This window comes from Lepeophtheirus salmonis, chromosome 2 (genome assembly GCF_016086655.4).
Source record: "Lepeophtheirus salmonis chromosome 2, UVic_Lsal_1.4, whole genome shotgun sequence".
NCBI classification, from domain to species: domain Eukaryota; kingdom Metazoa; phylum Arthropoda; class Copepoda; order Siphonostomatoida; family Caligidae; genus Lepeophtheirus; species Lepeophtheirus salmonis.
In genome coordinates this window covers 27,244,299-27,527,046 of record NC_052132.2, presented here as the reverse complement: position 1 = coordinate 27,527,046, position 282,748 = coordinate 27,244,299, and the positions used below count along the sequence as shown (strand labels likewise).

At 31.4% G+C, this 282,748-nt stretch overlaps 7 protein-coding genes and 1 long non-coding RNA gene across 11 annotated transcripts; 2 read left to right on the top strand and 6 right to left on the bottom strand.

The window, feature by feature from the left end:
- Positions 1-33,625: 33,625 nt before the first annotated feature.
- Positions 33,626-42,785, bottom strand: LOC121113513 (uncharacterized). Its single transcript, XM_040707305.2, has 31 exons — positions 42,691-42,785; positions 42,518-42,613; positions 42,358-42,453; positions 42,180-42,296; positions 42,004-42,120; positions 41,853-41,948; positions 41,689-41,784; positions 41,534-41,632; positions 41,354-41,464; positions 41,011-41,286; positions 40,835-40,930; positions 40,682-40,780; positions 40,510-40,620; positions 40,219-40,449; positions 40,066-40,161; positions 39,910-40,005; positions 39,723-39,839; positions 39,406-39,657; positions 39,253-39,348; positions 36,745-36,954; positions 36,570-36,686; positions 36,346-36,498; positions 35,365-35,460; positions 35,085-35,294; positions 34,910-35,026; positions 34,703-34,840; positions 34,548-34,643; positions 34,269-34,478; positions 34,083-34,199; positions 33,888-34,022; positions 33,626-33,826 (listed from the first exon to the last, which is right to left on the bottom strand). Exons 3-31 carry the CDS (start codon positions 42,437-42,439, stop codon positions 33,708-33,710), a joined length of 3,906 nt encoding a protein of 1,301 aa, XP_040563239.2. The 5' UTR covers positions 42,440-42,453; positions 42,518-42,613; positions 42,691-42,785; the 3' UTR covers positions 33,626-33,707.
- Positions 42,786-52,678: 9,893 nt separating this feature from the next.
- On the bottom strand, positions 52,679-79,240 carry LOC121113896 (uncharacterized). Its single transcript, XM_040707760.2, has 80 exons — positions 78,939-79,240; positions 78,785-78,880; positions 78,469-78,585; positions 78,285-78,401; positions 78,109-78,216; positions 77,949-78,044; positions 77,785-77,880; positions 77,610-77,726; positions 77,428-77,538; positions 77,265-77,363; positions 76,429-76,524; positions 76,278-76,367; positions 76,106-76,219; positions 75,909-76,025; positions 75,734-75,841; positions 75,579-75,674; positions 75,427-75,522; positions 75,248-75,364; positions 74,608-74,817; positions 74,451-74,546; positions 74,295-74,384; positions 74,126-74,239; positions 73,956-74,066; positions 72,739-72,843; positions 72,581-72,676; positions 72,422-72,517; positions 71,855-71,968; positions 71,684-71,800; positions 71,249-71,347; positions 71,085-71,180; positions 70,826-70,915; positions 70,647-70,754; positions 70,470-70,586; positions 70,003-70,101; positions 69,810-69,905; positions 69,089-69,178; positions 68,906-69,019; positions 67,772-67,882; positions 67,606-67,704; positions 67,435-67,530; positions 67,030-67,125; positions 66,461-66,577; positions 66,280-66,393; positions 65,660-65,755; positions 65,503-65,598; positions 65,343-65,432; positions 65,161-65,277; positions 64,991-65,101; positions 64,830-64,925; positions 64,608-64,703; positions 64,453-64,551; positions 64,273-64,383; positions 63,903-64,205; positions 63,727-63,822; positions 63,574-63,672; positions 63,402-63,512; positions 63,111-63,341; positions 62,958-63,053; positions 62,802-62,897; positions 62,619-62,732; positions 62,436-62,540; positions 62,234-62,377; positions 60,844-60,939; positions 60,671-60,766; positions 60,483-60,596; positions 60,309-60,425; positions 60,091-60,255; positions 59,939-60,034; positions 59,673-59,882; positions 56,168-56,284; positions 55,956-56,102; positions 55,804-55,899; positions 55,538-55,747; positions 53,993-54,109; positions 53,781-53,927; positions 53,629-53,724; positions 53,356-53,565; positions 53,172-53,288; positions 52,986-53,111; positions 52,679-52,923 (listed from the first exon to the last, which is right to left on the bottom strand). Exons 3-80 carry the CDS (start codon positions 78,500-78,502, stop codon positions 52,799-52,801), a joined length of 9,012 nt encoding a protein of 3,003 aa, XP_040563694.2. The 5' UTR covers positions 78,503-78,585; positions 78,785-78,880; positions 78,939-79,240; the 3' UTR covers positions 52,679-52,798.
- Positions 79,241-106,681: 27,441 nt separating this feature from the next.
- LOC121113898 (THAP domain-containing protein 1-like) lies at positions 106,682-107,254 on the bottom strand. Its single transcript, XM_040707761.1, has one exon. It carries the CDS (start codon positions 107,252-107,254, stop codon positions 106,682-106,684), a length of 573 nt encoding a protein of 190 aa, XP_040563695.1.
- Positions 107,255-112,743: 5,489 nt separating this feature from the next.
- LOC121113515 (uncharacterized protein C05D11.1) lies at positions 112,744-118,599 on the bottom strand. Its single transcript, XM_040707307.2, has 4 exons — positions 118,175-118,599; positions 115,884-116,139; positions 114,962-115,655; positions 112,744-114,905 (listed from the first exon to the last, which is right to left on the bottom strand). The coding sequence occupies exons 1-4, from the start codon at positions 118,450-118,452 to the stop codon at positions 113,008-113,010; spliced, it is 3,126 nt and encodes a 1,041-aa protein (XP_040563241.1). The 5' UTR covers positions 118,453-118,599; the 3' UTR covers positions 112,744-113,007.
- A 5,030-nt stretch (positions 118,600-123,629) lies between these two features.
- On the bottom strand, positions 123,630-126,098 carry LOC121113517 (uncharacterized). Its single transcript, XM_040707308.2, has 2 exons — positions 125,029-126,098; positions 123,630-124,947 (listed from the first exon to the last, which is right to left on the bottom strand). Exons 1-2 carry the CDS (start codon positions 125,963-125,965, stop codon positions 124,790-124,792), a joined length of 1,095 nt encoding a protein of 364 aa, XP_040563242.1. The 5' UTR covers positions 125,966-126,098; the 3' UTR covers positions 123,630-124,789.
- Positions 126,099-127,711: 1,613 nt separating this feature from the next.
- Positions 127,712-128,356, top strand: LOC121113518 (uncharacterized). Its single transcript, XR_011779008.1, has 2 exons — positions 127,712-127,881; positions 127,937-128,356. It is a non-coding gene; the product is annotated as an uncharacterized lncRNA (long non-coding RNA).
- Positions 128,357-159,192: 30,836 nt separating this feature from the next.
- On the top strand, positions 159,193-225,435 carry LOC121113519 (transcription factor COE1). 4 transcript variants are annotated; one of them, XM_071886726.1, is made up of 12 exons: positions 159,193-159,792; positions 169,507-169,666; positions 171,184-171,247; positions 174,697-174,752; positions 185,307-185,380; positions 188,441-188,509; positions 211,633-211,832; positions 218,350-218,450; positions 218,517-218,676; positions 218,953-219,180; positions 220,770-220,981; positions 224,202-225,435. In XM_071886726.1, exons 1-11 carry the CDS (start codon positions 159,653-159,655, stop codon positions 220,943-220,945), a joined length of 1,428 nt encoding a protein of 475 aa, XP_071742827.1. In that variant the 5' UTR covers positions 159,193-159,652; the 3' UTR covers positions 220,946-220,981; positions 224,202-225,435. The 4 variants fall into 4 exon arrangements, with proteins under 4 accessions (XP_071742827.1, XP_040563248.1, XP_040563247.1 ...); XM_040707314.2 differs by having other exon boundaries at positions 159,197-159,792; positions 220,770-220,895; XM_040707313.2 differs by having other exon boundaries at positions 159,238-159,792; positions 218,953-219,234.
- Positions 225,436-245,833: 20,398 nt separating this feature from the next.
- On the bottom strand, positions 245,834-260,787 carry LOC121113520 (transcription factor unc-3-like). Its single transcript, XM_040707315.2, is given in 10 exon segments — positions 245,834-247,706; positions 247,899-248,390; positions 248,452-248,748; positions 248,819-248,934; positions 248,936-249,028; positions 256,568-256,636; positions 256,882-256,961; positions 260,097-260,219; positions 260,274-260,427; positions 260,484-260,787. Coding segments are annotated over 10 exon segments (1,872 nt in total). The 5' UTR covers positions 260,594-260,787; the 3' UTR covers positions 245,834-247,368.
- Between the last annotated feature and the right edge of the window lie 21,961 nt (positions 260,788-282,748).

Below are 282,748 nucleotides of genomic sequence, written 5' to 3'. Positions count from 1 at the left end.
TCATCTGTAATGATGTCCCAGTGCTGGCTTACAGTGACTTTGAGGGCCTTGGTGCTTGGATGACAAGCACTACAGGCTTTTCCACTCGACATGAACCCAAAAGATGTAGTCAGGGCTCTAGGGGGAAGGGGAGTGTCAAAAAGACTCATTCAAAAAAGTCTTGCAACGGATGAGATAAGTTTCTTTGATTGATGGGGTCAAAAGTGACCTCACCACCCTCACAAGGCTTTTTTCACCCACTTTTTTTGATAGATCACTGAACAGTCTTGTGGGAACCTCCAAGATCTCTTGCATGGGCTGTCATGGACTTGAAGGGATTTGCCTGGGGTGTTTCTTTAAATCTTCCGGATCCGGGTTGGCCTTTTTGACAGAGCCTTTCTTCCTTCCCAACGTATCGAACATGCAGACGGTGTAGGCGATGGTCCTGGAGAAGTCCAACAGCTTGGAGTTTGTAAATATAAATTTGTAGATCACATTCAAGTCTCATTTTTGGACTCGTTCATAAGCTATATAGCTTAAATTTGTAACTGATTGTTTATAGTTTAGTAGATCAAAATATGAATTAATTTCAATCAATCAACTTTAATTAACTATTGAATTAGTAAGTGTTTACAGTTCATTGGACCACAGGGTACTTAATCAGTGTAACTCCATCTGACCTATTAAAGAAAGATTTATAAAAAAATCTATCAATTGCTCATTCCATTATTTTGAGGATCACTTTTTTTCATTTTAAGGGATTTTTGCGGCACACCAAAAGGATTTATAAGAATAGTTTGTTGACAGAAAAGAATGATAATTTGTCTAGGAAAACATATGTAATCCACACTCAATATCGAGAAAAATAACTCTAGCTTGCTTTTGTGTTGACAAGCTTCATCTACTTTATGTTCTTTTATTATGTTAATGCCTCTTCTTCATTAAAATGAATCATTTCCACACTGCGAGTAGTCTACTCACTACTACCCAGTAATTAAACAACATACCTATCATTATCTTCATACCTAATACATACATAGAGCCTCTTACTCTTCATGATAATAATATCAACAAATTAATAATATGGTGTATATTATTTCACTCTTTATAAATCTTAATTAAATTTTACCAACCTAGTAATATATCTATACAGCTCGTCTCGTTTTCACTTTTGAGTATGAAGCACTGTTTTTTTTAATTCAATTTTAATAAAAATAACTATGGCTAAGTATGTCAATTCTAATTTAGGATTGTACAGTTACTCACCAAAGTTTCAACACTTTTGGACTTGTAGTTGTTATGATACAGTTGTTTAAGTGAGTGTTCTCTCGAAAATAGGCAGATTTTTACACGATTCCAAATGTACCCGTGAAAAAACATTGAGTAACACTGAGGATTTGATGGAGAGTTATCTTCTATGTCATTAAATCAAAGTGTGTTTGTTCGTCTACCCTAATTATGCCGGATAATATCGCTAGTAACTAATAAAGGCGTAATTTTAAGGGATTAAAACGAAATGACAACATTACATAATTAATATTTGATAATTAAAAAGACCATTGATGCTGTAACTTTTAATAGACATTAATGTTTAAGCCCTTCTATTTGTTGGTCCCATTGTGTCACCCAATAGTTCATTAGCATTCTAAACATTTATGAAAAACTTGGTTGTTAGGGCCCCAAGTCCGGTCCAGTCACAAGTATTAGTCGGAGAAAAATTAAGCCAAATAAGATATATCAGAGATGTATCCAGAGAATTGTACAATTTAGGTAGGTTTGCTTTTCATCTTTTTTTCGAATTTGGATAATGGTTAGTATGGAAAAGTTGTGATGTGGTAGAAAAATAAACTATACACAATTTCATCGTCCTAAATTTTGAAAAAATGACAAAAACTTTTTACTTTGTAAATATAGATACTACGAAGAAATTTTTAGTTATTTTACATAAAATAATTTTAATAGACTTTTCTTTACACAAAAAAACCTTGCTAAAATTATCTTATGTGACAAAAAGTTTGAACCATTTGATAATATGGTATAGCGAGCATCCTTTTTTACACTTTTAGGAAAGGAAATATCAATTTTTTTATATTATTCCTTCTTTTGTCTCCAATGGGTAGCTTCAGAAAAAAATTAATAATTTTTTTATATATGTTAGTATAATATCTATTATAATTTATAAATACAAAATAATGATTAAATCCTTATTTTTATCTTTATATAAACAACTTTTGTCTCCTTTCTAACTTTAAACTAGATGTGCTACCTAAACATGACATTGTAGGGCCGATAAAATATGACATAGATTATTTTCTTAGCATTTAACAACTTTATCAAACTATCTCTAAGTGAAATTCCAAATAAAATAATAAATAACTTTATCTAGGGAAAAACATTCATATTTACATAATAATGTAATATAATACGAACTTGTATTATTTTTAATTTGTTATATAATTGATTAATGATGTGCTAGGAGCTGAATTTTACTGCTCGAGTATTTTCGACTTTATAAAAAAAATTCACTCAAGGAATTACGAGCTATACAATTTTTTTACAATTTTACAGATTTACAATTTTTGGCTAACTCATAATTTCGGAGTGATATAGACACAATTTTATTAATTTAAGGGGACCAAAGCCACTCCATTCCACCCCTGTGGACGCCCTTGATACTGCCTAATACTTTTTAGAGTCTAACGAATTTGACAGTCAAAAAATCATATTTATATAGGATTATTGAAAATTTATCATTTAAAAATATTTTTCCCTCCTGTAATTAATATTAATAATAATAAGACTCACATTCTTAATCACAGCTCGGATGAAGCAGCTTTCTTCCACTGTTGGACTCGAAACTTTTTGAATCCGAAATCAAAAGATAAGTTATGAGGATAAACATCCTTGTATATTCTCAAGGAAGAAAAAAGGTAGAAATTTAATTTTCGACGATTTACGAGTAAATACTCGCATTTTAAAGACTTTAGAGTTGTTATTTTTTTTTTGTTTACTTCATCAAACTCAACTAATAGTTTACGGGCTTTGCTCGTGACACGTCAGTATAATTTATTCCATTATATTAGGGAATCATAGAGAAAGAAATACATAGAGTCGAAAAGGATTTTTTTATTGGCAGATTGGCATACCAAGGCAGTAGTAGATTAAAATCTTCAGTCAGCTGAAATGAACTACTGCTTGAGGAAGGGGTATGTTATTTCAACATGGAGAAGTTGATTGTTCAAGTTTTTAATAATTGATTAGATTTGAATATACTTTCTACAGCTGGTATTTCAGATTCTGTATTTATCTGTAAATGATAGTTTTATACTTTTACAAAAATGGTAGAATATTGTGCTGCTTACGTTCGATCTAATTTAAACAAGGGTTCTTCATCTAGACGTAGTTTCCATAGGTTTCCAGATATCCAGCTAAAGCTTAGATTGAATCACAATGCCAATTTAATTTTAAGTTTTGTTTTCTTGTGTAATAATAGTCAATAGAGATTTGAGATAAATTGATAAAAGCTGTCCGTTATTTCATTTGCATTATGTTCTGATCACTTTGCTGGAGGACCATTTAAAGATCCAATAATACAGTGAGAATCTTAAGGAAATTAAAATACAACGCTGTTCCTGGCTAATTTAATTTAAACTCTCAAAAGATTTAGCAATATGGAAGTCAAAGAAATCAAATTGATGCACGACAAGGTGACTGGAACAAAGAATTGGGGGCAGCCACAGGATTATATTTTGGGAAAGGCTTGGTTTTTGGATTTTTTTAAAAGTACTCCAAAATCCACAGCTACAAAATTTAATTTTTTCGGAAAAAAAGCTTACAAATCTATAGTTGTTGACAAAAAGTTAAAGTATGCGATCCACAAGCCAAAAGAAGAATACCGGAATTGTTCGCATAAACTCTTGAATAAAGAGTTAGTATCTGAGATATTTAAGATATCTGAATTTTTATCATTAAAATATATTATGAATACATATAGAATTTTTTATTATTCATGACACAAGTCTCTAATGGTATCACATCAATAAGTAAGTCTCTGTTAAAATACAACAAGAGTGAAGAGGATAGTGATGTTCTTCCTTACTTAATATACATAAATCCTTAGATCGCCAAAGCAAGTTTAACAGAGCACTCCTTCATTTAATATAATATCCTGTGCTGTAGTCGATTCCATATTTCCTGAGTTCAAGTTATTTTAAAAATGCACTTTATTATATAGCCATGTCATCAATTTCAAACCACAAAAACTTAAAGTCTCCTTAAGGTATTCACTTAATATAGTATATACATACAATTACAAATTTAGATACAAATTGAATTGTTCCAATACATGTAAAACATCATTTTTGACATAGAGATCCTTAGATGTCCATAGCATATACTTTTTCTGCGTCCAAGCTTTCATACTCCGAGTCCAAGATGATTCCAAGTCATGATGACTCCAAGGCAAGTTCATTAAATATATATTTTTTAATGATGTTATTAAAAATCCAATGTGACGTTATTTGATAGAAAGTACACATTTTGTTAGGTAGAGTATATTACTCAACCTTTGGTGCACCTTGTCGCCTCTTTGTATTTCTTTCTTTATGGACAGAAAAAAAAAAAAGAAGGAAAATACCAGTAATTAAGTCAGGGGGGGGGATCAATTTTACCTTCTTTAAGGCCCTACATATGGGACTGGGCCTGGTCCTAGATAAGAACGACACAACAATAGTTGCAACCCCTTACCTACCTAATAAAATCGTTCTAGACTTTTCTACAGCTCTTTTATGTACAGAATATTAATTGGACTCCATAAATTAAAAAAATAATCCATTCTGGGGGAACACTGTTTTTATGAGTTTAATTAAAAATGGAGGAAACAACAGCAAACAAGGATCGTGAAGGAGGGAGAAGAAAGAAGGGAAGACTCTTGAAAGGGGTTTTGTTAGTTACACCATGTTTATGACCATTGGCTTTCCAATCCTGTAAAATCAAAATAAATAACTCTTAAAACATGATCATATCCTCATACAAATATATATTTCATCCTTTAAAAGAAAGGGAGGTCCCATCGGCACAAAGGTAGCCAAAAAAAAAAAAAAAAAAAGGAAGAAGAGGAGCTTACATTATTATAAAACAATTGTTGAGTATGAAATATTTATTTTTTATAGCTTTTAGGGGGTCATAAATAAAAATCCACCAAGAATGAGAATACAAAAAAAACAACAAGAACAACAGAGTTATTGTATTATTTATAAATAATCTCTTCTTGAGTATTTTCAACACTTAAGAAGAGAGTTATATACATACAGAGTTTTTAAAATAGAAATATATGGCTCTCAAAAAAACAAAACAATAAAAAAATAATCTTATTTTTATGTTCTAGTAGATATTATTGTATTACTTTATTCCTCTGTTCCATGTATTTTTAAATTTCATTAAAATGTACATATGTGTATTAAAGTATGTAGAAACTATTTTTTGACAAAAAAAAGCAATGGTTTCTTCTGCTTACATAATTTAACGTTTTGCAATGAAGAACCATACTGCGGAGAACTTCAAATTGAATAAAAAACATACATTTTCATGTTGTTTCATATCTAATTGAATGATCAGGATTGCAAATCGTATTAAGTCATCTTTGGATTGTAGAATGTTTGAGAAGAAAGCAGATAAGTTGTCATGACATATCATTAAATTAATTGCAAACAACATTTAGAGGAAGGAAAATTACTCCCCTGTCGATCATTCTCAATTCTACTTTAAGTCAGTCCAGCATGGCCGTTTATAACTCCTAAACAAATCCTCAATATCACTATAGATCAAAAATAATCCGTCACTGTGCTAAAAAATTAGCATGATAAGCCTGCCAATTTGAAGAATGTTTATTGGGAGGAGAGCAGCTTAACTGTCATGACGTGTCATTAAATTACCTGCAAGCTGCTATGGTAAATACAAATAATACCCACTCCATTTATAGCAAGATATAGATAGCGAATTACTCCGATCTCCCTCCAAAAAAAACCCAATGTTAACTTGGCCACCCTAACATTTTGAAAATTGTTTGGGTAGAGAACAGCTAAGCTGTCATTACTTACGGTTCATTAAAATGCCTGCACGAAGCTATGAGACGAACTTAATAAACACAAACCCTCCTCTGTATCTGGCAATGAAGTAGGCCGGAATTCATTCCAATATTTCCCTTCTTTTCTTCGGCTAGAAGAAAAGAATAATAACAATAACCTTGGAAAATGACAAAACATATATATGCAGGCAGGAACTACAAAAAGCCGGGCACTTTCTCATTATAGTATTATTTTCATCTATTTATATTACTCTCCGTCATTATGATCACATGCACTCTTTATACTGAGATGTTTTTCTCTCAACAATGAACGAATTCACGTCGTTACTTTTATTGTGTCTTGCAAACTTGCTTCCGAAAAGAAACAACAAAAATAATCCCAACATTAGTTGGTAGTTAGTCAATTTTTCCCAACTATGGATTTATAATCCAGTAATTGACGGGAATCGTTCACAGCTTAATAAGAGCGAATTTGAAGCCGCTCACTCAACGCTCAATAACAATAATAGGAGGAAAAGAAGAAAAAAAAAATTGACAGTGACAACAAAATACACTGTATTGTGAACAGTAAGAGCAGCTGTAAAAAATCAAAAAACACTGTTGATGTTCCTATCAACAAAAAAAACTTGCACTCTAAAAAATGCGTAGAATTTAAAACCCTAACTCTTATATTCACAAACATCAACCCTGTATTTGTCAAGTAATAATGTTCTACTACGTATTTATTAGTCCTGAAAATTGGTATGAAAAAAGTAATTGTCTAGGTGTCTATACCTAGTACACCAGAGCCAACTAGCAAGAGAGAAGCACTATGATCTCTGTCAGCATATATAGCAACTAACAAACTTACCAATGTATTTTTTTTTCTACACTCGCAAAGATCTCCATAATTTTTACATCCCTCTTGTGAATCCAAAACGGATCTCAGTTTTTCTTTGAGTCATCTGAATGATTAAATATCTAGGATTATAGTAAATTTATTGTTAAGAATTTAATGTTTTGCAATGATAGTCTTCATATCTTTAAACCCCTCTTTTAGGAAAATATACCTATGTTCATAGCAATGATCTATTAGTTTTCCATTACTTACCTTGAACTCCTAACATTTGCATTTTACCCTTAAAAAATTCCCCAAATTAAAAGTAGGATAAATAAAATAAAAAGTATTTTTATTGATTCTGTATCTTGTTCTGAACTCGATATATTTCCATTTTTAGAGTAACAAATGAGAAAAACGACACTCTTCTTTAGACCATTATAACTTATTGATAACTCATAGTGATGAAGAATGTTATAGTATATGTTATTATAAAAAAAATATTCAATGTATAATTTAAAAAAAGATCTATTTAAAAAAATAAGCATCTCCAAGGATTTTTGTTCCATTTTGTGTTTTTTAAGTGATCCCATTTATAAATATTGAATTAATCTACTCATTATGATTTTATCGCTTTATTGTTTCGATCCTAATATATCTTTCCCAAGGCAGGAGTCCACTATACTCCCTTATGAGATCAGGTAGTTTTCCCTCAGATGGATTGTCCTCCCGTCATTCCTCGTGGAATTCAGAATCAAAATTCAAACATCTCTTGAGATGGATGATCAAGTCAGTAGTGTCATCATTTGATTGCCTCAATCTTCCTTTTATGGGCTTGACGTCATAAAATTGGCATTACATTTGGAAAAAATATCATGATAATGTTGACTATTTGCTCGTATAAAAATGGAATCACTTTAAAGAATACAAAATGGAACAAAAATCTTTGTAGATGCATATTTTTTTTCAATTATGTATTGAATATTTTTCTATAATAATAGCTATGATATTCATCATCACTATATATTATGAATAAGTTATAAGGGTCTAAAGAAGGGTGTCGTTTTTCATCATTTTTCAACCTAAAAATTGAAATATATAGAACTCAAAACAATATACAGAATCAATAAAAAAATGTTTAATTATAAAAGCACTTGTTTAATTAAATTAGTTTTGTTAATCCTTTCTTTCAAATTTGGGGATTGTTTTCAGGGTAAAAATGACTCTGACGATAATAGTCTGGAATTACTTTAATCCCAAATATTTCAGAATTCAGATGACTGAGAGATAAATTGAGATCCGTTTTGGCTTCTGCGCTCATAAATAAATTCGATTATTGTCTTCAATTCATTTTTACAAAATTCCCCCCCCTCTAATTATTCCCCTGTGTAATCATTTAATAAACTATAGCCATAGAGCATCAAATGCGTCTACAATGTTTATAATTGCTTATCAGACGCCTTTATCAAAGGAGGGAGATTGTACACCTTGCACTATTTATGCGTTTATAAAGGTGTTGCTTGACCGAATTTACCATAGCATTCCAAATTTTAAAATTGCTATGGTGTTGTAAAAAAATCCTTTTCTTTTTAAAATTGAGGTTTATTTGGAGAGATAAGAACGTGTCCTTGTTATCGACCTGGCGGGATTTATTTAATAATATTCGACATTAGAGAACCTTTTACATTAAATATGGCTTTCGTGCAGAGATAACATAATATATGTTCAGAAGGCTAAAAATATTTTCCCCACTTTGAGGAACTGTTATGATAGTCTTCATATCTTTAAATCCTTCTGTTAGGAAAATATACCTATGTTCATAAAAATGATCTTTTAGTCTTACATTACTTACATTGAACTCCTAACATTTACATTTATCTGGGTCTTTCGCCAACTCAAAATTAAAATGGATATTTTAACAAAATATAACATTATTTATACTGAATAGCTGTTTCATAAGATACTATAAGTATCAATGAACAACTAATACTCTTGAATAGTAATTAGAGAAAAGAGTTTTCAATTTTGTAGACTTAAGAGAAAATAGTATTTTAAAATTAATAAATTATTGCTATCGAAAAAGAAATGTTCTATAGAGTATGAAAAGTCCCCCATTCGCTTTCCATACACCTTTTTCATCGTATTCAACGTTGGGATTGATAAATAATAGAAACACATAAATACATTCTTTGAAACCTTGAAAATCATTTCCTGAATAAATAAAATTAACCAAAAACTAATACAGTGCAATATATTAAAATAATATTGCAGTCTCTGGGGTTAAAAAACCTGATAGTCTGATAAAAAGTTACCAAAAAGTGTAAAAGCACCCATATTAATATTTGAGACAAAAAGGTATTGAGTAAAATATCCCTAAGGAAACACCTTTATTTCTGAGTGTTTCCCCATTACAAGTAATTCTAACCATTTTAATGGATAATGAGACACTTTGTTATAAGATATAAAATTTATTAATGGGTATTTCTGGCCAAAAATCTTTTTTTTCTCTAAAAAAGGAGAAACAGTTACAATCATATGTTCACGGGGTTGTTCATTATAAAAGTCCCATTAAGTTTAACGTCATTAAATTAAGAATATTGTAAGAAATACTAAAATTGTCTAAAATCTCGGCGGTGTAAATAAGAAATAAAAGTACATCTTGGTCCGTTTGATATACGACGTATCTGCTGACAAAGATAAGAGGTGCTCCTTGCTCCCTAATACGTTTAAATTGTCAAACTAGGGAGATATTATGAACACTAATATTAATAGCGAGCAGGTTATCAAACTTTATTTGAAAAGTAACCTCACGAAGATTTGGACAGCTCTCACATCCCTAAGTATGGTGTGTAGATATTTCGTTACTCAAGTTCCGAAATATTGCAACGCCGAAAAGATGTTAGACTGTGGGTCCCCAGCCCATAATGCAAATAAATTGCCAGAATGGTGTAAAGACAATTTTGTAACCTTTTGGCCTCCCTCTTGTCTGAATCTTTTAAGCCCTTGAATTTGTGTGTACTTGCTCCAAGTCAGTGACGAGGCGTCTACCAATGCTGTTCAGAAAGAGGGTAACCACATTATATAAAATATTATCTATAGAGTATGATCAAACTAAAATAACCATCAATATCTGCAAGATGGTCCAGATGTACTTAGTTTTTGTAGCAAACAAATAAATGAACAAAAAAACGTTAGTAGACGCAAAGTGGCATCATTATCCTTTTTATAAGCAAATGCTCCATTCATGCCCCATTGTAGGCCCATGTTACATATAAAACCTGTAAGAAAATATAAATAGATATTTTTATTAAGCATTTCTTAAAGTGGGTGCTGTGGCGCACTAGTGCACTACCTAAATATTCGATGAGCATCGCTAAAAAAGTAAATATTTATATGAAAGGCTCAAATTTTAGATTTATTAGTGATAAATACATATATAAAATTAACCATCAAAATATCTGTCTAGTAGATAATATGTAGGTAAAAAGTTCTTAGGTTTTTTATTTTGGATTTATTTTGACGATAAATTTAATACTATTAGGATTATCCGATTAAGATGGCTCCAAACGGTTTTCTGGCTAGTCTTCAGTTCCTGGGCAATGGAATAAGTCCTCACATGCTGGTCCAACCAGGACGTAATTGTTGGAACTACGGCTTTGCTGTTGCATTCAACACTGTATTGGGTACATTACATAAACAGCACAATTTTTTATTTTTTTTGGCCTCCTGCTCCACATTTTAACCTTGGCTGTAGTGGTACTGAAGAATATATTTTGGAACGCTGTAACACACAACTGCCTTGAACAAACACAAAACTGTAAAAGATTTTTTTTTTAAGTGTACGCGTAACTTTTAAGCATAATTTTAAATTGTTTGATAAAATGTTTTAATAATGAGATATGGCTCAGTAAAGAAATCTTGCAAAAAAATGTTCAGAACTTTTTAGTTAGCCTAGTATTATCAATGATACGCCAGATTAATACCCAACTGGAATCTGTGCGACTGCAGTGTGCAGCATATTGTTTCATCATATAACCGCAAATACACTTTTGATTTCACAAAGAGCAAGGAACAAGAAGTACATCATGGATCATTTTCTATGAGAAAAGCCTAACGAGAATAGACTGTGTAGTGAAGCCTCTGCCTAATTCATGTGAGCCTTTGTCCACCAGTTCTGAGTCCCAGGTAGCAAGGCTAGAAGTACTAGTAATGCTAAAAAGAGGTCATTCGACGATAATTACCTCAAACTTGGTTCCAACAATGGCTTATCTCTTTTTTTTTTCGAGAAACATACGGATGTAATTGTCAAACCAAGGTATGGGGTTTCGAGCAAACTTAAACTTATAAATATTTTCAGTTCGTATTATCCTCTATTAATTACTACCTGGTCTAAATAAGCAGGACATTTGTATTTAGGCCATGCACTGTCATTTCTAGTTGTATTTTTTTAGATTTTATACATTTGAAAGGAGCCTTGAGTAAAAAGCGTTTGAGAAAGTTATTTTCTAATACACAACATAATCTTTTTTATAGGAATTTAAAAGCATGAGCTTCCTGTATAGTATTTTCCCTCCTATCGTGGATAGCTGTAAAGACTATGAAATAAAAAGGGTTTGTTGTTCATGTTATGAGGGGTTTGTTGTTTTTATGTGAGTGAATAGAGTAAATACCTCCAAGATATTTTATACATTAATGAATTTATTTTGTCAACAATTCTTTTCAGTTTGTTCTGTTTGATGTCGGCTATGACAAAAAATAAGAACGTTCATTTGTATCTAGGAATTAGTAGGGGGGGAAAAAACTTTTGTTTCTCTCTCTCTCTCTCTCTTTCTAGCAGCAACTTATTTTACATAAATAACTGGAAGTAACTAACTTATTATTATACTTTCCTTTCTCATGAAATATTAATGCAATCCCAGATTTCATTCGATCTCAATCCTTTGAATAGGATTGTAAATTCCATTAATGTAGACTGCTGCAAAGATTAATATACAAAAATAAAATAAAATTCTTTGACGTATACTTCTTCAATTTCTTTTTTTCTAAATATATTTATATAAAATTACCATATATTTTGTTTGATCGCATTGATTGACATTTTATATAGAGATTTTCCATTCTTTTGTAATAGAGGCTCTCTCTCTCTCTCTCTCCGCTTATTGTTCTTGTTTCTGTTTTGCATATTTTTATATATTTAATAATAAAATATGTATGAATCAAAAATGCTCACAAAGAAAAAAGTTTTTTGAAAAACTGACTTCCATTAGATTGCTATACTTAGGTACATTCATCGAATATGTTTTTTATATTGACACAATGCAATATAAAGTAGACTGTTCCGTTTTCGGCTTGGTATTTTTATTCCTCCGCATAATGACATTTTCTGTTGAGTTCTTTCAAAAAGTTGACTTTGCCAAAGTTATAGGCAGTCATGAAAATCCAGTGTAGAATGGGCATGTAAAAAATAAACCAAAAATCAACATCGTAACCCAAACAATTTAAAGAATGTTTTGGAGAAGAGAAAGAATAATGCCACTTCCTTAGATCAGCTATAATCAGCTGCCACAAGGGAGGAAGGAGAAAACTTTTACGGAATTGGGTTACGCGAAGCTCATAAGAGGGAAAGAATATCTTTGTTTCTGAAGATGAATAAGAAGGGTTAAAAATTAGAGACCCTTAATAATCCTACAAGTAGAATACAAAGTATACTCTGGGATCCTAACCGAAAGACTGAGGCCAGTATTAGATAAAATGCTTCCTGAAACATAAGACCATGTAGGAGAACGGATGATGTCGTTATGTCCCTCAAAGCAGCAATAGGGGAAACGAAATGAGTCAGGAAAGTCCCTGGTCATTGCTTTATTGGATTTCCAAAAAGGTTTGGATTTCTTCGAGCCTGGTGCATTATGGAGGGAAATTGAGTTTTGGAGAGGCAATCAAGACATACGAACAGGAGCATGATCAGTGATAGATATTGATAGTGAATCAGAAATATATATTGAGAGAGGTACACACCATGGGGATCCAATCAGCCCATTTCTCTTTTGCAAGGTGATCAGCCCTCTACAAAAGATGATAGATAAACATCCAGTGAGAACAAAAATAGGAGGAAAACAGATTACAAATGATTTATTTGTAGGTGATGTGACGATATTGATGAGTGAACAGTCAATGGAGTTGAATTAGAGATGCCTCAGCAGAGTTCTTAAATCCTTTGAAGAAAGTTTGGGTTTGAAAATTAATGATGAAAAAATTCAAATCGTGACGAATATGGAAGCGCCAGAGAAACTATTCGGAGAGTCCTGTCTAGTAAAAGAGGCAACAATGTAAGGAAATATCAAGACTATGGAAATTATAATAAAAAAATGATTTTATCAATAAGAAAGCTCAAAAAAACTTGACAGAATCAAATATTGGAATACATCAATAGTTCCAAGCATAACTCATATTATGAGAGGTATATCTTTTAACGAAGATTATCTCAAAAATGGGTATTGACTGCGTACATCTACCGAAATTCATGAGACATTGCAAATGGAGAAATGGTTTGGGTATGATAGATAATATTTCTTCTTTCTGTTCAGCAGCAATCCCTTCAACTAAAGCTAAATTTTAAAATGTGATGTTAGATAAAACAGGGGAACTACAAATCATTAAGTATATCCCTTTAGACCCATTAAATGATTGAAAACAAGGTGTGTAATATTTTTAGAGACTTTTCGGGTAATTTTAGTTTAGACTTAATTGCTAAAACTGGCTGTTTTTGGCCTTTTAATGTACCAAATAATAAGGGGGCCTAAGATTGACTAAAATAACATATTAAATTGTAACTCTCACTGAAGCTATAGTTGTTGAACAAAAAGAAAGAACATAATTGTTTGCTATGTTTGATAAAACAGAGAGTCTCCAAATCTTAAGCTCCTTAAATGATTAAAAATAAGGTACACAATATTTTTACTGGTATTCTGAATACCAAATATATAAAAGTACAATTTCTACTAATATACTGAAGTACAAATTTTTACTTATATAATCATATTTGAAACGGAATATGATTCCTAAAAATGGGTTGGTGGCGTCGAGGCTGAAACTTTTGAAGCCTCTAAAGCATGAAGATAAAAAAGGCTGACATTGTGATTTTTGAGTTTGTAACTATTATTAAAATTAAAAAATAAATTAATTAAAGAGAGTTCTGTTTTTGAGTGGTTGATTTGGCTTGGAAATACCCTTATGTGACTAAATATTAACCCTTTCAAATATAATCCATCAATTTCTAATTATTTTATTATTACCATGAATTTTTGCTACTTTAAATGTAATTTAAAAAGATTCCAAAGGTTTAATAAGAATTATTTATATTCCAATCCTCCCTCAATTTTGAGACTAACCATTTAAGTTTGCTTTAGTGTTGACTAATAACATACCTTCAAATGTTTTTGCCTTTTCAGTCTATTTTTTTATATATGATATGTCCCCATATTCCTAATACTTTAAGATAAAGAAGGACAACCATGAAGAAGACTAATCCACCAACAATTGAGACCTGTGAAAAAAGACAAAGAGTTACGAGTATTTGAGGGTTGAAGGAAGGGAGGTAAGTAAAATGTTCATAAAATAAGAAAATAAAAATAGGCGAGAGATGAATGTGTCCCGTAGGAAAGATTTTCTTAACATATATATCCTTTATAGAGTCTCTCTTTCTCTCTGCCATAAAATACACTTTAGAATACATAAAATAACTTGAAGTGGTTTTTAAGACTTTAAAAATCGTTGCCATAAATCAAAATTTATTATTGTAGAAGTTGAAGAGAGGAGGAAAAAGGAAGGAAAAAAGGTAGAGGGGGGCTCCTGGGATTGTATAAAAATACCAACTGTTGTATAAACAAAGTAATACGAATAAGGCTTATTTTATAGGCCCATATTCTGATAATGAACATAACCCAATACAATGTAACTATGATTCCCATTCACGTTACACCAATTGAACAAGATAAAATGTTTAACTCTTTGCCACAAATTGCATTTAATAACGCAGGAAAACACTTATTTTGTACAAATAAATTCAAGCCATAAAAGTTATTTATCTTTGAGTGCAGAATCCAATACTGATCTTATTTTTTCTCGCAGTGATCTGAATTTGGAAAGATCTGAGATTATAGCAACTTAGAACTATTATCTTTCATCTTTAGCCTTAAAACAATCCCAAATTTAAAATAGGATTAATAAAACGTATGTAAAAGTGTTTTTTTATCATTATAAAGTGTTTTTATTGATTATGCATCTTGTGTTGAGCTCGATATATCAAAACCAAATGGAACACAGATGTACAAAATCCCCCTTTGCTAATTGTTCCCCTGTGTAATAATTGATTCATTAAGCTATTCCCTCCTCCAAAACATTCTTCAAATTGTCAGGATTATCCTGTTAATTGTAGGTTTATTTTATTTTTACATACCGGGAAGTCATATTTTAAGCAACTCTATACATAAAATAGCATTTTCACTGACGTTAAGCATAGATTGCATTAAAAACAAAAACAAAATGTCATGAAAAGAGCAGTTCTAGAAAACTTTCCTGGAAGACACTCTGCCGAAATGACACATTACCCATCAAAATAATAAATATATATTATGAAGATGCATGCTGCAATACTGTGTAAAAGATACAATGTTGATTATGTTTCCCACGAATTGCTAGATCATTAAGTTGGCTCGAACCTATACTAGAACCATTAAAGAAAAATCCTGACAACCGCCCAATAAATAAATATATCAGAAAGATAAAAAATGTTTAAAGAAGAGCGGGAATCGATCAATTGGTCAATGATTTAGATTCAATGGATAATGCGTATAAATAAATGTTTTGGATCGAAGGTGCCTAGTCAAGTCTGATTCAAATTATTCCAGTATGAATCATCATCGAATATGTTGATTATTTTTTCGGGAAAGTGTCTGTTTGACATAAGTACATTAGGAAAAAATGCTTTCGGCAAAAATGGTTGTGCCAAATTGTCCCAAAACCTATTTTATCATTTATTGGGTATCATACACAATGTTACACCCTAAACATTGACAATTCCTATTTTAAGGAATGGAAATTCGGACCGTGGGATTATTTTTATAATTATTCAAGTAAGTTGGATAATTCAAACTTAAGAAACCCTTTACTTAACTAAACTAAATTATAATTTGTAAAAAAAACTCGCAGAAATACGTGAAAGGATGAGTTGAGAATATTCAGATAAAGACATCTTAAAATTATTTAATTATTTCCTATGGTCCAAATACAGAGTTTTTGCTTTTGGCAGAATCTTTGGCAGAAAAAAACGATGAGAGAATGTGTTTATTTTGTAAATGTGAACTAGAAACATTCATTTATTTCCTATACATATGTGTGGCTACAACCAAAATATAGATACTTTTAAAAGAAGCGTTTTATGATGGATGGACATTGTTTTTAAGAGTAAAAGATTTGTGTTTTATCTATACAGTGTCTAGGGAAGAAAAAAAAATATGATGTGTCTTCTACAAGTTCAGAAGCACAAAAAACCCGAAGCACAAAATATAGTCGTGTATGTAAATAATATTATTAAGACGGCCATTTTTCCCAAGGATGTGCAACCTTTTAATATAATGAGCTGTATTAAAATCTTTTAATAGGCCACAGAACCTATTAAATTAAATTTCATGAAAAATAGCTTCATAAAACAAAACTAATAAATACACATTTATTTCAAATTAACGCCAAATCTAAATTTTTAAGGCCAAATTGCTTCAAAAAAGGTCAATCCGGCAACCCTTGTCGGGGTCGTCTGGACAATTATATATATATATTTTTTTTAAAGTGGAAATTTTTTTAAATTTTTGAAAAAATTAAGTTTTATTTCATAATTGGATCAAATGAACTTTTTTTTAAGATAATAAACTTTTCTGTATTAGGAAAATATTTCTTCAATGTTTGTTCGAATTATGCTGGTTCTATGCTTTTGATGATATTGTGACAATTTTGCTAAAAAAATAGAACTCAACTGAGAATCAGTAGTGGGCCCTAATACGGCTGCAGGCCAAAGGTTGGGCATTCCCGATTTAGTTTAATGTTTTTTTTTTTAAAGAGAACTAAGTATTATATAAAATGTCAATTTGTGGAAAAACGATCAATAAAGTTGATATATTAACCTTGTCTTGAAACATGTCATAAAATTTAACACGCCTTTTACAAGACATTATTTTATTAATATTATAGTAAAGTAATTCGTATACGGATTGATTCCGTTCAGTCAAACCTTCAAAAAAGTAGACTAACCAGTCATTATTCTTAATTTACTCAGCATTACGTACACCAAGGTAGTTAAATGGAAGTTATGTTTTCGCCTCGTTTTGATTGTTTGTATGTATGTAAGCAAAATTAAGGAAACAGTTAAAACCGATTTGATAAAAAAAATAAAAAACTTTTGAAGAAGATTATATATTTAAAATGTAAAAGCCATTAAATTTTGAGAGGTCAATGTAGCACAATATATTACAAACGCATAATTGACCATATCTTTGGAACAAATTGAGATACATATCTAAAATGAGCGTCGTTTTGTAGGTATAATAAAGGCACTTCTTATACAGCATACTTAAACCAAACAAAAGGTCAAAAAAAATTCAACTTTGCAATCTTTTGACTAATAACCTACATAAGAAATAAAAGTTAATTGTTAAGGTAAATGAATTAATGCGGAATTTTGCAATCCACCAAGTGCCCTATCTAGTTCTGGTATCTAATATTCAAATAATATTAGATGCTTAGTTATGCCTTCAAAATTTTTGAGATAGATTGATGATGACGTCATATAGCAAAGTGTTCTATTTTGTTACTTTTAGAATACCATTGCTATTATCTATGACGTCAAACTCTGTCTGTCTTGCCCAGCAGGTGGTAAGGTACATCAAATTGAAAATTCTAGCAAGCCCGATTACATGATGCTCTAACCTTTTATTTCTATTAACCTTTAATCACTAGCTTTTTTATCCACTCTCAACCTCAACTGTACAAAGGGAACGGACAAATTTGAAAAAAGCATATGGTCTTCTGTTGCCAACTGTTAAATATTATTCAGATAAGAATTAGTAATTATTATACATATACATTCAATAGATCATTTTATCAACATAAGTATGAATGACCCAGTACGAATTTACACGAATTCTAAACGAAGTCCCTTGATTGATATAGATATCAAAATCCTATGTTATACTTATTTTTAGTTCATGATACGTAGAACCGGCTGCTTAAAATCATCAACTGATAAAAATTAATGAAAAGTCTCATAGGAAAATAACTTCCAACTTGTATATATTTCAAAAAGCGAGCTGTGAATACCAGACCTTTTAGAGAAAGGGTTAGTATGTATATGCAATGCAAATCTGCACTGTGTTACCTCACTATTTAAATGAAACTGTATACTGTATATTTTGTTGTCAACTGTCGAATGTTCTGCTTCTGTTTCTCTTATTACTGAACGTTACTACGTAGAATTATAATTAGCTCTTATTAAGCTGAAAATAATGCTCAACAATTACTAAGATATAAAATAATTCGGTAACTCCCATCTGATTTGGGGACTTTTTTCTCAAACAAGGTTGTATAATACTAATGATGGATTTTGGGTCCTAATATAAATCCAGGCAGTTCCGGTTCTTTAAAAACATATTCCTGTAGTTTACTTAATTTTTATAATATTTGTATTATTATTCTCGATTTTATTCTTAGGTTTCCTTTCGAAAAGGACTCATGAGAAAGATTAACAAATAGTTTAGGACTAGACTTGAGATTGTATTTATATAATGATGGAATTTGGAGTTTTCGGTTATCTGTGCTATAATCATTCATTGTAGATTTTCGATTCTCAATGCTTGAACTGAGAAAAAAAGTATTATTATTATTATTCGGGGTTTTATTATTGGGTTCCTTTTTTAAATGAACTCGTGTCGCTGTTACGCAAATTGACTAGGACTAAACTTGAGATTGTCCTTAAGTAGTTTTGGTTATTTTTTAACAATTATTAGGGTAATTTGCATATTCTGCCGGAAGTGAATATTGTAGATTTTTTGGTTCTTAGTCAAATATACTCTTATCAAGAATCAAAAAACTGAATCAGACTAAACTTTATACGGTTATTTTCAACTATATAGAAGCATAACCGAGTTATTGGCTCTGCTACATAATTGAGATTGATCACTACATGATACAATAAAGGTAACGACGTATCTACTATCTAGACAATTTCTTTCATGTGTGAGGGAGGAAGAGCATTATTCATTAAAGATCATTCTTGTCACATAATATTGCTACACCAATTGACCGACCATTTTATTCATCCCCTCTCACTCACTCTCTTTCTTACATCCTTAGTCTCTCAGGGACTCTTTGTTTCTTGAGTTTTAGCCATGAAGAGCCTATGAGTCCGGTCTCTTGAGAATATGTCTTTCCTTTTTATATCAAGAAATACCTAAAATATAAAAAATAGCAAAACAAACGTATTTTTACTTTTGAATATCAACTATGTACAATGTACTTCATGTATAATTTAGACTGCCCCTTTTTTTGCTTAATATTTTTTCAAATACCTTTTCTGCTTGGGAGTAGTGACAGGCCTCTCAGGCAATTTTTGAAGTAGTGTACAGGTCAATTTGGGGGGGGGGAAAGGTATTTTGTAGTTAAAATTGGCCTTTTTTAGGTCAAAAATGGTGTCTTTTTATACATTTTTCATCAATATGGGCATAACTAGGCCTTTAAGAGATGAGGCTCAAGTCTTTCTCCATCACATTTATATATTATGTACCAGTTGCATCTTGCAATTTTACATATAGCAATTTCTTCTTTTTAAGATGCATGATTTAATTACAAAATTGGTCCTTCTAATGACCAACTATGTAGGTATTAAAACTTTGAAATGTCCCACAGAATAATTATGTTCTGTATTTTTATGAAAACGACAGCATTAATAGATCCTCCACCCCAATTTATGCAAATCCTTTATTTAAAATTATTCATCTCAGTTTTTGGTTCCTACTTGTACATTGTTAATAATTTTTGGGCCTACCCTCCCAAATGATTGATGAAGGCTAACAACGCCTCTGGTAATCAACGTGCCCAATATGAGGCTATAAGTAAGACATTGTACCTTATATATTTTTTTGTATTGGATTAATTAATCAAAAATATTATGATTTAAGCGGTCTAAGATATGCTCAATTCTTTACAATTTCGCTGTTTTATCAATAATATAACACAAAATGATTTTACTCCTTTTTGTTCAACAACTATCCCACATTAAATACAGTTAAATTTTGACAAATGTTTCATAAATTAGGAAAACCGCAAATCTTGTGACCCTTAAATTATTAAATATAAGGGTCACAATATTGTCATTCTTACACAGAATACTAAATAATATATAATGTGTACAATTTTTTATTTGTTATTTAACTTATAACTTCAACAGAGAAATTATAAGTAAAAACTTATCGTAGATGATCGTGGACCCTGGAAGTTGTAAGTAACTTTTATAAAGAAAAACGTGGAGAATGTTTAATGGAGACTGCCAATTATTTCTTGTAGGAACGTCCTCCTTTAAATATAATATATAGGGACGTTATTTCGGGTTTAGATCAATCTTTTGGGTGCAAACTTTAGACTTTATAACCTTTTTTAGCGTGACAAACTGTCAAAAACTTAATGTTGTCCTGACAAAAGCGCAGTATATTTTGTACGCTCTAAGGTTAAGCAAAGAGAAAGACATTGGAGGGGCCTTAACGTTGTCAAGCTGTACACGAGTGTTTTAAAATATTTATAATACCTACTGTTGTTTTTTTATATAGTTGTCATTATTATATAGAAGATAATGTATCTGTTTATTATTCCATTTGCTGAGTAAAGGCCAAGAGGAAAAAATGTGTACAATTTTTTAAACAAGGCATCATATTTAGAACGGAGGTACAAGAGGCCTAAAAATGACCATTTTGACCTAAAAACAATACTGTTTCAAAACTCAACTGTCCTGTACCATGACATAAATGACATGAGAGCCCTGTAGCTCCGGCAAAGTCAGTCCTTTGATTCTCCCAATCAGGTTAGGTCTTTCTGCAAGGGGGGAAAAATATTGCCTGGAATCAGGGACAGTCTAATGTATTTAGTATATATCTATATATTATACCATGTACAAAATATATGTGTAGAAAATTCGTTAAAATATGCGTACGCCTTTATACATATACATTCAATTTTCTCCCTATTTGATAATGGGATCATCATTATAAACATTTCAAATGGAAATTGTTGAGCATCTGCAATTTTGTTTCCTTTTTCTGTGTGTTTTTTATTTTGTATAAAAATAAAAAACTAGAAATCTTTTTATGATTACTCTTGAGCAAGAAATGGAATGGAGAGGGTTGTTTGATCGTTCATTCCCTACAACTACTGGATATATCATAGTAGTATTATCTATGTAAAATGTACAAACATATGCCATTGTCTTTTATCTTTGTATTTCGATTATACTTTTAGTTCATGGTAATATAACATCAACAGCTGACCAACAAGAGCTGTATCAAAAAGTGTGAATTTAACCCTTTGCTGCTCAATTAATGACATAAATGCTTACTTTATTCTTTTTTTAAGCCGAATAGGCATACTTTTATTCAAAGTTCTGACAAAAGACACACATTCTAACTTTATATAATAGAATCCCCACAAATATCTGGCAAGGCTAAAAGAAAAAATAATAATTTCAAAAACGATAAAAAATCGCATCTTCTTTGATTTTTGTATACAAACACCCAAAAGTCCGAGTTAACGACCAATATCGGAGAAATTTACTTAAACGTCGAGTTCTGTATCCATTAAACCTTCCAAATTTGTTGGAATGGCTTTTTTGTTGCATCTGCAAGAATAAATTATCACATGTACTTTTCTTATGGCCTCCACCTTAAAAGCTCTAGGAAGTTTTGGATCCGTGGCCACTACCCAATTAGTTTTTAACGTCAGGACTTGTAGATTTTCTTTTATTTTTAGTTCACACACTCGTACGAAAAGGACTTGTCTTATCAAACTCTTCGATAAGGTGTATTGACTGTTCCATTTTTCTCGCTACAGAGTCAGAATGCCCAATTTATACTCTCATCCTCATTATTTGATTTATTTGTATAAATTGATGAGGTAGCGATTTTTGCTTGGATGAAGTAAACTCAATTAATCCACTAATAATAAATATTAAATGTCCTAACATTTTCAAAAAAGATAGCAGTAATTAACCAATTTTTGCTCTTGAACTAACACAAGAATTGACAAGGTACTATATTTGATACCATTGTATTTTTGAAGTCCATATCTGTATATTTCTAATCGGAATATATCTCTAATATTTTTTGACAGTTATTATTTTTTTAAAACCTTATCAAAAAAAAAAAAAACCTGCAAATTACAGTTTGTCATTTTAGGCAGCGTAAAAAATAGATACAATTTATTTATTTTGTTTATTTTCCAAAGTGTTTCTTGCGACAAAGAGGTAAAAACACTGGATGCAAAAACGATTTTGCTACTTTGTGCAAATGATTGCGGTAAGAGTTCATATGGTGTTTGCAAATAATGTCAATGAATATGTGTAAATGAAGAAAACTCTAATACTATATATTATTGCTGTTATTATTTTTTAAAATATATATATTCAGAGATTATCTAAGAAAATCAGTCAAGTATTATTAAAACATCCCTCTTTTATTCACATATATCAACTTAGCGTGTCATTATCAATATAATTGAATGAGTAGAAAGGAAGAGTTTCTCAGGAATTGCATAATAATGTCAAGAGCTGAGGAAAAGAAAATTCATTCTTCAGATTACTAATTCCAAAGAAGCAGTCCACTATAAAAATACATACGATTTACATCACTATACAGTATCTATCCTTCTATAAAAATCCCTAATACATGTATATTTCTAAGAGATAAAATAGATCTTTTGTGTTTATGTATAATGTTATTTTTAGATATAAGCGTATAATGATTCCATCTGCCATTTTATTTTTACAATTTTGACATCAATTTATATAAATTACCATAAAATGTTCATTTATTTGATTTAAATATGTCCTTTTAATGTAATTTTGATTAAAAGTTTAGTGATATATATATTTTTTTTTTTGCTAAACACAAAAGAAAATAAGTGGGGGGAAGGGGGTCAGAGTGTTTTATGTTCGTGTATTTTGTATGTTAGGGACACTTCAACTCTCCCTTTTATAGTACTTTTCAAAATTATACATGCGTACTTTATTTAGTACAACAACACATTAAAATTGAATGAATTATCGCTCCAAAAAAAGAATATGTATATATTTAATTTTTTATGTTCAAAAAACCAAACTATATTAAGTGTACAAGGTTTCTAAGATAAATTAAAACTAACTTAAAACGTCTGTATATCGATTCAATGAATAGCTACTGAGCTGAAACTAGTGCTAATTGAAAGGTATATTAACTTTTTATTTATAAATAAATATTTCATTCGCATTTATACGTTTTTTGAAGGCTGATATTAAGGCATTGATTTGTAGAAATACCTCTAATTTGGCACTATTTTCCGATTTCTATTCAGATATTGTTCCATACTCCAATGAAAGTGGATAACAAAACAAATGAAATCAACCATTTTTGCCTTCAGTTAAATTACGACATGTATCAATCGTACATGCAATTTATTTCTAAGAAATTTGCAAAGCATAATCTTCAAGCCTTAACAATTCTGCCTTTCAAAATAAAGAAGCTCTGTAATTTTAAATGTTTCTTGGTTACGTAGCTACAAAATGCCACGTTAGTCATTTTAATGCTTCCAAAATTTGATTTGATTTTACTCCTACAAATAAGACACATTTTAAATCACAAAACCTTTCCCCTTTGAAAGGGAGTGGTAGTTAACGTTTCTAGATTATAATATGTAAAGTTCTTGGAAGTAAATGGTATATACAGATTTTAGACGTTTCTTATCGGTGAGATCAAGCAAACATAATTTTTTTCTATTTCTCCCCGGGTTCATCATGATGCAAATGCTTTTTTTACACAGTCAAGAGTTTTAAGAATATATACTCATTATTCGAAAAATGGGTTCTTATTTAAATAAAATTAGTTGACTGGAAATCCATTTAATATTCCGTACAATTAAAATATTAACGGAAAAAAATAAAAAGGTTTTAAAACCTTTTATGGCACTTGGTTTTTTGTACCTGAAAGAGTTGAATTCATTATGATCTGAAAGCCATTTGCTTCCCATATAATTGAGACTAGAGTAGATTTGCCCGACATTGCCCAGGATATGTAGAAAGTATCATCAATATAGAACTCTACTGCTATTTTCTTTGTAACAAAAAATAAAGACCGTAAAATTTTGCTGCTTTTTTTTTTTTTGGGGGGTCAGACTCCGAATTCCCCATCTCACAGCCACTTCCATGAGCATTAAGGGAACCTTCTAATACCCCAAAAATACAATCCAGCTCTCAGGTTGTACATGAGAATTACAGTTAAAACTCTTCCTGCGCCGCGTTTCTAGGCATCAAAGAACATTTCTATTATGCTATAATACAGTGAAGGTGAACTGCTGTGCCCGAGTCAAGTTTAAGTTCTCTGTCACCGCTTCCTTGAGTACCAAGAAATCCTCCTAATATCCAAAACACACCTAGGCCCTCAGGTTTTACAGATGAAGTACTGGGCCAAAGTAAAGTTTAAACTCTACCGCTGCAGTATTTCTAGGCACCACAGAATCCTTCTAATATTCTATAGTATACCCATCCCACTGTTTATGCAGGTGAACTACTGGACCCGAGGTAAGTCACATTTCTCCAGCGATCCTTTTCTGACCACCAAGGAACCTTTCTAATATACCAAAATACACCCTGGCCCTCAAGTATCAGGTCCTAATGCAGTTTAAACTGCACTTCCCAGCCAATTCTAAGCCCCCAAGAACCTCTTCCAATATGCCATAATACAAACCCACCCTTGGTTTGTGAAGACAAACTGCTGTATCCTAGTCAAGTTAAATGTATCCACCGCCGCTTCTCTAAGCATCAAGAAACCCACATAATATCCCAAAATACACCCCAGCCCTCAGGGTTTACAGGTGAAGTGCTGGATCAAAATACAGTTTAAACTCTACCCCTGCCGTGTTTCTAGGCACCACAGAATCCTTCAAATATGCTAAAATACACTTCCAACCACGGGCTGTAGGCGACTGGTCCCTGAGGCGGGTGAAATTCTTCCACCACAGCTTCCCTAAGCATAAAAGAACCCGTATAATATCCGAAATATACCCCAGCCCTCAGGTTGTATAGGCAAATTGCTAAAAAATGCAACTTATAGGCTGCCATGGTCCCAAAAGCAAAAAAAAAAAGTTACCAGATCAGTTTCTAGAGCTATAAAGCCCTACATGAAAAATTTCAGCAAAATCCATCCTTTGGTTCGGCCGTGACTGAAGGACATTCACTTTTAATATATAAATAACGTCATACATATAACACAATCATGTTTGGATCAAAAGTAAAACTTTTCTATTTGACCGAAATCGGGTGTAATGGCTATGTATTGTAGTTCCAGAGGTCATTCTTAAGAATTGGTCACGCAGTTCAGAAAATCTCTAGTTATTAATTATTTGGATGATTCGACATTGAATATCAACGACACTATTAAGGAGCACTTGCACTGAAATACGAGGCTTAATTGATCCAAAAAAAAAAATCATCAAAAATATATTGCACTATTAACTATAAACTTTTTGGAAGTTAAATCCGTTCCTTACTCGTCAATTCAAGTAGGAAAGACGTTAAAATAAAAAGTACAGAAATATAATTTTATAACGGGGCCCTAACGGTAGGAGACCCTACCATTAAACTAGTTTAATTTAATTCTATGGTCTTCACTTCTTTTTATTGGTTTTTGGTGTGTTTTTTTTGTTTTTTCCCCTAATAATGTATATAATTAAATAGGAACAGGTATCGACGGAATCTTCATTATTGGCTAATTCTGATACTTTAAAGAATGCCGATTCTTGCTAATTCCGATGCATCAGCATCAACTTGACCCTCTGTTAGTGAACATCCTATTTTTTGACGTCGTTAATAAACTTTGGTTAAATGTTAACTCAAATATTAAGCAAGTTTTATTTCGTGATAAATAGTTGACATAGACTCAACATTACACGATTTAATCTAAATACCATTAGATTTGGGCATTTACAAGCTATAATTTGTGATGATTATATATTTGAAGTATTGTAATTTCATTTGTAAATAATACAAACTTCTATGAAATATTAATTAATTTTAACAAACTTTTTCTACTAAAAAGGTACTCATTAACTTTGATGAGATTTAGTCTTATTTATGGAATAAGAGCTGATATTACATTTGTATATTTTGAATTAAGAAAAGGGAATTAGACAAGGTAAAGGAATGACTGAAAAGCGACAAGATAAATAAAATTAACCAGCATACTTCAAAGTACAGAAAATAATTAATAAGTGTACTAATATCCCACAGGCTACAAACAAATCCTTTTTTAATTGAACGCCCGCGAGGATTTCGAACATAATTTAACCTTCACTTTAAAGTTAATTTATCAAATGTACACGGGCAAAGTACAACTGATTTCTATGAAAAACAAGCCATGTTAATGAATAAAACCAATCTTGGCTTTTTACCTTGATGAAGGAATATTTTAAAAAACTACATAAGTCATAAAATATCTCCATTCCCTCCATTTATTGCATTATATAGGAGAAAATCCCAAGATTTCTAAGAATGTTCTCTGATACAAGTACGATACAAATATGAGACATTTTGAATAATATGTCAGGTTTTTTATTAAGATCTCATATCAGCCCACGTCTGATTCCTATAACAGTAGACTAACTCATCAAATTGTTTTGAGACAAATATATTCTCCAATGTACTTGCTTTGTAATAAAGTAATTTGGTTGTACTTGTAAATTACCCATCCTTGCTTCATATACCTAATGATCACTCTACCCCTGATACAACCTTATGATTCGTACTTATTGCTGAAATCAAAGTATCTATATTAATATTCATTGAGAAAAAAGAAAAAAAAGTATATGTAATTCTGAATCCTGTAAGAAAACATCAGTTGGCAATCTGGATAACTTAATTTACGGGTGCAAGCATGGTAGATGTAATAACTAGGGTTGCCGACTCTCTGAAAAATAAATAAGGACGCCTCAATGGCAGGGTCGGCTAATTCACTATATAAAAAAATCGTTTTTTACATACCATACCTGCCTCTGGCGTTGTTTGGTGTACAAGAAATTGGTCTGGGGTTCCCCTAGTTGTGTTGTCCCTTATGCTTTGCATGTGTCCGCCACATTCCGTCACATTCTTGCTTTCTGTCAGCCCACATTGGGCAACAGAATACGTTCAAAGACATACTGTGCATTGCACTTTATAGATGTTATCATGCACATTTTCTAGGCAGGTGTAAGCTTTCTCCTATTCCTCCTGGTAATTTTGCATCCTTTTGATTTTTTTTTGTAGGAGTACGAGTTGAATGGCTGTTTGAAGCTGGATCCCCCCCCCCCTCCCCGAGTAGTGTTGGTATCTGAGTCACTGTCAGCTATTTTTCTATATACGGGATAATTCCGTTTTTCAAGGGATGGTTGGCAACCCTAGTGGTAGTCCAGCTTAAGTTATCCATATTGCCTACTGATATATTTTTTTACACACTCACCCCTTTTCAGTATTTTTTTACAGGTCTAATTAATTATTGAGCATGATCAATGTGTTATCTAGATATCTACAACTTATGTAAATCCTCTTTAAGGAAAAATAAAAATAAAGGAATACTTAAGCAACATTGATAGACGCATATCTGCTCACGGGGATCACTATATTTTTTACTAGGAAAATAATAATTGAAATGAAATCTAGGCAAAACAGGTTACCAAATGATATTTTATTATTATTTTACGTGCTCATTTCACTTTTACAATTGTACAAATTCAAGGTGAAATAGCCAATGCTCCAGAACGTGCTAGATGTGTGACTTGTTGACAGCTTAACACAAACTGATTTAAATATCGTCGTTTGAGCCGCCTTTCTCCAAAGATTTCAGTATATATTTTATATTTTTACATTTAGAATAATGGAATTCCTATAGGGTATCAGAGGGATATGCCCTAAAATGTGTAACTACTCCAATTCAATTTAAAATGTTTACTGTTTTAAATTATAACGTTTCATGTACATTTGTATATCAATACTAAATTATATTATGAGTGAAATATAAACATAGCTCTCTGAGTTAAATTAATTGACATTATTTATTTATTCTCTCATTGAATGTTTAGGTAATAGAGTTAACAACCAGGTATGAATTCTGCCTAATGGAGAATTTAAAGGCTCAGAATGTGAATTCTTGCTCCCCTCTATATCTTTACGATGGAGGATGAGTAGTGTTTATTTCATGCTACACTACTTTAGTTATCAAAATATAAATTTACTGGGTCACATTATAATATGTATTAGGGAATCATGAGATATTTTGGTTGAAACTTTGGGAACATCTGGAATAAATGGTTTTATATTTTATAGTAAAATATGTTCCGATCTACTTTTAGTGATTTTATACTATAATCGGGTTTTAATGAATATTTATGTATACTCTTCAGGAATCAAAAGAGGCAATTTATTCTCCAAAATTCAATGTTTTAATATGTTTACAGATAGAGTTTGTGAACTATCCCACCATTCTTTTAACATGTACAACTCCAGGGGAAGTAGATTAGAAGACGAATATGTGATAGTTCTTTATTCTTTTTTGAGGATAGAAATACTAGAGTAAAAATTAATTCTAATCATAACACTTTATTAGTCGACATCCACTCTTTATGGAGGATATAACATTGAATTTAGTAGATGCTTTGATGACGACTTCCACTAAATCTTCCTCACATTCTTTTTTTATTTTAATAAGATTTGGAAATTACCCCAATGCTCCGGTTTGGCAAAAAATTTGAATGATTTTCAACAAGATAGGTTATAACAACTTCATCAAATGCTCCACAAATAATCATGTATGATGTTACAAAAGCCATAATGATATAATTTTTATTCTGGCCTCTGTAAAGGAAATTAATTGCTGAAAGTTGAAGGATCTCCCTTCTTCTCTAATTTTCTTACCCAAAATTATCACATTAAATTTCTAGACACTTAATTCAGCTTATACACTGCAATTTAATGATATAAGAGAAATGTCACACAATTTGTGCCTTATATAGAGAAATGAAATGTGTCTTTCATATTTGAATTACTGAACAAGGAATTGATTTAGCTTCAAAAAAGTCCATAGTCAATAACGTAACAGGTTTTTGATTATTTTTTACATATTCAACGTGTGCTCCTTAATATTGTCGTTAATATTCAACAAACCAAAGGATTTTTTAGAATAGATTATATGAATAATGAGGCCAATTCTTGAGAATGATCATAACAAATATGGCAAACATCGATTCACCGTCATATAACATCCAATTTGGGACACATAGTCTTCCAATGACGAATGAAATTGGATATACTGGAATATTTTTTGGATCCTAGATCAAAACATGATTGCTTATATATATATTATCTACAACTTCCCTATTCCAATGAATTGGGAAACAAATTACTTTATGATCATAATGAGATACAAATCTTCTTGGTAAAAAAATACTATAATCCTTCATTAGGCTCTCCAAAAAATGTTTGATACCTCCACTTTTTTCACTAATATTTCGATTGTACGGTATTTCCCATTAACTTATGCTGCTTATGGGGGAACCAATATTTCAAATATTGAATATAAAGTCCTTGAACTCTGGATTTTCCCATAGCCATGAGGAAATCAAGTTATGAAAGACAATCTCCATCCACTAATTTTCAATTTAATATTTTCATCTTTGATTTCCAGAGCACCATGATGTCCAAACACATAGATTATGTCTCAAAATAAATTGTACATTGAATAAACACAAATGATTCAGTGCCAAAAACATACATTTATATTTAACTAACAATCTTAGAAGCTTTGCTACGAAATATGGCATCTACACAAGCAGGCCTGGAATTAATTATATTTTGAAGAGTCTCCAGAAGAATGTTGTTCCACTATCTCTTAAGAATTTCCTCCAACTCTTTCAAATTTCGAGGAATAGAAGTTTGTCTTTCAAAATTGACCAAATATTTTTAATTGGGTTGATATCTGGGCTGTTGGCTGGCCACACTCCCTTGATTTTGGTTTTTGAGCCATGGCTCAGTCGTGGCAGCAGTATGTGCAGGAGCACCATCGTGTTGAAAAATCACATCAGACCTCCTGTGAACCAGTTTTCTTGATAAAATTGGAGCAGTAGATTTTGTGCTGGACTAAATTGGTTCAAGGTGACCTTACAATATATGTGAGACATAGCTCAGGCGAAAGCTTTGAGGCATTATGTGAAGGTCAGAGAGTCTAGAAGCTGGCATTGCTCCCTAGACTTGGATTCCCTGAGATTTCTTAACAGTCTCAATGGACATAAAATTTTCCCAATCTCTTACCCAAATTCGATCTACCTTCTTGTTTGGGATCCAAAACATGGAAAAGGGTGACTCGTTACAAAAGATAACCTTTTTCCAGTCTTCAGGAGACTTTTGGAGAAGTCATGCCTATCACGAATGTTTTTTTGAGTCAATCCGGGATTTTTTTGCCTTTTGAAGGTCTTGCAATCAAGGGTCTTGCTTAGATATATGTTAACAGTGTCCTTGGAGCACGTTTCGCAAACCTTGACCAATGACGAGCCAATTTTCTGCAGCTTTGATGCATTTTCTTCAAATATTTGGGAATAATAATTTTTACTTTGTTGCTGAGAATTTTTCTTCCGTACCTTTCCAATTTTGTCTCTCAGGCTATCACTTTTCTTGGTCCTCATCCACTACTTCTGAACAGTTTTGCATGGTATATCCATTTCACTAGCACCCTTTTTGATTCATGATCCATCCTTTATTCCAACCACACCCTCTGATCTGACCTCCAATGCATAAAACATGACTGGGCTCGGACTTTAATATTTTCACCTCTACTTTTGAACTGCAAATGAGTTGTACTGCTGGCATACGTAGTTATAAACAGGTGTTGTATTCCAATCCTTTTTTTTTTTTTTTGTGTGTGTACTTTTAAAACTTTTTATACAAAAAGTATATCCCTTCGAACTAATACGAGACAAATAGGCTGATTAGTCAATGTACTCTATTTTGGGACATAGTATAGTCTTCATGACTCAATGAAGAAACAGAAGACATTTCCAATCATTGATCTCACCGAAAAGAAACACATCAAAATAAGGAGTTTTGTTTCCTAATGGATCCAATGGTCCTTTAGAACTGGAACAACAAATCTTTTTCAATTCTAAGTCCTTCTTCTACATCCTCATCACGGAATGTTACGTCTCCGTGCTTCAAAGTTGGGATATCAGAGATATTGTTAATAGATGAAAAACAAATCGGGGAATTGATTACGAAAATATATTATATATATTAATATAATAATCGAAAATATAACAACAATTATTACTATTCAGATGATTCAAATAAGAATCTAATCCTACCAAGATAAATTTATATTTGTACTTATAATCTAACTTAATGTTGTGCCATATTTAAGAAACCATTGTGGCTGTTTTCAATCATTATACTTATAAAAAAAAATCAAATTAAACTAATGATTCTAAGCAATACTATTTTTAGTACTTCTTTCTAAAAGTGGTGAAAATTTATGTTACCATAATAGGAAAAAGATAAAAGAAAATTTTATATGGTTCGACAACTTTATTCAACAATATCAAATTATAATCTACCCTTCGATTTATTTAATCTTCATGGAAATTACTTCAAATTATAATAGTCATTCGTGACAGTGGTACGATGGTATTCGTCGATGCATCAAGAAAATTGAAGACGATAAATATCGGACGTGAAGATCAATACTTGAAAATGAAATTATCAAGGCAATAAATCTCAACTATATATACAGGATACTATTAATTTGAGATTGAAACCGGTAAACTATATCTATCAAGTGATCAATGCAAAAAGAATATTGCTCAAATGAGTTATTTGTCCCACAAAATGTTTGCATTATGTTAGGAATTTTAGAGCGTGATTTACCTAGTCCATGAAAAGAGAAATCGATGGACCAATCTTTTGTAACTATACAGAGTATAAAAGTCATAGAACTAAACAATATAGAAGAGATAAATCATTACCTACTAAATAAATATATTGATGTATCTAATCAGAACAAGAGCTTTAATAAAAATAAATAAAAAGTAAGGGATTCACCACTTTTATCACACCATACGGAAAATATTTATTCAAAAGAGCTCCAATGGTATTGACCTCAACTGGAGATGCTCACAACAATTGTTGTGATCAGATCCTGGAAGAAATCTCAAATCTACACAAATTAGTGAATGTGAACACTTACCCACTTCAAAGATTTTGTAAGTAACATTGAAAGATTTACAAAAAATCCTTCTTAATATGTCCTGAATGTTGAATATCTTTTTATTACCAATGTTTTGAATTCGCCTTTTTTTGTTATAAAATCAGAAAAGATAGTATAACTGCAGGGCATAAGAAGCCAAGGTCAATTTTAATCTCACGAAACAAACACGTCTGGAAACAGATGCATCAGAACTTAAGGACTGATATTTGATTTACTACAAAAACACGATGACAAAGGGAGACTCATTGGATGTACTTCAAGATTTGTCCCAAATATATAATTAAGGTTACGCTAAAATTGAATTAGATGATCTTGCTCTAAAATGGGCGATTAAGAAATGTCATAATTACCTAAATCGTTGACTACACTTCAAAATTCTTATAGATCATAATTTTCTTCCCAGAATCTTCCACAAATATTCGATAAATAAACCGAAAAGCTAATAAAGTAATTCATTGTCAAAACCTTTGATCAAATTGAAGTACCAAACATATAAAATCTATATATCTGCATTAATCAATCACGACATTTTAAAAGGTCATCGGTAATTTATGTTGCGACTCGTTTGAATATCAGCCCTGCTCAACAGGCTACACTCATTAAAGTGGTGATTCAGACATCAGGAGATGATACCTCTTGTATTGCTTAATCGTACTTTGCAGACAAAGCAAGGAGATCAACAACAAATCATAGTGTCCAATAAATTGTAGAAAATTGGAATGCACTCGTATTCGCAACACTGCATTAGGATACCAAACAGCTACCAGCACTAAAAAAAAAATGTCTGTAGTTTAAGAAAGATTACGAGTTTTAATTGGAAGCGCCAGTGAAATCGAATTACTTGGTCCAGCATGATATATCTCAAGAAATAAAAGGTCATCAGGCGATATCATTTCAGAGCATACTCTTGAATTCTTAAACGACAATATAAAAGATTTTCTTTTATTTAATTTAATGTTATAAAACGTCTGAATTTTTGTTGTTATAGCAAAATAGAAATGCAAAGAAAAATTTGAAAACATGGGGAGTTTGAGGTACCATACTGTATAAAGTTTTCTCTAATGTATATCATAAGCCTATTATGGTGCGAGGAATAATAATACAGTCGTATGTATTAATGAACGACTGCATTTGGAATCATCAGAACCATACCTCCAAAAGTAAATGAATCTTGTTACTGCAGTCTTTTCTTAAGCAAATTTATTTTTGGATATGAGAATTTATGAATTTATAAGACTGAAATTTAATCATTGCACACATCATCGTCCTAATTGCCACAGCATTTGCAAGTTGATCTACACCAATATTTAACTTGGTCATTTTGATTACAATAACCGTGATTCTTATAATTAGAACATTTCCACGAATTCCAAATATCACGACATTCTAAAATAAGGCGCTAAATATTAGTTCAGAAAAAGTTAAGGGTAAAAATTTATTGTCTTACTACAAAGACCACATGTTTTCTTGCAATTGCTTTGTACTTCAGGTTTCCAACAATTACCACACTCATGCTCATATTTGCACTTAGAATAACTACATTTGTCTCGGCAAATCTCTCCTATTCCACCACCACCGCCATCTATTAAATAAATAACGAATTAATGAGTAATTAATGTAAAAAAAATATGCATTTCAATACCATCGCAGCAATTACAGGTATTTCTACAATAAATCTTTGTATAACTCTTTGAACATTCCCCATTACTTTTATATCTTTGACATAGTTGTTGAGAGAGTATATCTTCACATTTTGGTCCTTAAAATTAATTATTAATATGAATAAAAGTATAACGGCGAATCATTTTCGAAGAAAGCCTCTACTCACTGCATAATTGACAGGTTTGTTTACAATATGTACTCATAAAATATTGGCTGCATCCGTAATATTTTTTAAATTCTCGACAAAGACTGGAAACAAAGTTATCTTTGCAAGCTGGCTTACACATGTTACAAGTTAGTGCGCATTCTGTTTTTGTTTTGGAATCATGACAATAACCTGTTCTTGAGGCACAATCTCTTGCTTCATCTTGACATTCTTGAAATTTAGAATTGTTTAATTTATTTTCCTTAAAACTTTTCACAAATTTATTTCAAATTATCTTACTACATATTTGGCAAGTCCTTTTACATTGACTATTCCAATCTGGATTCGGACAATGAACCATGTTATGTTCACAATCATCTCTGGTATCAACACATCCTACCAAATTTTTTTTAAGTTAATTTAGGTAGATGAGAAGTTTTTAAATAAATTCTTACCACAAATACCACATGTCTTTTGACAATTATTGTATATATCATTTCTCGGACAATTGTATACATTACAATGATTGTCATGATCTTTACATTCAGGTGGTGGGGGTGGTCTTGTTGCTGGTCCAGGTGGTCTAATTAAATCTATGGTTAAAGTAAAAAACAAAAATAAAATTATTTAAACTTAAATTTGCTGGCTATCCGTTTTATTACCCTCGCAGATATTACAAGTCCTTCTACAATAGATCTGCACATAGATCATTGAACATTTCTTAGTAGTTTTATATCTATCACATTGTTTTTCCGACAGTATATCTTCACATTTTGGTGCTTTAATTAATTATTAATATAGTAATTATGTATTTTTTAGGACAAGAAAAGTACTCACTGCATGTTTCACAAGTAAGTTTACAATATTTCTTCATAAAATCACCAGAACATCCGTAATGGGTTTTAAATTGTTGACAAAAACTTGCCACAAAGTTATCTTTGCAAGCTGGTTTACACATATTACAAGTTAATGCGCATTCAGCCTTTGTTTTGGGATTATTACAATCATGCTTTCTAAAGGCACAATCTTTTGCTTCATCTTGGCATTCTGTACATGAAGAATTTTTTTCATTTTTGTTCATATACACTTTTTACAATTTTTTTTTCAATTATCTTACCACATATTTGGCAGGTTTTTTTGCATTGACTATTCCAATCTCGGTTCGGACAATGATCCATGTTGTGTTCACAATCATTTCTGATATCGACACATCCTACAAATGATTTTTGAAAGTTAATTCAGATGAAAAGTTTTTAAAATATTTCTTACCGCAGACTCCGCATGTCTTTTGACATTTGTTGTATATATTATTTCTTGGACAATTGTGTACATTACAATGTTTGACATAATCTTTACATTCAGTTGGTTGGGGTGGTTTTGGTGTAGGTGGTCTTGTTGCTGGTCCAGGTGGTCTAATTACATCTATGATCAAAGTAAAAATACAAAAATAACATTTTTTTAAACTTAAATTTGCTGGCTATCCGTTTTATTACCCTCGCAGATATTACAAGTCCTTCTACAATAGATCTGCACATAGCTCTTCGAACATTTCCTGGTAGATTTATATCTTTCACATTGTTTTTTAGATAGTATATCTTCACATTTTGGTGCTTTAATTAATTATTAATATAGTAATTATGTATCTTTATGACGAGAAGAGTACTCACTGCATGCTTTACATGTAAGTTTACAATATTTCTTCATAAAATCACCAGAACATCCATAATGGGTTTTAAATTGTTGACAAAAACTTGAATCAAAGTTATCTTTGCAGGCTGGTTTACACATATTACAAGTTAGTGCGCATTCGGTTTTTGTTTTAGTATTTTTACAATCATGCTTTCTAAGGCCACAATCTCTTACTTCGTCTCGACATTCTGTAAATGAAGAATTGTTTCATTAGTGTTCCTGTAGACTTTTTACTAATTTATTTTCCAATATCTTACCGCATATTTGGCAAGTTTTTTTGCATTGACAATTCCAATCTGGATTTGGACAATGATCGGTGAAAAGATTACAATCATTTCTGTTATCGACGCATCCTACAAATAATTTTTGAAAGTTAATTTAGATCAAAAGTTATTAAAATATTCCTTACCACAGACCCCGCATGTCTTTCGACAATTGTTGTATATATCATTTCTTGGGCAATTGTGTACATTACAATGTTTGACATAATCTCTACATTCAGTTGGTTGGGGTGGTTTTGGTGTAGGGGTTCTTGTTGCAGGTATAGGTGGTCTTATTACATCTATGGAAAAAGCAAAAAATACAAAGAAATAATTACTTAAACTGAAATTTGCTCGCTTTCTCTTTTATTACCATTACAGAAACCACAGGTTCTTCTACAATAGATCTGGCAATAACTTAATAAACATTTCCCATTTCTTTTATATCTATCACATTGTTTTTCAGAGAGTAAATCTTCACATTTTGGTCCTTTAATTCATTATCAATACAATAATTTATATATTTTTATGACAAAAAGAGTACTCACTGCATGTTTCACATGTACGTTTACAATATTTCTTCATAAATTCTCCACTGCATCCGTAATGTGTTTTAAATTGTTGACAATAACTTGAATCAAAGTTATCTTTGCAGGCTGGTTTACACATATTACAAGTTAGTGCGCATTCAGTCTTTGTTTTGGTATTATTACAATCATTCTTTCTAAGGCCACAATCTCTTGCTTCGTCTCGACATTCTGTTAATGAAGAATTTGTTTCATTAGGGTTCCTGAAGACTTTTTACAGATCTAAGATATCTACCCCTTGAATACAAAAGGCTTCGACATTCTAATATCGCTTAAGAACTACACTCGGTTTACTTATTACGTCTTAACAGCCCCGTCCTATAACGATTTGGCACCCTTGGTAAGATTTAATGGTGTAACAAGGGTAAACTAGTCCAAATGCCCGATAATTTAAAATTTTTTGGGTGTAAAAGGAGTGGATGTTATTTTTATTTCATAAAAAAGGACTCTTACTTCCTTGTGTTATATGAAATAAACACCATGCCACAAGTTTGGTGTAAATACATTTTTTGACAATTTATTTTCGTGTTCCCCTAAAAAAAAGTTATCTGACCACTTCCCTACCCATTTGGACGGTACCCTTAGCATCTTCCTAGACTGCTTATCAGGGCTGGTGCCAAGTATTTTAGCACTTTTATTTCTCTGTATTATACTTGTTCCTTGTACTTAAACTGAGGTATTTATGAAAAACAAGCTCTTATACTTGGTTTAAAAATTGTTTATAACAATAAATTTTTTTATCAATTATTATATTGATACATATGTACCATTTTTAGTCATGTTGTTCATACATCCAATAAGAGTATTCTAACTCATAAAATGAGATCGAAATAAAACAAGACAAAAAAATGAGATACTTGTACTAGTCTTAGGTAAATTAAAATGTTCTTGGACCCATTTGTGCTGCCATATCTTGTACCCCCAAGACATGCTTATGATTCGTTATTTCTGGTAAAAATTCAACTTTCTAGTGAAACATTAATTGAATTAATTGATTAATTGAGAAAAGAATATTTATAATTCTGAATCCGGAAATGGATTGTAATTTTTATTTTATTAAATCATTCAGATAGCATTAATGTGACCCGTCAAAATAGACACTATCTCAAAAGATTATTCTTAAAATATTTGACAATTCATAATCGTAATTTTCATCAACAAATTATTCATATTAACCCTTTGGAGTCACAGTCACTTTTTTTTGTATATTTTATTGGAGATTATTTTTCTGTTGATGCACTAGATATATAAATAAAAAGGATCTGTGATTGAAAAAGTGCCTTGTTTAGGTAAAGATATAAAAATTCAGGGGCATCTGCAAGATTATATTTTGAGACGACCTTAATTTATGGAATATTTTTGAAAAATTTCAAAACTTCACAGCTTTTCACAAAAGAATTTTTATCTTTGAAAAAAAATTTATAATCAATTATTTAGAAAATAATTGATTATAAATTTTAACAAAATAAATTTAAAAATATAAAGCTATTTTAAAAAAATTAATTTCTTTGAAAAATAATTTCAAATATTAAATTTATTGAAAAAAAAAATTCAAAAATCCATAGCTATTGACATAAAATTGAATTTTTTGGAAAAAAATTTGAAAAATTATATAATATTTGAATTATTAAAATTAATTTCCAATTATATAATTTTGTTGTAAAAAGGAAAAGTTCCTTAATTTTGGGAGGGGGCTACTATCCCTCCATCGCACCCCCCCTGCGGTCACCCCTGAATTTGTATAAGTGCTAATTAAATAGAAAATTATATGTTGGTAACGTTGATGGACGACATAATAAGTCATAGAGATAATTATAAACTAAGTGCTCCTTGCTCGCTAATACGTTTGAATTTTCAAAAGAAATAATTAATAAAAGTATTTATGTTTTTTTGTATAAAAATTCGGTCTAAATCGCTCCAAAGGAAAAGTTCCGTCTAGATTGGACCAAACGAAAAATTAGGTTTAGACCGATTTTACAGATAAATTGTTTATGACATGATATCATATGTTTTTTCAAGTACAATGACGTTATATGAAGTTTAAACAGACATATCTTGGATGAATTTTGCAGTATTTAGACTAGAATTTATTTTGCACTTTAGACATTTTTTAAGAAAAATGAATGAAAGTTGATCTTCAAAAAAAAACTGGTCTCTCATAATATATGAGACAAAAAATAGGTTCATAATCACTTAAGACAAAATCGAAAAACAAATTCAGTGCCTGACCGAGTCTCAATACTAGTGCGAACCTACGCAAATTGAGTTCAAGATAATAATTTTATAGTTAGTATAAGTTTTCTCACAAATAAATGAATTATTCCATTATTATTTTTAGAGGGTGAAATGTCTTAAATTTAATTGGAACGGTTTTTTAATGTCTAAGAGTAGTTTTCCAGAAGAATAGTTCCGAGAGTGTAACTATGCTATTATCTTTTTTTTAATAATTTATTTCAAAACATTTCTTACCACATATCTGACACGTTCTCGAACATTGTCTATTCCAACTTGAGTTTGGACATTCATCCGTAAAATGAGCACAATCAGATCTTTTATCGGCACATCCTACGCATGATTTGTGAGAGTTAAAAGATATCAAATTTTAGTTTATTAATTCCTTACCACAAATACCACATGTTTTTGGACAAACATTGTATACACTTTCCTTTGGACATTGGTTTACGTTACAATCCATGGAATGATCTATACATTCAGTTGGTGGAGGTTGTGGTGTTGGTATAGGTGATTCAGTTGTTTGAGTAGAACATTCACCACAGGTTCTTCTACAGACCTTACGAACATATGTATTCCGATTACAAGAACCTGAAAAGTTATTACAGATATGTCCAGGAAGAAAATCTTCACACTCTTCATCTAATCACAGAAATAAGTTATTTAAAAATTATATATCTAAACATAAAATAGAGTTAAAAAAATACTTGGACAGATTTTGCAAGCCTTTGGACACTTATTCTTAACATAAGCATTATGGCAGCTATACTGTTCTATAAAATAGTTACACCAACCAGAATTATTTTCATCAAAGCAAGTTTTTTCTGAAAACATGTCAAGGAAGTAAACGTAAGAGGTAATGATGGTCTATAAAAGAAAGGAAAATAGTCTTACTGCAAATGTTACATGTAGCAGGACACTTTATCTTAACAGATAGTTCATGGCATTGATCGTATTTGCTTCTGCAAGACGAGTCTTCATCCTCACAATCTAGTTTTTAAATTATAATATAGATTCCCAATAATGAATCATTGATTTGGTTCAACTTACGGCAAACCTGGCATGTTTGAGGACATTCTTGGCGGAATGATGATCTATCGCATTGACTTATATTCTCTTTACAATCCACTCTTGTGTCATAACAATCTACATATGTATTATCATTTAATATAATGAATAAAAAATTGAATATAATCATCATACTGCAAACCCCACAAGTCTTTTGACATTGTTTAAGGACTTCAATATCTCCACAATCTTTTTTTGTGCAGAAATATTTGTCCCTTTTATCCTCACAAACTTGTTCAGGATCATTGCAAGCATTACACGTTTCTCTACAGACACTTCTTATATAGGGATTATAACAACCTTTTTGATGACTCGTTTTAAATACATTACAATCACTACTTTTGATGTAATCCGTACAATGAGGCTCTATGAATGGAATATAACCAATATGTTAGAAATTAGTAATGAAATAGAATTTATACTTACTGCAGCCGCAAGATAATCCGCAAAAGTCTCTTACATACTGATTATTGCAATCATATCGAAGAATTAATTCCCTGCAAGTTTCTCTATCATATACATCCATGCAGCGTTTTTCTAAATTGCAATGTGTCAATGTGAAATTTATTACAATATATCTATAGTATTATCAACTTACTGCAAACTCCACATGTCTTTGGACATTTTATTCTAATATCAAAATCAGAACAACGATCAGAAACCATTGAGCAATAAGAATCCTCAATATCATTACAAACTGTAATCAAATAAATTTAAAAAACGATTTATACGATATTTCAATATTATTTACGGCAAACTTGGCAGGTCTGTGGACATTTTTCTCGAAATTTTTCCAAATAACACTGAACAGAATTAAATTGGCAATTTGAATCTTTATCTTCACATCCTGTTTTGATTCAAAAGTGGAAGGGGTTAGATCTCTTATATAATAATTAAACTTGTATAATTAGGTTTGAGTTTTCTTACCACAAAATCCACATGTTTTGGGACAATTTGTGTATACTTTTGGATCACCGCAATCACTTTTCCTACAGTATACATCCCAGGTTTGTTTATCAACACACTCAATGACTGGTTTTGGAGTAGTTGTCGTTGTCGTCGTTGTTGTCGTTGTAGTGGTTGGCTTCTCACAATTCTCACAATATTTGCGACAAAACGTTTTCCCGATATTTTGATGGCATTGACCTTTCCTTCGTACATTTTCACAAGCTTGACGTACCCAAAGATTCTTACATTTTGGAGCTGAAGTTTTAAAATGTAAGAAGTAAAAATATCAAGTAATAAAAATTGGCAAAAAAGTGTTACTCACCACAAGAGCCACAGGTATAAGCACAGTGACTTAACATATATTTATTCCCAGAACATCTATCTTTAAATAGAGAGCAAAATTTATCAGGTAAGAGATCAACACAGTTTACTTCTGAAAATTGAGAAAAAAGGCAAATTTAGTTATAGGTTTAAAATTACAATAGTTTTATTCATCTAATACCACAGAATCCACATGTTTTTTGACATTTTTCTATAGTTTCTTGTCTATAACAAGATATTTGAGAACTTCTACAAAATACAGGTGATTTATCACGACATTCTTCAGATATAGAAGGATGAATATTAATGTGAAATATATTAGTTAGTTAAATTTACCGCATGTTTTGCAGGTGAATTGACATTCTTTTCGGAAATTCTCATCGGCACATTTCTCTGGGTTGCCACGGCAGTTTGGACCACGATCTTTACAATCTAAAAGAATGGATTAAATTTATCATTAAGAAATACTATAATTTTATCATTAATCTCTAAATATTTACCACATAGTTTACATGTTTTTCGACAACGCTTTTGATGATGTTCATTATTGCAGTGATAAATATTACAATAATGTTCCAAATCCTCACAAACATTACCTACATTTCTCAATAAGTATTAATAAAATCTCTCAAATAAAAAAAAATCACAAACCACAAAGATCACAAGTCTTGAAGCAGAAGTTTCGAACATAGTCATTATGAGAACAAAGTCCTTTATTTTTATAACTCTGACAAGTATGTTGATTCAAAATATCCTTGCAAGTTTGTTCTATTAGATATATGAAATATAATATCGTAAAATAAATAAATAACAGAGGAAAAGCTTACCACAAGTTTTACAAGTAGCTGAGCACACTGATTTTACAAAACCATTTCCTTCACAATCTCCTAAACTTTGAAATTTATCACATTGTTCTTTGGATAATATATCAACACAATCAGGTCCTGTTTTAGATAAAAATCATATTAAACTCAAGAATAAGATAATAATTGTGAAATGACGTACCGCACTTGTTACATGTTCGAGGGCATTCGTTGGAGGTATTCTCATCGTAACATTGATTTCTCCGTGATTGACAATCTTCCATCAGATCTTGGCAGGCTAAGAAATATTTTACTTTGATTGTGTATGTTTAGAAGAAACTAACTTTTTTTAAATAATTTACCGCAAACTTTACACGTTTTCCTACATCTAGTTCTAAAAGATTCTACATAACATTGTGAAGAATCTACACAATAAAAATTTGCATCATCTTCGCATTCTGTGTTTTAAAAAAAAACGAAATAAGATTTCACACCTGTTATCAATACTATTATTTTTGAAAAAAATGTTACTCACTACATCGTCTGCAAGTTTTACGGCATTTTATTGAAGTATTATAATCTCCACAACTGTCAATATAACAGTATCTAAAACCACGTTCATCAAGGCAAACATCTAAAAAATTCAAATTTTAGATTCAAATTGATATTGAAAAGAAGCAATTTAATAGATACAAAAAGTTAGAAATTAAGAGCCAAGGAGAAACATCCAATAATTACCAGATACGTCGCAGGTATATTTACAAATATTAATTATTTTAACTTAATCCTTTATACCTGAATGAGTAATACGCTAATATAGTTAAATACTTTTAACACTTGTAATCTTAAAATAACATTTACAATTTGAGTATATCTCTTCTTACGACTTACGAATATTCCAACATGATCAACAACAAAATTTATTTAAATATGAAGTATGTTTACGTTGGTCGCTCCTGGTGATTGATATCAATATTTTTTGAGATTAAATGAGAACATTGATTATCATCTAAATTTGCAAAAACTGATAAATATAAATTATAGGCAGATATATATACTTACAACATACACAACTAAACATTTGGCATTCACTTAGATACATGACATTGACCATCACAATAAAATATTAATATTTATAATGTCAAAAAAAATTAATAATAATAATTTGTTCGTTCATCAGTATGATTCTTCATATAGCAATGAGTCTTTGGATCTTCTTCACAAATATCTAAGTAAAATATATTTTAGCCCTCTAAGAAAAATTATTCATATAAATATAACATTTTAGTCTTGAGGAACTTTTACAATCTTTAAATGTTCACCCGATTTCATCATCTTTGCAAACTATCATTAATTAAAAATGTATATAGAGCCAGTTTAATAAATACTGAGAATAAGTTTTATCACAAGTAATATGTCATTCAATTTTATCTTCAACAGCTGAAGATTCTTTTATGGTATCCATCATACTCTCAATATTAAGAGGGAAAATGATAAAATGTTTTTGACCAAAACATTTACATATTTGCCTTCAAGTTTAACCAGATGTTTTTTTTAGCTGAAAGGTACTCATTTACTAAATAAGTATGTAATTCATGAACTTATTACCTTGTGTACATGTAGCCTGACAGCTATTTTCTAACTTCGTTTGTCATTTGAATATTTATGGAATTCTATAGATTATAATTCATACCTTTACAACTGATATATTGTATATTTATCAGCTGTTAACTCAAAAGCAAGTTATAATGATTTTTGAACGTTGTCATCAAGGAAAATTACCTTGTGTTGCCTGGCTTCATATTTTTGCCGCTTTTGGTGTATAGGATGGTTCAAATAGGCCAATTGTTGTTGGTAGAGATCACCATTAACGGTTTGTACTGGGTTGTAGAAGTTCATACCATATGACACCACACAGGTCCCAGAACACACGCCGCGTTCTTCATTTCTCACGTCAAAATCACCACTTTGGAATTTTTCAAACCCCCTGAAGCACTATGCTCTGCTTAGAGGATGTCCACTGTAAGCTTCCAGAAGCATTTGATGGGATTGAGAAGCGTTTTTCTTCAATTAGTAACAGAAAATCTATAATGTCCGTACATCGTAGTTTATAAGTACAAAATTAGACATTTTTACGAGCGAAAAAAGTGCGTTGGTGAATAAAGCTATACAAACAATGAATTAAATATTGTTGACACATGTTGAAATAAGCATTTAGATTTTTGGACCAGTTTATAATGTCTAACTGGCGACACCTAGGGACCAATAGCCGAAAGTCTCATTTCATAGGCGCATACTTAGTATATGAAATGAATAAATAAATCAATAATTTCTACCTCCTGGATTTTTATGCAAAATTATTTTTAAGTATCTAATAATGATGTTTTATATTTTTTTTTTTGTAGAAAATCCTCTTGCATAAATTGTTCTAGAGGTAAAAAGATGTTTTCTTTTTGACACTTTTACGATAATTATACTTTTGGATATTATTTATAAATGAATTAAAATTTAAAAGCATAAATTATATTTTCAGAGTATTTATAAAAAAAATTTAACAAAAAATATTATGATTTGAAATTCTTGAATTTTAGAAATATTCAAATAAAGTTAAAAATAAAATGGTTAAATTTACCCATTATAATATTTGATTGACCATGCTTCTGATTAGTGAAAAGGAGCATTGTTCATGAACTATAACCAATTAATGATGATAGCAGTAAAAAATGACAGTTACATTACCCATCATAAAAACTTTAAAGACCGTTTTCTCCTAATCCTCTGGATAGTGTACACTAAGACTCATTAGAGTAAACTACTATCTGGAAAAATTTCATCAGGATATGAATTGTCAAGGTTTGTAGGATCCTTTTGTGAATTGGATATCTAAACCTTGAACCGGATGAGTCCCTACATGTTGATGCTAAAAATAATTAAATAATTAAAATAAAGTAATTTATAAGTATTTCACTTACGTATACATTTTAAAATTAACTTAGCAGCTTTGATGTTCCTTGTTCCGATAACATTATTCAAATTAAACATGTGACTTCCCATTTGTAAAATCTATATTGATGTGACGATAATTTTGTAAAGTGTGTTATTATTGAAGGATTATAAATAGTTTTTTATATGTCTTTCAGCTGTATTTAGATACATGTTTATTCAAAAAAAATCAATGATAATTATATTTGCTTTTGAATATTGAATATTTATTTTTGAGGAAAGAATTTATTTTATAAATACCTTTTTACAATATGAATGAAAATATTTAAGTCAGTGTTGGAATAACCTAAATATCTTAGCCATTTTGTCATTTAACTTAGTATAACATTTTTTACCATTTATCAATATTTTTCCTGTTTAAATACTTTCTATATGATTACAAAGTTATAACAGATTCCTATTAAAATTTAAAAAATTGAGGTGATGGAAGGCATAAAAAAAGTAATGCACTCTTTAGATACTCTCTGGTCTCCTTTCTGTTATAGTGTGAGCAGTGCCTAGTGCAAAGATAAATGTGCAAGGACCTTTTTATTTTATTTTTTTAAATTTCCCTATCTTCGACCTTTTTTTTATAATGTATAAAAAAAGCACAATTTCATATGTCCTGCATTAAATTCTTAAGAAATAATTGCAATAACCTTAGCTCTTATTTTTATTCAAAAACTTTATGACAAAAGATATTTATTGTGTCATTGTGATCAATATTAGAGTGTTTCTGATTACTTTTACCGCAAGAAATGTACAAATGACACCTATTAACCAAAATTTCTAATTTTAAGAGTGTTTTTTGGAAATATTTTTTCAAACATCTACATTCAAAATGTATTCTTACTATTCTCCTTGATAGATCGAAATAAAATAAAAAAGTTGGTATATTAATTATTCTGGAAATTCCCATCGTTGAAATTATTTTTGTGAAACCGTTCGTAGATTTTTTTTTATATTTATATAATAAAATTATGGTTATTATTTCTTTTTTTTAATTAATAGGATTAGATAGTTAGGTAATATTTTAATCCATAAGCATCCTCTTATATAAAAATAATTTATGTATTTTTTTGAAATATTGAGATAATGACAAAATATAAAAACCGAAAATGACGGTGTTTAAACAAAAATTTCTAAAAACCACAATTTTTGTTTTTCAAAAATACCTTAAACAATCTACTTATACTGGTTTTATACCTTGTCTCATACACCTAGCTGTAGACCCCCAGGATACTCCTCTACCTCTGGTGTGTCACTTATTCATACCCCCATGACCTTGAAACCCCGAGGTCACGGTAGGCATAAATTACCTTGAAGTATAATTACTTCTGATATCATTGGGTAGGGATATATTACAACAAGAGTATTGTAATATAAAATATTGAAGTTATTTTTAACAGAATAAAATTGATTCACAGAGGATAATCGGGAAAACGTGAGACCTTAAGATGTTTCTAAAGTTATATTTGAGCTTTATGGCTGAGAGACTCCTTCGTGTACATTCCACGTTTTAGCATATTATTCAGTATTTAGTTTAAGTATTATTGAGGCCTTCTACGGTTGTCGAGGCTTTTCTATATAGCTAGCATATGTAATCTGTTAGGATTAAAGGGACCTGAAACCTCTGGCAGACCAGCCTCATGGAGTGATGCCTAACTGAATTAAAGGCTTTGGGAATATCGAGACATGCATTAAGGGTTTTTGTTCCTTTGCAAAGTTCAAAATAATCATGTACGGAAAGTTCACCGCACTCTATGCACCCCTGGAAAGTTGACCCCCAAGACAAGTTCATCCCGAAGCATGTTCATCACAAGGAAACTTCACCCCAAAAATAGTTTGTCTGCAGGAAAATGCGTGGGATAGGAAATACAGTATGAGGTATATTATTGTAAATAAGAGAAGATTGCCGTGAATTGATGAATTTTTTCAATATACTATAAATTAATATCAGAGATGGAAAAGTTCTGCTAAGAACCCGTAGATTTATAAAGCATTGTAAATCAGTTAAGTTTGAATAGCTTGTAGGGGTCTGACAGAGTAGGCTATACAAATTCTGTCCCGAAAGAAGGGGCATGTGATATACCTTAAGGTTGTAGCACCATGACTCTTTACAATGGACATAAACTAGATAACATAAGTATGTCTCCTTCTTGAGTATCGTTGTCATCTTGTCTATATAAGTATTTCTCTGTTAATAAACTAATTACGAATATAATGCATCACATCTAGATACTTTTTTTAAGACTTCGATGACTTATAGCTACTACGGCATTCTGGAACGAAATAGTTATTCCCCATATCGATGGATTTCAATGCAAGACACTTATCAATAAACCTAAGACCAATGGGAGTAGTCAATAAGTTTTTATATTTTAGATGTATAAATATATAATTGTAATATGTGTAAATCGTAGTAAATTAATCAATCATCAAATGTATGTTATGCAGCTAAACAATTAAGACAAAATAAAAATGTAAACAATAAAACACATAAATAAATATATATTTTTGTAGGTGCATTGTACCACTTTTCACAAATAATACATTTAAAAATAACATTAAGTGTTAGTGTCATGAATACGAAAAAAATCGTTCTTACACAAAGTTTTGTTATATCGTAAGCGTTTAATATAATCACTAATTTATTTATTATATGATATGGAGATCCTAAATCCTCACGATCGAATTTAAATAAAATAACAAGTGATTTAGTAATTCAGAAAATGACTTTCGACTAACTAACTTTTGAAATACGTTAAACAATATTTATATTTTCCAATATAAGTCTACTAAAGTTATAATATCACTGATAATTAAGCTATCAACATATTTATCTCGTAAGAGTTTCCACGAACCATTTATGTATATATGTAATTAATAGAAGAGTTGAATATGTTTTGCGGTTTTATTGATAAAAATGTCTATAAAATTGAATAGGGCTAGTTATATTTCAATGTTATGCACAAAAATAAGCATACATGTTAAATTTCATATGGGTAGTATAACGTTTTTAACTCCCCACAAGGGATTGAAATATCAATGTCTAACCTAAATTTTTTATAACTCACTTTTTCCGCAAAAATCAAGAACAAACTTTTATTTGTATTAACTAAATATATATTTTTTTATTCGAAAAACTCTTTTTATTTTGATAAAACAAATCTAAATGACGCATTTTCTATCATCATTAATAGGAGTAACAAAAGTTTTACCCCCAAACACCACTCTAAACAGGATAATACTAGAAGGAAAAAAAGGTCCAAGTAGTCATTTCAAAAAGAAAAGAAAATCTTTGTCTTCATATTCAGGGGCCTATGACAGGGTAGGTTTGTCAGATAGAGTGGTTGCATTCATATTTATGCCTGTATTGGATGATATTGGCCATATCGTTAAATCTAATGCAAAAAATGTCAAAGACAAAAATAAAATTAGGAGAATTAGAAGAAGAGAAGAATGTGCTGAAAATATTCCTTTGACAAAGCAAGATGATTAATATAAAAATGTAAAATTAGATTATAAGGGTACAAAAAATAGAAAGAGATGAGGATGTATCCTTGATTTCGAAACCAAATAACAAGTATGTAGGACATTTTATATCAACTACTGAAAAAGCTCGTTGCTTGTGTGATGAAATTATTAGCTTTTTAAGCAAAAAAAAACAAAAAAAAAACATTTCATTCTAACAGTTGAATGAAAAGGGTTTTTAGAAAGATATCTTCAAAAACCTGTTCACTAGTTTATTTGTATATTTCTTGAAAACGAGGTTTCTCTGTGCCACTTAATTACAGGGGTAGCCTCCCTGGATTTTCTGTACCTCTATTATTAACAGATTATTAGTTCAGATCGAAAATATTTAGATCAAATTCATCTTTCTATATCTGAGCGGCGTATTTTGGATGATACTGCTTTTAAAAATGCTAATAGGATTTTTGTCTGTATGTTTCTGAAGAAAATTCTTCTGATAACTTTATTTGTCTGGAAATTATGTAAAGCTTGTCTATACTCGTATGTGGTTCACCATAAAGAAGAATTCCAATGTAAAAGATGGGACAAGGCATATGTTTCAATCAATGTAATTGATGAAAGAGTAAGAACAAAAATTTCAAAACACTGTTCTGCAAGTTTTAAAAGGAAATACTTATTTTTCCCATCCAGAAAATGTTCTTCTATAACGATTTGTTTTGATAGACCTGAGATTCAAAAATATGCATGGAAGAGAATTCAATCTGCATAAGCTAATCCTTCGCAATAGTGCCCTAGAGTGTTGAGAATACCTGAGTTTAATTTTAAAACGATTGACTTTACCAAAGTAGAGGTGACTGAACTCAACATTACAAAATATTTATCCGATGGGCAAATTGATAACAATACCAATAATAAAAAGAGCTGTTCATTCCAGAAAAATATCAATTGCATACTCAAGCTCTCAAAAGAATATAAAAGAGACCATTATACAGGACTGTGGGGGCCTATAAAATGAAACTCTATATCGATCATCAACTCTATTCAAAATTTGAATCGAATAAACTACCTAACAGCATATTGAATTCCCATGGAAATAATAACTTCAAAAATATAGTAGCTACTTGGGACAGTGGTTCATTGATAACCTTCGCTCTGCATCAAGAGTATTGAAGGATATAAATATCAACGCCTGAAACTAAAATTATTGGGTTTAATAGATATCAATTAGATACAGAGAAATAATTTAAAAAAATTAAAAGCCAGAGATAAAGAGAAGAAAGTTCTATTAGGATTTCTTTCCACTGGAGATGTATACAACAATCCTTGTATACATCACTTGGAAGGAATCTTTAAATGTACAAAAAATAGTGAATGTAATACTACCGGTGGCGAAGATTTTGGAAAATACATTGAAAGAGTTAGAAAAATCCACATGAGGTGAAGTGAATTTGGAATCACTCTTAATCTCCAAAAGTTTAAATTTGCTTGCTAGAAAACATACTTACTTGGTTATAAAATCAGTAAAGATCGGATTGCAACAGATAATAAAAAATCCAGCTCATGGAACATTTCCCCAACACCTTGATATCTACCAGATTGTGTTTTAAAAAGTATATCTTCACATTTTTGTGCTTTAATTATTAATATGATTAAACATACAATAACTATATTCGTATGTGTAACAAAAATGCTCACCGTATGATCCACATATAAGCTGACAATATATCCACCACATCCGTCATGGCTATTAAATTTTTAAAGATAACTTGTTGCAAAGTTATCTTTGCAACTTTCTTTCCATGTTTTACAAGTGTGTTCACATTCAGTCTTTTTGTGGGATGGTGACCCTACTCTTTCCTAAAGGCACAATTTTTATCTTCATCTTGACATTCTGTAAAAATATAACTGTTTCATTTTTTTTTCTTTTATCCATTTTACGAGTCTATTTACATCCTAACAATGCCTTCTGTACGCAATTTGGCACCCTAGGTAAGATTTAAGGCTGTATTCCTTCCATTTTGCGAAAAAAGTTTACAATTGTTTACTTTTGTACTGTGTTTTACTATATGCATGTATTTTTTGTACTTTAATCAATTTTACTATGACGGATTATGTTTGATGAAACCTTATCTTATTTTTTACTACATAAATGAATTTCTGATTTTTATACATTATACTATTTTTATTAATTGGACACTTAACATCAATACACTTTTTTAAATTATTTATAATCTTTCAATGTTTAAAATTTCATAAAAAGTAAAAGTTTATTACAATATTTAAGATATTGGTTAATTCTTTTAATAAAAAAAAATTCAAAAAACATGACAAAAAATGTTTTTACAGATATTTTAACGATTCTCAATAATGTACTTGACTTGCCTATTATTGATTTGGTTAACGATATATGATAAAAAATAAATTAATGAAATGGATAATTTATTCATCTTTATGACTTCAAAACTCAGGTTTTAATTAAGTTACTTAATATTTCATTTATGAATAGGAAAACCATGGGTTACATAATTCCATCGGACTCGGAAATAATAATATAATATTTTGTGATGAGCAACTTTTGGTGGGGCTAGATATTGCATAATATTGGAATACAGAGCCCCTCAAGTGAGCTTAATTATCAAGTAGTTGTGTATCACTGAAATTCATATAACTATTTTATTATAGTATGAAATATTTTTAAAGTATCACAGCTCATAATGCTTCAAAAACACATAAGATTCAAAATATATATATGTAGGAGTTAATAAATAATTCACCCAGTTTATAAATGATAATATTGGAGCTGTTTCCTAAGCCTTAATTTTTCTTTCCGAGTAACAAACGAACAATATGTACATATCAACTAAGGACTAGAAACATACAAGATCGTAGTTCTAGTAAAGTTTCATTATTTGAAACCTTTTGTTTCTTTGTTAAGCATCATTTAACATCGATGCATGAAGTATAAATCTTAAAAAGATCAACCGTCTGATAATTATTCATTTAATTTGTATTCAGGGTGGATATCAATGCATTATTTATACAGGGGTTGTCTGATCTAGCGGATCACATTTTATTATTTTCAATTTTTTGAGAATAAAATTTATTCAAGAGGTTTTCTGAAGAACTTGATTTAACAAAATCATCTGAAAATAGTAATCTGCACAACGTTTATTCAATATAAGAGCCAGCATCTCTAATAATTGACTAGATACGAAGCCTAGATCACATGCAAACCTTGACAATGTAGTCAGAATCGAGCTTTGTCCACTCCTTCTGGATGGAAGCTTCTAGAGACTGGACACTCCTTTAAGGAGTTGCACAGACCCTTTCCTCCAGACACGCCTAGATCGAGTAGTCCAAGGGGTTCGCGCCTGGAGAGAATGACGGCCACATGTTGAGGTCCCAAAAGTTGTCTCTCAGGAAGACCTGGGTCTTAGCGGCACGATGCCACAGAGCTCCGTCTTGAGATGAAACAAATTTGTCCGGAATTATTTATGGCCTAAAGTGTACTTTCTTCTCCAGAAAGTTTCTCTAAGCATCTGCATTGAGCAGTTACTTCTTTTCCACAAAGATGGGAGGAGAGACTATGCCTGTGCTGGCCACAATGCCCAAGACTGGATTTTTTGTTCTGAGGACATGTCTCACTGAAGCTGAGACATTGTTTGCATGTTCAGTTTTGATGTAGGCACTGTTTTGCTTATTCACAATGGCACCAATGGTGATTTTTTTTTTCATCAGAAAAGAGCAAAACTTTGTCGTCGGAATTTTTGTGGGCTTGAGAAAATGTAGAATTTTCTTTTCTCTTTTTAAAGATAACATGTCTTGGTCCCCCCCGGCATGATTTTGTACCAATCTTATTCCGGATTGAAAATAATAAAATGAGTACCACTAGATAAGATCAACCCTGTATTTAAATGAAACAATGTCATAATTAAATTTTTAGGTTACTGGGAGTTTCACATAAGTGTTGAGCTCCGAGCTATCCCGTAAAAACGGTATTTCGAGAGAAAAACTTCTGTTAATACATAACTCAAATTGTATCTCATCTGTCAAATGAAACAAATCTGTTTGAGCTGCCATTTTTATAAATGCTGCGTATTTTATTTTGGTGACTATTAATTACACTGAAAATTTATGATATTATATAATAACATGAACAGTATATGTAGTGCATGAAGTAAAGTCTTTTAATCATTGCGACAGGTTTTGCAAGAACTTTTACACCAATATTGGACTTTAGCATCTGTCAAGCAATAATTGTTTTTTTGATAATAAATGCATCTTTCTAAATCCATTACGTCACTGCACGTACCTAGAAAAGTAGTTCAAAGTTAATTCAACGAAAATATAACTATAAACAATTTATTATTTCACCACAAAGACCACATGTTTTTTTGCAGTTGCTTTTGACATCAGATTTCCAACAATTACCACATTCATGCTCCCTCTTGCACTTTGATTGACTCCATTTGTCTCCACAATGACCTCCTCCGCCACCATCTATTAAAGAAAAAATGAGTTAATGCTCAATTTGTATTGAAAAATTATGAATTTCAATACCATTGCAGTAATTACAGGTCTTTCTACAATAGATCTTTGTATAACTCGCTGAACATTTCCCAATGCTTTTATATCTATCACATTGTTGTTGAGAAAGTATATCTTCACAACTTTGTTCTTTAATTAATTAATAGGGTTATTAAACATACAAAATTATAAGTCTAATTGGGAAAATAATACTTACGGCATGATCCACAAGTAAGCTGACAATATATTCTCATATATTGTCCACTGCATCCGTGATTGCTCTTATAATGTTGACAATAACTTGAAGCAAAGTGATCCTTACAACCTCGTTTACACTTTTGACAAGTATATGCACATTCTACCATTGTTTTGGGATTGTTACAATCATGTTTCCTTGAGGAACACTCCTTGGCTTCATCTTTACATTCTGTAAATAAAGATTATTTGATTTTCTGGACACTTTTTAATAATGTATTTTCAATTTTCTTACCACATATTTGGCACGTTTTTTTGCATTGACTTTTCCAATCTGGGTCCGGACAATGATCCATGTAACGATTACAATCATTTCTGTTATCGACGCATCCTACGAATGAATGATTAAAGTTAATTTATATCAAAAGTTTAAAAAGGATTTCTTACCACAAACACCACACGTCTTTGGACAATTATTATAGATACCTTCCTTCGGGCATTGGTTTACGTCACAATTCTTGATATAATCCTTGCATACAGTTTGTGGACCTATTGGTGTCGGTCTAGGTGGTGATGTAATGGGTCTAACTACATCTACGGATAAAGCAAAAACACTAAATTTATTCAAACAAAAATTTGATATCCTGCTCCTTTCTTACCCTTGCAACAATCACATGTTTTTCTACAATAGATCCTTACATAACTGTATGAACACCTTCCCAGTCCTTTAAATCTAGTACATACTGTTTGAGATAGTATGTCTTCACATCTTTGTTCTGTAATTAATTTTTTAAATAGATAACCATACAATATGTATATAATATGTAAAGGGTAGGGCATCAAAACGTCGACTGTTAATTAATGTTTAAGTGTTCTCGGAGACAGGTTTTTAAGTTGGCCAAGATGAAAAAAATGGAGAAGACTTCTCAAGTATGTCAAGAAGTGGATCCCATAATTTAAAGAGGGATATGAAGTTCTTGTTAAGTTTGGAGAATAATTTAGCATAACAAGGGTTAAGTTTATTTCACAAATATACCACACCACCTCATAAAAGAGGGAATGAAAGACAAGAGGGTCGAGAGGTGCAAGAAAATCCTCACATGGATTGAAGCAATGGGTCAATTATCAATTTCACAACCCGCGGCTAGACCTCTAGCTTGCAGAAGCACAAGAAGAGGTCCAAGGGGTTTACCTCACCAAATATGCTACCCAAACAACGGTCATTGGCGTTGTCGCCTCTGATGGAAAGAAGATACCTCCGTTCTTTTCAAGGTTGGGCAGAAAATCGGTCAAGAGGCCTACTATTAATGCTGTATAAAACAATCTTTAAACGGTTGAAGACCAATTAGCCGGAGGATAACTACGTGTAAACTAAGGACAGCAATTCCACTCACATGTCCGTCAAATGCCAAAAGTTCTGCGCATATAATATGGCTCAATTCTGGTTCAAAGAGATATGGCCGCCTTTCTCACCAGATTTTAACCCGCTTGACTTTTTTTACATTGGCACTTTAGAGAGGGAAACCAACAGGACATCACCTTCAAATATGGACACACTTAAGTCCTCCATAGTGACTGGATGGACAACTTATCAGAGGAATTTGTCATCAACTCCTGCATGGCCTTCAGACGACGAGTAAAGGCTGCATTTAATAATGAAGGTGGCTATATAGATTGAAAAAAAGTTTTGTAAAAACCTCGTCTACTTGTTTTGTTAACATTATTTTTTTGCCTATCATTAAAAATATAAAATCATTGATGTATTTCTAAATCAATCTTTCCAGTCTACGTTTTCCGACCCTACCCCATAAATGACATTTACAAAATTTCGTACAAATTACGATTGGTACTTGCCATAAACCTGATTTAATAATAGCATTCGTCATATTAATTATCAATTATTAATTGATCTAATCATTTCATTTTGATCTACGGAAATTATTTAAATATCATATGCATTTTAAGGTATAAAACAATGGAATATGGGATTATCTCATGTATCACAGAATGTTCTTCAATTGGTCATTTTTATTTTTAGAGGTAAAGTTATATATTGAACATCAATTGAAATTTGAATCTATTCAAACTACAAGAATTGTAAATTATTCACTTAAAATGTTTTATCTCATTTTTTGGTAGTAACTTGTACAATTTACAAAAAAAAGTTACAACTAATACTCAATATAAACAACAAAAGTACTCACGGCATGATCCACAAGTAAGCTGACAATATATTCTCATATATTGTCCACTGCATCCGTGATTGCTCTTATAATATTGACAATAACTTGAAGCAAAGTGATCTTTGCAACCTCGTTTACACTTTTGACAAGTATATGCACATTCTGCCATTGTTTTGGGATTGTTACAATCATGTTTTCTTGAGGAACACGCTTTGGATTCATCTATACATTCTGTAAATAAAGATTTATTTCATTTATATTCCTTCAAACTTTTTCAATTTTCTTACGGCATATTTGACACGTTTTTTTGCATTGACTATTCCAATTTGGGTCCGGACAATGATCCATGTAACGATTACAATCATTTCTGTTATCGACGCATCCTACGAATGAATGATTAAAGTTAATTTATATCAAAAGTTTAAAAAGGATTTCTTACCACAAACACCGCACGTCTTTGGACAATTATTATAGATACCTTCCTTCGGGCATTGGTTTACGTCACAATTCTTGATATAATCCTTGCATACAGTTTGTGGACCTATTGGTGTCGGTCTAGGTGGTGATGTAATGGGTCTAACTACATCTACGGATAAAGCAAAAACACTAAATTTACTCAAACAAAAATTTGATATCCTGCTCCTTTCTTACCCTTGCAACAATCACATGTCTTTCTACAATAGATCCTTACATAACTGTATGAACACCTTCCCAGTCCTTTAAATCTAGTACATACTGTTTGAGATAGTATGTCTTCACATCTTTGTTCTGTAATTAATTTTTTAAATAGACAAATTTACAATAAGTATAAATATAACATGTACAAGATTTCGTACAAATTACAATTGGTACGTCCCATAAACCATCTTTAATAATAGCATAGGATTTTGACATTTCATTCATCCTGGCAAATTTTTAAAAAAAGGTGTTCAAGAAAGTGTATAGGAGTTTCCTGCTATCAGAGAAGAGCAAGCAGGTAGCCAAGATGTTTAAGTGATTTAAGTCTTCTATTACCCTGTTTAAAAAAATTAAGTTTTTTCTCTAGGAGCGGCTCTCTATGGAGCCCAATTCAAGGAATTTATCAAGGGTAAAAACTGCTTGGGGAAGCTTAAGCATGCCCAATTGGAGCTCCCTGTGGTGAATAAGGAATTGAGACGACTTGAAGAGGGATATGTGTATGGTATGCTTGATAAGATCCACTGATTTTCGAGGTTATGTTTGAAGCTAGTACTCTCAGCCATGAAATTTATAGAGGAACTAAGTAAGAGCTTAAAATCCTCACCTTATAAAGATATTTGTAAAAGGAGATCAAGATCCATATTTGTCATTTCCATCAATGTTCTAGGAGGCTGGAGACCCTTTTTAAAGATTAGAAGATTGGAAACCTGCTTTTGAGACAGAGGAATTCCATAAAGAGGTCACTTTCTAGGGAAGCTTCAGCATAGGATAAGGAGCTGAAATTTTTGTTATCTGCCGAGTCCGTCAAAGCAGTAGTGGAAGCAGCGGGGGACGATAAGGTGTTTTCAAGTATACGGAAGGGGTTTAAGCCAATCCCTAAAAGGATGCTCTATGGTACTTTGTCACCACCAAAAAGGACAGAAGATTATAATGATTAGCCCGATTTTAGAGCTTAAGATAGTAACGTCGGGCCGTTAAAACAAATCCTTCTAAGATAAGTATGTGTATTTTAAATTCTTCTACTTTTCGAGAGTAAGCTCATGTTTTGAAGTGTTCGATTTAATTTCAATTTTTATGAAATAGTTAGGATACCAAAGGGTGCAGCTGGTTGTACCAACTTTTTATGATAATGGGAGTGTGGTATCAGAAAACTCCTTTATTTTGAACATAATAAGTGAAGGTTATAGGTTACAGTTTTTATGAGGGATACCTTTTTGGGGGAAACCCACGACAAGGGGAAGAAGCTCAAAAGGTATTTGAAAATGAGATAGATGAGATGTTAAACTCGGGGGCTATTTCAGAAGTCAACTTAAACTTGGAACAGATACAAGTAGTGTCTGGGGTGTTTGGTATTAGGAAAAAAAAAATAAGAAAGTTGGAGTAAGATTACAAATTTTAAGTTTGTGAATAAACTTTTAATAAATACAAGTTTAAAATGGAATCTGTCCATTCATGAAAACCTTGGTTCAAAGGGGATTTTTATTTATGTTTGATAGATCTTTCTAACAAAAATAATTAATTTCATATTAATGAAAAAGATAGACGTTACTTAAGTTTATGCTGGAAGGGCAAGATGTCTCAATTCATAGTGCTATGTTTTGACCTCTTATATGCCCCATGTGTTTACACTAAGACCCGTTATAACCTTTTTAATTGGTATATCCAAGTATATTTTGCAGCATATATTTGGATAATATCATATTACAAAGGGCTTCAAAAAGTTTAGCTCTTAGTGATGCCTGTTTATATGCGTGTATTTTTAGTCTTTTTGGATTCTCTATTAATTTTAAAATGAGCTCGTTGCAGACATCTTTGACCATCAGGTACTTGGGCCTGTTATTGAATACAAGCCTACTTCAGATTTTACTCCCACGTGACAAACAGGAGAACTGAAGCATATTTGCCATTTTGGACGATATAAGCAAAATCATACTTTATGATATAAGATATTCTTAGCAAATAAAATCTCTCTGAAGGATGCTCAAATGTTTTTAGGTGTACTGGAGAATATTAGAGGAGTGGTAATACTGGTGTGTGTATATCATAAATATATACAGTCCCTGTTAAACTTGAGAGATCAAAACTATCCGAGTAAGGATTCAATCGTCGTTTTTGCTAGTGCAGAAGAGCAATTATGGTAATAGTCGACCTTTTTTGCGAGAAATGTCAACAGTAATTTATTACGGCCGTTCCACTCTATGATGGATGTGTCCCTTAATCCAGAGAACTGGGGAATAGGAGAGAGATAACACTATGGGATTTGGAGAAATTGCGTTCACCCGAAATAAATCTAAGAACCCTGATAGCAATGAGACTATGAAATCTCATTTAAAAGAAAAGGGAATAGACGACGATACAATAAAAATCATACTTTCTGAAAAAGCATACTCATCTTGTTTATGAATTTTCCTTGAATTTAGAGGTAAAGAAATTTAGACCCTTTCAATGCCACCTCAGAGATGCTTTTGAATTATTTGGACTTCTTAATAAAAGATAAAAATTGTCAATCAGTGGGGTAGCGAGTTATAATCGGTCATTATTAAACACCAAGGATGACAGGAATGTTCAGAGTTTCGTGAGGTGACTATTTAATCTGAAACCATCACTACCAAGGTACAGAGAGACTTGGGATGTACGACTCTTACTAGAATACTGTAGGAATATATGGATCCCTCTGAATCCGTCAAAGGGCAATTTAGTTAAGAAGACGTATACTTTAATAGCTTTGTCTTCTTCTATATGTAGAGTTAGGATAATTCAATTTGTTGATGCTATAGAAGTACTGTATTGCTAAAGAAAAAATTTTATGTTTATCAAAATTTTATATCCGTGTTTTTTCAGAATTCTTGTAATATTATCAAAAAGAAAATATTTTATTACTGTTTAAGTAAACATGATTCTGTTTAATTCAATTTTGGGTTAGATTAAACAACTTTGTAGAAAACAATTGTGCATATACAAAGCAAAGTGAAATGGAAGAAATTAAGTAAGGTTACCTATATTAATTTTCTATTTCACGAGTGAGGTAGATATACAATTGGATTTAAACCCTCCCTCCATCCCTTAATCCAACTTTATGAGATCAGGTTAAAAGGAGAAGGAAACAGATATCCTGGGATATGGGGGGGCAAAGGGTGTATGTTTTAGTTATGTTTTTAAATTTGTAAAATATACACCCTGAGACGTAACAATTGTATATCTAGCTTGCTCGTTAAATTACCATATGCATGTTAACAAGGTATAAAACAGTGGAATCTGGGAATATCTCATGTACCACAGAATGTTCTTCAATTGGTAATTGTCATTTTGAAAAGTAAAGTTATATATTGAACATCTATTGAAATTTAAATCTATTCTAACTAAAAAAAATTTTAAATTATTAGTTTAAAAAGTTTCATCTCATTCTTTGGTAGTTCTTCGTACAATTTACAAAAATAAGTTACAACTAGTACTCAATATAAACAACAAAAGTACTCACGGCATGATCCACAAGTAAGCTGACAATATATTCTCATATATTGTCCACTGCATCCGTGATAGCTTTTAAAATATTGACAATAACTTGAAGCAAAGTGATCCTTACAACCTCGTTTACACTTTTGACAAGTATATGCACATTCTGCCATTGTTTTGGGATTGTTACAATCATGTTTTCTTGAGGAACACGCTTTGGATTCATCTATACATTCTGTAAATAAAGATTTATTTCATTTATATTCCTTCAAACTTTTTCAATTTTCTTACGGCATATTTGACACGTTTTTTTGCATTGACTATTCCAATTTGGGTCCGGACAATGATCCATGTAACGATTACAATCATTTCTGTTATCGACGCATCCTACGAATGAATGATTAAAGTTAATTTATATCAAAAGTTTAAAAAGGATTTCTTACCACAAACACCGCACGTCTTTGGACAATTATTATAGATACCTTCCTTCGGGCATTGGTTTACGTCACAATTCTTGATATAATCCTTGCATACAGTTTGTGGACCTATTGGTGTTGGTGGTCTAGGTGTATCTGTCACGACTGGTGATTCCGTTGTTTGAGTAGTATCTATCATCATTTTTAAGAAATTAATCATCATAAAAGGATACCTTTTTTTTTACCTCTACAGAGATTACACGTCTTCCTACACATGATTCCAACATATTTGTCCCCGCACTTTTTATATTTTTTGAATTTATCACAATCATTTTTTGAAAGAATATCAACACATTCTAGACCTTTTGATAAATGGAAACAGTCATTATCAATGTAATTATCATCTTATGACTACTTACAACAGAATCCACAACTAGCTGAGCAATATGTATTCATGTAACTACTTTCACAACCATATTTTCTTTTAATTTCCTCACATATTTCACCCTCAAGATTATCCTTGCAATGACGTTCTTATTTTAAGGATAATAATAATATAAAATATTATTGATTTGATTGTGGAAAATGAATTTTAAATCAATCTTACTGCATTTTCCACAAGTTTCCGCACACTGAGAAAATATTCGTGCCCTATTGCATTGATGGAACAATTGATTACAGTCTCTTCGATCATCCTGACAAACTGTGAATTTTGTAAGGGATTTTTTTTTAATTGAATGATTTGAAATTAAAATAATTTGTTCAATTTTATTTACTTACTGCATATTTGACACGTCCTCATGCATTGTATTCTTATATCGGGATTTGTACAATGATTAATCATTTGATCACAATCAGATCTTTCGTCTTTACATCCTAGATTCAAAATAAATAATTTGTTTAGTGATACAATCTTTTCATTAAATGTTAAATATGAAATTTGATTCCTTGCGGTTTTATAAGTTTGTCCAATGAAGGGTCTATAATTTTAATGGTAGCTTATTTTAACAGTGAGATATGAACAAACAAAAAGTTTGTGGAGTCATACAAAATATAGAGTATAAATCCGAAAACACCCGCCCCCCCCCCCTACTGTCAAGTATGGCTGTGGAAACATTATTTTTATGGAGTCTTTCTCTGCTAAAGTAAATGACGACCACTTTGAAGAAAAGAGGAAGAGGGCCATGTACCCTGAAAATCTAGGGCAAGTACCTCCTTCCCTGGGCACTGAAAATGGGTCCAGGACAGAAAAACTGAAAATAGTTCATGTAAAGGATCTTTCAGCACGACAATTCATCAAAACCTACGGCCAAATAATTAAAGGAGTTGCTCAAGAAATATTACATAGAGGACAAGGTGTGATCTAGGCCAGTCTCCGGACCTCAATCTCATATTTATCAGTGAGGAAACTTAAACATTGGTAAGGGATCAACTACTTATTTCCTCCATTATTAATTTAAAAATCGACGTCAAGAATGGATGGTTTATCAAAATTGAAGGCCCTTGGAAAGGCTATACCTGGCTAACGGTTATTATTTACCCATTGGAATACACAACAGAGGCTGGAGAATAAAGTTCTTTAGATTATCATGGAAAAATATTTAGTCAAAGTAGGGAAATAAATCTACACAAGAACCGGAACATAAATAGCCGACAGGATAGGCTATGAATGTTCCCAGGATTGAGTCTATTGGGATTTGCAATCAATGACTGGAATGCAAATGCCGACTTGAAGATAAGTAATCAAAAAGGCACAAAAAACATGACATTAAAGTGGGCATCAAAGGACCAGAAAGGAGCTATCTTAGACTTTGTGCTGTGCTAAGGGATCATACATTTATGACGTATAAAAAATAGGACTATTTTTTCACTCCACCCCCCCTGAAAAAATTTCAAATTTTTATACTGTGTTTATTTATTCCTTTTGATCATTATTCGAAATGGAATCTGATTGGTAGGGATAACTAATTGATTATAACGTATAAAAATATATCGTAAATCCTTCATATTTTGAAAATAATATTTTGAAGGATATATTTTCTAAAAAAAAAAGAAGGTCATTTACTTTGAATTTTCCTACTATTGATGTATGTAGTATACATTTGAAAATAAAATATATTCACTCACTTACTTCATATTGTTAAGGTTTTATTGATCTGTGTATACTCACCACAAGTCTGGCATGTTCTTGCACAATAATATGCGTTATTAGGGCATTGAGTTTTATCCTTGCAGTATGAGTCTGAAGCTGTATCTTTACATTCATACAAAGGTTTTCCTGTAGTAGTGGTAGTAGTTGTTGTTGTCGTGGTTTCTATGAAACACAATAATAAGGACAACTAATAAATTATAATACTACTAATGGATAATACCTTTACATTCACCACAAGTATTTTTACATACTTTACGAAAATAGTCTTGATGACATACATTTCCACTACATACATATCCAGGAAGAAAATCTTCACACACTTCATCTAACCAAAGAAATGAATAATTTCAGATTATACACATTACAAATATACCTAGATGTATTATAGAGTAAAAATACTTACGACAGTTCTTGCAAGACTTTGCACACTTATTCTTTACATAAGAATTTTGACAGTTAAATTTCCTTATAAGAAAACCACACCAATTTGGATCAATATCATCAAAGCAACTTTTTTCTAAAAATATTTCAAGGAAGTAAAGGTAAGAGGTAATGATGGTCTATAAAAGAAGGAAAATAGTCTTACTGCAAATGTTACATGTAACAGGACACTTTATCTTAACAGATAGTTCATGGCATTGATCGTATTTGCTTCTGCAAGACGAGTCTTCATCCTCACAATCTAGTTTTTAAATTATAATATAGATTCCCAATAATGAATCATTGATTTGGTTCAACTTACGGCAAACCTGGCATGTTTGAGGACATTCTTGGCGGAATGATGATCTATCACATTGCCTTATATTCTCTTTACAATCCACTCTTGTGTCATAACAATCTACATATGTATTATCATTTAATATAATGAATAAAAAGTTGAATATAATGATCATACTGCAAACCCCACAAGTCTTTTGACATTGTTTAAGGACTTCAATATCTCCACAATCTTTTTTTGTGCAGAAATATTTGTCCCTTTTATCCTCACAAACTTGTTCAGGATCATTGCAAGCATTACACGTTTCTCTACAGACACTTCTTATATAGGGATTATAACAACCTTTCTCGCAACTCGTTTTAAATACATTACAATCACTACTTTTGATGTAATCCGTACAATGAGGCTCTATGAATGGAATATAACCAATATGTTAGAAATTAGTAACGAAATAGAATTTATACTTACTGCAGCCGCAAGATAATCCGCAAAAGTCTCTTACATACTGATTATTGCAATCATATCGAAGAATTAATTCCCTGCAAGTTTCTCTATCATATACATCCATGCAGCGTTTTTCTAAATTGCAATGTGTCAATGTGAAATTCATTACAATATATCTATAGTATTATCAACTTACTGCAAACTCCACATGTCTTTGGACATTTTATTCTAATATCAAAATCAGAACAACGATCAGAAACCATTGAGCAATAAGAATCCTCAATATCATTACAAACTGTAATCAAATAAATTTAAAAAACGATTTATACGATATTTCAATATTATTTACGGCAAACTTGGCAGGTCTGTGGACATTTTTCTCGAAATTTTTCCAAATAACACTGAACAGAATTAAATTGGCAATTTGAATCTTTATCTTCACATCCTGTTTTGATTCAAAAGTGGAAGGGGTTAGATCTCTTATTTATTAATTAAACTTGTATAATTAGGTTTGAGTTTTCTTACCACAAAATCCACATGTTTTGGGACAATTTGTGTATACTTTTGGATCACCGCAATCACTTTTCCTACAGTATACATCCCAGGTTTGTTTATCAACACACTCAATGACTGGTTTTGGAGTAGTTGTCGTTGTCGTTGTCGTCGTTGTCGTCGTTGTTGTCGTCGTTGTTGTCGTTGTAGTGGTTGGCTTCTCACAATTCTCACAATATTTGCGACAAAACGTTTTTCCGATATTTTGATGGCATTGACCTTTCCTTCGTACATTTTCACAAGCTTGATTTACCCAAAGATCCTTACATTTTGGAGCTGAAGTTTTTAAATGTAAGAAGTAAAAATATCAAGTAATAAAAATTGGCAAAAAAGTGTTACTTACTACAAGAGCCACAGGTATACGCACAGTGACTTAACATATATTTATTTCCAGAACATCTATATTTAAATTGAGAGCAAAATGTATCAGGTAAGAGATCAACACAGTCAACTTCTGAAAATTGAGAAAAAAGGCAAATTTAGTTATAGGTTTAAAATTACAATAGTTTTATTCATCTAATACCACAGAATCCACATGTTTTTTGACATTTTTCTATAGTTTCTTGTTTATAACAAGATATTTGAGAACTTCTACAAAATACAGGTGATTTATCACGACATTCTACAGATATAGAAGGATGAATATTAATGTGAAATGTATTAGTTAGTTATATTTACCGCATGTTTTGCAGGTGAATTGACATTCTTCTCGGAAATTCTGATCGGCACATTTCTCTGGGTTGCCGCGGCAGTTTGGACCACGATCTTTACAATCTAAATGGAATAGATGAAATTTATCAAAGAAGTATAAAATAACTATATTATGAATTTGTATATATATTTAGCACATAGTCTACAAAGATCAAAATATTAATGAAAAGACGACTACAAAATACTCACCACAAAGTTTGCATGTTTTTGGGCATGTTTTTTGTCCAGGTTCATCAACACATACATAAGGAGAGCAATGTGAATGTGGATTGTCTTCACAAATGTCTACGAAAAAAAAAAAAATACTATGAAGTTATTTTGAGATGCAAACTCATGAACAAATAACATACCACATTCTTTACAAGTCTTGGCGCAATATTTTTTAACGTATTGATCTTTATTACATTTATGTTCCTGTTGGCGACATATGTTTTCATCAAGGATGTCTCTACATACTGGTTCTATAAAAATTATTTAACAATTTTTATAGGTAATTTTAATTGTAAAAGATAAGACATACTGCAAGTTTTACAAGTGACTGGACAGACATCTCTTACATATTCATTAGTATTACATAAGTCTTCTTTTTCAAAATTTTGACAGACATGTTCTTCCAGAGAATCTACACAAACAAAATCTGGAAAGAGGAAAAACAAATAGTAATTATTCTTGGTTTGTATACCTATAATTTTCAATATTTACCACATAATTTGCAAGTTTTTCGACATTTTCTTTTTTCTTCTTCATCGAAACAGTCTGTAGAATGACAAGTGTTCTTTTGATCTTTGCAAACTAAAACACATTATATTTTTTTTTAAATTTAGAATAAAGTTGAGTGGATCCGGATCTAATAACTATTTACCGCAAATGTGACATGTTTTGGGGCACCTATAACGGAAAGATTCTTCGGCACACTTCTCAGCATAGGAGGAACAGTGAAGATCCAAATCAATGCATTCTATATATAATATAAATCATAGGCATGCACGTAGAGTTAAACAAATTAAAACTCAACTTACCACAGTTGTGGCAAGTTTTTGAACATTCTTCATGTATCTTTGGGTCATGGCACATACTAACAGAGCAATCAATTCTTTTGTTTTCACATGTTGGCGCTATAATTAATAAAGTTATAATCTCTTTATACTTATACTAGACAGTCCCGTTTTTGAGTTAATATATTTACCCCTCTGCTCAAAAAGCTTTTCTACTGGAGACAATAGAAAAAACTGATTTTGAGAAAGGGCTATTTTAAGTAAATACTATATTTTTTAGTATTCAGTTTATCAGTTATAATATTGCCAACACTGTTTTGAATCATTTAAGAGGATGAAAGATGTACCCAATGATTAGTAATTTCCCTGTTTCATCAAACATATTCCTCCTTGATGTTCAACAATTTGAACTTAAATTAACATTAATGTTTCTGTTTGTAATAATTACTGTACTTTTTGGTACATGTTCCTTACTAATTTGATATGACGTTTTAAAAAAAATCAATATGATTTGAGTATCAATATTCTTTAAAATGATCAATCTTTATAGTCAAAAACTTATAACCCATATTTATGAATGGCCTTTTTTATAAAGATATAATAAAAAGTGAACAAAATTTATGAAATATATAATTAAAACTTACGGCAATTTCCGCAGGATTTACGACAATACATTTTTGCATACTCATCGTTGCATTCCTTGTTTTTCTTAATTTGTGCACAGGAAATGATTGGAAGAATATCTTTACACTTAGGTTCTAAATAATATATATTATAATGTAGAGATTGGATAATTATTTGTTCGTAAAATAGTAAATTACTAACCACATGTTTCACATGTAAAAGAACAGAATTTCTCCATGTAAGGATTGCTGTGGCATCCATAACTATTCTTGTATTCTTCACATTTACGAGATGATATGAGATCAGCGCACTGTATTTCTGCATAAATATAACAAATATATATATAAGTATGTACATATGTGGTCCCTCAACATAAAAACAATCTTGAATAAACATCAAGTTAATGAGAAATTCCCAATGAGCTTTTTTTACTACATATGTACAATATTTCATGCTTGAGTCAATAATAGATTTTATACTTAAATTAGAGGGCTCCCTTTAAATATTTAGGAATAATTAGAACTATACTTGAATATTATTCCCTTAATATGGTCTTTCGAATAAAATCAATAAATTTATCATTCTTTTATTTTTACCAGCAATTTTGTATCCATTAATAGTGTCATTTGCTAGGCTTTTCAAAAGGTAAATAGTAATAATAATTTGTTGATAGCAGTGATTGACAATAACTAATTGAAGAATACATTCAGGTATCAAAAAGTTGTAATTTGTCTTGATTTGCCACATTTACTTATTTAATTCTAACTAACCGCATCTTCCACACGTTTTTCTGCATTTAAGTAGTATATCTTGTTCCCCACATCGATGATACCATGAACTACACTTGGGATCATAGTCTTTACATTCTGTAATTGAATAAATGCAAAATAATGGTATAATTAATAAGCTTGTTCAATAAAAAAAAACATACAGAACGATAAAAATAATCGTTATAGAGAAAAACTATAAGATTTATTTTAGATGAATATTCATTCATCTAAAAATAATTTATGATTATAAATTGCTCTATTTTAATTTATGTTGACTAATTCTTTAAAAGAATAAAATAGGGAAGTTTACAACTTCAAACTTTATATTTTGGAAAAATGACCTATAACATTTCGAAAAAAAAAATAACGAAAAAAAATTGCACACCAAAAAACAAAAACTCTTACCACAAACTTTACAGGTTGATGGACATTTATTCCTAAAGTGTTCGTTAGTACATCTCTGTCCATTGTTGACACATTCAGATATTATTTCTTTACAGTCTATTAAAAATTAAAATATTAATTGAAAGTTAGATAAATAATTATAATTATATTTAATCATAAAGAAAGACACACCGCAGAGTCCGCAGGTTTTAGGACAATTTCTTTGTACTTCTTTTGTTGGGCATTTATCTTTGATGCATCTACTATTTGACCAAATGTCAAAGCATTTATCTACTCAAAACAATAAACCGCTATCAGTAATGTACCTATTATTCAAATGCTATATAAGACAACATACTGCAACTATCACAAGTCTGGCGGCAAACATTTTGTATATAATAATTGGTGCTGCATTGGTCTATAAATTCTTGGCAGAAACGTTTGTCCATGTAATCAGTACATTCCGATTCTATTTAAAATATAAAAAACAAATTAAACTATTAACCATCTGATACTTCCATTGGGTTATTAATCCACCCCATATATCCATGTAATATCTTGTCTGCATATATTTTTGACTCCACCTTCTATGTAAAGCCTTAATTTATCATTTACCATGTACGACGTTGACATCTGAACTCTCAAAACTTTTAACGAGATATATTTCCGTACCCATGTAAAAAAAATATATTCTTGGCCCAGTTGTAATACTATATTGTCTCAAATCTTCAATATAGTCCCCTATGGCGTGCAAGATGGGATCAAGGCGTCTCCTGAAGTCCTATGTATTTTTTTAACATATCAGTCAAGTGTGTTCAGGGTATAGGTCTACACGCGACCAAAGGCGTATTCAAAGTGAATACGGGGCCATATTTCTTTTGGCCAGAAATTTATATTATTGCTCAATCATCTTTGAGCGCCTTCTTGTTAAAGGGCAATATAATCATCAAACAAATGAAATTTCTACACAGTTTTATCAAGAGTTCAACATGTCTAACTATATTTATTTCCGTCTCATAAAAACTCAACTGAACATACCAATTATCTTATAACCTAGTTTTAAGATCTCAGCCTCGCACACGGTATTTATGTTTTTTGTTGTTTCCAAGTTATTAACGCAAATGGAGATGGAAGAGAATTAGGAAAGGTCCTGTTCTGTATAAAACTTATCATATTTTATGATATTTTAATCAAATTTAGAAAACTTCTTTATTCTAATGTCTACATAATTTAATATTATTTCCTCCAAGTACTATTTTAAATTATGAATTTGTGGGTATCAAATAAAAATTGTAAAAAAGTATTCAATTTGTTGATTAATACTTAAAGTATTTGTATAATATAGGCCAAGTACTGGGAGATAAGAAAGTTTTATATTGCTAAAATACCCTTTTTATTGTAGGGGTGGATCAATACCCCAGGTACATTTTTAAGTTTGATTTTGTAGAGAAGTAACAAAAAGTGAGATTAAACTAATTAATTGACCACATACCGCAATTTCCACAAGTAAAAGGGCACACATTAACAACATAATCTTGGGAACACATATTATCTCTTTTATACTGTCTACAAATATTCTCAGGCATGATATCCGCACATGTTTTTGCTAAAAGGTAAAATGTTTGATTTCAGGAATTTAATCATTTAATTGAAATACAAATGTCATAATTCTTACAACAAAGTCCACATGTTCTTATGCACTTGGAAATTAAGCTTGGGTCAGAACAACTCCCACGATTACAAGTATTGATATCGTCTTTGCAAACTAAAAATGAATTCAAATTTATGTAAGTTACGAATAAGTGAGGTTTAATGTTTACAATATCTTATTAGCACGTCTTATTTAATCTTTCTACCTCAAAATGGGAGACAGCGAATCGTACAATTTAATACTTACTACCGTTTCATAACGGTAGTAAATAACTTTGAAAGCAAAGCCAATTATAGCATCTCAAATTTTTTGAGATATTTGGAAAATTAGCAAGTAGATGGAAGATTTTAAGCGAATTTTTCGATGTCTAAGAAGATAAAAGATGGATATTTACGCTACGACTCATGTAACAGATGTTTCTGAAATTACATAATCTTACTTTTCATGATTCATGATAGAAACAAAAAAGAAAGAAATAGTATTTTACATAATAATCTCTATGACATTCCATCTAATTTCAAGATCCTACAAATGGAAAATATTCAAATAATTCGAAAAGGTTGGGTCTCAATCAAATGATATATCAAAAGTTATTTCTTTATTATTAAAAGGTTGCAATCACTAAATTTCTAATTTTCCTTATCGATGTCTCCAATTTTGCAATAGAAAATAAAGTATGACAAGCAGAAAAAACTGGCAAACATACTCTATGCAAATTGTATTTATTAATAGTTGAGCTACTTACTACAATCTCTACATGTCTGAGCACATTGCTTACGGAAGTGTCTATTTACACATTCTTTTTTCAATTGGGTACAATTTTTTAAGATATCAAAACATCCTATAATTATAAGATTGTCGAGAATAGATTATTCAAAAATAAAAAAGAGTCTCTTATTAAAAATAAACAATTATGTGAGGATAAAAATACATCTTACCACAATTTTTGCATGTTGCTTTGCATATCTCAAACTTGTTTTTTATGGGACATTCATCTTCTGCACAATATACACCTTTATTATCCTCACAAACGGGATCTAATGCATAAAAATAATTAATTAAAACATGACCTCCAAAACTTTAGATACGATGTTGGGCAGAGCCATAAATATTTTTCTTGTAGGGGATGTTGTTGAGTTAATTTTTGATGGAGAGTTTTTTGAACACATATTTTTAAATGGGCTTATAAAAATAAAAAAAAGGACTCATTTTTTGATAAGGAATTTTTCCAGAAATCTAGAGTTCCGTGGTTGAGTCAACTAAAAATCATACGAGTTATAAGCACTTATCGCAATATTTTGATCTGCAGAGATCCTAAAATATTGGTCATCTCCAAATATGGCCTCTTATTTTTAATAAACCTAAATAAAAATCCATTTATAGTAAGAATTAAATATAATTTCACCTTCAGGACCACATGTTTTGCGGCAATATTGCTTCACATAATAGTTGTCTCTGCAAAATCCTTTTTCTTTCAAATACAAGCATGTAGTAGGCTTCAAATAATCTTTCTCTTCGATTTCTAAAAATTATTTGTCATAATGAAATATTTCAATACAATGATCGATCCTATCTGTCTTACCGCAAGTGTTACAAGTTACTGAGCAAAAAGCTTGAACAAATTTTGTGCGACAATATTGTTCGAAACTTTGGCAAAGTTTTTTGGATAGTTTGTCAGTGCATAAAGGAACTATAAATAAAAGATTAGGTCATTATGCAGAAATCTATCTATGGGACAAAATATTTAAAAAAGACAAATACCACAATGATAGCAGGTTTTTTGACAAAATTTTCTTCTATTTGGATCTCTGCAATCCGTAGGCCTGCAATAGTCTGCGTCATCTTTACAAGCTACAAAAGTAAAATGATTATATTTAGTTTATTTTTAGCTTTGATACGTTCAAAAGAATGATTTAAACAAAAAAATATATAATTCAAATAGACTTTGTTTTTAGAAAAGTATAAACCAAAACTTATGTGTTAAAATTATGGGATAATTTATCAAATTTAAACAACTTACGGCATATTTTGCAAGTATTAGTGCATTCATCTCTGAATTTTTTTTCGTGACATTGAGTCTCTCCTATGGAGCACCTAGGATTTCTGTCCATACACTCTGAAAAAAGTACAAAGATGAAGAAATCGAACACACATAGGGAGTGATATTTATTAACAAGTACATACCACAAACTTTACAAGTGGACGCACAGTCCTTTTGAACTGATTCTTGATAACAATCTGAAAATCTGCAACCACGCGGAGAGCGATCTTCACATATAATTCCTATATTTCAAAAGATAAGGATTAATCCTCCCCATTTAATTTGTTTATGCTTCAGCAAGGCCATTCCCAGGATTATATATTTTTTTTTTTTGAGGGGGTGGGGGGAGGGCTTGGTTTTTGTTTAATGAAAAAAAAATTTTAAATTTTAATTTTTTGATTTTCAGAAAAACTTAAATTTTTGGAAAAAAAATTCAAATATTCTATTTTTTTGCTCTACTGGATAATATGTCCGAATGAAGAAAAAAGTTTCTAGTAACAACAAGAAATTATCAATTTGGAGTGCGGTTTACAGCCCATCCAGCCCCCTCCTGTGGGCACTCCTATGTTCTGGCTTACCACAAAGATTACAAGTTTCTCGGCAATGTTGTTGGACATATTTATTATCATCACACTCATTTGTTTGCTTTAATCTTCTGCATGTATCTTTATCAAGATAGTCTGTACACTCCAGTTCTGGGAAGACAATTGAGAGAATTATACCTATTTTAAAGAGGATTAAAAACTCACTGCAAATTTCACATGTTAAAGGGCAGAATGTAGACATGTACTCATTTCCACATCCAGTAGCTTCTTTCATTTGCTCGCAATCTCGAGGTGACAGTAAGTCATAACATTTCCTCGCTAAGGATAAGAAATATTATTACATTATGTTTGATGTATCAACAACATAAAATCAATTTTGAACAAAAGTTAAGAAAATGAGAAAATTATTAGCCAAATATTTTAAAGACATATTTGAGTAAATTATAATGCCTTGTATTCTAATTTGTGGGATGATTTAAGATACCCAATAATTTTAACTATAGTTAAAAGTGTTTATTTGATATTGTTATTTTATCATGGCCCCAATATGGTCCCTTTCAAATAAGATGTTTCTATTTCTCATTCTTTAATTGTGACAATCCATTTTAACTATTTTAAGAGTCAAATTCCCCCAAAGGTATAATATAAATAGTTTTTGATGTAAATGAACGATAATTCGTCATATTTGAGAAAAATTATTCTAACTTGCATTTGTGTTGACAGAACATATGTATTCTTTCTCTTACTATACGTATCATAGAATGTACTTACCACAGTGACTACAAGTTTTTCCACAGACTCCTTTGACGATTGGGTTTTCACATTTAGATTGTAATTCACGGCATCTATCAGAGTAGTCATTACAGTCTATATAGAATTTTTATTTTTATTTTAAATATAATTATATTAACATTCTTTCATTAATCTTACCACAAGTTAAACATGTCTGAGGACATTGCTGTCTAAAACTATTCTGAAAACAGTTGATTCTCTTATCATAGCAATCCTTGTTTTCGTCAATGCACCCTATTTTTAAAAAGTAATGAAATGTGTAATTGTCCAACTTTTAAAAAGGGAAAACTCCTTACCACAGAGACGGCAAGTTTTTGGACAATTTTGGTTCATAAATGGTTCATTACATTTACGAGGATTACAGACAAACCCTTTTTTGTCTTCACACTTAGGTCCAAAATCTATAAAAGAAGAGGGGACAAAGTCATTTAACACTAGAAAGACAGAGATATCATTTTGACCCATTTTCACTTTTGATTTTTTTTTCTTTTTTTAATGTTCCTTTAATTGGATAGATGGAGTTGCACTGATTAAGTATAAGATAACATTATAGTATTACAATGACTCCATCTAACCTAGGAATTGTCTTTGAAATACATATACATTAAGGATATTTCCTTATCTTGGAATGACCGGGTTTCCCACCAACACACATTCGACTCAAGAAATTAATTTTTTTGAATACATTTGTCCTATGAGCTACATCCTACTATTTAATATTCTAAGTATAAACCACAAATTTGATTGTAATTTATGAAAACTTTTTGACTTTTATTTTTGAATGCTTTAAACTATATATTTCATGTTTTAAAATCAATATATTCATCAAAATTTATATATGCACAGTTCTACTAAAAAAACGGAGAGGTCAAAAAATTTAAAAAAATGACATGGCTTTGATTGTTTATTTAGGAAAAACATTCTAAGAATATTTAAATTCTTAGGAATTTACATAAACTTACAAAATGACAATACATAAAAGAATTTGCTTGACACTTTAATATCTATATTAATATAAAAAAATTTTACCTGTCTTTATTTCAGTCTGTATGAATATATGTAAACGAGTAACGGGGTCCACTGTATACGTATACGTCTGACGTATATTATAAATATATAGTAGACGAATTAATTAAATATTCCAGGGGTGTGCATATAACATCGAATATGTGTGCAGGATGCACTATACATAGTGCTCTCTGCTATATATCATATTTTTTACCTAAGAAATATTGTAGGGGTGTGCATGTTATGCAAGAGTAATTTTTCTGTTTGTTATTCGTATGTATATCATAATTCATGTGCATTTTCAGTATATGTTAAGATTTAAATTAAATATAAGCGCTACTATATATACCCCTAACGTTAGTTCTGGACTTTTGTGAGTGCACGTATTTTAATACTTGCTTGATTTGGTAGTAAAAAATGATGTCAAATTTATCAAAAAATGATCTCTCTGTCCTTGAAAGAGGCGTCCATCATGTGTTAAGACATGAAAAAAAATTCTACTTACAGCAAACCTCACAAGTTTTCTGGCAGTAGTTTTTAACAAAATCATTACGACACTTCCCTGAGCTCTTGAAAGCACGACATTTATATTCATCTAGATAATCTTTGCACTCATCTGTTCAATGAAATTTAAGATAAATTCAATAGAATCACAAATTTCATAAATGATTTTACCGCATTTGGCACAAGTTCGTCTACAGAATGATTCGACGTATTTGTTGTTGCAAAGACTATTTCCCTTATATTGCTCACATAATGAGGTTGATACTATATCCACACATTTAGGTTCTAAAAACATAATTGATTTTAAAAATATGTTAACTTGTTATTATAATTCCCTTACTACATAAAACGCATGTTTTTCGGCATTTATTTCGCCCAGAGGTACTTTGACAATCCTTCAACGTACATCCGATTTCATCATCTTTGCAAACTAAGACCAATTAAAAAACGTATATACATATAACCATTTCAATAGTCACAGATAACTAGTTATTACCACAAGTATCACAAGTAAAAGGACATTTCATTCTAAAATCTTCATCCAAACATTTCTCGGGATTTAAATGGCAATCATCATTGTAGTCAAGACATTCTGAATATTAAGAGAAAAAATCGTAGATATTGTTTATAATGAGCTTAATGGAATGTCTTACTACAGAGTTGACATGTTGCAGGACAATTTTTTTGAGTGGTTTCATAGTTACATTCATCATCACGGCATCTTGCATCTGGCTTATCTTTACATGATGGACCACATAAATCACATGTCTTTCTACATCTTTGTTGTACATAAGAACTATCTTGACAAGAATGCACCATGGATTTACATACACTTGCTCCAAAATAATCCGTACATTCCGGTTCTGTATAAATTAAATTGAAGCATTTTAAATATTATGCACGTTTGAATCATTCTTATTATTAGTGCTGGGGTTCGGTCAAGGAAAACCTTGACCAGTCTGGAAACCTTGTAACTTTAATAAGAACAAACTAATTCGGTCCAAGTTTCGTCAGTAGAGGTCTTTGATCTACATAAGAAATCGTTTTTGATCAGTTCAAAAAAGTAAAATGAACGAGGAAAAAAAAGAAAATTGATAGAAAAATTAGATGAACTTTAAATTATCAATTTCTTATATTGATATGTCATTTCATATTTCACATCGAAAGACGGTCGTCGGTTTCAAAGCGATAAATAGACTACAGTATTGGTCTAGAAAAAAAATCTTTCAAACCAAACCGGAGGAAAAAGTCGGTCACGTACCAAGTCTCAACATTAATAATGATATAACTTACTACAATTATCGCAGGTGAATGAGCAGTGATAACTTAAATAATCGTTATTTTTACAAGCAAATTTTCTTTTATAATTTTCACAAATATCAGTAGGAATGAGGTCATAACATTGATCAACTAGGGGTAAAAAGACGAACGTAAAATATTGGTATTTCAAATTTATTTTGATAATATCTTACTGCAATTACTGCACGTTTTCCCACATACTCCTTGAACACTGGGTTTGTCACAAAATCTCCTATATTTATAACAATCACTTGAACTATCGCTGCATCCTAAATAGGACAATGGTTAATTGTTTTAAATTGTTAATAAAATTGAAACAACTTACCGCAAGTTAAACATGTTCGCGGACACTTTTTTCTATATTCTTTATCATAACATTTCCTCTCTCCTTCTTCACAAAATTGAAGTTCGTCCACGCATCCTGTAAAAAAATATTATCAAATGAGTTTTAAGGAACGAAAGTAGCTTAGAGTAACTTACCACATTTTTTGCAAGTTTTAGGACACTCGAAAAAAACATCCTTTTGTGAGCAATGTTCTTGAAAGCAATTTTTAAAATTAGGATTATTTTCACAAACTGGACCAGAGACTGGAATGAAACCCAAGATAGTGAATAACTTTTTAGAGAAATGAAAATATATTAAATATGTACTTACAACAGAGTTCACAAGTTTTACTGCAGTAAAGTTTAACAAATTCATTTGTATGACATTTCCCATTTCTTTTCCATGTATTACATTCGTCTAACGAGAAGTAATCCTTACATTCTGGCTCTAAATATTAATAAAGTTTTGATTAGTAGGAAATATATATATATATATATATCAAAGACATCTAAAATTAATATTCTTACCACACTTTTTACAAGTTTTAGGGCAGTGGTCTTGAACGTAGTCATTGTCACACAGATTTCGATTTTTGAAATAATTACAAATTTGTGTACTTACGGCATCAATACATTTTTGTTCTACAATATTAAGGTTATCAGTTATCAAAAATAGAATTGTAAATCCTAGGATATTTACGGCAATCCTGACAAGTTTTTCTACAATTTCTCATGCCAATTGAATTTGAGCAGTCTGATGGTGTACAGCCTTTTACGTAATCCATGCATACTTTGATTGAGAAAAGAATAAAATATTAAATTCTCCATAAATCATCCAAATAACTACTTACCACAAAATTTACACGTTTTTGGGCATCGATTTCTAAATTCTGTTTGATCACAATTCTCTGGATGTTTTGCACATTGCATGTCAAAATCCTTGCATGCTAAAATCGAAAAAGAATCATTTAAAAAGGTTTTTATAAACATTCAAATATGAAACATAAGTGAAGGCGTAGGAAATAGGGAGGACAATTACTAAATTGCCCTCCCTCAAAAGCTAGGCATATTCAAGGGCATCTGCAGAATTTTATATATTATATAAATATGTTTGTTTTTTTAGTTGTTATTTTTTTTTTTAAATCCAAAAAATAGTTTTTTTTCTTAAAAAAATCAAAAATCCATAACTATTAAAAAAAAATCCAAAACCCATACCTGTTCAAAAAAATTTCAAAAATCCATAGCTACTTAAAAAAATTTCAAAAATTAAGTTTAAAATATTAAACTTATTTGAAAAAAATTATTTTGATAAAAATATAAAATTTTGGAAAAAAAATTCAATAAGTTACTGCAATTCACAAATGAAATTACATTTTTTCCCGCATGACATTTCCTTCAGAAAATGTTTATTAATAGTAAAAAGGAAAAATTCCAAAATTTGGGGCGAAGCTTTAACAGAATTAAAGAATATTTTTTTTATAAATAAAGAATATCTTATATAAAAAAATTGACAGAAATGGGAATTTTTTTTTTTAAAGATATTTTTTCATAAAAAATGTTTTTATTTTTTTTTTTTAAATCCTAGTCTCAAATTAATATTTCTAATTAGTTGTTGTAAATTGGAGATTGTCCTATTAAAAAAAAAAATCATCTCCTATGCCAACAAGAACAAACACTGCTTTCTTACCACATGTGTTACATGTTGCTGGACATCTAATTTGAGTTTCGTTTAAGTGACATTTATATAAATCACATTCTGCACCGTATACATTCTCACAAATGTAACCTATAAACAAACATTAATAGATTTTGTATTTATCAAGACATTTTCACTATGACATATCCTTTACCACAACGGTTACAAGATTTTTTACATCGTTGTTGAACATAAGGATCGGTTGTACACTTTGATTTCATGGAATCACAAACATCTTTTGTGAAATAATCCTTGCATTCGGGTTCTAAAGTGTTTTTAAAAAGTATACAACTATTATCAAAGACTAAGTACTTTTTATGGATAAATGAATCTTACCACAATATCCACAAGTGACTTTACAATAGCGATTTAAATATTCATTATTCTTGCACGAGTATTGTTTAATCAAGGATTGACACGTTTGGAGGGGTAATAGATCGACACAAATGTTCTCTGAATATAAGAATTAAACAGTAGAAAAAGTTAAATCTACAATAAATTCAAATATTACCGCATTTTTTGCACGTTTTCCCACAACAAGCCTTAATTTCCGGTTCATCACAGCGATTTTCAAAGTTGTAGCATTTATCGAAAAAATCATTGCACTCTTGTTGAGAGGGAAAGAAGAGGAAAACTCAAATGAGTAATTAAAATTTTTTTAAATAATCATAATACCACAAGTAAGGCAGGTTTTTGGGCATTGTTTCCTGAATTCTTCATTGGAACATTGTTGAACGTTATTTTTGCAATTATATCTTGAATCAACACATCCTAAGTGACAAATATGTATACAGTTTGATTGAGTTTGAATTAATTAAATTGATAAAGGATATACCACAACGTTGGCAAGTCTTTGGACAATTTCGAAATACATCTTGTATGGGACATGATTGAGCATTGCACCCCCTATAAGATTCTGTATCCTTACAAACAGGTCCTACATCTGTATATCCAGGTGAAATAATAAATTACTGTACTGTCTTAACCTAAAGTGGTGAAAGGTAACCTTACCGCATTTATCACAAGTTTTTCGACAAAAGTTAGCGACGTAAAGATTTGATTCACATAAATCAAGATCCCTGTACCCTTGGCAAATGACTCTATCCATTATATCCTCACAAACAGGAGCTATGGTGAAACATTATAGAAAAATATGAAAAACTGGTTTTACTGGTCTACGTATTCTCCAACTTACCACAATTATTGCAAGTTGCTTTACAACTAGTCATCAAATAATTACTCTCCGTGCATGAATATTTTATGGTCAAAGCAGCACAGATATTGTTCTCCAGTTTATCCACACACTTTTGAGCTGAAATTTACTCATATACTAGGTATTTCATATCAGTAGAGAAGTAAAAATCCGCACATTTTTAAATGTGCAAGGATACAACTGTATTATCTACTTTGCAATTTCTTTATATAAGAGGAAGAGTGAATAATTAACACGCAAAAATTGGCGCATTTCCCCTTCTCTACATACTCATCAGAAAAGTAATTCATGAACTTACTGCAGAGTTTACATGAACTTTGACAATTCTTTCTAACATTGCTGTTGTGACATTGACTTTTATGTGCAGAACATGTAGGATTTGAGTCCTCACATGCTGATAGTAAAAAAAAAAAAAAAAATTTTTTTAGACTGGATATAAACATTTTACTTACGTTGACAGTTTAAACATGTCTTCGGACAGTATCGATGAACATTGTTCTGAAAACATTTCTTCACATCGCAATCGAATCCTTCGGCATCTTCACATGAAGCTATATTCAGGTAAAGAAATAAAGAAATACATAAATTTATTCATATAAGAAGGTCGAAATGATATTTAATTTTTAAAACATGCTCAAATTCAAAAAAATATATATGTTAGGGATAAATTTCAGGAGGGAGGGGGGAATAAGATTCAATACGAGACTCATCCATCCTCTTCTTAAAACCCTTTACGAACTAACAATAAATTTTTAGAATCAACTGTTATTCAAGGGATATTTATTGATTTGTACAAATGTTTCTGATCTATTTATTCTCGTGTATATAATGAAAAAATTCCATCATAGTTATATTTACTTTTCTATATTTATTTGCGACGAAGGAATTTATGTTAAACAAACTTTAATATCATTGTTATGATAAATTCACATTACCACTTGACAAACTCAATTTGTATCTGAGTAATGTATCTTATGCCCTATAAGTATAAGTACCATATTTTCAATGAATAATTCGGAAAAGTATTGATCATACATATTATAGTAAAAATTCACCAAACCTATACGAACGTAATCCTCCAAAACTTCTATGAACTTTTGACCTCCCCAAAGACTGTACCGAGTGTTCCATTTTTCTTTTGAACTCTTTTTTGACACTTTTGGCCTACCTATAGCCCTGATGCCAACTCCCTTGACTACACCTTTTTGGGCCAGGTCGAGGGGAAGGCCTGCATTGTTTGTCATGTAAACACAGAGGCCTTAAAAGCCACTGTCAGCCAGCACTGGGACGACATGACATAGCTAAATCCGCAGCGGGTACCAGACCTTCCACCGCTGCCTCCGTAATATCTTATGTATATCATATTTTTGACTCATCTTTTATGTAAATTGTTAATTAGCTGAACTTCGAATATAAGTACAGTATCCAATTTTTTGTGGTGATACTTGATTAGTTTCTGAATATTTAACAAATCCGAATAAAATAAATATTTCATTGTTTTATAAACGTTGCCTTGTGGACCCCCCTTAATTAGTGAAAAATTATGTAATTAATTAGGGGGTGAAGAAAAATAAAAACTTTCAAAATCTACAGTTTTCAGCATGGCAGCGAAAAGGCGTGGGGAAAGTTAGCCACACCCAAGTGAGTGTCAAAGAGGTCATGAAGGTCGTAGAATGCTCCTGGAGCCTTGTTAACAAGATTAAAAAGAGGGATACGTCTATTCAGAGCCTTAAAAGGTCTCCCAACAGCCGTAGAGTCAGAGCTTATGAATACGTTGCCACTTATTGACATGCTGATCCAACTTAATTTAAGGGATTGTTGAGAGTGTGTATTGAACAATATCCTTGGTTTTTTTTTGTTTACTTCGCATATTGGGATCCTTTTCAAATAGCGATAAATGAAAAGAGAGAGAAATCTATATCCCCCTTTTTTTTAGTATATAATAATAGGATATAGTATATTTATATTGTCGCCTATTTTTCACCTTATTGAACAGGGGAGAAGTCATTCCATCCCATCCCATCACATCCCATCCCTTATCATTTGTGGATGCAGAAGCAAAAGAATTAGAAACTCAATAAATCATTAAGTCAGCCTCATAATAATAGGAGTTAAAAAGAAAACAACGACAAGAGAATGGATAAATGACAAATAACTTGATTAGAGAAACAACAACAACAATAACAGGGGTATAAATCTTCGTAATCATGGATGATGCCTTCGAAAAACACTCCGTAACTTCATTCGTTCATGGCATATTGATATATAATAATGATATTACATATATATGAACATATAGACACACATAGACCCATTAAACAATCAATTGATTACTCTTCACAACAATGGTCCTATAAAAAGAGTTTGTTTCTTCTTCTTTTTTGAATTAATTTACACATTCATCATATAACAAACACCCCTTTGATTGGAAAATAAATTCCAAAAATCCATCTTCAGGAAGCAGGGCTCTCTACTTGCTGGAAAAAAAAATATCAAAAAAATCAAAAATAAATATTTACAATAAACTTAATTTTTGAAGAAAATATCAAATATTATTTTTTTTTTTTTTTAAATATCCAAAATCCATAGTTATAGACGAAAAATTAAACTTTTGGGAAAAAACATTCAAAAATTAAACTTTTGGGAAAAAACATTCAAAAATTAAACTTAAAATGTTAAAATTTTTGAAAAAAATCTCAAATACTAAATTTAGGATTTTTATTTTTCTAAATGTATGATTACTCTTAAAAAATTTCAGTTTGTTGTCAAAAATTTAAAAAAACCCATAGCTATTTACAAATCATTCGAATTTTTTTGGGGAAAAAATTCAAAAAGGAAATTTCAAATATTAAATTTTTTCATTTTGTCCAAAAAATTTATGTTAAAACCAAAAATTCCTTGATTTGTGTGAGCTCCATCCCACCCCTTGTGGACGGCCCTGCATACTCTGCAATGCACATACAAAATATATATGTATAAGCAATAGAAAATGAAGTTATATAGTTTAGATTCTCATAAAAACGGAATGTTATAATTATTTTCAAAACTATACATTTTTCGTTTGGATTATGTATATTTACAAATACTCTGTAAGAAAAAAAAAACAAAAAAAAACTATTCAACCCGAGACTGATGGGGCTCCTAAAAATGTTGAAAACCACTCGTTCTGTGGAATCAGACATAAATTGTTATTAGATATTTTAAGATAATTTTGATCTTAATTGTTTCTAATAATAGGGCTTGAAATTCCTATTAAGAATCTGCCTGAGAAGAGATCTAGCTTAAGTATAACGCATATATATTCATTCTCACACCCTTACGCTTGAATTTCTAATACAATTTCTCTATAAGGAATTTCATAAACAAACAAGAAAGTTTTTTACTTTTTTTTAATTTTTAACTTTTTATCTATTACAGATAGAAAAGAAACACACAAATGTATCAGTCATAATTAATTCATTTAAAAAAAGTTAATTACTCTCTATTCTCGGGAGTGAATAAATCTCTGGTTGGCTCAATGGCTCTTATTAGGTAATTTGATGTCCTTTGTTAGAAATTTAAAATCAGCCTCCTTGCCCTCAGCCTCTGATCGACTTTAACCTGCCTCACACCTAAAAAAAAAATACTTGCGACACTAACAAAAGGCTATTTTCTATTATTTCTCTTTTTCGGGCCACATATAGATCAAATGGCCTTGAACTCTCTCCAGTTCCTAACTGAGTTTTATATACTAGCCGTAGAAATTGAGTTATGTATAAACCAGGCTTTTACCCGTTCACCATTTTCCCGTTCAATCCAGTTTCGTCTCATCTTTGTCTCGTATTAGTCTTGTCTCGTCTTCGTTAGCCTTACTAATACTAATGACTTTGTAAGTCATTAGTCTTCGTCATCATTTTGTCAGCTTTCGTCTTCGTCAGACATCGTTATTGTTTTGTCATAGTTATCTTTTATTTCGTCTTCGTCACAGTTTCGTTTGCATAAGAGTTTCATCTTCGTCTCGTCTTTTTCAGGATTTTATCAGATTTTCGTCCCGTCAAAGTTTCGTCTTCTTCAGAATTTCGTCTTTGTCAGAGTTTTCTAGCTTGATTTATATTTTCTTAGAAATAAATAACGTTTGAAAAGTATGGATTTAAAGTTTTAAAGTATCTCAATATGGCCCGGAGTAAGTTCATAGCCCATAACCAAATCACTTTAATTGGTAAAGGAAACCCTTATTCGAGACTCTATTTAATTATGCATCTGAGCAAAATATTTAATATTTAAATTTTTTTTCCAAAAAGTTTAATTCTCTCTTTGTAGCTATGGATTTTTGAATTTTTTTCCCAAAATTTAATATTTTAAATTTAATTTTTTAAATTTTCTTCCTAAAAATTAAATTTTAGGTGAATATCTATGGGTTTTTGAATTTATTTTCAAAAAAATTTAATATTTGAATTTTTTTTCCCAAAAAATTTAATTTTTGTGAATAGTTATGGATTTTTGAAATTTTTTCAAAATTTCACATTTTTGAATTTTTTTCAAAAAATTCCAACAACCATGCCCCTGTCAAAATATAATTTTGCAGACGCTCCTGGGTCAGAATCAAGAACCAACCTCAGGCCTCAGAAACGTTTAAGAGCATTTGTAGAAGTTAAAAATTAAAATATTCGAAATCCGTTCAATTTTAGTCCAGGTTGTTAATCATTCATGAATCTTTTATATTTTTTTTTTTAAAAACATTCTCATTCTTTGTGGCCAGTGTTCCTTTTTCTTTGTATATGTAGTCGCAGTAGGCGAATATTTACGCATTTAATTTGTTTGGTTTTCTATAATTTATTAATTATTTAAAATTGAATACATTATCTTTTAAGACGTAATAATTTTACAAAAAGCGTACAGACAATCAAAATATTGGTGCCAGTGATTGGAAAAAAACTTTGTAAGAAATCTTCATTTCCTTTTTTCACCTACTAATTATGAATTTACGTGCAGTTTATACAAAAAACATTACATACAAATTAATTGACTTTCCTCGTTCACCATCTTCAAGTTCGAATACATGAAGTTCAAATTTGAAAAAATACGTACAGAAATACTTCATTCTAAATCTTTATTGTTATATTCGTGATTTTTTCTTCCCCCCCCCCTTTTCAAAATAAGAAAAACGTTGAAGAGTTATTTAGTGCATATCTACTTAAATGAAGGACTCATTTCCAAATATTCTCTAGCGAGTAGATCAAAATTTTATGTAGCCATAATAACAATATTGTGGCCCTTCAATGAATTAATTCAAATAAATTAAATACGTTAATATCTGCCTATTATAACTACGAATACAAAGCAAAGGGAACACTTGGCCAAAAAATGAGAGAATATCTGTAAAAAAAATATTTTTTCTCACAGATTCATGCATGATTCAAAAGGGGAAAAAATTTAACGGACATTGAAAATTTTACTTTTTAAATTCAACAAATCCTATTTTGTAATTTATAATTATGGTTTTTAAACATTTCCAAGTCTGAGCCTCCATTCTTGATGCTGACCGCCTTTGCAAACATAGTAGGAGGTCAAGATTTAGTCAAACTCTAAAGGACGTTATCAAGTGACGAAATGGATTCTCCACAAAGGTAGACCATTTTTGCATTTACGTACATAGTATGATACAAAATACGTATAGTACTGTAAGGAAAATGGGGAAGGTTTAGGTAAAGTCTTATCTACTCGAACAACTTGTTAAGGATTTAAGGAATAATAACATGTATACTTATTATTATTAGATAAATGGAGTGGGGGGCTGAATGGTGGTTGGGCTCGAAAAAGGTTTTTTGATGTTGTTGTTTAATCTTGTCTTCTCATATTCTATATATTTTACATCCTACGTCCCTCTCTCTCTCTCTCTCTCTTCCTATCTCCTAATCCCTGAATTAAATAGGATTTAGGAGAGAATGTATATACGTAATATAAAGTTATCTTTGGGGTCCATCAAATGACTACTGCTGCTCTTTTTCCAACATTGTGTGCATTTAGATTGTTTGATGATGAGTGAAGAGAATGTTCCTCGAATATCAATTAATCTTAAACGTACATATCTTCCTCATATTTTGATGGTAGGCGATGATGCCAACTCCAAAATAAACAACATGGACCCCACGAAATGCAATGATGGTTTTTGATCCGTCACACAGAAGTAAGTTGAAGCGATTTCTATCTAAATAAAGTCTGGATTACATATTTTGTACATAGGGATGTATTGGTCCCAAAATATTGACGTTTTTAGGGATTTTAGGGGTGCGTCCAAATCAGATGAAAAATTCTTCCCATAGAACAATCTTTGATAAATTACGCTATGATACCGGGTGGTCCATTGAATTCTAAAAACTTACTAATTCAATAATTAATGGAGGTTGAGCGATTAAAATGAATTCATATTTCGATATATTAAAGCATCAACAATTAGTTACAAAACTAAGCAAACCTGAGCTCTCTAGCTTACGTATAGGACTTCAGGACCACCGTGTACGCCGTCAACAAGTCCGAAACATTTAAAAGGAAGAAGGGTTCTCTCAAAAAGGCCAAACTAAATTCAGAGTAGTGTAAGAAAACATCCCATCTTCTCAAGTCCATGAGGGCCCATGCAAGAAATCTCTTGGTTTTACACAAGACTGTCCTGAGAACTTTCAAAAAAGTGGGTGGAAAGAGCCTTGTGAGGGATGAGAGGCCACTTTTGACACCACCAATGAAAGAAACCCATCTCCCCCCCCCCCGCTGTAAGACTTTTTTGAATGAGTCTTTTGAACTCCTTTTTTAACAAACCCCGGAAGGCAACCCCTTGACTACACCGTTTGGGTCCATGTCCATTTATTAATATATACAAGACAAGTCAACACTCAATTTATAGGGAAAAAAATTCTCGCTTATGAATGTGTGGACGGGCAACATATTTATTGATTTGTGGATTTATTTAATGAAACAATATGACTATTTAATTAAGAAGGGAATTCTAGAGAATCATGATTTATTATTCACTTCCGTCGCATATCACGTGCATACGTAAATTATTATAAATAAATAAGTGATAAATGAATGACCAAAACACACTCCCCGCCCTCATCATGTTTAATAACAATATTACTAATCATAACTATTAGCATTATTAAATGCTTCTACCTCCATTTGCTACAACTTCATATTGTGTTGTCGTCCTCCTGACAATAAAAAGGGCACACATGAAAATGTGTTGGTACAGATGATTATGATTGAGCATGAAATCACACGTTGGACTCTTTTGACATTATTCTCAATACTGATTGGCATTGGATTTTCTCATCAAAGGCTTAAAACTATTATAATGTCGGAGGATTATATATATATATATATTTTTTTTTTTTTTTTTTTTTTTGGGGGCCTTGGTTTTAAATTACATTATTTGGGGGTGGGAATAGATTTTAGTAACCCCCCAAATGATGAAAGCAAGCAACACCCCTGGTTAGTATCATGAAACACGTGTCCAGATTTTATGTAACCACCAAAATACCCCCTTTCAATTTAAAAATCCAAACTACACGACTAGTTAGTATATTCATTTACTTTGATGAGACTGTCATTTTATTTGTGACGTCACGTGAAATCGATCTATAAGAAGTTCAAAATGATAGAATGAGCCTCTAAACACTATTTTATAATTACCAAGTGGTCCATTTAAATATGAACACTTACTAATTCAATAATTGATGAAGTTTGAGTGATTGAAATTAGCTCATATTTCGATATATTAAAGCATAAACAATTAGTTACAAAACTTATATACCTGTGCTCTCTAGCCTGCGTACAAGTCGAGAAAATGACACTTCAACGTGAACGACGAATTTTCATTCGGTGACTCCAAGCAGTTAAGTGTCTCCTGGACAACCGTTGTTTCCATCAGCAAGTCAGAAACGTTGGAATGGAAGAAGGGCTCTCTCTAAAGGGCCAAAATGGGCCCAGATAAGTTAAAGAAAACAACCCAGACCAATCCCCTCAAGTCCATAAGGGCACATACAAGAGATCTCTAGGTTTCACACCGACTATCCAGCAATGAAAGAAACCCATTTTCTCCGCTGCAAGACTCTTTCGAGTTCGTTTGAACTCTTTATTGCCACTTTTGGCCCACTTGCAGCTTGATATTAACCCCCTCGACTACATCTTTTGGGTGTAGGTAGAGGGTAAGGTCTGCAGTGCCCAACACCGAGGCCCTCAAAGCCACTGTCGGCCAGAATTGGGACGCCATGACAGAGAAATACATCCGCAGAGAGTGCCAGTCCTTCTGCAACCGCCTGGAAGCCATCATTGTCGCAAAGGGCGGCTACATTAATCATTAAGTGAGTTCAGACATACTTATATTTATAATATTAATTTTATTCAAAGTCTATTGATAATTAATCAAGCATATCTTGTTGAAATTTAAAATGTTAAGTGCTCAGATTTTAATGGACCATTTGATATATGAATGGCATAAGCCTGATTAAATTGCTCATTTCGAGATCCCTTAATACATTGTCTTATGGTTAATATATTAATCAACATACAATCATGACATATGCATTATTAATGGCAAATGAATGGATCTTCACCATGACTCAAACTAGGTAATGCAAACATGTAACACTATCTACCTACCTACAACATGTATCACGAGATGGCTATTAATAACCCTAATGATAGAGCATATTCACAGAGAACATTTGTAGAAGAGAGAGAACCAGAAAAAAAATCATTTCTCTCATGCTATTTCCCTAATTATAATTTGATATAAAATATTAGCCATTTCCTTTCCTATTTTCCTTCTCTTTGCTTCCCACCGATCCACGTGCAATGCCATTGTGTTCGCACATACATAAATTATATCTTAATTGATGGGTAAATCGGTCCCTTCTATGTATGTACAACCAAGGTTTGTTTTACACCCAGGAACAATGATTGATTCATATTTTAATAATGTGGTCTAACATAGAAAATAACTATGTTCATACATTGTGAGAATTAAACCTTACGTTCTGTAGAAATATTCCGGATCAATTGTTGTATTTTTAGGACAATTGACTAGGACAACTAATGTTTAAACAAATGTATTATTTCATCATTGCTATCTTGGAGAACTAAACACAAAAACAGGTGGCTCATAGACCAGGTTTGACTGCAGTCAATATAATTACAAATTGTATAAATTATTTTTTATAGATATTTTTTTATTAATTTTTATCTCATTGGCAATCAAAATAGTTTCTACATGACGATCAGACTATATGTATGTATCAGTTCTTCATATGGCCCTTAAAATCGATATTGTACCTGTTATTTCCCTTATAAAAATCTAAATCCTTTTTAGGAGTAGGTATGTTAAAAAGAATCATAATTTGGTATCTTTTATATAACTATTATGAGATTTTAGCTGAAAAATCCAATGATACAAAAAATATCTTGCCTGGTTGGATATAGACGGAGTGATTGTAATTTTTCGAGTGGCAAGAAGTTAAAAACTTATTTCTCCCACAATCGTCACACTTTTCTTGAGTTTATAGTCTATTTAAACACAAGATGTGGTATCGAATTTCAAAACATCGGTATAATAACTCCTATTATTTATACTAAATAATTTATCTTGCTGTTGACATTACGACTATTGCAATTCAGTATAGCACTATCAAATTTGCCCACCTTATATTTAAAAGACTATTGTTTATATCAGATATATTCAAGTATTCCTCAGATTAACCAAAGAGACTCGCAAGTCGAAACATATAAGCAATGAGAGATTAAATAATAAAACATTCACTGAAATACTAGTTTGATAAATAATCATATGGTAGAGGTACTTAATCCTTCTATGGCGCCCTCTACGGTTTTAACATACCTATTACTAGAGTGTTAATTTTACTAAACAACAAATATATTTTTTTTTGTATCAAGAAGACAAAAAACAATCAAAGAGAAAAAAATTCATAGACTGGAATGACGGAATTATATTCTTTAATTAACTGACCATAAATTTTATCTTACTTAATTTTACAAAATATATATGCATTTAATATTTATACGGAAGTTATATATTAATAATATAAAACAACCTCTCTTCCTCCAGGCGTAAATAAATTTATAATTTATGTTAAATTTATATTTTTAATGATACTCAATTAATTAGGTTGGCATCGAGGGTTTTCTTTTTATCAGGTATATTCGGATTTAACTTTTGTAGACCTCAGAACTTCTATTATTTTGGTCTACTTATTAGACATAATCCTTGAATGTTCTTTCAAATAGGAGTTATTCAAGTATCTCAGGTCTCACAATGCGTAGATATTATTTTATAGGACAATTAATTGCGCCATATGTTTGATGTTCTCTAATTAACTGACTATATACTTTATCTTACATACATAATTTTACAAATTATAGTATACATTTATATATAGTTATTTATACGGTAGTTATATATTAATAATATACAATATAGAGGCTACAAGATGTACGAATAGTTTCGACAAAGATATAACTTGACAAAAGAGGTATAATATGAAGTGACATTTGTTTTCTTTTAATACATTAGTAATACAAGTCAACTAAATTTTACACCTTTGCGTTATGTTTGGATGCGTCCTTAAGATTTAGGACAGGAATGGAATATTTTGGGATGGAATAATCATGTATTGTACCTGTATTAAGCGGTCAGACAGAATTGGAAACTGACAAAGTGACCACTTAGGTAAGGTGATCTCTTAAACCAGCCTTCCAATTTTTGTAGCAATTCTCATTTAAAAACTGGATATGGGTTCTTAGTGCTGTGAAACACTAAAACAGGTGGCTCATAGACCAGGTTTGACTGCAGTCAATATAATTACAAATTGTACAAATTATTTTTTATAGATATTTTTTTTATCAATTTTTATCTCATTGGCAATCAAAATAGTTTCTACATGACGATCAGACTAGACCATTTCCATTATTTTATACACATTTTTGTCAAATGGCATCCCAGAGCGTGTGCATGTTTGACATCAAAATTACCAAAATAGAATACAAAAAACTAAAATTGCGAGTGATTAGCTGTTACAGTATCAGGACCATAAACACTCTTCACATTTTCAGTCGCCTGGCTTGTGTTAAACTGATAAAATATCACGTATTTTATCTTTGCTCGTGTCCATCTTTGACGTGCGCTTAAACAGTACTAAGTCCAACAATAACAAAACTGTCTAAATAGTTTTGTAGTACGAAAGCTTATCTTTCTAACGTCATCTATTGTAAACTAATCACACTTATACAACCCCAAATACAAATTACTAAAGCCATCTATTGGGAAAATAATGAACTTCTTTTTACTAAACCTATTATGTATAATGCACTCAATGTTTTTTTAAATTTCAAACATGAATATCATTAAGAGACAACCGTTTAGTAGAGTCCTTTTGTCGTTCCTAGAAAATAACTTGAGCACATAGTCCTTGAAAGCGTGTCATGATCCTGATTTTCACGCCTATTTCAAATTGCTCATGATATATTCTCAGCAAGGAAACCCCATGAAAGAACAGACAGACTCTAGTAAATAACTAATGAATAAAATATGTATACAAAACCATTTTTGGACTCTTTATAACTTTTCATCTTATCCTTTGAGAGGATACACTTCATCAGTGTTTCAATAATCTCTCTCATTATCCATGGTTAGTTATGATGCAATCCTTTAAAAAATGGGGCGGGGGCTCATAATGTACATATATACAGTAACAGCAGCTGTAGGGTGTTATTTAACCAGGTGCTCCCATGTATGTATGTATATAAATAGTACATTAGAAGTCCAATCCTAGATTCAATCCTTTTTCCCCCTTCTTTTTACCGTTTATTTACTTTTATATTTTATATATATGTATATTGTACAATGATCAAACTTAATAAAATTCGACCCGCTTCTCAAGTTTTTATTATTACTATTATGAACCGTATTATTCATTTGAGTCCTACTTTGATCAATAATAAAAAAAGGAGGAATGTACACTCTATTACCAACTACACTTGTTTAAAGAATCCGCCCATTTTACCATCTGTATGCATATTCTATGGGAGAAAATGAAGAAACATCTTTGCATTATAGATGACTCCATTTTCGCGAATATAAGTAGTGGGAGTAAGCCCATCGAAAAGTAGCAGTTTCTTCTCAACTGAAGCGTTCAGGATGACTGGAAACTTGAAGTATACACTATTGCTCATAAGCTGGTTCGGCCTTATTATTGATAAAAGTTACGGAAAGGGTGAAGGTAATGCTATCCCGTATTTTGTATTGTTACCTAGTTGTCTTTAAGAGACGAGAAACATGCTCATAATTCCATGTACCTATTAATAATCCTCTTCCCATCCATCCCCACTATTAAGTATACCACTCAGAGACACCATATATCCACATTTAATAATTACTATACACGGTATAAACCCGTCGGGTATGTTACATTCAAATTAGGTTGATCATCCTTCTCCAAACGCATCCTTCAACATGTATATAACTAATAGAACTTTAGTTAGTACAGTGATTAGAAGACTTGACTCGACTTTATCTCATAATCAAAGACTCGAGACTTAACGTTGACTCGACTTGGACTCCTAAGCTCAAGAAAAGCCTGAACATTATGGACCTTATATTATAACTATGGAATTGAAATGAGCTCAAAAGGAATGGAACTGGACTTTATGAAAATATTCAAGGACTTTTAGTTCTTAGCAAAGACTTGAAACTCCACTGGTAGTGAGTCAATCCTTCCCAATTGATGGATTGTTCAGATCCATACAAGAGATCATTCGAATTCCACCAATCAACGTTCGGAAGCTTAATATGAAGAAGAAGAGAAGAAAGAAAATGGAGAGCTGAATATAAAATATCATATACTTCTTGATGTTACTAGGATGCCGTACTAAAGAATAAGGAATTAAAATTTCAAAGCAAGGCATTGCCATAAATTGATGTTATTGATAATATATTATTATGTAAATATTTGCGAATATATATAATATTTTATTTTTTAAATTGAAATCCAACTTTTTTTCGCCTCATTGATATATATTATATATATTGCTTGTCAATATAAAAGCAAGCTAGAATGATTTTTCTCAAAATTGACTGTGGACTACATTTGTATTCTTACACAAATTATCGTCAATTTCTGTCGACAAATTACTCATATGAACCCCTTTGAGTGTGCTCAAAATTGCACTTAAAGTAGCCAAATTTGATCGTCAAATGAAGGAATAATACATTGACGGATTTTATTTGAAAGGCCAGATCGGGGCCAATATAAGTATCTTTCATCAAATAAAGTTTTTAAACAATAATTACAATTCTGGGGTATCTTTATCCATCCCACAAATTTGAATTCATAAACTACAATTGACTTAAATACGTGTGTAAATTTGGGCTGTATGTATTTATGAAGTAGAACATAAATTAGGATATTTTCATTTTCTAGATATTTGATCCAGATTGTTTTTATGTTGAAGCACAACATATATAATTTGAGTAAAAAGTTCAAAGTGATTAATCTGAAATACATATAATATTAATAAATGAACGAAGAGATCAGGGATCTATTAAACGTCCCATAGGATTAAATAAAAGGATATTCTTACCTAATCGGATGAGACATTGAATTGTTAATAGCTAAATACGTACAATCATATTAAGAATCACATTGAAACGCAGAAATTAAGTATGGAGGTAAATAAAAATGATAAATCCGCGTCTCTTTAGATATTTGAAAGACTTTTAAATACATTCATTCTGACCTTTCCCCAGATACTCTGGATTTAACACTAGAACGATGATGGTATCATCTGTAAGGACGTCCGCAGGATTAAATTTGGGCCGGGGGGAGGGACTTGGTTTCTTAGTATTTAAAAAAATAATCACTTATCCTATTCACAAAAAATTCAAAAATATACAATTAATATTTATAAAAAAAACTTGAAAAACTAAATTTTAATTTCAAATATTAAATTTTAAAAATAAAATATTAGATTTTCTAGTTAAAAAGAGAAATTCGTTAATTTGGGAGGGAGGCTATAGCCCTTCCAGACCTCCCCCTGCGGACGCCCCTGATCATTCTGAGGTTTTATCCTTTTATTTAATTATTCTATTATTTAATAAAATAAATTATAACTAATTAAAAATAATAATATCTTGTTTGATATTGCATTATAATGAAAACAGGAAGATTTTGTACAAGGTATGTGGAATAATCTTAATACATATTTAATATATCCTTCCAGAAACTACCTGACTATGTCCCTGGACAAGGTGCAAGCTAGGTAGGTTTCTGTGGTTTTTTCATTAATTGCAAGATAACGACAACTATCAAGACACTATCAAAAGAATTGGTCTCATCATCCCTCTTATTACACTCTGCTAATGATGACGACTGATTATTATATTATTTACAAAATGATATTATATTATAACAGTCTAATAATCATACAATCTCATGGTCAATCCCATATTAATAATAATTTTCCTCTCCCAGTACCTAATGCTAGAGAGAGTGACGTTCTAACTGGTTTTTGCAAACTACTCAAACCCCAATAGGATCCACCGAAGTTTAAACAAAAGGATAATCCTACACCCTAGATCCTAAATAATTGCTATCTCTTCCACGATACAACCCTCTCTGACCATAACACAATCTACACATTCACACAAAGATGGCGCTATTTTTTCATATTCATCTCATTTTCAGTTGGTATCAACCTTCAAAAGATAGTTCTCAATTTTCATGACAATATGGTCTTTAGTATTTGAGTTATTGTGCTAAGAGTGAGATAATTTTGTTATTGTTAATTTTCCTTGATGGGAAGAAATAATGTTTGGTATTTTTTTTTTTCTAATTTTGAGCACAGCCACATTGAAGATGTTTAGCCGAGTTCTGTATTTATTTTTTATATAATTTAATATTGAAAATCTTGAAAAAAAAAAGTTAAATATTAAATTTTCTAGTAAACAGCAACAATTCCTTAATATTCTTTTTTCTTAGCTTTGAAAAATGCTAAATAAGAATCGAAATTGCAAATTAAAGTTGATTTCCCCAATGCCGATTCTGATTAATCTTCCGGTGCACATTCATCATTATTTAAGTTTTGATGCCACTCAAAGTATTGTCAATTCAAATTTTATTCTTTTTTTTTATAAATCATCTCGCAACCCTTCTGTTGTGTCCTGTAACCCCTCAATGGGCTCACGACCCCAACTGCGGGAAATGATTTTGAGTGACCTATAAGATAGGTATCAGGGATATCCGGAGAATTATATTTTTTTTTTGTGAGGGCTTGGTTTTTGAATTTTCTTTGAAAAAAAAATCAAAAAAATTTCTTCAAAATTTATAAAAATTTTGAAGAAAAAATTTGAAAAATTAATATATTATGTTGATAAATTAATATGAATATTATTAATTTTGTCTAAACAAATTTCAAAAATCCACAGTTATTCTCAAAAAATTAAATTTAAAAGAAAAAAAAAGTCAAATATTACATTTTCCAGTAAAAAACAAAAATTGCTTAATTTTTAGGGGGGCTACATCCCCTCCAGTCCACCCCCTACGGGCAACCCTGAATATATGTAGGGAATTAGTTATCTTGTATACATTTTGGGAGCATCAACCTCCCATTAATGATAAGTACGAGTATAAAGTAGAGATACATACATAGTACATTTATGTACATAAATAATATTTACATGTATACAAAAGTGTAAACAACTCCGAAGTTTGACTTATGTACACATAGCTATTCAACATTTGATTAAATCGGGTGTTGAAGAGACATGATAAACATACAAATTTCTCCATAAATATCCATATATAATAATTTCATAAATTTCATAGACCTAACAAACATTTACATATAATAAATCATATAGCTGTTAAAGTATGTCGAGCTTCTGAGAGATAATTTTTCCATTGATTACTTACATAAAACATGGAACTCACCATAGCACGGCGTTACCTCAATAACACAAAAATACCCTATTTATTTTGTTGTAAGCTGTTGATTCCATCGTCTCACTTGATACGTCATGACTATTTCATAATTTATTCTTTTCCATAAACACACAAAGTAATTAGTTATTCAATACATATGCTCCGTTTCCAAAAGAACAGGACTACGATTTTTTTATGATGACTAGTCGTATATAATATATATGTATGTTATATTGCCCATATCATTATTTCTATGCAGGAATAATGACTATCAAACACAAATGTATAAATACGATTTTCTTATAGTATTATAATATGTTGTTCGGCAAAAGGATTGTGGTAAAAAGGTTACGGACAAAATTGTTGAGGTAATATCGTTGTGCACATATCATCTTGAAGCAACATCATTGTAAGTAATATGATTGTATTTAATTTCATTCCAAGACAATATTTTCCTGTGCAATTTGGTTGTAATATATATTACATTCGTATGATAAAACTATTGAATGATGAAGAAGAATAGACCCCTTCTAATAGGATATAATACACCCTGGCCTACAGGGTGTGTAAATGAACTACTGGGCCCTAAGGCAAGTTAAACTTATCCGCCGCCACTTTCTTGGGCATCAAAGAACACTTGTAATATATTAACTTATCCATTCATAGTACACTCATGGGAGTAAGTATGATAAGTTATAGAAAAGAAAAGTTAGTATTTTGACGACTAATGTATAACACAGATTTAAAATTAGAAAATATTTGAATAAATTTCCAATATATTAGAAATCTTGTAACAAATATTTGATATCAATTCTTGTACTTATATATCCTTTTAAGTATGAAGATTTCGAAACAGAAAGGAGATGGACAAATTGAGAAGTGAAAAGACGTATTTTATGATAAAATACTAAAACATCTCTAAGATTAGAAAGCGAGGTCTATTAGAATAGCAATGGCGGAGGTGAGACGCAAACGATAAAATGTAACAAAAGAATTCGAGGTAAAAAATTTTTGGGAGAAGAAGACATTTCAATTTGTAAGAGCTCAAACAAAAATTAGATATAAATTTTGTACCTACAAAAATAAGAGTAGATTTGAAAGAAGATGAATTTCAAATTACTCCAATTTTAACAATGTGTAATTATTTCCAAACGATTTACAATCACTAAGATGTTATTAATCACTAACTATATACCGTGCCAACCGTTATTATTTACCCATTTTAACACACAAACTATAGAATTCCATGGAACGGTCCTGGGTGAATAAGAAAATAAGTTTATAAACTATTAATTGACACCCAAAAAATATGTTTTAGTCAATGTATCCGCCCCCAGAATTGATGATGAGCTCCAGGTGGTGGCAGAAGCTGCTGCAGATGTACTCGGCACTCATGGAGGCTCAGGCCTTGTTGACGAAGGTCTTCAGGATGGGGTGCTATTGTGGTGTGTCCTGCAGGCTATGGAATCCACGGGCAGTTATATGGAATAGTCAAGGGGGTTAGGTCTGGGCTCTGTGGTGGCCAGAATCCTATGCCCAGAAGCGCATTTTGGCCTGGAGCCACTCATGGGTACACTTTGCGGTGTGGGGAGGTGTTCTATCTCTTTGGAACACCCAGAGAAAATTGACAACCATGGGTCTGATCCATGGGGTAACTTTAGTGTCCAGAATTTTGAAGTGATCATCAGCCTTCAGCCTTTATCCTAAAAGTAACGACACGGGATTCATGGTCTTCCCGTTTGATGCAACAAAAATCCCTAAAACAGAGTTTTTGGTGGTGGAAACATACCAGTACTAGTCTGCTATATCTCCAAACTTCACTACTCCATTGTCCCACTGGTGAAGACAGGATCAACAGTCTTCTAATCAGAAAAGATCACGATGACTTCGCTTGAGGATCTTTTTTGCACCCTCCACAAGGACTTTTTTCTGCTGTTCTGTCTACAAAGTCCGGGAAACACGCTGCAGAGACTTTCTTCCTACCTTTTTTAGAGCCCTGGACACTGCTGATGGGGACTTGTTCATCTTTCTGGCAATCTCACCAATTGAGAAATTCTGCTTTTTCTTGAAGGCGTACTTCAGGGGTTGATACACACGGAGGTTTTCCAGCCTACTCCTGGAGAGTGGCTGAGGTCCTTGCCGACGTTCAACTGCATGGGAACATAGTAAATTGCCTTCCTCGAAGTATGTTCCTAGTCTGCTCCCAGATGGTCTTCATGGACAAGTTCACGCCGGGAGCGCTGCGATTTCAATCCTCCTTTCGTACTGTGTACTCTTTGTGGCAACTAAGATAATATTTTTCTTAGGAATGGATAGCTCATTATGTGATCTACGACATTGCTTTTAAGAACATTTTAGAAAAAAGACTCTTAACCTCTCAAAATTTGCATAATAGAGAGGAGTAAATAATAGCAGTTGGCCCAGTTATTTTAATTATAAGAATGCTTCGATAGTTGCCTTAAAACTGTGATTAGAATCAGTAAAAAAAATTGTGAAAACCACCCAGTAATTTGATATAAATAAGAAAGTTTAAAAATGTATTTTCATCTTTTATGGTATTTATTCCTCCTTAGTCCATTGTATCTCCTCTGATGCCTTTTTTTCTTTCTATTTTTTTAAATTGATTTGGCGGTTGTCATGTTCTAATAGCGCTTCAAGCTAACTTAATGATTACAATTCGTGGCAAACCTAATATATCTTCTGAAATTGGAGTAACATGAATTTAAATCATAATTACAGCATGAGCCATCATCAAGTATATGTTTTAATTTGATGGATAAAGTGTCTATTTGGCAAAAGTAGAACACAAATTCCAATCCATATATAGCAAGGACATATATACTGGAATTACTCCGATGTCAATCCTTAATTCTAGCCCGATTCCAACAAGGACTTTGACTTATAACTATCAAGAAACCCCACATTGTTACTCTCCGTCTATCGTGAGTACACGCATTAGCGATTACTGTATACATTGAAGTTATCTCTAGAGGAATTAAAAATAATTAAAACAGCTTCTGAATGGAAAAAACACTTCAAATCGTTAAAGGCTATATTTTATATTACTCTACATATGAATATCAATTTTAGTTGCATGCAACAACAACAACAACAACAATAGAGGGGAAGGGGAGAAGAGAATAATAAACAAATAATAATAAAGTTGTAACAAAACCTCTTACAAAAGAGTAAAGGATGTAAGAGGGGGAGGAGAGAGACAGAGAGTTACAAATATACATACATACGTTCATTGAATATGTGTAAACGATTCCGTTCTGCCTCATCAACTCCCAATCAATAAGGGAAATGATAATAGTAATAATAGGAACGTAATCAAAATACAATTTTGCGCTAATAAATAATAATAATCATAGATGACGCCTTTTTAAAAAGAAAAGAAAAAAACTTACTCCATCTGGAGTAAACTTTTTCCCCTCTGCCCTATACTCTCCCTCTCTCTCTCTCGTTATTCAAAAGGAAAAAAAAAATTATCCATTTTTCCGATGATAATTTCCTTTTGTGTTTTTTTTTTCTTCCTTTTTTGCAGATTTTATTAGAAATAATATAAAATAACGTTCCAAATAATAGTAATACTAAAACTGGAAATAATGAGACATAGCGACCCCTATGATTTGAATTTTCTTTTGAAAGTCCATATGTTGCGTTTCCTTTTGGTAGTGGGATTCAATAAAATATCTATTTAGATTACGCATATGGAAAAGGATAATAATACAAATAGATAAAAACTTATTTGTTATTCTACTTGTGGAATTTGAACGACACAAATCCGTTATAAGGAGTTATTCTGTTTAAAAAAAGCCCAAAACACGTGTCATTTAGATGGAATAAACAGGAAAAGGGGTTCACCAAAGATAATAGAAATGTAAGGTTAGACTTTCATGTAATCGGGCTAGCTAGAATTTTCAATTTGATGTATCAGTACCGACTGCTGGTCAAGAAAGACAGATTTTGACCAAAACACGCAACCACTCATCTACTATGACGTCAATATTAAAAAGTGTGGTCGAAGTCAAACATATGTCGTATTATCCGTGTTATGGTATAGCATATCACATCTCATAATGTAAAGTACTACGATTATTTCTACGATATGATCTCCTCTGGCCTAGTTCCTTAGTCTATGGATCTACACTGAGCCCCCCCCCCTCCATGAGAGAGGAACTCATCCCATTCTCCACATAATGAGACCTTCCATGTGATAATTGTCCGAATATCTCGAAAAAGTGTAAGTCCTTTTCCCCCTACTTAAATGTATGTAGCCAACTACTAATTCTCACTTAAAGTTGTATTCTATTGTCAAAATTGTCACAATTTCAAAAAAACGCGTAGATCGCGCATCGTTCGTCCAAACAAAGAAAAAAATTATCGCAAATGAAGGATTTTTTCTGAGAAAAAAATTTAATGCGAAAGCGGAGAATCTTTTTTCTCAAAAAACCAAGCCCCCTCCCACCAATATATATGTATAATCCTGCAGACATCCCTGCAAAGGATTGCCAGATTGGCCTACATTTAATAGTTTTGTTTTATCAAGCCATTTTTCATGAAATTTAATTGAATAAGTTATGTCGCATATTAAAATAATTCCAGTGTTAATTTACCCAATTATATTAAAAGGTTAGACATTCCTGGATCAAACTATTGACCGGAATTTCCTTATTAGATATTTTGCCCCAATATACATTGTAAGCCTTTTTTTATTATAGGTTCGAACTTTACCCTTAGGTCTTTACTCTTTTACTTCAGCTATAAATTTTAATCCTTGTTTAGTATTACAGGTCAAAATAACATGTTTTCAACTTGAACCTATGAAAAAGACCTATTATTGACATTTTTCAGACTTGAAATTTCTTGACTTTTCCTAACTAAACCTCAACATTAGAAAAAGTAAAAAAAAAACTTTTTTGATACAGCTAAAGAATAGCTTCAAAGCGAGAAATAAATGGTAAGGGCGTTAGTTGGTACAAGCACCCGTAGAATTTTTCTGTGCCAAATCAAGGAATACTAAAAACAACTGGAAGTACGTCTTAAAATTGCGCTCACTTTTTTTCTACACGAGGAGGCTGACACATTCTTCCGTTGTTTTATAAATTATAATAAAGGAAAACGTGGATCACCAAAGTTAATTAATTTTTTTGTTATTACTTAATTAATAATGGTGTACAAGTGTGTGTTCCCCTCCTGGATGCAAGCAGGGCTATGACGGCATTACTAAGGATCCGGATGTGAGCTTTCACAAATTTCCCATGAAGGACTCCAAAATTCTAACCAAATGGCTTAGGGCCATCCCAAGAGATACGACTAGACACCAACATCGAATTCAAATCTATGCAGTCTGCATTTTAAAGTGACTGATTTTATTACTGAATCCTTGGATGAATCCCGTGATAAAGGAAAATCACTCCAACGAAGTGTATGCAATGCTCCCCAATACTATGAATATTGCTTGTGAATATCTGAGACGGCTCGTTTTTTTGCTAAATTTCCTTTCAAATATTTTTATAAGCACTGTCCAATGCTTGTCAAATGTCTGGACTACGAAATTATAGCATAACTCGGAAGCATTCCCTTCAAATTCTAAATTATGCGCATTAATATAATATTTCAATTTCTTCCCTTGTAATTTTAGCAATCAATAATACTTATAAATATATATATATATTCCTAGGCGGTTGAAATAGAAAACCATCCCATCAAAGTTGCCAAATCTAGCAAGCTACCTCTCATCCTCATCACCACCTCCAGGACCAAACCAGGGATCAACTAGCACCAATAGGGTGCATTTGGATTATGAAAGACAAGAACCTCTGGAGTATAAAAGTTTATGGAAGAGACTGTTCTTTCAGCACAAGATCTATGACAAATTATCTTCGGAATCATTGCCCTCGGGGTTCTTGTCGCTCAAAACTCCAAAAGTTTTACTTGTCAAAATCATGCATTCAGATATGAAAGGGCTAGACATTGCTGCTTACCTGGAGGTGGAAGAAGACATCTCCCTCAAAATTTTCTGTAACAACATCGAGCTAAATAAGATCTTTGTATATTATTGCATAAATTCAGAAAATTAACTCTGTCACTGAAGCCATCAGCATTAACGCTAATCTGGATTTTACGGACGGCCAGACAGAGAAAGAGACATTTGACAACATTTGTAAATAGCTCCTTAATTTTTCAAACTCGGTAGAAATGGACCAAATTCAATCTTCCAAGCTCGCTTTCATAATGGATCTTCCAAAAACAGCAAGGAACATTATTTTATGTATCACTATTATTGTTAATACCATAATGGAAAATTCAACGGAAAGGAAAATCAAACTTATAAAATGGTTTTATTATTTACAACAACAGGAATGGCCTGTTCTTTCCAAGAAATAGTTGGCATGGTGTATGCATCAATTGAAGATAGCCGCCTCAAAAAAAAGATTATAGTTATTGAAAAAAATAACTATAAGTGTTCTTCATCGTCTTATTGTAGGTCATTTAATACCATTATATCTTCCAAAAACAGCAAGGAATAGTATTTTATATATATCAATATTATTGTTAATACCCTAATGGAAAATTCTACGGAAGATATTTGCATCAAAAAAAATAAAAAAATTCTAGTTATTGCAAAAAAATAACTATAAGTGAATTCTTCATCGTCTTATCAATCTGCCCATACTAGCAATATGAATTTATTGAATGTACTTAGTTGTATTGCAGTGAAAAAAAAATTATTTAAAAAATGTATAAAGGATATTAGTTTCACATTAATCTTTTCCTTATCTGACACAATTCACATCTTCAAGTCCACCTATACAAAGCCGAGAAAATATAAGATTGAGATCCTTTGTTAAAATTATTAACTTGTTTTTAGTATACATGAAATCAAATCCTTTATGTCTGAAAGTAGATCAATATGATATGCAAATTGAGATCATTTTGTGAAATTTCCTCGATATATAACATTATCTGGAGGATCTTCAACACCAGCCAGGAATAGTATTTTATATATATCACAATTTTTTATTTTTTATTATAAAACGGTTTTATGATTTACAGCAACAGGAATGGCCTGTTGAAGAAATACTTAGCATGGTACATAAATCAATTTAAGATATCTGCCTCTAAAATAAAAAAAAATGATTGTAGCAAGTGTAAAAAAGTGAATTCTTCTCGTTTTATCAATCTGTGATGCCTATATCAACAAAAATAAATTAGTATTGAACTTTAGAGAAAAATTGTTTATTTAACAAATATCATAAGGATACTACTTAAACGTAAATAGTTTCCTTATTTGACACAATTCAACTTGTTCAAGTCGATCTATACAAAGCTGATGAAACATTAAATAATTTCTAAAATCTTATCCCAGAAAGTAGATCAATATGATATGCAAATTGAGAACATCATAGGGAAATCTCCCTGCTGTATAACTTTCTCTAGAGGATCTTCAACACCAGCAAGGAATAGTATTTATATTGTCGGATATATATCACAATCATTATCCAAAAACTTTCTATGTCTGCATATCTCTAAAAATATATAAGTATGATATGACCTTAAATCAAGGAAATAATAAAATTAAATAGTCAACTACCGTTAGTTATCATAATACCTTCAACTAGAAAATGAACTTCTTAGAAACTTATGTAGAAGTGAGATACGTTCAAGTCTTTTAGCAATGATCAGAGATTCCTATTATGTCTACAGTTTTGTTTACACTATGTGTAGTATTATTCACATTACTTTTAGTTGAGGATATAATTATAGTTTTTAATATGTAATAGTAATTAAGTATTTACCCTGTATTTTATCCAATATCCTATGAAAACCCATCAACAACTTGCAAATCTCGTACCTGTTTTTCTACCTATATTCCTAAAATATCGATAAACTTCTCAACATTGTGGTGAAGAACTCTGCGTTGCTTACTGAAGATAAAATATTTGTTATCATCAATACAACTACAAAAGCATTGCCAAACTGCATTCAAACTAACAGATGATAGCACTTCTAATATTATATTTTTATTATTACATACGGAGTAAAAACTATTTTTATACTTATGTAAAAAAATAATATGCTAAATGAATGTCGAAAGTAATATAAATGAAGTTTTTAATTTGTCTGGGTATAAAATGAAATTATTAAGTTAAAGGATAAGTATAATTTAGCATAAGTTAAGAAATTGATTAATTTAAGATTGTGATAAATTGTTACGAGTCGGATAAATTTATGAATACTAGTCATTTCTCCTTTTTGTAGTTACAGGAAAAGAGAGAGTCAGCCTTCTTGTGTGAGCGCGATATTTTTGTTTCCTTTCCAGTAGTTCTAGTATTCCTTGACCAAATACATTTGTTCGTCTATTTTTTTGTGTGTTATGATTGAAGTTTATTTTGATAATTATTAGAATTAAATATTATTTACTATTATTAATATCTGCTAAAGAATGAACTTTGATAGTTATCAAAGACTAATGAATCCTACATCATAGCGTTTCATAAACATTTTTATTTTCGTCCTTTTCTTTGATTATTCTTGAATTATTCTTGATTTCAATCAACGGAATGATTAAAAACTGTTATTTTTTCTCCCCTGAATTATGTAGTGTAGAAAAAATTAATTTCAATATTTTTTCCACTATCTTTCTTCCAAGCAGATAATCATATAATAATAGGACAAATTTCTAAATTTGTATAGTTACAATTTTTTCCAAAATGACTGTTCAAATCGAAAAGTGGATCCCAGATTTCTATTTAGCACAAAAAAAATGATTAAATTACAATTTTTAGCAAATACGCAATTGAGCAGTATATACTTGTGTAATCGTTCGTTATATCATATCATCGATTTTGGGTTTGATACTTTAATAATCATGATATAAAGTTATAATACTTAGCTTTTTTGTAATTATCATAACCGTGAAACAACGTCATAATAACTTAAGTATGATTGGGCAATGTTATTATTAAGTTGTCTCATGGTTATCAAAATATCGAATCTATTCGTCATATTAATAACCATGAGTCAATGTTAATATAACCTTAGTTTCTAGTAACGCCGTGGAGTAAGTTCCATTACTAAAGTTTTCGGTCCTGTCTAAAATCTTAGCAGAAGGATCTTTTTAATATAAACAAAAATATGTTTCCCTTCAAAACAGCGTCCACTGTGAAGATTTTCATGTCGGAAATCGACTTGTGCGCCCTCTACCGTTTTGCTTGTTGCTGGAACATTTTTGATGGCACAAAAACAAATCAAACATCCCAGCTTTTTGTCAGCTCTTTCGAATGACGGCAAGTAAAATTTTTTCATACTTTTAGAACTGAGATAGGACTGCCTCGAAGAGGATTCCAATTTTTGAGTCCTCACCACCAACCTATATAATAACTGGATAATCAATAGGCAAAGAAAAGGAAAGTCAACCGTCAGCTGCCATCTTAGGTACCTATAGTATGCATATGAAGATATATAGGAGACTTCGAACGTTGGAGGTACAACAATATTCTCGAAGCTGTACAAGGCTTCAGATAAGGATAAGATTCAAGTTCTTCTGCCCTTTTAATGCAAATTCATTTATGTACTATGCCGTCTGTTAATGCCTATAATCGGAATCCTTCTGTTAGTTAAAGCACTCTTACACTTGCAACGTTCAGCGTCTACACTCACTTACATCTTGCTCCGTGACCTATTCCTTCTCATTGATAACGAATATTATACAATAAAGTCAGTGTTCTTTGAGAAGCCATGCTACATCAAAACCAACAATAAACTTGAATCATTTTATTACAACAATCTTTCTACTATTTATTTTTAGAAAATACAAATGTAATATGCACATGATATTTAAGACCTTTGAATCATTGATTCTTAAAAAGAATCTGTTTCGAAAGAGACTTTCGTATATATTCTTTTTTAAAATGCTCAAAAATGATTAAGCCTAATTTTAGAATATGTCAAGATAATACATTTTTGTAATTTAAGGATATGGTTATTTAATGGTGAGCTGTCAAGACTATGAGATTCAAGTTCCTTAAATATCTAGGATTTATAATTGCATATTTGTAGGACACGGCTGATAATAGTGTTTTGTATCACAGTATCCATCAGGCTGGCCTTGGTGCTATGGGGATATCTGTTGGTATGTCTCTCGACATAGCCCCAGACAAAATAGTCCAAAGGATTAAGGTCGGGAGAGTTAGGAGGCCACAAATCCTTAGTTACGACGTCATAACAGCTCTCGGTTAATCACTGCATGGAGATTTTGGACACATGGCAGGGTGCTGAGTCCTGTTGCTACACCCAGAGCCTGTCTCCGGCCTTCATGGACCTGGTAGGGTCATCCTCAACCATCTTCTTCACCTTGTCGACAAAGTCGGTGTCCCTGACCTTCCTTTCGGGGCCCTCCTCCTTGGGTGCCCTCTTTATGGTGGCATCAACATCCCAGGTGTCCTCTAGCTTCTTACGGATACGCTGAACAGTCCGTAAATTCACTCCTAAGGTTGAAGCAATCGTTGAATTGGAGATTTCACCTCTATGCCATGACTACAGCGGACCTCGAAAGCTCCTCATTCCACTTATAGCTCTTTATCTCCTCATATGATGGTGGCATGATGCTAACTGAACTACGTATCGTCAGCTGACGAGAATAGCTTTCCTATTTGGTAACCGGTTTTTTATTTGATAATGTTGTCTTTAAGTTATCAAGGTTTAAATTAGGCGACAATTTGATCCCCGCTCCTGTAGCTTTGGTCTTGAGAACTCCTTGAATTTTGAGTATCAAGATACATTTTTCAGTTTCTATACATATTTCCAATACACTTTTTGATGGATAAAGGAGACCTCCATTGGATTTCCTTGCAATTAAAGAATTGCGGTAGTTACAGTAAAGAGCTTCTAAGCACTCAGGGCATACTAAGTACTTGGAAACTGACCTTACTACATATCCACTGATGTAAGCAACCCCGCATACTTTGAATTGTGAAAGGATTTGCACTAAAGGAGGCACATCGCAATAGGCGTGGTTTTGGAAAAGTAAATGTTTTTCTTCCAGCCCATATTTGTTAATCAGGGATAAATCTTCATCATCCAGCTATGATATGACTTACCATTCTGTCCTCTTGTTCTTTGACGTTGTGAAGAGTGCAACAGTATCATCGAGTTTTATGCAATTGCCTCCGCCGTCGGAAACATGATGTCTGACTAATAGCCGCTTATAAATGGAGGAAAACATTGGACAAGTTGGGTTATTATTATTTCCTAAATGCGATCCTATGGTACAGAGAATAATTCGATATGATACTGAAAAATAATTAGGATTAAATAGGGTTTAAAGTGAAATTAATATGTATAAATAGGATGAGCCGACCGTAGCAGGTATTATGAAAACGATAATGTATTTAATTTAAATACCGGAACGAACCGAATTAATAAAACAGCGCCGATCACAGGGCCTAACCAACCCAGGTACCCGGTTGGCTCCTGATAGATATCTACCTGAGATAGTTTGTATGTTAAAATATGCTTCATCATTTTCGATTTTACAAGGGAATCGAATATGCCACTAATTGAAGTTATGGATGCCATGAATCCAATGAAAGCTGTTCTTTTCTTCGTTTTGACCAAAGTATTGCCAGAATCATCCTTCAATTCGTTAATATACGATTGCATTTCATCAATAAATTGTTTCCAAAAGACTTCATTCCCAATATTAAGAGGAGATTCGAATCCTTTGGCCAAAGGATTTCGGCTGTTGGTGAAATCAAATAGTCCATCAAATCTTCGAATGAAGTCGACAGCTCCTTCAGAATTTTTGAATTATGTCAATTGAAGGTCTTAATCACAAAATTATATCACATCTGCCACAAACGAGCTGAGAAGTTGAGTAGCTAAATTTACCTAATAAAAAGTGAAAAAATACATGGTTATCATTTTTTTGTTAAATATATCATGTTTTCATACCTTCATTTTCATTTTATGGAAGTTCATGTGCCTTTTCCTAAGTTTATTTCCTGTCCGTAGTCCTTCGGATGACTGAAGCTTTTCCAATTCTTCGAGAAACCTCCATTCGACCATTTTTATCCACCATAACTTAGATAGATGCAAACGTATTTCTAACTAATTTTATACAATGGCATGCATTTTCGAGAGCTTTATTGGCCTTCGATTTAAGAATATCAAAGGAAGATTGAGTAAAACCCGGATGCTACTGCGACTTCCCTTTATACCACTTAGAATTGCATCCTTTTTAAAAGGTTTTTAGGAAGGTCAGACATTGTATCAAGAATGGATAAAGCCTCTTCTGATACCATTTTCTTGGACTTCAGGTATTTTAGAACGTCAACCAAGTTTCCTAACTTCTTGGAGATTGTATTCCGTTGACATCTGTATTTTGTAGAACGGTCTGCAAGCTCGGAAATCATATTCGTTTGCCATTGGGAAGGATCTATCTCGAGTCCAGGAGATGGTTTGAACTTTTTAGGAGGCAAGGAGTACCTCCTTGTAGGAGACTTGCTTTTTCGAAGAGTTTTTGCAACTTCTTCTTGAAGGCGAGGGGGAAATGCTTTGAATAGAGTAGGGACAGTATTTTCTCTCAGCATTACAACGTCCAGAGTCGGATTGAAGGATTCCGGAGTAAAATGTTCCGAATAAATTCTCGAAAACTTTTTGGGAGTAAAGTCATCTCTCTTGAGATTCCTTACCCATTGTCTGCACCTCTCTGGATCTTGGGTCGGAAAACGATGATATGAAATTGAATTGCCAGCAGCATACTTGTTTTTGCAACCAAATGCAAGACAAGACATCGTAATCCTCGACTTCTATGGACCAATAATTTCTTATTAACTTATTAATGAATAAGTAAAGTCACTAAAGAGTGTTTCGTACAAATAGGTATTCAAGATGGCTGCCAATAGCAGAAAGGTAACTCACTCTATTTCTACTTTTTATTTTATAGGTTGTGCATCCATTTATTGATTATATAGGTCGGTGGTCCTCACCCTGTAATAGATATATTATGTTACATCTGTGTAACAGAAATACTTACTAATTATTCATTTGTGTATATAACATGCATTGCACAGGTGATTATGTAATTATCATCTCATAATGACAAGAGATACACACATATATGTACATTGTACGTATATTGTACAAATAAAGGTAAATATTCACTTCACTTAAGCTATGATAATTAATTTACACCTACCAGGATATGTTATGTCTGTATTATTATGAAGAAAAAAAAATGAATCTCAATGGATTAATTAAAAGCCATACATTAAATTAAGAATACTTTTTTTTCTTAGTATAGAAAATCTTTGTGCCATCACACGCCATTAAATTGTCTCTCTCCATTTAATGGTTGTAAAAATGTAGATAAATAAATATATAAAGGCGACGAGTTGATAAATATCCTTAACTAAAGGCTCAACTGTTGATTCTTATACTATTCTATTACCTGAATTTTCTTGCATAAGCAAAATAAGAAGCACACAAATGATAATATGAATATATTTTTTTTAAGAACTACTAATGTGTTATGTTAAATACAATTCAGATTAAAGTCATTTCGCCCATACAAAAATGTAATTAGACCATGAAAAACTAGAGAGAAGCTTTCTCTGATAGCCGATACAGAGAAAGAGGAGAGTTGGAAAAGATAAAATAGTCAAAATATTAACGAATTAATTATTTCAATAAGGAGCTAATTTTGTTTCTCCATTTTGGGAATAATTTAAAAAACTCATTTAGAGAAATGCCTTTCAAACACTTCGATATGGGTCTACGTGAAGTAAGATCTTAAAAAAAAGAAGCTTATTCTTCAATCATTCTCATTATGAACGTAAAACTAAAAGCCGTAAGACGAAAAATTGTCCAAGTTACCCCAAAAGTTCATTTGATGTAATTTGGAGATCAGTTTCGACTAGATTTCGTACAGGCTCAACGAAATTATGAGTTCAGACTCGTCATACAAAGCCCCCCTTGTGAGTGTTTAGGATCTCTTACCAGGGGCGTCCTTTGTAAATAATAAAGAATCGGAATTGCCCATAAACATGGTATCGGAATCGGCTTAAATTTTGATATTGGTTCATTATATAATGTACGTTTGATGCATGGAAAAAGAAAATAAGTACTCGAATCAACTTTGAAAACTCAGAAACTATTATGTGTCACATCACGGCGTTACTTCACTAAGATAAGATAAAAATTCGAAATATATTTCTTTGTCAGAGGTAGATTTTTAAACCTATTTTCTCTTTATCAGTGTTATAAATAGTCATGAAAATCCGGTGTATTTTTTAGATGGACCGTTTTTTGGAAATGGTAATCAGAATTTCAAAAAATCCTCATAAAGAAATTATAGCCCCTCTTTAATTTTTATTTTTTTTCTTTCAACTTGATAATTTTTTTCTAGTCCAAAACTACCCATTTCTACTACAGTCAATTATATTCTAAACCTGATTGGACAATCGCGTGTGCTCATAAAAGACGGAAAGTAACCTTGAAGATTTGTCGCGGAGTTATAATTACAAGTCTTTGTGGGACTAACAGTAGAATTGAGGATCGACATCCGAGTTTTCTTGCTAACGTCCTATTCAATTTCCTTCTCTCCCTCTTCTTAGTTGTTTGTAGTATATCTAATGAAATGTTATCAAAGCTCTCCTCCAAAACATTCTTCTAATTGTCAGTGTTACCATGTTGATTTTCGTCTGGTTTTTTTTAACATGCCCAAAATGCACACGATTTTTATTACTAGTTATGAACGTAGATACTTTGAATTCAAATTATTACTTGTAAAACTGTGAATAATTCAAGGAAAGTTTGAGAGATAAGGTTTGGATTTCTTTAAAAAGAGGTATATGGTAACAAGTGGATAATTAATATTTTATTAAATATATTTCATTAAATTAAACGTTATACAAACTAAATGAAGAATTATGAATTGAAAATGAAGCGGTGTGTACATGGATGGATCAATAATTATGTCCAACAAATCACCAAATTTTTTTAAATTATGAAATTTTACTGCAACAAAAATTTTATACGATCTTAGTCCCTTTTTAACCGATAAATGTGGTAAAATAGTACGCTAAAAATCAACTCAAAAAACTAACTACATATCTGATGTGTAAATGATTGTTAAACGGTTCCATATCCGCACAAAAGGTCCGTATTTTGAATATAGAATGTGTTTTTGGATCAATATGAGTGTCTCCAGCAAAATTATTGTTGTAAAACGATTTGTTGCTCCAAGATTATATTAACCACAACAATTTTTATCTCACAATGATAGTGTACACGACGATTTTACCATGCACCCATATTACACAAACAAAATTTGTCTGCAACCTTTTTAACACAACATGGGTGTCCGAATATTTATATATTTTGGGGGGCTTGATTTTACAATTTTTTTGAACAAAAAAAAATTAAAATTGTTTGAAAAAAAATCAAAAATTCATAGCTATTCACAAAAATTGGAAAATTAAATTTCAAATATCAATTTATGGAAAATTTTTATAAAAATCCACAGTTACTCACACAAATTTAAATTATTTTGAATAAAAAAATCAGAAATCCATAGCTATTCACACAAAATTAAGTTTTTCGAAAAAAAATTCTAAAATCAACAGCAGTTCAAAAAAAATTTCAAAAATCCACGGCTATTCACAGAAAATTATTTTTTTTTGGAAAAAAATTTCAAAAAGGAAACTTGAAATATTAAATTTTTTCGAAAAAAAAGTTGGAAAATTTACAATTATTCACTATATTCAAATTTTTTAGAAAAAAAATTCAAATATTTAATTTCTTTTTTTAAATCAAAAGCTATTTTTGAAAAATTAAATTTATCAAATTACGTATTTCTTAGAGAAGAAATGTTTTATTACTTTTGGTTTATGACATTTTTTCCTAAAAGGTTTCCCTAAAGGTTTTTTAATGATCTGTTTTAATAGTAAATTTGATCACATTTTTTTATAAAAACAATATTTCTTTTTATTTTAGAGCCATTTTTTCTAAAAAAGGTAAATTCAATTTTTTCTAAAAAAAGGTAAATTCAATTTTTTCTAAACAAGGTAAATTCAATTTTTTCTAAAAAAGGTAAATTCAATTTTTTCTAAAAAAGGTAGATTCAATTTTTTCTAAAGATCCTCATATTTTGTTTGTCTCGAATTTGAAATAACATTTCTTTTTTAAGTATATATACAGGGTGTCCACGATAAATTGGAACTATCTTAAAATTCAACCTGCTTGATAAAAATGGAATTTGGAGTGTATTTGTTAATATGAAAAAGTTAGACATGATATTAAACAATAAATTTATTCAACATGTTCTCCCTCAGCAGCCACCATCTTCTCCATCCTGCCCCTAAAGGATTTGCATGCCCTGATGACTTCTGCGGAATCGACAGCATTCCACTCCCTCGTAATGGATCCCTTCAGGGCCGCGATGCTCTTGTGGCTGACCTTGCACACCTCCCTCTCCAATTTCCCCTACCAGTAGTAATCGCACAGATAGAGGTCGGGTGAGTTGGAGGGCCAGGTGTTGCGATCTCAGAAAGTGATGTCGTGGGAGTTAAAGAGGTTAGTGGTCCTCATGGCGATGTGTGCGGGCGCTGAGTCTTGTTGGAATATGAACTCCCTCCCAGCGGCCGTATCCTTCATCCAGGGGATGACGAACTCCTCCATGACTTTGCAGTACCTTATCGCGTTAACCCTTTCCTTGGGATTGAAGAAGAAAGGAGGCATCACCTCACCGGTGCTGCAGATGACAGGGTCAGCACGGAGGCTGGGAACTTTGTGGTGAAGACCGCAGGGACCTCTTCTCTCTCCTTGGCAAGCCACCTGTCATTCTGGACGTTGTAGCTTCTGTCGACAGTCCAGTTCTTCTCGTTAGAGAAGAAGATGATTCTTCCTCCATGGCTCTTCATGTCATTGAGGAGACGCTTATCGTTGGTCAGCCTGGTGGCCTTCATGGATGCCGTGAGGATGTGTTGTTTGGCCATACGGTATAACCTGTACCCAAGGTCCTCATTCACAGCCTTGGAGACCAGCTGCTTGCTCACTTCACGGTTCTTGGCTAACCTGGACAAGGAAGTCCCCGACGAAGCCTTGACGGACTACCGGAGGCCTTCAAGGAAGCGGGGAGTGCGGATTCGGTCACTTCTCATGTTGTGGGCCTTGCGGCAGACCTTCCCCTCAACCTCCCAGGCATTGAAGACCCGGTACATCGTGGTCTTGGGTTAGTTAAGAAGCTTGTAGATAGCAGAGGACTTGTGTTCCGCGCGAGCCAATTCGAGGATGGGGTCTCTCCTTGCTTGTTCCATGATGACTATTGTTTGTTGTCAAAACAATTGTGGTGGAAGTTATAGTGTATTGTTCGCGCAACCTTTTATATTAGTATGATTTAACCCCGAATATCCACATTATGGATCTGGATGAAGTTTAAAGTAGTACCAATTTATCGTGGACACCCGTACAATAAAAATTTTACGACAGACACAAATAGGCCATGGGCCACCTCCCCCCACCCCTTGCTACCAGCCCAGGATATAACGAGAATATATGTATGGTATGACGAGGAATACTAAAATTTGTTGTTTAGTATTCCTTGGTTTTGGATAGAGTGTGTGTGCAGGGTTTTTGTTTGGGGTAGAGGCTAGCTCAATTTTTGTATTATTAAAGGGAATTTTTTGAAGGAGCTTAGTTCCTATGTGTAAGCCCCTAATAGGTATTTCTCAAAATAATTTTGGGACTCCCATACTCATGAATCCTTAATGAGAGCTTCACTAAGGTTTCTTCCCAAAATATACGTCTTGTTAATACTTAAAGTAATCCGAGGTGATAAGTCTCTCAACTGAAGGAATGCATCTGAAAAGTTATTATATAATAAAATCCCAAAAAGTAAATGAGAAATTATATTTAACAAGGAAAAAATTTAATCCATGAATTTTAAATCCATTATTGCACAAGCAGAAACTGAGAGTCTTTAAAATTATCCCCTATCAAACAAGGCTTGTTATTTGTTTTTTTAAGCACAAATACCACAAATATTGGATCATTTTTATAATATTTGTTTTCAATGTGTATTAGGGGTATGAGACGTTAACACAAGGTAAAACTTATGATTTGAACCCAAAAATATTTTTGTAAATGCAATATTTAAGGTAGAGTATTACGTAGGCAAACGAGCTAAATACAGGCCACCCTACATGAGCCTGACTGGTTTGTAACTAGACAAGGTCTAGCGTGGTTATCCAGTCCTGACAAACCAATGGAAAATATAATAAACTTTACTGTTCAAAAAAATTTATTTATTTACATTAATCAATCAAATTCAAAAGAGATGATAAGAGTCCTTGTCTATGTCAATTTCAAAATCCGTTATAATAAAAATAAGTAATTAATAAATATATAATATGATTATATTCGAAAAAAATATGAATAAATAATTAATCAAAATAGTGTAATATGTAAATATGTACTTTTTTTTACACATTAATTACTTAGGACACAAACGTAGGTACATTTTAAAATGAAAAAGTAAGATATTTCTTTAGTCTGAAAGTAAGCTATTTTCAATGTCAACTATCTTTTTAACTTCGATATTGAATTCCTTAAGAGTTTGAACAACTCTGTCCACATCATTTGAATGACAAACTATAGCCGTAAATGTTTGATTTGGGTCTAAGAAGCGAGGCAAATATTTAATAGCAGAATCTCTAATTTCATCAAAAGTAACTTTTCCAACCCTTTGAACAAAGCGTCGATTAAAGAGTGGATCCCAAGCTCCCCTCAATATTGATGAGAAAGAAGAACTAATTAGATTCGAAACCGTTTCCTCAGAACCACTAGAACTATATATTTGAGAACCTCTAGCTGAGTCAACAAGATACTCAGACCAAGTGGAAGCGTTTAAATGTTTTTCCACGACATTCCTAAATTCTTTAAACCCTTCAGGAAGAAGAGACGACCTCGAAAATTTAACAGTAATTTTCCCTTCTGTAACACTAAGAAATGTTCCAATGCTGTAGGTATATCCTTTGCCTCTAATATCGTTGTACATCCTATCTGTTAGATATTTAAGAGCAATTCTCAAGGCTGCGATTTCGTTATCTTCCCAATCAGTATTATCATAATAAATAGATTGTTTGAGATAGCAGGACTCACTTGATGAAACAGAAGCTATGGCATGTCGAAAGTCTGGTTTTTCTTTTTTAAATGCGTTTTCTGATGGGGTTTGGTAGCGATGAGATAAAAACTCTGATGATGGAGGCTCCTCTCCTTTCCCGAAAAAATTGATCCAAGGAAGATGACCACTGTCCAAATTTTTTTCAAGATTTGAGGCTACATACAAAAATATATTTTTAGGGTGGAGTACTTGGTCTTTTAGGGACTTAAACTTTTGCAATATCTTAGTCTCATCTTTTTGAAGATCGTTCAAAAGACTAACTGCTGTTTTTTGTAATCGAAGGAAGCTCGCGTGATGGATATAAGTATTATCCTTGAAGTAGATATTATCTAATATTGCGTCAAGAACTTTAGAGGGTGATGATTTCTTCACAGGAATACCATTCAAAATTTGTTGAATCACAGATTTAAATCTTTCCGATGTAAATTTAGGTCTAAACAATGTATCTTTTAAAAGTTGAATTGAAGCATTATATTTTTCTGGCAAGGTTTCGATGTAAAACAAAATATTTTCAGATTGACTTCCTGGACGGAATGTGCTTCCCTTATTTCCAAAATAATTTCTAAATCTAATTGCTGTCTCAGTGCGATAGCGTACTAATTCGCTTAGATCAAGATATGTTCCATTTTCCAAAGTAATTGGTAATTGCGTCCATAACTCATATAAAAGTGGAACTAAGGCACGATCTTCAGGATTTGTTATAGTTGAAAAGTCTATTACAAAATATATTCTGATAACATCACTTTTGACATCATCCAAATGAACTTTAAAGGGAACTGCCGAAATATTGAAACTTGGAGGACTACCATTAGACAAATTATAATAATTAAGATTTCTAAACTTGATGGAATCAACATTTCCCAAAGGAAATGATTTCAACAAAGATTCTGGAGGTAATGTTTGTTGACTAATTGCATCCTCAATACTTTTTTTAGCCTCTTTAAGACTTTCTTCTCCGAGATCTTTTTTTTGAGTTTTAATTCTTGCAGTTTCTTTTGCAGCAAGTTCATCCTTATAAGTAGATAATGGACGTCCATAAACTAGAAGTCTGGGAGCGTTCAACATATTTTTGATGATATCAATCCAAAAATCAGCATTTTTAGAGTCAAAATAACTACCCCATTGAGAATCTCCTTTCGATAAAAATGTTCGAAGGTCTTCCTTCTTTTCTCCATACATTTGATCGTTTGAAGTTGGATCAAATATTAGGGTTTGAGGACCATTTTCTAACTTTATTAAACGACGTTGTAGTACACGTTTAACTGGAATGGAAAAATACTAACTTAATTACAATTTAATAGAAAATAAAATAATTTACTTAATGTCTTCATAGAATTCATGTCAAACCCCTCTGGTCCAGCATCAACGATTTTGAGAAGTACTTTTCTGAACAATTCTTCAGTCTGGGACATCTTTTCTACTGGAACAGATGAAAATTCCATAAAAATTACAGGTTCTTTGAAATCAAATAATTCATAGTCAACATTAGTTGCCAAGGGTTTCTCTATTTCCACAAATTCTTCAATCAAAGGACTTGCTGAATTACTGGTTAAATAAGTAGAAATGATCTCCCATCCATTTATCTCATAAAATTTTTCATTAATTGGCGCAGGAAGTCTCCAACCTAAAATAACATAGCCTAGTTTTTCGTCATCACTTGGGAAATTTATTTCCATTTCCTTATTTTCCGTAAATGGAGGAATGGAGTTAGAGAATGGTCGTTTAAAAGTATTTATTTTGCCTTTTTTCTCCTTCAATTTTCTTACTATCTTGTCCTCCATAGGTTTTAAGACCTCAAAAACTTGTTGAGGAGATACTGATCCAGTTATGGTTATATAAACATTACTGGAAACGTAAAACTTGTCATGAAAGTCTCTAATAGATTCCATGGACGTAGAATCTCTTAAATTTTTTAACTTTCCACCGGTAGTTACTTCATAACTACAATTTCCAGGGTACAAGGCATCCAAGCTTGGATAATAAATCAGCGAACTGCGCAAATTTTCTATACCCTACAAATAATATATAATTAGAACCACAGATAAGTGACTTAAAATACTTGATAATCATGGAACACTACTTTTACATTATATTAATTAATTTCTTTAGAAATAAGCTCTAATGAGTTCCCGCATAGAATCTTACTTCCGGATGAAGAAATTAAATGTATGTAGGACCATGTGTATACATATTGATATGTAGTTCTACATACATATCTATGATCTTCAGCTATTAGTCACCTGCATTTCCGAGTAAACAACTCCAGCATCTTCTCCATCCCCGTTGATATGATGAACCTCAGTTAAAAAATCACCATCCCTCAATAATGGATACAATACATGATCCAAATAAATGGGCAATATTTGAAGAAAGCCTGAACTACCCGCTGTAAATACAGTGTAACAAGTATGATCCGTTTCCGTAAAGGCATTGGTCCTAGATGCAAAGAATCGATTTGCTAGTAAATCCAACAATTCCTTATAAGGATAATCCTCACTTAAAAGAAAAAAATAAAAGAGGAAAAGTAATTAAAAGTATTATAATTGATAAAATGAGACAGAGAGCCAATCAAGGCGGAAGTCTGAAGCATTACATCAGCATTTATTTTGATTTTTAAAACAATATTAATTCTTAAAAATCATTGTTACAGTGATAATTCATCATTTGTAAACTAACGTATCCAATACATGCAATTTACCGAGTATAAATAAAAAATGACCTTTAGTAGATCCAATTATTCATTCACTCTTGGATATAAATAATTATACAAAACAAATACAAAGTCAGGTATATTCTAAACATTGGAGGATTTACACACATATATTTATAAAAATTGAATTAGGCATGTTTTGTTTAAGTTTTTTGGAAGCATACATCAATTCAGAGCCTTATCAGTAAATAACTTTGGAATATTTTTGATAAAAGCGTAATTGGCAAAAATAAAAAAAACCCCAAAATATTAATAAAAAATAAATTAAGACCTACCCTAAATATACATAAATATCTACGTATAACCGACATTCCATCCTTTCATTTCATTGAGAGTATAAATAAAGATAAGTTTACTTCTCAAACTTGAGAATCGAGTACAATTACATAGGATTATTTAGGGTTATAAATCATAACCATTTTAACCATGTAAAAAAAGAAGGCGTAAATAAACAAGGTAACCATGGGAATATTGGAGAGGAGAAGAGCTTGGCTGCCATGACTTTTGATTAAAGTAGCTGTAATGTTGGATTGCTAATCAGTCTCCCCCTACTTTCAGTATTTTTTTGCTATCCATTATGATCCTTCTAAGGACCTATATGTAGGTCATTCAGTCCTACGGTCCTAGCTATCTTTATAGGACTGATAAGACCTTCCTAAGACTGGGATGGACCGAATAAATAAGGAATGAAACAACACTACTTACACTCATTTTATGCATTTAAAAAAAGGAGGCGTAAATAAACATGGTAACCATTACAATCTGAATATTATTTGAAACGTCATAACAGCTAAGCTGCTGTCATAACGTTTGATTAAAGTAGCTATGGTATTGGATCGGTCCTAGGACAGTGTTACTTCTGTCATTCATAATCACTTGTTGTTAGTGTTGTGTAGATCCTTATTTATTCGGTCTAGTTCAGTCTAGTCTTAGTATTGGTCCTATTGGTCTTTGGAACCGGTCCTTAGGACTGTCAGTACTAGAGCTACATAAATAAGAAGACATAAAGTTGAGTGACGTCATAAGGTAGTGAACTTTATAAGTTTTTAGGACTGAATTTGACTGAACCGATATTAAACCGGAAGAGACTGCAGTCTTCAGTCCTAAATAAGGACGGTAACAACGCTATTTGTGGTTACACTTTATACTTAGATTTTCTCTCCTCAAGAATTAAGGAAACAGTTTTAAAAAAATATAAAACACTGCTCAAGTTGCCAACACACACAAATAAACAAACTCATTCGCTAAAAAAATGCTTACGATTTACAATTATAGGTTAATTCGTGTAAATATAAGTTGAAATACTAGATATTTTCAAGTAACCTTGTCTAACAGTAAAGTCCACTTAAAAGAAGTATGGAATGATTATATGAAATAAAAACTTAGAAACAAGTTTCATCTGTCAATCGCCACTTTCACCCAGAGTTATAAATAACGTACTACATACACAAAAAAGATAACAGGTAAGAACTTAAAGCTTATAAGGCTTTTAATAAACGTAATTTTCAAAAAAAATTACGAGAGAAGGATATTTTAAACTGAGTTATGGCCTTGCCATATATATTAGTTATAGTATATAATCCACTCATTTCATTTTGAATCTTTTCAAAGGTAATTTAAGATCTGAGGATCTCTCTTTGGATATATGTATAGCTACACAGTAAACTAACATCATCATAGAAATAATTAATAGGATCACTAATATCTTATAGGCTACCAACATATGAATACTTTTTTTAAATGTATACTTACGAGAACTTCAACAATTTTAACATTTCTTAACATGGTATAATCGAAAAAAAACTAACAGCATGACAATACCTTCCTAGGAAAATCAAATGTTCCAAGGTGTGAGGAAGTCCATCATTTGTAAAAGCCTCCGTAGCAAGGCATATATATCCATTTGTGATAGGGGACTCAACTTGAGAAATGACAACAGTTATATTAGTCCTTGTGGATTTGTACTTTTGAAGCTTTGTCTCTTCTTCAAGTTGAAATTCATCCAGAAGTTCCCATCCATTTTGAATTGATGCTGAGTGAGTTTTTCCAACAATAATAAAAGATAGGATACAAAATAATAAACTATTAAGGGTCATCATCAAGAAAAGGGCACTACTTGTGCCTCGATGATAAGCTACCTTGTCAATGAAACTATACTCCTCTCAAGTAAACATAGGTAGACAACTAACCCTTCGTTACGAGAACCTTAAAGAAACAAGCGCACGCTTACATGCTTAAGCAGATACAAACATTAAATAATTATTTTAGTACGTGTGTTTCCTCTCGAGCGTAGCTCTACTTGGTAGCTATTTAATTCAAGAATCCTCTCCAAATAGAGAGGGATTTATTCATAATTTAGTCATAATTAATATATCCATCTACTTAGTTTTCTTATATTTGTTCAAGTTTTCGTCTGAGAAAATACAAATTAAAACTGGAAAATGAATTATGGATCATGTTTTTAATCCTTAAATACAACGAGAAACGGAAATTGAATTATATAATATGAGTTATAAATAACATACCCAATGATTGAAAATGATAGCACTTGCAAATTATAATAAATAAATCCTATTAGGATGCAGTTAAAATATCATCTGCCCAACTATAAACACTACATAGTTAACATGCTTATTTTATGCCCCAAAATAACTATCAATATAAATTCACTAGATAACTGTTACTAAGGTTTGGAGAGGCCCCCAAATACTAGTAAGTCTACGATGTATTATAAAGTACTACTTTATACTAGGAGAGTATTTTCATAGATCAGGTAACAGGATATCTAGTGCCGGTTTTACTTTCCCTATGCCCAATACTTTGACGTAAGAAATAAAAACCTCGAGTGAAACTATTTTCTAGAAAAAAAAAAAATTCGGAATTGCATTGAAGAAATAAATAAATTCAAAATTAGATTTAAAGAAAGAAATAAAAGAGCACGCACATTTACCCCCTGACCAACAACCCCTCCAAGCAACCATAACATTCATTTGTGAATTTGGCGTTCTATTGTTTATTTACTGTACTTTTCAATAAAAATGATAAAAAAGGTTGGGAGTTTAAGGGTACGGGGGTATATGGCTCGAAGAGTGAAATAATAGGGGGTTAAAAAACTCAGGGGTTCAAGGACAGGGATATATGTCCTGATCCCAAGTTAAATTAATAATTACTTTTGCATGGTTGTTAAAAGATATAATGTTTGGTTGTATGATTGCTATTTATTATAATATGAGGTTAAATGCTGGGGGTAAATAGCCCGGGGAGTGAAATGCTAGGGGGTAAAAGGACAAAGGGTAGTCATCCAGGGGGTAAGATCCCTAAATCCATCTTAGGGCCCTACATTGATGCACTTGTAACCACATATCAGTAGAATAGGAACCAGGATATCTAATATTAAAAGTGCAGGTGCTTGAATATCTTTCGTTTTCAAAAAATATTCTTTTTACACTCAAAACTTAATTTATTTTTATTTCTAATGAGGATGTATTTAACAAAGCAATTGGTCATGAATGTAATAGTAAGAGTCTAATTTTTTAAATACTCTAAATCTTACAAAAGCTCTATTTGATTAAGTATAATCAAATAATTTGTTGATGTATAAGTCAATATTGGGAATAATTGTTCAAAATGAAATACACTTTAGAATTAAAGTTTGAAAAGGGATGTTCTTTTTAAATGAATGTTTCTTTTTAATTCAAGAAATTTTATTCTTTTATGATGAATTGATCAAAATATTCAGCATATACTCGTATATAAATCACTAAAATGAGACAATACAATGGCAATTTCTTGGGTGATTTTAATAAACGTAAACAAACACAGAATTGCCAATAAGATCGCATTTAAATATTTATTAACAACATTTTGAAAAAAGAAGTAATTTTGAAGTCAATTAAAAGGTGAGGAATGTAGGAGCACCTAGAATGCTCCTACATTTAGTATAACAGATTTGTCGTCATAATAAAAATCCCGGATCATTGCTAAAGACTCGAATGTAGGACTGGACGGTGTGTTCTAAAATTTATAACAGGGTATAATTTGAACTATAAACGGTAACACTATATAAATTTATCTTAACATTTATATATTCATATAGGCTTCTGAAGCGGGGAAAACACACTTGGTGTGGCAGATATTAATATACCCTTGTACAGGGAGTACTATAGTGAATTCAACTCTTTGAGCAGAATACACCTCGTCTATTATAAAATAGAGACATATCTGTCCTTAGCATCGAGCGAGGATATTTTAAAACTCAAATAATCAGATGTTGAGTTATTTATTCCTGCTGCCATTGATAAAATGCTAGTGAGTCAGTCTTTTGATGTGTTTTTCTAAAGGCAAAACAATTAAGCCAGACGAAATTATTTGTTGATATAAAGTTGGACTTGATGTTTGCCATAGCACGGACATTCCTATAATTAGTGGAGAATATCTCCTACCATATGGAGTTTTTGAATGAAGTAATAGCTGCTCTTGTATAAATTCAAGATGATTACTTTTTTCCTTGAAGTTATCGAGGACATCTATGATATCCTCTAAAATAAAAAATTACTCAGTTTAACTACTCAAATATGATAAAACATTGTTCATATTTTGATCATCAGGTTCAAATTCAAGAAACCAGGACAGCAGCAATGCATTTCATAAAATCTAAAAATTAAAAATTGATATTATTATATATCGTGATTAATACATTTAGAGTTGTGAATTCGGAGTTTTAAAAACATTATAAGACTCCACAACCATGTAATAACTAGTGAAGTGTGACCCAATCATCAAACATATTCGATGATAGTAAATAAAAGGATACCATGACAGGGCTGGATTTATCATAATGACTGAAGGGGCTGAAACCCTAAAGCCCTGCGCTGCACTTACTACAAAAAGTGCTTAATAGGTCCAGCATCCCTAAACCTTCGCGGAGAAATTTCTCAAAACATCCAGCATCTTTGTACACCTACACTATGGGGACCCCACACGTTATTGATCCGACCTTGGAGCTCACCTATTATCGGATGCAGAAAGAACTTGACATTATAATTAAAATCTTACCCCTCTCCTTAATTTAAACACAAATCATCTCTAGTAAGAACTTCAGGATACCTTTAATGACTAAATAAAAAGAAAAACAACGTGGATCTTCTAAGGTAGTAAACAAAAAACAGTACGTTTTCCATCTCTATAGTACTCACTGCCTTGCATTACCAAGAAATATTTCACAGAGTACAGGGGTATTGTGCTAAAATAACCTTTAATAAAAATTCAATAAAAACTTCATGTATAGACGCCACAATAAAGCCTCAAAAACAGGGGCGTCCCAAATCATGGAATTTTTGTTCTTACTATAATTTTATTTGGTCAGGATGAAAAAATTTTACACGAAAATAGGGGTAAAAATTATGTCTTGAAATTTTTTTTCTTAAGTAAAAAGGTCACTCGGGCAAATTATGGAGCAGAGCAAAAAATTTCATTTTAAAATTAGATTTTTGGAATTTTTTTCATACCATTTTAATTTTTGGACTTTAAAAAAAAATCCAAAAACCAAGCCCCTTTCCCCCCCGAAAAAAAAAATATATCTATATATATAATCCTGTGACGCCCTCGATAAAGGCTACATTTCTTAAAAACAAAGCAAGTATACTAAACTGCTTCAAATTTTACTTTTTTGATCAAACATATGCAAACTGATATTTTTCCCAGTCTTCTATAAAGATCTAAACTAACTAACTATAAAAATAATTTTGATTTTGGACATTGGATATTTATTGCATTATTGTTGACGTTTTTTTTAAATGCTTCAAAATTCAAGATTTGATGCCTTTGCCTTCATTGTTGCTACCCAGAAGTAGATACTATTGTATTGAAAATGGCAGAAAATGAAATCTAATAACATTTTCTTGAATACGGAAGTAAAAAAATGACTATTTGTGAAAATTTTGACTATTTATCATTCACAATGATGGATGACATCATTCATATGACATGCAATTTCATTTCAAAAATCTTGCTCTTAATATTTTACTATAATGAGAAAACCTCAAAAAATATTTAATCGACAATAAACACTTCCTACTAAAATAGATGACAATTCCGATTGAACATATTTCAGGTATGAGTATGACTAAGTGTTTTAGAAGAGCTTCCGAGAACCAAGAGAAGATACAATGTAATAAGTGAATGATGTATTAGCAGAAGTCTGAGAAATTTCAAGTGATGAAAACTCAGATAATGTGAAGAAGGGAAACTTACTGATGTACCATTCATAGAAAGTTTCACTAGAATCCAACAGAGCAATGCTACTTTAGAGCTGACATAAATATAGGGGCTCATAAAAACACTGTAGACATGGTACTTGATACCACAGCGAGGAATAGTCATCAATATGGGTACAACGAAGCTAATCGAAGAAAAACTAGAGGGAAAGGTGTCCTACTTCAATTGTCGTCATCACATATTATAGGCAATAATTGACATGCTGTTTTGGGTAAAGTTAATAGTCCTGAATATCCAATGTTCAACAATTTGAATGAAATATGAGAAAAATTGGATAAGGTCTTCCGAAGAGTTATCGGCCAAATTGAAAACGACTTGCAATAGAAGATGACAAGCACAATTGCAACGTAAGCAATTTCCTTGAGAAAACAAGCCCATAAACACATTACAGAGAGGTGGCAGAGCTGTGAATGATTCTACTTGGTGATGAAAATCCACAATATATCCATCGGGACAAGCCAGGTACCATTCAACAAGGCCGTTAACTGCAATAAAATGCTCATGTTTTCCGTGGAAATAAAATACAGCTAATATTAGAAATAAAGAGACATAAAATTAGACAAAAGGCAAGCCAGTGTTTCTTGTCATCAACATAGCTACAGTTCTAACAGAACTGAGTCTAACTTTCTGTTTGACGCTATTGTAGAAAAATGTGAGTTTCAAGAAAGCCATATTGATATTGAACACATGACAATACATCTATAGTGATATATTGTTTGATAAAGTCGATTTAAAAAAATATTATTTGTACGTTTGTGTATCAAGAAAAGTTCAAATTTTCTCAAATATCAGTTATTTTGCTTCCAGGAAAATTTTATTAGCTTTCAATTCCATACCGTTGACGAATTAATTACCGTATACTTTCTATACCGTACCCCCTACTCGAATGCATTAATTTCTTTTTCCATACATATGAATATTAGTAGTAGACAAAAATGGGTAGTTATCGGTAATTGAGTATTTACCCTAAATCCACAAATAAAGAATCCAAGTCAACTTGTTCACAGTAAAAAAAATGAAGATTTTTATTCCAAATAAAACTTCAAACAGTTATACATAGTAAGTTAGGAAGGTACTCAAAATCTTACAGGTTTTTAGATAGTTATGTACTAGTAATATAAGCATACATAGGTAATATTAATAAAAGATTATAAACAGGGAAAATATATATAATTTGTTAAATAACATACAAGAAAAAAACCCAACAAACAAAAACCAACACTCCTTCTAACATTGAAATTGTCCGGAAAATTGAACATTATTAAATAAATATATACACTATCTGGCCGTCTGCTACCTCTCTGAATATGACTGAACTAGGTATGTCATAGTTGTTATAGGTTTGCGTACAATTAAAATAATATTGAGATATGCATTTATAAAAAAAGAATTTGTATAAAACAGAATAATATAAATCCAGACAGACATGATAAACCCCTTCAAAATGATTTTTTTCCTCAATAACTTAAACTGAAGGTCAATAATATGTTATGTAAGATTGGGATAACTTCAGAGGACTTAAAATAATAAATAGTGTAATAAGTCAGACTATATAAGCATGTAAACCCACCATGCATCCCCATGTTCCGCTAAGAGAAAGGGCTGCTGAAGTGTAAGGCCATGTAATGTTGGTTGACAGGGTAATAATAACAATGATATAACAAGTTGTAAAATCAGTAATGCTTCTTCATAGATAAAAAATTATTATTTGTATATCGTTATGCTTTAGGAGTAGTGAGTATTCGTTTATCGTTGTAGTCGAGCAACATCTTGACCAAGAGTTTTCTAACATATTCTTCAAATGCAATAAAAAACTCCTCTTTCTTTTGATCAGATCCAGTCAATTGGATAAATACAGTATCTAATACACTTAGATTCGTTATGAATTTTGGAAGGACAACATCTGGTGTAACACTCTCAAGGACAGAGAGGACAAGTTTTTCGGTATCATCTGTTAAGCGAGGTTTGCCTCCAAGAATAGCTTCCATCTTCTCGAACATATCTCTTTCGTTGTTCGAGTTATAATTAGAAGCAAAGGATATGCGACATACTCTATATCGAACGCCTCGATAGTCGACCTGTCGACACGCGTCAAAAATAACAGGATCATCTCTATGGAAGTAAATGTCTAGTGGTAGACCTAGACCACAAGCAAGTCCATCAAAACAGACTTGATGTATGTTCAAATATGCTTCTTCCTCCCCCCTGTTGATGGCAGAAACGAATAATGGCAGAACGGGGAGACAAAACAACCCTCACTGTCCCACTCAAATCCTCCAAAACATCAGGAGGGCAGCTCCCCACAGAAGTGAACTCTCCTTTATGAGTAAATGACTCTATTAACCAGGAAGGTTCTTCCAATGTACCAATATTATGAGCTTTAAAGAGTATTTTAGTACCTTTTTTAGGGAGTAAAGATCGTCTTCGAAGTTGAAGAAGAGCTGGAGGAACATGTGGAAAGTGAAGGAACTTGACTCGGCAGGATGTTGATTCCACTTTGGACTCCACAATCCCTGTCGTCGTTACATCCGTTTCTCTTAAATTCAAATCTAGACCTTGTTTATTTTCATTACTCTCTACGACCTTCCGGAGAGATGCTCTGAAGCCGGGATCAAAGTATCTTCGCCGCAGTTTAAGGAGGGACGTTTCAGGATTGACGTGGAAGACGTCCGGGTAGAGTTTGAAGTAGGTAAAGAGAGCGGCTTTTATATTTTTGCAGCCAGTGGCGTAAAGGAGCGAGGACTTGACGGGTTCTGAGCGGCGGTAGTATGAGAGTCGAAGAGGGAACTCCACTTGGTGATAGAATTTGGCAAGAAAGTAGAGAAAGAGTCCTTCTACGAGAATGAAGCTTAGGTTATTGCGACTCTCATCCTTGTGCAGACTACTGTCCACGTAGCGGACCTTCTCTTTGGAAACCAGGAAGAGGTCGCTTCGAGCAGAAAGAAGGGATTCCAAATCAAAGTGAGGGGATTTACTCGCCATGTTCCGTATCATTCCTGAGATATTTGGGGGCATGAGGTTGTTGGCAGACACGTTCTTAGGAGGACATTCGCTCAAGGATATAAGTCGGGATCGCAGAGACTCTAGGGACTCCTCAATCACACCCCGGTATGAAGCAAGGGCATGGACGTAGCTACGGAAGTAATCCGGCATCATCCGCTTATGAAGCACGTACTCCGCTGCCGAGAGTCGCCAATTAAACTGCACGAACTCCACACGAGCCTTTCCTTCCAACTCCTCCTCACCACTCAAGTCCTCCTCTTCCTCCTCCTCTCTCTCATCCATCTGGCGGGACTCCATCTCTTCATCCACTTCCCAATAGGATTCTAAAGTCATCCTCACTCTCAATTGACAATTCTTTCCTCAATAGTCAATGGGGCCCTCAACTACGCTAGTAAGTTGAATTGGAGTAATAAATGGAAAAGAGTCTAATTATGAAGAACATCAATACAATATAAATAAAAAACTTGTTAAGCCTCTCAAAGAAATATAACCGCCAATTTTTAGGGACATAGACACTTCCAGATAAAATAATGCACTAACACTAATACATTGGACTAATTCATTAATAATTACATAAAAAATTATCATTATCAAATTATTCAATTGGGTTTGAAATTCATTAATTGTTAGCTCAAACCCATTCCTTAGATTATACCAGTGGTTCTCAAACTGTGCGCCGCGCAGCTTTTACAGGTATTAAAAGCTGCAAATACCTAAAATAGACGTCCTTTCCAGTCCAGATATAAAAAAAAACCAATTTTGGTTAGTTATGGAGCGGGTTCAGACACAACACAGAAATAAATAAACTTCATAGACGAATGATCATTATGTTTTTCGTAAATGCGTCATTTTTCAATATATTTAACTTCATGATAAGATTTTAGTCCAATTTGTATAGAGTGCGGCAGCAAGTATCAGTAGTATTGTAATTTCGCTTCGACTATATAAAGTTTGAGAACCACTGTATTATACCAACATTATCATTATGAACATTTTTGTTCACGAGCCCTATTTTTCAAGAAAAGTACTCTTATAAGTTTGAGTTCAAGTAGAAGAAAAAAAAAAGGAAAATATGTTCAGAGATGGACTCCTATTGGATTTAAATAATAATCCAATAAGAATTCCCACAACAAAGTTTTGATGCGTAAATAGAATCTAGCCTGGGAACACTGTCAGCTGTAACCAAGTAATGAATATGGACCTCGTTCTATTTTTCGTGCTTGACCGGAGTGCAAAATAATTTTCTATTGTTAATAAATGCAGTAAATTGAAACTTTAACTTCTCCCTCATTTCAAATAATAATTACATTTCTTTTTATAAGAAGTTAAACCATTAAACAATTATCCTTTTAATGGCATAGAATATGTAAAAATATTTTTAATTTGACCCAATTTGTATGATATGACGCATATGTTGTGTACAATACAATACATATGTATCCAAGCCAACATCTGCAAATAAGTGAGAGCAAATATCATGTTAGAAGTAAATAATTAAAGATTCCAAAATTGTCATGCACTAATAACTCAGTAATAGTATTCACTTTCTTCATTCAAATAGAATCAAAATTCTTCAATATCTAAACATCAAATTTTGTTTCTGAAGAAAAGAGTAAACTTTTTGCAAATAAAAAGTGGTTCAAAGAATTTATTATAAAATTGGGTTAAATTAAAAAAATATTTTACATTAAAAAGGAGAATTTTTTAATGATTAAACTTTCTGTTAAAAAAAAATATCATTAAAAATGAATAAGACATAATGTGATAAAGTTACAATTTGAAGTCTTTACTTTATAAATATTATTAAATTCTTTTGTACTCTAGTCAAATAAGCGCACGCCTAAATAAGATATCATTCCATATTCCAAGGACTTCTTATATTTTGCATATTCATTTAAGTTTTCCTTGATATAAACTGTATTTTATGCACGATGCACCGATAAGCTTGTTCACTTATTCCTGAATCGGATGCAAACCAGTATAGTCTTTATTCATGTAGCTATACGCATTAATAATTAATTATCTACTTGTTGCTTAGATGGTACTAGCTGGAAAAGAAGGTACTTCACCTTAGCTTCCAGTCTTTTTCTTTCCACCTATAATACGGTAATCTCAATTCTCTTGTGGAAAAAAATATGCTCCTTTTGCTCCTACTCCCCATTCTTTCAACCCATGCTGCCATCCTGGATATTTTCCAACCTCGCCCATGTGAGTGTTCGGATTTTACATGGTTGAATAGAGGTGTCTTAGTGAGTGGGTTTTTTTGAATTCTTTTCTCTTTATTTCTTCATGTCATTTTAATAGGTAGGAGACTGTTTGGCCGTTGATCTCGAGGGTTCGCCTTTATGCTACGTTCATCAGCCAAATCGATGTCTAGATGCGGAGCCAAGTTCAATATTCGTAGGAATGGAGGCGAGTCGATTAGCTTGTACCTCGCGTTTTGGAGGTCGACAGTCATTAGAATTAGAGGATGTAATGGACCTTGAACCTGTATCTACGAGTAGTGGGAGTTTGCCATTTATTCCAAAGAATAATTTCTAATAGTAATTTAGACCTAGTCACATCCAATATATCACTATATGTCACTATTTAAATATCATGTACGTTTCTGTGAAGGAAAAAATTAATTTTACTTAAATTCATATTTTCGTAAGTTGCCATGGGCTCAATTCTGTAATAATTTCTTTTAAAATAGTTATTTAATAAATATTTTGATGCAATTTAGCACATTCTTATACTATGATTTATGCAATAATTCATTTTCTCACAATGATTTGAAGACAATTAGTCAACACGTCTATATAAGCGGCTTGGCTAAAAACTTTTAAAGCAAAATATATGTAAAGTTTGTGTACAAGCAAAGTGTACAAGTTGCAACTTTTAAAATAAGATGAAGGACTTAGAGTAGTTGGATTGAGCATCACGCAATAGTTAATTGAAACAATTAAGGGGGTGAAGTTTTGTAAAAATGGATTGAAGCCAATAATTGAATTTATCTCTCAGCGCAAAATCCAAAATTGATCCAGATTCTCTCAATCATCTAAATTCTGAAATATCTAGGATTATAGTAATTAGGGGCTATTATCCTTCAGTCATTTTTACCCTTTAAACAATCCCCAATTTAAAGATTAAGATTAATAAAACTTATTTAAAATAGGAAAATATTCTTGTATAATTTAAAAAAATATGTATTTAAAAAAATGTGCATTTCCAAGGATTTTTGTTCCATTTTGTAGTAAATTATCATAATTGTGAACATTATCATAATATTTTTTCCGGTTTCAATGCCAATTTCATGACGTCATACCTCGTAAAGGGAAGATCGAGGCAATCGAAGGAGATACTTCTAACTTGATCATCCATCTCAAGAGATGTTTGAATTCGGATTCCGAATTCCTCTAGGGGCTACGGGAGGAGAATTCATCAGAGTAAAACTACCAAACCTTACAAAAGAGTAGATAATATACCAGTATCGAAACAATGAAGCGATCTATTCCCCATCAGTAGATAATTGTAATACTTCAAAATGGGATCACTTAAAAAATCCAAAATGGAACAAAAATCCTTGGAGATGCATATTTTTTAAATTATACATAGAATATTTTTCTATAATATAAACCATGATACTGCTCATCAATATGTATTATGAATAAGTTGTAAGGGTCTAAAAATCTGTCTCGTTTTTATCATTTTTCAGGTTACAAATGGAAATATATGTAGTTCAGAACCAGATACATAATCAATAAAAACACTTTTACCCAAGATTTATTAATCCTAATTTTAATTCGGGGGAACTTTTCAGTGTAAAAAATGACTGAACGACAATAGTCCCACATACTATGATTCCAGATGTTTTGGAATTCAGATGACAGAGAAAACTGAGATCAGTTTTGGATTCTGCGCTCGAAGATAAATTCATTTTTGGGCTGGAATTCATTTGTGCAAAATGAGGGTTCCTCTGTATTATTAAGTTCAAATAAAATGAAAATAATGCATTTTAAGGCAAAGAAATTGCAACTTGTACAGACATCGCAACTTCTACACTATATATATGTACATATTTCTTGAATCAAAGGTTATATACTAAGGTAAATTTGAATGTGACATCACATAACTTAACAAATAACACATTTTGTTTTTTCATTGTTAAATGGAATATATTTTGGGAGCTCTTTCTTAGATTTTTTCAGGCTTGTGAGCGATGAAGAAAAGTTTACAATCAGCGATCTGATTAATTTAATTGCAATCATATTCAAATATACAACTTCCTTAAACCTATATATATACATACATATATATCTTTCTAACTTAAATACACGATTTATAAAGCTTTTTCTAATGTATTTATTGACAATATTTTATTATAATAAAAAAAATATATATATCTAGAAAAAAATAAAATATGTATAGTGTGCCGGCGAATAACAAAATATCTACATAAATCATTTTTCTTCGAGCTCTTTATTTTACATTAACAGGAGCTCCTTCTCGACGTTGTCGTCTCTCAGCATCTGTCTAGTGCTCCTGAGGATCTGTTTGGCCTTGGAGAACAAACAATTGCTGCTTGTACTACTAGAAAGGACGACATTGTATCTTTGAAATAACTTTTTGATCCTTCGGTAGGGCAAGATCACTTCCAGACCTTCAGTCATCAGCCAGGTATCTTTCCACTTCCTGCTTGACTGTATCCATCTTTTTGGGATTTTTTTTTGAATCTCTTTCTACACATGATGAGACAGCTGGCTGGATGGCTGATCTTCTAATAAGATGGTCTCCTCCTGGTAGATTTTTCTTGAGCCTCATCAGTAAGAAAGGCTTTTTTGAATTGAGGAAAATAAGCTGATGTGTACTTTAGTACAAATTGATCGGATCTAAATTTTTTTGCCATTTCTGTTGCGATTTAAAGGTCAGGACTGCTATCAGTGATATAATATCGACATATCGCAATTGATCGCCGATCAGAAAAACTTTTTAGCATAGTTAAACCTTCAAAAGTATTTTGTACATACATAAAAATTTAAAAAAATGTAATTTTAGACAAAATAAAGAAGGTGGAACATTTTCACTGACCTCATATTTGCATCATAATTAAAGACCATGCAGTTTACTTCATAAAATCGACAAATTTCCAATAAACCTTAATCAAACTTCATCCAATGACATTAAGTATAAAACAAAGAATTAACATCTGCATTGAATACTACTTGATGCCAATATATTTGAATAAATGATGGTAATATTTTATGAAAATCCCAACGAAATGTCTAAATTTCTACAAATTTTTTTGTGATCAATTAGTGACGAGAAAAGTCGAATAGTTATAGAACAAATATTTTATTATTTCCATTGTTACGGTTAATTTATTGTTAACACAATAGATTTAGCGATGCAAAAAAACAAACATATTTTTAATAGATTTTAGTGTCTGGTCTAATATATAATAAAACAAGGCATTGGAGGAATAGATTTTTGATAGACAGTAAGGTTTAAGTCCTTTTATATGTTGGTCTCATTTTGTCTTCCAATAGTTATATTATCTTTTTTCTTAATATGGATGAAAAGGGGTGGATTTTAATAAAAAAAAATGTTTGTCAAGGTCCACAAAATGGCCGACATCAACTATACTGATATTACTTGAAAACACTGTATATATCATACGTTAAAGCATGAATTGGAAAAATAAAATGAAAGGATCGAAACATTAGCACTATTGGTAGTACAATCCTTATAAGGGTACCTATATTAATTCTGATACTAAACATATAGTTTATATCTAAAAATAACATTATATACATATCAAATGGAGAATTACCGGGTGGTCCATTGAAATCTGAACACTTACTAATTCAATAATTAATTAAAGTTGAGTGATTGAAATAATTGACCTAAAATCTGAGCTCTCTAGTTTACGTACAAGTCCAGAGAGCTGTAAAAAATTGGGTGAAAAGAGGCTTGTGAGTCTACTTTTGAGACCAGCAATGAAAGAAAACCATCTCATTCATTGTAAGACTCTTTTGAATCAGTATTGAATTACTCTTTTGAGTTTTTCGAATTCTTTTGTAACACTTTTAGCACCCCCTACATCCCTGATGCCCTCCCCCCGAGAAAAACCTCGTGGATGCAATATCAAGGGAAAGGCCTCTAGTGTCTATCATGCAAACACCGAGGCCCTCTAAGTCACTGTCAGCTTTGACAGAGGAGTACAATCACAGCGGGTGCCAGGCCTTCCACTGCCACCAGAAAGCCATCATTGCCGCTAAGGACGGCTACATTAATGTTTAGGAGAGCTCAGACACACATCTATTTATAGTATTAATTTTGATAAAATTATCTTGTTAATTCATAAATGATATCTTGCTGAAGTATAGAATTTAAAATGTTCAGATTTTAATGGACCACTCGGTATTTCTTTCCAGAAGGAAAAGTTCCTCTAATAATAAACCACGATGGTTGAAAAACTAAGGAATGTAATGAACGCACATTATTTGTCGATACATATCTTCAAATTTAGTTTTGTTTATTAATACTTTCATTGACGGGAGAAAACCGAAGAATCGTGCACGGAGGATTACCCGGTGTAAAATTGGTCACAGTGGAAAATTATACTTCAATTATCATGATTCATCTACTAATATGCAATTGACAGAAGTTTTAATCTAGGAGAAGATACTCTGGCAGATCAGCTGCAGCAAGGCACGTCTGTTTTGTTGCTAGGAAGGTTTCTGAGGCCAGGTGTCTTGACGTTTAGGATATTCCACATAGTCCTGAGCTTACATTCCCACATGAGTGCGGTTGAAAGAAGACAAGGTGAATATTACCTAGCTGTTGGTTTGGTGAAGAGGAGAGCCATTTGCTCACAAATGAAAGAGAGCTTAGAAGGTTGCTTAGGTTCAATCTCTCTCTTGTTGAAAATGTCTTCCCAGGTCTCTGTTTGATTCAATTCTTCTTTTTGCTCCCAGAAAGGAAGCCAAATTGATGGCTTGAATCACAGTGTTGACCTTGCCTTCTGAGGGGAAGTGTGACACTGCCTTTTTGTCAATCAACACACCGGTAAATTTTGAATGACATATCTGTCTCCAACTTGATGCTGGCTACTACTTGGGGGCCCAATTTTTTTCATCCTGGGATAGCTTCAAAAGGGCAACACTTGGTTTTGTGATGAGGATGAAGTTTGACGGGAGTGTCTCCTTGGCCAATTTGTAACCAAGTTCTTCCACAGAACTCCTTTTATTGAAATGTTGAGCCCTACGTGACGTGGTCGCAGCTTGAGTTGTTCTTGATGAAGCTGTAGGAGTTGAGAGGTAGTTGGGGTAGTTTGGCCATAGGGATGGTACTGCATCTGGTTTGAGGTGCCTGTAAAAGAAGGACAGTTACAAGCAAACGCATCAAAAGTGAGCAGCTGTCTTACCTCTTCTTTAGAGCCTTGCCAAGGGTCTGACTTCTTTTAGACTCACAGATAAAATCAGAGTTGTTGAAATGCAGGGAAAACAGCTTTGTACTTTTGGATGGTGCCTAATCTATCTTCTTCAGATCTGTTTCTCTTGGAATGGCTCTCAGCTAGGCGGTAACTAGTCCAGGGTTTCTCTCTTTGTTTGGCCACAGATGGATCGTAACTCCAGACTGTTGTGGCTTGTTGTCACATCCTGTTCTACAACCTGGAGCACATCACTTAGAGGGCATGATTGGAATTACAAAACACAATAAAGATGGCGTCCACAAAGTAACTAATAGTTATTAGTTATTATCTAACCAAACACGTTGCATTGTTTTTTTTTCAATAGACCCATATTGCACGCGTATTTGAATTCATGTTTGCGCGTGCCCGGTCCTGCTTACAGGAGTCCTTGGCATTACCCATCTAATGAGTAATGATCCTTTGATAGTCTACCCATATGCAGATAGGCGATAATAAAACAACCCTCCTAATTTCCCAAATTGTACCACATGCACACAACATTTGTATAGGATAACTTTGGGATCGTTACCGCCGCCACTTCAAATAACCCCATATACAATTTTTTATGATACAGATCAATGGGAATTGCTGTATAAACTTGGTACTTCTAGACAGATTAAAAACCATCACTTCTCTTTCAGAGCCATAAAGGACCCTTCTAAATTTCCCGATATCTTTTAATTTTTTAAATGAAGTATAATTGCGGACAATTTTCCTGCACGCTATTTTCGATCAATGACAACTTTCCAGGGGGAGGAAGTGTTACGAAAGGAATACACTCTACTATGAGAGGATTTGGAATAATTCAAAATACTGCGTTATGCAGGGATCCCCTTTGAATATTTTGTACACATTATAATTTCTACTTCTCATAATAGTGTCAAATTTAACAACAACACAGGCATATTTTATTACTAAAAAATCTATATATTAATATTAACTTGATTTTGATCCACAGAATATGAATATTACTCAATCGTCTCTTTTCGAGTGAAAGTAAATTGTATTCCTTAACTACATATATTATGTTAGGGAAAGTAATTTTGCATTTTTCGCTTAATTTCAATGCCATAAAATTAAGTGTTACAATCATCTGATTAAAACCAATTATGCCCTGTTCTTTTCAATAACTTATTGTTAAGGAGAATCTAGTTTCATAATGCTCTTCTCGTAGAAACCCTTGTCCCTATTGACAAAAAATTCAGATAAACAATTTTCACAGGCCTCTATTGAGCCAAATTTGTAACCCAAAAGCGCGTTGGCCGTAGAGAGAAACAGGTGGTAGTCCCTTGGTGCCAGATCTGTATTGAATGGTGGATGTATAAAAATAACCCAGGATAACTGGTTCATTTTTGCAAAAATTGCAAAAGTTAAGTTATAAAATGTTCCAAAATACTATAATATAGTTTACATGGAGTTTAAAATTTCATGTCAAAAATGCATTTTTTTTGTCGCATTTCTCCTTAAAAATTGACGTCTGATGAAAAAAAAAAACAATATTCAGAAAATGAAAGATATTACAGTTTAATTTTCATGTGTCCAATTTATATACAAACGAATTTCTAGACAAATTTCTACCAACTTTATTTTTTAATTAACAAAGCGATATTTTTTATAAAATGAAAAATGTTTTTTTACACTCGTATTACATTACAAAAAAATTATTGTGCATGTAACATCATTTTTGGAAAAGTTTTAGAACTAACCGGAAGTAGCCCTTCGAATTTTTGCTGCAGGGAAAAAATATTGCAGGACATTCTTACCCATACTAAACCTCAACTCATGGTGGAAACGGATTTTGGATTAGTAAAAACTACTAATCAACCTGTGGGCCAGGGACTATTATAGATTAGAAGGGTTCTATCCTGACATATTTCTTCATCATTCAATAGTTTTATCTTTCAAATATATTATAAATTGTAACCAAATTGCACACGATATTATTGTCTTGCAATAAATTACTCACAATTATGTTACTTCACGATGATATTACCCCAGCGTTTTTGACTGCAGCCTTTTTACAACAATCCTTTTACCGGACACCGTTTATTATACAGTATGATTTTAAATGTATCTCTCAAACCTTTGTTCTAAAAGAGAAAAAAAAGTTCAATGTTCATTTCATAATATCGTGAACACATGAATCAACAAATATTTCATCGAATGATATTTTTTAATAATTTTCCCAAGTAGATGGAGTAAAACTTGCACTAAGCCTAACTCATAAATTTATGCTTTAAAGGTTACATAGTAGGGGAATACTAAATAATTTTTTCTGGATTTTTAACCATTTCAAAGAATGGAAAGAATAATAATCAATAATTTAGCTTCCTTTATTGAAAGATCCTTCAATAATATTATAAAGCTTTAACAAAATTTTCAATGTAGTGAGGAATTGAAAACATTTAAAGAATATATTGAAATGTTATATAAAATAATTCCTGACATTAGATTTTGCAAAGGTCAATTCTATAAATACATAAATTGACCTACATAATAAAGAAAATATTTAAAATAAGACAGATTAAAGATCAGTGACAGAGTTCAATTTTTCAACTATTTAATTATTAAAATTATGTTTTTTTTCTCTGTTTATTTGTCAGTTAGTTCGTTTGTCTGTTGGTCACTAAGATTACGGCAAAAGTTACTGATAGATTTTGATCTAATTTGGCACAAAGATTATATATCCTCACAGTAAGAGGCCTTTACATTTCGAGAGGTCGGGGTCCAAGGTCAAAGTCAAAGTTCAAGATAGCAAAAACGATAAAAGTACATGATCGACCATGGCTTTCGAACGTATTAAGGTACATAGCTCAAATTGATGTCCTTATGTAGGTTTTATTGAGATGCTTCATTTAGCATCTTAAGACGTGGGTTCTACCGAGAGCCCATTTTAGTTTAAATTATATAGTAAGTCTATACCATCTAAATATTAAAATATAATATTGTACAAATTTATTTTTGATAAAACATGTCCTGTCAGTATGTAAAAAATAAAAGAAACCTAAAATGAACGTAGTAGTCCTGACAATTTAAAGAAAGTAACTTAACTGGAGATTAACCCCATGCTCATCAAGAAAACCATTGGAAGGTACGAGGAGACTCAATCTATCAAGGGCAGTCCCAGATCCAGCAGAATAAGGTCAAAAGGGACACGCGGAGTCGTCTAGGCAAGGATTGGAAGAAATCTCAGGAGAAACCTCAACAAGATGGCCAAGGATATCAAAATGGTTGTAACAACAATGAGAGACATTATTCAAGATGACCTTGGGATGTATCCCTACAAATTGAAGAGGGAACAGCACTACAGAACTTTCCATTGACCCATATCATAAAATGGTTGAATTACGATTAATGACCACAATTAGATAAGTTAGGCTTATTTTCAAGTTGATCTACGGAATATAAATTATAAACCAATTTTGAAATGACAAATTTTCAATAATTTAAAAATAAAAATATATGTTTTTTGACTGACGAGTTTGTTAGAGAGCAAAAAGTATAAGAGCGAGGATAGATTATTTAGGAAAGTAACGAGGAAAACGGGGGGATACTAGTTTTTCTCTTGTAACTCGGAAACCGAAATATAGCCGTACAACATCACTACTACGGATATAAAAATTGTTAAAAAACCTCGTTTGTGTAAATCAAAAAGAAAAATATTATTGGTAACTTGAAGACACGACACATCTGTTCACTGCTTCTTGCTCCATAACTACGTTTGAATGTTCAAAATGGAGATAAATAATTAATAAAATAACTAATATCTTGCAGGTTACCAGGATATACTTTTTAAAAAATATCTAAGTTCTCAACGATTTTGATAATTTTCCCATTACTCATTACCAGAATTAACAAAATATGTAAGAGAGAGTAGTTACAACCAAAATATGCGTTTCCTTATTTTCCAAAGCTGTTATCATGATTAATTTATTCTTGATCATTCTTCAAATCATAGTTGCTCACATCTATGAGCTGTCAACTCATGACAGCTAAGCTCCTTTGCTCCTACAAATTCTTCAAAGAGTTGGGGTAACTCCGTTAATTTCGCGTTTCATTTATTTAGCATACCGGCAGATCATATATAATTTACAATGGATTCATTTGCAGGAATTTAAAATAAAATAATATGTAGGAGTGAAGTAAAGGGGTGAAATGAATTAATTAGTTATTGCTCATAATAAGGGATGAGTTCCTTGGGTATTAATAATGCTAATAAATGTCCCCCTTCATAAGTCAGCACTTTCTTTACAAAGCTCTTTTTCATGCAAATTCTTTAATATTAACAGCAATTTATTACCGAATATTTTCTTACATAAATTATACATACATACATTATGTACACTAGTACTATACATATATTTATAAATGGAAATTATGTTGTATTTTCTACCTTACCTTCAAATATGTTTGTATGTTTATTCCCATTTGGCCAAAATAAATAACATCCCCCCTTCTCCTTCCATTCCCTTCATTTGAAAGAACTCCTTCATCCATAGAGGCTATACATTTATATATAAAGGATTATAATAAATTAAGCCAAATATTCATGCCTAATCATCAAGAGTAGTAGGCTTCAACGAAATAGTATCCATTCTTACATCAATACCTATCAATAAACTATCCCTCAAATTACTTTCCTCTTCGGAAAACATTCATTATCTTATTATAAACTAGGCGGGATTGTCCAGAGTTATCAGGTCTCGATAAACTTTGCTTTAATAATATAGAGTGATCCTCACAGATGAAAATAATACTCTCCGGCATTATGCTATAAAAAAGAAACGCGGTCACCCTGATAATTTGAAGAATCTTTGAGAGAAGAGCCGTTTAGTTCTTATGACTATTGATGAAAATCATTAGTTTTTTTGACATTTTAACCCTCCTCCGCCCCAAAAATAAACATGGGCACCCTGAAAATTAGAGGAATGTTTTGGAGGATGAAGTTTCATTTGATGTCTTACAAACAGCTGTAACAAAGGAGGAGGAAAACGGAAATAAACAAGTACATTGGCATGCAGATCCTCAATTCTACTTTGAGTCCAACAAGGATTTACAATTATAACTCTGCAACGAATCCTCAAGGTTACTTTCCGTCTTTTATGAGCACACAAGAATGTTCAATCAGCTATTGAATGTAGTAGAAAATGAAGTTCACTACTCATGAGTATAATAATAATGACAACAGAATACCAGTTCCAAAAAAGCGGGTCAACTAAAAAATATACACAATTTAGACCTAAAGTAACGACTTTTCATTAAATTACATTTATTTATGAATTAACTTTCTCGATTACAAGTTGTTATCAGCTCTTTCTATCCACCAGTCATTTTTTTATGTGTTTGAGTCAAGTTATTGAGCTAATGTCCATGTCGATTCCTAACTTAATTCTGAGTAGAGTTTGAAGTTACAATTTAATTAAACTAAAGTACAAGTTCCTCTGCTCTCCCTATTGGGGTTCCTGAAATAATTATCTAAACATCAAGTTACCCTCATATTGTCTTCATTAAGATTATATTTGTTCTGGTAAAACGATTTGATCTCTGTATTATAAATTGAACTTAGCAATATCGAAGAACAAATAGGTACATTGGTTGTTTTTTTCCCTGCCGGAATTAGTGCGAAAAAGGGCTTAAAATAACCATATTATTAAAAAAAAGCAAAATTCATGTTTTTAGTTGTAGATTCATTATGAATAAAGAATTATAAATTCTTAGAAAATAATAATGATCTGTAATCCTTTCAATTTGTTTTTCTGAGAAGCACATCTTAAAAAATATTTTTTTAACTGTATTCATAACTTGAAACATAAAATAACTCATCATTTTTTTTGCCTAGAGCTTGATGATTTAAAGATAAGTAATAAAATGTAAATGGAGTTGCATTTTTAATTATTCAACGTCCTTCCTTTTAGCCCTGAAAAATATATGAAAAATTGAATAAAGGGATTTTTAGAAGTTATAAACATAATATGCAACATTACAGAATCATTTTTTAAGCAATTATACGAAGGTTTATCCAACTTTCAAGGGCCGAGTCAGAGATAAAATATCCCATCTATGTTTGAAAATATCCTGGAACTACGATAAGGGAAGCAGATGTTAAGATTTGATGTTGAAAGAATATCGCTAAAGTAACAGTTCAATTCGAATAAAACATTATTATGTGACGTCATCGTTGTTGATGTTGGTCATTTTGGGGGGCTCATCAACACAGGTTTTATAGGAATAAAACCTTTTTTGATTAATAGGAAACTAGTGATGTCAAAATGAGACCAATAAATAAAAAAGCTTAAACCTTTCTGCGAACCAAAGTTTCTTTGTTTAATTATATATCTAACCCTGAAATATATTACTAAATGGCTATATAATCTAATTGTCATATTGTGCATAATACAAAACTTTAAAAAAAGTGTACAAATTTAGACATTTCAAATGGATTTTGAGTTACTTTGATGCAATTCTAATATCAGTTTTTATCATTGGCAGTAAGTAATATTCAATCTTGTTGTCAATTATTTTATATTATTAAAGCCATTAAACATAAATGAGTAAAACATACCTTTATTATAAGACCAAAGTTTGTTTGTCGACCCCTTATAAGGCTATATATCTTTTAGAAACAATTTTTATTTACTTTTTTGAAATATTCTTTTCTTTTCAAAATTATTATATTAAAAAAAAATATATATATACCATCAGTGGGTGCCCCCGTTGCAGAGCAGAATGTAATGAAGTAGAAACAAGGAACGAAGGTAGAAGAAAAAAGACAGGGAGAGAGATGTAGAAAGAGACAGAGGGAGAAGAGAAGAGGGGAGAAACAAAGAGAAGGAGATAAATATAGAAAGATGGAAGCCAAAGGCAGTGGCGTCCGCAGGTTTATATATAATTTTGAGAGGGTCTTGGTTTTTAGATTTTTTTTCAAATAAAAAATCTAAAAATAAAATTTTTTGGAAGAAAAAAATTTTTATTAGTTTTGAAAAAAACCTGAGAAATTCAAATTTTTGGAAGGTAAAAGTTAAAAAAAACTTTAGAAGTTTAATTTTTAGGAAAAAAATTTCGAATTTTATTTGTTTTGAAAAAAATTTCACAGTAATTTACAAAAAGTTTCAAATCTTAAATTTTTTAGGAAAAAATTTCAAATATTAAATATTTTGGAAAAAAATTTCAGAAATCCACAGCTATTCAAAAAAATAAAATAATTGAAAAAAAATTTTAATATTAAATTTTTTGGGAAAAAATTCAAAAATCCAAAGATATTCACAGAAAATTAAATTTTTGGATAAAAAATTAAATATTAAATTTTCTAGTAAAAATAAAAAAATCATTAATTTGGGGAGGGCTAGAGCCCCTCTAGCTCAGCCCCTGTCGAAACCCCTGAAAGTAGGTTTTATTTTGGTTAAAAACAGCCTTTTTATGACTTCGGATGTCCCAAAAATGTTCTAGAATCGTGTTTAGTTATTTTATACGTCTACTTGCTAAATTTCAGACTGATTAATTCAATTGTTTTCGATTCCATTTGTGATAACACCAATAAAACTATCCAACACGGGCCTCCAGCTAAGAGCAGGACCTAAATCAATTGTCCCATAAACTCAGCTCTATCTATCTACAAGCCCTGTTCTTGACTTTTTTTTTTTTTTTAAGAAAGAGGCGCTATAAAAAGTTTTTGGTTAAATTTTTTATATAAATACTCTATGACAAAAAGGTTTTCTTGTTTTGAGCATGCATCTTAATTCTTAGAAGTAAAAACATGTATACTCATGAGAGATGTGGTAACCAGCCTTTAGTATACTCAATGCACCTAGCGGGAAAAGACGTTGGCGCTAGCCAACGATATTTGTACTAATATCGATTAAATAGTCTTCGTATAGCAACTTGCTTTAAAGCTTTGGGTATTTAGAGCAACGTGCTAAAGCAGGAGCAAGAATTATAAATGGTATTTCTTCTCTTTTCGAATAAACATACAAAAATATGTCAAATTTAAAAATAAATAAACATTCCAAAATCAAATAAAAAAAAGTTTCTTAAAATACACAACTTAGCTATATTTTCTTTATTCTTATTCTTTCAACTTTTTATTCTCCTTACCCATAACTTTTTTCATCATCCACAAATAAAGAAATCAAAAAAGAAGGGAAAAAATATTTATTTTCTTAGTCATTATAATATGTAAATATGTTGTTAATTATAGAGGAGGGAACATCATTAGAAATACCCATATTATATGTGGTATGTAAATATATATTGAATCAAAATAGAAAATGCAAATGAAAAATAAACAGATTACTTACAAAAATCTTATTTATTTTTTCTCATTAGTCACAACTCTAAAACTAAAGAAGATCCTTCCTCTTAAACAAATAAGTAAATACAACAAACTTTAAAATTTGCATTTTTCGTATTCATATGTGGATCGTCAACACAAATGCAAACTAGAATTATTTTTCTCTAAATTGAGACGTGATTATATTTGTTCTCTTCCACGAATAATAATTATCGTGAATTTCTTTCTAGAAATTATCCCTTATAACTTTGTACTTTGGGCGGGTTGCAAATTGCACTGGAAGTAGCTAAAATTGATCCTCACAATAAAAGAACGAGGAATCTGTCAATTTCATTAGAATAGCAGTTTTGGGTGTCTAGTAATAAGACTTCCATTATTGTTCATGAATTTTTTAAATTTGCTTCCATAAATGTTTATCACCTTGCCATTACATGAAGATCGAACTTTTGATCAAAATTACCGGAATGGAATCGCAGGAAACCAAAATTGCGCGTGATTGGCTGTTACAGTATCAGGACCATAAACATACCATATTCACATTGCATTTTTCCCTTTTTCGAATAAAAACTGTAAATTTGGTGTATTTCCTCTTGGCTGGTGTCTAATCTACCATATATAGTCATTTTGTAGGCCTTGTACTTGAAAGAATGAAGTATGTAGCATTTAAACTGCTTAAACTACACAAGATTCAGGTGATATACCTAATTAGATACCAAACGCATTGGTAAATGACAGATAAAAGAACTTTCACGCAACAAAGAAATGTAGCTCAGAATGGTCTCTTCCATCTACGGATGTAGAAAAAGTACTGATACCTGCATCTAAGTAATCATCAAAATACTCATTATTGATCAGGATGATTATTGATCTGTTAGTCCCTGTAGGACTTACATAAGAATTGAAAGTCGAGATCGAAGTAATTCCAGCTATATGCTTTGGTAAATACGGATTGGGATTTGTGTTCATTTCATTTTTCTCACGGCTGCAAGCAGCAGATCTAATAAAATGTCGTGACAGCTAGGCTGTTCCCATTAAAATATTTTTCCGTTTGAGAAGGATTACCACACTCATTTTCGGGTTTTTTTACTTGTACATACCGGCACGACATTGTGTATGCATCACACTATAAATCAGTCATATGTACCAAGGTTAATAGAAATAAAAGATTAGATCATCATGTAATAGAATATATATATATATATACTATATGTAATAGTAGCTAGAATTTTCAATTTGATGTATCGTACCAACTGCTATGCAAGATAGGCAGATTTTGACAAAACACTCTACTTCTCATAGGCTATGACGTCAATATTAAAAAGCATGGTGTAAGTCAAACTTCAGTCATACACGCTTTATGATGGTATAACCTTGCTATGTACTAAGAGCTAGAGTATTTCAAATGCCTCCTCAATGAGTGAATTTCGAATATTTATATAATTTTATCATATTATGACCAAATAATTAATAATAAAAATGATATAAATTTCAATAAAAATTAATGAAAAATGTCCATTTTGCTCCTTCTAATGGTTACTTTTATCACTTCATATTAGTTTTTATCAAAAAAAAAAAAGTGCTTGTTTCAACTGTAGATAATTTTTCTATCATAATTTTTTATGTTAAATCGTAAATAAAAATGATTTAAATGGTGGATAAGTAGTATATCAACAGATATAATCAAATTCCTTTTCTTATTTTTTAGCCATATACTCGTAATTTTAAGATTTGCTAATTTCAGCAAATTTATAGGATATTTATAGTCCACTTATCTTATCAATCTGGTAGCATTGCATTTCTAATTTTATAAAAAAATATAAGTTGATTCATTCTTGTGTAATGGGGGTCGTAAAAAACTTTTTATTTCTGATTAATTGATGAAATTGATTGAGTTTTTTTTAAATTATCTCTTTTAATAAATGAATTAGATTCAAAGTTTTATTTTTCATCTCTTGCATCAACTCACATAATTGAATATGATATATTTAATAGAATTGATTGATAATTTAAAAAAAAAAAAAAATATATATATATATATAGTTATAATCATTTCTAATAAGGGAAAGTTTACCTTGAAAAAAACTTATGATCATAAAGAATAAATAAAGAAAACGAGTTTTGAATGTCTTCTAAATTTAACTTTTTTTTAAATACATATATGTATACTCAAATAAAAGTTAATTGACAATTCATCATTTATTTAAAAAAAGGATTTTCATATTATAGTATAATCGTCCCAAATAAGCTTCCCCTATGAGTAAAAAATTGTATTTTTACATTTTTTAGTTTATTAATCAAAATATATAATGTTTATTCAAATAAACAGAATTAAATGGTTGCTTTTTGTTGAAATAATGTTGATAAAATTATGAGCTTGTCTCATACCTATATTCTTGTTTGTCAATCGATAGGTATTTTCCCATATGAATAATCCGTCCTTCCTAATTATAATTTATTGATATCGGCAAAGACAATTGTTTTATTCCAATTGTTCGCATGTTTTTTTTCTTCTTATTTTACTAATTTTATCACCTATTTTGTCTCTTGTTCGAATTCATTACTTAGTAAGATTTCTATACTTTTTCAATAGAAAAACACATTTAAATGTGTTTATAGTAATAAATATTACATAGACTTGAAAGGGAACATCAATTTTCACCAAAAATATACAGGGTAGCGTAGTAAAACGTGGACTGGATAAATGGATTTAGAAATACATCACTAATAGGCAAAAATTAGCGTTAACAAATGATGTAGACAAGGTTTTTGCAAAAAAATTTCACTCAATATTGCCACCTTCATTATGAATCACAGCCTATACACATCACCTGAAGGCCATGCTGGAGTTGATGACAAACTCCTCTAATAAGTTGTCCCATATAGATGACTTCAGTAAGTCCATATTTGGGTACGAGGTCCTGTTGGTTCCCCTGTCCCAAGTGTCCCACAAGGAAAAGTGCAGTGGGTTCAAATCTGGTGAGGAATGGGACATATTTCTTTGGAACAGAATCGAGCAAAGTTGTCTGCAATAACTTTTGGGACTTAGTGGACGTGTGATGGGGGGGGGCGTTCTGAGTTCACACGAAATTATCTTCTGGGTATTTGGTCTTGACAAGATGGTGGACCTAAGCACCTAATAGTATGCATCTGATTTTCTGTCCAGCCTTGAAAAATAACGGAGGCATTTTCTTTCCATCAGAGGCCACAACGCCGAGGACCATTGTTTGGGCCGGATATTTGGTCTGATAAACCCCTTGGACCTCTTCTTTTGTTTTCACAAGCCAGCAGTCGTTCCAGTTATTGTGGAATTGATCAACTGTGAAAATTTTCTTGTCCGAAATTTTTTTCACAATTGACACATTTGTCTTGATCCATATGAGGATTTTTTCGCATTTCTCAAGCCTCCTGGCTTTTATGCCAGGAAGTCAGAAGGTGGCATGGGATTTTATTGAAATAGACTAATCCCAAGTATTGCTTTATAGTCCTCCTGATAGTCCTAGAATCACCAGAAAAGTCGGTTATGATGCAATTTATCGACTTAGTGGGATCCTCCTTTATATTCTTCCCCAAACTTAACAAGAACTTTGTATCCCTCTTTGAATTATGCTTTCCACGTCCTGGAGAGGTCTTCCATATTTTTTTCCTTTTGACCAACTTAAAGGCTCCTAGAATACTTAACAACGTCCGTAATCTTCATCACACCAGCTCCAGTATCTAGGTAATTTGAGATGAGCTGCCTTTTTGCTTGTTGCTCGCTCATGATGATTAAATGATTAGTATAGTTTGTTTATGCAAAAAACCCGGGGGAAATACTACCCCTCCCCCTATATAATAAAGACGTATAAACTTCATTTATTGACATTTGAAGGAGAAATAAGCTTAAAGCAAAATTGTTTAAGGCAAAATTAAAATTAAATGAACGAGGGAGAGTAATACTGATAATTTCTCGGAGAGTTATAAGTGTAAGTCCTAGTTAGTGGGATTGGTGATTATTTTCTCCCTCTCATAACTACTTGTAGCTGATCTAATAAAATGTCATGTATTATAAGCTCCACTTTCCCCCAACATACTTCAAATTGTCATGATTAGCATTTTGATTTTTCCTTTCTTTTCTTTTACATTTCCGCAGTGCTTATAATTCACAGCTCTACATACTTCCTTTTCTAAAAAGGGCACCACTTTTCTTGTTACACAAATTGTGATTTTATTTTTGCTGTAAAAAATATTTTTCAATTTAGTATTTTTATGTAATAAATTCAGATTTGATTGTTTTCTTAAAAGTATATCAAGAAAAAAGGATTTATTGATTGGGATTGTTCATAAATGATTAATAACATAAACTCTGTTTCTTAACATGAAACCAGAGAGGAAATAATAACTTATTCCTCCTATATAATTTCTTTGGAAATCCCCAAAAAAATTCCTATGATTTTCTCTCCCATTTTAAGCTTTTTAAAGAAAACAAAAGCAAGGCAAGTTCGAATAATACTTTTTCTCTTTTGACAAATAAAATTAAGGTTGACATGCGGTGTGTTAGTTTGTAGATGTTTTAATAATATTTTGTTACACTATCTTGTTACAGAGTATGTTGTTTTCAATGTAATCAATATATATTTATACCGGGTGTATATTAAAATCAAAGACAGTGTCTTCTAACCCTTTAGCTTGTTACTGAGAGTGTGTGTATTAAAACTTTATTCAAATTACTCTTTGATCGAGAAATCATTATTTTTTTGTCTTTTATAAACATAGAAAAAAAACACACGTAATATGAAAACCTAACATTTTTACGTGGATTGATCCACGACGGCTATCACCAATCACCTGAAATCTACCCAGAGCTTCGTATACAAGATAGAAAAACGAAAAAATGAATGTAGATACCTTATATAAAAACTAGGTCATGAAAGTGGTTGTCCAAAAAAAGTAAACCCCGCCTCCATCAAAAACTGTCTAAAAAGAAATACGAATAAGTCAATGACTGCCATTACCAAGCATTTGGGCATTCATAAGTCCACTAATATAAAAAGGGGGAAGGAAACAGAGGTTACAATTCTGATATTTATTCAGAGGTCACTGTTGTGATATAACTGTGTAAAACAAATCTGAACAGACACAAAAAATTGCTTCACAGATAATGGAACTTAAACCGTCGATCCGAGCATAAATTGTAAAAATGTCAGTTATGTGGCATTGAGAATACGGAAGAAAAGGTTTCAAATCACAAAAAACAATAACATCTATCATCCTTGCTGATGCTTAGTGTATTTGAGGATACGAATGACTTCATCCCTCATCCCTTCATACTTATCACTCGGAATCAGATTCTCTTTAGCGGTCTAAATTAATGTACTTCCCCGTAAAGTACTTCCGTGAATTAATAAAGTTGTTGGGAACCGTCCATATGTATCCAGCAAGATGATGCCCTCTGTTTTTAAACACCAATAACGCCACCTAAGCTTAACTTTTACAATTAGGTTTTATGTTAAGTTTTTAAATTTTTTCGAAAAATAATATCGTAAAGAAAAATATTTTTTTTTAAATATTTAAGGTCATAAATAAAACTATTGACTAAAAATAGGTTATCTTGAAAAACCTTTACAAGAATAAGTTTATAAAGAAAAAAATGCAAGTCACAAATATTTGGGGCAAAATATCAACTAAATTCAACTCCCCTACGCTTATGGACATTCATGTCAATTTATTCCCCACATAAATTATGATAATATATTTAATGACTCTATTAATATTTTACGGCTCACAAATATTTTGCTGTAGTCAAGGAAAAAAAGCTTTTCCGTGTGTGATAGTCAAAAAACGGCCTATGCCAAAGTTATAAGCCTTTAAGACAATTTTTTTTTGCGTGGAATAGGACATCATAGTTTAAAAAATGTCCTTTTTGAGTCAAAATTGGCCATTTTTAGCCCATTTGTGCCACAGTGTGAAATATCTATGGTTAAAAAGTTTTTCTTTTTAATTTTTTTAGTATTCAATTTATCAGTTAAAAATGGAAAGCACCTTGTTTTTAATCATTTAAAGGGCATTATTCAATCTGCTTCATGATTTTCAGTTTCCGTGTTTTATGAAACATAACATATCAAAATTTAACTCTAGTTGAAGCTTTAGTTATTGAACAAAAAGTAAGAGCATTATCTTGTCTTATCTATATCAATAAAGCAAATTTTGTCTTGCTATCTGTATGACTGTCTGAATATATGAAAGCCAGTCACCGGGTTCACTGTATATACTGCTCTATGATATATACAAGGGTCGTTTGAAAAGTCCGTGCAAAGTCCGAGAGGTGGCACTACTGGCGCGTATCGAGGTTATATTTAGTTAATAACATCTCTTGAAGGAACACACAACAACTTTCAGCCAGATCGATCAATTTCTTTCTGTTTGGCGTTCGTTTGAATCTAGGAAGTGGAGTGATTTCCAAAAAATGGATGAAAAATAATTTCGTGTCTTGCTTAAATATTACTTTATGAAAGGCAAAATCCCTCAGGAGACTAAAAAGAAGCTTGATAAGCATTATGGGGACACTGCGTCTTTAATTCAAAATTTTCAGAGTGGCCATATGGGTACAAGTGATGCTGAACGTTCTGGAAGGCCTGTTGAGGTTACTAATCCAGAAATCATTCAAAACGGTGATGAATGACAGAAGAGTGAAGGAGTTTGAGATTGCTAGTGCTGTGGGCAGCTCAAGTGTGAACCCTACTTACATTTATTCTGCCAACACAACTGGTGACCTGTAAGCTGGTGCATTGTCGTGATGTAAAAAGATTTTTTGTTGGCCAATCGTGGGGTTTTTCTTCCAGCTCAATTTTCAAACAATCCAAAAGGATAAATAGGATGATGCACTTGTAATAGTTTTACCCTTTTCAGATAGTGGATGAGGATTATTCCTTGGTAATCCAAAAGACAGTCCCCATAATCTTTCCAGCTGATTCCTCAATTCAAAGGAATGCCATACAGAAAATAATTGAGCACATCTTTGAACCAACTTTTTACAAATTAAAATTGCTTGTTCCAAGGCAAGGATACCTTGAGAGACTTATAAGTGTGTGAAAGTCAGTTTTTTTATATACTGACCAGTAAAAAAGGTCATTCTGTAGGGGGGAAAAAGTATTTACCTGAAAACGGGGCAGTCTAATATTGTATATTTATGTACGTATTGAGACTACATTCATAATATATTATACAAATTTGATATTAAATCCCTAATGATTTTGCGAAGAGAATTGTAAAGTAACTCACTTTTATATTTATTTCTTTGACTTTAGCTGTTTGTATTATTAATATATATACATATGTATTTATAAATACATACGAATGCTACTTTACATATTTGCATATTTGATTAAGTATTGTCCTCTGAGAGATGAAAGTCTTCAACTTTGTTTTATTTGTTACCTAAGAGGAGGGAGAAGAGATTTGACTCTTTTAAAGTTCTACTTTATAAATAGCTAATAACGTTACATATATGTATATAAATGTACTCGTATTTTATGACGGACCGTCAAGTTTGGGTCTTTTTTTTCCTTTTCAATCCTCCAAATGTTTATAAAAATAGTATTGTGCAATATTTTGATAATATTAGTAATGTAAAAAGATTGTATTTTTTAGCCCTTTTTTTTCTTTGGAATTTGACAACTGAAGAATGAATTACAACAGGGCTTACAACTATTAAACATATTTCAAAAAAAAACTTTTCAAAATCCATAGCTATTGATAAAAAAATTAAATTTTCTGGATTTTTTTTTCAAAAATCTACAGCCGTTAACAAAAAAATTAAATTTTGAAAAAAAAAAAAATCAGATATTAAATTTGTTGGGAAAAAATATCAAATATTCACAGCTGTTCACAAAAAAATTAATTTTCTGGAATTTTATTTGAAAAATCCACAGTTGTTCACTCAAAAATTCAGATATTAAACTTGTTGCGAAAAAATATCAAATATTCGCAGCTGTTCACAAATAATTATTTTTTTGAAAAACGAAATTATAAATATTAAAAAAAATCAAAAATCCATAGCTAATCAAAGAAAATTAATTCTTTTTTTTAAAACATCCAATATTTTAATTTCAAATATAACTTTTTGAGAAAAAAAATCTTAAATATTAAATTTTTGTAGAAAAATTTAAAAAATCCATAGCTATTCAGCAAAAATTAATAATTTTCAATATCAAATTTTTCGAATTTTTTTTTGTAAATATTAAATTTTCTAGTAAAAAGCAAAAATTCCTTGGGGGGGGGGGAGTTAGAGTCCCTCCAGCCTACCCCCTGGGGATGCCCTTTATATAACATCGTTTTTTAAAATGTTGCCGTGTTTTTTCTACTTGGCAAACTGAACAATGTTTTTTATTTTCAAAAGTTGTTATCATAGTTCTTTAAGAGAAAACATCCAACTTTAAAGTATTCACTCCCAACTGCGTTTGCTCATGAAGGATGCAAAGTAACACTGAGTTTTTGTTGGGAGTTATGAGTATAAGTCCTTATTGTGCTCAGGTTAAAATTGAGGATCGGCATCAGAGTAATTACTACCTGTATTCTTGATGGATATGGAGTAGGATTAAGGTGCTCTTTTAGAAACTAATTATTCATATTGTCAGGATTATAATGTCATGCCCAAGCACGTTAAAAACAGATGAAAACGTTGAAGCAGTGAAGAAAATTGTTTCTCAAAACCGTCGAATCACTATCAAAGAAGTTGCTGATGATATTGAGATATCAGTTGACTCATGTTTCAATTTTTTTTCCCTGAATGTTTTGAGCATGAAACGAGTGTCAACGAAGTTTGTTCCGAAATTTCTTGACCAAAAGAATTGTCCCATTTTTTTGGTTAAACACAAAACTACAGTTTTGCCTCAGTCACCATATTTGGTCCCATGTGACTTTTCTTGTTTCCAAAACTAAAGAGACCTATGAAAGGACGGAGATTTGCAAATTTGAAGGGGACAACATTAATATTAATGAATAAATAAATATTTTCCCCTAAACAAATACAAAATCCCCTTACTTTTTGAACCCACCTCGAATTATACACTTTGGGTGTTACATTTAAGACTTTATTAAAGTGATTTTCTAATTTCCCACAATGCTCGTAACTGGAATATCAGTCAATAAAATGCATGAAAAGTCCAATATTTATATTTCCTACTTTTTAGGGAAATTACAACTTTTTGCTGGACCATGAGGGTATTGACAATTTACAATGACTTCATTACTTTATGTGTTGAGTAATATTTAGATGATAACACACTGGATCAGCATTTTCACACCTATGCTACGACTCATATTTATTATTGTTACTTAAGACCACAAAAATGACCACTAAAACTTTCAATCACAGTAGGTGTGGCCTTTAACGTAGCGATGTGACGACTCAAAAAAATAAATTCAAATGGACATAAGATTCCACTAAAAATCCCCCATGTCAATTCCAATCCTTAAATTTTTGAAATAATGGTTAAAAATCCCATTTTGCAATAAATTTCTTTTTTTTAAATTGATAAAATAAATAGGTTTATCCTCTCCCGGTGAGCTTTTTCTAATGCAAATTTTCCCAGGGCGAGTAATCCCACGGCAAACTTGGTAAAGGCTAATTTTGCAAAGGAATTCTTTCCTAGATCCCTTCACAAAACTTATTTCCGTAAAATAAAAAGATCTGCTCCGACCGCATGTGTTAAGAACACATTTGCTCACGTTTAGTTTGTATTCAATTTGTTTCTTCTCAGTTTTTAAGCATTTTTTATAATAAATTATTTTATTACAATATTTATAAAATTATACGACCCAAGTAACAAATTCACATTGTCATTTTTTATATCTTGACGGATGTATTTAATTATCATAACTCAGAAAAGTAATAAAATAATAATACATAAGAATTGAAATTGCAAATTAAACATTATTTTCCCGATACCAATTTCAACTTCAGAAAAAACACCTAACACCTAATTTCGAATACCGAGCCATATTTTAAAATGAAATAACTATATTGAGTGGAAATCTAAGTTAATAAGAATTGATAAAAATTATTTAATAATTGTAATGAGTAAGTAATATTTTAGAGGCAGGAAGATTTTAAATTTAAATATTTTTATTAACAAGCTGTTAACTGATTATAAGTAAATAATCAATTATTTATATTTAATTTCTGAACTTTTCTTATTTTTAAAATATTCATTACTTCTTATAATTATGTCAAATAATTGACTTAATTATATTTAATTTTGAAAATTTTTCACAAAGAGTTAAACTGAAAAATCAATGAAAGTCTTACTTTTTTATGCCAAATCTTTCTAAGTTGTAATTTAAGGCTTTTTTTTGTCAAAAAATAAACTAAATTATTAGCTTCGAAATAGGACCCTTGGTTTTATTGTATGATTAAAGCCTATTATGTCGGAGCTGTATTAAGAATTCTAAAATGTTTTTATCGATTGTTATTACTTTTAATTTTCATCTATATATTTTTCATTTCCAAATATGGCACTGAATTAAAATTATACTCTAAAAATATGATTTTTAAGAAAGGCATTATAGGAAAAAACTTTTCGGGTTCAATGGCTTAAATAACAATAATAAATGTGGGCTTTTAAAAATAATTTATGGGAAAACTTGTGAAAGATTGTTTATTCTTCAAGATTTAGCATCTGTAGAAACAAATATTTTTCAAAAATAAATAATCTTCAATAGTTTTTGAAGATTTTTCCCAAAATTGACTATTTATTTTCACTTTTTTCATTCGTAGAAAATAGCAGAGCACACTAAGAGACGTCTTATGCTTTGATCTATCAAAAACAAACTAACGATGTCTAATGGCTGATATTGTCAACATACGTTGTGTACAAACATGTGTAATTAAAAAATAAAATTGGGAATGAAATGAGAATTAAATTCGAAATAAGAAAAAAACTGTTTCTTTTTCATCAAATTATTATGTACGAAGTATATAATAATTTTGTAAGTAAGTTCATAATTTTGCAATTGAAGAAGTTTTCGTACCTATTAGTAAAAAACATTGAACAGCTCATTTTAACAAGCCTCTCTTGAGGCCAGTTTTGTTCCATCAAGTAAATTTTCTTAATGCTTGAAAAGTTTATAATCCCTTGAGCCCATGTCTAGACTATACGGGAGGTGAGATAGAATCTCCTGTCCAAGCTCTTGGAGCTTCTGGCAGGTCGTTAAAGATGTGTGTGGCCTGGCGTTATCTTGATAGAATATAACACCCTTTCTATCGGCAAATTCTGGTTGATCACTTGCTTCAATCTGGTCAGGTGTTGACAGTATAGATACGAATTGAAAAAAAAAAAAAAAAAAAAAAAAAAAAAAACTACTGCTTTGCTGTTGTATAAGCAGTACATTTTTTTAGCTGTCTACTCTGCCTTTTCACATTGGCCGTAGTGATACTCAATACTCAAGAATGTATTTAATTATCTTCTTTTTTTTTTTACTTCTATTTTTGAACTGCCTTTACCAAACACAAAACAGTAAATAAACTTTTTTAAGTGTTCGCTTAACATTTTAGCATACTTTAAGTGTTTTTTGATGCAATGTATTAATCGTGAGATATGGTTCACTAAATACTTCTAGCAAAAATATATAATATATAGCCCAAAAGAACATGTAGTATAATTTATTTAACCCAAACTAGTAGAAGGGCGTCCATAGGATTATATTATATGAAAAAAATCCACATCTGTTCACAAAAAATTAATTTTTTTTGGAAAAACAATTTCAAATATTATGTTTGTTAGAAAAAAAAATCAAAAATATACAACTATTCACAAATAATTAAATTTTTTTGAAATACATTTCAAATATTAAATTTTTTAGCAAAAAAAAAAAATTCGAGTAAAAATGGAAAAATTCCTTTTTTTTTTTTTTTTTTTGGGGGTGTTGTGGCATATAGTTTATTTCATTTTACAGTAAGAAGTAGTACTCCTATTAACCCCAAAATTTTTATAAATTACCCCGTTTGGGGTAATTTACCCCTCTTCCCCAAACACTAACCTAATATATTGGAATTCTCTCCTACTCTTGTTTTTCTTCTAGACTGTTTTTATGTAGAATACACAGTACCTATAATATAGGGGTATATCATATATACAAAATATTTATGCTTGCCATGTTGATTTATACCTCACGACAGGTTCACACCTGATCCCTTGACAAAAATGATGAACAGGAGCTTGGATATGAAATGGCTGTTGTATATTTGTAAATATGTTCATTTTATATCTTTATATCTTATGTTTTATTAACTCTCTAAAAATAAATTGATTTTTTTATGTTCCTCTAAACATAATATGTGAGAAGGTTTACTACATGATTACCTCATTTGTTTCATAGCTTTGTTTGGGTACATAGTATTATGATTACCGCTATAAATGATATCATTTATATGGAAACACTAACACAAAATTACAGTGTTAACTGTAATGAGCAATTAGTAGATCCTATATCTCCCCCAAGTGAGTCTGCATTTGGGGGAGGGGGTCGCTTATTGGATTTAAAAAAAATCCAAAAATCTATAGCTATTGACAAAATATTTTTGAAATTTTTTTTTTCCAATATTAAACTTTTTGGAAAAAAGAATTACAAAAATCCATTGTTATTCATATAAATTGAATTTGTTGGAAATTTTTTTTCAAAAATACTCTCTTTATAGTTCTTTACAAAAAAATAAAAAAATAAAATTTTAAATAACAATTTATTTTGGAAAAAAAAAAAAAATTACAAAATCTAATGTTGTTCACAACAAATTTAAAAAAAAGATTCCAAATATTAAATTTTTGGAAAAAAAAATTCAAATATTAAATTTCTTTGAAGAAATTTTTACCCCTTTGTTTGCGTAATTTTTTTTCATCTTGAGCAAAAAAAAAAATCTATTAAATAATAAAACATATTATATTATTACTTAGTTATATAATGTATTCTATTATTTAACGGAATAGTTAAAAGGAGGAAAAACACCCTCATTGACGTCACGAGGGATTGATTTTACCTTTTTTAAGGACAGACAAATGTAACTGGACTGGACCACGGTCCTTGGTCTTAAATAAGGACCCACACAATACTAGTGTTGAATCTTGTCCCAAAATTATTTTTTCCCGGTTCCACGTTATGCTATTTTTTTCCAGACCGACATCTCAATCCGTAGATCAAAAAGTAATAATTTTGAAATCGTAGACTGATTTTTTTAGTTTCAATATAAAGACCAGTTATTTTTTCCTCGATCTATGGACCGAATTTTTCCCCTATCGTCCTGATTTATGAGTTGCACAACTATAATTTATGAAATTCATTTAACTTCCTATGATGTTATTGTAAGTCAATGCTTACAAGTTCAAAACATGCACGACGACATTAATAATTCATATATAAAATCGTTCTAGACCGAATTTGAAATGGAGGGGCGGGTTATATATATATATATATGTTAAAAATTTTTTGTACAAAATTTCAAAATTTAAATATTAAACTTTTGAAAAAAAATCAAATATTATATTTTTTGGATTTTTTTTTTCAAAAATCAATAGCTTTCACCGGAAATCAAATATTTGGAACAAATTTTAATGATCTACAGCTATTCTAAGAAAATAAATTATTTTTGGAAAAAAAAATAATTCAATTTTTTTTTAAAATTCGGATATTTGTGAGGGGTCTACTACCCCTCCAGTCCACCCATTGTAAACACCCTTGAAATGAGACCAATTTTCTTAAAATACCGATCTAGAACCAACTTCTATGAGAGACCAAATTAGTTATGTCCACTAAAAATAATAACATCTCCTACTGGTCTAGCATTTCCAGATCTACAACACTAATATATTTGTGTAGCAGCATTGTTGAAATTTTGCAATTGTATGAATTATGAACCCGTCTTCCAAAACGATGTTAATCTTTGAAATTAAATCCCTTTTGCTGAAAATCTTTTTACAGGTTGTCTTGTAATACCTAACACAGTTTTTAGGGCAAATTTTTTTAAAAACTAGAATGGGTACTCGATTGAGCATAAACCTTCCTTACAATAATTTTTCTTAAAAAAAATGACATTAATTTCTGCTGTATGTTATAGGTCAAACGTTTGCAATAATCAATATTTTTTGACCTATTATGTGTCATTGACCATATTGTACTAAAAATAGATATTTAGTGAATATAATATAGATACTAAATGATATAAATTACAAATTGATTATGCGTTTTAACCGTGACTTTTCAAAATACACATCATTACCTCAACTTTGTTGTTGGCCAAAGTAGTAAATTATTTCAACTGATGGGCTTATATGGATAATTTAATAGAATGATTATACTACGTCCAACTTAGTTGAAGCAGTGTCATAGCGAGCCTGGTGCCTATATATCTTTTCCATAATAGCATTTATATGGAGCTTATTAAAGAAGAGTAATCTATAGTCACTCCAGTTAGGCCTCTTCCAATAAAAACCATAATTATGGCATTATGAATGGGACACCATTTGATACCAAAGAAAATCAATTATATTTAATTCAAACAAAATCTCTGTAAGGCAGAAAAGGTTTAATGTTTAGCCTTTTTTTTTTTCTGATTAATTTTAAATTCTTTATAGCCTGGTTTTGCCCTAGATGTTATTACTTTCTTATTTATTTTTTAATATTTCATTTCAAGGTTTAAAAAGTTATGATTTAAAAAAAACCGATATTATTTTCCGTCTATATTAAATTTAATTCGAATGGTTCTAATTACACCTATTAATGTTAGTTTATTAATTATTATACTTATTTTGTATAAAGTTAAAATTGTACCTAAATAAATGGAAATTAATGACTTTTAAAATATCAAACTAAATAATTAGGTATTAAAAATCCGTAAAAAATGGCTAGATTAATTCATTTAATTTTGTTTAAGATGGATTGGGAACCAAAAAAGTTCAGATACTCAATTGCAGAATAAATATGCTCCTTGAAACTATAATAATTAATTTATTTTTTACATTATGTAGAGAAAAATGTATTGATCATGATATAAAAAATTATTTTCTGTATATTAGGATCATATATATGTAAAATAAAACAAATTTAATTTCATGACGCTATTGTGAATACTCCCAATTTTGAAACATACCAGGTTTCATCAACAATTCATCTAAAATTGTTCCAGGCCAGGGAATCCCAACCTTTAAATATAATGGGTTGTATTGCCACTTGAAATAGTTTAATGGCCACAGACCCTATTAAATTAAATATCATGAAAAATGAACCCATAAAAAACATCTATTAAATACATATTTATTTCAAATTTAGGAGAAATATAATTTTCCAAGGCCAAACTGCTTCAAAAAAGAACAACCTTTCAACCCTATTTAGGAACGTCGGTAGGATTAATATTTTTTTTTTTTTTTTTTTTTTGGGGGGCTTCTTTAAAAAATTATCTATTGTGTAATTTACTAATTGAGCGAGGCTGAGTAGGGAGACGCACTCAAACCTGGGTTAGACTCAATTTTATATTAGACCGATTTTTTGTTGGTACTGATCTAACCGAATTTTTCTTTGTGACTGGTTCGACCATACTTTTTTTATTGACCGAATACGTTTAGTTCACTAAAAATCATAGGTGTCTCAAACAGACATAAGATTTTCATAACGATCCCCAACACTAGAAACCACCTTGTTAATTTGGTTAATTAATTATTTAATTCCCAAAGTAAAATAAAAAAAGAAAAAGATAAACAAGTTTTAATTTTTCGAGGGTTTTTCTTCTTCTTTTCGATTTTTTCCTCTTTCATTTTTTCTTGTAAGATGCTCTTAATCCACATCCTTTACAAAGTCTTTTTTCCAATAGTCTAAAATGTGTATTTTTATTATTTTTTTTTGGTTTGGTCTCTAAGGAATGAAACAAGGAAGAAGGAAGAATCCCTCGGATGCTATTGAGTTAACATTTCTTATTAGTCCCTGTTGCGTTTTCTATGAATGCCCCAGTTTTATTAGTGAGAGAGGGACGACAGAGGCTCTTCTATGATAATTATATATACATAGTTAGAGATCAAACATGTCTATGCCCTTTGTATAATACCCCCTTTCCCCTGGATTAATTTCATCAATAACCCAACTCAAATACGGCAAAAAAACAAAAACGGATCAAGCAATGAAATATTGATATGTAATAATATTTTGATCAATCAGTTTATTTCAGGTAACATTTTTCGAAATTGTACATATACTAAAGACAACATTGTGTTGGAAACTATGACAATCCTTGAGTATGAGTTCCACTCCCTCATAATGGCTGTCATAAGATAGTTTTGGTTGTACGGGGAGTAGTAATGACTACCTTATTCTGAAGGATGCCTCATAAAAAAACAGATTCAAATTTTGACAGTGGACACATGATTCTTATTAATCTAAGACCTTAATTCTTTGCCCTATTGAATTATTTATACCTAGTGCTTCTTTCTAATGTAAGACTTATAGCGATGGTCTTTTTAAGGTATTAAAGTTGTGTTTTGTAACACGTTTATCTCATGGGAGTTTCTGTTTGTTTGTAATTTCGGGGATGGGGCTCTTTCTAATCAATAAATTTTCCTTAAAAGCTTCAGTTGCAACTTATGTACTTACCCTAAGGGTCTTTGCCAGCCCTTTCGTTAGCTTCAATACGCTCTTCAGTTCGAATTCCAGCTTAAACCGTCTATGTAATTATTATTTTGAGACATTTGGGTGTCGAGAAGAGTATCAACCTTTTTTTCTTCTAGCAGCGCTAATTTTAATCAATTTTCAACAAACCAAAGCAAGAAGAAACTTTATTAAGAAGACTTAATTAATATTATTTACAATATATAACTTATTTTTTAAAATAAGTTATACAACCCGCCTTTTTTAATTGTGGACCCTGCACATTTAGTGCATTTTTTTTATCTGTCAACTGAATATATTTAAAAATAGATCTCATTGTATTTTTGAAATATGTTAAAAGTAATGATCTTACATGTAATGGGGTGGAATGGCCGCCGCTCGGATAAAGAGAGCAATTTAAAACCTGGAGCCTAGCCAAACAGACTCTTTCTCTCCCTCTGAACCCTGCCATGCCCTACTCTAAGTACATCATCATCAGTAATCATTTTAAATACACTCCAGAGACCACAAATTAAAAAAAAGCGCAATATTTTATCATAGGAATAAAACATTAAGGATGTAAATAATGACAAGTTACCCAATGGAAATCCTTCCTCTAGAGACTTTTAAGGGCTATGCCTTGATATATACGCTGAAAAAGAAGAGAAGAAAAAAAATAATGTAGAAATAATAAATAATAAAGCTTTCACCGGAGTGACGTAGGGAAACAGCTTTTCCCATTGGACGTTTAGAAAGCTTTAAACTAGAAGAAAAATAACAATATATGTACATATGAAAAAGAAGAAAGAAAAAAGGCCTATGCGCCGCTCAGAGTTGAAATCAGATCTTTCTCTATTCTTTTATGCTATTAAAGTACTACTTTATGCAATTAAGTCATGTTTTTTGGGACTGTTTATGAGATAAGTTCTAGTAGTTATCTCTAAAAATTATGGATATTTTGTGGATAATGGATGAATTTTCAGAATGAGTGTAGTAAGGAGTCCCCTCCCAAAAGAGTAATTATGTACAGAGTGGCATTGATACCTAATCGATAGACATTGAGAAAGAGAAATAAATTAAGCTAAGAAGGAGAGGCAAAAAGAAAGAGAGCCTGAGAGAGAGAGAGTAGAACTTTAATAATAATAATAAAAAAAGAGGCGGCCTCCCCGAGGACGGTCGTTAGAGGATCTTGAAAAATTCTCCTCCTTCCTCCCTTAAGACTATCATTTTTGAAATCTCAAGGTGCGAGTCTCTTATTTTTTTATTATTGTTTTTTTAATACTAGAAGCTAGTGTAGTAGTAAGTTTAGATCTATAGAGGAAGGCGCACTTTTGAGATATACCTTATAGACACACGTATATATATATATATATGCATATATATACAACGAGAAAGGAACTTTGGGGAATTTGAAGAAGAAGAAAAAAATATCCCCTTTGGACTTGAAGTCAGGAAGAAAAAAATAAAAGAACAACAAACCTTTATCAAACACAGACACACCTGCATGGAAAAAAAGATCAGGTCAGATCTTCAGTGTATAAATTAGATCATCATATCCTTGCGTCCTAAGATTGGCTCATCATGTTGTGCTCAGAGTCTCAGTGAACTGATTTATTATACCAGGGCGGTTTTTTTTTGCAAATACACACCTCTTTTAAGGATAAAGCTCTGAAACGCCATGATGTTTGGAATACAGGAGTCTGCACTTCATCCCGTAAGAGGGCCGCTCAAGGAAGAGCCCATGTGTCACCCTGCAGTCAATCATTTACAAAGGTCATGGATGCATCAGCCCGGCCTGGGTATGATGGAGCACGGAGGGTAAGAGAGTTTTATTATTTAAAACGATCAAATAACATTTGAATCAGATAAATGATGGATCACCACCACCCATTCTTTTCCCTAAATCATATTCACAAAAGGAGAGACTCTTTGAATTATAGTATTTCCTTTTTTCAATCTCATGGGAGGCAACTATGACTATAAATAATAGGCAATAAATAATTATACGGCTAGGTTTTTTTGACTGACCTTTTTTTCTGGATTTTATGGTGGGAAATAACTCCAAATATGAAGCAAGGAAGAAAGGATGTTAGAACTATTTCATCCATGATTTATACCTTTAACACATCATAATTCTCACTAAAATCCGCAGAGATGGAAATACTATTTCTACATACACAAATGTGTTGACAAAAAAATATTTTTGTTAAAAAAATTTAACTCATCAGAAACTTTTGTATTATTATTATTGTTCTTCGTTTATTTTTATTTTGCAACTTTCTACATGTAAGTTAACATAAAAACAATCTTGAACAAAAAGTACAAAAATAAAAATTATTATGTATAATTATAAAAGCCAATATTTTATTGACATTTTTTTAGTCAATTATAGATTTTGTACTCAAATTTCTGGGATCCGTTAAAATAACCAAGAATGTTCCCTTCAAATTACAGCCTTTATTCGATATAAGGTATTTAATTCACTTCCGCTATGGCTTTTTAATATAATCTATAAAATAATTTTTCCTTCCTTGCGATTGGAAATTTTTTCAAAATTCAAGTGGGATTTCCGGCGCCTTCAAATGACCTATGAGAATCATTTGTTTATTAAAAATTGATGAGAATTCAAAGTATAATGATTTTTTCTTGCATTTGTGTTGACGACACACATTTAGACTATGTAGCAAATTTTTTGTAAATGTTTAAAAGATTATTCCATACATTAGGTTAAATAAGATGTTCAGATCATTTTTTGCTAACTGCTTTTAGAGAGTTATATCTCATAATAATGCATTGCATCAAAAAAGCTTAATTGAACTTTAAAAAGTTCATTTACAGTTTTGTGTTGGAGAAGTCAGATATGTGTATTAGAGCTTTCCAAAATGGAAGTAAAAAAAGAGAAAATTCGATATATTCTTCAATATCACTACGACCAATGTGAAAAGATAGAACATGTGCCCAAATTTTTTTTACACTGCTTATGGACTTAACACAGTATCGAATGCAACAGCAAAGCGGGGGTTCCAACCATTACGTTCTGGTTATATGGACGTCAAAAACGAGGCTTGCTCTGGTAGGCCAATTATCGAAAATGTCGATGAAATAATGAATACCGTCAGTTGGACGAGGATGTGAGCATTTATTCCTTTGCCTAAGAACTGAAGATTACCCTGAAACCCGTTTCCAACCATCTAAATCGGATAATCCTAACTATGTTTTTTATTGTTAAAATAAGGCTGGAAAACGCTCTGAACTTTTTATTTTACCTATTTTATTCTCCTCATAATATGAAGGTTGATAAATTCTTCTTCATATTATGGATTTTCCATATGGATTTGACAAAAAATATAAAAAAGACCCCGAAGATTGACCATATCGCTTATTAATATCTCTTCCAAAATATATGATATATATATCTGAAATATGAGCAGTATATAGATGGGGGGGGTGATCCCACTGATAACGAAACATTCATAAAGAGAGAGAATGACATATTATTAAGTAAACATCAAAAACATCTTTTATATAAGCAAAAATTACATTACGCAACAAAATTCAGGTCTTGGAACTTCAGCAAGTTCAAACCTACACTATAAAATATGCCAAAGAATCAACAAAAAAATTATCTTTCAAATTTTCAACTGCAGTAAGTTTGGCCTTTTAAAAATCCCATTTTTAGAGTATAAAAAACGTGATTTTGAAATAAGACAAAAAGCTTAACCGACTGAAATTTAACATTTTAATGCTCATTTTCTTTGTTATATGGCTTAAATAATAATATAAAATGTGGATTTTAGCCATGGAGCGAAAATGTTGCTGCATAATGTTATTTGACAAAATAAAAAGATATTTAAAAATTACTTAAATTTCAATATCCCAAATTAAAATTATTTTAATAATTTTTCAAACATTTCTTTCTCCCCTAATTATGACAAAAAACATACATTTAACATAATAAAATATAATCCCTAAACATATCAGACATGGATAAAAATAATATGGGAAAAAAAGACTAAACGACAATCAAAATCTTTCTTTTTTTTCTTTTTTTTAATCCAAATATTTAAAAGTCCGAGTTAACGACCATTGTCGGAGAAATTTGCCAAAATGTCGAATTCTTCAACGAGTCTATATTCCAAGTTATTATGAGTGGATTTCCTGTTGCATCAGTTCCCGTAGGAAGATTCGGATCCCTGGCAACTACCTAATCTTCAAAGGATGTTCTTGAATGTATTCGCACTATACATTAGAGCGGTTTGATTTTGAACTTTTTAGATTATAGATAGTGTGGAAAAGTTCTAATAGGTATGCAAATTACCTATGCAAAATTTGCATTGTCCTACGAGGTCATCTTTAGGTCATATTTCGAACAAATTGTTAAAAAAAGACTAAAACACTCTAATTACTAAATATTGATAGTGAAAATACATTTGACTTTATTTGTATGAAATAATTTTGGTACACATTTTTTAATTGTATAAAAAGTGTTACAAGACTTTTTTTTATTCTTCTCCTATGGAATAGAAAATTTGAAAAAAGTTTGGATAATTATATGATTCCTTTATAGCGTGCATCATTTTTTTTTTTTTTTTTTTTTTTTTTTTTTTTCAGAAAAAAATAAAATTTTATTGTTTGTTATTCTCTCTTTTTTCTCCATAAAGTAGCTTTAAACAAAAAAACTTAATAGATTTTTTTATAGGATAGAATAATGTCGGTCATACTTTATGAATGCAATATACTGATTAATGCTGTATTTGATTTTAATTGACGAAATAAAGAACTTTTGTCTCCTTTCAAACTTTTGAAAGGTATCTGCTACCTAAAGATGAGATCATAGCGAAATGAAATTTTACCTATTTTTTTTTACCACTTGACAGCGTTGTTTCCCAACCAGCTATAATCGAATTTCAAAAAAAGTTGAAAAATCCAACCCTACTATACATATCGTGTGGTACATTAAAATCTGAACACTTTGAGTTTTAAAATCCAACAAGATATAATTTATTAATGAACAATAGAATTTCAGCAAAATTAATAGTAGGCATAGATGTCTGTTTGAGCTCTCTTAATCATTAATGTTGCCGCCCTTAGCTGCAGAAGGCCTGGCACCTGCTCCCGATGTAGTTCTCTGTCATGGTGTTCCAGTGCTAGATGTCAATAGGTTTGAGGGACTCGATTTTTGGATGACGGACACTGCAGGCCTTCCCCTCGACATACACCCAAAAGGCATACATAGGTTGTCATCAGGGCTATAGGGCGGCCAAAAGTGTCAAACAGAGTGGAAAAGAACTCAAAGGGGTCATTCAAAACTCATTCGAAAGTTTCTTGCAACGGAGGAGAGGGGTTCTCTTATTGCTAGTGGCCTTTCCACCCTCACAAGGACCTTTCCGCCTACTTTTTTGATAGCTCTGTGGGCAGTCTGGCATGATGGACTGCGATCTCTTGTATGGGCCCTCATGGAGTTGAAGGGATTTACATGGGCTATTTTCTTTCACTCATCTGTCTCCAGTTTGACATTTTTGACAGAACCCTTGTTCCTCTCCAACGTTTCAGACTGCTGACGGCGTAGACGTCCAACTGGTTGGAGTACGCGAATGGAAATTCATGGATCACGTTCAAGTGTCATTTACTCTAATTGTACGTCAGCTCAGGTTGATTTGTTTAGTAAATAATTGTCTATTCTTTAAAATATTGAAAGATGAATTAATTTCCATCCCTCAGCCTTCATTAATTATTGAAATTAGTAAGAGTTCAGAATTCAATGAAGCACCCGGTATCCCTGAACATAATGCATGATCAATGCCAATCAAATTCTATTGATACTTTCTTTTCATATGTATGTATTTATAGTATATATGTACTATATCGCAGCTTATGCCTTTTGGGATTACTATTAATATGATTAATTTAATAAATACATAATATATATTAGTATACAATTATATTACTTACATTCACTAAGCCTTTCCCATCTCCTTATAACTTCATCCTCCACATATTATGTATTACCTACAACATCAAAAGAACTTAGTTCTTTTTCATAATATGTACAATGTACCTACATACACTCAGTACCATAGTACAAAATATTAATCCATGTTATTAATAACATTTATACTTTTTTTGATGTTTGTACATTCATTTATTTTATAAAAATTATCATAAAAAATTATTATTTTTTATCAAAAGAAATTATATTTATGACTCTGCAAATGGATGTTCCTTCTTCTACATCTTATTATTTTATTTTTGCAATAAAATTCATACATAATTTTACGGGCATATTAGTGTTGAGACTCGATCCAGGAGCAATTTTTTTTCAATTCGGTTCTAATTGATTTTTTTCCTACACGGATTTGATCCGATATTTCGGCCCTGACCAATATTTCTGACCCTGTACAAAAATTGTATCATTTTAATTTTTTTGGTCTCAACCTATGAAGTGATTTTCACCCATATCAGCCTGATTTATGAGTTACTTCATATGACGTTATTGAGGGGAGCCCCAAAACTTGAAGTAGCATTGAATGACTATTTGGTTTGGTTTTATCCCATGTCTCCAATTGTAACAATGTCGGAGCATATACAAAAAACGTAGAGCATCTGCGATTTTTCCCATACCGGTGTGAGTACTGGGAGACTGTTGGGATCTCGATCTGGACTGACTACAACATCAATACATAGCTACATTATGGAGCGCCCCTCACACGCACCCTAAAAGAATCAACACTTCTGCAGCAGAACTTTTAGGCTGTCTCCATGTGACCCTCTTCGAGTGCTGAGCTCAACACTCAGAACTTTGCAGTTTGGAGCGCCTTGGAGAATAAGGGTTTCCCAACAATTCATATAGGGATTCGATCTATACCGAATTTTAAATGAGCCCGATCTAGACAATTTTTTTAAAAAACCGACACCAAGAATTTTTTTCTTTCCTTTTAGTCAAGTCCAAACTTCTTTAATGCTCCAAATTAGTTTTATCCAATAAAAGTACTAAAGTTTGCGGACCGGTCTATGATTCTCATACCGAAAACTAATACTACCACTTATGTACTACACATTAGGGATGTTGCGAGTCTAAGACAGTTTGTAAAATGTAAAGCTGAGAAAGCGGATTACCCTTGAACGTTTTTCAAAGTTTGTAAAATAAGCACAAAATCAAAAAAAATCATAAATTTGTACGGATTAACAAAAAATAATTATGCGTTATCAAATTGTAAATCTCAAACTTTATTTAGAAAAGAAACAAGGCCAGTAATCAGTTGGTACTTAGACAACTATGAGCCACATCTTCCAAACTATGGAATTATGATTCAATAATTGTTTGTAAAGGCTCGAGGCTTAAAAAGAGATAACGATTCAGGATACTGATAGGAGACCATTAAGAAGAAATATCGGAATAAAATACAGTGAAGTAATTGTGATAGTGAGGTAAAACTGTGGCATTATTCAATGAGTGTTGTGCTCTCCTTCCTTCAAACTAGAGAAATTGTTCAAACACCTTCTACCCAGAGGCGACCCTTAGTGTTATACCACCTTTGACAAAATATAAGATTTACCTCTGAAAAATCGAGAAAAATAAAAAAAATATTTAATTGACTAGCTAATTCGTCTATAACAATAAGGGCATCCCGCGTCATAAAGATCTCCGTCAACAAGATGTGGGCCTCCATGAGCTCAGTGTACATCGGGAGGGTCTGCAGCAGATTCAAGATCATCATCAATTATGAGAGTGGATACATTGACTAAAACATGTTCTTTGTTTAATTAATAATTTATTAACTTTTTGTCTAATTCACACAGGATCATGTCATTGAACGGCAATACAGATAAATAGCAGATGTTACACACATTATTACCTTTGTTGTATCTTGCAGCCACATTTTATTTAAAACAAAAAACAGAAACAAAACATGATCAGTGAAACAAGACCAAAAATCAATTAGTCAATTTTATAAATTTAAGGAATTGTGGACAACAACTTAATTAGATTCTAATTCTAATTCAATCTATTGAGGCTCAGATAAGGAGAAAAATCAACATCTGACAACAAAATAAGCTTATTAAAAAAGTTTGCAATCTTAGTTCCATGACTGCAAATCCAGGATTTTTCCGTCTCAACAAAGTGAAATAAGGGTTTCAAAGATGTCCCCCGTCAACACAAAAGTAAACTGGAATATTTTTTCCCAAAATTGAGTGTGAATCATATTCTTATTTTCTAACAATAAACGTAAGCAAAACAAATTAATCTTTGGGTGTGTTGCAAATTGCACTTTGAGTAACAAAAAGTGATTGGTAGAATTACTGTTGTGCCTGTCCTTATTTAGCAGAGAAGATTGCAGTCCTTTCGTGTTCAGTCCCGCATATCAATCCTAAAATCTAATAAAGGTCGATCCTTTATGACTTCACTCAACATTATTTCTTGTTTTTTAAATCAGTTCTAATACTAACAGTCTTAAGGATCGGTCCCAAAATCCGATAGGATCCGTCTTGAAACTGGGTTGAACCAAACCGAATAAATGTAGACCGATACAACACTAGTCACAATAAAAGAATGATAAACTGTAAGATTTATTTAACGGCTATACCGGTTGGAACAATATGAGTCCTGTAAATTATATGAAGATTTTTAGAGTGGCCCATTAAAATATGAATACTTGTAATTTTAAACTTCAAAAATACATAATTTATTAATCAACCATAGAATTTCAACAAATTTAATACTAATAATAGACATTTGTTTGAGCTCTCTTAATCATTAATGTAGCCTCCTTTAGCGGCAATGATGGTTTCCAGGCGGTGGAAGGCCTGGCACCTGCTGCAGATGTAGTCATCTAAGTGGTGGTTCATTGTGGCTTTTAGGACCTAAGTATTTGGATGACGGACACTGCAGCCAAGAGGTGTAGTCAAGGGGGAAGGGGGGAGTGTAAAAAAGAGTGCAAAAGAACTCAAAGATTCTTGCAACGGAAGAGATGGGATTCATTCATTGCTAGTATCAAAAGTGGTCTCTTCAAGCACACAAAGCTCTTTTCCCGCACTTTTTTGATAGCTCTGTGGACAGTCTGGTGTGTAACCCCGAAATCACTGGTATGGGACTGTATGAACTGGATGGAAATTTCCTGGGTTGTTTTCTTTCATGCATCCAGGCCCAGTTTGGCCTCTCTGACAGATCCTTTCTTCTACTGGGCAGTGACAGTTGAGACGGTGGTCCTGGAGACTCCCAACTCCTTGAAGTGGTCAAATAGAAATTCGTCAATCACATTCAAATGTTATTCACTCCAATTGTACGTAAGCTAGAGAGCTCAGGATTGTTTTGTTTTTGTAACTAATTGGTTATGCTTTAACATTCAGAAATATGAGTTAATTCTAATAATTCAACCTGAATTAATTATTGACTTAGTAAGTGTTCAGATTTCACTGGACGACCTGGTATATCAATAATTCTTTATTATTTAAACTCCTCCCACAACTTAAAATACAAAGTTTGAAATTTACTCAAATATGTCTATGAAATATGCATATATGAAGTAAATAAATATACTTGAATTTTCATGATTTTTGTTCAAGATTGTTTTTAGGTAAACACATTATTGTCTTTTTTGTAACTGATTTGATTATATACATTCATATTGTATATATTATGTATGTAGTTCCCGATGGCAAAGCAAATACACTCTTCTCCTTTAGGCCATCACTTTCAATCGCAGTTGTTGACGGTTTCTTCATTCTTTATACTATAAACAAGGACAACTCATTCACACTCTCTTGTTTTTTCAAGTATTTCTTTACATTCACAAGTGTGAATATACGTCCGTATCTTTTCCTCCTCATCCTCTCTCCCTATGACTTCCGACCCCCAAAGGAAATCATGCACATAATATTTAAATTATGGCATTGATGATATATGTGGGGCGGGGGAGAACTCAAGGATAAAAAAAGCTTAAACCGTATTTTGATAGTATCTCTTCTTCTCTCTTTAACGTCTTACATAATTCTAAGAAGAATAACTTAGGTTTTAATACATATTATGTGGAACGTCAACACTAAAGTAAGCTATGGGGATATTCACCAACCATGTGAAGGAAAGAGGGGGGGTTGTCAACTTAAAACCACGTAGATCTGAACAATATAGTATGATGGCAAGAATGAGGTTATAGGAAACAGGGGATACAATCTGAGAAATATCAAAAGGATCGACTTTGTTTCTCATAAGAAAAAAAGTCATTTTTGAAATAGAAATAAATATTTTTTCTCCAAAAATTATTTCAAAAAGTCCTTGGGTATATTGCTTAAGTTTGCCGACAAGTCATACTTTTTATTACTACCACAAAATTCGAGACAGTGGGATTGGAATTTGAAATTATCGCATTGGGGATAGGAGTCCGATCAGTGGACAGAGGGATGAGGCCGGAGGAGATCATTGTGCAAGCCACATCTACATTATCCGAGTTTAGGAAGAGACGAATTTGCAAACTACAAATTCCGTACAAGGTATTCCTGCAAATAATTATTCTAATTTCTAGTATAGACAATAAAAGTCGTTGTGTCTTGCATAATATTCTTTATTCTTCTCTGGCCTCAACCCTCTGTCTATGATACTCCATCAGAGACAAAATCACATCCTCCTCCTCATAATATGAACATTGTGATCCTCCAAAGTGCTAATTGTCCAAAAATCTCAAAAAAGGTTGAGATAGTTAAACTTTATTTTAGGTAGAAAAAGTTAGTATGACGTGCGGTAAGCTTATAGAATTGTACTGTAGGCTTTAAAAAAAGTGTATTTAGATAAAAAATAAAATAAAACATTCTTTCGTGACAAAAAGTTATTTAATATTTAGTAAAAATAATATTTTGACCAAAAAACCCCAAAAAAACACGTGCATCTAGGGAGGGCGGGGGCTAAAAATAATGATCAAAAAGAACAACGCAACTTATGGATTATGCCCCTAAAATGATTTCCCATAGCATCTCCTATTCTTGATATTTATTCAAGATTGTTTTTTGTTGACGCACTACATATACGTACGTAAGTCCCTTGCATTATTCATTTTTTTATTATAATTAGTAATATAACACTATGTGTATAGTTCTTGTAAAAGCAAGTCGTTATTAATAGATGTCGATAAAAATATATACATTATACATACATAGAGGGCGCTTTCGAATGGTTCTTTTTTATAAATAACCATTACATACATTTTAAAAACACGTATGTAACATATATGTTTAATGGCCATTAAAATTATTAAAATAATAATCGGAGTAGAAGAGTGTAAAATGGAGAAAAGCCCCCCTTTCATTAATTAAATTAGTTTTCACAAAAGAGTAGTGAATAAAATATACTCATAAAAGCTGAGTATAAATTATTTATAAATAGAAAATCAAAAAAAACAAAATATGTATTGAACTTGACCCCCTTCTACTCCACTTTGTAGGTAAATTATTTCCGTTTCCATAAAATAACGACCTCCTCCCCCTTCCCCCCCTTCCTTCTCATTATTATCTTTAATTTTGTACTATTTTTATTTTTTGCAGAGTGGCTCCAGGAGTGGGACGAGCACATTTTGAGAAACAGCCCCCTTCAAACCTCCGTAAATCCAATTTCTTCCATTTTGTGATTGCTCTCTATGATCGAACGGGACAGCCGATTGAGATTGAGAGAACTGCGTTTATAGCTTTTATAGAAAAGGATCAAGTAAGTAGTAGCGCCATCTATGGACTAAATACACTAGTCAAGGAATGTCCAGCATAGAAGACTAAAGCTTATATAACAAAGTAGCGAAACGCGAGAGTAGACTTGGATATCCTTTTTCCCCACCCAAGATGTGACTTTTTATGACACCACAGATGACGTCACTTTATCATTTCAGCATTAGGCCTTGCTGACATTTTTCTTACTTTTGTAGAATTTAAATTGTGAATTCAGTTTAATAGGGGGACTTAATAGAGGCTGTATAATTAGTTATGCAGTCATATTCAAGTATACTCGCAGCAAGTGTCACTATAACCAATTATTTATGACTAAAAACTGCAATCCTGTCCAGTTTAGTCCTGCCTATAAGTTCTAAAACTCATGAAGTTCGGTCCTTTATGATTTAACTCAACTTTATTTCTTCTGTCGTAATACTTACAGTTCCAAGGACCAATGTTATTAAGGACCTTTCCCAAAGACCGATATGACTATTGTTGTCGATATTTAGGACTGCATTACAGTCCAGTTCTATGCCATCGAGTCCATTCCCACTTGTCGGTCCTTAAAGAAGGAAAGATCCATCCCTCGCGACGCTTTTCCTGATTTGATTATTCCGTTATAAAAGAGAATAAATCATATAACTAAGTAAGAATAAAATATGTTCGTATTACATATATAGAACTTTTTTTTTTTCTTCCAAGATATATGCTATAATCTTAATAAAATACTCATATATCTTATTATGCTCAATAAAACATCGATATTTTTATGAAAAATTCCAAGGACCGACAGTTAAGGACAGATCCCGATTATAGATAGTTCTAAGGGTCGATAGGACCGGTCCTGAGACTGCACTGGACCGAATTAATAATGACTGAAACAACACTAACTATGACTACTACCTTGTACAAATATTGATATCCATGGACTTTGTTTCGCTATTTGGTTTTAATGCTTTACATGAAACACTTTTTTTCCCTTCCTTTTTTTGACCAATTCGCATACCGGTTGTTTCTAGAGAAGGAAATAAATTTAATGTATTTGGACTTTAATGAAGGTTCCTAGATCAGATTGAGTAAATGTCATACTTATACAATGTTTACTTATACATAATCAGTACAACTCCATCTGACCAATGCAAAGAACACTTAAAAAAGATTGAGTAGGCTTAAAAAGGAATTTTTTTTAACGCCCCCTTACTAAAAATACCAATAAAACTTAAAATATTTGGTTTCTTTTAAAAGTAATTTAAAAAAATAGAATGTTATTTTATTGAAAAGATCAGTTGATTTTTTTTCTTCTATAAAATAAAAAGAATAAAGGCAACATTTTTACATTCGGTTTCCCCATAAAAGTGGAAATATTTTCTTACAAAAAACCAAAATTCTAAAAAGGAAAGAAATAACTCACTCACAAACTGGGCCTGACTCCAAAGGGCAAAAAAAGTAGAAACTGTGTTGACTGATATTATAAAACATCATTTCCCTATAAATAATAATATTAATATCTATTCAATTTAGGAAGTGGATGGGGTACGAACCAGTAATGGGATTCAATATCGCCTACAGCTATTGTACTCAAATGGTAAGTGAAGCAATTTAGAGTAAATTGCAGCTGTTTATTATAAGTTAGATATATACATACAGATGTCATATCAATCTGATATGCAGAGATATTTATTTACATACATAAAGCACGTGGACATGATACGTAATTGAATCACTAAGGGGAAAATATACAACATAATTCAGATGATGGATGAGAATTCAATTCATTCATTTTTTAGTAGGTCAAACGACAAAGGTTGCCTATCCTACTGAACGGAGGGAATCAAACCTCTTTAAGACAATCTGAGAGGAATGTCAACAAATAGTATTTTGTAATGTTCATACGTCAGAGTATATGAACATTAGGCTATTCCTTTTTTGATCAAGTATTTATTTTTTCACTGCAAAAGACAATAAAAAAAATGACTTTGGCTAAGTTTGTGGGCTCGTAGATCATTTTCCACATGGAGCAGTAGGCCATTTTAATTTCAAAACATGTTTTTTTTTCTTTTTTTTAAATCCAACAATTTTAAACTTCCTGTACCAGGGGGTTTAAATATGATACTAATATGATTTTATACTTATTAGTATTTGGTTGATGAGTCAAAACTACCTTGTGACCCATGTGTTTAAAAATCTAAGGGCTCTAACATGTGCTTAATGACTTGGAATTTCTCTGTTCCATCAAAAATACTGTGGAGAAGTATAGCCCAATTTAACAGTAGTTGACATTTTTAAACATATTATTAACCAAGTCATAACATCATATTTGGGCTGCTATTACAAGAGATTTAAAAATGTGGCTGCTATTACAAGAGATTTAAAAATGTTCAATTTACACACAAAAAAATTTTTTTTTTCTTAAAACTTAAAATGACCTCCTCCATCATGGCAAAAATAAACTAAATTGCCTTTAACTTTGAAAAAGTTAATTATTTCATTGTACAAAGTACATGTGCAGATATGAAAAAATATTATCCTAAAAACGGGATAATTTAATATATATGTATATCATATAAGCAAGTCCCTTTCAATGCTTTATTAGTATTAGATATGACATAGGACTTCATACATACAACGTTCGTTTCAATAGAAGGAGAGTGCTATAAATAATAAAAAATAATAATAATTCACTTCCCAATCCTCATGGGGCTTTTGTGCTCAGGCTATATATATAGAGAGAGAGAAACGGGGACTCCTGCAACAACACTAAACAAACAAAAGGTTTGTTTATTTTTTACTTTTAATTAATAATGAATACGTTTCATTGATTTGCTCTTCTTCTTTTTTATGTAACTGTAGAACGCTACAAAAAAACACGAAATTCCTTGATAAATGTGTCACATAACAAAAATTTTATTAAAAAAATATTATGTACTAATAGTGTTGGACTCGAGTCAAAATTTTCAAGCTCAAGTTTTTGAATTGTTTGTTGAGTCGATGTGTTTCTATTAGGCTCATACAGGGTGTTGTGTACGTTATTATTTAGTATTGAAGGCTGCTATACCTTCCAGTTCAGTCCCTGCATATCAGTTCTAAAACTTATAAACTTTGATCCGTGATGACGTCAGTCAACTTTATTTATTTTCTTTTTTTAATCAGTTCTAGTACTGAGAGTCCAAAGGACCGAGAGTCGTTAAGGGCTGGCCCTACAACTGGACTGAACTTGACTGAATAAATAAGGACCTACACAATACTACTCTCATATACGAGTATATGATTTACCACTTCCAACATATACCTATTTATGAGAGTTCGTTCGATTTCGAATTTTGTAGAATTCATACATGTTATTAAAAATGGATAAACCAAGCCCATTTCATGCGAGTTTGTGAAATTTTCACACAATACTCGGATAGAGTAAAGTAAAGTTGTTTTCCTCCGAGTTTGAGTAATGCTTGAATACAACACTAATTATTAATAACTCTACCAATTTAATGAGAGAGAAAAATACTCTCCCACGAGACCCACAAATCATTACTTATCTCTCTATATATGTATCTAGATAATGAGTTAATTAATTATCATTGAGCAAAAGTATAAAAAAAGAATATGTTAATTCATCCATTCTACATATTGTGATCCCTTTCATTTTTAAAGAGGTATTTTGTTGTGTTGGGCTTCGGTTAGAAAATCCTGAGCCAATCCATGACCATTATGATTTTTAGTGGACCGAACTCAATTTAATCCTTTATGGATGTTCGGTCTGGACCGATTTAAAAAAATCGATCTGAATCGGTCTTATTTAAAATTAGGGAATAGACCAATTCTAATTCTGAATTGCTGATGACGTATTTTAAAATCGTGAACATCAACCTACAATAACGTTGTATTAAGTTAAATATTTGTCATACCCGGTGGTCCATTATAATCTGAACACTTTGAATTTTTAACTTTTACAAGATATAATTTATTCATAAAAATTAATACAAAAAAAAAGAGGTGTGGGTTGAGCTATATTAATCAGTCATGTAGCCGCTCTTAGCGGCAATGATGACTTCCAGGGGGAGGTGTAAGGCTTGCACCCACTGCAGATGTATGTTATGGTGTCCTAGTGCTGCCTGACACTTGGAGGGCCTCGGTGTTTGGATGATGTACACTACAGACCTTCTCTCGACATAAACCCAAAACATGTAGTCGAAGTGGTTGGCATCAGGGTCTTTTTGACAGAGCCCTTCTTCCTTTCCAACGTTTCATACTTTCTGAAGGCAGTGGTCTTTCAGACGTCCAACTTTTTCTAATGGATATTCGTCGATCACGTTCAAGTGTCCTTTTTCGACTTGTACGTAAACTAGATAGCTCAGATTTTGTTGTTTTGTAAATAATTGTTTATGCTTTAATATATTGGAATATGAATTAATTTCAGTCAATCAACCTTCATCAATAATTGAAGTAGTAAGTGTTTAGATTTCAATGGACCACCCGGTTAATTATATTTATGCAACTCATAAATCAGGTAGATGGGGTAGAAAATTAGTCCGTAGATTGACCCAAAAAATATGTATACAACTATATAAGAATTGAGACCGAAAAATTCGGTACATGGTCTAAGATTGCGGTCTAAATCAAATCAAACTTGAAAAAATAACTTTAGACCAAACTAGGGAAAAAATATGTTTCGACCGTGTCTCAACACTAGTTCATTTTGGCTGTAGTCCACCTGGCAAAGAAATCTCTCATGGATATATTTTACCTTTAATATGTATGGTTACGTTCAAACGTAATAAATCTCTTTTAAATTAGAGCCCTTTGATTTATTCATTGATGGTAATTTATGTTGTGGTTAAACACACAAAAAATATAGAGTTGTTTAATATAGAACAAACAATTTCGGGTCCAAGGGAGAAAGAAAGAGAGACCAGAAGCCATAAATCAGTAAACAACATCCATCATCCTTAGTCACAAATCATAAATGTTCTCCATACATACATACATTGAACCTATCGATGTATTTAACTATACCATACCTTTTTTTTCTCTTTGTAGGAGTACGCCAGGAACAAGATATGTACGTCAGATTGATTGATTCAGTCACAAAGCAGGTGAATTGAAACTCTTTTTTTTTTCCTTAGACATAAGTTACCTACAAGACACTATAAAAGACAGTTCATAGACCAGGGGCGTCTGCAGGATTATATATATATTATATTTTTTTTTTTGTAGGGGGCAAGGGGCTTGGTTTTAGATATCTTATAGAATTTTTTTCAAAAATCCAGTCATTCACAAAAAATTAAATTTTTTAAACAAAAATTAAATTCCAAATTTTTAATTCTTTGCAAAAAATTTCAAATATATAATTGTTTCCAAAAAAATTCAAAAATCTATAGCTTTTCACAAAAAATTTAATTTTTCGAACAAAAAATTAAATTTCTTATAGGTATTTATATTCTTCCGAAAAAATTCAAAAATCTATAGGTATATACAGAAAATTAAATTTTTTTGAAAAAAAAAAATTAAACAATTTCTTGTGAAAAAAATGATAAAAACATTTATTTATGTTCTTTAAATTATACTTAGAGTTTTTTTTATGCCTGGGGTGAAAGCCGTGATTTTTAAATCGAAATTCAATATACAATTTTAAACATAGAAATAAATTGGATTGCATAAAAAAACTGCGACTTGTAGGCCTGGAATTCCAAATGATGGCTTTACCTATACTAAAATCCTAGCGACAATAATATTTTGCACTTCAACGGGCACATAATAGCTTATAAATAATTATATCATCATTTTTTATAAAGTAAAATAGATAGAAAAATACAAATTCTTTTGACTCAATTTCTTCTTTATATACAGGCCTGTTTTTATGTAATCTAACTGAATAATACTTATAGTTATTATGAGGGTAGAAGAGGATAGTTTTTTAAATGGACAACTTACTTTTTGCCTGTGTATTAAGAGGGCGTAACCATGTTAATTTAGTCAGCTATGACTATATGAAATGTAATCGTCAATTAATGATTAATTTTCGCAAGAAGATTAAGAGACGAAACAAAACATTTTTTTTTAAAGTTTAATCTGATCCTACTATATTTTTTTTTTTTGACAGGATAAAGGGGAATCTAAAATTAGTCCACCTTCCCTGAATAACAAAACCGTGATTACGATAGTAATGAATAACTTATTCAATACATATTTGAGACTAGGACTTTATTAATTTTAAAACTTTTTAACTTGATGAATATATTTTTTTTGACTCATGACTCATTTTATAAAATACATTTTTGGTTTTTTTGCACGACCTTTTTTCTTTTTATAAGTTTTCTATTTAACTGCATTAATTTCATTTCTAACTTTTTAAAATATTTAAAAAAAAAAAAAAAAATTGCTTTACTCGCATATGGTTTTTCTAAAGTTATATTTTATTGGCTATGAAAGTGCTCCTAACGTAAGAACCTTTTAAACGGATTTAACGAAGTTAATTGTTAATTTTTATGCCATATCTATTTTTTACATCCCAGGGCGCCTTAATTCGATGTAAATATAAATTGGGAGCATATTTGACTTTTTAGTTGTCATACAGTCTGCAAAACACTGTTTTCGTAATAAGTTCACTAACTCTATGACGAAAAACCGTTAAGTTCCATGACCTTTTTTGTTCATAATATTTTGTTTGTTAGTTAGGCTTACTTTGTGTGTGTACCCTTCAAATATTGAATGAAAGCGGAAGAGAGGACCACCCTGGGCAAAGTAGTGCTCCATCATTTTAGATTGTCTCTTGCAAAAAATAAAAAAATACAGACGCTCAGTTATGCAGAAGTATTCTTTGGTCATACAATAATCACTATTTTCAACATGACAATTCCGGTTATATTGTATATATATACTGGACGAAATTTAAAGAGATAGTTCCAAATACCATTCGATAAATAGACCTACATACTAACACATGAGCTGAAAAGTACCAACTTAACAATGAAAACACGTTTTTTACCTTGAAAATTGGTTTTTTTAATACGTATTTTTATTCGCTGTATGGAGTGGATTCCCCATAACACTTTTCAAACCATTGCTTAGCTTGGACCTTTTTTTCCTATCAAGAAGTAGTCTAAAATTAAAACACCAAATCGTTTTTGATCAATTGTAAAGGAATTAACAAAAGTAACGTCACACTTAGCCCAATAACTCACAAACCAGGGAACAGATTGTCATGAAATCTTGAGAGGTGTCTTTTGAAAGTTGGTACTAACTGAAAATGAAGTGAATTAATAATAGATTAAGTAAAAAGTTCTGAGCTTTTTTTTTTTTTTGCTTTACCTTAACAATAAAATTTACATACTTAAAATTATCCGATTTGAATGGTTTCAAACGGTTTTCTGGTTAAGTTTCAGTTCCTTGGCAATAGACTAAGTGGTCACATACCGGTCTGACTCGACAATTTTCATTATTTTATCAACATTTTCAACGTCCATATGACAAGAACGGAATTGTTGGAACCAGTGCTTTGCTGTTGCATTCAATACTGCATTGGGTACATAAACAGCATGATTTTATTTGGTCGCCAGATCCGAATTTTCCCCTTGGTCGTAGTGAAGAATGTCATGATTTTCTTGTATTTTTAACTTCCATTTTGGAACGTTGTAGCCTACAACTGACATTACTAAACACAAAACTGTAAATGAAATTTTTTCAAGTGTACGCTTAACCTTCAAGCATACTTTAAGCTTTTTTTTGATGTAATGTATTGATTGTGAGATATAATATATCACTTAAGACATCTAACAAAAAACGCCCAGACCCTTTTCTCCCCCCAAATTTTTATATTTACTCTTATGGAACCCATAAACTGCAATAAAATCTAATCAAAAATGCAAGAATGCAATGAAATATGAGAGAGGTGATTGATCTTTATTTTGCCATGATATTTTAATTGAAACAGAACAAACTCAAACATTTGCTTTGTACCGAAGGTATAAGAAGGAGGAAAAAGTAGTTTTATTTTTCTATAAATGGAGATCATATACGAGTACATATGTACATAAAATATTTTTTACTCAACAGTTGAAACAATTCTATGTCTTTTATCATGTGTTTGAATGATTCTTGAAATTAAATATATGAGTTAAAAATAGTCAAGGGGAAGTTTTTCTCTGTTTTGTAAAAAAGTAAATAAATAAGAAATTTCGCTATGGCTTTCTTATCTTAATTTAAAAGCAATTAAAGAAAAACAAAATGTTTATCTTATCAAAGTGATATACATTTGAGGAATTAATTAGAAAATGATAGGAGAATATTAGTAGGAGTATACAGAGAGAGAAAGAGAGAGAGATAACAACAACCAAAGATTAGAATAACAAAATGAAGGAAAAAAACAAACTTTCTCTTTTATTCTCCATCTTTTATTTTTCTTTCTCTCTCTCTCTCTCTATAATTGTTTGTAATTGACGTTATCTACGCCAAGACATCTCCATTTCATAAGATTACCCATATCATATACATACAAACATGGCTGACGACTGACTAACTAACGGGATGGAAGAACAATGAAAAGAAGATTAAATTCTTCCCAGGAAGCTTAGTCAAGACGACGAGAGTGACTAACTCGTACACACGTCTAAATATATTTTGACTTTTTAATTTCCCCCTCTTCCTACTCTCTCAGCCTTGAGCTGGCTCGTGTGAGCTTGTTTTGACAAAGGATTGAAGGAAAAATCAGGGGCTGGATAATCTCCAATGTAAACAAGGACTTAAAAATTATATGATGATGTAAATGTCCTCTCCCTATTCCATTTCTGCATAATTCAAAAAATATTTATTTAGAGCTGAAATATGTAATAGATACGTCGATAAAGGAAGAGGGATTTATAATTTGATTCACTCTGAGTTAGATAAATATAATTTTCAGAGTGTTCCAAATATAATCAATATGGAAATCTCCAAGGAGTTTGTATGGTCTCACGGATTCTCAATTTTTTGAGTTGTACCCTACATAGATAGAACCCTTATATATAATTTCGAAATCGGCAGACCGCCCAACACTTGTCAGAAGTAAAACTGGATCTGCACAAGGTAGGTCAGGCCTACCAAATCTTCTGGTGATGTTTGCCCGAGGTTATCAAGAGAGGCAGATCTCGTTATGAATAACTGAATGTCATAAAATGTAGCTTTCTCATAAAAAAAAATATGGTTCTACTCTTTAAAGATTCTAACAATTTATTGGGAACACCATGTAATTTAAAGATTTTTGAATAATGGCAATACTTGGATATTTTGATACTTTCTCAGGTGGTACAAGAAGTAAGACAGCTGGAAAAGCATTGCCTAGATTTGTTCTAAAATATACCATGACAATAAAATCAAGAGAAAACGGTATGTCCTGTTTCATTATACTTAAAATATAAACTTTTATTTATTATAACTTATTATTGAGGTATTCTATTTCCAGTGAGTGATTTACCGAGCCAAAAGTACAGAGTCTTTCTCGAAGTATTTATATTTCATTTATCTGTTGATTAATTATTAAAGTTAAAAATGAGTTACAAATTAACTCAAAACTAATTATTTAGTCGTTAAATTCAATAGTAATACAACTGTATGTTGCTGCATATTCAAGTAATGTACTGAGGTCTGAATTTTAAATAGCATTTCGTTGTTCATCGAATTTATTTCAATGATGTATTTTAGAAACAGTATTTCTTCAATCTTAAATAAGAAATTTCGAATCTTGTCTTTTGAAAAAGAGATTTCTTATTTTACATAAAATTTCTGAAATCTTTGGCTTTCTTTATAATCCAAGGAGAGTGGGGTTAGATATTTTATATTTTTACATTCTCTTTTCCATATATCTCAGCATGTAAAAGTAAACTGATTTTTTCCCTACCCTATATATTCTAAATGCAACTATTGCCACTAATTTGACAGCAAATGCAGTTAATGGTGCTTTAACTATAATATCAATTTTTTGTCCTGACTTACCTCATAGATGGAGTAAGTTGGTGCAGTATCGATGGATAATAGTATTTACCACTATAATGGAAATAAAATGAAATTTATTTCCCAATAAAAAATAGTTGCTTAAAATTATTATAAAGATAAAGTTTTTATCTCAGAGTTTAAACAAGACAATCTCACCATTTTAGTGTTAGGACTGACTATCTCTTAACCCCGAAAAAGAAAAGTAGAGATCTCAATTATACAAATAAAATAATAATTTGTCAAAGAATTTTTTCCCCCATTCTTTAGAGACTGACATATGAATGTATTACATATTATCTCTTATGTAGCTAACAGTAAAAAGGGACTCTGTAAGACAAACATTCAAGAAGAAAACCTGAATGTTTAGTGAGTGCAACTTCACTTGAACTGACAGATCAACATCATACTTTTTCGTTTCTTATAAGATGACATAAGAAACTACTATTTAGAAAGTACTTACATACTCGTATATATATACATATTTGAGGTGACTAAGTAGCAAAGAGAAACGAACTGTAATTGGATATACCCTGTTTACATGTATGTACATATGAAAATATAATGTTATTCATATGCCAGCGCATAATATATAATATACAAAATGTATTTTTCCTTATCATAACCAAGAAATAAGTAACCATCAATGTACATATTCAGGAATATGAATATTGTAGAGTGAAAACCTATCAGAGAGAGAGAGAGAAGAAATGAATGGAATACTCATTTTATAACGTGTTCTAGGGATTATACTAGAGGGATGGGAATATGATCAAAGTTGAGGGTAGCCAAAAGACTCCGTCAGAGAGAATGTCATAAAAAAAATATTGCACTTTGAGAGAGAAGGCAAATTTGCCGACAGATACCACCACAGTTGAAAATAATAGGATCTGTCGCTATGCTAAAAAAATGGTATTTAAAATGGTGACTCTGTCAATTTGAAGAAACCAGCTGAGCTATTATGACGTATCATTAAATCTGCTGCAAGCAGCCGTGAGATGAAGGAAATAAACATCAGAGTATAAACTTTAACCACGAGTCAGTGTGCTCATGAAGGACGAAGAGTAACATTCAGGATTTGTTGGGGAGTTAGAAGTAGTTATGAAAATTTGGTGCATTTCTTATCTAGTCCGTTTTTTTTTTTTTTTAATTGGTAATCTGAAGAATGAATTTTCTTTTCTTGATCTGTTGTCATTTTTCGTTCACTCCTAAATAGTGAACTTCATTTTCTCTACTACATTGAATGATATTCAAAACCTGATTGAACATTCGTGTGTGCTCATAAAAGACTTTGAGGATTTATGGGGTAGTTATAATGGTAAATCCTTGTTGGAGTAGGAGTAGAATTTGGGATCCATTTTGAAATAATTCTTGCCAAAGTCCTTGTTTATTTCATTTCTCCTCCTTCCTTGTTATAGATGATTTTAGTTGACCTAATAAAACGTTATGACAGCTATCTGCTCTCCTACAAAACATTCCTCAATAGTCAGGGTGCCATGTTTGATTTCTTTTTATTAACATCCCCAAAATACAGACGGTTTTCATGACTAGTCATAAGTGTAAGTCCCTGTTCTTACTCATGGTATTAATAGGTTCGGAGTGTGATTTGTGTATATTTCCAGCCACTCATAACACTCAAAGGCTCATACTCAAATGTAAAATCAGGAAATCAGGAATTTTTTTTTAGCATAACAGTTTATTATACAGATATTATACATTTTTAGTCTCGATATTCATTTAATACTGATTATCGTATAAGTATCGATACTCATAGACGTAGGAGAGGAGATGTATCGAATGGTTACATCCTATATTTTACGCGAATAATAATATGTAATAATCCAATATATTTATAATTTTTTGATTAAAAAATATTAATTACACGAAAATTAATTTCCCAAATAAGCCACCCAAAGGCAAGTATCCTACACCAATGTCCATAAGGTTAATCTTTTAAATAATTAATCGATCTTTTTGGATTCATCTATTTATTTTATGCCATCAAATTAATAAAAAAAAAAAAAAAGTGTTTTTCATTCCTGAAAACATTATCACAATATCCGTCATCAAGTATTAAAAAAATAACCATATTTTTGTGCTTAATAAGCACTATTTAAAACATAAACAAGTCCACCTATGTTTGCCATTAGACTGAGATTGTGTTTTCTTGATTGCTTTTACATCGAGAAACACGAAAAAATCTTTAAAAACCCAAAAGTAATGATGGTCTACAGAGAGTAACATTCTATATACTATCAATTAGTGATGAGACGATTAATTGGAATAGGGGATCGGGTGTCTTTTCTAGAATAGGAAAATAATGTTTAATTTGTGATTCAGATTCTTATATATTATTATTTATTACTAGTATTTAACTATTCATTACTTTTCTGTGTTATGAAAAAAATAAGTATTAAATACATCTGACAAGAAATAAAAAACGCCCAATTGAATTTTGACTTGAGTCTTAGTGTTTTATAAATATTGTAATAAAATAATTTATCATGAAGAATGCTCGAAACCTGAGAAGAAACAAATTGAACACAAACTAAGCATGAACAAAAGGGTTCTAAACACATGAAGTCGGAGGAGGTATTGTTATTTTAAGGGAATACGTTTTGTAAAGGGATCTATAAAAGCTCACCATTGCAAAGTGTGCCATTGGAAAGTTTGCCGTAGGATTATTCGTCCTGGTAAAATCCGTATTGGAAAAAGCTCACCGGGCAGAGGAATCGCCTACTGTAATTTTTCAATTGTAATTCTTAGAAATTTATAGCTAAATGGTATTTGTTAACCATTATTTAAAATATTAAAGAATCTGAATTGGCATCAGGATATTTTTTTTTAGAATCTCCCGTCACAACTATCCTTGATAGCTTAACTAATATACAAAAATATTTTTTCAAGAAAGAAATCTTAAATAACTTTTAAATAATAATTTGGGTAAGGTCCTATTTAATTTATTATAAACTTTACTTTAATCAACTAAAAATTCTATCATTGTAATGAAAAAGGAGGAATTTATTAGATTTTTGTAAAAGGGGTTGATTTTTTCATTATTTTTGTACTTACAAGGCATTTTCTCTCATTCGGCGGAAAAGGATAGGAAGACAATTTAAAAAAAGTTTGAATCTAGAAAGATGTCAGTTCAAACATTAATTTATGCCTTTTTTTTATTTAGAACTTTTAAGGGGAAAAACAACACTCAATTATGTAAATGTTTTAGTCATTTTTTCTTCAAAAACAATTTCTAGAAATTTTAGGTAACAAATGTATTTTTCATATTTCTCAGGGTAAAAACAATAAGAAAAACAGGCTTTCAATTATAGACAAAAAAAGTTAGGATACTAATGTAATCTATTTAGTTGTCTTCGTCCTTCGATTTCATTTAGGTAAAAATTATTTCTTTGGGGGTTTTTTACCCAAATAAACTGTTAGCTTTTTTTTTTATTAATAGCAAAGATAAAATAAAAAATACTCCAAGCAGAATAACAATTTGAAAGCCATGCCTTCTGTCAGATGCTACATCATCCCATTTTTTAAACAAAATGAGAAATGGTGTCACGTATTTTATGTCTTCCCTCAACCCCCTTCCCCCCCATACCCTATTTTTTATCTTTAATGAGTAGGAGTCAACATCCATCACTGACAGATTCAAGTTTAATTTTTTAATTTTATATTTTTTCTGTTAAACAACAATGGGTAAAAAAAATGAAATGGATGCGACTTTTTCAATTCGTAACGTTACATCATCTAAAGAGATGTGGTTTTTTCTTTGAATATACCTAAATAAATTATACAGGGTGATCCATAATTAAAGTCACACTAAAAAGGGCCTTATTGTGTACCACGGCGGTGGGACATCTGATGGTATTTTAACAACCCTTCTAAAAAAAATCAATAAGATCGGTGATGTAAGCATGACATTCCCCGCCATTCTATGCAGTAACGTGTTTTGTGTCGTAATTGAAATCATCGACAGCGTTAGTACATTTTAGGTGTCGACGAACAGACACAATTTGCTTTAATAATATAGAAGATAACTTCGCAAGAAATCATCAGTGTTACTCACTTTTTTTCTTGAACACTCTCACACGTAGTTCCTCAATACTTAGATGTTCTCTCCTCAAAATAATAATAGCTTGCGAATGTTTTGAATATGACCTGATGAGTACTTCAGTCTAGAGACTAAAGTACTCCCTGGGTAAGCTTTAGCTACACCCGCTTCGTTGCTAAACCTAATCTAAAGTAACTTTCATTATTCTTAATTTTATATAATGTACATCTCTTTTTTTAATATGAGCTGTAGCTCCACATGTTTGTTGTTGAAAATGAGTTTTCAACTCATATTCTATAGTATAGAGCTGTATAAAATATGACCTGACTTAAACTCCTGCACGATTTCATTCATTTTACTTACCGTTCGTACATAACTTTAAACATATATATATTCGTTTTTTCTTTCTTTTTGTAACATGACGTGCAAGCTCCTTTGTATGATGATTTATTTGATCCAGTATCTACGCATTCCTAAGATACACTCAAAAAATCACAATCAGAAAAATAGTTATTTTGACATCTCCAATCATTTTAGTGTTAAATTAGGAATATGGCGTTTTGTTATTCAAGTAAGAAATAATCAAGGCAGGTTAGCAGATCTATCGAGACAAAACCTCTTGATTTTGATATACAGAATTGTTAAGGTTTGAAGATTATAATATAGAAAGTCTTTAAATATACATAGTCTATTGGTCTGTTCCAAACTTATTCAAAAATCTCGATAGATGTGGTAACCCGCCTTAAATAAGCAAAATAGGAGAGGGGGGCAAATCATACTGCAAATCACTCTCATGACTTTGCATTAAAGGATATGGCCAAGAGGGAGGCTAGCACAGTTGTAAATATCAGCAAGTAGATACAATATTCTAGAAGACATTGTGCATATAATTTGCTAGTCAGACACAAGTCGTCTCTGACAAGTTCTTCAAAACAAGGGTATGCAAATTGAATGAAATATCCTTCATTTGTAAGCGGAAATATTAAAACTGTAAAGAAGTATTAATATATATATATATATTCAAATACAAACCATATGATATATACTAATAAAAAGATTCGGGTCATTAAATGATGGTTTAGGGTTAATTTTTAAGAGTACCATTTTTAATGTTTAAAAAGGGAATGGGATAAAATTTTCTCAATTATCATTACGTCTCTTAAAAAACTCTTATGGGATTTAGATGAACAATTAGTTAGATAGGTACTAATGTAATCATATTATCTATAAAAATACCTGACTACGAGTACATATGCACACATAAATAAAAAAACCAAAAGAATAAATCCAAAAGGTTTCTTTCTCAAAAAAATATATAAAACTTATTATAGCTAATTAAGTACTTTCGACTCTTTTTAAACACTATAGCAGTAAACTACATTCTTGGGATCTATATATGACTCTGTAGAAGGTATCGCAGATGCGAGTCCCCCTCATAATACCACCATAAATACATTAAAACTTATAATGAGACTTTTTCCTCATTAACTCTTCTCTAATTAGATCCTGCAGAACAATTATAATTTTGACTATACATGGTATATAGATATATGTATATTCTACATACAGTTTGTAATGATAAAATATAGCCTTAATCTCATCTTATTCCCTGTTCTTCTATTTTCAGTCCATTGTCTACGAAGGACAGGATAAAAATCCGGAAATGTGTCGAGTTCTTCTAACTCATGAAATTATGTGCAGGTAAGTTGACTTCATTTAGAATACATTTTTATCTAACTCAATTAAATTTACTAATGGATAATCATATGAGCTATTATGCACACAACAGGATACTACTCTGGGAAGTATAACTTTTTTTTACATGGAGATATTTTAATAATTAAAAGAATGAAAATGATGAATATCAAATCTTTTCGAAAAAGCTACAACTAAAAATACGAATTATATAGACACTGTTAGCTACACTTGTGGCTAGGAGAACCATCCGGTTACCGCATATATTAGATCCCAGCATCATTGGCATCAATCCAGAGCTCAACAATGTTCCTTATGACGTCCAGTAATCCTTAGTGCCGATCCTCAAACCCTTTGAGAACCAATAGGGAGGCATCATCTTCCTTTCTAAGCAACCCCCGGAGTATCATAGCCCCTCCTGGAAACTTGGTCCTTTAGATGGAAGGCCCATCTGCAGACGTAAGATTTCAAGCCCCAGTCTTCGACAGCCAACCTGATGGTAGAATTTGATACCCCTCTGCCCTTGCTAGTTATCCCATATATTCTATCGGATTCCCTCTATGGGCTTGTTTAGGTTGTCCATTAACTACTACTACGAACTTTCCAGATTACGGCCACCACTTCCAAACATCCAGTGGACAATTTCTCACTCATCACTCATTGCCCAAGACACTGTGATCCTGCTCAACTCCACAGTTTCTACAATCCTCTTTTTGCTCTCTTGGGAGTGAGCAAAATCCACTATCCTTTGCCTTTTGTTCTCTTCCATCCTCAGTCCAATTTTCAAAATATTTTTTGAGAGGCTTAGAGAGTATCTGCATGAACATCCCACAAAAGTTTTTGCATAACAATGGATAACATTTGGAGCCTAACAATTTTGCTGGCGCGCACTGTACACTTTTCGAATACTGAACGATACTTTATCAAATAAACACGTACAAGATACATTGAACCAAAGTTTTCAATCTGCGTTTGGTTACAAAACATTAATATAAAGAATTACATCTGAATGCTTGAATTAACTAATCAAATTTATGTTCAAATTGACGTTATAAATAAATAGTAGAGTTCAAATGATTGATTAGTCATTCATTATATTTTAGTTTAGTTTCAATTATCGATAATATTCAATTATAGTAATAATAATAGAAACTTGGGCTCTGATGAAGAAAAATATAAGTTTTGAATATTAAATTAACAAGTTCAATTAAATTATGTTTTTGACAACCAACCCCCCTCATTCAAATGTTTTGTACATAATGTAATATTTTTTATGTATAAGTTCACAGCCAATGAGTTCTACTAATATCAGTAAATTAATATTAGTAGAACTCATTGACACAGCGTTCTCTATATATGACGTCATTGGGAAATAAACAAGGACGTATTAATGTTTTGTAAACAAATATTTCAATTAAAAAATATGTATTTATATGAGACATTATTTGACAAGTAAAACAAATTATCGTTAGCCATTGGAAAAATCAATAAATAGATATAGATATGGCGGTATGACTTTGTAACATAAATTTGTAAAAAAAGTTAAATCAATCAAAGATAAATTCAATTGTTACAAGAAAAGAGTCAGTAATGAAATATTTATAGCCTTGTATTCAACATTTTATTAATGAAAATGTGTATTGCTTTATTTAAAGCACACTTCAAATAGTCAGGACTAACATTTAGATTTTCGTTTTCTTTTTCAACATACCATTTTTATACAACTATATCTATGTGCCTGCCTAACTAACTGAGATAATTTGTCGGGATGAGCTGTAATCAAAATTATAGTCAGAAAGTGAACAATAATAATAATAATAATATATTGTTGACTCTAGCAAGGGGGAGGAGAGGTTAATAAGAAATACATACAACCATTGCGTAGAGAGTCGACCATTGTAAATGGTTCTATGTTTATATATACATACATACATTGTTAGAGAGGGAAAGAAGAATAAAAAAGTATAATTCATCTTTGTCACACGTTAGTATAATGACAATATATGTATTACACATCCATCCAGCATCCTCTCCTCTTACTTCATTTTTCTCTTCTTCTCCTACTACTCTCAATGGTCAGCAAATTGCTCCATCTGTTGGCATTATCATCATCATCATTGTATTGTTGAACGACCCTTGAAAGTCATAAGAAAAATTATAATTCATCATTCCCTTTTTATCCCATATACATATATTATGTATAAATAGTACGTATTATATGTATATTCAAAATACATAAAAGAAATTTGTGAATTCACTTCATTATTTTTATCAGTGTTGTTTGGACTCGGTTCGACAAAACACAAATGGTGGTGAGTTGATTTACAAATTTGGAAAAAACTCAAATACTTTCAGGCTTTTTGAAATTAATTCATATTTCAATGTATTCAAGCATAATCACTATGTTACAAAAAAAAATCTGAGCTCTCTAGCTTATGTACATGTCGAGAAAAGGACACTTGAACATGCAAGACGAATTGTCATTTCCCTACTTCAAGCAATTGGGCGTCTCCAGGACCACCGTAGCAGATAACTACATCCACAGCGGGTGCCAGTCCTTCCGACCCAGGCTAGAAGTCATCTTTGCCACTAAGGGCGACTACATTAATTAATAAGAGAGCTCAGACACACTTCTATTTATAGTATTAATTTTACTGAAGTTCTATTGTAATTTAATAAATATATCTTGTTGAAGTTTAAAACTTAGAGTACTCAGATTTTAATGGACCACTCGGTACAATAATAATTTAAAATAATTTTAAATTCGGGCCTTATTAAATTATTCTAATGAATATTGGATCCTAGATGATCAAGATTGATTGATGATGACGTTATTTATCAAAAATTGATCTTTAGGACAACTTTTACGCCCGATTCGTACGTGTAACTTTAAATTTTAAAACGGGCCAGTCACCAAAAAATTAAAACCGTTACATCCCTAGTAGCTACTTAATGCTGTCTCGTTTTTCCCTTTTCACTTGTGTCGGCTAGAGTCGATCCTTAACGACTCTACTCGAACCAATTAAATCAACACATCACTAATTATTTTCCAATAACTTTTTACAGCCGATGTTGTGAGAAGAAGTCCTGCGGAAATCGAAACGAAACACCTTCAGATCCGGTGGTGATTGATAGGTAAGCACTTTTTACATAGTCTTATTTTTTTTGCGTTACTTATATGTTTTGAGCAAAGTAGTTTAAAGATACAGGGTGGTATAGCTCTAATTGAATATTGAAATGAGTCTCTTGGGGCAAGAAGTTAATAATTATAGCAACAAAAATTATTATATATATGAACTCTCCTGAATTCTTCTTTATTTTGAAAAACATTATTATATTTTTGCAAGATTTTATTAGAATTAATAATTACATTTCGTTATTGTGTATATAATAATTAATTAGACTGTTCCGTTTTTGAGTTAATATTTTTTTTCTTCTAGAACTAGACCTTTTCTGATGGGAACAATTAAAAAATTGACTTTTGCTAATTTTTAGGTCTCTCAAGCTTCATTGATTTGCGTTTTAACAATCCTAACCTAGCAAAATTTAAACTTATTTTAACTGATATCTGTTGCTAACAAAAAGGATAAACATTAACTTTGATAAAAGAGAGGGACTTAAAAAAATAATAAAGCACATTTTAGTCCACAGCCCCTTATATGATTAACAACAAGGCGTGGAATAAATTTTACAGAAAAATTGCTTAAGGCTTAAAAATACCTAATTTTGACCTAAAAACCCACATTACTTAGAATTTAAAACGGTCCAAGAGACTTCAAAACCTGAGCAAATTTAGTTTTTAATAATTTTTGCTAGCAGAAAATGTCAATGTGTAGAAGAAAAAAAAAATATTTACCGGGAAAGGGGTTAGTTTATTTATTGTGCATTGATGCATTATACTGGAGGTGTCAAAAATTTTATAGTTACTACCTGAATATATATATGTTTTTATTTTCCGAAGCTGTTATCACTATTCTTTAATTCTGTATCTTAATATTTAATACAATATTTCCATGCATGGAAGACATTGTAAATGTTCTTCTTCGAGGCCCACGTATCCTCGTCGATGGCTTTTTGGGACAATCCTGCACGGAGGCATGCGGATATTTCAATCCTTTGCTCATACTGTGTGCTCATGGTGGCGACTAGGACAATGTTTTTCTTAGCAATCAACAGCTAATTATGTGTTCTACAATATTGCACATAGGGAAATTGTAAAAATTACTCTTAACCTCTCAAAATTTGCATAGTAGAGATGAATTACGATTTACCCATTAATCTAAAATAACGTCATCACATCTATGCTGTTTTATCCAAAAATACTCTTCAAATGTTGAAGATTACCAATCTTTTTTTTTTTTTTTTTTTTTTTTTTTTTTTGTTAAGCATACCGGCAAATAATATTTTCTACAGTTCTAGTTGTTACAACCATTCTGCTCTTTTCGAAAACATTCGACAAATGGTTATGGTGACTCTATTTTTGGGTATCTTTTTTTTAGCATACCAATAGTTGATATTTTTTAGAAGTTTAGTCTTGACGGTTGACCTGTTCTTCTCCCAAATATTCTTAAAATTGTCATAGTGACCATATCATTTTTCTGGTTTTTTTATATACTGGCAGGCCACATTTGATATAATTCCACTGACTATAAATTATTCCTCATCTCCAATTAATGATGGATGACTCAGACAAGGAGAAGAATAGAGAAAAAGAGGCTTAACAAAGAGAGAACCTTATCAAAACTTGATTGACAACTTTTAACCAGAAATAATAATAATAATAATAGCAATAACAATATAATATTGTACACAAAACCAACCAAGTTTTTATTGTTGAGATTTCCCTTTTGGGACTTAGTGTGTGTTTGTGTATATCTGTAATTCTTCCCTTCTCCCACAATCCCTTCGTCTTGATTCCTCCCCATAAACAACTACAGGCAAAGTTACGTAATAATAATAATAAAACTATAATTCTTCAGGTATGGAAAAAAGAGAAATGAACAAAAGTCTCTATGGTTAAAAAACCATACCAAAAACAATATAATCATAGAAATACAGAAAACGACAGACAAACTATATAAATAAATGGCGGCAGTCAAAGTCACAAGTAAATTCTAATTGGTTCATATGTTGGATTTGAGTATATCTCAAATTCATCAAAAGTAACAAACTAACATTTTAAATTATCTCAAACGTTGGAAAGGTGGACTTTATTTACACTTGAGTTGTAATGAAAACTCAATGAATTCCAATAATGAAATTAATAGAGAGTACCCAGCAGTGGCGTAGACGATTTACAATGTCTCCGTGTATGGACAATGTTCCAAATTGTCTTCCCCGAGGCCCAAATCTGCCCGAAAGAGCTCTGCTATCTCAATCCTCTACTCATACGGTGTTTCATGGTGGTAACTAGAACATTGTTTTTCTTAGCAATCAACAGCTAATTAAATGTTCTACAGCATTGCACATCCGAGATTGTAAAAAAAAAAAAAAAAAGACTCTCAATCTCTCAAAATTTGCATAATAGAGATTCTTAAATAATAACGTTTGACCCAGTAAATATATTCTTCATAGTACTAAGCCTAATACTTGTACTTAAAATTAAATAAATTACTTGTTGTTGACTTGAACATTTAAATGATCTTGGCCCATATCTGATAGTAAGACTCACAAAGGCAGTAAAAAAACTACAAATAGACGTTCCTTTCTATCAGAAAGAGAAGTTGATAACGTGTTTCTTCAAGGAGAAACAACCACATTAATTGTTATGTAGAAATTCCTAAAAAAACTCCCGCTTGACGAAACACAAGAATGAACAAGAACAATCACGTTGACTCGACACTGAACACAAATACTCAAACTCAACATAACTCAAAATTTTTGAAACGAGTCCAACATTAATATATACTAAACATATCAAAAATAGCCTCAAAATTAGTCAAAAATAATTTTACATTGAAACATCAAAACAATGTTGGGATCCACAAAAAAAAAAAAAAAAATTACCTAAGTAAACAAGACAAAATGTATTTACCTAGAAATACCACAGTCCCTTGTCCCCGGACATATCCCTCTTTTTAAATTAAGTCCAGAGCGTGCTGATACTTTTTTACATAAATTTATGAAATAACAGATTTTGGGGCATTAAATCTATTTTTATTCAAATTCAATATAAAAGTCAAATTAAAAATATGATTAAAAAAAAATATTAAGAATGTAAATTTATAAATATTCTAGGTATTCTTGAACTTTATTAATATAAAAATATTAATCCCCTGTCCCTCTTTCGGTTTGTTATTTATATTAAACCTTACAATGATGACTGATCGGCTCAAACGTCCACTATTTTGGGAAAAACAATAATATAGTCACCTTAATTGTACAATATAGTAGTTATGATGTAAATTTTATAAATTGACCTAACTCAAGGTCATTTAATTGCTTTTTGATATAATTCATCTTCATTTGTACATTGAATTCTCGAAGGTACGGTACTCATATTTATGCAGTGTCTAGGTAGTTCATACAACGGGGCCACTCCGTCAAACAGCGGGCGGGAGAGCGTAAAGAGCAACTATAGAAAATAGAAGAGAAAGGTAAAATATAGAGAGAAGGAAAGATTGAGAAAATTCCCTAGTGACGGCGCAGGATTTTTCGTCGACAGCGCCGCCATCGTTGAAGAAGGAAATGAAGTGGGGGGAGAAATGCGTAGAAATTGTCGCAGAGGGAATCACGTTTTCTTATGGGAATTATATTTTGTTGTTGATCTTCTGGGTATAAAACTGCATATATGCAGGCATAATATCATGTACACGTTGTAGAATAATGCTCTTCAACAATCTACAAAGCAAAATTTTCTTTGAGAAGTGATTGAAATACTTAGATAATAATACTTATAAATATAGTGTCGAGAGTCGGTGTAATACCAATTTTTTTTTTCCAGTTTGCTCTTAAGTAATTTTTTTCTTGACCAATATTACGGTGGTTCGGACCATGATCTCAATCTATAGTCCGATTTTCTTCTCTATCTACATTTATGAGTTGTACAAAAAGAACTTATGCAACACGTTTAAGTTCAGATGACATTGTAGTGTGGATGTTTACCATTTTGTAACAGACGTCCATCTATATCCTCGGTTTTTCTTTGTGACCGAAAACCAACACTAATAATTATGTATAATTTTTTGAAGGATTTGTATGAAGTAAACATGAACCATTGGATGTGTTGTTTTTGTATTCCTTATGCTCTCTAAATCCTTAGAGACTTGACTTCTAGTCCCCAAAGATTACTTCCTTTTTTCTTCCTCCTTCATTGTAGGATGTAAGGTATTCTTGAGTCTCACATAGCATCATCATTTTCTGCCTTACTTTTATCATTTAGACAACATCAAGTCTGCCAAGGACACCGAGAGAGAGAAAGAAGGATACATATATACAAACAAAGAGCAAAACGAACTTGTGGCTTTGAGAGTTACAAATATGTACAGGGTGCAGTTGCACTCCTTACAAAAACTATATGTTTCCAATAAATGAGATTTCTGACATTTTATACTCCATAAATTAAAAAAATGTATTGGCAATAAGCCAAACTAATTTAAATTCTACAACTTTTCCATCTTATATTACCTCGTCTCGCAGTGATAACTGCCACAATACGAGAGCGGACACTACAAAGAGCATTATGGATACTTTCCAGAGGAACCATGTACAAATCAAGGATAATGTTCTCTTGGAGACCATTCAAATTTGGGTGAGGAGTAGAATTGGACTCCATTTTGACGACGCCTTAGCAGAAATATTCAAGCACGTTGAGATCAGAGGATGAGGGAGGCCACTTATTCGAACGGCAAGATTTTCTTACATATTCCATTCTTTTTCCTTACCATTGATTCTGTTTTAAGGTATCCTTTACACCCTTTCCGATTGTCTCCTAGCTGACCTTAATTTATTTAACAAAGCAGTTTACTCATATGGTTGGGTCCGACTTTATTTTAGTCTTCCATCTATCACTGAAGTTAGGACCTCTCTTTCTTTTTACCAACAACCCTAACTTGATCTAGAAGATAGTCTAAATCGTTGATGACCTTATCCACATTGTAAGCAGTTTTAAGACGTACGTCTAAAAGGCAGGGTATAGGACATCCTTAGATCCCTAAAAAATGATTTTCGAGCTTCTCATAATACATAAATTAGCTTATGAAAACAGCTGAAAGAAAAATACAGTGCATCTTTTTTATTCCGAAAAGCTGGTCGTGGTCTCCAGAATTTGTGTTTGGGATAGAAAGAGGGGACTAAAGCAGTTGATGAGTTTATAAACTTGATTTTTCTCCATGTTTTCTTTTAAAATAATTAGTGATGGGACAATTCCAAAAAAATACAGATTCCGATTCTTATTCTGTAATAATTAAAATAATTGCAAAAAAATGCCATTTTGTTATCAGGAGCATCAATATTTTAGTTTTTTTTAAAATATTTTTTGAAAAAAAAATATAAAAATCCAATAGCTATTTAAAAAAAAAATTGAATTTCATAAAAAACATTTCAAAAATTTACAACTATCTACAAAAAAAAAAAAAAATTGGAGAAGAAATTCCAAAATCCACAACTGTTCACAAATTTTTTTATTTAAAAAAAAAAAAACAACTCAAATATTAAAATTTTAGGAAATAAGTTTCAAAATTGTTTAGTTATTCTAAAAAAAAAAAAATTCAAAAATTAAATTTCTATAATTAACTTTTTTGGAAAAAAATTTGTGAAAAAAAATATTTCAACTATTAAATTTTCTAGTAAAAAGCAAAAATTCATTTTTTTTTTTTGGAAAGGGGGCTTTTTTAATAATAATAGTATATAGTAATGATTAGTTTAATTTCATAAATAAATAAGAATTGGAATCACAAATTAAACATTATTTAATTTCCACTGGTCCCAATACCTGATTCCCGATTCCGATCCCATCACTCTAATTAATACAATTTTCCGATTAATAAATTCAAGTGTTATATCATTCACAGTACAATTTGGTTATGACATAATGTCACTGTAAGAATCTGTTATAATGTTAATTTTGTATATTATAGTTTTAAATCAGACAGTACCACTAAAGTAACGGTATACCAAACAACACTAGTCCATATTATTATAATTTGTGTTGTTTCTAAAATATGTCGACCGAGTCAACATTAATCTATATAGATATGTGTCCACTACGAATTTCATAAATTGCTCAATCTATACAATTATTTTTTATAATATTAACTTATTCCAAGGTTAATATGCATTGATAATTGAGATACAGATTTTTATTGGAATATTTCATAATGTCTTAATAATTGCAGTGGTCAACTATATAAATATGACCTAAGTTTTTCTCTGTCAGCCCCTGATTCAACAAATTTTTCTTTATTTTTAAGATTCAAAACATTATAAAAGATAAATGATTAAAATATATTTCTTAAACCAATGCTAGAAAATTAGTAAACCATTTTTATAATGTGTTTATCAGATAAAAATCTCGAGGGGGATAATTATCTGTTTAAAAAAGCATGTACAAACATATAAACTTCAGGCAGTTGACTTAGTCAATTAATCATATTGACATAAAAAAGATATGTAGATGTTCATAAATATCTACATATTGTTTTTAACAAAATTTTCTATTTTTTATATATATAGGTACAGTCAAATATTTCATAAATATATTTCAGTCAGTTATAGTTCATGTATTCAAATTTTTGTTATAAGTTAAGATATCCACAACTATTAGCTAAAATACAAAAAAAATTCTTTTGATTCATGAAAAGGTTAATTTGGCCCCATTATGGCCTTTCATATAAAATAAATCAATTACTAATTCTTTCATTGTGATGATCTAGTTTAATAAAGGGTTATCTCCAAAGGATTAATCAGAAAAATTAGCTGATATATATATAAACGTAATCTAGACTAAATTTTGAGAAAAATCATTCTAGTCGGTTTTTGCGTTGGCATTTATCATGAAATTTGGCTTCCCGATTCATAAATAGTTTTTAATTGATCTTGACCTTACAATACCAGGTGGTTCATTGGCATCTGAAAACTTACTAACTCAATAGTTTATGAAGTTCGAGTGATTGAAATTAATTTATATTTCGAAATATTAAAGCATATAAGCTTAGTTTTTAAAGAAAACAAACATGAGCTCACTAGCTTACATGCAAGTCCAGAAAATGTCACTTGAACGTAATGGACGAATTTTCATTCGTGCACCCCAAGCAATTGGGCTTTTCTAGGACCATGGTCTACGCTGTCATCAAGTCTGAAACGTTGAAGAGAAAGAAGGGCTCTCTCAAAAAGGCCAAAGTGGACTTAGGAGTTAAAAAACAGCACAAAAAAGTCCATGAGGGCCCATTCAAGAGATCTTGGGATCTCCCACCCGATTATCCTGAGAGCTAACAAAAAGTGTGTGGAAATGCCTTGTGAGGATGAAGTGGGGCCTTTTGACACTAGCAATGAAAGAACTCCCTCTTCTCTGTTGCAAGACTCTTTTCAATTAGTATTTTGAACTCTTTCTTGAAACCTTTGCTCCCGCCCCCCTTCTGCCTTGATGTCAACCCCCTCGACTACACCTTCAGCGTTAATATTTTAATGGGTCATTCCGTAGTTTTTTCTTATTCACAGAGTTACTTTGCTAACATACAAATAAATTTTTATATGTATTTTTTTGCTTTCTATCGATGTTTTTGCTCCTTTTTTCATACTTAATGTTGGTTGAGTTATAATTACTCATTTTTATGCTCTGAACTATTCAGAACTATAATAACTTAATAGTTGGGAAGGATTGGCTAACAACCAAATTAATTTGGGCCTTTCTTGAGCATAACACTACTAATGCCTTAAATAACATAATTCTTGCTAACTTTTTTTTCTTCATATCTTCCCGATAATTTCAATTTGTTATGAGATGATTCGAAAAATGACGCAGCTATATATTTAAAGACCATTTATTTATGTATTTTCACCTAGAGGGTTCAAACAAGGACTCATTTATTTTCTGGATGTACTCCAAATGAATTGCACAAATATATTCTCGTATACATATATGTAGTACAGAAGCAGATGTGATCCTCCTTAGCCGAAAAAATCCACAAACTCACATAACATCAGATAATGATCAAATGAGTAATAAGGAAAATAAATGGCCCTCATTTTATATATATGACGTGTCAACATAGAATCAGGTTGGACTTGTTTTTGTGAAAATCGAACAGTAATCAAAAATAATGGATGAAGTTATGTTCTTTTCATTTAATTAATAAACATTTTTACTCCCTTGGCTATTTATAATTGCTTAATTATAAATAGCCATAGTTCAATTTACAATGTTGAACATAGAAATAGATTTGCTATGATTAAAAGTACCGCCACTTCTAAGGGCATAAATTTTAAATGTGGATCATCATGAAAAAGCTCATAGCCTTGACTATAATTTCCCAATAACACCTGATATAAATGTGTCATGATGACTTGTCCAAATCATGTGATCCTTTATTATATAGTAAAACAGCTAGAAAAGAACAAATTCTTTTTTCTTTTTATCCCAGCCTGATTTTATGTACCCACGTCAGATGTTGTTCTTTGAGGCCGTCAACATAGATTTCTTTCATATTTTAGAGTTTGAGAAATAATTTCTCATGACCTTTTTTTACATATATATATGTATACTGATAACCCCTCTTTTCAAATAAGGTCATTCATTTTGGATAAAAGTCAAATAATTATTACATATTAGGATTATTATCTATCAAACGATAATAATAGCCATTAAATTGATAAATGTGGCCTTTAAAACAAAAAAATATATATAAATGATACAATTTCAAATTAATTGATAGTGGATTTAATTAGATAGTTCATATTGGGTGTGTGTATTTGAAGTAACAATGGGTGGAGGGGGGATTTAACTCTCTCTCACCCCCCCCGCCGTCTCCCCTCACCACCATCAAAAAAAGAGATGTCTTATCTTTATTAGGAGGGTAAATAATTTGAATTACATCTGGTAGTAGATACATTCATAGTCAACCCTGAGAATGATGACTAAGACAAATAAACAACAACGTTCAGTGGCAGCCGAGGTCAGAGGAAGGGGGTGGGTGGGAGCTGAGGGGCTCTAGCCCCCTTAAAAAGATATTCCACATTTTACAATGCCATTTTTAAGTTGTCTCTTCCGGTATCTCGTTTTTTTCGGTATCTCTCGAAGATTTACAACTTAAAAAATATGTTTGAGTTGTCCTCGGATTTAATTAGTTTTTGATACCTTTTTCAGAAAATAAAATTAGAGGGCCTTTTTTATTCAAATCACCTATTTTCCGTTTAAAAAAATGAGGAAAAAAAGATATATTTTATTTTTACGATCACTTTTTTTTTTTAAATTTATGTCCATATTTCAATTGTTGAATTTTTTAATATATGTATTTTTTTTAAACAACCTGTAAACAAAAAAAGATCAATCTTTTTTCTATTTAATATATATTTATGCTCAAAGGCTGCCTTTACATGTATCTAATTCATAGCAGTTTTTTTACTAATTTTATCGAAAGCGGGGCCTATAACAAGTACCCCTATACACAATCCTGGCAAGGGCCCTGATTGTCTCTAATATTCCTTCCCAAAACAACAAATCAATTTCACTTTTGTGCAATTTTTAACCTTCTATACATATTTATTTATAAACTTTGGTTTTCAAAAGCAGGTGTCTACAATATAGACGTATAATACTATGAGGTTATGAGGTGTCGTGTGCCTCACATTTTTTCCACCATTAATCATAGTATGTTGTTAAGGTTGAGTAATTCCACACTCCACATCCTTGTCGGTGACTATCTGAAGGTAGTTGGTAGTTTGTTCGTCATCAACAACTCCAGGGGGTCTGCCTCTCTCACTCACTTGTTTATTTATGGGTCTTAATTTTTCTTTTTTGGAGTTTTTTATTAGTTTAACAGCCTATAAATATATATATGTATACAACTAACAATATGATATAATATAGAGTATACGTATTGTAATAATGCAATCCTCAGTTCATTGAATGAGGAAACAACAGCTCCGTAAAAAAATTCGTTAGAGCATTATTCACGTAACCCTATGCCATCAACATAATGCCTTTATGATTTATTACATATTACATTGAGGAGATGGATCAATGATGGACTGTGATTAAAGTTCTAGGTCAAATCATTTCTCTTTCAATCCTATGTATATATTTTTTTTTGTCCGGTATACCGATACTATAACAGTGTTACCGGGGTACTGGCGTATTTAACCAGATTGTTAAATCGCTCTTGAAACCGACACTTGCCGCTCCACTAAATTCTACAAATTGGCTAGCCGATGACCTAACACATCAAATTTCTACTTCTTCTAAAAAAGTTGTCTTTTATTAAAAAAGCATGAAAACAAAGGTTCTTTTATCAGAAAATGTCATCATACTTTTTAGCTAGCCCTACATCAAAAAAGAACCTGCGGATGCTCCTTGCAAGTGCATTCAAATTTACCTTAACGACAATTTTTTAAATATGATTTTTTTTTTCAAAAAAGTATTAAATGTACGGATCTATTGCTATCTTTCTTGGTATTTAAACCGTTATAAAAATAAGATTTGTTTATCCAATTTTCTAAATTGAATTTGGAAGGAAATGAAAGATTCTTCACCCCGAATTTGATACATCCGTTTTGAAATCCTTGATTTGAGTAGTTTAATACTTTTTGGATATCAAAAACTGTATGGATGCAATTTCAAATATGGAATCAATCAATCAATAAAAATAAAATAAATGCTTATTTTTGTCGAATGACCTTTTAGTGTTGCAGTCGTATTGCCTCACTGAAAAAGTGCCAAGACCACGTGTTTTGTAGAAATCACAAATCTATTTTGGAAGGTGTTATCTGCAGAAAATCATTCATCATTTTTATATACATCAAGAAGAACTTTACTTTCAATTACTTTGAAAATAAAAAAAATCTTTATTTTCAACCAAAAACTCAAATCTTGATTACATAATTTGTTTTTAGATAAAACAACGATTTCCAAAAAAAAGAAACAAAAAAAAACAAAATATGTTTCTTCTAAGAAATGGATAAGGACTGGTGAGTGTTACAGGGTTACTTAAAGAGTTTGAACCTTCCTAAGACCATTTTGATTCTATTGAATTTAAAAAAGTATATATCATAATGTAACTTCAACATTATGTTGCCTGGTAATATTAAAACTTTAATCTATTATCATTTTTTTTTAAGTTTTCCCAAATGATTATATAAAACAAAAAGTTGGCAGAGTCCAATCTGGACCTCACTCAAAAATTGAAAACATATCCTGGATTAAATTTCCTTTTCATTAAATCTAGATAAAAGAAAGGGTGAAGTCAGGTCTCTTATTTTGCTCAAGTTATTGGCTTTTTATTTTTGTTTGAGCTTTATCTGGATTTTAGAGTAAAACAAATGAACTGAACCATCAAATTAAAGGGATTCACTTCTTCTCAAAAGATCATTAATCCAAATGGTGGTGAACACGCATTTATTTTCATTGTGTTTCTGTTGATTTATCTCTCAACTAGAGTATTTGCTATTTGAACTTTCCTTCAATCTCTCTCTCTCTCTGAAAAATGGTTTACACATGAATGAACCCCTCATTTTTATTACTTCATTTTTGTTTTGTTTTGTTTTCAAAAGAGACTCACTACCAACTCACAAACGGTTAAATCTCGAATAACAACTTAAATCGTATTTTTAAGCATGTCACCATATTTACTTTTCGAGAGGGAGGGTTAAGAAGGCCAGGTGTGCGGTTTCCTTACATAATAGTGAACCTAGTTGTAAAGGATAATATCGTTTGGCTTGTGGCTCAAATCTTCATTTAGGAAATGTGAAGAGGAAATAAATTCCTGGAAATAATCGGAGATTTTTTAGCCACGAGAGAACTTTATTTTTTGTTCCCACGTGTCTAACCAATTAATTCAATCTTACAAACTTAATAAGCGTGTCAAAAGAGCTTAAATATCCTCTCCCCTATCTCCTTTATCCACTTTATTCCAGAGTTTACATACAAATTCGTCATGTGACTCTAAAATAAACTTTTCCCTTCGTAAAAGATTTTCTTCACAAGGAGATTCAATGCTACATACATAGAGAAAGGATTATTATTTGTGTATAAATATCCCATATCCAACGACGTATAACCAAATCAACTACCCATAATAAATTTAATTTAATTTCATAACTCCCCCCCTGTACTAATTTGTTTCTGGCGTGTGATTCTCGATCGGAAATCCGATTAGTGATGTTGCAATATAAAATTGCTTTATATTTGTAAAAAAAAAAATGAGTCATCATCCACTCAGATCCATTGTAAGGTGTGTTGTATTTGAACTGCCAAGGAGCTTCAAAAATAACTTTCCTACCGTTTTAAATTTGTAATTACATTTTAATACATATTTTATGCTCTGGGATTGCCCATAAATCCATCATTGAACTCCGATAAGTGCGTACTACGATGACAATTCAAACGAAATCCCCTACATCTAAAATGAAATCTGTATAAGTACACATGGAAATCGATAAATAATGCTGCGGAAAACCTGCCATTAAATGACTACATCTTTACGTCCATGCATCAAAATGGCGTCCACTAAATGATTAAGATCTCTAAACAAAAAGGAAGAAAGAATATGACAAAAGGTTTCAAAGAGGCTTGCGCTCACCTTCCCCTATTTTACTTAACATTTATCAACTTGTCAAACATACTATGGTCATTAGACTGTCCCGTTATCAGTTTAATATTTTTTCCCTTCTGCGGAGCAAGTACCTTTTCTGTTGGGGACTTTTGAGGCCTCAAACCCCCTTTTTAAGCCTCTTGTACCGTCCCAAATATGATGTCATGTGTAAAAAGTTGTACTTTTTATATATTTGATATTCAGTTTGTCATTTAAAAATACAGCCTATTTCTCATAATCAAAGGGGTCTAAAAAGATATTCTCCATGATTTGATTGTTTTATCAAATATAACATATCAAAATGTAAGCCTCGTAGCAGTGGGATAGGGGTTGAACAAAAAGAATAAATGTCATCTTTTATATAACAGGAAAACATAAATCATTGAGCACATCTTAGAGCACTTAAATGATTGAAAACAAGCACCACTTTATCTGTGTTTTATCAAATTTAACCTTTGTTGCAGTTGGATAGTTACTGATCAAAAAGGAGGAATATTATCTTGTCTTATGGTTGATAAATACTAAAAAAACTAAGAAGTAAACTTTCTTACTCAGAGTATCATATTTGGTACAATATAGGAGACCTAAAAATGGTCTGTATCAAGCCGAAAATAGCTTGAGGGGACTCAAACTTTGCCGAAGTCATTATTTATATAGTACCCAGGAGAAAAGGTATTTGTACTGGAAGATAAGAATATTTACTCCGAAAACAGGACAGTCTAACGGCCAAATAGAACAACAGAATACCCAATGTGGTCAATTCCTCCTCATTATTCATTTTTATCTTTTCATCACTTAAGAACAGTTGTTGTGTACAATATCTCCCCGTTTTCAATTGTAAAAGGACCATTCGGAAGTGAACATAAAAATAAATATACTTACAATGATTTTATTATTATACATTTCCATTTTTTTTCACTAAACAATAGCCAAAAAATGTCCATGGTTTTGAGGACGAGAAAGAAAATTGATTGACAAAGTTGTTCGTTCGGGGTTGATAAGGAGATACTATTTAGATGTTTCTAAAAAAAAAAGGAGAAGGGGAAGAGAGTGAAAGAAGGGAAGTTTATTGAATGGGCAAAGAAATGCAGTAATGATTCACAAATTAATGTTGATTTGATTCAATTTTTTTCATCATTTTTCTCTATATACATACATAAATAAAATCCTTTGAAAGATAAAAAAAAAAAACATAGTCACAGATTGAGTTATTATTATTTTATTTATCTGGACATATTTTAACCATCTCTTTCTAAAAAAAAAAAAAACTTATTCTATTAGAAAAGGTAGAACGGTTTTGTATGTCAATTTTATTTCTTTTCACTTAGTAAAATATGTTTTCCATGTCCAACTCTTGATAAGAGAAATGGAACAAACATGAAGAAGGAAGGAGGAATATACTTCAAAAAAGTAACAACCCCCATTTATTGTTTTATTTTTTATTTTTTAAAGTGACAAATCCTTAAAGTCTTCATCATTTTGTTGAAGTCGTCGTTCTCGTCATAGTTTTTTTGAGGAATTAATTGGCTCATTATAAGGTCTTTGGAGAGTTCTCACTTATCTTTAAGAAAAAGGGAATACAAAAGTTCTCAGCAGTCTCAAATTTCCGACAACTCACCAATTCATTAGACACTACTACTTACTTTAGAATAACAGCTGAGAGTGTGGACCTGTTTCAAAAATGGATGGGCTTGAAGACTATCTAAAAAACCAACATTTTGATCCAGGTCAGGGGGGATGCAGATCCAGATTTTTAATCTGAAAGAAACCATTTGGAGAATATACATGTTGATACATAGTTTCATATATTTTTTCAAAGTCGGTTTTAGACGTGGGGGGGGGGTGAGAAGAAGATATTTATTTTGCTGGGTTTTTTTTGAGGGACACAATTGATTTTTATTCATTAGAAAATTTTCTTAATTTTTGTTTAAGTAAAGGATTTTGGGCTCCATATTAGCCCTCAAAGTGATTTTATATGGTAGTGATAACAAATTGGACCCGCATAAAATATGATAAGGGTATATTCCCCAGGACCAATTGCACCCATGATCCAGGATCATTTGGCTAAATTTTCATCTTGAAAATTATTTCTTTTATTATAAAAAAACCAAAAAAAATGTAGAATGAACTTGTTGAGTGGTTCTCAAACTTTTTTACTGCGTGTTCCACTTGAAAAGCTATCAACATCCTCGAGCACCACGATCATGAGCAAACTGAATATACATTCAATATCCGAAGGTTAATTCAGTGAATCTATTTATCACGTTCTTCCACCCTTATTCAATTTTATACTTTTTGACATCAACTGCTGTGTTTTAGGCAAAATATCACAGCTAAATTTTAGTTAGAGAAGTATACTTTGGAGTCAGATTTGTGATATTACCTTCTTCTCTGAACTTATTGCTTTCAATCTAACTAAACATACAAACCAACAACAAACTTTTCATTATCAAAAGTCAAGTGATTAGCAGTTCAAATATATTAAGGGCTCACTTAAAACTGAGATTTACACAGAGAAACAGTCAAACCTTGGTTCATTAACATAGAGTGTATTACAATTTCTTACATTTTTTGGAGAATCATACCCACAGTAACAGTCTTGTGTATGTACACACAGAGAGAGTCCCTTTAATTTAAAAGATTGGAAAGGCAAGGGAAAAAAAGAAAGAAAATGTTTTGCATGAAGATTGTTTTAATGGAAGCAACATCACAATCAAATCTTACACAATAACACATATACAAACAGAGAGAGCTGGCTAGGAATAAGAAATCTTTGTATGTAATAGAATTGAAATAAGAGAACAATAAAACGATATAAAACAAAATGGTCGATTAAGTTTTAAACTTCTTATGTTTAAAGTAATAAAGAATATATTATGTGTACCTACACACCTCACTCCCTGCTTTTTTTTCTTCCACATTCACATCTACTTTACTTCTTCTTTTTTTTATACAGAATGAAAATCCTCTTTTTCTTCACTCCTCAGAGACGCATAACTTTTTCCATCCTTTACCTTCTTTTAAGTCAAATGAAATTATTATTATTATTTTTATAGTCAAATAAATTTATTATACTTAAAGGACAATTACCTCGTTATTTCATAATAATGATAAAAAATAAATGGAGAATGATGAAGAAACAGAGCGAGGGATAAGAAAAAATAAGTGTGTGAAAGATGGCCTTTTCCCCCTCTTGAGGGTCGCCATTTGGTATATCCACCTACCCACGTCCTATTGTATGGATAATGAATTTATGAAGGTCGATTAATGAGTATATACAGCAACCTTGGAAAGGCTTCTTTGTAGGAAAAGAAAGCAGTAGATGCATTTAAGAAAAGAAAATGATGTTTTTTTTTTTTTTTTTTTTTTTGTAAAGAAAGAAGCAGTATAATTAAATTGAACTTAACATTAAAAAAACGTTTCAAAGTGAATCACAAGTCGCCTTTTAACATGTTCAAATCAGTTTATATACAAGTGTGCCATACAAGTTGTAACTTGTATAAGCAAATTGTACAAGTTGCAAAGAAAAAATGAGATGAATGAAGGATTGAATGTACTTCTTGGGATGAGGATAATGCAATTATTGAATATTCATTGGATGATTGACACATTAATTGAGTAATTTTTGGCTATTTTTATACAATTTACAAAAATATAAGTGTTCTGTGTAACATTATAAAGTTAAGCAGCCCAGAGTTATTTTGAGAAATTTAAGGAAAAAAACTAAAGTCATGGTTTATTTTTATTTTCATAACAAAAAAAAAAAAATGTTTTAAGCTTTTTTATGCTAACGGATAGCTCTTTAATCATGTATTATTATGTACACGGTCCAATCATTGGTTTGATTACGATATATCACTAGTAAAATATACATCAAAATTACATCATTTTTAATACCTCAAAACTCAAAGTTGGATTTCATTTATGAGCTAATCTACTATTAACAATATCACAAAGTAAATTTTAGTCAAATCCGTCTCCTTGTGAAAAATTTTCCTAGATTTCCCCATACATAAATGCTTATAAAAGATAATTCAAGGTCTGATCCCTGCTAGAAAATATTGTATGCAGCAAAGAAAATGAAGGACATCCTATTTCTTGAGGTTCGGAAAAGACGAATTAGAGCAAAGCTACTAGATAAAAAGTTTATTCTCTATATTTGATAACATTTATTATCTCCTGATCTCAATCCCTCAAACAATTAGCCATGCTTCAAGTTTTACTTTTGAAAAGTAATGTCGAGGTGAGACTTTCATTTTACATAATAGTGTAGGGGTCAAGACCACTTTAGTTGCGACCAGAATCCGTTATAATGTGAGTTTTAAACTTAATTTAATTTTTTTAATGAAAATAAAATTACATGGGGTCCCTCTTTTTATATTAAAATGCAAAGCCTAGAGCATTTGCATCTATTGTTCTTATTTGAGACTGGCAAGTTGCCACAAGCCAGTGCTTCTCCTACTTTTATTTTAATTTTTATCTCAAAGTACATTAGTGAGATAACAAAAAACCAAGGAGCGTACTATTAAACAAATTTTATGGTCTTGTTTAGTTATTGATAAAATAAATTTTGGGGCACACTCGGGTATTCCGGGTATTGTACCGTGGTGTAGAGTTTGAGAAACACTACCATATATCAATACTTTGAGGGATTTATATCAAGATATAGTGTTGTACCCGGCCAAATAATTTTTTTTTGTTGAATCAGTTCTAGTACTGATAGTACTAAGGATCCACAGGCTTATGGAGTGGTCCAAAAGACCTATATGACTAGTTCTAAGACTAGACTGAACTGGACCGACTCAATACTTAATAAGATATAAAAAAGTATTGATCTGGTCTATTTATCTAGAGAAGAAATTGCCAATCTTTTTATAGCCACGAACCAGATAATTACCTCAAGAATTAGGATGTCCGCCTTTTCTTTTCTAAATGCAATCATTTTAGGATATTTTATAAGTGTTTTTCATATGTTTCATTTTCTTATTTTTATCAAAAGAGAGTAATTTTTGTGAATTATTATTTGTAAACTGCGTAAAAATGCAACTAACCACAAAAAAAAAAATCAAATTGCCTCTTGTAAAACATTAGTCTATTCTATAACAACGAGATCAAGACAATATCAAGATTTTGAGAGGTTGTGACAGTTCCAAGATATTTATAAATTGATCCTTGAGATTGGTTTTTGATCACCAAATCAATTTTTGAAATTCTTGTCTTAATCTTTTAACTATATATTGGGTGTTCATTTTACAGTTTCATAAATGCACTTCATGGACATCATGAAGTTCAATTGTATAACCATATAATGCCATGTAAATATTCTTAAATACCAAATCATCCGTTTTGTTTGTTGAAACGTAGTTTTGATCGCCTTGTCACGTTTGCCTCACGTACTCACCATTGCCCTAAAGCTCATTAAACCTTCAAACAAACATAAACAAACTATTAAACCATTGGAAGGACATTGTGATTAAAATTTAACAAAGTAAAAACTAAAAAAAAAACTCTTTTGTTAGCCTTTCTAACAATGTTTACAAACATTTGACATACGTGGAGCGCGTATTTAGCCTGCAGATGGACGAACGTCTCTTTTATTCAATGAAATATGTATAACAAAAAAATTGAAGCACTTTATATAAAAAAGAATGAAATGTAGAATTAGTATGTTATTTCACTAGATTGACAGAATAGCAAACACTTTATGTATGTATGTAGGTACTTATATTTATATACATTATGTTCATTAGACTGCCCCCATTGTAGGTTAATATTTTTCTCTTCCTTCTCAAAGAACTTTTCTGTTTGGGACAATCAAAATACTTACAGTGCCAGAGTACTATGCCTCACATGCCATTTTATTTTGGATAAAATGTAACTTTTGGGTCAAAATTGTACTTTTCATAATTTATGAGTAATAATGCTCCTCTTTTTTGTTCAACAACTATCCATTCAATTGGGGAAAATCTTTTTGATTTATATAAATGATTAAAGTGGAAGAACCCCTTTATAATTGAGAACATATTAGACCCATTAAATTATTAAAAACAAGGTTCACAATATTATTAACTGATACTCCGAATACTACCAAAATATAAAAACTACAATTCTTGACATATGGAAAACATATAACGAGATCTTTGATATTAAGAGTACCAAAGACAGCGTGGAACCACTCGGAAAATCACTACATATTTAGGGTTATGAGAAGGCCCATTATCTTTTGATTATGGAGCTGAAAACTACGTGGACTTTGAGGGCAAACCCTCATCGGCTTCATCACCTACCCATATTCTGTCTACTTCAACTCTTGCATAACTTATTTCCTTGTTATTGACTCTTGCTTGGTTTGGATGTTTGTTTGAAATTGTTCTAGATTATTTTTAATTTATTAACCTTTCATGTAATTGTATTATTTTCTATATATTATTTTAAAGGCTGGATAATTTTTTTTTGAATATCATATTTAATGAAGGAGAAAAAAAGGCAAAAAGAAATACAAACAAATAAATTCAAAGAACATATAATATGTCATATAAAGGGCCTAAACATGGCCAATTTTGAGGCCAAAATACAATTTTTATCAAATAAAAATGACCTGTACTGCGCCAAAAATAACTTGAAAGGTCTGGAAATTTGCTGAACTCAGTTTTTTTATTGTCTCTAGCAGTAAATACCTTAGCGCAAGCTGAGAGAAGTATTAGGCCAAAAACAAGACAGTCCAATGAGTATAATGTGATAAAATTAACAGTGATGTATATCCACACACAATATGCGCAAACAACCAGCATAACATACAGCAGTACTATTATATACATCAATGGAGCTCATTCAAAGTTGAAGAGTGTAATGAGAAGCTCATTTGTCAAAAAAGTAAGAATAAAAAAAAATAAAAAATTGAGAAGCACGCGTCAAAATTTAACACTTCTGTTTTGTGTTGCTCTTCCTACTTAGTTATGTACGTTACATAGCTTGTATTATTTATTAGACCAATTACGAAACACAACATATTTATACTCATAATATATGTACGTTTATAAACTTTATGTTTCAACACACAAAAATTTTAAATACAAACAGATGATGATCCTTGTGTAAATTGATACTTTGAGTTGTTTTGAAGAAGGAAAAAAAAAAACGATGCTTGGATTCTCAAGTCAGAAGGAATTCATAAATATATATACAATGTATATGTATGTATAATATTTGGCTTTTATTGATGAAGATTTCCTCAGTTAATGTCTTCGTATTTTTGTTTTTCATATTCCCTCTGGACCATTCCTTATTTTTTCTTTTTTCTTAAAAAAACCATTAGAAGAAGATCATTATTTACTTACGTTCGTTTTTTTAGATTATGTCGTGTAATATATATATATATATATATATACATTTTCTTAATTTATCCCTTTATTAAGGAAGAAACAAAATAGAACGAAGGATATTAACAACAAAAATAAAGGTACACACACGAGAAAAAAAAACTAAATTTTTTTTCATTTTCTTTCGTCTTATCCCAAAATTAATACTTGCTATACCTGTCAACATAAATATATTATATAAAAATGTAATGTTAACTTACATGCCAAATAATGAAGAATGTATACCAGGGCTTGCAAAATTTAAAATAGCTTTTAGCCATTCGGAGAGACACTCTTCAGGTTTTGGTAGTTGGATATTCAATCAACTAGTTCATTTTTATTTCTAATGCATCAATGAAAGTAATTACAGATTTAACACAATTTACTTTGTTGGAACTTTTATTAACACACAGCAAGAACAATAATATGGTTTATTCTGGCAAATTAGAAAATGCCAATGGTTGTTGTTGAGGGAACAGTCTCATCATCTCAGACGTTTCCTCTTGTGTCATAGTTTCCTCTTCTCTTCCAAATATTTTGTGTTGGTTCTTATGTAGGACCGAGGACTGCCGACCAGTCCCGTCTGGTCCAATCCAGTACAACTATTATTGGCTTGAGTGAACTTCCCAATGTCCTCCTTCTTCTAAAGTTATGTATTACGTCAGGGGAGTCATAAGAGGGGCAGCGGGAGGGCTGTAAATTTGGATTTATTTATTTTTACAAGAAATCTTAATATTTAAATTTTGTTTTCAAAAAATTTAAATATTGAAATTTAATTAAATTTTCAATTTTTCAATTTTTTTCAATTCTTTGTGTATAGCTGTGAATTAGTTATATTTGTCTCCAAAAAGTTTAATATTTGATTTTTTTTTCATATTTGAAAATGAATTTTTGAACTATTTTTCCAAAAAATATATTTTTTGGAGACAAATGTAGACTTTGAATTTTTTTTTCAAAAATCTATTTTATGCGAATAACAATGGATTTTTGAATTAAAAAAAAATAATACTTATGATTTTTTTCAAAAATGTTGATTTTTGAATTTGTTTTCCAAGAGATGTAATTTTTGGATTTTTCTTCAAAAAAAGTCCAAAAAAACAAGCCCTCTAAAAAAATTTATTCCTGAAGGGTCGCCCCTATATATCAACAGACATGTTTTTGGAAATTTGACAAAAAATGCATGTAAAAATGGGTATCCCTATATAACATATTCGAGGCATGCTCCTTGCATCGAATACAACGTGGACTGCATTCGTAATTATAGAAGACAGTCGTGCTACAGCATTCAAAAGCCAAATAACTAAATTATATTATCGTTCCACGAGTTCATTATATGTATTTGAAATAATGCATTCTGGATATTGTAATATATGTATTATGTATGTATGTATTTATTTATTGGACAACCCTTTCTCTTGCGTGAGTATGGAGTCCCTTGAGAGACTGATCATATATATGAACACATACATATGTACATATCTATGATAATGATGATCCTTATTCATGGAAGAGGGGGGGACGGGGGCTCCTGATGAAGTATGGAGACTCTCTATCTTTACATATATATTTCCTTGAAATAATATTAATATTAATTATCATATACATACACAGGGTGATCCAGAAGTAGCCCCATCAAAACAAAAATTACTCAGTGATTAGAATGATGTATCGGTCATAAAATTTTGATGTCCCCTCCGGTCATAAATTCTAAGGACGCGTCCAAATCGGAGGCAAAATCCATCCTATAGAACAATTTCTGATAAATAACCACATCCAGTATCAATCTTATCTGATTTTACTAAGCATAAAGAAAATAAAAAAGTAAATTAGGCCTAAATGAAGAATAATAACAAAATATTAACGTTTTTTAAAGATAATTAAAATTGTACAAACTATGTAATTCTAATGGTAAACTGTAACATTGGTGAAAATAATTTCTTGTAGAGGGAGCTTTAAAATATTTTGGTCGTTATTAAAGGAATGAAAAATCTGACAAAACGGTATGTGGGACAGAGCCGGTTTTAAGTCCAATGTTAAGGACCGATACAACCCTATCTATTACTATTTTTTTTTTTTTTTGTATATCGTCTTACAATTAACCAATAAATATATATTAATATATTATTTACTGTGGTTGCTCTTGTTCTGAACAACTTGACAGGGACGCCTCGTGGCTGACTTGTACCTAGTACATGCAATATTATTCCGGAATATTTTGCCTACGATGCCTCTGCGGCTGATCTTGGGAACTTTCGACCATACCCTGCAATCCAAAGGCGAAGATCGGATTGTTTATCAAAAGTCCTCATAATTGTCTTTATACTAGTGATGTAGTCAGTCCTTATTTAGGACTGAAGACTGCTCAGTCTCATACTGGTCCAGTTCAGTCTTGTATATCAGTACTAAATCTTATAAAGAACAATCCTTGATGCCGTCACTCAACTTTTTTTTTTTTTAATCAGTTCTAGTACTGACAGTCCCATCAGTCCTAAGGACTGATAGGATTGTCCTAAGACTGGACTGGATCCACAAATAAAGACTGACACAACACTGCTTTATACCGTTCTTGGATTTGAATTGTAGTGGGGTCTGGTGCCTAAATTGGATGTTGCAATATATCCGACTTGGGTATCGAAATTTGTACATACAATACTTTTGATTTAATTATATTGAAGTTTATGGGACCTCTAATTCCGGACAATCCAATATGTTGTGTACAAAGTTCAATGTATGTACAAGTTGTAACTTGTATAATCAGATTGGTCAAATTACAATTTCTACCTCTAAATACACTTTATTTCATTACATTATGAGCAATTTTAATTAACAACTACATATATATTTGATCTATTAAAATCAGGCAACTATTATGGGTGTTGTAGTAATATAACTGTGGCCGTTTGAACTTTATAATGTGCCACATAATACGTCTTATCAATGTTTAATTTCCGTCAAAAGGGTAAAAAATTATAGCATTAATATATAGCGACCATCTAAGAAATATTCAATTATTGCATTATACTCCTCACAAGTATACTCTAAATTATTCATTTCATTTTTGAGTAACGAATTGTACAATTTATTTATAGAAGTTAGAACTATATACATATATTCCAATTTATACTACATAATATTATGTCATTTCATTATCTTCCAGATTCTTTCTCAAGTTCTTTCTCAAATGCAATCAAAACTGCTTGAAAAACGCAGGTAATCCTCGAGACATGCGTCGATTCCAAGTCGTTATCTCTTTGATTCCAAGCGTGGAGGGTCAGCTGATGGCTGTGTCAGATAATATGTTCGTCCATAACAATTCGAAGCATGGAAGAAGAGCTAAAAGACTTGATCCTACTGAAGGTTAGTTGAATCATTAATTTTAAAATGTTTTAAGTCATTTCTCCAACCCGGGCATGTTCTCTTTTTACATTGAGTCTAGGGACTTTTTTTTTATAAATTCATTTATGAGAGATAAGTAGCAAATGTTGAAATCTACTCAAACATAATCAGTGTGACTCCTTCTGACCAATTAAAGGAAAGTTTAATTTATATATTTATAAAATATGTCATATACAAAAAAGTAGGCACCTTTTTTTTTGGTATAATATTCTGATCAAAACCCTCCCATAAGAACGCCCTTCATTAACAGATTAATGTTTGTGTAGGCACTGTACAAAATTACAGGAATATTAATTCATACCTACTTCAGTTCTGTGATTGAAAAAAAAAGTTGAAGGTCCCCCATAAGTTGATCCTTACACTTTAATCATACAAGTGTTGTTTTTATTGAGTGTTTGTCACTCAGTCATGTGACATCAGATGATGATGTAAGGGGCTTTCAAAAAGAGGGGGAAAGACGAGCTTTTCCCCCTTTTATTAATTTGTTGAAATCCGACCCAACCTCTTCCCTCACTCACTAACTAACTAACTAAAGGGTTTATAGTGGGATATGTTTGTAATTTTACTGATTTTTGAGAGGGAGTTGGTGTTAAAATTAACCAGAGTGAATGAGGTTTTTAACTCCCTTTTAATTAAATAGTAGAGAGTATTGTATATCAAAATTATGATGAGGAATAAGGTGCTGTCTGATTGTTCAGTGTTCCTAGAATGAGGAGTAAATCGGAAGCGTGTGCTCAGAAAAGATATAATAATATCGACGGTGAATTTTGTAAGTCTTTACTAGATATAGTTATAATTATAGGTGCTTGCAGCTAATCCAATTAAACAACATGACTGCTAAGCTGTTTTCTCCCAAACATTCTTCAAATTTTGGAAAATTTCAACTTACATATGTAAGTTATGGGTCAAAACAAAAAACAATCTTGAATAAAAATAAAGAAAAAAGTCTGAATCCCAACTTATTACTTCATATTTTCATAGATATTTTTAAAGCAAATATAGGCTGTGTATTCAAATACCTAGGAGAAACTTAGATAACCAAGAATTTTAACTATAGTTTCAAAACCTTTACTTGATTTAAGAGACTCATATTAGCTCAGTTATGTCCACTTTCAAATAAAATCAATCCATTTTGTATTCTTTTATTATGACAATCAAATTTGGATACTTTAAGTGCAATTTACACATATCTGCTAAGCGTTAATAAGAATAATTAGTTGTTAGAAGTTCATGATTATTTGTCATAGAATACAATTTTAATCCACACTTTATTTTGAGAAAATTTATTGTAACTTGCTTTTGTGTTGACATATCTTGTTTTTTTTTTTTTAAATAACAAAAGAGTATTCCTTGAGTTTTTTACTGTCCTTTTGAGTAATACTAGAAATTTGACTAATCATCATTCATAACTCGTATGTTTCCGGTTCAAGTAAAGTCAAACTTTTGCAACTAGTCTAATAAAACATAATTACCATACCATTTTTCATTTTTTTAACACACAGGCAGGTATTATTTTTTTACAACTCCAGGAATGAGGTGCCGTTGCTGGATTATTCAATGATAATAACATATTTGAATCGAGCACTAAAACACCTTAGTCTTGGACTCACCACTCATAATTTAACTTTATGATTATTTTTTATTATTTTCCTCCAAAATGAAATGCAAAAAGAAAAAAAAAATATTTCTAGTTTATATGTATAAATATAAATATATATTCGTATCTAAATGGAAGTTCTGCTTCCTTCTAAATTCCCTTAGGAAAAAACGATTTTTTATTACTTCTAACCCCCCTGCACCAGTTTTTTCTTTTTCTGTTTGTATTTGTGTGTTTAATAAATATATACATATATACTGCTGATTAGGGATGTCACGGATTGGATGTCCAAATCGGTTTGCGAACAACTAGTCTGTGAAAAACGGAAAAGAATCAGTTTGTGAACCGTAAATCATGGATATCCCTTCATACATGTTTATTTAGATATAGCACAAAACTTCCACAGTGTAAAAAATCAGAATTTAAGTTTGAAACAAGTAGAAAACTCCGGCCTTTGGACTATTTAAATAGGTTTTACAGAAAGAAGGCACTTTGTACACTACAGACAAGAAGAAAACACCTCAAATCCTACGCAAAATATTGTATTTACCTTTTGAAAATTAGAGAAAACTAATTAAGCAATATTTTTGCTCTCCCTCTTAGAATGTCGCCCTAGGTTGATGTCAAACTCACCCATGAAAATAGGGACAGTTCTGTCTCCTCCCCTTCATCCTCGTCCCTGGTATTAGGTTCTATTTTTAATTACAGAAAATAGGCTAAGAAATAACCGGATCTTCTGTTTAATCGAGAAACCGGATCAGAACTGCTAAAACTTCATCCAGAAACGGAATCATTAGAACAAATAGCGGCATATAACACGGAACTACAATTTAAGGATCTGTTACTTCACCACAACTGATGTATAATATATACTTGTTGAAGTAAAAAGTTCTGAGCTTGTTTTCCCTTTATTTTGACACTATAAGATTAACATAGTTAGGATGATCCCATTTAGATGGTTCCAAAGGGTTTTCTGGGTAATCTTCAGTTCCTGGGCAATTGAATAAGAGTTCTCATGCCGGTCCAACGATTTCCACTACTTTATCGACATTTTCGAGGTCCAAATTATCAGAATATAATCGTAGGACCCACCATTTTGCTGTTGTATTCGATACTGTATTAATAAGTGTACACTTAACCTTTAATCCCACTTTCAGCGTATTTTTGATGGAATGAATTAATTGTGAGATATAGGGCACTAAAGACTTGCAGCGAAAAATGCTTAAGGTTTTTACTTAACCTAATATTATATGTAAGTGAATTGCCGATCCTTTCCAGTTTCTTGATCATCATCAACAATAGGAGGGATCTCTTCCAAAAATAAAAATACGACCACTTATATTTTATTTGTGTCTCGCTGCTAAAGTATATAATTCATGTGACGTATCAAAACTATTTATTTATTTAGACAACTGTGTTTATATTTGAATGAAATCGAGATTGATGAGGTTCAACAAGAGATATTATATTATGTCTCTCAATTAATATTGATCTGAAATATGACTGCATTGTTTGATGCAATGGATTGGAAATAATATTATATATCATTGTGTTTTTGTTATTACTATAATTTAATGAAGAGTGATTAGAAATTGTAAGAGGTACATATGTATAAGATATTGGAGATCTGTTGTTAACTTATTCATGGAATCAGATGAATATGAATAACTTTTCTGTATATGTAATATGTCTGAATACACTTGTCAACAAAATTTTGCTCTTGGTATTGGATGGTGTGATGGTTTTTACCTCGAAAATATGAAAATAACCTTTCTAACACTAAAGTTCTGTTATTGTGGTCTACAATGAGTAACATTTTCTATACGATGACTCTTGATAACTAGATAAATATATATGAATATATTTTCAGGGAACAAGTCTTAAATAACTTTTTTTTATATTATTTTTTTAGGGTGCTCTTACAATTGTATGTCTTCAATTTTTGACAAAATGTAATTTTTTTATCTCATTTTGATCAATAATGAAGAATTTACATTCCAAGTAAAGGTTTATTTTGCGTCATTTTCTGTACTTCATCAAAATATTTCTTAAATCTAGAAACATGTACCGAAAACTATATATTTTTTTTCTTTTATTGAAAACTTTGAAGTTGAAAATATCACTAAATCATGCAGAAATAAAAAAATATTGTTTTCAATAACACACTTTGTAGTGTAAAAAACCAGAAATTTTGTATTATAAAAGTTATTTTCATGTTTCTCGAGGTAAAAACATCAGAAACAAATCATCTGGATCCAAGGGAAAATGAATTTCCTATCAAATAATCAATTTAGGACTGGATCAATACGTTAACGAGCTCATTTAATCGTTCAATTTGATGCATTTTATATATATCGGCAATCGATACAAGTTGCCGATTGTTGCGGATGTTTTATTTCCTTAAATAACTATTTCTTTAAATTGAAATGGCAAATTCAATAGTTTTTCCCCTAGAATTAAATGGAATAATAAATAGTTATTTTATTAAACAACTATAGAAAACTCAAACAGTAGAGGTGCAGCTATTTTTGAAAACATTTATACCATAAACTAACATGTTTAATATCTGACAATTAATGTACATAATGTTAAAGAATGTGACAACACTTGAAGCACTCATTTATCGTCAAAAAAATGTATAAACTTGAATACAAATTAATAAATGCATTTATTAAAGAAAAAGAGGAACATTTGTAAAAATATCAAGCAAATTGAAAAAAAAAAAAAAAAGGTCACCTTAACAAGGACATTTGGTAGAATTACTCTGATATCGATCTCTAATTCTACACTGACTTAAACTTATAACTCCGCAACAAATCCTCAGGGTCTTTTATGAACACACATAAAATTTTTTTGAATATAACTGAATCTATTTAGGAAAAGATGTCTACTACTCAGGAATTAAATAATAATGACAACTGCTAAGAAAAGGAAAATTCATTCTTCAGATTGCCAATTCCTAAAAAACAGAGCACCTACAAAATTCCCAGGATTTACGTACGTCGATGTCCTATATTCAAGACCTTATTGCACATTCTTGTGTGCTTATAAAAGACTTTAAGGATTGTTGTACTCAGAGTAGAATTGAAGATTGAGAGCAGAGTAACCTTTTGGCAATGTCCTTGTTTATTTCCTTCTCCCACACCTTCCTTGTCACAGCTGATTGTAGCGGATCTTCTCTAAAACCTTTTTTCAAATTGTCAGGGTGATCATTTTGATTTTCCATTTCTTTTTTTTAACATGCCCATTATACACAGGATTGTCATCACTAGTGTATATAATAACTAGTACCTGCAAAAAATACAATTGTATCCTAAAACGCTTAGAAATGCGCACATTTTCAATTCTCTAATGATGACTGAGTGAAGAAACACAGAATGGCTTCCACATATTATATGTACATAAATATATATATTGTATAGTTTCGAGTGAGCTCCATTCTTTTCCTTTTCTCTGATTCATCCTAATTCCCCAAAGGCCTGTTCTTAGCATTAAAAATACGAGTATTGCTTTTATATGTATGTAGTATTTATTATTATCATTATTATTTAGAGAAAATTGTTTAATTAAACACCCTTGAGTTGATTAAGTGGATTACTGATTCCCTTTTTGATATAGTACGTAGTATTGTATGAAGGAAGGTTCAAGAAGAAGAAGAATGAAGAAGTAACAGATGTTGTTGCTGAATAACTGAAAGTACATATATCAGACCATAATCAATATTTTCTTTTATTATTCTCTCTCTCTCTCTCTTTACCCATCATTTTTCTCGCCTTATCATTTTCTTATTTACCATATTATATTGTCATATTACTACTTACATACATACATATCTACGATTAATATGTAGACTGAAGAGCTCTGATAAACGTCTCACGAAAAAACACAAAAGAAAACTCGGTCATTTTATCAAAAAATAGACGAGGCTTTTATGTATATTATTTATACTGTTGATAGAGTCCAATCCTTTACAGGGTCTAATAGGATCATCCTGACAAAAAATGACTCTATCTAGACTAAAAACGCGAGTAACATGCTGAATGTCTACGGCCTTTATTTAACAATATAAACTTGGAATTAAACTTTGCTCCGTCAGCTGTCACCACAAGCTCGATTTTGTACTTAAAGTGAGCACTAGTGTTTTTGACGTGAGCAGAATCCAGCTCACGTATTATGTGGGGCTTCAATGCCTTCAAAGAAAGATGAGTCTTAAAACATGCCTTACATTATAAATTTTGGGAATAATTGGAACTGAATTGTTCTTATGAATATACGTATAAATTGGCATGGAAACTTTTGGCTGTTTTTGCTCTCTTTCTCTTTTTGGCTAGCTTTTGATTAGATCAGAAATCTTAAGAGATGTTTCTCCTTTGCATAACCTTAAACAAGGTTGTAGATTGTCCTCTTTGCAGGGCTGATACTACAAGGAGTGCGTGACACCTTTTTATGGAGTATTCGAGTCGAAAAAAAGGAGATGTCAGTCAGACATTCTACACCTTATAATCTTCTATATAAAAAATAGCAAAAGAGTTCAAAACTCATTTGAATTTTTTGATGTTCCGCTCAATGTTATGAAAATCTTCTTTAGTATTCATGAAAGGTACTCTTTTTTAATGAAAAAATGATTGCATATTTTTAAAAATCGATTTAAATTAAAAAAATTATATTAAAATTAAAGAAAGACAATAATTTGAAAATATTTTTTGTTACAAATATTAGCAAGATCCAAAGTATATTTCTAAAAACCAAAAATCAATGTTATTATTTGTAAAAATATTAGTTTTAAAATATTAAGTCATGTCCCATTGCTAAGTGTCCCCTTTTGTATGTAGCAGATATATTCAAAACATGGATCTTGTATCAATTTTCTTTTTCTTTCAGCTGCTATTCCTTGCATCAAAGCCGTATCCCCCAGTGAAGGATGGACCTCTGGAGGATCTACTGTTATCATTATAGGAGAAAATTTCTTTGATGGTCTTCAAGTAAGAAGCTTTACTGAGTAAAAATATATTAAGCCTTCACCTCTCTATGTAAAAAAATATTTCCAGGTCGTATTTGGAACCATGTTAGTTTGGAGTGAACTTATAACAAATCATGCCATACGCGTTCAAACACCTCCACGACATATTCCTGGGGTTGTTGAGGTCACATTGAGTTTTAAGAGCAAGCAGTTTTGTCGTGGAGCTCCAGGGAGATTTATTTATGTCTGTGAGTAGTGCTACATATTATTATATGTAACAAATTTAAAATATATAAAATATGATCTCGTGTCTAGAGTTGCAAATAACATGGTTATATCGTATACATATGGAGATGGTGAAAATCATCCATATGTTCACATACGAGTACTTATCAGTTGGTAGAGATATCAAGTTTCATGAAAGCTCTACGCATAAAATCAACCTTCATTTATTCATATACATACATACAGTGAATAAATTTAAATGTTTTACAGACATTACATGTTTTTTGTTTTTTTTACAGCTCTAAGTGAACCCAATATCGATTACGGATTTCATCGATTAGGTAAATTAGTTCCCCGTCATCCAGGGGATCCAGAAAAACTACCAAAGGAGATTGTACTCAAAAGAGCTGCGGATTTAGCTGAGGCTCTTTACTCAATGCCGAGAAATAATCAATTTAGTTTAACTGGTCATAGAACTCCTGCATCCATTACGCATCAAATGAATGCTGGATTCAATTCATATGCAGGTCAGTTAGCAGTCACAGTCCAAGAGAATGCAAATGGCCAATGGCCATCTGAAGGTAACCCTTGATACTTTTATATATGTTGTGTACTAGTTGCAATTTATTCATCTATTAATATTTTATATAATTATAGCACCAATCATTTTGATCAACTTAAATAACTTATCTACGATTGATATACTTCCACAAAATACTCATCAGTTAATAATTTTTAGTGTTGGATTCGAGTATTCTCAATTTTTTTTGAAAAATTATCATTATTATTTTTAACTTGAACTCATTAATCAAAAGTTGAAACATTCGAGTAATAAATGAGGATTAGTCAAAATTTTAGTATCACTCAAAAGTACAGTAAAAAACTAAAGACGGTTCTTATCAAAAGAAGTGTCAATAGGTCGATTTTTAGAAGACCATTGGGCAAAGTAGAATCATCCCTCATTGCCTTATGGACCCTTTGCAATTACCGATATTGTTTCAGGGGCATCCGCAGGAATATATAATTTTTTTGTGGGGACTTGTTTCTTAAAATTATTAAAAAAAAAATCAAAATCGAAAGCTATTCACAAAAAAATTAAATTTTTAATAAAAATATTTCAAATATTAAATTTTTTTGAAAGAAAATTTCAAAAATTCATAGCTATTCACAAAAACATTTCAAAAAGCATAATAACTATTCCCAAAAAAAAAAAAAAAAAAAAAAATAGAATTTTTGCAAAAAAAAAATCAAATATTAAGTTTTTTGCTCTGCCGCATAATTTGCCCGAATAATCAAAAAAAAAAAAAAAAAAATCGTGTACATACTCCGCGAGAAACAATACAAACTATAGGGTAGTATACATAGGGCAATAAGGCATAATTCTACTTAGTCCGTTGTTCCACCAAAAATGGATTCAATATATCTTAAAAAGGAGCAATCACATGTGACCATTCAACGACAAAAGCAAACAATAATAAATTGATTGTGGATTACATTAGTATTCTTTAACTAATTATCATCAATATTAAAGAATTGTTGTCTATAATTAACCCAATGGCGTAACTGCAAATTGAACTTAAAGTATCCAAATTTGATCGTTACAATAAAAGAAGAAACCAATATCAAACACGTATTCTAAACTATAGCTAAAGTTTGTGGGGATCTTAACTCATTCCAGTATTTTGAATACAAAGCCTACAATTGGCTCAAATATGTCTATGAAATATTGGACATATATGCGTAAAAAAATAATTTAAGATTTTCTCCTTTTCTTGAATTTTGTTCAAGGTTGTTTTCTTGTTGACACACCACATATGTAAGTGTAAATTCTAAAAAGCTCGAACTTGAAGAAACTCGAATCCAAGACTAATAATTCTCAACAAAATATTCAGTAATTAAGGTTAATTAAGGCTAATGTTCATCATAAGTACTCATAAACCCATAAACTGCTTTATTTCGCAACTTCTACAATTTGCAAAATACATACATGTTACAACTTGTACAAAATACCAACTTGTACACAGCATATGCTTACAATATAAATATGTATATATAAAGTAGTATATGTATTGTTTTTTTCAAAGTCTAAATATTTTTTTTCTTATATTTCTTTTAGACGACTACGGTAGGTCCATTCATAACTCCAGTGTGAGTCCAAGTTCATCAATGGACTTCTCCATCCCACCTTCTACCACCACACCCTCAGCGCATTATAATCATTCCTTTCTCCAAGCTTCTTCAAGTACATACTTAAATCTTTATTGTGCCAAATCCGAGGATTCATCTTTTTGAAATAGAACCTATTGCAAAATAACTGACTTATAAATCGTTAGTAAATCTGAAATATTTATAACAAAAACTCACAACTTTTTTTAGTTACAATGAATCATGATTCAGTCAGTCCAAAGACGCCCCCCACGTTTATTGATTAAAACTTATTGCTATGATTATGAGTATTGTATTGAAGAAGCAATCATGAGAGATACTTACACTGAGAAGGAGTATCAAATGTCTCTTATTTGATACTCCGTCTTTATACAACACGTACATCTCTCTTTCTTTCATTGTAGACATCTATGAATATATGTTTATAATATGCAAATCAAACACTCAGTTATTATATTATATACATAGTTGCTCTGACTTTGTAGAACATCCTCTTCAATACAATATCAATCAAATTCATCGTTATTTTCAAAGCTTTGCATCAGGTTGATTTCATAGTAATCAATAGAGATGTGAAAAAGGCCAAAATCCTGGTGAACGAAAAAACAAAGACGCCTGACATGGTTATAGGAGAAATAAATAACATTTCTCCTCAAAGAGATTCCTCAGTTCATTACAGTGTTGTCACGATATCAATGTTTCCGTACCCTAACCTCAGTTATTACTTTTATCCCTGTACATATTGGGATTTGCCCTTCGATTAATCCATTTTGTACGGTGCTGATATAGTTAAAACCGGGCATAGAGAAGCCAACCTAGACATTTGGTGGTTAAAGTAATGATACGGCATGTACCGTTACACCTACCATTTAAGTAATGCATTGTTTACAATGTATGTATCAGTACCCAGAACTACTCCAGTACCGGTATATGTACCTGGTTAGAACTGAGGTAGGTCATGCCTGATTATACTTATGAAATTTACAAAGTAATAGTTAATAAGGGAACTGATATCCAGGGGGTTACCAACAAATATAATGTATATATATATATATATGTAATAGGTGAAGTAAAAAGTTTTGAGGGTTTTTTCGCTTTATTTTGACAAATGAAATTAACATATATGTATAGTTAGGAATATACTATTTAGATGGTTCCAAACGGTTTTATTAGCTAATATTCAGCTCCTGGGCAATGAAATAAGTGCTCAAAGTCCATATTACCATAACAAACTCGTTGGAAACACTGCTTTGCTCTTGCATTGGGCTCATGAACAGCATATTTTTTTGGTTCTCTTCTCTACCTTTTCAACTTGGGCGTAGTGATACTAAAGAATGTATCGAGTTTTTTCTTGTTTGTTTTCTATTTTAGAACGTTGTAACACACAACTAGCTTCACGAAAAAAAAAAAAAAGTTAATGAACTTTTTTTAAAGTGTATGCTTAACCTTTAATCATACTTTAATATTTTTTGATGCAATGTATTATTATTCATGAGATATAATGATATGATTAAAGACATGTAGCGAAAAACGCATAGAGCTTTTTACTTAATCTAATATATTTCTTTTTTTTATTTATGCTTGTCGGGATTTCCACTTTTTTTACATCTCTAGAATAACCCTCCCTACTTTTATAAGGAGTAAGAAATTGCAAATAACTAACTAGTGTCTACATTACATACACAAAAGGAGAGTAGATATAATTAAGATCCGGACTAATGAACCAAGTTCATCATCATATATAATGAGAGGTGAGAGAAGAAAAAGTATTTATAACGAGGCAGCCTCATCAAGTTTTCTTTATTTTTCATACTCATTTAATAATTCATTTTCTTCATATGTATGTATGTACGTACATAACAATAAAATAATAAAAAAGTGTGAATTTACTCCCCCTTAAAAGTCAATAAGAAGAGAAGTTCATAACGAGAAAAGCTGAATAATTTAATTTAAAGTTATGTTTTGACTCAAGTTCTGCATTTTATTCAAACGTAACAAGGTACAAACGAACTTTTTCTCCTCTCATTTTTTAATTTTTATTCATTATTATTATTATTATTTGTTGATATTTACTTGGGAAGGTCCTCTGGGACACACTCAGTCCCTTTCTTCTTGTTTTTATGTATGAATATATTATGATTATTTCAATAATTTCACTATTTGCTTGCTGGCTTGCTCCAAATGATATTGATCCCTTGGAGTTCACTTCAATATTGAACATGTTTGTTTAAAAAAAAGAAGTAAACCTACAAGACTCATGAATATTTCATGACATAATAATTAACCAGACTTGGTACGTTAGACTGTCCCCTTTTTATTGCCGAGGACAGTCAAACAGCCTCTTGGATCATTTATGGGGTGGGTATAGGCAGTTCTTATTTTCACTTCACCCTCACTCTCGTTCAGTTCCGTCTTGCATCAGTCACTAAAAACTTATAAAGTTCGGTCCTTGATCAACTGCATTTCTTCTTGTTTTCATAGTTTCTTGTACAGTCAGTCCGAAGGACCAACAGTCTTAAAGAACGGTCCTAAGGACTTACAGGAACGATCTTGAGAGTATGCTGGACCGAATAAATACGGGCTTACAACACTTCAAACGAACAAAGGAGATGGAGTAGAACCATATGTTTTAATTATTTGAAGTTACATTTAATGACATTCAGTTATTGATAATGAGATCTGCCTCTCTTGATAACCTCGACCATCCCGTGCCGGAAGCTTTGGCAGGCCGGGGCGATCTATTACAGATCCAACTTTGCCTCTGTAATTGTTCTGGTCTTGCACTTTAAATTTAAATTCCTTGGATGAATGTATTAGCCAAAGGAAGAAATTATATTTTTACACAAGAGTCACAAGGTCAAAATAGCGCAGAATGTCTTTTCTACCGTCCTCGCATTTTACCGACTTTTTTTGGCCTACAAACAGCCTCGACTAGAACCTATGCGATTTTTATCTCAGGGGGAGGGTCGAGTTTGAGGTATGTGTCAAGTATCATTCATCTGAGGAGGCTCTAAAAAAGTATACTACTTGTACAATGGTAAAGCTGGATCCGGGCCAGCCAAAGATTCTGGCACCGTGTGGCCGAGGTTATCCAGATCTCATTATAAATTCATTAAATGTAGATTTCAAGGAGTAAAAATAATATTTTCGTTCGTTATAAGTCTTGAAAGATTTTATCAATTTATGTGGACCACCCTGTACACTATGTATATTAAAAAAACAACAACTATGAAATCAACGTGTATGTTTAGTTTATAAGACAATAGTGATGCTTCGAAAAACACTCTTTTTTTTTCGTTTCTATGTATTTTTTCCATTTTCATCTTTTTAAAACGCATTAATTTTCTCTTCTTTTCTTTTGCTTTTACGTATATTATTCCAGGAATGCCGAGTCTAGTCCCCAGTGTGGCATTCAATCCCTCAAATCCATTCACTTTAGCATCTTAAGGAATCTCTGTCATAACTTTTCAAATCTAACAACATCTCTCTTTAAATGTCTATGTACACAAAAAGCATAGCTATGTTACTGCGTACCTTTATCAACTTATATTCATAAAGACATACATAAATTAATTAGCAACGAAAAAATTATATAGTACACACCAACCAAGAAATGGAATATCATCAATGGAAACCTACATACATATACATATATATATAGAAGCCTTTTCCCACTCTTACCCACTCAGTTATAATCATTCTACCCCAAACTTATCAAGTCCCTTTTAAGAGATATTAATAACACTTTATTCTACGTTAAATACATATAAAATATAATTAACTTTTTAACTATTTTGATTTTTGTTTGATTGTTTGTTCGTTTCTTTCTTTTCCTTTCCAAAAACCATTTCTTCCATGTGTAAGCAGCAGTGATTATATACTCAGATACCTATCCATTGTACAGGGCGTTTCATAATTATTGTTTCTTAAAAAATCAACCTTAATCACAGATTATGGTTTGAATTGGAATTTGTATAAATACATATAATCTAACAACCTCACAATTAATGAGACTCTAATTTTGGACCAGTCTGTATTTATAAGGATATATATTTGTGTAGGTATTATTTATAGGTATAAATATCTAATTATTTCATTTGGCATGTTAGCGTTTGACAAAATTATATAGTATATATTTTGTAAAATAGCAACTCCCATGTACATTTTATTTTAAAATAAAAAAATATTTTTTAAAAATCAAAAGACTCTGCTTCTTACAGTCATCAACTAGTCAATAATTATTCCACATGTCCTGTTAAACCCCCTTGCCCCCCTCCCTCATCACCCACTCTCTATTGTTAAATCATCCAGCCAATTATTAATGATTTTGTGATTCAAACCCACCTATCATGTTATTATACGTACTTATATCTAATTATTTATTGCAAATACTATGTAGGGAAATCACGATTCAAATAAATACTATTGTTTTGTTTTTGTTTGATTATCATATCATCATCATTGGTCCTTTTACTAATACGTTAATCACTTATATATATCATATAAATTAATATACCATAATTTAATGCCTTTTTAAATTATATAACGACTCATTCTTATTTGTTAACATAAAAATATTATTATTACTTTCTAAATAAACGAATTAACGAAATCCATTATCTTGTTACTGATATTTGGTGTTTTATTCCATTTCAAATTGTTTTATAAGTATGGATAAATCCTGCCGTACTTGATACAAGAAATATTTAACGTAAAAATAAATTGATCCAATAGTGGGTGAAATGTTGGTATATCTCAGCATATCTCAGCCTCTAAACTTTGATGCCTTGTTCTAAATCTTACAAACGTATCCAGATGGGACCTAGATTTCATCGTAGATATGAGCCAGTGACGTCAACGTCAATCTATTTCTAATGATCTGGAGTTATTAACATATTATGGATGAAAATAATTAGATCAATATATAATTAAGTATTGAATTTAATTAATAGAGGCAAATTATTTTTGTGGATGAAAGATCCTCGAGGTTTTGCTGAACAAATTCAAGTGATAAATTAACGTGGAAGTACTTTAATTGAACATTTGTTATAATGATGTCATATAAGAACTTGGTGGACTTTTTGAAAGACCGATAAATTGGACGGAAACGATTTTCATCCCCATATTAAAAAACGATAATACCCTTAAATTATTTTAAATTATTATTATGGTTTAAAAGAATCTATTTGGAAATGGGTTTAAATATGTTTAGTGGTCAGTTACTCCAAGCGTCAAGCAGGTTTTTTTTTGGTCTTTTTCTACATCTTTTACATAATTAATCATATATATTTCATAATGTCTTTCAAATAGTTCAGGATTTTGAAACAAAGCACTTTGATTCAAATAAAATATTTGCATCTAATATATATTTAAGATATAGCATTACCAATTCGATACTATCATATAAAACAACAAAAATGTTGTTTTATATCAATTTACAAAAATCCTGCGTCTGCAGGATTTTTGTTAGGGGTTGTATGAGGGAAATTTAGTTCAGAAATTTGAAAAAGTCATAAAAACAATTTTTTATTCTTGTTATTCTTTATAAAGGACAATTTTGTAGATGAAAAATGAGGTTGGTTTTTTAATAGCGGTTAATTTTTGAATTGAAATGCAACAATTTGCTGTCGAAGTCTCCAATTTTGAGATAGATAGAGAAAGTGTGACCTGAGGGTAAACTTATACAATGTACTCTTCATTTGTTTTTTATGTGCTTGTCTCTACTTTTATTAATTGAAGGCATGTAAATTGGACTAATACAAATATAATGGGCACGTGTAATAAAAGATATATTTGAGTACATAAAACATTCATATAATTGTTATTCGAGTTGGAAACGAACGTTAGTTTCAATAAACAACTCGCATTTACCTTGAGTTTAGCTGATAAATGATTTTGTGTTACTCTGATTTATACAATGACATAAATGTTTGTATAGTACACATACGAGTATACAGATATATTCCTATCCTCTCAAAAGTGCTGGATCCTCCCCTTCTCTCAAATTGTGGTTTTTCACCCTGAATTCACTATTTTTTTTCATAAATATAATATATGGATATATATAAATAGATATAGTTTTTATATGTATCTATATGAAAGTTTTTACGATCCATTTTTTTCCACTAAAAAAATAGATTATTGGCTTATCAGTCTTCTTTTTTTTCTTTCAAAAAGGGATAGAGTAATATACTTATGTATATAGTAAAACTCAATCAGTGACTTTTACGAGGAAATAAATTGCTATTGTCTCTGAACTCTTCCATGTATTGAAGTAGGTAATGTAAAAAATATGTACATAAACACAAAACAAAGTAACTGAATCAGTGTTTAGCAAAATTATTTATATATCCCCTGGCGTATTCATGAGTTAGCTCCAACCTTGAGTCTCTAATTATGAATCTTTTTTCATAGTTTGGGAGTATTTAATTAAGTGATTCTCAAACCTAGTCTCCCTACATACCGGGTGGTCCATCGAAATCTGAACACTTATTCATTCAATACTTAATAAATGTTGAGTGATTGAAACTAATTCATATTTCGATATATCTATACATAAACAAATTAGTTACAAGTCAGAACAAAGCTGAGCTCTCTAGCTTAAGTACAGGCTGAGAAAATGACACTTGAACATGATCAACGAATTTCCGTTGGTGTACTCAAAGCAGTTGGGCGTCTCCGGGACCACCATCTAAGCCGTTAGCAAGTCCAAAACGTTGCAAAGGAAGGAGGTCTCTGTCAAAAAGGCCCAACTGGACCCCGATGAGTTGAAGAAAACAGCTCTGACCAATCCCCTCAAGTCTATGAGGGCCCATGTAAGAGATCTTAGGGTTTCACACAAGACTGTACAGAAGGATATAAAAAATAGTTGATGGAAAGAGCCTTGTGAGGGTGGAGAGGCTTCTTTTTGAACCAGTAATGAAAGAAACCTATATCCCTTGTTGCAAAAATCTTTTGAACCCTTTTATGACACTTTTGACACTCTACATCCCTAATGCCAAACTCCCTTGACTACACCATTTGCATTCATGTCGAGGGGAAGGCCAGCAGTGTCATTCATCCAAACACAGAGAACCTCTAAGCCAATGTTGCCAACACTGGGATGTAAGGCATTCCGCCGCCACCTGGGAAGCCTTAATTACCGCTAAGGGGGCTACATTAATGATTAAGATAGCTCAGACACACATCTAGTTAAAGTATTAATTATGTTGAAATTATAGTGTTAATTGATAAAAATATTAATATATTTTGAAGTTTAAAGTTTAGAGTGTTCAGATTTTAAATTATAAATGCCGGTATGGGATAAAAAAAAGAAACCGATAAATGACATGGCAATCCTGACAATTTGAAAAATATTTGATAGGAGGGCAGCTTAGCTGTCATGATTTTTTATTTGATTAGATAAAAGCTGTGGGACGCCTCCAAGCTACATAAAGAAGGTAATTCATCACTTCTTCGATCAATGATGGTGTGACCGATATAAAAAGTTCAAAGTATGAAAAATACACACACTATGCTTAATAAGCCAAAGTGGAAGTGTATCAAGTTCGGAAGTGAAAAATTGAGACTCATTGTACAAGCCTACACTGGACATGTCCCTATTCTATCCCACCTAAGCAAGTGGAAACGTGCAATATCTGTATGGGAGAACTGCAAAGTGGAGACCATCTCATCAATAGATGCCTGCCCTATCTTACAAGAGACATTGCATGAAGAAAACAAAGACATTCGCATTTTAAAATTTATGAAATGTAAAAAAATAAATATTATTGAACAAAACTTTAATGTTAACTAGGTTTTAGAATCTGCTGTAGTAGCACAAATGCCCCGTTGCGTGGACGTGTTCCTTACCTTATATTGTACAATTTTATTTTAGTTATGTATGGCAAGCAGTAATACATATTTAACTAACTAGATAAAACTTTCTTAAGAAGAAAGAAATAAAAATAAATCCAATTTTGTATCTAGCAAAACAAAACCGAAAAAACAGGAATGATTCCAATCTCTATCCTTAATTCTACTTTGATTCCACTAAGGACTTCCGCACATAACTTTCCAACAGCTCATTAATGTTATTTTTCATTCATTCATGATCACACACACTAGTGATTACTTTGTACTTAGATGTCTCCTCTTTTGAAAAAACAAACATTGATAAGAGTTAAAAAAAAAACACTTTTCAAATTATCAACTACAAAAAAATTCACAATACGATTTCATACTTATAATTTAGAACTCTCTTTCTATATATATAGAGTAACTTGCTTGAGGAAAAATCAAGTATATATTCAAAATCTTTATTGATACATGTAGAATGATCCTAGAGCTATACTATTACACTATTGGTTAGTACTACTTGTGATACTTTACAGGCTAACTTCTTTTTTTTCTCGCAGCATCATTTTAGAAAAAAATATATTATTTTCCCTTAAATTAAGCGTTTCTCTTTAAACCACAAGTTTTTAGACGAAAAGGAAAAAAAAAACAAAAACTGTTCCGGTATCTGAGCTGCTCTATTTTGAAAATACATATATCATGCTCAACAAAACATCTGGAGGATCCTTGGGTAAAAAGAGAGACTTCATTCCCTTGGGTCCTCTCAAAACAACAACAGCAATACTAACAAATATTGAGCTGATATACTCTTTCATAATATGGTAATGAGGAGCATTACGACAACATGGACTTCATTAGACAACAACAAAAAATTACAAAAAGTTGAGGTTCTGTGTAAAAAGAAATATGGTCTGTCAAGGCAAAAGCAAGATAGAGTGATTTTTCTCAAACTTTAGAGTAGATTACATTTGTGTTCTTCAACAAATTATCATCAATTTCTAATAGCAAAATTTTCTTTCTAGCCCTTTTGGTGTGTCGCAAATTGAACTTAAAGTATCTGAAACTAATCATCACGATTTTCAAAATAAGGAATTGATATATATTATTTGAAAGGGGCATATCAGGGCTAATATAAGCCTTATAACTCAAATAAAAGTGCAAACTAACCTAAAGTTCTTATGTATCTTAACTCATCTTAGCAAACATGATATTTTTTGCTTTTTATTAAATATGTACGTAAAAGCTGAGTTTTAAGTACAATATAAAATGAAGCCTTTATCAGATTTATTTTCCTTCATTATTAAGTACATATGACTAAGTTAAGTACACAATATAAAATTTTTAATTCTAAAGATTTCCCAAATACTAAAATAAGTCGTTAAAAATATAAAACGAAGCAAATTAAATAAAAGCCGCATTCAAAACCAAAAATTTAAGGACAAAGGAACAAACTCGTTTAGATAATCATGAAAAAAATAAAGTACAGAGGGCTTAAAAATTAACATTACAAATTATTATCGAAGATTTCCTTTTCTTAATCAGCTTATAACGGGCAATAATCTTTCCCATTGCTCTGAAATGTCTTAAAGAGTCCAATCCTATGATATCCGTAGTTTCATGCCACATGTCAATTTATATTATCGAAATTTTTAAGAGAATATACTGCTGAGGTAAATAGTTTTCTGATTGAAGGGACATGATTGGGTCCCGCGGAGTTAAAGCTATGGATATAAGGACCTTGGGGTTTAAAATTCCAATTGCTGCTTTGTCCAGTGTACCTAATATGTATGAATAAGTACTTACTAAATATATCATTCAGTACTATGGAAAATGGTGCATTTATGACTTTCTAAACCAAAACACTTAAAAGTTTTATGGTGTTAATGAATTTAACAAAGCAGAATACCTATTTACAATTTACTTATTCTGTTGAACTAACAAAAGCTTTGGAAATACACATTTTTGCTTTTTAGGATTTCAGAGTATGATGAACAAATTACCTATCTACTAAAAACTGGCGCCCATCTAAAAGAGGGTACATGGATAAACTCCATAAAAATTTTATTTTTCAACTATTGAGTGTAGATTTTAACTGTTAGTTCCTTCAAAAAATAGAGAAGCACTGGCTTAATTAAATTTATAATAAATTATTTGAATAAAATGGCTGACCTGATGAAATCCATTTAAAGCCCAAGAATTGCTGACTACTGACATATGCCACCTGTTAGCACAAAAACAAGTTATTTCTTAAAGGTTAGCCTGTGTTACATTTATATTCTTAGAGAAGAATTATCGCCAATACAAAGCCAAAAACCATGTGAAAAATTTGTAAGAAATAATGGCTTGTATAAATATCTGATGTAAAAAAAAAAGAATTGGACTTCTCTCTATTTCTTAATTTTTTAACAAGGTTCCTTTGTATTAGCTCCTCCATAGGTATATGTATAGTATGAATCTAGTCCATTTAAAATAGACCCATACCAATAAAAAATGAAATTAAAACCATTTGTTAATGGCCGTAAATGCAACTACAACAAAGCAGTGTATATGTAATTAAAATTAGAGAGTAAGATTTAATTGAATATACGTATGTACAGACATATTATATTTTATTAGATAATCATTAATTCAACACTTTGGTCAATTAACGACTATTTTACTATTTCCTTCTACCGGGGATATAAAAAGTACTGAGACAAGCCTCTAAGTATTCATTAAAACGAATCTTATACATAGTAAGTTTTATTTTAGAATATGTTTTACTTTAATAATGCACATTAATTATGAATCTGGGTACCATCAGCCTCAATAACAGCCTCCAACCGCCTCCGGAACCCCTTGCACATATTGTCAACGTAGTCCTTTTACATGATCCTCCACTGCTGGCTAACGGAGGTCTTCAGGGCATCAATATTCGGGTGCCGAGCTTGGAAGGGATTCCTCTCAATTTGCCACCAAATGGAGTCATCCAGTTAATTCTGATCTGGGCTCTGTGGGACCAAAGGTTCTTGGACCAGAAGCTCAAATTGCTACCAATCCACTCTTTTACAATATTATCAGTATAGGCCGGAGCCCTGTCCTACTGAAATGCGTACTTGACCTTGTTGGACTTCTTCATGGTCTTGGTGATCAATGGGACTACATTTTCCTTCAACCCCATCAAATAGTAGGTCGTAGGTAACTGGTCTCCAACATGAAACCAAATTAGAGGAATTTCTCTCCAGTTGATTCCACAGCCCCCAACATCATCACTAAGGCCATATATTTGGTCTTGTACTGATCCTATTGTCAGCCTTGCCAAAGTATACCACCCCATCATTTTACTTGTTGTAGACGGGGTCAACGGTAAAGGTCTTTTCATCAGAGAAACAATTATCCGGTTGCTGTTGTGCGTCAGATCATTCAAAAGTTGTTGACATCGTGGAAGACGGAGTTCTTTTTGACGTTGGGACAGGAGTGGCCTCTCAATTCTTCTAAGCGACCTTCCTCTAGCCTTTTGCATTGCCTTATCTACAAAAGACAGATACACCTTGTTCTTCTTGGCGTATTCAGACATCTTCATCGTTGTGTTGACTTAAAAAGCCTTCATGATACCTTCAGGCTTCACTTTTGTAGGTCTTCCACTTTTGGGTTTATCCTTAAGTTTGTCCCTATTAGGCAAACGATTTCTGACCCGACAAACTGTGTTCTTACTGACACTAAAGGCTTTCATGATGTCCAAGGAGGTCCTCCCGGTATGGATCAAATTGCCTATGATGGGCTCTACAGAATTTTTGTTTACAACATGTACATCAAGTTAAGATAATAACTTAGATTAAAGTTAATCTAAGCTATTCAAGAATAATTGAAACTTTAAGATTTTATCAACAACACCTATTCAAAACTGTATTTTGAGAAGGTCTCATTACTTTTTCTAACCCCTTGAATATCAAATAAATTAACTACTTGATTAAAACTTCTATATTTTTAGATATATATGTTATTTGCATTAATAATAATTACTAGGGTTGGATTCTATTTAAAGCATGGAGTTCTGTTGAGTTCGAATAAAGGCATCAGGCTAAGATACATATTTTTCAATGAACTGATAAAATAATTTAGTCAGTTTGACTACCTTTATAAGGTAATACTACATGATATGTAGTAGAAATAAATCCATTATATTAGTGGACTTTTCCCTTTTGATGTTGTTCTCCTTGGTAATCAAAACAGTGCTAATATGAAGGTTGCACTCGAAAATTTCTATTATTTATCAACATTTTCGACATTTGCCCTTCCAGTGCGTGGTGTATACTTGACATCAAATTTACTAAAACAGAATCGAAGAAACCAAAATTGTACATGATTGGCTGCTAGAATATCAGGACAATAATCACTCTTTACCTTTTCAGCTGTCTGTATAAATCCATATACCTACATAATGTATATTTAATCCTAATTTTATTTTGAGTGTCTTTGATGTGTGGCATGGAGCGTATCTTGAGTCCATAACCAATTTTCAATCACATAGGAGCTGCTGAGAAAGAAAAGACTTTTGTATTGAATGTTATCCATTTTTCCATTGACATAAGACTGTTTTCCATCAATTATAATTGGCAATAACTTCCTACATAATGGCGGATTGAGGATACTTTGACCTTCATATATATCAATCACATGGGACCACACCCTTTGTATTCCTGGTGATGTATCTAATACTCCTGGAATTGCCAACACACTCGATAGTAAATATTTTAAATAAATACTAAACAGTAAATAATCAGCCCCTACACTTTCTTCCGTAGCTCATATATTTTAAAATAACTTTGACGTTTATTGAAATAGAAAAACATTAAAAGCAAATTATTAAAGTTCTTGAGTCAACAAAACATCTTTAAATATTTTATTGTAAATAAATGAAAGTATATAAAAGTTATTCTTGTTTCAATAAGTACTCTAACGATATTGAGACATACTTTATAATATCACAAGAAAGTATAAATTAAATTTCAGTTATGTTATCGTATTGTTATTAACCTTCCAGCCATATCACTAATTACCATTTATATTTCTTCTTTACATATAATATCATTGTAAAATTAAAAAAAACTAGGAAACCAAGTATTATAAAAAAAAATATCTCAGCAAAGAATATGACACCAAAGTTAATAATGAATTACTCAATAAATCAGTAAAAAATAACAAAAAAACTGGAAGTGAGATTAATATTTTGGTATGAGAGTTTAGTCGAGTTTTTAATACAATATTTTGGAGAGTTTTCAGAAAATTGTGGACTTTTGTAAATTTGAGTTGTTTTCTAGTTTGATTATTACTCGAATCCAACACTAATAGTTACTAACAAACCCATAAAAACCCTCATAAAGCCAACTCCTTTGGCCATTTGACCTTTCCCCAGACCGGTCATTTGACAGGATTATTATTCGTCTTTCCAATCATGAAGTATTAAAAAATATATTTATAATATAATGAGTGTAAATGAACGATCATGAAAAGGTTTACTTATAACAAATCCAACAATGTAATTTGAGACGTCATTTAAATGTGTGTTTTATTATTATTTAAGTTGTGCCACTTTATTGGTTAATGAGTTTCTTTATTTCTGTTTTTTGCTCAAATAAGTCTGTAAAACATGACACCCTAATAACTCATGTACATAACATAACTACATACAAAATGTGTAATTACTATAAGCTTTTTCGGGGTACACACCTATTGTTCTTCTGGACTAACAAATGTATAAATAGAATCTCAAGGACAAGCCATTTTTTTAAAGAAAAATAATATATATATACAAATTGAGGACCCAAAACTAGCTGTAGTATGACTAAATTACGAAAAACGTGATTATTATGGAATCAGGAAATACAACTCCAAACCAATTTCTTGATAAATGGATAAATACTATATTTAGCTACATTTTTTATTCACAAGTAATATCAGCCTCTACAGGCCAGCGAACAGATTGGCAGCTCTTGACGATGAAGGCTGTGTCCATGGAGTAGCACGTTATCATAATGGTAGTTTGGAGTAAAGCCAAATTTAGATCAGAGCTGTGGTAGACATTCATTTCCAAGATGAAACAAACTGCAAAGACCAGGGGCTTGAGGCAGCCATATTTTTCTTACAGAAATGTAAGATAATTAGTTTCAGAATACAAATTTCAACACTATTCCCATTCTTAACCTACTTTTCGATGTTTTAGGCTGTCTAAGATGAAGATGCCAACATTCTCTTCAGCCTTTTTGGCACAGAGGAGATTGCAGACGCATTGCTTTTTTGTTGTGGCTCCGATATTTTTACACTTCGAGAAAAGGGGCTGAAAAAAACTTACATATTTACTTTTGTTTTAGCTGGTTCCGTGATGAAACCTTCTAATGATAAAAATGAAGATAAAATTGTAATTAAAAGCTACTACAAGTTTTGGGTCTCCACTTTGAATATGTGGCGTGTCCAGATAAAAGCAAGCTGTCATTATTTTATGAAAATGAATGAGTGAGTTAAAATAATCGATTAAGTTCATTTCTATAAATCATCTTATCGTTTTTTTTACTCGTTGAGTGGAAGCCGTGGTTTTTATGTAATTTTATTACGTTCTACCAAAATTTAATATTTATGTTAAACATATAAATAGATTTTTTTTATTACAAAAAAAAAACCAGGACTTCTAAGGCCTTCAATTTTATATCAAGATTTTAAAATGTCCTACCATTAAATTGAAGAATACTTTCAAAGTTGGGAAGAATTGGCAAGTGATAAATAAATACATGAATACAAACAAGACTCTGTTATGAGATAAGTGAGAAACCATAGATATTAATATAAGGTAAGAAAATGATAAAAATGAATTAAAAAGTTGCTAACATTTAGATACGATCTGCACTATAGTAATTTTTGTAATGAAAATATTACTTTAATAAATACTGGGTTGCTTGGCCCATGTTATCGTAATTTTGGGAGAGTGCAATTCTTAGAAACTATCGAAGTATAAAGCAAGCAATAGTACGTGTGCTCATGAATTACGGAAGAGGTGTAAGTCCTTTTTGGATTTGGAGTAGAATTGAGGATCAACATCCGAGTAATTCTAGTCTATTTTTCCTTGCAATAAACAGAGTAGGATTTGTGTTTATTTTCTTCCTTCAATTGTTGCTTATGACAGCTAATCTGGGGTCTTCCCAAATATGCTTCAAATCGTAGGTATTACCAATTTCTTTTTTTAGCATACTGGCAGGTCATTTTTCATACAACTCTATCGATTAATTCTTTTTTTTTTTTTGTCTCCAGAACTGACTTACTACCATATAATTTCATAGCATATATCTTTCCCTATTGAGAAAAAAAAAGATTGAAAGAAGCAAGGCAGATTGCTATTTGATCAATACATATATACACCCACAAAGAAACAAACCATTAATAAATAAATATATACAAAATAGAGCTTAAATAAAAGTCCAATATATTTTTTTTTGTAACGCCTTTGAGAGTCAAGTAACAATTTTTGCCCCTTCCTTGTTTATGAAAAATAATAAAGACATTGTTATGAAACTTGGTCCCAGTGCTGTGTATTTTTGTTACATTTCCTCAATATCAGCCCCGTTTTCAAACAATATTATATTATATATTACAAATAAAAATAGTAAATATTGTCTATGAAATTATGCTTAATAATGATGGGTCAAGAACTCATAGTATTTTTCTTTATATGTTTTTTGTTGCAAAAATAAAACAAACAGTGGAGGAAATAACTATTTGATCCATTACCAATTTTGTAAGTTTGTATACGGGTAAAGATGTTCTATAGGATTGAGCTCCACTCCTTCACCTTAATGTACTTCTTCTTGAGACACTCCTTAGTTGCTTTGGCCGTTAGTTGGATAACTTAATAAATCAGAAAGGGATCACATACATGTGATCCCAACGTACCAACAAAATCACGATTTGATATAATACAGAGTAGTCCATTCAAATTTGAACACTTTTAATTTTAAAATTCAACAAGATATATTTTATTAATTAAGAATAGAATTTCAATGAAATTAATACAATATATAAATGTGTGGCTGGGCTCTATTAATCCTTAATGTAGCCGTCCTTAGTGGTAATTATGGCTCCCATGTGGCGGCAGAAGACCTAGTAGTTGCTGTGAATGTAGTCCTCTGTCAAAGCGTTCCAATACTGGGTGATAGCGGCCTCAGTGTTTGGACAACGCACACTAGTGGCCTTCCCAATAGGTGTAGTTGAGGCAGTAGGCATCAGGGGTATAAGGGGGGCAAAAGTGTCAAAAAAGTTTCAAAAGAGTCAAGTTCTAGTTTAAGTGTCATTTTCTCAACTTTTACCTCTAAGCTAAAGAGCTCAAATTTGTTTTGTTTTGTAATTTAAATTACACATACTATTACAATTAGTAATTATAAAGATTTAAAAAAAGTTATCGTATGAGTTTTTAGTAGGGTTACGGAGTCGGAGTCGGTCCCTTTTTTGCTGGAGTTGGAATATTTGTACCGACTTCGGCTACAAAAATTATTATAATTTACTTACTTATAATCTAAGGCTTAGATTCAATATTCAAAAAGTTTTTTTTCTAAATGGTTATAAATTATAGGTATTAACTACTATTAATTTATGAAACTTGAAAGTTAGTTAATCTATAAGTTTGCTTCAAAAATTCCAAACTTACTCTGTAGTCTAAACAATCACAATTCCTGAAGATTTCTAAAGTCTAAATTATTATGTTGGGATGAGCATAGCCACTAGCCATGCTAGTTCATTACTTAGTCTTCTGAATAGTCAATATTATCAGAGTAAAGAGTAATGTTGCAATGAGAAGAGGTTGTTTGTATTGTTGTTCCTTGGTTACGAGTGCATAAATTATGTTTAGTAACTTATGAATGTATTAGCAATAGATAGATTTTGATCTATTTCATTTGTTGATTGTTTTTTATCTTAATTCCAAATATTTTTCTATACCTGGCGCAATTATTTACTACAAACTACTAATAAGTGGTTAGTAATGACTATTTATAGCTAGAAATTAAATCTTGTTTGATGACTCAAAAGTAATTTAAATAGGCTATAAAATATATTGTTGAAACATTGTGGGTTGTAGTCGGAGCCTGTGATATTCAAAATACTGGAGCCGTAGTAGGATATTTTATATACCAACTCCGCAACCGTGGGTTATAGTATATTTGCATTATTTAGAGCCACATATTATGGTGTTTTTTATAGTTATTTGTAAAATTTTAAGGTTCAATTAAAGGGAACAATTTAGTATTTTTTAGTTTATATATTTTTTTTCTCTCAGTAATTAAGTGTTAGATTGCCTCATAATTCAATAATTAATTATGGAGTTATATTTTATTTCTTTAAGCCCTCCAAATAACAACCAATTTAGAATAGGATAAAATACCGTCTTGGTCCAATGGATCCATATTGTTTGTTTTTGACATATTTTTAGGTCTTCATTGCAAAATAAGGATGTTTTTAAGAAATGCTTTCCTCAGTAATACATAATTACCATAAAGTAATCCACATATATGTGGACTAATTGATTCATATGTGAAAGAACAAACAAATTGTGTTGTAATATAATATTTTTTAATTCCGGTTAGAAGGTATTCTTTATTGGTACATCAAGAAGGAAATGAGCATTTGGAGCTTATTTGGTCAAAAGTTTTTATTTTGTTAGCTTTTATTCTTAGTAAATGTGAGAATTTATATTATTTTAAATTTCCCATAATAGATTTTCAGTTTTTGAAATAAGTGGTGATGATTTTATTTTAGTCCATTGGAACCATTGGTATTAAATGCTTTGTTTTTGTGTTTGTAGATATGTGGAATATAATATTAATTAGACTCAGGAAGTAAAAAGACATGGGTTTCATTTAATATCTAGAGTTATAAACAAAGTCACAAAAATATGGTTGACAGGAACGAATAGGATAAATTGTACAAATAATTCATTTTAAAAAGTGAACCCAAATGTATTTTACGGGTAAATGTTTTTTTTTTTTTTGAGACGCATTACAAACAAACACATTAAAGATGCTAGACTGTAGTAACAATAAATTAAATTAAGTTTTCCTACATATTTTTAGTAATATCCTTTTAGAATTTGTTAGGGAATTTTACGGATAAATATATTATGGGTTTTATGATTTTACTCACTATTTCAAAGTATAGACTCTTGGAAAAGGATTTCCTATCTCCAACTCATTTATTGTGTTTACTTTAGACCATCCAGTTTTGGGTTAATATTTAAAAAAAGTGCTATAAGATGTGTTGAATGACTTACGATTTAAAGATAACATAGCAAAATTTAACTCAAGTTGAAAATAGACTTCTCAAACAAACGGGATGAACATTATCGTTGATAAAGCAAGGACACCTCAAATCATTTAGCACGTCCTGCACCCCTTGACTTATACAAAACAAGTTGTACAATATTGATATGGATAAATCAAATACTAAAAAAATGTATAGAAGGTACAATTTATCACAAATATCATCATCATATTTTGGACAGGGGTACAAGAGGCCTAAAAATAGTCAATCAACCACAAAATCTCTTTTTCAAAGGTTAAAATGGGTAATGATATAAGAGTCCAAAGCCAGTTTTTGACTGCCCTTATCAGAAATAGTACAGTCTACAATATACAAATGTGAGATGTCAACATAAAATCGAAGAAATAAGAAAATCCAAATATAATTTTTTACACCATAGATAATTAATACATGGTCTGAAAAGTACAGGACTTAACAATGATAACACGTTTTTTTCGTTCAAAATTGGTTTTTTTTTAAATTATTTTTTCTGCTTCACTTTGTGAAGCAGAGTCCCGATAACACTTTTCAAGTCATTGCTTAGCTTGGCTTGCATTTTTTCCCATCAAGTAAAATTAAAGCATAAAATTCATTATGATCCATTGTCTTGGAAATAACAAAATTAGCGTCACACTTAGCACAATACCTCCCAAACTAAAGAACCCATTTTTGACAACTACCTTTTGAAGGTTAGTGCTAACTGAAAATGAGATAATTTAAACAAAAAGCACCGCCTATGTGTTACAACTCAATATTTCAGGGTCATATTTTAGTCCTTTATAGACTTTGACTTCAAATTTGCAGGAAAAGTTAATATAACCGAGGATGTTAACTATTTTATTTAAAGAACCTATATTGACCCTGATATGGCCTTTTTAAAAAAAAATGCCCATTTTTCATTCTTTTATTTAAACAATATATACGGGTACTTGCAGTGTAATTTTTGACGCCTTGGAAGGGTTAATTAGAATAATTTGTTCATGAAAATCGAAGATCATTTGTAGAAGAACACAAAAGTAATCAACACTCAAATTTGAAAAAAATCAAAAAAATCCTTCTAGCTTCCTTTTAGGTTGACGGTCTACATTATTGATGTTATATCCAAATCTCAATTATATATATCAACAAAAACGTTTTCCATTATATTCAAATAAATATATATTGTTCAAACACTACTTTGAATATAAGAAATTAGAAAATAAAAGAACCATTGGTTGGTTGGTTGGTTGTCAACCTTCATTAGACAAAAAATAACAAAATGTAACAATAAAAAACACACTGATTTCTTTTAATTCAAAAGTAAGAAGAAAAAAAAAACATTCAAAAGGCGATTCATTGGTGATGCAGATGTTTTGGATTGAATGGGATTCAAAGAGGCATAGCATATAACATGGTCAGTTGTGACATCCTTTTTCATTAGCGTTACAAAGACAATAGTTGATTCAATAGTGTTTGTTTTGATTCATGGTTATCAAAAATCCATTATTATTTGAGCTGGGCAAACAATGACCCAACAACATCCAAGTGAATGACTAATGAATTGTTTAATCAACTCTCCTTTATTTCAAAATGAAATAGAAATAAAATTTCATTAAATTAACGAATTTTATAATTCCTTATTGTCCTTTCAAATTTTATAAACCAACAAATTACTATAATGAATTTGTCAAATAGACGAAAATAAAATATGTTCTTAAGAAAGAGTCTAAATATTAATTATTATTTTTTCTCTCCTAATGAGTATATGTTAATTTGAAGTGGGGGGTGACATAATGACATATGAGTTCCTTCTTGAAAAAACTCGTTATAATATTATGTACATTGTTATTTCTTTGAAAAATTATCACACGGTTCTCCAAAAAAGAGAAGAGTGAGGAATACTCGAAGAAACCACAACTTAAAAAAAATATGAGGTCAGTATTTTTTTAAGAATGGAAAAATAAAAATATTTTATATATTTTCAAACAACTTCTTAAAAGAAGGAAAAAAAAAAACAATAATAGAGGAAAAATTATTTTCGGAATGCTAAACAAAATTAAAAAAATACACATCCTCTGAGAATGTGGGACATATGTGTGACGACTTAACAAAAAAAAAACCTTAATTAAAATATATTATATCTTTGTCGAAAAATTACTTTTGACATAATTGAATTCTATTATAAATATGCAAGACATTCTTAGATGGCAAACATGTGCCATCTCGTTTAACTTCGAAACCAATTTCATCACTTAAAACTAGAGAAATGGAGAGGTCATTTTGACCCATTTGTACTTCCGATTTGCCACAAATTTGATTGTTTGTCATTTATTGAAATTTTTTTAAATGCTCATAACCATATCTTTAAGTTTTGAAATCAATATGTTTATTATTAAAGCATTATAAATGCACAGTCCTACAGTGAATATAATTGGTGAAGTAAAAAGTTCTGAGCATTTTTTCGTTTTATTTTGAATATAAAATTAACGTAGATATGATTATCCGATTTAGATTGCTCCAAACTGTTTTCTGATTAATCTTTCATTCCTGGGCAATAGAATAAGTGCTCTCATACCGGTCCAACTCGAACAAATCCATTATTTTGATGTCCATTTGATTTAACCACCGTTTTCTTGTTACATTTTTATACTGTATTGAGTACATAAATAACGCAATTTTTTTTTGCCACTACCTTTTCATCTTGGTCGTAGTGATACTGAATAATGTATTTGATTTTCTCTTTTTTAATTTACATTTTAGAACACAGGAACATACAGCTGTCTTCATCAAACACATAACTGTAAATTAACATTTATTAAGTGTGCACTTAAACTTTAAGCATAAATTAAGTTTTTTTTTATAGGATGTATTAATTGTGAGATACAGCTCACTAAAGACATCCATCGAAAAACGCTCATAACTTTTTACTTAACCTAAATATCCTGAAAATGTATTAAGTATAGTTCTGAGACATATTCACAAACACTTACAAATTGACAATACCAGAAAGAAATTATTTGACTCAGTAATATATTTTAATAAAATAAAATATGGAGTTGATAACATTGATAAAATAGCTAGACCATATACACCTAAAGTTAGTTCTTGACGTTGGCCAGTGTAAGTATTTTATAACTTGCTCGATTTTTGGTTATAAATTAAGTCATTTTATAACAATTTTACCTCTTTGTCGTTCAAGGAGGTATACACTTGGATGTTCTTATAATTTCAGCCCAATAATACATGCCCAAAAAAGTCTAAACATATTTTTAATTCAAATATTAAGTATTATGTATTCCATAAGCCTTTACAAATGGTTATTTAAAACCACATGGGTACCGACTCTTTTACACTGTAAGTCACATATGCTAAGCAATGTGATAAAGAATTCAACAACCCCCATTAATGTTTCTTCGTCTAAGAGATCCGCCATGCTGGAAGCTTCCTTCAACAACTCGTATCTTCAGTTTTACACCTCCCTGCAAAATAAAATAAAATTGCAATTATTATCGATATAATATAGATATATAACAAAAAAAAGTGATTAAGTTGAAAATATATTACTTTTAACCTCTTCATTTATCAATAATCATCCCTAATTAACCCCCTAAATGAGTTGGGGGAGGGAATGGGGCCATAAAATATTTTTTTTTGTTGTGCTATTACTTTGAAAAGTACTTACTCGTTAATAATAAATATTTATTTAGTTGATTTTATTTAATTGACAAATGAGGTAAAAAAAACTTTTGATGGATTTTAGTATTGTTTGTATGTAAAACGTTTGTCATTTCGCTGTTTTGGATTATAAATGTACTATCTTGACATTTCAAAGTTGTTTCAGAGTGACAAAAAAAAAAACTATTAAATTAAAGATTTGCCAGATTATTAAATGTATAAAAGCCACAATATTGTGTTTTTTGAAAGTTTTTTTTATACAGTTCAAACCAAGCTGCACCATTTTGGAATTTGAACCAAATATAACCGGTTTACAAATTTTTTGAGTATTTTTTTGGCTACTCTGAATGAGGGGGTTTTCTACTCATTATGTACTAACTTATGTAATATATATTTTCCCTATTAAGTTTGGGGGACGAAAAAAATATAGTTTTGTCTTTCATTATAATGAAAAAAAATTTATGAGAAAAAGACAAAAACAATAATTGTAATGAGAAGCAGGGTACCCTTGAGAAATGGAGTAACTGTGAGTGAATACTGACATACTTTTAATAGACAAAGCAATAGCAAACGGGAGAAAAAAAAAGCACAACTTAACAAAGGCTATAAATTAGCATCACGAAAAACATAAAAATAAAGATATAGTTCTTATTTTTTATGTTAAAAACTATGTTTGCAATTTGTCGAACACAAAGTTACTTTTCCCACATTTATTTGAGTATTTTTCCCCTCCCTATCTATAACAAGATAATTAACATCTACATATGTACTAATAATAATATTATTACATTTCTTTAAAAATACACACATTAGAGCTTTCTAAAATAAGTATACAGAATCTTGTAAGCATGTTGTAAAATAAATGTAACACTTTTTGCAAAAAGAAAATAAACTATGTACATATTATGTAGTAGCCATTATTTAAGTATAAATAGGCTTGCAAAAATATTTATAGAGTTGTATACATTATCTATTATTACTATTTGTAACTTGTATAAGAAAATTGTACAAATTTCAACAAAAAAATTGGGGTGTATGTATAATATCAAAACTATGATTTAGAGTGTTTCTGAGGAAGAAAATGGAATTATTCAAATTTCAATAGATACTCAATATATGTAATAAATTTTGAGGTTAAAAAAATTGAAAATTACTAATTGTAAAACAGCATTTATTTGAAAATCGTATAAGCTATGTTTTCAGACCTTAATTATTTCTGTATATTTATAGTTATAAGTAGTAGTAACAGTGATAAAAATAGAATGGCAAATTTAAGTGGCGTTGCTAGCTTTCATAATTTTGGGGGCTTTGGCCGAAAAATTTATAAAACCGTTATAGAATTACTTGTATTAATAGGTTTTATTATGTATATTTATGTTGTTGTTGTTTTTTTTTTGGGGGGGGAGACGTGAGCCCCTCAAAAAAGTGGTGAATAATACCACTGATAAGTTTAATAAGTTGTTATTACAAATCATCAATGTGAAAATAACTTAAATATTCCATAGATGGTGCAAATAATAATGTTTTTTTTTACTTTTTTGTAATGAAAGTCCAAAGTTATGTTATTAGTAAATATATGATAGATCAGAGTGAACTGATAGAATAACTTAATATCTTTCATTAAAACGATTGACATTGCAATTAAATAAAGTATTATAAGACTTAGAAAATGACTATTTGGCCGAAAATTACTATTATATACATATTCTGTAGCAGATTATGTAATTCAAATGTCTACAGTTATATTATTAATAAATACATAATAATATGTAGTTTGAATAGATAAAAATGAAATGGTAGAGTAACTTAATAGTTGTTAATTAAAATGACTGACAATGTAAATAAATATAGCAGGATGTGATATAGAAATGGATCATTAGTATTCTGCGGTACATTATGTAGTTCAAATATAATTTTAATGCATCAAAATGCAATGATAACATTAATTAATATTATTTAATAAATGTAGTAATAAAATGAAACGTAGAAGTTGTAACTGGTACAATTTAAACTATACAAGTTGAAAAATGTACACAATATATGAACTTTTTAGCGGTTTTTATGAAGGATTTATTATTTTAAATCCCTGCTCCAATGCAGTGTTTTTTCACCTTTCGTGAGCAAGAAAAAAAGAATGTTGTTGTTGTTGTTTTATGAAGAAAAGAACCGCCCTAAAAGCATTGTGTTGGACGAACGCCCAAGACACTTTACCCCTCCTACTTCTTCGTCTTATACCCTACCAACACCAGATTGTACATATCTATTTGTGAAGAAGAAAAAAACCACCCAGGAAAAGAAAATAATGAAAAATAATAAATAAATATTGTATAGTATGTAAATATATTAGAAAAATAAAAAAATATGATTTTACAGAAAATAATTATAATAATATAGGTATGTTGTAAATTAAAAAAATGGGAAGAAAGAGAATATTAATGAATCACAGATGCACAAATTTCTTAGTTCATATTGTATGTATTGTGTAAGTATTCCTTTGCTGCAAGAAATATGTAGGCATATAAAAACAAATAATATTAAAAAAGTATAAAATAAACAAAACCAAAAAACAAAAAAAATAAAATAAAAATTATTTAAGATATGTTTTATGTAGATTGATAATAATGAATGGATTTTTTGTTTGATTATAATTATTTTGTCTCCTTTGGTTGTCGACCTCTTTCCCGTATTTATAAATCATTTGGCAGATGCTGTCAGTGGTGTGTAGGCCTGTGTTGGTGAGCAAAATGCCATAGAGGACAAGGAAGTTGATAGCATGGACGACATCTCTGGAAATAAGAGTGAAATAATAATGAGGAATAAAAAAATATAAATATTTATCGCCAAAATGAAGTAACTATAAATTATTTCATCTAATTAGTGAATAAGCTTGCGATAAATGTTGGTATAAAGTCAAGTTTAAGGAAAGAAAAAGAGTAGTTGATTCGAGTACTTTGAAGAGTTTTATACGTATTATTGTTTAGGTTTATCGTTACCTATCAATGATAACTATCAAAATACCATCAATTAAAAGAAAGGGTTTCTAGGATATTTCTTCATTTATAGTGCGTCAATATAGAAATAATCTAGAACATAAATTAAGAAGAGAACGCAATCCCAATTAATTTTTTTACTTCAAATATACATTCATCCCAAAATTTCATCGACATATTCCAGGCTTTGATCTCAAATTTGTGGGATGATTTGGGGAAAATGTAAACCATAGTTTATGGCTTTTAGTTGCTTTAAAATACTTATATATGCCTCGGTATGGCCCTTTTCAAATAAAATATATCAATTACCTATTCATTTATTGTGACGATCACTTTTAGCTACTTTAAGTGGAATTTTACGACACCTCCAAAGGGTTAATAAGAATGATTTGTTAATAGATGTTGAGGATAATTCGTTAAGGAATACAATTGTTCTCCAGGCTCAGTTTTGAGAAAAATCATTTTAGCTTGCTAATGTGTTGACAGGCTACAAATCCTGGGCTGAGAGCCCTATATCTGTAACTCTAATATTTAATTTACAGAATTAAGCTAGAAAACTCCCTTTTCACATATGAATTATTTTGTTTTCCAATTTTGAGAATAAAATTGATCTAAGAAATTTATTACAAAAGTTGTAATTTCTTTGTTTTTGATTATTTACTTTCAATATTCGACTTGTGGGGTAACATCTAGGCAATTACACTAATATATGTAATTTTTGAGTTACAGCAACCCTAGATTTAGTCTCAACAGATCTATTGTCAACCAAAGAATCCTATATAGCTGCTGAAGAGTCGAGTGTATCTCACTTTTTTATAAGTTTATTTTATCTATGGGTGTTAAGCATTATATTTTTACTTGATGGTATTATGATTTTTTTTATAGCTAACGGTAATTGAGTATTTACCCAACTATTTAATGGCAATAAAAAGTACCTCCTAGAATGAAACAAAGGAATCTTATAGCAATTGCGTGTGTGTTCACTCACCTCAACAAAACTCGCAAACCTATACATCTACGTAGATATGTAAATAAAAACTGTCTCTTGGTGGGTATAAAATAATAATAAACATATCAATTGACAGCCTGCTTCTTCTAGAAGAATATTACTTCTCACTTTTTCTTATTCACTATTTCTACCATATCATTGCTGACCTTACAACCAATAAGAAGTCGGAAATATATTTATAGCCAAAGCAAGGAGCGATCAAAAGCAATCCTTGTTAAGCTTGTGAGTAGTAAAAAATGTGAACTGCCCGTATGTAAAAGCGAAATGACGTCATAATTCAATGTTTTATTAAATTGTTATGACGTTTATTAGCTTCTTTATTTTTATATATACCGGCAGTGCAAATGATTTAAACCTCTTGAGTGAGAAATTAATGCATATTGGCAACTGCATTTTTATTATTATTTTACAGGCATCTGGTGGAAGTTTTATTTCTGTTTCAACGTATACATTTGTCTAAGTAGTGTTTCTCAAATTCTACGCCCAAGGTACACAAGAAAGTTTGCGTGATTAGGCTATCTATATGAAAACAAATCATTTTTTTTTGTTTAATGGTGCCCACTTGCGTTTAGTTATTTTCCTTGATTCCCCCAAGGAAGTTTGAGAAGCACTGTATCGAAGGGTGCAATCATGCTGTTCATACAATTATAAAGCTCTAAAAAGGAGGAATATACTAACAGGATAGTTTTGGAGAGGTGGTTGGGATGGGATGGGAGTGTCAGTGAATTGATGAGGATATTCACTCATTGGACGGCTGCAAGTTGCCAGGCTGATGTGGGTCCTCCCGCCGTAAAATGCCCATGTACATAGGCCTGCATGGCTTGTTGCATGTGGTGTAGGGATTTGGCTTCTTGATGTGGATAGTGAGGATGGTGTGGATGAGGAGGATGTGAATGAGGGACGTGTCCTGGATCCTCTTTAGGAAAATTGACTGGGAAATATGGATGATGTTGGTGGTGGTGTTGATCATAGTGGATCTGTCCTCCAGGGATTTGCTGACTCGAGTTGTTGTTATTATTATTATTGTTATTAGAGGACGATGTGCTGGATGAAGAGGAGGGTAAGGGACTTGCAGAGGGAGCTAAAAAAGTACGGAGGACAAAAATAATGAAATAAAAGTATTTTTAAATAAATCAATAATAAAATTCGTTAATGGATTTGTGTTTCTTTGATTGTTTGTTTTTGTAGAAAAAGAAAAGAAGCTACTAAAACATGCGATTTTTTTTTCATGCAGAAAGGGAGTGCAAAAGAAAAAATAAAGAAAAAATCTTACTCGGAGAGGTCTGAAATAGACCAGGAGATCCCGGATGACAGTTCATATTATTGCTCAACTGAGAGCCTGAGCTGTATGAAGAACCAGAGGACGTGACTGGCGTAGATGCAGACGTGGATGATGTCGAGGAATGTTCATTAACATAGGAGGATGAAGCACCAGAGGAGGATGAAGCAGAGGCCATCCTTGGTGGTGACTCTCCACCTCGGGATGTATATTCTTCAGTCACTGTCTCTGGTTGCTGTTGTACCTGTTGCTGTTGATTGTTACTCGTATTATAGAGGCCGTCCTGGGATCCTGATCCCGTATGGACGGAAGGAGATGAGTAATCAGAGTAGTCAGGTCGTCGTGGCATGGAGTACAGTGCTTCTGCTAAATCTGCTGCTCTTTTAAGAACGACCTCTTTGGGAAGTTTTTCTGGATCACCCGGATGTCGGGGCACTAACTTGCTGAGACGAGCAAAACCGTAGTCGATCGAAGGCTCACTAATGGCTAAATAACATGCATATTTTTATGAGGATATAAAGCTTTATTTAATTAAAAAAATACTTACCAACATAGACAAATCGTCCGGGGGATCCCTTTGTCAACTGTCTTGATTTGTAGGCGAGAGATACTTCCACAATACCTGGGATTTGTCTTGGAGGTGTACTCACGCGAATTGCATGAGGGGTAATGAGCTCACTCCAAACGGGGGTTGAGCCAAAAAATACTTGAAGACCATCAAAGAAATTTTCCCCAATAATGATGACAGTTTGCTGCCCGGAGGTCCATCCCTCTGAGGGAGAGACAGCCTTAATGGAAGGAAGAACACCTTGAGGATGAAAGAGAGGGTTTGAACTCCCAGTGGCTAGAAATAAAGAAATATTAATTTAATGTGAGTCAATAATTTTTTTAAATAGTGCAAGTGAGTCCCTTACAATCTGCTAAAACTCCATCCACGCGCCGTGTTTTGCGACCATGCTTTGAGTTATTATGCACAAACATGTTTTCAGAGAGGAGAAAGAATCACACTAGGATCCAGATTGAAAGAAGTAGAGACGGCCACTTGGAATCTGCGCATATCCCGTGGATTTCCCGCATTTTTAAGGCAATTTTGATTGCACTTGAGGAAGAATTTTAATTGGAATCTAATAAAAAGATAAAAATAAATCATAAATAAGAGGACCATGTAGATGAAAGATTTTTAAACATTATAACATGAACATTCAAACGACCAAAAAGAAAGAGCAAAATCTCTTCTCAAATTACGGTTCTTTTTTTATCATCTCCCCTGACCGATAGTGAAGCGTCTCGTCTATCACATAGAATATGGTTATAATTCTCATTTGATCTAATACGTTCCCCTCAAAGCTTATATATGTAGAGTCTTGTCAGAAGAACTCCCCCTGATCCTTATCTTCAAACGTAATATATGAATAATAATCAGACCAAACGAACAAAAAAGAACGTAAATAAGAGCAAGTGAACATCCATCCCTTCCCCCCACAAATATTCCTTCGTTCCATCGTTCGTTACATCCCCCTTCCTAAACATATGTATTATGTATGTAAGGTATGAAGACGTCAATTCATATTCAAATTATGGCTCTTGATCCACTCAGAGAACAATCCTCCTCCAAGAATCATCTCTACATTGTATGTACAAAATAGTCCTAACCGTAAAAAAGTAAGAGTCTATCAAACAATACTCAACACAACCAAAAAAACAATACATTCTATCATATTATGTACAATACTATATACATATAGAAGCAAAGAGACATAAAAAAATATATAATATTTTTTTATGCCAATTTTCTCCATTCTCTATCCTTTTTTTTTTTTTTTTTTTTTAACGAGGTAGCCCATAAAAAGGCGTTCTTTCTCTCACTTAAGAAATATGGACATGTATAAATATATATATAATATATAAATTATATGACACGATTTCCAAATAACATCTAATCAATTCACTAAAGAACAAATCACATAAAAATACGTTTGGACATTCTTTTTATTCAACTGTGCTTTCTATATGTAGGTTGTGGTGTGATGCTCAAGGCTAGGGCACGCTGGACAGTACAATGACTACGTAATTACTACTTTTTACATATATATAGTTAAATGAAACATCACATTTATTAAATGACAAGGGAGTTTTCATCAATGATGATTGGGGACGCTATAAACCAGGAACATTTCAAAGGAGAATATTAAGGACATAATTCATATGCTCACTTCACGGGGATTGGGACTAATATGTAAAAGGTTTTAGTCAAAAATTAGAGGATAAAAAGAATTAAAGACTTGCTTAAAGATATACAAAGTCCTATAAGATCTCATTACACTTGGTTGTTGTAATAAATAACTATCTACCAACAAATAGTTGGATTTGACAAAATAGGATGGATCGTTGTAGAGAAGATAAAAACGATTTTAGGAGCCCATCGTGATGGTGCGACAACCAATTCAATGGTGGAAAACGTTCTGATCCTGAAATACACAGCAAGGGTGTATAAAATCATTTCACCTGATGGGTAGCCAACTACATTGTCAGCAAAAATTCTGTAAAATATATGTCTGGTAATCCTTCTTTACTGAAATAAACGGCTCTTAAAAGAGCTCAAAATAAAAAAGAAATAGGCAAAATATTTATCCTACATTAATTGTGGGGACGTTACAATAATATTATGAGCATATCCTCCGGGAAATTATATGTCCATGAACGACTTAATGAGAAAAATATGCAAATTTGCGGGCGAAAAAAATGAAAAAATAAGTGATTAAACCCATCTTTTTAAGATTAAAAGAAACACTGTGAACGGGACTTATACAATGACTGGATTATTATTGGCAATACAATACCAACGGTTCTTCTAACACAATTAGCATAAGTATTTCGATACTTATTGGAATTCCTATAGCCTAATCCCCATTACAAGAGGCTTTAGTAGGATTTTAGGGTATTTGGGTTGTTAGATTGAAGAGCATGCACAGACCCTCTTGGGATTGGCTAGTTCATAAACTAATGACCTCTTATAATAGATAACTTTCATTCTTGCATTGTTTTATAAAAAAACATTTTTTTAACTTTAAAATTTGGGCATTATCAACAAAGAGTTAAAGAGCTAAACAAAGAGTTTACATTTCAACAATCTTTCCAAACAAGATTCTATTTAAATCATTCTAACAAATCATATGTCTAGATCCCACATGCTAACCTGAAGGGGTCTGCAAGTTTATCAAAAATATTTTTTTGTAAAGAAAGTTATTAAGAAATTTAGTTACTAAAAAATTAACGTCATCAAAAATTATCAAGAAATTATGTTTTTGTTAAAAAGTTCATAAGTTTTTCTCAAATCTTCAAAACCTCTAACACATCATTTACATATTTATATACCTAGATCATTGGTTGAACTAAAAAAAAAGAAGACCATTTAGACATTGTCATGTTAGAAACCAATTGAATGACTAATAAATTGAGTAGGAAACACTGTAACACACCCAGGTAAGTACATAATATTTGAAATACTGACATATGTACACATATATATAAAACAGATGTATATATTTGTATGAACTTGTTTTTACGACCATTGCATTACCTAGCTAGCATTCATATTTTACATACATGGTCCATATATTTATGGTTTTACAAGGTGGAGTAAGCCCTTGTGTTGTGTTGGTCAAGGGAGAGATTGTAAAAAAGAAAAATGGCTATATGTATGTATGTAGTAGTGAGTGAGTGAGGATTGTTCAAAATCACGGATTATTAATTGACGTAATTCAATATTTCCTTTCTCCCCCCATCTATTCTATGAAAACCATCTGCTAGCTAGGATGAGAGGCTCAAGAAGGAACAGACAAAACAGGTGGATTTCTGCTCTTTTTTATATATTCTATTTTCTTATGTATTTTATGAATTGTAATTGCTTTTGATACATAAGAAAAGGAGGGGAGAGAGGGGGAGACACCCTCAAAATCCCATGGATTACAAGAAGCTTTATCATCATTGTTACACCATATGGAGTAGGATCAGTCAAAGAGGAGGAAGGAGAGAAAATTGAAATGTGGGTAAGTAAAAAAGTGGAAAAAATCATTATCTTTTTTGTCAAAATGTGACCAAATCATGCAACAGTTATGTATTCTTTTTTTTTTAAAGAACTTTTATTGCTAAGGTTATTTACTACCAATTTTACATACATAACATAGTTAGAAAATGCATTATATGAACCATAAATATCTACGTACCACACAGATGGTGTTTCAATTACCTCCATGGTTTTACAATAGGTAGATTATACATATGTATATTATGTACTTTTAATTCCTCACGTAATGGTTATTTGTAAATAAATTGCGTAATTTCAAGAGCTAATGGCTATATCATCTTGGAATGGGTTTTATATCTATGTGTGACTCTGGATAAATAAATATATAAAGACAACAAAGGGATTTGAATTATTAAATAGGCATAGTAAGGCTTAAACGTAAGCTATTAGAAAGGGTAGAAACAAAGATGTATTAACCTCTTGAGATATAAGTGTCAGAGCATGGGAATTCAGGTTAAGAGACGAGCTGGAACAAGGGAGCCATTTCAAGTTTATTTTTTATTTATTTTGAGATTCATTTGCTTTGCCTTACAATCTCCGATCCAGAAATGAATTAAACTTGTATGTCAAAGTATTAGAGTAAATTACTTAACTCATGGTATAAAACTGTATTATAATTTCAACGTCAGCTAAAGGAAATAAATTGATTGGTTAACTTTTATAAGATAATTAAAGTCTATCCGAGTTTAATATCAAAATACTAGTTCAAAAATGGCCCATCAATAATATAAGAAAAACAAACAAATGCAGCTTATATATTTGCTTAATCATTTTAATGCATCATGTCAGCTTTATGTATTTCTTTCGTTAAAGCTCTTATTTAATTTTTTGATAATAAAAAGTAAGATAGAAATATTTATCTATCCTCTTGAGTCTACAAAATGATGTATTGTTTATGGCAACTACTATTTATAGTTACCTTTTCACAAGGATAAGATATAACTGTAAAAAGATACACAGGTTGTTTATTGATGATAATAGAATACTATGTAACAACTAATAAGGGCAAATAATCGGTGTACAGTGTTGGGCAACAAAACGTGGACTGTTGATTAATATTAATTTCAACATTAATATAGTGATTATATTTATTTTGACATTCTGCTTCAGCCATCTTTTGTAAATTAGCAAAATATAATAAATATTTTCTCATCTCATCAACAACATGACTGAGCAAGAAGTCAAGAGACAGTACATCTCAGACCTTCTATATGCTTGAAGATGAGGTGGCGATGATTACTCACATTTTGAATAGAGTTGCCAACTTTCCCTTGAAAAACGGAATCCTCCCGTATTTATATATAAACAAAACAGGTGTCCCGTATTGAGCAGAAAAGGGACGCAATTTGTTTCGTAATACTCTGAGTTTAAAAAAAATGGTTAGACAAGTGCCACTTGAAAATGAATTTGAGGCTCTAGTATCTTTACAATTATTCTACAGATACTACTACTTCTGGATGGATGTTTAACATTCTATCTATTGTTTTATATCAATGTATACAGTTTTATGTAATCAAGACAGGTTTCTGTTTAATAAATATTCTGATTAAATTGAGTTGATTTTGTTTATTATTAAAGTAAATTGCTGGATGATAATTATTTTCCAGGTGTTCATATCACTCAAAAATATGCATCTAATTCAATTCCGGTCATATAGTTTAAAAAATGGGGAAATTCAGAAAATTGTTTGCCAACCGTTCCTTGAAAAAAAGAATCGTTACGTATTTAGAAAAAAAGGCTCCTGCTCCGACCCTACCTATCTTGTGACCCTTATTGATTTTTTAGAGAGTTGGCAACCTAATTGTGAAGTACTCCAGTATCCTGGTTTTCAAGGTGGCCGAGATGAATAATGATGGAGAAGACCTCTCCAGGAAAGCAAAAAGTGGAGGACACAATTTAAGGAGTGATTTGTACAGCTTGGAGAAGAAGATCAAGGAGGATCCCATCAAATCGATAAATTGCACTGTCAACGACTTCTCTGTCTCTGCTAGGGCCACCAGGAGTGCCGTGAACGGCGGCTTGGGATTATACTTATACACCAGGACTCCATGCCACCTTCTGTCAGAGATCATAAAGACCAGGAGGCTCGAGAGTCCATGTTTTGTTGTTCAACCCCGTACATTGCTAAAAATGCTACATACCTCAGATAACCTCACTTTACTATTTGAGTAAGTAACTGAGGGACCAAATTCAGGATAAAATGAATGTGTTCTTTTAAGAATGTCTAGTAATTAGTTATTTACTATTTTATTTTGGAACTTTTCAGGATCTCACTAAAGAACAGCTTCCAGGAAAATGAGAGAAATTGTAGTTACTACTCATAGATAGAGGGGGGCGAAAATAAGAGGAAGGATCAAACAGATCGGTGTTGTTAGACTAAGGCTTACACACAATGATGTGAGAAAAAAGTGTCTTTTACATACATATAGACTACATATGTAAGCACTTTTAAGCATGGTCACTTAGAGAGTCAAGTCATAATTAGTTTTTATGACTCCTTTTTTTTTTACAAATAGTGGAGGAAAAATAGATGTGAGAAACACACAAAAAAAAACAATTATTATTATTTTTTGTCAAAAAATAAATAGAAACAATAATATAACACTTTACAAAAAAAAAAAAAAAAAAAAGAATGGAAATGGAAATTTGTCAATCAACACCATCTGTTGTTCAAAAACGGAAAGAAAAGAAGATTTACAAACAATTTATTATTATCACAAGTCATTTTTCATAAATCATTAACAAACAAATTTGTATTATATTATATTATATTATTATTTTAGCTACGACACCTCTTTCTCTCAATTTTTGAGCAGATGGTACTCAATAGTTATGTGTGATATGCTCATTATACAAAGGGAAAAATGATGAGTAATAAAATATGTATATGTAATGTAATAACTAATAGAGTTCTTATGTCTACGTTCTCTTTTCTCTTTCTTTGCGCAATGGACACCATTTTACAATGAATCAATTGGAGTGCATCTATTAGTCTTATTATTGATGAGTAATTCATTCACCATGTAGAACTAATAAGACATATGTTGATGAAGTTAATTTGATGGGTCAGTTCAGAGGGGAGAGGGAGAGGAAAAGACGCGTTCAATAACAATTTGATAGTAATGTGTTTACACATGAAGTACTAATTTAATGCACTGGATTTGTACAAAATTATTAATGATTTAGTCACTATGTTACTTTCCTGACCATCGTATTATTATATTGTCTCAGAAAAATCCCCAATTGATTATATAATTTCCCTCTCCAATTTTCGAGAAATGGTTCTTCATTAGTGCCTTAGTTATTTACACATTTTTGTATTAACTATCAAAGTTTTAAAGAAGATTTGTTAATGCATTTTCATTACAACAACCAAGACTATGATCAGTGGAGATGGAAGTCGTCTTTTGTTTGTCAATAATTGAATAAGTTTAGAAAAAAATATATCATCTACACTCTTCAAAATTTAATATTATTTACGACAGTCACTATTTTAGTTTATTAATTCATAGGTTTAAAATAAAATAGTAAAAAAGCATACAGCTTTTTCCATTTTATTTCCATTTATTTTAATGTTTGAAAGTATTTGTTTTAGGATTTGAAGGGAAGTGAAAGAGGTTTAATAAACTCCACTAGGCTTACTTACAACCTTTTGAACAAAGAAAGTGTTTTTGAGAGGCTTGTTTACAATAGTTCTACATTGTTTCCTTCAAATATGTGAAATACATAAGTTCGACTTGAACCATCCAACGTCATTTACTTTCCAAATCTAATATAATATATCAATTATCTTTGAAAGATAAGGATTTATCTCAGTAAATTGAAAGTCATGAATAGACTATACGGCCTGATACTTTAAATAAGGTTTTTAAAAAAGAACAAGGATTCGATAATAAATAGTGAGATGTCATCCCAACAGCAACCTAATAGGATTTTTCTCAAAATTAAGAGTGTGTATTGCTCTGTATTCTTCAACGAGTTATCGACAAATTCTAATTTTATTACAAAATCCTAGAGTTGACTTAAATAAGTTTATTAAATATTGAATATATGAAGTAAATTGAGAGTTTCTCTTTTTCTTGATTTTTGCTAAGGATTGTTTTTATGCTGACTCATCAGATGTGTCCTTTCTAAGGCAAAGATGACTGAATCTAGAGATTTTACTATAGAAAAACCTCTTTGGAATTGAGATGCATCTCATTTCTATTATGTACTAATTAATTAAGAGTGCCTTTCTAATTATGATTGGAGCTATGTCGTCGGTCATAGATCCCCCACCCCTTTCCTCTCAGAAGTATCTAGATTTTGTTCATATGAACTTAAAGAACAGGTGTAACTCTCCTCCATGGTAATTTTGTTTTTTTACCCAACTACTACCGTATGTCAGAGGATCCAAAAAAATAAAATATATATACAAATAAAAAATTGACGTATAAAGAAGGACAATGCAAAATAATAAAAAGAACGAGAGAATCACATCATCAGGTCGTCTCCTTCTGAAGGAAGTGGAGGACCCCCTGATGAGAGCGTCAAAACATCATACATAGAATTGATCCTTATAAAGAGAGTCACTTACCTGTCACAAACGACGGGATCTGAAGGAGTCTCATTCCGATTGCCACAGGACTTCTTTTCACAACATCGGCTAAAAGCACAAACGGATAAATTATAAAAATAATTATTAGTCAATCATTGTTTAAAAGATAAAGTGTGGCCAATAGAGGCGCTGCATTCCATGACTCAAGAAGAAAGGAGGGTGAGATACAGAGAGAGAAAGGACCTCCCAAGGGATGCCACAAAAACCTCTTCTTCTTCTCCCTTCCTCCTCCTCTTGGATGGAAGGAATAAAATGAAGAAATTCTCCTATTTCAAGATAGAATATTTACATACCTACAAATCACTTCATGAGTCAAGAGAACCCGTTGCATTTCCGGATTCCGGATATGATTACTCCCCTCATACTCCACAACCTGAAAAGAGAATCATTTATAGCAATGATTAATGATGAATAATCATTTATCCTTTTAAAAATTAGGGAAATGTACAAAAAAAAAAAAAAAAACAACCGAAAAAAACTTCAACAGTTGGCAAACGTTTTTTATATATCATAGAATGGGGATAGAAATTATAAATTATATTCGGGAAAATTCATTTATAATTGAAACATCATGTAGTTTTGGATGGTTGATTTTGTATACATACATATATTCTATATTTATTTTTGGGGAAAAGCGTTTATATATTTACCAATTTGTATATTATGTTATAAATGTACTGCTATAAAGGAAGGAAAGACAGACAGACGGACAGAGAAAGAGAAAGAGACCCTTCTTTTTCTATATAGGTTCAGCTTTTTAATTTGATTTAGACGTTCCGTCTTTTATATATTTATACGAGTACATATGTACACATGAATGAGTCAGAAGAGGTAAACGATCCCTTTCTGACTATTCTCTTATATACTTTTTACTTGTTTTATCCTTTTATATGTACATACAAATATGTTTTCAAGAGCTCCCAAAACATGGATATCCCATTTTGAGTATTTTTTCTTTTTTTTTGGGAATAAATATATTTGGACATTCTCATGATATATAAAAAAAAGGGGATTTTATTATGATGAAAAGGACTTGATAAAGTTCAAATACATATGTGGGACGTCAAGACAAAAGCCAGCTAGAATTACTTTTCTCAAAATATACTCTGGATTACATTTGGATTCTTCAACGAATTTCTATGATCCTATGATCCATTTCTATCAATAAATTATTTTGTATACCTATTGAAGGCCCCGCAAATAAATTGTAGTTAAAGTAGCCAAAATTGATCGGTCTATAAGAATGCAAAATTGACCGATTTTTTTTTGGTAAGGGTCATATCGGGTTAAACGATACAATATAAGAAGTTCTTGGATATCTTAACACATCACATCACAAAGGACATAATGGACTCTAATATGTCTATGAAATATGGGGCTCTGTGAACATATATAGTGGTGTGTCTTGAGTCCTTATTTAGCACTCAAAACAACAGTTTCGTCCAGTTCAGTCTCGGTTTGGTCCAATTGAGTTCTTTATATCAGTCCTGAAACATGTTAGGTTCGGTACTTCAGTCAATTTTATTTCTATTCTTTTTTTAATCAGTTTTAGTAGGGACAGTCTGAGAGATCAACAGTCTTAAAGACCGGCCAGTACTGGAGCGAATAAATGAGTACTGACAAAGAAAGCACTATGAATATGTATAAAGTTTTAAAAAAAGGGATTTTCTCCTTTTTCTTGATTTTTGTTCTATATTGTTTATATAATGACGCACCATATATGTAGACTTGAGTGAATACTTGAACTCTACACAATAAACATGGCCCTAACACTTTTATGGTGTACCAGTAAATATACTATACTAACTGAAATAATCGATTTTTAAGTAAAGTGTTCCGAACTCAATTGTTCATGACCCGCCTGTTCTTTCCCCGACCACTGCAGCAATGGTACCAAGATGTACATTGAAATGAGGTGGTCAAAACATAAGGAGCTCTCTTTTTAAAAGTAGGAGGGAGTAGACACGGGGAAATATCTTCGGCATGGGTTGACCCATAGAGCATCTCCTTTCTTTCTTTTAATTGATAAACAAACAAATATGAACTAATTTATTTTGAACTATAAAATTAAATTGAGGCCTGGCTCTCCCTTGGGCCGGCTTACATAATTTTTCACACTTTTAGTAATAGAGAACGGGATGTAAATAGTTTATCTATGTAATGAGTGAAAAGAGACGTGTGCCGCCATCTCCGAACACCCTCAATGTTTGTTTAATCATTCATTCATTTGTGAATGTACAATATAGTAAATCAACAATTCTTTCTGACTTTTTGTTTATATATATATATATATTTATTTATTTATTTTCTAATGTGTGTATCATTCAGTATGTAATTGTATTTTCCGTTTCTTTCCCTCGTCCCTTCCTGAGCTCGAGGGTGGAAGAAAGAAAGGAAGGAAGGAGAATTATGGAATTAAGATAAATCTCAATTCCTTCGGAATGAATGGGACTCTTTCTTGAGTAAACACAAATAGCAGCCCGTGCGCAGTCTCACAACAACAAAAAAACAACACACACAATAAGGGTGAATAACATTATTACTTCACTTCTTATTCTTTTAGTTATTATTTTCTATTTCAACCCCTTTTCTTTTTCCACTTCTTTGGAAATGTCTTAACTCTCCCCTCTCAACTCTTATTCGTTATATACATAATCCACTCATATCCCCACAAAGGATATTTAATAAATACATATATATGGGAATCGTGAAACCCTAGCTTAATGTTGCGAATCTTCAGGTCATGAGTTGAAGGGGGAGACATACCCCCCTAGGCCCGTTCAACAGAAGCGCCTAAGCCGAAACCCCTTTTTCTAATTTACAATTATGAAATAGCAGGGGGAAAATTTGATAATTAATTAGTACACTTCAAAAACGGTGCGTGAAGCCAGCTCTTAATCTTCCTGTAACCCCAATGTATCCTCCCCATATTGACAATATTCATATCCCCATATACATTTATAAAATGATCTAACTCGGCTTAAAAATCCTTGCAAATCTTCAGATCATGCTTGCAGTTGGACGTTGTACTTTCTGCAACACCAATTAGACTATCTCTCTATCCACATATTTAAATATAATTTATATCTCAAGTTAAAAAGTCATATCTGCACTCTTTGCTTCCCGCGTGGCTTATATATCTATCTATCTATTTAGTTAGACTTCATGCCACATTGCATGGAGGTGTTTAGTCTACTGCATTTTTTAATTGAAGTTTCCATATTTAATATTATAATAAACTCACAATCAAATATTACTTGCCTATTGTCGGATATTTACTGATATGGAAAAAACGTGTATCAAGGAATAGTTGTCAAAAATAAAACGTTTATGATATATGAGCAATTTATTTAATTTGCATTTTCTTGTTTAGCCAAAAAAGATAGTAAAAAGTTGATGAAAATGCAGGAGAGTAAGAAATGGGCAGAGATTTGTCATGGTTACTTATTACTACTATGATTATAATGACTAATAACTTATATTTAAAGTATGTTAAAAAGGAGCTGACCTGTTTGGAAACGGAGTCAATGAGTCGAACATAGAGATCCTGCTCTTGACGAATACCATTGGCATATAGCAATTGCAACTTGTATTTGATTCCGTTGTTGAGCTTTTGATGTCCATCAGATTCCTAGAATTGATGAATGTACACATTTGAGCTTTTCTGGAACAAAATGACCCTTACCTCTCCATCATCCGTAAAGCGAATAAAGGACGTGCGCTCAATCTCTACCTGTGCCCCATTCCGATCAAACAACTGAATCATGAAATGGAAGAAATTTGACTTGCGGAGGTTGGATGGAGGCTGCTTTGTGAATTCTACACGACCAATGGCGCAACTGTGGATTGATTCATGATTCAATAATGGGCAAAAAATATATAAAAATATCCTTACCGTGCCATCGTTGAAGTGTCTAATGAATGATGCATCCAGGATGGATTAGGGTCCACAAGGGACTCTGATTTGAGGATGAGGCCACTACTAGCCTGCATTGAACCAAACATGATTCTCTTCGAAGATGATTAGGCTTTGGTCGTACTAAGATTTAGTATACACTAACTTCTACTCCAAATAGAATTATAAATTTTAATTAGAATTGAAATGTGTCAAATTAAAGAAGATGTATCTTTAAATAAATTGAGTTTTTAATTCCTTTTTAATTCTCTCATCTACACGGGTTTAAGACTCTCGAAGTACTAAAAAAAGTATTATTTTTTTAGGGGAACTTGATTGTGGTGCTCCTTTGACATAAAATGGGGCGTGCGCGTTAGCGAAGGGGGAAAAATATATTGTGAAAGCAGGACTGTCTCTCTTTCTCTCTCCCTCTTTATTTCTTTCTCCGTTGCTCTGCCATTCATAAGACGGTCCGCGTTGTTGATGTATTTGATAACTCCACCTACTTTCTTCGTTATATTCTCTATAAATAAAAATAAAAATTCGTTCCTCTTGGGACATATTCATACATTATTATAATAATTCTAAATATATGTATATATAGTACACAATATATGTAAAAGAATGGAGAGATGAGTTTTTCTAAGTCGCGTAACTTTTTTCCCTAGTTTTATTTATATTTATTTTTTAATAAATAAAAATTTAATTCAAATAATTAAATATCATTATCTTACTGATAAAAAAACATTTTCCCTCATTCTTTTGAAACAAAATAAATAACGTTCAACCCAAACGAAAATTCAATTAAAAACTAGCGAGAGAGAAAAGGAAATAATATTCATGAGATAAATAAATATGCTTGTTGCTCCTAGAACATGCGACTTCTTTATTGACGGATTATTATTTTAGTTTTAGTTTATTTTTAAAAGTTAATTGGTAGTTTTTCTTTTCTTTTGGAGTGCATTATTCTTGGTACCATATATTAGAGATGAGACTCGGTTCAAGACCGATCTATTTTTAAAGTTCTGTCTTAAGTCCTTTTTCTAGACCAATTCAGACTGATATTTCATTCCATACGGCGATGATCTCATAATGTAGACTGAAATTTAGATTGAAAACAATTCAGTCTTGTCCAACGTTCTGTCCTACTTTGTGACTTTGCGAGGGGGTGTTTGCAGCAAAGACTCTAACTAAAAACATACTATCAATTGGCAAATGTTGTATTTTGTCACCTTTATATATTATATTCCTCAAAATCGGCATTTATATATGTAAAAAAAAAAAACCACATTTTGTGAAAACTATGAGAAATTTGTCAAAACTTCGAAGAAAAATGCTTGTAACAGTCCTGGTTTCGAGAGTAAAGTATCTGAGTTTACCAATTGAATTAGTTTAGCAACACTTTATGTATCTTAATTGCACGAAAAAAGGCTGCCCCTTTTCTGTATTTAGGCCTAATTGGACTATTAAATATTCTTATAGACGTTAGACCCTCGAGAATGTGTTACTTTACTTACACAAAAATGTAAACCGCATTTTGTTGTCAGCTGTTGATTTTTCTGCTTATTTTCCTCCTATCGGTATTATGACTAATATTGTTTATTGAATTGAAATTATCTATTATCAATCTAGTTAGAAGGAAGAATTGAATAACTAATATCAAATAAGTTGTGGCCTTTTTCTGTTATTTTAGATGAAGAAAGGTTGTAATATACAATAAATGTCGTTATCTTCACTGTATAAAATTGTGGTCATGATAAATATTGATTTTTGATGACGTCATTGGTTAATGTTTACGGCTAAGTCAATTAGCATGTAAAGTTTTATGGACGGCCTTTGCGTCCAATTCGGCAGCGTCTTTGTGACTTAGAACTCCGTGTCAAAATTGCCAGACGAATAATTATCTTGTATTAAGTATATTATAGAATATAAGTAACCAACACAAAATCAAGTTCGAATAATTTTTCTGTCAATTTCCATCAACAAATTATTCTAATTTACACTTTGTGTGTGTTGGAAATTGCACTGTCATTGGCCAGAATTGATTATCAGCAATACGAGAACGATAAATGTATTTGAAAGAGCTATATCAGAGTAAATATAAGTCTTTGAAAGCAAATAAAGGTCTTAAACTATAGCTAAAATTCTTGGGTATCTTTGCTCATCGTCCAAATTTGGCTATAATACTGATAATTGACTTAAATATGTCTATGAAATATTGGGATTCATGTACAGGGTGGTCCATTAAAATCTAAATACTAATACTAATTCAATAATTAATGACGGCAGAATGATTTCCCCTCGACTATATCTTTTGGGTGCAGGTCAAGGGAAGGAAGTGCAGTGTCTGTTATCAAATGCCTTCAAAGCCAGTGTCAACCAGCACTGGTACTCCATGACAGAGGACTACATCCACAATGGGAACCAGGTATTCCACCCCGCCTGGAAGCCATCTTTGCCGCTAAGGACGGCCACATTAATAATTAAAAGAGCTCAGACACACATCTATTAATAGTATTAATTTTGTTGAAATGATTTTGTTAATTTATAATTTATATCCTTTTGAAGTTTAAAATTGAAAGTATATAGATTTTTATGGACCATTTATATATTATAAAATAATAGATTTGGATTTTCTCCTTTTCTTGATTTTGTTCAAGACTGTTTATATATAAACGCACCACACATCATTCCTTACAATATACGAACAAAGTACATAAATAGACGAATAAGATCGGGGGGGACATGGAAGGAGAGAAAAGAGATAAGAAGAAAGGGAAAATGCAGTTCCTAATGTTGTTGAAGGCAAACTTATTTTTCTTTTTCTTTTTATTTCTGTATCTACATATTACATAGACTACTCACATACTAGTGCTGGTAGTAGTTGTAATTCAAACGAAGAAGAAGGGCGAATGAAGGAAGAGGTCCCAAAGGAAATGAATAAATAAAAAGTACTACACTGAAAATCTAATTTTGATTTTAACATGTGCTCAGCTGAAGGCTCTTCTACGTAGTATGTACATATGGCAATATTTTATCCCTAGCAACCTCTGTATGTTGTAGTGATGTTGTTGTTCTCCACATCCGTTTTGGTGGGAGCATCTCCGTCTCGATCATTGTCATTAAACCAAGAGCAAAATAGATTCAAATTGTTTTTTTTTCTAGAAAAATAAACATGGGTCTCGAGCCCTCAATGCATTGATTTTCCAATCCGTACTCCTCGGAGTTGAATAAATATTTCTTCCAAAAATGTATTTGTGCTCCGGTGTGCAACGTCAATGGCTCCGTGGTAGGTTACATATCTCAATAAAGAAAAACACATTTGGTGAAGCATATTTTATATTTCTCAATTGGCGTAGGATATTAACTAATGTTACAGGGCTCTGAAGTGAGGAAAAGGTTGGGAATCTCGAACCAAAAGTCTTGGATAAGGTCGTTTTAGTGGAATTTTAATTCACTATACTCCAGTATTTTTAAAAATGGGCGTCATGGTACAGTAACCCACCCCTTTTGCAGGACCTCTCAATAGTCAGGTGTACAGTAAAATGTTTATTTTTGAGATATATAAGCAAATAAAAGGTTTTTCAAGGGTATGGGTTTGGTATATCTAACTCGAAAATTTCTTTAACAAGGGTTAAATTTTGATATTTCTTGTTTGATAAACTAAAATAAATTATTAAATGTACGATTTTATATTCATAGCATCTTATTTGGGACAGTAAAAATGGTCTAAAAGTGGTCAATTTTGACCCGAAAATAACTTTTTTTTTCAAACTAAAATAGCCTGAGAGGCCTTTAACATTACCAAAGTATGTTTTTTGATTTTCCCCTGTCTTTGGCAGAAGATAACTCGAAAACGGAACAGTCTAATGTAGTAGATGAAGGGGGTGTATGACACATTCAACTACCTCTTAGCATGGGCTCAAAAGTTACTATTTTATCTATAGTTAAAAAGTGGGTTTTATGTCATATATATGTAAGTACATCTATGAGCTTTATAAAGAAAATTCCAGCTAAGCCACAACATAAAAAAACACAATTACTTTAAATAGTTTGTGTAAGTGATTCTATTTGGAAATAGGTTGTAATTCCAATATTTTCTTAGAACTAAAACTTTATCTGCCATGCATGTACACGTAATTTGTTTCTGATAAACATTGCATATTATAATCTTCAAACCTCAACAATTCTCCCTGTCAAAATGAAGAAGTTATGTAATTTAGAATGTTTCTTTTTTGGTGAAGAGAAAATGCAACGATAGTAATTTCCGTGCTTAAAAAATTAAATTTTTCATGGTATTTCTTGAGAATTGCGGATTTTTTATTTGAATATTTTATATATTCAGGGGCGTCCGCAGAATTATATAAATATTTATATCTCATATGGTTTTTGGAATTAAATTTTGGAAAAAATCTATGGCTATTCACAGAATGTAAAATTTTTTGGAAAAAAATCTCAAATAATACATATTTTGCAAAAAAAATTTAAAGAAAAAATCCACAGCTACTCACAAAAAATTAATTTTTTTTGAAAAAAAATTTAAAATATTAAATTTTGTTGAAAAATTTCAAAAATGTATCATTATTTATAAAAATTAAATTTTTTGAAAAAAATATCCCCCCTATTTTTGTATAATTTTTTTTTTTTCATCCTGACCAAACAAATTTCTAGTAAAAACAAAATATTTCTTAATTTGGGGGTGGAGCGGGTAACAGTCCCTCCGGCCCACCTTGCAGACGCCCTTGATATTCTTATGGTCTTTTTTTTGTAATTAAGTGGTCGTGCAACAGTTTTGATACTAAAATGAATGAATAATCTTATATATATATATATAAGATCCAAGGATAATTAATTTTGACAACAGTAGACAGCAATAACGGCTTCCAGGAGGCGGCAGAATTTTCTGCAGGTGGTTTTGATGAAGATACTCAACATGGCAGCCCACTGCTCGTTGACAGAGTCCTTTGATGCCTAAACATTTGGGTGTCGAATTCTGCAGGTCTGGGACTCTACATGCTACCATATAAAATCTTTCAGGGGACTCAGATCTGGTGACGGAAAGGCCAGGAGTTCACCCACAAAAATGGAACTATCTCTGTCGTCAGGAATAATACTTTTTGGGCATTTAGAATGACATATATATGCGTCTTGACACGGTAGACCTTGGCGTTTATGACTATATCCGTCATGAAGAGATCATGCGGTTCTATAAAGCCATTGACTTCAGCTTCAATAGTAAATTTTCTTAGCTGACCACTCATGAGGACTTCTCCGAGATCCTCACCCGTATTCAGGTGCTCTTTGATACGGTAGATGATATTTAGCCGCTATAACTGCTTTTGGGAATAATCGGTCGGCGGCAATCAAGCTTACACTCTTTTAACTTTGTTGTTCTTATAAATTTTCTCATAATTTTTGTACATGCTAGTATGATAGAGTAAATCTGTAATTAATTTTATTATAAATACATATGATAAATTTTAGATCTAATATATGAAATTTAACATTATAAATATGTTTTTAAATTAGTCAAAGGAGTTAAGGCAAAAAACTACTTACTAGAGGTAGTTCAATTTGTTTCTTAATATAAGTGCATATGAATACGTAAACAACAAACGCAGTCTCTCTTCACATTAACAAATTATATTTGAAATTAAAATAGGACTGCAAAACTATTCCAACATAGTTCCATATTTCGCTCTTATTGGTATACCAATGGTAGTAGCAGTAGGAGAAGAATAGTAAGAAGACATAAGAAGAAGAAGGCGGGAAGAACAAGGGAGGGGGGGGGGGAATAATGCGACTTTTCCCCCCTTATTTCTTGCATATATTTAGGTTTATAAAATATTCATGAAAGTATAGGCAATTTAAAAATATATATAAACACAAAGCGTAGAGGAGAAATAAAAATTATGTGTGTGTGTACAACATTAAATGTGAGCATGAAGTAGGAAGAGATGTCCTTGTACTTTAGTATAAGCATGAAAGTATGTAGTATGTACAGAAAAAACCATAGATATGCACATTAGGCTGGCTTGTGTGTCAACTTCTTTCAAATTTCGATGTTTAACGTTAGTACAAAAAAGTTGTAGTCATGTACAGGACCATTGCAACCCGGAATGGAGGGGGAGACTTACACAGCCCCATGGTTTGTCAGAGTCGAAAAAATAGGTTTTATTTGTAATTTTTAATTATTTAGATAGCAGCATTAAAAAAATAGAAATGAAGGCCCTGTGAAAAAATAAATACCAGGGGACCATTTTGATTGTGCTACAAATAACCATGCGCAACAGAACAGAATGAGATTGTACTAGAAAGTCATAAAAATAGGTTTTTTTTCCTGAAGATTATTATTTACGAATTATATCCATTACAGTCTCTAGACGAGGTTGGAAGGATTTAGCAACGAAAGTCCTAGACATCCTCCTCCAATGGGCTACTCAGAGACTTTGAGGTTGTTGATATTGCTATGGTGGACTTTAAAGGCTTTGGACTCAATGTAACACCATATTGAAAATTCACTTTTGTGTTATTTATATTACCACCCCCCTCCCCTCATCAAGAAAATATTAATTTTACCCTTAAAAAAACTAATAACATGTTTTATATATTCAAAAATAAGGGAACTCTTTTATTAGGTGACATTTTAGATTTTGTAAATAAGGCTTGTGGAATGTATATTAGCGTACAAATCAATAAATTTTGGGAAAATGTAAACAAACCACCATACACTTTGACAAAAATGAAGATCATATTTAAATAAGTATAAATAGAAATATTTTAGAACAATCCTGTACAGTTTGATGATTTTTTGAACACCTCCAGTGTCTTGGTCTTAGGGTATATACAAAATAATATCCTTACTAAATCTGCATTAGCTTTTTGACTGTCTGCTAAAAAAAATGTTAGATATGGTCCTTTTTGAGCTTGCTTCCGAGAGAATTATCTGAAATCGAAAGAACGTCGAATTGTAATTTTTGATTCTTTTGAGTATCTGGTTTATGGACCAAAAATATTGGTCACCTTGTTGTTGATGTTATAAAAAGGTCAAAGATGTGCTCTATAATTTGCAGTTTCTCTCTTTAATCAATCATAACATAAGGTAAAAGACCCTTTTTAGGCCTCTTTTGGCCTAAAAAGGGTCAATTTTGACCAAACCATTTTTTCTAATCAAACATGACCTGTACCATGCCCAATAATGGCCTTTTATTGTCTTCTAAAATACTAAAAGATTCATAAAGTACAATTTTTTACTCATATTTGGATCATGGTAAAAGAGGTCTTAAAAAGGCCAATTTTTACCCCAAAGTACCATTTTTTACGAAATTAAATAGCCTGTACCATGCCCAAAAATTGCCTGATAGGTCCGTAACTTTAACCAAGTAATTTTTTTGATTGTTTTTAGCAGAACCGTTCTTTTGTGCACAACAAGTTCCAAGTGGTGAACCAAATACTGTCAAATATAAAGAGTACAATTTTTTTGAATCATAGTATCATATTTAGCATGGTGGTACAAGAGGCCCTAAAAATGGCCAAATATTTATACTCCAAATACCTTTTTTAAAACTAATATGACCTATAACACACCCAAAAATGGCCTGAGAGTGTTTGCCAAAGTCAGTTTTTTGAATGTCTCTTGCAGAAAAGGTATTTGTTTTGGAGGAGAAAAATATATACCCAAAATCGCTACAGTCTAATATATATGTATTAGGAAAAGAATAAGGATGCAGTAGCTGTACTTAATGATGATGAAAAGTGGGGTTTGGAGGACGGGGATAATGCAAGAGGATTTATTGATGATGGAAAGAAAAGATAACATTCAACGGATAAAGAAGAGCAAAAGAAAAACTGTGTACTTCCACCCTACTAATATTATTATTATGACTATGAAACTTAATATGTAATTAGTTTTATCATCTTCATTGGTAGTGTGAGGACCCTTTGTGCCATTGGATCCCTTATTATCATCTGAATATTCTTATCTTATGAACTAGTGTTGAGACTCAGACCAAGATTTGGTTCTCTCTTAAGTGATTTTTTTATATCGATTTGAACCTATATTTCGGTCCAGACTGCGATCTTAGAACGTAGACCGAAATTTAATCCTTTTCAAAACGTAAACCTCTTTTTTTCCGGTTTCAATCTATGTACCGATTTTATGCCTGATTTATGAATTGTACAAAATTGATTAATGCGCCACGTTTAACCTCATGTAATGTTATTTTGCATATGATCACAATTTTGAAACTCACATGACGTCATGAGTGATTCATCTAGAGTCTAGATCAAGTTTTAAATAAGAGCGCTCCAGACCAATTTTTTTGTAATATTGATCCAAAAAGGAACTTCTTTAAGTGGTGGAAAGAGTTCGGTCTACTAAAAATTGTAACAATCTCAATACCGGTCTAGAATTTTCAGAGCGGAACCCAACACTAGTATGTACCTACTATATAATACGTACTCTATTATATAACGTTTTTGTCTCATTTGAATATAAAAGCATCAAAGAGATTCAAAAAGCAAAGAGCAATACTATATCAGATTTTGAATGTAGTGGGTTCAAAACAGAAGTACAGTTAATATTTTTAAGCTGACATTCAGAAATAAATGATGTAAAATCTCAATATAACTTTAAAGTATTACTTCAATGTTGATAAAATTTGATAAAAGTAACGCCGTGTTGTTTGTTTATTACATTAAGCTGCTACATCAGCGCCATCCTATGGATCTTGATTATTTTTGTAGATTACTCATAGACTATTCTATGTATGACTTATTTTTGCTGTTTTGTAATCAAGTGAAAAATATCGGCTGTTTTATTGGACTTTAAAAAAGGGATGGCGAGAGGGGGAAAGTTGGGTAGAAATGCAGTTTTTGGCATGTTACAGAGCTTTAAAATTTGTGACATTACAATCTAAGTTGTTATTCAATTGTTAACTTTAGAACAATATACAAATTTCCCCCTCAATTATACAACGTAGGTAATTATGATATCAATAATTATAATATTAGCCATTGCAAGTATCCACAGAAGTGAGTACTTGTAAATAATATTATTGATCGGTATAATACTTAGATTACAGAATTATTTATTACTGCGAGGCTTTAAATTTAGAAAATGAGACGCATGCCAGGATTTCTGTTGTTACTCACCACATCCTCAAAGAGCCGTTATTAGTGTTGCACTAATGGGTGGTTTTTCCACAAAAGTAATTGAGCACAACTTGATTATTTTATTTTCATTCATTGCATTATAAACATAAAGACCAAATAAATTAGCGTTAGCATACTCATTTTGTGTGTATGATCTCAACAATCCAAACAATTGAAGTTCCTGAAATTTTTGCTTATTCTCAAATGTTAACTTAGAATAAATTAATTATTTAACACGTAGCATTATCTCTCGGCTGAATCTTAAGTCCAACCAACGAGTCCTATGTTTAACGCCCTTGGACTAAAAGGTAATTTTAAATGGCTCCAGAAAGTAAGGTAGCCAGTAGGAAGGAGTCTTCCGGACAAAAAGTATAATATCATCAAAATTGAGTTAAATAACCCGGTCAGTAAATCTATCTACGCAAATATTCCTAAATTTGTTTCATTGTGATAGGGAACCAAGTATTGGATCCAATGGTTAACTTTGAATGACTTCTAAGGAATTCAGTTCTATGATCAATCCATTACAAACTGCTTTGTTTGAAGCCTACATGAGAGGTATAAAAGAATTGTTGGAGGACATGTCGAAGATCTGAGAACAAATAGCAACATCTATCAATGCTGCTTCTTAATATTCAAATCTTCTTTGATACATCAAAAATTTGTTTTCATCTTGCTTGTTATGGTCTTGGGCTGGATATGTAATCAAATTCGTTCCTTCAAGATTAATTCAATTGTTTTTTCAAAATGTTTTAATTTTTTGTGAAAAAATCCAAATGCTAAACCCCTTCCCCGCCAATATAATTCTGCAAACGTCCCTGAAATAAAACACTGATTGAGAACATTTTATCTTCTACAGTGAACGGAGTAAGTTCAAAATATTGAATACTCAGAAGGAAGCTTTTGCAGAATATATCAAACACTTATCTGATATTATAAGTTGGAAATCTTCCTTGTCAATATTCAGGATCCCAAAACATTTTTTTTTTTGCAGTTTTTATTTATGTATAATAGATATTGAACAAATCCATCCTATGGACTTTCCAACATGGTCAAGACTCTTATTTCCATTTATCCAACCTTATAACGAGACATTCAGAGCTTGGTAGCTCATACTCTCGAATCATTAATATGCTCCCTTTATTCAACCCTCAAGAGACCTTTGGATCAACATGGAATAACACATCAACCTTCTGTTATATAATTCATCATGCAGAAAAAATAACTAACACAAAAGTTATTTAATAGAGAGAGCCCCAGAAAATAACAGGGTGGAAATTACTGTTCATCCATTCACCGTTACATATGAAGCCTCAACATCATTAAACTGGGGCTATCATTCATTAGGAAGAGAGAGCGAAAATAAAACAGGTCATAACTTTTTAAATCGCTCCTTGTTTTACTTCCTTTTTCCCCTAGTCTCATTATTCAGAGATTTGGCTCGAGCCTCCATATACGTCCAACTACATACATCTATTATACATACATATTATATGAAAAAGAGCATCTGCAATGGGACGTTGAAGGAAAGACAAAGAGAGCTTCATACTTGTTATTTTGTAACATTTCAAGGAGGGAAGAATAATTTCATTATGAGGATTTTTTTAGCAGCTCTTTTCTGTACGTTCATGAATAGGTTTATATTTTTATTTTTTATAAAGATGGTAGATTTATAGATTTATTCATGTCTGTCAATCCGTGTCAAACACTGTTTTGACGGAGGTTTTGTCTATACTACATACATTCATATAAAGTATATCGTTTTTTTGATGAAGCTATGCACCTATTGATTTGTGATGGTAGGTCATTTATTTAATGAGTCTGGGCCTCTGTTCAAAAAGAAAAGAAGAGCCGAATGAAATGAAGAGGAGATTGTAGCATTCCTCCTCCCGTTGTCCTTTTGTTTCTTCCTTTTTCTTGTACAAACAATCCCTTCATTGTTTTCTAAGCACCCTTTGAAAGAGGCGGGGTGTCATTAATACATATACATCAATTATAAAAAGGCCGGATAGCTTCAGCTATTTATTTTCTATTCAAATTTTAACTTTTAGATGTTTATTCAGATAAGGGATATTTTTTTTAATACCTTAGTCATGTATGGTAGGGGTAGTTATTTATACTCTGGAACAATGGTTTTTCATACAAAGTCTTCATGGAAAACTATTTGTAGGTATTACATAGTTAGAACTAAAGTTGTAAATCTTAACCATTTTTTGCAGTTTTCAGAACAGTGTTTTTTTTCATCATTATTCTTTAATTCTTGAAGAGGGAACATCTCAGTAGAAAGTAAGTAATCACTAATGTGTTTTCTAATGAACGAGAAAGAGAGTTAATAGTAATTCCAAGTTATTGTAATAAAAATCCTGTCATTAAATGGTTACATTGAAATAATTAATAACAACGTCACGAATTCAAATAATAGAAACTTTCAGTCATTCTATTCCATTTGGAAGAATGGAGAATTATCACATTCTCCTCTCAACAAGGATGTTATCTCTGAGGAATCCTCCCTCCTCGGAGCAGTTGGGATTCATCCCTGATATGTGTAGATTCACAATATCTGGGAAGGGTGTTTTAGATAGAATTGTTTATCTTGTCCCCCCTCCCACTCGAAACTACGAGGAAAATGATAAAAGTCAAGATTCGATACAATATTCTTGGAGGAATTATTAGGATTATTGAATATATATTTTTTTTTCTACTTTATATATTACATAGGTAACGTCAAAAGGATATCATATATTGAAACATTCACTGTCTACAATTTATATAAGTCTTCCAAAAGTTTTGTAAATTACAACAATGATCCCCCTTATGCATTGGGCTTCAATTTTGATCATTTAAGTTTTTGTTGTACATTTTCAATTTTTAGGCTTCGAGCTGTTCTCGATATAAAATATAAAAGTTGAAAGGTTGCGTTAAATACAAGGTTAAAGTGCAATTATTGGATGTCAAGGAAGGATGAGATTTGTATCACTTTATAGGTGCAATTCCAAAGATTGTCTGGGTAGTTTCCACTAATTATTTGGAAATGGAAATGGTACGACTCAGCAATGTTGTTCTCACTGGCGAAGAGATAACAAAGCAATAGCTTCATAAATCAGGAGCAATGTATATGAATGTCTAAAATTCTTTGTTCAATAAAATTTTGTCTACTTTAAAAGCAAAATTGTTCAAATGCAAGTGTAGCAACCAATTATCAGCAATCAAAACTCAAGGATTTTGTAGTTTTTTGTTGCTAACGTTTACTGTGATTGGTGGCTAGCAACTCAATCTGGGTATTTTGCTCCTTGGTTGGATTTGTGCCTCTACAAAACTCTGCTGAATACAAAAAAGTCAATGCTCCAAATTCAATAAATGCTTTGGAAGCTTATGATAGGTATTTATGGCACTTAAAACCAGAAATGGTTGTTATTACCTTGGTTTGAAATAAGTACCATTGTTAGAACATCGAGCCCTTGCAGATGCATTATCAGATATTAAACCAAAAAAGTTGCCTTTTTCCGAAGATGACGTCAAAACAACATAAGCTGATTTAGTGAACGAGGATTCTTGATTTACCACAAATCTCTTAGATTTTAATTTGAGTTTAATTGAAGAAAATATAGAAACATGGATGAAGAAAAAAGATTTCAAGACACCGAAGAAAGTTGTTGAAAGCATCAACGTAATTCATGATACAGCAAAACCGCAGAGTTTCTTCCATCTTCCAAAAAAGAAAAACAATATCAAAAGGACTTGTAAGTGGTGGACCACAATAAAAAAATAATACCAAATTTAAGAAATCCATCAAATAATACTTAAATGCAATATAGTATTTTTCTTGAGACAATATAATAGATTTTCTTTATTCTAATTTAGTCTTTAAAAAGTATGTATTTATGAATGAGTTAACTCTTGTTTCTAGAATATATCAGTTTTATCTTTTGTAATTGAGACAAATATATATTTTTATTTTTTTTACAAAAAACCGAAAAACTTTAGGTCCCCAAGATCACCTCCGATTTCGCTGATTTTTTACATACATGTTTCTATAATCAGGTCTAACATTTGAGAGAATTGACAATGAAGTTTTTAAAAATTAGGCCGTTCGATGCACTCTAGTGTGGGCGGAAGGCACTGTTTTAAAGCCCTTTATTACGTGTGACCATCTTCAATATGCAATTGTAAACGTAGAAATATATAGTTCTTTTATTAAAAACTCGACTTCCAAGGTCATAAATATTAAATGAGAAGCATCATAAAAAAACTCAAAGCCTTGCATTTAATCAGCCCAGACCAACAAATCATATTTTGTAGATATAAAAGAACATAATGGGTCGTAATACTATTCTATGCTTTCTTATGAAGTAAAATAGCTAGAAAAATACAAATCCTTTTTTCTAAGTCTATTTTTTTTGTTGACACGTCAGATACATATATAAAATGAGTACAAATATATATGGAATGATCATGGTTTCGATGAATGAAAAAGTCAGTGGCATATGGGCCAATATGTCAACATACATAATCATCATCTATTTCTAATTAATAGGGAAATATGATAATTTATAATAAAATATAATGAGTTCTTTGTCCTCCATTTTTATTCCTGTTATTTATTATTATTTTCCTTCACTAATGAGCCTCACTCTCTGCTGAATGATTTCTCACCTTCCATCCCATGTACATACAACCTACCATTGTTAAATGACATATATAATGTAGTTTTTCTCCTCCCTTGCATAACCTTTTGGATCACGCCTTACTCCCATAAATTATGATACAAATACATATGATCGATTTATTGAACAATCTGGAAAGAAAAAAAAAGTACTTTTTTTTGTACATTCTGGAAGTGACCTCTGTCTGACTCTCATGATATTTTACATACACATGTACTCTACAATGTAAACAGCCTAATTAGTTCAGTTAAGGTTGAAGATGTGTTCATAAATGTACAATGCACATATTAGAACAAAAAGTTGTAGTATTTATGTTTTTGAGCATTCAACATATCATTTAAAAATGATGTGCAACTTAAATTAATAATTTGAGGGTTTGTAAGAACATGAGCGTCGACAGGGATAGGCTCCAGGAGCTGTAACCTCCACCAGATGAAGGATTTTTTTGCTTTTTACTAGAAACTTTAATATTTGAATATACTTTTATTTATTTTTTGCATATTTTTTGTTCAAAAAAATTTAATTTTCTGTAAATAACTACGGATTTTCGTAATTTTTATCCAAAATATTTAATATTTGATTTCTTTTTTTTTCAAAATTTTTATATTATAAATTTTATTTTTTGTGAACAAATTTTTGAGCATTCCAATGAATTTTTGAAATATTTTGTGAAAAGTTGAAAAGGAGTTTTGAAATAAAATAAAAAAATTAAATATTTGAAATTTTTTCCCAAAAACAATAATTTTTAATTGAGGTGGCGAGGATTTTGGACATTATGAAGTGTTCCAGGACTCTGGTGTTCAAGGTGGCCAAGATGAAAAATGATGGAAAAGACCACTCCAGGAAAGCAGGGAGTAGAGGGCACAATTTAAAAAGGGATCTGGAGTTCCTGACCCCACCAAATCGATGAATGGCATCCTCAACGACATCACCGTGGCTGCTAGAAATATCAGAAGGGCCCTGAAAGGCCAACTTGGGGTTGTTTTCATACATGAAACCTTCTGACAGAGGTAATGAAGGCCAGAAACCTCTTGAGTCCACGTTTTGCTGCCAATCCTTTATACTATAGGGATGGATTCATATAACTGTTAAATGAGGGATTTATCAGTTCCTTGTTTTTATGTTGGATTTTCTATCAATAGATTGTTTTCTAATTGGATTGTTACGAACTTTCATCTGGTCTATCTTTTTGGTACTCCTCCCCCCTCATTAAGGCAATTTTCCATTAACCTTAAACCCTAGAAACTCAGGCTATATATCTTTACTCAATCACATATCTTCCTTTTCAGCGTATTTACACCGACGGAAAATTGAAAAAGTGCAATTGACGTCATTAAATCTATCTTAAATAATTTTATCTTCATCTGAGTGTCTAAGATTAGGATACTTGAGGTGGTTGGAAAATTATTCCAGGATAAAAGAAAAACTGTTTTTTCTAGAAGGAGAAAGAGACACGAGCGACCAGATACTGTGGGACTGTTCATCATTAGAAACGTCAATGTTGTGAAAAAATAATTTGTAAATTAACTTTTTGAAGCACCATTTAACTGACGGGATTTTTTTCATTTTGAACTAATAAAAAAATTGATTCAATTATTACAAAAGTACATTTTTATATTTCCTAATTTTTGTTTTCTTAACAAAATGAAATGTATTTATTTTTAGGTTAAATTTTATTGTTTGAGTGTATTCATTTTTTATTTTCATCAGAGGAGAAAAGAATAACATCATCTTAATGTCAGCCCGTGACGTCATTATCAATTTATTTTGATATTTTGATTTTGATATATAAAAATAATATATATCTTAATTAAGACTTAATTAAGAATAATGACACGCTATTCTGGTAGAAGAAAATACATTTAAAGCTTTGGTCCATAAATTGATGTAGTCAAAGTAAAAATTACTCCTTGGGGGCAATTTTTAATTACCGTTAATTGCAACAAGATTCATCAAGAAGTCATTTTTGGATCCTACATATGTTTAAAAATTATTTAAAAAAATAATAATAATGTTTGTCTTATATATAAAATATTTTAAATAATGCTTCAAACACGAAAAATAGAAATGAGTTATTTTGCTTTCCATAAAAGCATATGCGGTACGTCTACATAAAAACAATCTTTACCAAAAATGAAGAAAATCCCTTTATAATAGGTGAAGTAAAAAGTTATGAGCGTTTTTTCATTTTATTTTGACAAAAAACAACAACAACTATGTATTAATTATGAGATATAGCTCACTCAAGACGTGGAGCAAAAATAGCTCAGCACTTTTTACTCAACTAAATATATGAGCCAATTATATAGGCATTGTATTCAAATTTGTGAAATGAGTTAAGATACCCAAGAATTTAGGGCATACCTTAAAATTTATATAATTTTTAAAAGACTTAACTTGTTCAGTATATGGTCTTCAAATATAACCTGCCAATTTCTCATTTTTCATAGTGAAAATGAATTTTGGCTATTGCAAGTCCAATTTGCGGGGCCTCCAAAGAGTGAATAAGAATAATTTGTGGATTGAAATTGACAACAATTTGTCGAAAACTACAAAAATAATTCATACTCAACTTTAAAAATAATCATTCCAGCTTGCTTTTGTATTAATGGGCCACATATATTAACCTTCCAAATATGCAACAATTACTACAATGTAAAATTCAAAATAATTGATGCATTTCTATTTTTTTTTCTCTATTATATTTTTTGATCGGACTCAATTTGTATTTATTCTTAAAATTCAATAAAAGCAACATCTAGTGCGAAAAAAAAAGATTCTATCATTTATATGCAGTTGATAAATAAAAGTCAAAATAGGATGTAAATCATTTCAATAATCTCTAAACGAACTTCCGTTAAATAAATTAAGAGAATTTATTCGTGGTTGTTATATTAGAGAGTGTTTGATAATCCAGTCGGTATCAGAGAAAATAATTTTTACAAAAAGCTCGTAAATAATAAAAAAGAAAACCTTTTCTAAAAATAAGTCATTTTTAGAAAGTTGATGATATTTTTTCCTTAAAAAACGTAATTCAACTAAATATGTACAAAATTTATTTAAAAAAGGTCATAGTAAATAAGAAGATCCATTAGAAAATAAGGGAAGATATCAAATTTATTTTGTCAAAAAATGGAAATATTAAAAAAAAAATCCTATTCAAGAATCGAAATGACCCTTTGCCTCAAGCCCCGCTCACACTAAAACTAACCTTGCTTACAAGGCTTTAACTCAACTTTGTATTTTATAATGTGGAAACCTTTTAGCTATTACCACGCCATTATTTCAGTGTGTATAGTGTGCTTATCAATACCCAGATGGGTATTTTCTGCACTCCTTCCAAATATGTTCATTGTACACAATATTGTTTTTTTCTCTCCCAAGATCTCGTTTTTATGGCGTTTTACACGAATTTTCCGTGAAATCCCAAACTAATTTTTTTTTCATGGCATAAGATTCATTAAATTATTATAACTATATATATGCATACCGAATTTACTTTTAGGACGTAGGTCAGGTTGTGTACTTCACATTTATACAGCCAAATATAAGGTCTTCCAACTCAATGAAGAAAATGATATAATCCCTTTTTTTTACTTCATATATACATAGATCTCCATCTATATTCCAGAAGCATATAAATATGAGTAATTATAGACTTTGTATCCAAATCTGTGGAATGAGTCAAGATACCCAAGAATTCTACTTATATTTAAAAAACTTTATTTGATATATGATACATATATTGACCCGGATATAGTCCCATTCTAATCAAATCCATCAATTTCTTATTCTTTTGTCGTAACAATCAATTTTTCTACTTAAAGTGCAATCTGCGGCACACTCAAAGGACCAATAAGAACAATTTGACGATATAAATTGACAATTCGTATTCTTCGTAGAATACGAATTGTAATTCACACTCAAATTTGAGACAAATCATTATAGGTTGCTTTTGTATTGAGGGGCCACATATACAGGAACCCATTTTAAAGGAACTTTCCTTCTGTTGTGAATGTATATACAAGCTATGTATGGAGAGAAAATAAAGTCATTTTATATTTTGTTAAGTTGTATTAAGGAGAAGGGAAATGGAAGGAAGAAAAGAAAATGGAGAGAGGCAATTATATGTCATCTTTATGGGACATTCAATGATATTTATTGCTTGTTTGGTCCTTCTACTCCTTCTTTTATAAATTTATATAATATAAACCATTCCTAGAAAGGCCTTTCTTAACAACACTCACACACTCTTTGTCTATTTCCTTTAAAAAGGAACTTTCAAAAATCATTAATTTATTGGTGCTACACATAAATAGTCATTGCATCGTAATAAGTACATAAATCCATGTTAGAGTCTTTTTATCCGCATATACAAGGCTGTGCACCTCTTTCAGTACGCTTAACATAGTACTTAATGAAATTGAAAGGAATAAACATATTCTGTCTACTATGGTGATTAAAATGTATGGTACTGTGATCCCCATTTTTGTTTATTTTGAACGGAAATGAGATTTTGGAAGGATAAAGTATTTTAAAAAAAGATAGGCTTAAAAAAAAGCCTAACGGGATCCAGGTACTGTTTTAATATTTTTTTTGAGCATGGTTAAGATTAATAATCTTAGACATTTAATAGCTGAGATAGGAACAAAACTACACTTTTTAAAATGCCTCTTTGTTCAATCCTTCACAATTTTGAATAAAATAAAAACCGTATGGAAAGACAAATGAAGAACGAATTTGCTTCTTTTGTAAGGTATCAAAGGAACTGTCTAGGTATTTTTTAATTGAATTTTGAGCATATAGCAAATGTCTGGGATCACTTAAGATGTGTTTTTTTTTAAATTTTAAATATTACTAAATACTAAAGATTTTATCTAAAGAAAGTAATTTTATTTCTACAAAAGTGCGGAGCATCTTATACAAATTGAGATCCACTAGATCGTCATTCCTTAATAATTATGTCCATATTATAAATAAATATTTAAAAAGACTAATATAAGAGTATGATTTTTCTATATTTCTTACGTTTTAGGCTATAGGTGCGAGTTTACTCCACATTGTATATGATTCATAATATGATAATAAGTTCAAATATAGTTATTTTTCTGTACAAAAAACAAACAATTAATTTAAACAAAATAATCTGTGAGCAAGGGTGAGAAATTTATCCTACAATGTTTTTGTTTTGATTTCTCCCAATATTTTAGGTACTCATGCCATAATTAACAAGCGCATATTTGTGGGGTAAAGTTCTTTGGTGAAATTTTCTTTCATACTTTCCAAGAAACTTCAAATTTCCTGTGTTTCAGATTGGGTTGCCCTATTGAATAGACAGCATATATCACTGGATTTATAACATGTTTAATTTGCAATTAAAATATACAGAGACTCTCTTTCTGTATGATACAATATAATTAATATAAATCGTGCAGTGGAAAATCTTCCCTGATTTTATTGTTAAGACGTATTACAAGACCATTATTTATTATTAATAATTTAGTCTATAATTAATATTCATTTTAGTAGAAAGAGGAGCAGGAACTGGATTATATGTACCCCCTCCTCTTTCTTCAGGAATTTTTCATTCTAGGGCATCAGTAAATTTGCAATTTTGTCATCCTATTTGGCAGGAGTTTTATTTTTATTAGTGCTAAACATTTTATCAAAAAAATCTCAAATTCACTATTTTTGGGTATATTAGTAAAACGGATGCCAATGTTTTCTTGATCCGTACTGAATATTCTCAATATTCCTTTGAGAATATTAATTCTCAATTTCGCGGGCTACACCTACAATAGTCGAAATTTGTATATATTTTGCCAACCTCTGTTTATTTGAAGATCAGAGGAAAGTGTAGAACGATTTAGCAAGCGGTTTGACACCGGGTTTTGATTCATCTGTGTTGAGCAGAAATCATATCTACAATACAAAGAATATGTTTGAAGTCACAAGAGATGTCCAAAAGTACACTAAATACAAGAAAGGTATAAATGAGCCTCTAGATGAACCACATAAGACATGTGGTCCAGAAGTATAGGATGTTTCAGCGCTCCATGGACATAATAAATTTACAAATAGTTTAGGATTGCTATGAAATATATATATTTATTTTGTGTCGAGAGAGAAATAGCATTAACGGACACTCAGTAGGTCAATTTTTGGTGGAGCAATGGCAAAGGAACTATGCCCCAAATTTCAAATATTAATTTTTTGCTAAGCTGCATAATTTGCCAGAAAGATTTTTTTTATACCTATTTTCTTAAATCTTTTTCCTCCTTACCCCCCAAAAAAAAAACACAAGTAAAAAGAAAAAAAAATCCTTAATTAGGGGTTGGGGAGGGGGGGGAGGTTACAAGCCCTCTAACCCACTCCTTACGGACGCCCCTAGATACAGCCTCATAATTAAATCAAATGACGCTCAAATACTATTCCCCACAGAAAATAATTAGCCTTAATTCATTTTCATACCAGATACCAAATTTTAAAGTCTACAAATATTCACTAATGAACAGCTTTTCAATCTTCATTTGTAACAATTTAAAATGATCATTACTCTTTGGTTAATTGACATTATTATTACTTTTTTAATGTGGTTTTATGAACGACATTTTGGTCCCTATTGGGAACCCTTATTAATATTTATGTGTATATATATATATGTTAAATTAGTCACTAATGAGATCAATTTAATGACTTTACCCTTTACTTGGTATATACAAAGTTTAGGTAGGGATGTAATGGTCTGACGATTTTTATACATCCTAAAACGCATCCAAATCATATAAAATTTGTTACATGATGGCATGATTATAGATATCATCCAGTGACGTAAACATCAATTTATTTCATCTATCTTGAAACGTAAATAGAGTTTTATGGAAGGCCATAGGGGCTAGGGCCCTGATTCTCAAGATATATTATATAAATAAACATACAAGGTAGGGTTCTTAAATCCGGAACAATTTTAGAACTCAATAATTTGGCAGCCCTGAAATCTATGTCTTAAAAAAATGTTCTTTACATTTAGTTGACAAAGTTGTATAAGAAAAAATACAAAAAACTTGAAATGACCTTCGAATACGAACACCGTACAGCCATGAATCTGTGCTTCCGTTCCAGGTGCACTCCCAAGGAGATTATTGATTTTACAAAACTGCCCAAATCAACTGTTTACAATGTTGTCAAGGATTTCAAAGAATCTGATATGTGGAGAACACCTGCAAGGAAGGTGTTCTTGGTCATCTGAGAGAAAAAAATTCACTCCAGACTTCATGACTACCCTGGAGGACCATCACCAACGCTGTGTTGAGGGACGTGTGCATACTCTAGATATAGACCTGGTGGCTGCTGTAAGCCCATATGTCTTCGTGTATGATGGGGCTCCGGCCCAGACGTCCCAACTTGTCCAAAATTGATGTTCAAACAATTTGAGCATGTCATCGGCGAAGAAAATGTGGCTTCCTTGCTCACCGGATCTGAATCTCTTGGATAACTATCTGTGTGACGTCTTGGAGAGAGTGTTCTGTAAACGTACGCGTAACACTGTTCACTCCTTGTATTTTTGAGGCGGTGGTCAACTTGGAAAAGGAGTTTCTCATCAACTTCTGTGCCAGGTTGGAGGCTGTGGTCGAAGATGGAGGTGGTTGGTTTGAGTGATTAATTTCACAATGAACCCTGTCATGTAAGAGCAAAAGATTTGTGAATTGCTATCTTAATTTTGGGAAATACATTATCCCTAAAATTTCCGGATTTAAAATCCCACACAGTATATTTAAATAACAGTAATTTAGCCCCATAAATACTTTAATATACAGTCTAAAATATAAATTATCTAAAATTATCAGTTTGAATAGGATTTGACTCGAGTGGTAGGTATATATAGCTATATAATATTCAAACAGTGATTTAGCACCTCCTAGGAGCCCTTTTGAGCCACAGTATATCGCCTAGGGCTATGTGACATATTATAAAGTAGCTAAAATATTTGCGCTTAAAAAAAAAGGTTGGGGTTGTTAAAATCCAACTTGTTTTCATCACGACTTTACTGCAATCCCATAGTCAAAACAATGTCTGGTAGATGTTGTTTCATAAATTCGTACGTTTTTTCAAGAACTGATAATAGGGAAACGATACTAATTCCTATTTGAAGGACTGATACAACTCTAGGATTTAGGAGTGAAGCAAACAAAGTTACAAAGGAACATAGTATGTAATTGCTATTTCGTTATCGTTTCAATTGTTGCTTAATGAGCGCTTTTTCGTCTCTCAAATAATATCTAATTTCATTTCATGTGTACGTATGTTGCACACAAATGATTGGACGATGCTTTTTTTCAAGACTGAACTTTCCCTGACCTCAGAATCAGGCGGATATTAGCGTCTGCAATGCACATTATTCATACTTAAAGACATATATTTACAAAAACAGATACTAAAAACTCATTG

Coding starts and splice junctions, on each gene's coding strand:
- LOC121113513 (XM_040707305.2), bottom strand. CDS start 42,439: ATGGAAGATTGTCAATCACGGAGAAATCAATGTTACGATGAGAATACC. Junction 41,633..41,688: donor ATTCACCTGCAAAACATGCG/GTAAATTTAACT, acceptor CTATATCTGAAG/AATGTCGTGATAAATCACCT. Junction 35,295..35,364: donor AAAAACCTGCCAAATATGTG/GTAAGATAATTG, acceptor CTTCATGTACAG/AATGCCAAGATGAAGCAAAA.
- LOC121113896 (XM_040707760.2), bottom strand. CDS start 78,502: ATGACTAGTTGTAAAGCAACTTGCAATAATTGTG. Junction 62,541..62,618: donor AAAGTCTTGCAAGAACTGTC/GTAAGTATTTTT, acceptor TTCTTTGGTTAG/ATGAAGTGTGTGAAGATTTT. Junction 53,566..53,628: donor AAAAACGTGCCAAATATGTG/GTAAGAAAATTG, acceptor CTTTATTTACAG/AATGTAAAGATGAAGCCAAG.
- LOC121113898 (XM_040707761.1), bottom strand. CDS start 107,254: ATGTCTTGTCTTGCATTTGGTTGCAAAAACAAGTATGCTGCTGGCAAT.
- LOC121113515 (XM_040707307.2), bottom strand. CDS start 118,452: ATGATGACCCTTAATAGTTTATTATTTTGTATCCTATCTTTTATTATT. Junction 115,656..115,883: donor TTGTTTACTCGGAAATGCAG/GTGACTAATAGC, acceptor TATTATTTGTAG/GGTATAGAAAATTTGCGCAG. Junction 114,906..114,961: donor GAATTCTATGAAGACATTAA/GTAAATTATTTT, acceptor TTTCCATTCCAG/TTAAACGTGTACTACAACGT.
- LOC121113517 (XM_040707308.2), bottom strand. CDS start 125,965: ATGACTTTAGAATCCTATTGGGAAGTGGATGAAGAGATGGAGTCCCGC. Junction 124,948..125,028: donor ATCTTTACTCCCTAAAAAAG/GTACTAAAATAC, acceptor TTACTCATAAAG/GAGAGTTCACTTCTGTGGGG.
- LOC121113519 (XM_040707312.2), top strand. CDS start 159,653: ATGATGTTTGGAATACAGGAGTCTGCACTTCATCCCGTAAGAGGGCCG. Junction 159,793..169,506: donor GGTATGATGGAGCACGGAGG/GTAAGAGAGTTT, acceptor TATTTTTTGCAG/AGTGGCTCCAGGAGTGGGAC. Junction 174,753..185,306: donor TTGATTCAGTCACAAAGCAG/GTGAATTGAAAC, acceptor TTCTATTTTCAG/TCCATTGTCTACGAAGGACA.